Source organism: Dipodomys merriami, unplaced genomic scaffold (genome assembly GCF_024711535.1).
Source record: "Dipodomys merriami isolate MVZ:Mamm:240054 unplaced genomic scaffold, mDipMer1.0.p SCAF_27, whole genome shotgun sequence".
Classification (NCBI taxonomy): domain Eukaryota; kingdom Metazoa; phylum Chordata; class Mammalia; order Rodentia; family Heteromyidae; genus Dipodomys; species Dipodomys merriami.
In genome coordinates, this window is record NW_027204159.1 from 17,576,530 (window position 1) to 17,864,887 (window position 288,358).

General features: G+C 43.9%; 5 protein-coding genes and 1 pseudogene across 18 annotated transcripts; 3 read left to right on the top strand and 3 right to left on the bottom strand.

The window, feature by feature from the left end:
* Positions 1–28,647: 28,647 nt before the first annotated feature.
* Positions 28,648–67,916, top strand: Synpo (synaptopodin). 6 transcript variants are annotated; one of them, XM_070036409.1, is made up of 3 exons: positions 28,648–28,886; positions 57,789–60,136; positions 65,676–67,916. In XM_070036409.1, the coding sequence occupies exons 1-3, from the start codon at positions 28,712–28,714 to the stop codon at positions 66,327–66,329; spliced, it is 3,177 nt and encodes a 1,058-aa protein (XP_069892510.1). In that variant the 5' UTR covers positions 28,648–28,711; the 3' UTR covers positions 66,330–67,916. The 6 variants fall into 6 exon arrangements, 5 of the variants coding, with proteins under 5 accessions (XP_069892510.1, XP_069892513.1, XP_069892512.1 ...); XM_070036412.1 differs by lacking the exon at positions 28,648–28,886 and adding an exon at positions 36,605–36,761; XM_070036411.1 differs by lacking the exon at positions 28,648–28,886 and adding an exon at positions 52,291–52,469.
* Positions 67,917–70,702: 2,786 nt separating this feature from the next.
* Positions 70,703–92,189, top strand: Myoz3 (myozenin 3). 2 transcript variants are annotated; one of them, XM_070036418.1, is made up of 7 exons: positions 70,703–70,881; positions 72,603–72,664; positions 83,001–83,155; positions 84,657–84,707; positions 84,843–84,987; positions 85,209–85,371; positions 89,593–92,189. In XM_070036418.1, the coding sequence occupies exons 2-7, from the start codon at positions 72,604–72,606 to the stop codon at positions 89,759–89,761; spliced, it is 744 nt and encodes a 247-aa protein (XP_069892519.1). In that variant the 5' UTR covers positions 70,703–70,881; position 72,603; the 3' UTR covers positions 89,762–92,189. The 2 variants fall into 2 exon arrangements, with proteins under 2 accessions (XP_069892519.1, XP_069892520.1); XM_070036419.1 differs by lacking the exon at positions 70,703–70,881 and having other exon boundaries at positions 72,596–72,664.
* Positions 92,190–92,482: 293 nt separating this feature from the next.
* Rbm22 (RNA binding motif protein 22) lies at positions 92,483–106,739 on the bottom strand. Of its 2 annotated transcripts, XR_011375323.1 has the most exons (12): positions 106,637–106,739; positions 106,222–106,275; positions 105,007–105,036; positions 101,741–101,873; positions 99,369–99,469; positions 99,055–99,227; positions 97,750–97,950; positions 95,820–95,984; positions 95,025–95,113; positions 94,718–94,849; positions 93,676–93,859; positions 92,483–92,807 (listed from the first exon to the last, which is right to left on the bottom strand). XR_011375323.1 is itself a non-coding variant. In XM_070036416.1 (11 exons), exons 1-11 carry the CDS (start codon positions 106,688–106,690, stop codon positions 93,729–93,731), a joined length of 1,263 nt encoding a protein of 420 aa, XP_069892517.1. In that variant the 5' UTR covers positions 106,691–106,739; the 3' UTR covers positions 92,483–93,728. The 2 variants fall into 2 exon arrangements, 1 of the variants encoding a protein (XP_069892517.1); XM_070036416.1 differs by having other exon boundaries at positions 92,483–93,859.
* A 5,597-nt stretch (positions 106,740–112,336) lies between these two features.
* Positions 112,337–148,854, bottom strand: Dctn4 (dynactin subunit 4). 2 transcript variants are annotated; one of them, XM_070036414.1, is made up of 14 exons: positions 148,705–148,854; positions 145,719–145,789; positions 142,972–143,150; positions 140,103–140,146; positions 135,627–135,734; positions 134,273–134,293; positions 133,777–133,850; positions 133,427–133,539; positions 133,061–133,170; positions 129,930–130,003; positions 123,670–123,724; positions 121,548–121,655; positions 118,569–118,666; positions 112,337–115,323 (listed from the first exon to the last, which is right to left on the bottom strand). In XM_070036414.1, the coding sequence occupies exons 1-14, from the start codon at positions 148,837–148,839 to the stop codon at positions 115,110–115,112; spliced, it is 1,404 nt and encodes a 467-aa protein (XP_069892515.1). In that variant the 5' UTR covers positions 148,840–148,854; the 3' UTR covers positions 112,337–115,109. The 2 variants fall into 2 exon arrangements, with proteins under 2 accessions (XP_069892515.1, XP_069892516.1); XM_070036415.1 differs by lacking the exon at positions 134,273–134,293.
* Positions 148,855–148,866: 12 nt separating this feature from the next.
* Smim3 (small integral membrane protein 3) lies at positions 148,867–201,813 on the top strand. 6 transcript variants are annotated; one of them, XM_070036422.1, is made up of 3 exons: positions 148,867–148,912; positions 176,329–176,419; positions 200,566–201,813. In XM_070036422.1, exon 3 carries the CDS (start codon positions 200,577–200,579, stop codon positions 200,757–200,759), a length of 183 nt encoding a protein of 60 aa, XP_069892523.1. In that variant the 5' UTR covers positions 148,867–148,912; positions 176,329–176,419; positions 200,566–200,576; the 3' UTR covers positions 200,760–201,813. The 6 variants fall into 6 exon arrangements, with proteins under 6 accessions (XP_069892523.1, XP_069892524.1, XP_069892522.1 ...); XM_070036423.1 differs by lacking the exon at positions 148,867–148,912 and adding an exon at positions 148,991–149,009; XM_070036421.1 differs by lacking the exon at positions 148,867–148,912 and adding an exon at positions 166,308–166,396.
* Positions 201,814–214,936: 13,123 nt separating this feature from the next.
* On the bottom strand, positions 214,937–216,230 carry LOC138837290 (interferon-gamma-inducible GTPase 10-like; annotated as a pseudogene).
* Positions 216,231–288,358: the final 72,128 nt, after the last annotated feature.

Here is a 288,358-nt window from a genome sequence, read left to right on the forward strand (position 1 = left end):
GCTGTCTCTCTGTGTGACATTGGTTAAGTCTTTCCATTCTCTGGGCTTCATTTTCCCAACTACAGGAAGAAAAAGTCATGTATAGATATAAATGGTCACCAGAGACCCTGCCAGATCTCATTCTTACAGACTCCAAGTTCTCCATCCGCTGTGTAAGCACTCAGGTTTACAACACACCTCTTTTCCTTTTGACAGAGTAATTATATATATTCATGAGGGACAGTGCTTATATACGAAGTGTGATCAGATCAGGGTAATTGGCATATCCATTGCTGCAAGCACTTATTATTTCTTTATGTAGGAAGCATTAAAAATCTTCTCCACTAGCTATTTGGAAGTATGCAATTAATTGTTGTCAACCATAGTTCCCTGTTCACCCTTTCCTGTTTACTTTCCTATTGTTCTCTCAACAACCTAGGAAGGTGGGCATGGGGAGCACTATTCTTCCAACTTTTTCAGGTGATAAAATCTGGGCTCAGCCAGGGTTGATGGTGTACTCTTATAATCTCCACACTTGTGAAGGTGACGCAGGAGGATGTCATGTTCAAGGCCAATCTGGGGTTGCATGGTGAGTTCCAGGCCAGACTGAGCTACACAAGAAACTGTTTCAAATAAACACAATAAAAAAAAAAATAAACATCGGGGGACTGGGAAGGTGGCTCAGTGGTAGAGCGCTTGCCTTGCATGCATGAGGCTTTGGGTTCCATTCCTCAGCACCACATAAGCAAAAAGAAAAAAGCTGGAAGTGGCACTGTGGCTCAAGTGGTAGAGCGCTAGCCTTGAGCTGAAGAGCTGAGGGGCAGCGCCCAGGCCCAGAGTTCAGGCCCCATGACTGGACCCCCCCCCCCAAAAAATAAAAATAAACAAATCAGGCATCAGTGGCTTATGCCTGTAATCCTAGCTACTCAGGAGGCTGATATAGAGGTTTGAAACCACCTTGGACAGGAAATTAAGAGACTCTCCACTTAACTCTCATCACCAAAAGGCTGGAAGTAGAGGTGTGACTCAAGTGGTAGAATGCCAGCCTTGAGCAAAAATGCTAAGGGAACATACCCAGGCCCCAAGTTTAGGTTAATACTAGCACTAATATAATATAATATAATATAATAAAGGGCTGGGAAGGTGGCTCAGTGGTAGAGCGCTTGCCTTGCATGCCAGAGGCCCTGGATTCGATTCCTCAGCACCACATAAGCAGAAAGAAAAAAGCCGGAAGTGGCGCTGGGGCTCAAGTGGTAGAGCGCTAGCCTTGAGCTGAAGAGCTGAGGGACAGCACCCAGGCCCAGAGTTCAGGCCCACGACCGGACCCCCCCCCCAAAAAAAAGGAAAAAAGAAAAAATATATAATATAATATAATATACGAATCGAAGTTTAAGTTTGCCAGACCTCAATCCTCTGCCAAGAAGTTTGCAAAGAGCTTCAGAGAGACTCTAGATACTGTGGAGGTGAATTGGAGTGGACACAATCACTTTGCTCACCAGTATGATTACTATATGAGGAAAAACTCATGTAGTGTCATAAATGGTCACCAGAGACCCTGCCAGGTCTGTATGATTTTCATATGGGATGTATGCTGAGGAAAAAGTATTTGTGTACTGGGCAGATGTTGGTAGCTCATACCTTTAATCCCAGCTACTTCTAACGCTGCAATCTGAGGATTGCGATTCCAAGCCAGCCCTGGCAGGAATGTCTGTGAGACTCTTATCTGCAATGAATCACCCAAAAGTCAGAACAGAGTTGTGGCTCAAGTGGTAGAATAGTAGCCTTGAGCCAAAAAACTAAGGGACAGTGCCCAGTCCCTGACTTCAAGCTGCAGTACCAACACACACACACACACACACACACACACACACACACACACACACACACGTATTTGTGTGTAAAATATTGGCAGCTTTATCTTACTACAAGTTTTCTCAGGAGTCTTCAGGAAGGATGCCATCTGAGCTACACAAACTCTGGGTCCCACAGCTTCACCTCGGGTTTAAGCAAGCACCTCACGTGACGCATGAGAAAAAAGGTAATTTGCACATTTGTGGTTAGAGACAGCATTTGGGTAGAGGCTGGGAAACTTTATAACATATAGAACTGCAAAGCATAAAAATGTCAGCATCCCAAAGTGTGAATGTTGGAAAGTTCTCTAGATCTAGATCATCTGGTCCCTCCTCTGTCCCTCCCTGCCTTTTGTGAAGAGAAACTGAGGCCCAAGAGAGAGGAGGAGGAGTTTGGCTTAGGTCAACTTAACATTAGTGACATTAGAGACTGGAGTAGGTGAGCCTCCTGGCTTTGCTGATGCTTTTGGTAGAGGGAGGCAGTGGGTAGGGATGGGACAGGGGAGGGGAGGGAAGGAGAGGCTATGTTTGGGGGCAGACACACAGAGGTTTGTGGGGCCCAGCTGCCTGCTGATAAGAGACCCTCTGCCATTCCAAAGGGATGTTTTATCAAGATGTAATTCTTCTCAGGGCAGACACTATTTTCTTTCTTGTGGAGATTGTGCTGGCCTTCACGATAAGGCGCCCAGACATGTTCACACTAAGGCAGCCAAAACATGAAGCAGGCGGCAAAAAAATTCCCTTCTTAATCTCCCCACTCCCCCCTCGTTTCCTCTCATTCTCTCAAAGTTCTCATGCTCACCACCGCCCCCCCCCCCCCCCCCCCCCCCCCCCCCGCAAGCTGGCTGGCCTCTTCCTGCCTTCCAGTAAGTCAGTCCAAAGGAGCCAGGAAGGTTTGCAGTCCTTTGGAGGTCAAAGAGAAACGCAGAGGGGCCTCCCCAGGGAAAAGAGGCTGGGGGCGGGGGCAGGAGTCACAAGCCGTCTGTGACACTGTAACGGTGTGGGCAGAGGCTGGAGGTGGGGACATATTGTTTGCAGCCTTGGCTCTGGAACCTCCCTGGCTGTACACCCCTCCCCTCCCCCCCCCTCTACAAACAGAATACAGAGCATGTTCTACTTCAGGGCTTAAGCTGGAGGTGATTAGCCTTTCCCAGCCACAGATTCTGGACTTCCTGAGCCCCCTCCCCCATTCCTAATCCTGGTCTTGATCAGGATTTGGTGGTAGGGGAGGAAGCTACCCTGCCCACTTCTATCCCACAATTCCCAGGCTGAGGAGAGCTGGCCTGATAGAGATCTGGGATTCTGACTCAACCCATCACTGTGGGACTAGCCCTTTCTGTTCTCCAGGCTTGTTTCTCCCTCTGCCCACCAAGAAGATATTTTCAGAGCTCTTAGCCTTGAAATTCTCCTCGGGCTTTTCCAGAAGATAATGTTCTTTCTGAGGTTTCCTGGGCACTTTTGCAAGCTGGCAACATGGCCCTTGTATTTATACCCTACCTTGCTTTGCTCAGGAAGTCTACCTCACCCTCCACATCTGGATGGAATTTACCCCCCAAGGCAGCGCCATCACTGCAAGCTGATCAGGACGGCTCGTATGTCAGAGGGGGCCCTGGTGAAGGCTGCTCTGCCAGAGACGAGGCTTTCCTGCCTGGGACCTAACCCTCTCATTCCCCGTGGGTGCCCATGGTCACTGGAGACTGGGTCTAGGGAGCAGTCTGGCAGAGCTAGGGGAGAGAACCTAGAAGGGCCTCCACCTCCTGCATGGACTCAGGCAAACTTGAGGGGAGATAGAGTATAAATTATATGCTCCCAGGCTGGGAAGGTGGCTCAGTGGTAGAGTGCTTGCTTAGCATGCATGAAGCCCTGGGTTCGATTCCTCAGTACCACATAAGCAGAAAAAGCAGGAAGTGGCGCTGTGGCTCAAGTGGTAGAGTGCTAGCCTTGAGCAAAAGAAGCTCAGGGACAGTGCCCAGGCCCTGAGGAGCTGTAGAAAAAGAAAAAAAAAATATTCCCTGGCTCTGTCAAGTGCCCAGCTAGCAAGGTCTCTCAATGGGCAGTGACCTTCTTGTCTTCATTCATCTGAACTCTAGCAGGGGACCTTAATGATCTGGTCTATTCTTGCAATGCTGTGACAATGAAGGTTTAGTGTTGTATCCTAGTATGCTTTGGGGGAGAAATCAGGATAATTTCGACTGTCTTCTTGTGGCTTTTGCTGAATTGGCTTGTAGGAGATGGTGGGCTTGGGGATTCCTGCTGTTTAGCATCTTCATTTAATGACAGATTCCGAGTCCACTGCTGGAGGACTGCTTTCCCCTGTACCTTTTTGCTCAGCCCCATCCATCCCCATCAACACACAGTAGGCTTTCAAGACCAGAAGACCACAGTGCAGGGCTGGGAAGGTGGCTCAGTGGTAGAGCGCTTGCCTTGCATGCCTGAGGCCCTGGGTTCGATTACTCAGCACCACATAAGCAGGAAAAAAAAGCCAGAAGTGGAGCTGTGGCTCAAGTGGTAGAGCGCTAGACTTGAGCTGAAGAGCTGAGGGACAGCGCCTAGGCCCACAACTGGACCCCCCCCCCAAAAAAAAGAAGACCACAGTGCATTGTCCTGGCCAGGCATCTCATTAAGTCTGGCATCTCTATAGGACCACAACTTTAGTAGTGAACTGGCTTGGGTCAGACACTCTCATTTGCATTAGCAGTGGGGTCACACCTGAGGGTGCCCACTGCCATGCTTGTGACACCTCACAATTGTGGGCTCCACATAGGCTGGGTGGGGCTCACCAGACTTCCTCCTTCCGTCTGAGAATCCAATCAGGTCCACTGGAGTGGTGAGCTTGGTACATATTCACCAATGCCAATTTAGAGCAAAGTACGGTGGCTCAGCAATATTTCAGGGAGAAAGAAAGAAAGAAAGATAGAAAGAAAGAAAGAAAGAAAAAAGCCCAATCTCACTTGATAACTTATGCTATCACTGGGACTAGTAAATGCTAATCCCAGAGCCAGTCTATGCAGCAGTTAAGAGCAAACACTGGCGGGCTGGGAAGGTGGCTCAGTGGTAGAGTGCTTGACTAGCATGCATGAAGCCCTGGGTTCGATTCCTCAGTACCACATACATAGAAAAAGCCAGAAGTGGTGCTGTGGCTCAAGTGGTAGAGGGCTAGCTTTGAGCAGAAGAGCTGAGGGACAGTGCCCAGGCCCAGAGTTCAAGCCCCATGACTGACCAAAAAAAAAAAAAAAAAGAAAGAAAGAAAAAGTTTAGATGAGCAATTCATCTTCTTTCCTGCTTCAAATGGTTGTCAGGAGGGGAGAACAGTACATACAGAAAACACTTAGCTGTCAACCAGCACCCCACTAATGGCAGTGTCATTACCATTTTACAAAATAGTAACAAGACAATTGCCTCTCACCCTGGAAAACTTCCTAATGCATCCAGCACAGAACTTACAGGGAGCCCTTTCCAGCAAGATCCCTGAACTTCATCAACAGAATTCCAGATTTCTCACAACCAAGAAAAGCCGAGAATTGAAAAGGATAGGCAAAGGGGAAGGGGCTCCCTGAAGGCTGGAACAAGCAGACCATGTGGGTGGAGGGTCTGGGTGGGGAGGAAGGAAAAAGTTGAGGTGGGGCCTGCATCCACAGGGTCTCACTAGTCCTGTCACTTGGCCTGGGGAGGGGGTTGGGTGTGTCTAGATGGAAGGGCTCCTTCAGTTTGCTGACTCTGGGATGGATACAGGGTACATGGAAGGCCACCCATGGGCAAGGAAGCCAGTCAGGGCCTGTTGGGACCCAGACAGAACCTACTGCCAGGATCCATCACATCATAAATTTCCAGACAGGGAAATCACCAAGTAGAGGGGGTGAAGTCCCTCTCAAACCATTTTTATCATGAGATCTTCACAGCTCAGTAAGATGGTTATCTCTACTTCTTCAGGGAGGAAAATCACATCCTTGGAGAAGGGATCTTTTATAGTACAAGAGGAGGCTGACAAGCCAGGTTTCCAGCTTCCTTTCTCGGGGAAGCTCTGGTGATCTGCCTGGGAGGATTGTGAAAAGAAGATGTGTTTGGTGAAAATAAGGTTCTGTGCATTCTTGGAGCCAAGGCTGGGCACCAATGATGAGTGAGCCACTGGAAGATCACAATAACCAGCTCTGGAGTCAGGAGGCTCTGGCTGGAGGCTCACTCCTCACCACCTGTGTGGCCTCAAGAAGGAGACTGACCTCTGTGCCTCAGTGACTCCCAAAGGGGACCACTGTGGTGCCTACTGCAAAGCATTATTGGTAAAGGGTCCCGAAGCAGACACCTGCAAAGATGGAGGCTGAGATTTCTGTATGGGGAGGGTGAGAAGGGTGTGGACCTGTGTCACAGTAACCATTATAGGACCAGAGCTGGGCCAGGGCAGGGCCGGGGCAGGGACTCAGTCAATAATGTTACAGGATCTGAGGATCTTAGTGTGAAACCAGCCTGAGCAGAGAAGTCTATGAGACTATCTCTAACCAGAAAAAGGATGGAAGTGGATGTGGCTTGGTGGTAGAGTGTCAGCCTTGAGTGCAAAAGGCAAGTGAGAACGCAAGGCCCTGGGTTCATGCCCCAGTACACACCCGGACAATTGTTGGTGTTTGTGATGAGCACAGAAGGGCAAGCACTTGCTATCTACTTAAAGGACTGGATGCTCAGACAAGTTGATGAGAAGACTCTGGATTCTAACAAGAGTAGGAGTCAAGGCCACCAGTGGAGGCTAACTAGCCCCTGGGGGCACTGTACCTGCCAGGAGAGAAGGGTCTAGATGACAGACGTGCCATCTGGCACAGGCTCTGGTTCAATTTTCTGCCCTGCTATCATCTTCCTTTGTGACTCAGTCAAGGCCTGACCCTCTCTGGGTCTCTGTTTTACTTCCTGGAGGACAGACAGAAAGAGCGTCAGAGGACTGGGAGCTGAGCTATGGGAGAGAGAGACTTCTCACACCTGAAGCCTGGAGGCCTGTTGGGATCTGCCGGCCTAAAGGGGATTTCCTGGGGCCAGCCCAGTTCCCAGCCCTGCTGACGTCATCCTTGGATGGGTGCCCAAGGTTGTGGAGGGGGTGGGTGCCCAGAACAGCGCTTCAGTGGGAAAGGCAGGCGGGCATGCTCCCTACCCACTTGCTAGTCCTCCCTCTGAGCCTTGCCCCTGAGGTGAGGAAGTAGGGGATCCCTTTTGTTGAAAGAAGAAGCAATACCCCCTTGGCCTGGGATCCTGATTTGTTTGCTGTGTGACTTCAGGCAAGTTCCTGACTCTTTCTGGGCTTTGGCCTTTGTGTCTGCAATGGAGAGGGCAGAGATTTCTAAGCTCTTTTGGAACCCTGACACTCTGGGACCAGCTGGAGGAAGGGGCTGTCCTGGGAATGAGAACTGGGATGGGGACCAGATTCCAGGGACACACTCCGCTGTGGAGCTGAAGGCAGGGTGATTGTAGGTGGGGTAAGTTGTGAGGCATGGTGGGAGCAAAGGCACCCCAAGACTTCCAGGTGGCTTCAAGAGGGGGTGGGCCAGCCTGAGAACTTGGAAATATGTTTACTTTAAAGTGTCTTGTGTCATTGAGGCTTTTTTCCTTGGGTATTGAAATGCTCCAGCAATCAGCCTTCTGGGGTGTGTGTGTGTGTGTGTGTGTGTGTGTGTGTGTGTGTGTGTGTGTGTGTGTGTGTGTGTGTGTGTGTGTGTGTGTGTGTGTGTGTGTGTGTGCGCTCCAGCGATCAGCCTTCTGGGGTGTGTGTGTGTGTGTGTGTGTGTGTGTGTTTGCTGAGCAGAATACAGGCTGTATTTATTCATCCTTTAGCCCGAGCTCTTAAAAATATAGACGGCTAATGTCTTCAGTATGTATGAAATATCCCATATGCTCAGAAACAAAAGGGGCTCTGTTATTAAAGTTTCATTTCCACACGCCCCCTCCCCTCCCTCCCGCCCGCCCCCTGACACCCTGCCCTCCTCCCATCCCGCTCAGCCTGCTGGAGACAGCCAGAGCAAGGAGGCAGGCGGGCAGGCAGCGGGCAGGCGGCTGGCCATGGACAGAGGCTGGGCATAGCTGGTCCCTGCTCCAGCCTGTGCAGCGACCAGCTCCAGGTGAGAGGGTGATGGTGGGAAAGGACTGCAGGACCTTCCAGGCTTCCCTCTGGTGTCTCTGGGATGGCCAGTGGGGAGTGAGGGCTGAGCGAGCCCTTCTTGTGGGCTCCTGTGGGCCTGGGTCCCTGGTAGGGCCTGGCTGTCTGGGACGGAAATGCCCCCTCTGCTGCTAACTGAAACCACATGTGTCTCCCAGGCAGCGGGACAAGGACGCCGCCAGGCCTAGGGCTTGGAACTGGGAGAAGAAAGATGCAGGCTGGCCTTGCCGTGTACCCTGAAGTGGGTGAGGGGCTACGCAGGAAGGCTGAGGGTGGTCTGCACATGTGTGCATATGTGTGTGCCCATGCATGCGTGTGTGTGTGTGTGTGTGTGTGTGCCCATCTGCAGGTCTGAGTAAGTCCCTATTCACAGGGCTGATGCGGTCTCCCCCTGGCTCCTGTGGCCCGAGTCTTGTGCAGCCTCCTTACCTGTTGTTTGTTGGCTGCTCCCTTGGCGGAGCTGTCTCTGTCGAGGGGGTGGGGGTCTCACTTTGCTGGGCTCTCCTACGCTCACTGCCCTCTTTTGTGCCTCTTACTTCAGTCTGATTCAGTCTTCTCCTACCTGTACAACCTCCTTTCCATTTCCCAGAGGGCAAAGCCGAGAAATAGAACAAGGGGTGCTAGCTCCTCCTTCACATCTGTTTTCCTGTTCTTCAGTCATCCTTCCCTCCTCCCTGTAGTCCTGGAAGGTGGGGACACTCAGCACTAGCCAGGGGACAGCTTGCCATCTGGGACACCATGGGGGAAGGGGGCTATCCTGGTCCAGCAAAGGAGTCTGGGAAATTACTGGGAAAAGTTGGGCTGTGCTCTCAGGTTCTGTGACCAATGGGAGGACCGGGATCCCCCGAAAGCATGAGCCTTGCAGGCCCTGGTGGCGGCCTTGCCCCTGCCTTGCTGCGACTATGAAGACTTTGCCTCTCTGCACATCTCAGTTTCCCTGTCCCTAAGATGGCCTGACAGGATGGTATTCCGCCCGGTGCATACACCTGTCTAACTCATGCCATGGAGCCCTCTCCTTGTCTATAGATGAGTCCTGAGGTCTATGCCACCACCGGTGCACAGGCTCTCAAGTGTGTTGGTTCGGTCTAGAACTAGACAATGTCATCTGCTGGGTAGCCTGTCTTTTGGTCCCCACAAATTAGCAGCCCTATAATTCTGTGATTACAGAGTAGAAAGCCCAGTTTGTGTGTGTGTGTGTGTGTGTGTGTGTGTGTGTGTGTGTGTGTGTGTGTGTGCGCGCGTGTGCGCGCTCTGTAAGAAGGGGCAGGAGGTCATCTGAGCAGAGCTGAGGGAAAGAGAGCCTATGTGGATGGAAGTGGTATTTCCACCATGAAAGGCAGGGAGTTCGGGAGAGCATGTGTCCCCTGAGTGACATTGTCAAGCTCTTCAATGAGCCTCAGCTTGCTTGAAGCTGCCTGAGTGGGTGGATAGCTACAAGGCTATTGTGGCTTCTGCCTTTACTGCCATTTGGTTCCGGCTTCCTGGCTACACCACTGCAATCTCCCTGACGATGTAGGCCTTGTCCCCAGGTGAGGTCCTCTTGGGTGGTGCAGGGATTGTGAGGGACCCTTAGAAGCACCCCAGTCACTTCTCCAGAGTGAGCTGGTGAAGCTGACACCTTGGGGACATGCCCCTCCCCCTCATCCTGCAGTTCACGGATGCTGTGACTTCGACTTGATCCTTGCTTATATGTGGTGCGTCCCCATCACTTTTCCCATTGCAGCTCTATGGTCATCGGAAGCCCTCCTCTACCCTGTTGCAGGAAGGGTAACTTCTGGGCACATTCTTTTTTTGTGTATGCCCATCCTGGGGCTTGAACTCACGGCCTAGGCACTGTCCCTAAGATTCTTTTTCTCAAGGCTAGTGCTCTACTACTTGAGCCACAGTGCTACTTCCAGCTTTTTCTGAGTAGTTTATTGGAAATAAGAGAGTCACAGACTTTCCTGCTGGGGCTGGCTGTGAATGTCAGTCCTCAGATCTCAGCTTTCTGAGTAGCTAGGATTACAGGCAGTAGCCACTGTGCCCAGACTGAGCACATTCGTTCTCTTATCTTTTTTTTTTTGGGTCCAGTTGTGGGGCCTGAACTCTGGGCCTGGGCGCTGTCCCTCAGCTCTTCAGCTCAAGGCTAGCGCTCTACCACTTGAGCCACAGCGCCACTTTCGGCTTTTTTCTTTTTTGCTTATGTGGTGCCAAGGAATCGAACCCAGGGCCTCAGGCATACAAGGCAACCACTCAACCACTGACTGAGCCACCTTCCCAGCCCCTCTTTCTCTATCTTATCCTGTAGCAGGCAGAGGAGACCAAACTATGGCTCAAATACAGGCTCTTTTTGGGGGGAGAGGCGAGGGAGGAAGGGAGATAACAGTTATAAAGGAAGGGCTCCAGGACTGGATTCACCCCAACCTTGTCACTAATATGTGGTATGATCCTGGAAAAAGCTCTTTACCCACCTTGGCCCTTCTCTCCTCTGATCCTAGTATTCATTGTCCTTGAAGCTGAAGTGATTTGATTCTCTAGCTCTGCCTTTGGGTGGAGGAACAGCCTACTCGTAGGTGACTCTTGTAGGGAAGGGTGCTTTCCCTAGAGGGAGAACCCTGTGAGCTCTCAGGTTGGACTTCTTGAAGCAAGGGCAAGCCATATGGAGCCATTCTTAAGGTCCAGCTTTCTCTGGGGCCAATGTCAGCTATTTCAAGTCAGCATCTTGGACACAGTCTCTGACAGTGGAGCTTAACACACCTAACTTGTGGTCAATGGCCTTGTGATCTTGCTGAATCACTAGCAGCTAGACCCAAGGCCAAGGGCAGAGAGAAATCACTTTTGAATGAGGATGGAAGCGGAAAGACAGCTCCCTCCCAAACCAGTGTGCTTGTGTGGACATCGGAACTTCTCCTGTGCCATGGTCTACTTCAGTTCATCAGCCTCAGTGGGAGGTTCTAGAGCTCCTATGTAGACAAGAGGATTTGAGTTCCACTTTGCCCCACCACCACAGGGGTACTCGGGCTTCCATGTCTTGGGCTTTGCCTTGATTTTATTTCCCGGGGTTTGGTAGAGACCATGTGGAAGCGTGGACAGAGCAGTTTGCCTGTAGAGTCACGCCCAGACTCTGGGTGGCAATGTCAACCTGAAGCAAGGGGAGACAGGTTTGCTGTTGCTCTAGGAAAAAGGATGAATCAGCTGAGCCTGTGGCCCCCTCCTGCAGCCGCTGTGAAGACTTGTTGGCTCTCTCTGGACTCTAATTTCCTATCTGTAAGATGGGTTGTTAGATTCAGGGGCTGATAAGGTGTCACACAGTGCCACTGAAGCTGGCACAGGATGCAGAGTAGCTCAAAGGCTGCCAATAACTCTGCCAACTTAAGGAGGGGTGTGGTCACCCTGTGACAGAGAGGACAGTACCCATTCTTCCCCAGGCTGGGGTGCAGGGCTGCCACTGGCTCTGGGGCTTCAGGCAGGTCATGGAACTCCCAGAGTCACATTTCCTCATCTACACACTGGGGCAGGAGCAGCAGCCTCCACTTGGGGGTAGCTGTGGTGACTCTGTAAACACACAACGCTCCTGGCAGATAGTATTAGAGTGATGCCCAGAGGGTTTGACCTTCAAGCTGACTCTCTTCAATAGTCTCTTTGGTCCCCTGGGCAACAGCTCAAGGGAGTGGTAGGGCCAGGTGGCCAGAGGCTCTGAGAGCTCTCAGGGGACTCTCTAATGGGGCTGGTCTACATTTGCCATCAGCAATGCCTAGCAGCCCTCCTGCAGTGTTCTGCCTTGAGCCTCCTGGGTGGAGGAGAGTCGGAGAGCTGCCTTCTTTACCTAGAAGTCAGGAACAGGAATAGGGGCTGGTTTCACCTCTGAAAGATAGTAAGAAGAAGCAGAAGACTCAGAGCTGAGGCTCAGGGAGGGAGGAGCTTATGTGGCAGGGATTAGAGAAGTGGAGGCCCAAGCAGGAAAGGGAGCCTCTGTCCCTGCCACTGGTGCCTCCCTGGCAGGGCCTCCCAGCTCCGCTGGAAGCAGGGGTGAAGGAGAACAGGAAAGGAGAGGAAGAATGCAAACAGTCAGGAGAGAGCCTGGATGGAGCCAGACTTGCTGGGGTTGTTTGGTCTGGCTGAGCCACCTCCTGGGCCACTCCCAAGCTCTGCAGGCTGACTCCACCCCCACCACAGGCACTTGCACATGTGCATACACACACCCATCCCCACAGATGCCTACTTTGAAAACCACCATGGCACATGCAGAGACACTAAGGCTCAGAAACACACACACACACAATCATATAGACACCAGAGAAACACAGCTATACAATGAGAAGTTACACAGAGATACACACAGACATAGATAGATATATAGTGTACACAATCATTGTGTGTATGTACAGATAAACTGATGCATAGACAGGAGCCCAGACACAGCACAGAACCTCCAAACTGGAGGATGGGTCTGGCCTGGAATGTTTGGGTGGCATGCATGCATGCCCGTACTGGAGCTTGAACTCAGGGCCTGGGTGTTATCCCTTAGTTTTTTTCTTCTCAAGGTAGGTGCTCTACCACTGGAGCCACAGCTCTACTTCTGGCTTTTTGAAGATAAGTCTTCTGGCTTTATCTGCCCAGGTTGGCTTCAATAAATGATCCTCAGATTTCAGCCCCCTGAGTGGCTAGGATTACAGGCATGAGCCCCCCAGTGCCCAGCTGTCCTGGAGGGTTTTTGTATTCTTCTCTTGGGCCCTGACAACTGATACCAGATGAACCCCTCACTGTGTTAGTGGTAATGCATGCCCTGTGTTAGAGAGCACTTACCAAATGTTCTGCTGTAAGCTCCTTCCTTAGATGAATCCCCCTGTCCTCCTGAGAGATGGGCTTGATCATTAGCTCTCTGGTTTGCAGATGGGAAAGCAGGCTCAGACGGGAGAGTAACTTGCCTTGGGTTGCAGTTGGTTTAGCAGGGCACCAGAGTGCAGAGCTATTGGCTGACGTTGCCCCAACTCTCCCAGGTGCTGGGCTGTTGCTCTGCGCCAGGCTGAGGACACGCTCTTCATCTCTGCTCTGGCCAGGCCCTATCCAGCAGAAACAGGATGCTGCCTTTCTCAGGCCCAGGGAGGGGAGTGATATGCTCTGGCCACAGAATCCTCACAGGGAGGAGCAGGATAGGGACTTTAGTGACAGGCAGAGGCGAAGGACAGTTGGCTGAACCACCAGGCTGCAGGGGTGGACACAGTACTCTTGAGCCACGGTTTTCAGCATCTTCTTTCCCTCTCCCTGCCACGCCCCACCCTGCGGCTGTACCTCTCTCTTCTGGAGCTTTGCCTTGACAACTATGTCCTGAGCTCACGTGATAACAGTTTGGGGTAGCAAGCTGTTGATAAAGCATATTTCCCTCCTATTATTTTTCTTTCAGCCTTCATGTGTGGTAGAGAGTGCCTCATTATCTTTTTTTTTTTTTTCCTTTTTGTGTTAGTACTAAGTCTTGAACTCAGGGCCTGGACACTGTCCCTTAGCTTTTCTTTTCCAAGCCCGGTGTTCTACCTCTTGAGCTACAGCTCAATCAGCTTTCTGCTGATTGAAGATAAGCATCTCCCAGACTTTCCTGCCAGGGTTGGCTTCAAACTATAATTCTCAGATCTCAGCCTCCAAGAAGCTGAGATTACAGGTGTGAGCCACAGGTGCCTGGCTTGTTATCTTCTTTTGAAGGGATGACTGCCCCTTAAGGAGAGTCCTTGTTGGCAAGGAGCCAAGCTTGCTAAAATATTTACTAGATCCTCTATTGGCATCATAATGACAACCACACAGGTATGGAAATGGAGGAAATGGCATCAAAGCTGCAGATGTACAGTGAGGTCTCTTTGCATGTTAAGCATGATAAGATCTAGCAGAACTACTGAAAGAAGAAAAAAAAAGGCTCAATATAGTGGTTCCCACCGGTAATTCCAACTACTCAAGGGTAGAGGAAACCAGGAAGTTTGAGCTGTGAGACTAGTCCAGGCAAAAAGGTCTTGAGATCTCTATCTCAACTAATAAAGCTGGACATGGTGGCACCTTCTATCCCAACTACGCAAGAAGCATAAATAGGAGGATTTCTATCTAGGCTGGCCTCAGGGCACAAACATGAGACCTTATTTGATAAATAACTAAAAGCAAAAGAAAATATATCTGGCAAGCACAAGGTCCTGAGTTCAAATCCCAGTATCACAAAAAAAAGCAAAGCCCCCAAAGCAAACAAAACAAATCTGATGTATATTGATAAAGACAGAATGCTCGGAATGGGGGAGGTGATAGTCTTGGGAGTTTTGTGCAGGTCTAGTTTAGTTAGAATATTGTTTTCAGTTTACTCAGACTGACAGAATGGGCCGGTAGTGCGGGGGGAGTAACTTGAGATGGAAGAATCTGGACTAGGCCAGAGAGAGAATTGAAAAGAGGGATGCCTTGTTGTGTGCATCCTCCCAGGATGGGATTAACACTGGTGGTGATGGTGGTGGTGGTGGTAGAAGCCGCCTGCAGGGAGAGATCACACTGGGCCAGGGCCTCCTGACTCCTGATGCACTGTGCTGAGTGAAGAGGAGGTTCCCTTGAGGACACTGGGCATGTCTGGCCAGCTCTGGTCTATACAGGCTACCCAGCCCCTTTGTCTGTCCCACTCTACTGCTCCCCAAGACCAGGACACAGGATCTTGGACAGCTCAGCACCACAGACCTGCCAGAGTTGGCAGAAACCTTGACAAGTACCTAGTTCAGCCCACTCCCTTTATGAAGGGGTAAACTGAGACATTTTGCCTGTAGTCAGTGGTCTCATAGTAGATTGCAGATGATCATAACTAGCTTGATCCAGGCCTCCAGCCCTGGGCTTCTGTCTTTCCAGCTTGCCAGGTCAGCAATGGAGTGAAAAATCAGGTTTCCCCAACAGAGGAGGCTCCCAGGAAGAACTAGGCCCCTCTTTCTCACTCCCTGTGGTATTTCTTGCTGTAGATTTATGCGCCCTTGCTTGAGAGGTTCCTGCTAAATGCTGGCATTGGCATAGGTCTAAGGGCACCATAGCCAACATACCACAGGAGGGAGTGACATTCTTTGCCTGCCCTGTCACCTTCAGAGCACTTTTTACCGGGCACGCATCTTGGTCTCCTAGCTTACTGCTGCTCTCTTACCCTGTCCTTCTGCCCATCCTCTCAAATGCAGAACGGAGCCTTGTCACTGCTGGCCTTCCAGCTTTCAGAACAGTCCTGTGTTCTAGCACATGTACAGAAATTACTTTCTGAAGGAATGTGAGGGAAAGCTGACGTGGTACCAGCCCAAGAAGAGTGTAACATCCAGCCCTTCCTGAGCGGGTCTGGGTGCCCATATAGTGCCAAGAGTTTCCCTGTACCGCCCCATGTCACCACCCCCACAACACCTCAGGAGTGGGGCTATTCTTGGCCCTGTTTAACAGGCTAAGAGACCAAGTAGCTCCTTGGGGTCATCTTACCTTCCATCTTGTAAGACAGACTCTCAAGCCCTCTGTCCCCACGAGATTCAGCGAGGCAGGAACTACATCTGCCGTCCTCTGCCGTATCCACAGTGGGACCTGTAAATGCTCCTCACATACAGTTAGACAAAGTGAAAATTAGGGAAAAGGAGAGGACAAATATGTTGGGCTCTGATGGCTCATACCTGTAAGCCTGGCTACTCAGGATGTTGAGATCTGAAGATAGTGGTTTAAAGCCAGCAGTCAGCTCAGGCAGGAAAGTCTGTGAAACCCTTGTTACCAACTAACCACCAAAAAGCCAGAATGAAGTTGTGAATCAAGTAGTAGAGCATTAACCTGGAGTGAAAAAGCTAAGGGATAGTGCCCCAGCCCTGAGTTCAAGCCTCAGTATTGGCGCGTGCGCGCACGCACGCACACACACACACACACACACACACACACACACACACACACACACACACACACACACACACACACACACACACACACACACACACAATGGTCCCAGGATAGTGGACCCATGTGTTTTCTCTGTGCAAGGCATGTTTAAATCTCTACTCCGCCACCACAAGGTCTTATTACTCTATAGGCTAAGCTGGCCTAGAGCTCACAATCATCCTGCCTCCACTTCTCAAGAGGTGGGCGTAAAGATGTGCTCCACCAGACCTGGCTCATATGAGCCTAGCTGACAAATAAGGAAACTGAGTAACAGAGAGTTACATAATTTGCCCAGAGTCTCCTAGCTGGTAAACAGCAGATGCAGAATGTAATTTGAAGCTTAGAGGTGTAGGCTCTATCCTGGGGTTGTCCATTGAAATATAATGTGGGCACATATGTAATTTAAAGTCTCTAGCCTCCCAAAAGAAATAAGCAAAATCTTTTTAAATAATGCATTTACTTAAAAACCAAACAGCATTATTTTATCATGTAATACTTTTTTGTGTATGTGGGAGTATTAGAGTTTGAATTCAGGGCTTCATGCTCTTGCTTGTCCTCTTCCCCTTCCTCTCTCCCTCCCCTTCCCCCCAGCCCCAGTCCTGGGGCTTGAATTCAGGGCCTGGAATTGCCCTTGAGCTTCTTTTTGCCCAAGGCTAGCACTCTACCACTTGAGCCACAGTGCCATTTATGGCTTTTTCTATTTATGTGATACTGAGGAATTGAACCCAGGGCTTGGTGCATGCTAGGCAAGCACTCTATCACTAAGCCGCATTCTCAGGCCCTCTTGCTTGGCTTTTTGACTCATAGCTGTCACTCTACCACTTGTGGCTTTTTGCTGGTTAGTTGGAGATAAGAGTCTTATTTATGTATTTTCCTGGTTGGGCTTGCTTCTACCTACTTCTAACTCAGATCTCAGCCTCTTGAGTAGATAGAATGACAAGTGTGAGCCACCAGTGTCTCTCTACATGTGAGAAGCATTTAAAGTTATTCATAAAACATTTTCCATTCTTTCTTGGGAATACAGTGTGTAGTCCTTATTTACAGTGTATCTCAGTTCTGATTGGCTGACATTTCCCAACTCACTTGTGGCTAGCTGCTGCCCTGTTGAATAGCGTAGTTTCATTCTATTCTGCCTTTCAGGGGTTTCATGTGAATTTCTTTTTTTTTTTTGTCGGTCGTGGGGCTTGAACTCTGGGCTTGGGCGCTGTCCCTCAGCTCTTCAGCTCAAGGCGAGCGCTCTACCACTTGAGCTACAGCGCCACTTCCGGTTTTCTGGTGGTTTATTGGAGATAGGAGTCTCACGGTCTCTCCTGCCCGGGCTGGCTTTGAACCGCGATCCTCAGATCTCAGCCTCCTGAGTAGCTAGGATTACAGGCGTGAGCCACCAGCGCCCGGCTTCATGTGAATTTCTTGGTGCATAGGAAGAAGCTGATAAATGTGATCCCTTAGTTGTTGATCCAAGGAGAAGCTGGACTGCGCCTCAAGTCTTTGGCTGTTCCTAATTCTGCAAACCCTGAGTTCAGTGTATCCTGTGACGACATGATGGTGTAAACCTTTGGCCCTGAGGTTAAGGAGTGCTAGTTTGCTTCCCTGGGAGAGGAGGAGAGACAGGCTGAGGCCCCTCCATTCCCCTGGCTGGTCAGATGGGTACCACATGAACTGAGGCCTCCTGGGGTTTTCTGAGGCACATCTGCTCTGGAGTGTGTGGTCCACAGAGGCAGAGGAGAGAAAAAAAACCCCTCTCCTAGGTTCCTTCCTGCTTTCAGCTGGCTAGGCTCCCAAGTGGAACAAACAGAACCTACCATCCTTAGTACATAGCCTCCCTACCTCCCCCCACCCCCATGGGAGTCCATGAATTAATAAAGCAGAGACGGAGGTCCACACTGCCCTCCTCCTTCTGCGGTCCATGGACAGTTAATGAGGGCTGGCAAAGAGGCAGCAGCTCTCCAGCAGAGCTGCACACAGGGATTGCTGGGAAACATCAACAGCTGCTGAGGCCCAGGTCCTACTTGCAGAGGCTGTGATTGACTTCAGCTGGGGTGTGGCTGAGACATAGGAAGACTTGGGGGAAGATTCTGATATGTGGACATGTTTGGGAGTCATATGCAATCCCCCAAGGGCTCAGGCAGCCTTCACAAGCATGGCTAAGATAACCTCTGTTCAGAAAAAAGTAGAGGTTCATAAACTAAAGGAACCAACTCAGGTTCAGGCAGCCAGGACACAGTGTGGTAGGGATTCACTAGATCAGGGCTTTAACTAGTACTATGCTGATCAGTGCTTACCAACTGGCTCTCTCTGTCCCCTCTGTGTCTATGGCCTATTTCAAGTTGCCAGCTGAAGTCCCTAGATAAAGAGGTGGGAAGAGATGTACAAATGGTTTGGCCAACTCCTGCTCATGGCTGACCACTCTGCATGGTAGAGGGGTGGACTGGGCAGAAGGGAGAGATGATTAAGAATCTGCTGGGCATAGAAGGCTGAGATTTCAGGATGGAATTCAAAGCCAGTCCAGGCAGGAAAGTCCATGAGACTCTTATCTCCAATTAACCACCAGAAAACCAGAAGAAGTGGCGCTGTGGCTCAAAGTGGTAGAACACTTACCCTTGAGTTGAAGGGTTCAGGGACAGCACCCAGGCCTAGAGTTCAAGCCCCAAGACTGATGAAAAAACAAAACAACAACAACAAAAAAAAAAAACTAAGTTTTTAGTTTCTTTTAGAAACAAATCATACTATAAAGTTCCAGCTTCAACTAGGATCCTCCTGTTTGTGTCCTAAGGGCTGGGCAAGGGCCTTGACCTCCACTGATGGAGTGGCCTTGTAAATCTCTCCCCATTTGGGCCTCTGGTTTTTGTTTTTGTTTTTGTGGTCAGGAGGAGACTACAGTATATGAAGAACCCCAGGGTGTGGAGTCCCAGGCTGGTCTTGGATCTGCCATAGTTGGTTCCATGCCAACCAGCCTTGGCCTTGTATTTATAGCTATGACTTCAGTCTCTATCCAGTTCTGCAGGAGCTGCTGCCCTGGCCCACGTATGTGTAAACCCAGCAGGGCAAAAATAGATGTGACGTCCAGGGGACTTAGCTGATTTTGTAGTAGGCTGGATTAGGTGAGTGCGTTTGGACTAGGCCTCAGCCCCCCAGAATCCTGGGCACTAGGTTCCACAGGCAAGCCAGAGCTGGAAGGGGACCAAGACCTGACACCAGCCCTGTGATAGGGTGGGGGGAGGGGGAGAGTGAGCCTTGTCACTGAGGCTCAGGAGTGCAGGGATGTGATTAAGGTCACAGAAAGCCTGGCAGAGCCAGGACCAGAATGAAGGGCTCTTTGTACTATCTGAGATGACCTCTCTAGAAGATTCTCAGAGGGCCCCCAGTGACCTGTTGGGTCACTGCTTGGTCATTTCCCTTCTCTGGGACTCACCCTCGTTGGGCCTCCATTTCTTTATTTGTTCTTTGGGAATAGCACAAGGTACTGGCCTCATAAAGTCATTTGAGGAATAAACAGGATCACAGTGGACACAGTGGACCCATACATGCCAAGCACATTGTCAATGTTCAATAAGTGGTAGCTCTTACTCTTTTTTTTTCCTTTCTTTCTTCCTTTTGTGTGCCAGTCCGGAGGCTTGAACTTGGGGCTTGGGCATTGTCCCTGAGCTTTTTTGCTCTAGAAATAGCACTCTATCACTTGAGTCATAGTTCCACTTCTGGCTTTTTGGTGGTTAACTGGAGATAAGAGTCTCACAGAGTTTCCTGCCCATGCTGGCTTTGAATCGTGATCCTTAGATCTCAGTGCCCTGAGAGCTAGGATTACAGGCATGAACCTCCAGCCCTGGACTCTTATTGTATCTTCATTACAACCCTTACAAAAAATATCTGTAAATAAAATAACTGGCTTACTAAACATTGTACAAGTACCTTACTCAATCCTTCTGACTACATGATGTCATTACTATTATGGTCACCACATCACATAGCAAGTGTTTTACACAGAAGAGGTGCCTTATTTATTCAGTGAGCCTGGAACACAATGTTCACAAAGCTTGAACTACAGGACTCACACTCTTTGACTTTCTTGCTTACAATTGGCTCTCTACCACTTGGTCCATACCTCTAACCCAGCCTTCTGCTGGTTAATTAGAAGTAGAATATAATGAACTTTTTTGCCTGGCTAGTTTCAAACTTCAATCCTCCAGATCTCAGCCTTCTGAATAGGTAGGGTTAAAGGATCATTGGTGCATAGCTGACACTAGGCATTTATTTACAGATTGCAAAAATATTCTGTCCTAAATGATAGGCACATTCATAATAGAATAAGAAAGTTCTAAAATGATATGCTACTGAATAATCAGGGTATTAGCATAAGAAATACATCTCCCAGGGATTTGTCAGGCCTGTGTTTCTGAGTCGGCTGACTAATGTTGATTTTATGTTTTTTATAATTGCATATGAGAATTTGATATAATTGTGAACTTGAAATACATATGCCCTATAAAACACTGAATAGAATCTGTCAAGGTTTCTCCTTGTGTTCTCTGTCTTAAAAACCCAGCCTCCATAGCCCTCTTTCCTACTTAATTATTTTTCCATTCCATTTAGCACCATCTGATACGGTTTTTTATTTATTTATTATCTGTCCACCCCAACTCACATGTGAGCTTCACATGGGCAGGGTTTCTCTTTTGTTCTCTGTGTCCCAGCCAGTGCTTAAAATAGCCATGGCCCACAGACATTCAGTGAATGTGTGTTGAGTGAACCAATGAATAAATGAATGACTGAGTCTCCAGTCTGCCAAGAGGGCACCTGTAATTCAGTGAGCTGAAGTGACTCATCCAAAGCTACTCAGCTATCATGAGGTGGACTGGGGACCTGGCTGGCATTCATTTCTTCATGACCACCCATCTCCCCATAGCTTTCTGCTGCTGCTAGGGTTCCCTCTAGATTCACACCATATCCATGCATGAGCTCATCAGCACTTGGCAGTGATGAGAAGGGGAGGAGAGCAGTATGGAAGAAAGAGGAGAGGTCCCCAAACCTTTGTCTTCTCGTTGTCATCTCCTTCTTCCAGCCCACATTTACCCTGAGCCTAATATACCTGTCACACTGCACAGTCCACGCCTGGTAGCAGTAATAAAATAATACTTTTTAAAACAAAAACAAAAACAAACAAAAAGGTCCCTGCAGGTTGAGCTGTTAAATATGGCTGAAGGCTGTTGGGGGAAGGAGGGGTTGAGGAATGACACCAGGATCGGTCAGTTGGCCCTGCAGGACCAAGGCTCAGTAACATGGGGTCATACTGCATCTGCCACTGGGACTGACTCCACCCACTGGACAGAAAAGGGCAGAGTCCAGGGAGTGGTCAGTGTAGCGTTAATCTGTTGCCTGAAAAGTTTGCTTCTGCCGGCTGGCCATGTAGCCCCAGGCCTTTTTCAGCTGGGGAAGCCAAGGCCTAGTGAGTGCAGATAGAGACAAAGACACACACTGGGCTCCCTTTATGGCCAGCACTTCTAGAAGTGGCAAGACCTTGGGATCCCCTCTCTAACGCCTCTCCCTTGGCTAGCATACTCACCTAAGAAGAGCCCTGAGGAGCATTCTCTGCCCCAATGCCTGAGGGCAGCAGAAGCTCCCATCCCAGGGACTGGGAGAACTCCATTTGGAGCAGGCCAGACACTGGCCCTCACCCACCGAGGCTAAGGATGCTGCCGCGGGGTGGATTGAGCAAATATACTTCAGCCGTTTGAATCCGTTCTGGGTCATGGCTTTCCCAGGGTAAATCCCTAGGAAATGCTGCAGTTAATCCTTGGCCACTCTATTATTCACTTAATAAATATGTATGGGATGCCTTCAGAGCCAGCAATATATCAGGCATTTGAAGGAATTCTTCATCTCTCCCTTTCATCTTCCCTCCCTTCTTCATTCATTTGTCTCTTCAGTTGTTCAGTCTACTTGTACTATAGAGACAGCCTGGCCTTGTGGATGAGTGGATGAGTGTGGTATTTGGTGCTAGACTATCAAGATATAAACCCTGCCTAGTTGCAGCTGGCTCACACCTGTAATCCTAGCTGCTCAGAAGGCCAAGATCTGAGGATTGTGGTTGAAACACAGCCTGGACAGCAAAATCTGAGAGACACTTACCTCCACAGGTAGGTCTGTGGTTCAAGTGGAAAAGCACCAGCTGAGTGAAAAAAATAAGAGACAGAACTCAGGCCCTGATTTCAAGCCCAGTGCTGTCACACACACACACACACACACACACACACACACACACACACACACACACACACACACACACACACACACACACACACACACACACACAGATATGAACTCTGACTCAGCCACTTGCTTATGGTGTGAGCTTGGAAGGCCACGCACACTCAACTTCCTTATCTGTAGAATAGAGATAATAATAGTGCCTTCCTTCCAGGCTGGTGATGAAGATACAATGAGTTGCTGCATAGTAAGTGTCTGGAACAGCACCTGACATAATAAACACTTTGTGACCATCGGCTAGCATGATGGCACTGTGCCAGGAGCCGAGGAAATAGCTCCAAAATGCTCTTCTCTCAGGGATCTCTGTATTCCAGTCCTTTCAAGCTCCTGTCTCCTGCCCTGGCCCCACTGCCCTCCACCCCATGGGGTAGTCTCCCTCTCCCTCTCCTACAGGGCTGCATTCACATTGTCTTGCAGCGATGAGAAGAGACAGGCCATTGTAGTTTGTTGCAGTGTGACTCCCTTTTCTCTCAACTTCAGCCCATGTGAATGCTTCATGGGACACTCTACTTCCATTCCCAGTGACCATTCTTGTCTTCACTGGACCTTAATAGACTCTCCCAGGAAATCCTTCATTCTCTTCAGTCAGAATCAACGCATGTGCTTTTGAATCCATATTTCCCTTTGTTTGCAATTAGACTTTATTCTGTGAGCAGTGGGGAGGCATGGAATATTATTTATTTAGTTATTTATTTTATATTTTTTTGTTGGTCATGGGGCTTGAACTCTGGGCCTGAGTGCTGTCCCTCAGCTCTTCAGCTCAAGGCGAGTACTCTACTACTTGAGCCACAGCGCCACTTCTGATTTTCTGTGTGGTTTATTGGAAATAAGAGTCTCACAGACTTTCCTGCCCCAGCTGGCTTTGAACCGTGATCCTCAGATCTCAGCCTCCTGAATAGCTAGGATTACAGGCATGAGCCACCAGCACCCAGCTTTATTTGGTCAGTTGTAAGCTTGAACTCAGGGTCTGGTGCTGTCCTTGGGCTCTTTTTGCTCAAGGCTAGCACTCCACCACTATGAGCCACAGCACCACTTCCAGTTTTCTGGTGGTAAATTGGCAATAAGAGAGTAAGAGTCTCATGGAGCCAGGCACTGGTGGCTCATGCCTGTAATCCTACCTACTCAAGATCTGAGGATTGCAGTTCAAAGCTAGCCCAAGCAGGAAAGTTTGTGAGACTTATCTCCAATTAACCACTAGAAAACCAGAAGTGGTGCTGTGGTTTAAGTGGTAGAGTACCCACCTTGAGCTGAAGAAATGAGAGACAGCACCCAGGCCCAGCTTTCAAGCCCCAAGACTGACCAGAGAGAGAGAGAGAGAGAGAGAGAGAGAGAGAGAGAGAGAGAGAGAGAGAGAGAGAGAGAGAGAGAGAGACAGAGAGAGAGACAGAGAGAGAGACAGAGAGAGAGACAGAGAATGTTTTATGGACTTTACTGCCCAGGCTGGCTTTGAGCCGTGATCCTCAGATTTTGGCCTCCTGAGTAGCTAAGATTATAGGCGTGAGCCACTGGCACCTGACATGGAAAACTCTTGAGCAGGAGATCAGCACATTTTGAGCTGCACTTTGTGAAAATGGACTGGACATTATATAGTCAAGGACTAGGAACTGACTGCAGGTAGGGGGAGATCATGTAGGAACACATCTAGCAGATGGCTTTGGAAGAATGAGTCTTCAGTGCTACTTCTCACCAGCCTACTTTTGTCTTCCACTCATAGAATCAGATTGTGTGAGCAAGGTATGGTGACACATGTCTTTAATTCCAGAATTTGGGAGATACAAGCAGGATGATCACAAATTGGAGGCTAGTCTTGGCCACATAGGGAGAACTTATCTCAGAAAAACAAACCAAAACAAAATAAAACCCTCCACAGATTGTGTGATTTTCCTAGCATAACCCAGTGAGACTGAACTGTGCCTTCCACTGACTGTAGCCTGTGTGCACCAAGCACTGGGTCCCAATGCCAGGCCTGCCTAGTGCCAGCAGAGCCCAGCAGGAGAGTTTCACACAAGGTGCCTCTTGATCTGTGAAGCAGGCAGTCTCTGGGCTTTCTGTGCAATCTCCACAACAGCCCTGAGATGTGGGTTTTGTTTCAAGCCTTGTTTGGCATTGTCACGGAAGTTCAGCAAAATAGAGACTTGTCCAGGCCAAGAGCCATCCTGAGGGAGTAGTAGGCTGGGAAGTAGAGTCAGAATTCAAATCTGGTTCTGATTCCAAGACAGTGCCTTTCCTTGATTACATAAGGAGCTGCAGAAGGGATATGAAGGCCTGCATTTCTGGGGCATGCTCATTAGAAGCCAGCAACAGAAGGATCCTAGGGATGTCTGGATGGGCCTTCATACCACAGGGCATCTGACTTTTTTTTCCTGCGTTATTACTGGGGCTTGAACTCAGAGCCTGGGCACTGTCCCTTAGCTTTTTCACTCAATGCTGATGCTCTCCCGCTTGAACCACACCTTCACTTACAGCTTTTTACTGGTTTATTGGAGCTAAGATTCTCATGGACTTTCCTGCCCAGGCTGACTTTGAACTAAGATCTTTAGATCTCAGCCTACTGAGTAGCTAGGATTACAGGCATGAGCCACTAGTACATGGCCCTTATCTGGCCTCATATATTAGAACTGGTTGTGTCTGGAAACCTGGACTCCAACTGATGCAATGTCACACAATGTAGGCCCCAAGTTACCCTCTGGGATGAGAAGAGAGGGCTTAGGAGGCTCTAATAGACCCACCTGACAAGGCTCAGTATCTTTGGCCAGATGGGGAAGTGGTGGCAGTGGGGTGGGGGGGAGGGGGGGTTGTGAATGTGGGCGGAAATGGAATTGGAGGTCCAGAGGACTACTTCTACACAGATGTGTCTGCCATCTGAACTCAGCATCCCCAGAGGTCTTGGAGTCCCTGGAGTTAAGGCTGCAGCTGCCATGAGCACTGAATAAGGGCACAGACCCCGCAGCCTTGGCTCTTCCCTGCTTCACCATAGAGACAATGGACAGGATGCTTCCCTCCCTGAGCCTCGGTGTTCCCTTCACCCACCTGACTGCAATGTTTTGTAGCTGAGGGCCCCACCCAGCGTTTAACAGATGCTAACGACGTGGCAGCTACTGCCATTACTGCATCCTCCCAGCCCTGTGTCTCTGCAGCGAGGTGGGTGTCCAGGACTCAGGCCTGCCCAGGGCCTGCCCAAGCCCCCTGGCTGGGTTGAGCCGTCCTCCCTACTTGGGAGGGAACCTTAACTTGGTGTGCTCCTGCCAGCCCCTCCTTCCTCACTTGGCAACCTAAAGACAAGCCGCCAGCCAAAAATATTTGTGTGGGTGGCGGAAAGTTAACTTTTCCACCTCTCTCTTCTTTCCTGGAAACCGTGGCCACTGTCAAATACAGAAAAACAGAAGCAGGGCTAGAGTGAGGCGAGGCCCCCACAGGAGTCAGAGCCCTGCCCCCTCCCCACGCCCACTCCTTCTGCCTCCTGCCATCTGGCTGTGTGGCGCGCTGGGGGCGGTGGCTCTAAGTTGTGAATCATGAGATCTCTGGATCCCAGAGTCCAATCGTCCCTTCCCTACCAGCTGCCTTAACTTGACAACAGAGGGCAGGAGGTACCTACCCAGGGCCACACGCATCGCTGGACTGTTAGATCTCTTCAGAATCCCATTGGCCCGTGGTGAGATTCTAAGACCTTTGAAACTCAAGGGACAGAAGTCTGGCTGGTGACTAAGAAGGCTTTTGGAGAGGAATGAGGGCCTGGCACTGCCACTTATGTGTCCCTAGGTCCAGCCTCATGGCCAAGATGTCTGGGCTGAGTACAGATCCCAGTTCTTTTTTTTTTTTTTTTTTTTTTTTAAGAGTCACAAACACATTTAAATTTTCACAAGGCAAATTGCCATTATCATGGAAATCCAGGTTCTGTCCCTTACTAGCTGTACTGTCACATGACCTAGCAGAGCCTCATTTTCCTCGTTTCTGAGAGGGGATCATCAAAAGGACCTGTCTCCTAAGATGGTTGTGAGAGTTGACACCACTCTCTTAAGTGACTACCCCAGAATGGAGTAGGTGCTCAGTATTGGTGCTTAGTACTTAGTGTCCCTGTCCTCTAGGCACAGGCTAGCTTCCTTCTGCTATCCCTGCTTAACAGGCAACTCTATCAGGTGCCTGGTTATCTTTCTGATCTTGATGTGTGTTTGCCTTTCCCCTAATTGGCTCTGATTTGCCCTACGTCCTGTTAATGTGCCTGTCTCTCTGCCTGCCTGCCACACTCTTCCTGGCACGGTCCCAGCCACAAGCCAGCGCCTCAGTCAGCCCCCTGGTCCCTTGTCTGGGATGAAGATGTCAGTTCAGGCCCCATGGGCATGAATGTCCACAGATTTCATGATCCCAGGACACTTCCTGGCTGTGAGCAGCCAGTGTGCTTGTGTGCCTCTCTCCCAATTGGCAATAGAATATGTGAGACTGAGGAAGCTCACACAGCTAAGTAATGGTGGAATGAAGTCTTTAAACAAGATCTGTTTATTCCAAGGTTTTCTCCCAAGCATACTTGACCATGGGTCCTAAAGGCTAGTGCAACCCCAGAGATCTTGTCTACCTAACTCCATCTTCCCATTTTCCAAACCTTTGTCTCCAGCCTGGAATTTTCCCCTGCTCTACAACACGCACCCCCCCCCTCTGCCCACCACCAAACTGGCATGGACCTGTCCATTGCTCATCTTCTTCCCTTGGAAATCCAAAAATCAAATTCACCTTCCTACACCACCCAACACCCTCTCCTTCCCATTTACTTCTGATCACTCACTAACACAATTACTCTGTCACCAGAGCTGGGAACCTGTGCAGTATTCCAGACTCCTCCCCGCTTCTCCACACCCACTCTCCATCTGCCTCCAAGCCCAGCCAGTTCTTCTGCCCAAATATCTCTCCCATCCACCCTCCCCTTTGCTGTCTCTTATAGGAAGCCACCAGCCTCCTCCTGACCATCATTCTCAACATTTATAAATAATCATACTATTATTACTGTTCTCATTATCATTCACAGTTCTTCCCATCAGATTTTAAAATTTCACAAGCCAAAGTATCATATCTTTATCCTCACTACATCCCCTCTAATTTTTATGGTATCTGAAATAGAATAGGCACTTTTTTTGTGGAATGAGAGAGTAGCCAACACGTACTAAGTTAAGGCTCAGGATCATTCACAGTCCTCGCATGCATCTTCTCACGTAATCTTCAATACAGTGCTTTGTTAGTTGATTATCCCTTATCTGAAATTCATGGATCAGAAGTGTTTCAGACTTTAGAGTTTTTCAGACTTTGGAATATTTACATGTACATAATGAAAATATCTCTGGGATGGGACCCAAGTCTAAACCCAAAATGAATTTATATGTCTGCATATACATATATTTTCTTATGTACACAGTCAGAATGTAATTTTACCCAATGTTTTTAATGTGTCTGTGTATTAACTATGTCTATGTCTAAGGAAGTCTGGTGGAAATGTGGACTTGGGGCACATCATTTTGGTGCTCCAAGAAGTTCTGGAGGTTGGAGTGCTTTGTATTCCCATTAGAGGGGCTCGTTTTACAGATGAGGAAGTGGGGGTTTAGAGATTGCCACACTAGTGGCAGCACTGAGATTCTAACGCAGCCTGCATAGGTGTGCACACCACTGCCCGGGCTCTCATAGTCTCTTCAGGGGAGCCAAGCCCAGTCTGTCGTTCACCACCTCACCTGCCTGTGATTCCTGTGGTATTTGTGCCTTTGGTGGAATGTGAGAGAATTTGCTCTTGGTGGTGCCCACATAAGTGTTTTTAAATAGATACTTACTTAATGTGCATTAGGAAGGAAATGACTGAACACAATATCCTTGTGGTTTTCTTGCAATTATTGCTTAAGGTAAGTCTCAAGTAATAAAAGTAAGTTATTTAAAGTGGCTTGAAGGACAATATTAACTAAGTGTCAGGTAGCATAAGGATAAGCATAAGCAATTTAGGATATTGTGTGGCTGAGCCTCGAGAAATACTTCTCTGTGGAAGTGTGGGATTTCCTTCCAAATCTCAGGGAGCTCTCAGAGCCACACAGGATGAGCAGGTCAGAGAAGTTCAGCCCTGAGCACTCAGTGAGTTGTCTGGTGCTTTTTCTTTTGTCTTTGTACAGACAGATTCCCTGTGAAGGGACCTCACACACTAGAGGTGGAGAAGAGGCCGTGGGGTTCACCACTCCACCCAGCCCTACAACGACTTGGATTCCGTCGTCCGGTGGACCTCACCTCAACTCAACTCTGAATCAGCGGAGGAAGGTGGATCTTCAGAGAGCCAGAGGAGGTCCCTAAGGGCAGCAGAGTTTCCAGAGTGTGCCCAGCTTCTTGGCACAGATCCCTCTGCCTTGCCAAGGGGAGCAGCAGCATGCTGGGCCCTCACTTCGCTCCCCCACCCCTCGCGCCCAGTGCGGGGAAGTCTGCCTCTTGCTCCTTCCAAATCCCTGATGGCAACTACAGGTGTTTGGCTCTGGAGGCTGAGGAGAGCAGCAGTGAGGAGGGCCTGCAGGGAGAGGTGGGAGAGGGTCTCATGGACCTGGAAGAAGAAGTGGCCAGAAGAAGCCAGGACAACGCTGCCTGCAGGACCATCCAAGGGATGTCAAGGCCACCCAGAGCTCTGAGCATCCAGACACCCGGCTGCTCCTGGAAGGCACCAGGCTTGTCCCAGCATGATGACAGGGCCAGCCAGGACTGGGATGTAGTAAAGGCCCAGCAGGTGATAACAACCAGCCTCCACCCTGGCCCTGGTCCCAGGGTGGCTCAGAAACCAGGTAAGCTTGGGTACCTTCTTTCTAGAGTCACAGAAAACCCCTCAGGTTCTTAAGTATGGCTCTTTAGTGTCTTTTCCCCAGTATGCCTCACAGTTCAGAAGCATGCCCCCATCACCAGCATTGTATGCCAGCGTGGGTGGTTCCACATTTAACTTTGCCTTTTTCTCTGTGAAAGGACATATGGGCTGGGCACAAGTGGCTCATGCCTATAATTCTAGTTGCCTAGAAGACTGAAATCTGAGGACCAAGGTTCAAAGTCCACCTAGGCAAGAAGTCCATGAGACTCTTATCTCCAACTTACTAGCAAAAAGTTGGAAGTATAGGTGTGGCTCAAGTGGTAGAACATTATTAGCCTTGAGCCAAAAGCCAGTGAAAGCATGAAGCCCTGAGTTCAAGCCCCAGCCCCAGCGTGCTGGTTTCTCACACCTGTAATCCTAGCTACTCAGGAAGCTGAGATCTGAGGATCAAGGTTTGAAGCCGGACCAGGTAGAAGATTCATGAGACTCTTATCTCCAATTAACTACTTATAAATTAGAAATGGAGCTGTGGTTAGAAGTGGTAGAGCACTAGCCTGGAGCGAAAAAGCTCAGGGAAAGCACCCTGAGTTCAAGCCCTGTGACCGACTACCACCACCACCAACAAAAAACAAACCACCACCAACAACAACAAAAAACTTAAGAAAGCATAGAAAGAAAGCCAGTACTATGTACAGCTGATCTTTTTTTTTTTTTTTTTTTTTTTTTGTCGGTCGTGGGGCTTGAACTCTGGGCCTGGGCGCTGTCCCTCAGCTCTTCAGCTCAAAGCGAGCGCTCTACCACTTGAGCTACAGCGCCACTTCCGGTTTTCTGGTGGTTTATTGGAGATAGGAGTCTCACGGTCTCTCCTGCCCGGGCTGGCTTTGAACCGCGATCCTCAGATCTCAGCCTCCTGAGTAGCTAGGATTACAGGCGTGAGCCACCAGCGCCCGGCTGTACAGCTGATTTTTTAAAAGCCCATTTCCGACTCTCACCTGCTTTTAATCATTAGTGGTAAGCAGTGACTAAAGTCTCCAGATTGCACTAAACATGTGAACTTGGCTACTTAAGACCTTTTGCTGGTTTGGGTGTTTGAACTCAGTGCTTCGAGCTTGCTCTGCTTGCTTGCTCAGCTGCTATTCTACCACTTGAACCACATCTCAAGTCCAGCTTTTTTTGGTCAGTTGTGGGGTTTGCATTCTGGGTGTGGACACTGTCTCTGACCTCTTCAGCTCAAGGCAAGCGCTCTACCACTTGAGCCACAGTGCTACTTGTGGTGTTCTGGTGGTTTATTGGAGATAAGAGTCTCTTAGCCTGGGCTGGCTTTGAACTGCGATCCTTAGAGCTCAGCCTCCTAAGTAGCTAGGATGACAGGTGTGAGCCACTTAGTACCCAGCTCTAGTCCAGCTTTTTACTGGTTCTTTTAGAAATGGAACCTTGCAAACTTTTCTGCCTAGATTAACAGTATCCTCCAGATCTCAGCTTCCTGAGTAGCTAGGTTTGCTCTTGGCTCATCCACTTAGGGATGCAGCATAGATGTGGTCACTGCCTTCTTGGAACTTATAAGGCAGATACTGAAGCCTTTGATCTAAGCTGGCCTTAGTAAAGAAACTGAGATGCAGAGTGAGAGATCACTGAGATCCATGGTTAGAGTAATGACTGAGCTAGGCCCACATACCACACAAAGGCTTTGGTCTCCCATCTGTTAGAGATGACAAAGGCAGAAGCCATGTCACCTGGGCTGCATCAGGATACAGTGACAGCGTGTCACACATGCTGGGTGTGTGACACAGGGGGAAGGGAGGATGGAGGATCATTTTCCCCTGCACGCAGGCCCTGGAGTCTGCAGAGCAGGGTGGAGCAGGGAAATCCACACTGAATCACCTCTACTACCGGCCATGGAAACGTTGAAGTGGGTCCAGATGTGGGGGACGTGAGCCGGGCCATGCTCGGTGCGGGCAGGAGTTGCTGCCAAACAGGCTTGAGGCCTGTGGGAGAAGGTCCTGGGAGGGCTTGTGCGTCAGGAAACTGAAGGAACACTTCGCTTCTCTACAGGCGTCACTAACGCCCCTGCTGGCACTGTACCAGCCTTCCCCACCCACTCTACTCTCTAAAGAATTCTCTCCAGGCTCTGCTCACCCCCCCACGGATACAGTTCCTGCCCAGACTTGGGTCACACAGGGAACTGGGAAGGCAGCAAAGAGGGGTCCTCACTCAGCAGCAGCTCAAATACAAGGGTCACCATGCCTAAAATCCCTGGGACTTTTTCCTTCCCTCTTATAGACCACAGCTGGAGGCTAAAAGGCAGGGATACTGAGTCTGGATCCAATGCTGATTAGCCAAAGCCCAGCAAGTCCCTTTCTCCTGGTAAGCTTCCCATCCCAATCTGTGAAAACAATAAAAACAGGAACCCTATCTCCCCCCTTAGAGCTGTTGTGAGCTTTCAGTGATCTCAGATGTGACCATTTGTTGGAAAATTGACAGTAACTAAGACAGCTCTGTGAGGGATGTTAATAGTGATGGAAGCTACTATCATCGGCTCAACAACACAGTTGTTCTATATGCTGAGCCCACTGTACCGAGAGCTTTCACGTATTACTCCATTTCCTTTTAGGACACCCCTTCCTTGGGGACAAAGTGTTATTATTGTGTGCATTACTGGGACAAGATCAGGGCTCTGAGAATATAAGTGACTTCCCTTGCCTAAGGTGTATAGCTAGCAAGTTGCTAAATCATGACTCAATTATTAATATTATTTTGTAATATTAGGTTTGTGCTCTGAGCTATCATTCTCTTCTGAAATTGTGTTGTCTGTGGATACCCTGTGTTAGAGTACAGGAATGGGCGAGATTGTGGATGGAGAATGACCTATGATGTGTTGATGGCATCTCACACTGGGCCAGGTCATGTGGTGGTTTGTTTTCTTTTTTGCTCTGCTATATCTTTTCAAGCAGCCATGATTCTCCCCATTTTACAGATGGAGCACCTCTGGCTCCAAGATGTATGGCATCCCGCCAAGGCCACACAGTCATTGCCAGCACTGAGTGGTGCCTTGAACAGCACGAATTATTTCTCTCTTTCATAACTAAATTTTGAGTCATTCTGTTCTGTCTTAAACATTTCTAGGGATAAAGTAGGATATCCTCGGGAGGATAGAAAAGTAGGGAAAATTTCTCAGAGAGTGGCTAGAAGGAGTCAAAACTCAGGAGGTCTTGGTTCAAAGCCACCATGGCCTTTCAGGGGACAGAGAGTGTCAGATACCTTCTCCCAGGAGATGAGGGAGAAGCAGCCCTGGAGCCACTGGGAGGTGATTAGTGGATAAAGGCATCCTTTACAAGCTTCCTCCCATTACCACCAGAGGGTTAGAAGTATCTTCAGACAATGACACCCATCCTTCCTCATTTATATGGACTGCTCTGGGGCAGTGTTAAGTAAGGGCCAAGGCAGCCTCTGCCTTGGGCACTCTGGAGACTTGTATTCCAAGTTGGTGGTTACTGGTACCATTTTTCTAAAGCAGAGCAGGGCAGCATGGGGTCTTTGTCAGGCTGGAATGAGAGAGGTGGTAAAAAGCTGAAGTGGGTAGCAATCACAGTTCAAGCTTCTCACCACGAGCTGCTGACAACTCAGGAGAAGGTGTGTGGGAAGGAGAGTGTGCTACAGGGCTGGTTCTCAGGCCTCTGCCAAGCAGAAACTGGTTTTCAGCTCACTAGAGAATCCCATACTATAGATGTCCTCTTAGGGCCAACTGTCAGACTTCCCTGAGATTACTGTGCAGATGAAGGCTGAAGCCCAAAGACAGCAAGCAGTGTGTCCAAAGTCACACAATAAATTGGTGGAAAATGTCTACATTGCTTGTTAAGCTACCAGGCATCTTGCTAAATGCTTTGTATGGATTACTTCATTTATTTAAATCCTCTAAATGGCCTTATGAAATGCAAACTTTATCTTCCTTTCTTCTTTCTTTTTCTTCCTTCCTTCCTTCCTTCCTTCCTTCCTTCCCTTTCCTTTCCTTTCCTTTTTTTTTTGTTCCTTCTCTTCTTCTTTCTGTAATGGAAATCGAATCTAGGGTCTCATCTTTGTTAGCAAGCACTCTTAACACCGGAGACATGCCCCTAGTTTTTTGCTTTTAGTTTTTTAGCTAGGGTTTCAAGCTACTTGGGGGCAGGGGGTCTGGTCGTGCGGCCTGAACTCTGGGCCTGGGCACTGTCCCTCAGCTCTTCAGCTCAAGAATAGCACTCTACCACTTGAGCCACAGCGCCACTTCTGGCTTTTTCTGTTTATGTGGTGCTGAGGAATAGAACCCAGGGCTTCATTCATGCTAGGCAAGCAGTCTATCACTAAGCCAAATTCTCAGCCCTCATGCTAATTTTTTCTGCACTGGCCTCAGACTTTTGTAACAGAATTCAGTCTTGAGAAACAGAGAAGCCACATTTTGAAAGGGCAAATTGGGAGTCTTTATTGGACAGCCAGAGGCTACCAAGTACTTAGGACCACAGGTATTCTCCACTACCAATTGGATCCCACCCCTTCCCTTCCTTCTGTGTGTGTGTGTGTGTGTGTGTGTGTGTGTGTGTGTGTGATGGGGCTTGGGCTCCAGGCCTGGGCTCTTTCTTCAACTCCTCAGCTCAAGGTGAGCACTCTACCACAGTACCACTTCCAGTTTTCTGGTGGTTAATTGGAGTTAAGAGTCTCACAACCTTTCCTGTGTTGGCAGGCTTTGAACCCCGATCCTCAGATCTCAGCCTCCTGAGTAGCTAGGATTACAGGCATGAGCCACCGATGCCTAGCTCCCTTAGATTTTGTGCTTAAGCTCTGAGACCACTTGAGCCACAGCTCTATTTTCAGTGTTTTGGTAGTTAGTTGGGGAGAATCTCATGGACTTTACTTTCCAGATTGGCTTTGAACTGCAATCTTTAGATCTTTGAGTAACTAGGATTACAGGCATGAGTCACTGGTACTGCTCACAATTTTTTCCCAGTCCTGGAGCTTGAACTCTGGGGCTAGATGCTGTCTCTGAGTTCCTTTTGCTCAACACTAATGCTCTACCACTCGAGCCACAGTGCCACTTCCAGCTTTTTCTGTGATTAATTAGAGATAAGAGTCTAACAGACTTTCCTGTCCAGGCTGGCTTTGAACTGCAATCCTCAGATCTCAGCCTCCTGAGTAGCTAGGATACAGATGTGAGTCACCAGCACCTAGCATCAATTTTTTTCTTGAGATAGTATCTCACTAACTTCGGCCTGGATTGACCTCCAATCATCTTTCTTCTCCTCCTATGTAGCTGGAATTACAGGCCAGCAGTACCATGTGTTTATAATTTTCTAATCTCTATTTCACAGATGAGGAAACTGAGGCACAGAACTTTAAGTGAAGTGTCAAAGTCTCACAGGCTGTGGGTGGAGGATCTGAGATTTGAACCCTGAGAGGTCTAGGCCCATGCTTTTAAACACTCTCTGCTACTTCGTCTCCATGGAGACACAGCAGCAGGCTCTGTTCTTCCACCCACTAGGGCTGGAAAAAGGTTGTTCCGGCTCTGGGAACAGATAGGAGATTTGGCCAAGCCACAATTCCCTCTGTTCAAGTGGAACAGGAGGAAGACCTAGAATCATTTCTGGTCCAACCTAGGATCTTTGCCAGTAGCCCTTCTTTAGTGGATGGGATATATCTAGAGGATTTGGGGAGCTTTCCAATTCTAGTAGATACTGTTTTGAGGCTTGGGAATGGGCATGAGGATAAAGATGTGGGTTTAGATCCTCTGAGTCCACACTTGGACATCCTTTTAGTTGTTGTTGTTGTTTTTCTGTGCCGGTACTGGGGCTTGAACTCAAGGCCTGGGTACTGTCCCTTAACCTTTTTGCTCAAGATTGGCACTCTTCCACTTGAGGCACACATCCACTTCTGTTTTTTTTCCCTCTCTCTCTTTAATTGGAGGTAAGAGTCTCACAGACTTTCTTGCTGGGACTGGCTTTGAATGATGATATTCAGATCTCAGCCTCCTGAGTAGTTAGGAAAACAGGTGAGCCGGTGATGCCCAGCTTGGCTATCTTGATTAGACAGAGGAAGACACATCAGGTTAAAAAGACCTGATGGTGGTCACTGGGGCACTACTAAGGTCCCCAACTCAGGATTGTGGGAGAGACAGCAGACAGAGCAATCCTCCTCACCAGAGTAGTTGTATAAAGAGAGTAATGTTGAGGAGCATGGCTCACAGGTACATGGATACCTCCCTGCACTCCCTGTTTGTACGTAACTTTGGCCCTCACACACTTATGGACATCCATAAACACATCTCCACCCATGATGATACCACCACGTTCTCAGGCCAACATTCTCACATGTCTGAACATATATACACATGATGCCCTTAGATTCCACCCCCCTCCCCATGCAGCGGTAGACACCGGTATGCACCCTTCCTACGGCCCCTGGCCCATGTGGACATGCTTTAGACTTGCATATAGTCCAACCTGAGAACACAGTTGTAGTAGTGTCTGCACATCCTTCCAAAGCCCACTCCCGTGCGTGCTGGGTAAAAGCATGTTCTTTCCGTTTTCTTTCTCTGCACACCTGCCTTTTGAAAGCTCTCTTGCGTGTTCGCATGCTCCCCCCACCCCCAGTCCTCTCTTGAACGCCCACCTCCACACTCCTACGCGCAGACCCAATCATGTTCTCTCCTTTCCCTGTCTCTGTCTCTTTCATACCCACCTACGCAGTCAGCCCAGCCTCTCTCCCCCTGGCACCCACACTGCTTCCTGATTTCCCATAGGCTGGGCTGCAGCTACTTCCCCAGCACTTGAACGCAGAGTAAGCATCTCCTGCCCAGTGTCTGGCTCCAGGACCCCTCCCAGCACAGCCCCATAGGACAGGAGTGGCCCCAAGTCGGGGAGTGCCCTTAAGTCCAGGAATCCAGACAGAGGGCGGGAGTGTCCAGAGGGGGCCCACCCACGGGGGCGGGGGCGCAGGTGACACCCGGAGTTAGGTCTTCACTCCAGTGGGACAGGAGGATACCGCTAAACTCCATGAAAGTGGAACCACCCAGGCTTGAGGGGTGAAAATCCCCGGGAAACTCCAAGGAAAGCTAGGCCGGTATTTTTCTGAGTGTGGTCCTGCTTCCCGCGTGCGGGGCTGTGATCACCGGCCTGGTTTCCGAGCCTCGAGAGCGCTCCCCGCGGGAGGGAGGGGTGCCGGGACGCCGGGACACGGACCTGCAACCGCCCCGACCGGGAGCGGGGGTCCCCCCGAGGCGAAGCCGAGTCCCGCTCCGACTGCCCCGACCCCCCCCCCGGGGTAGGTCACGCGCGCCAGGCTGGGGTGGGTGGTGGAAGTAACGAGTCCTCCTGGGCCCCGGCTGGCTCCAGGCTCAGACGAAGAGTCGGCGGGCAGGGTGCGCTTCTGGGATAGGATAGAGGTGATACTCGGGAGATCGGATCGCAAGAATGGAGTCGAGATGGGGTAGGACTGGAAAGGCGGAGAAAAGGGAGACGCGCGGAGAAGCCGGGTGAGAAAGAAAAGCCAAGAACGTAGAGACAGAGGACAGATACAGAGGTGCGCAGCGGCGTCGGGGAGCCGGCCCGGGGTGGGGAGGCCGAGCGCCCGGGGCGGGGCGGGGCGGGGCGGGGAGGGCGGCGCTAGGGCCCGGGGAGCAGCGGCCGGAGGGCGGCGGCCCCGCCCCGCGCCCCGCGCCCGCCTTGCCGGCTGTGGATCCCCCGCGGCCCTCCGGGAGGCGGCGGCGGCGGCGGCGCGGAGGGGGCTTCGGGCGCGGGCCCGCGGGGCCGGGATCTCGGGGCGGGCGCCCCTGCAGACGCGGCCAGGTGTGCGGAGGCGGCGGCCCCGGAGCTCCGGGGCCGCGCGGCGGCCGGAGGTGAGTGGAGGGCGCCGCTGGACGCGGGGCGGGCGCCGCGAGCCTCGCCCTCCCCAGCTGCACACCTGCCGGCTCCGCCTGGGAGACAGGACGCACGTGGCTCCGCGCCCTGCACTCCGGTGACCTCGGCCACGTCGTCTCTGCACTTTGGGCCTCAGTGTCCCCATCTGTATAGCGGAGGCCGGAGCGATCTTGGGTCTCCCAGCAGCTCAGAAGTGAGAGTGCGCCCCGGCCAGGGGACGCTGCTCCCGGGGCAGCGCCGGGCTCCGGCCCTCACGCCCCGCTCCGCTAGAGGGTCGGGGGAGGGGGGGGGGACGGGAGGGGAGCAAAGCAGCCACAGGTAGGGGCCTGGGCCGCCCGGCCGCCTCCTGGGAACGGGGGCCCCATCCCAGAGCCGGCGGGTGCGGCTGTGCCCGCGGTGGTCCAACCCGGGCGCCTGGGAGGGGGCAGCCGGGGGCGGCCCGACCTCCCGCGGGTGGCGCGCAGGGCCGGGCTTCCAGCCTCAGCGCACGGGGGAATCAGGACCCTTCCTGAGTGCCTTCGGGGAGAGGGGGACACCCAAACCTTCCACACCACACTCTTACAGCTCCCCTATTAACTGAGACGTTTGCTGGGAGAAAAAGGGGGCTGTCAAGGTAGGATGGAGGGCGGGGCCCCTTTCTAGCCACTACACCGTGGGGCAGGGGTGAGGGGCTCCATCCCCGGCCTTGGAACATCTCCGTGAGGAATCTGGGAAAGGGTTTCCTTCTCCTTTCCACTTCAAGTTACAGGCTTATTCTGAATGGGGACAGAGATCCCCTTCCTTGTGCCTTAAGGGACTGAAGCTAAATGGGAAGCGGGAGTGTCCTGGTCCCTTCCCACCCTATCCAGAGTAGCAGGTGGCTGGAATAAACGCCTCCTCGCTGGTGATCTAGGCACAGCCCCTTCCTGCCCGAAAGAATTGACAGGGTGGGCTCCCAGGAGGCCCCGCCCTGGACCAGCGATGCCTGAGGTGGTCCTAGGCAGTCTGAAGGTGCCCCACCCCTGGTGCTTTGGAGCATGACTCAGGACTGGACACTGACCAAGAGTCAGAGGACGATGTGGGGCCAGAGACTGGAGGCCTAGCTGCTACCTGCGGGTCTTGTCACCACCCCAGGGCCTGGCCTCCATCCTGTGTTGTTGGGAAACTAACAAGATGCTCCCTCTCTACTTACCATGTTTTCTCAAGTGGTTGGATGTGAACCCCTGTTTGTGGGTAGGGGCTTCCCCTGCCTCTGTCTCCATATGAGCTCTTAGGGGAGTTCCTAGTCCCCTCTGGTCCTTGGTTCCTCTGTCTGTACAACAGGATGGAATTCAGAAGAACTTCCAGGCAAATCATTTGCTGCTATACTGTCCTGGCTTGCAACTCCCATCTTTTTAGGCCTCTCCCACTTTCCAGGCCATAGGTCAGAACACAGCACTTCCATGGTTAAAAGAGAGCCTCTAACTCTTGCCCTGCTGTTCCCCTTTTATACTCCACCCTTGCTGTGGAAACAGAAAAGATCAACCTTGCAGTGTAGCATCTTCAGTCAGCATTTTGTCTAACCTCACTTTTGAGTTGGGGAGACTGAGGTCAAGGAGGAGAAAAAGTTTGCCTGGGATGGCAAACCTATGGGCAGAAGCCAGCAGCTCCCTCCCCATGGACAGAGCACGCAGCATCTTGATAAGTGAGAGGGGCTCTAGAGGCTCTGGAGCATGTGGAGGAGGGATGAAGTACAGGAGAGGCTTCAGTCACGGATCTCCAGGGGTGACAGGTGTCCTTCAGCCCCCTCACAGTTCCACGCAGTGGGCTGGAGAGGTGTTGGCCCACTGCCTCCCCTTGATCAGGACAATACTTCCGCAAGGCTGAACACCCCGAGCCCTGGGAACTGGCCTGGGAGGTACCTTTTCCTTCAGGGCAGCTCCAAGGCTTCCAGACATGAGCTAATTGGAGCCACTGATGCCAGGAAGGGAGGGACAGAGGAAATAGGCTCAGACTGGGCCCTGTAGGCCCCTGGGGAAATGGAGGGCACTGATGGTCAGGACCCGCAGGCTCTGGCCTGTTGTAATGAGAGGCAGGGTCAAAGTGGGCCAGTGGAGGGCCAGTAGTGATGTGATCTCGGGCCAAGTGCCTTGGGCTAGAGCCAGGCTGACCTCTGCCACCTGCTTATTTGTTCCGAGATCTTAGGTGATGGGATTGCCTTCTTGGGACTTCAGTGTCCCTGATTAGCTGTGGGGTAGGATGGGTGCTTAGGAACTGGGTTTACAGTAGTGACTGAGACTGACAAGGTCCCTGCCCTCAAGAAGACTGCATTTTAATTGAAGAGATAAAACAAGAAGAAAAAAAAACCAAATAAACGAGTGAGATAAGAGGCAAAAACAACACCCAAAAAGTCACTGTCAAGATGGAGAGCTACAAGAGGGGTTACTCTGAGTTAGTGGCTAGAGAAAGTCTCTCTTAGAGTGGAGGTCTGAATGTATCTGAAGCGCGGTCAGGGCTTCCTGGAGGAGGCATGCATGATTGGAACAGTGCCCAGAGGAATGAATGAGAGGGTTTCATAGGAGGAGGAGTGTTGCAGGGGATAGCGAATGGAGAAAGAGAGAGCGCGCACTGAGCTTGCCTGTGTCGAGATTCTGTACATGAGGCCAGTGTGTGCGGACAGAGCCCTTTGTGAAAGGTCCTTGGATACTGGTCTCAATCACTACACAGTGCGGCTGGTCAGAGGAGTCCACATGGGAACAGCCCCCAGGCCCTGTAATTCCAGAGGCTTATACAAAGCCCTCTCTCTGGAATGAGGTCTTTACTGACTAGCTGCTGCCAGACATTCCACCATCCTGGCTTTATCTTTCCACTTGGTAAGGCTGGCGGCCATGGACTGTGCTGACCCTGCCCAGCCTCTGGGGGTGGGGATGGGTTGCAGGCAGAGTAGGTGACCGCTATGTCACTTACTTCTAGAGCAGCTCCCATACAGATGCTATGGTTGGACCCCTGCGTCCTACACCTGGCTGGCTGAAAGATCTTAACACATTGTGTAGTATCTCTGGGCTTTTCTCTCTTCATCCATAAAATACAGGCAATAATGGGCTCTTCTACTGTTGTTATGAAAATGAAATGAGCTAGTGCTTATTCATAGTATTGCTGTTTGATCTCGGATAGAATCGGAAGCCCTTAGGAGACGGCTTCTGGCTCAAGACTCCTCTTATCTCCCCTGGAATTACTTTTTGGTGTTTGTCTGGAAGCATGTCAGTCAAGAGGGCAGGAAATCCCAGGGGATGATGGGTATGAAAATGCTCAGTAGACCCCCAAAATACTTGCATCTCTGGTGAGTCAAAGGTCAAGGAAGGGGCCACTGAGTGACCCTGTGGGGTAGCATGGTGGCTTGACCCTGAGACCCTTGAATCTAAAATCTCTTAGAGTCTGCATGTTTAGTGGCTAAAGCAGGTTTTTTGTTGTTGTTGTTGTTTTGTTTTTTTGGGTCCATCGTGGGGCCTGAACTCTGGGCCTAGGCGCTGTCCCTCAGCTCTAGGTTAGCGCTCTACCACTTGAGCCACAGCGCCGCTTCCAGCTTTTTTCTTTTTGCTTATGTGGTACTGAGGAATCAAACCCAGGGCTTCAGGCATGCAAGGCAAGCGCTCTACCACTGAGCCACCTTCCCAGCCCCCTAAAGCAGGTTTTGAAAGACAGTTTCTTGTTACTATGTTCCATGGTTGTTCTAGGCTTTTTTCATGTGGACAGTTCTATGAGGTTAAGTCCTCTTTTGTTTTTTATTATTTAATTTTTCTTTTTTTTTAAGTCCTACTATTATTGTTGCCATTTTACAGATGGGAAGCTGGGCACAAAGAAGTGGATTTCAGTGAGCTTCCAAGGCCACGTAGTTACTAAGTATCCAAAGGTGAGCCCAGGCAGTCTGGCCCAAAGCACTGCATACTTCTGCACGACATTCTCTTCTGCTTTAGATGCAGTGCCAGAGACTCAGAGAGACCTCACCACCTGCCCAAGAACACATACTGTTTTTTGGGGGGGCTCTCATTATCTGAACTTCACATGACCTGAGGCCTAGGACTCTGAGCCTAGAGTTGCAAGTGGCTCAGTCTCTTTTCTTCCCTTCTCTGGTTACCCGGGCCAGGGAGGATTAAGTGTGCCCTGTGGGTACCATGGGCAGGGGAGGCTCTGGCAGGCTTCTCTGAGTGAATATTGTTGATGTAGAGCTTGAGTGGATGCCAAGTACCTGAATTATATTATGCCAGGCAGTCTGCTGTACCCCCCTGTCATTGTCCAGTTAGGGGAAACGGAGGCCAAAGATCTCTCAGAGACCTGTCCCAAGTCACACAGACAGGAGGGAGCCCTTCATCATTGGGCTTCCTGTACTGCCTTCTGGGCTGCTTGGCACGTGTGGGCCCTGTGGAAGGAGGGAACTTAAAGAATCCTGCCATGGATCTCCAAGGTGGCCATGATCTCAGCCAGGACCTCAGGATGTAGATATAAGGCTCTTTGTCAGGACACATGGAGTTGGGGGGGGGAGGGGCATGGAGGGACCTGATTAAAAAATAGACTGTCACGCGCATGGGGAGCAAGAAAGCTGCCACCCAGCCTGAGCCAGCTGGATCCCTTGTGCCAAAATGCCAGGCCCCACTTGGGTCTCCTGCTGGGGACCCCGCCCACCCATGCTGGCTCTGGGCCTGAGTCACTGCTCCCACCCCCCCTTCTCCTCTGCCTCCTCCTCCTCCCCAGCCCAGCCTCCAGGCAGATGGTACTTTCATTGAGCTTGGGTGGGCCTGAAGCTCAGCTGTTGGCTTTGAACTGTGCCAGAAAGGCAGTGTATGGCATCACCATGCACTGGCTGTGCTGGGCCTTTCTGGGCCTCAAGCATGGATAGAATAATGGTATTAATGAAAGCTCTTTACAGTTTTCAAAGCCTTTTCCAGACCCCACTCAGAGAGGCGGCCTGACCCATGAAGGCCACCAAGGAGGAACAGAGCAGAGAAGGGACCCAGATCATCTTGAAAAATCCCAATCTTACAACTTCTTGGGGTTGAATGAGGTTGCCCAGGGCGGTGGAGGTGGAAGCTCTGCAGTAGGAATGTGAGCAATGTTTTATTCCTTTGCTCTTTCTCTCTGTCAGCTAAAAGCGTAGTAGGCACAGAAGTAGGGACAAGGCCAAGGCCCTGTCCTGTGGGGGCAGACAGGATTGACATGAAAGAAAACACCCATGTAATTAAAAACCTAATGAGTTTGGGGAAAGGTCTGAAGGTGCTAGAGCTGAGGAATGTAACCTCCGAGGATAGAGATGACTCCTTGAGGAATATTCATTTATTTGGGACAATACTGGGATTTGAACTCAGGGCCTTGGGCTTTTGCCTGGCTTTTTCATCAAGATTGGCACTCTACCACTCGGGCCATTCCCTCACCAACTTGAGATCTGTAAGCCCATTCAAAGGACAAGAACTGTGATTGAAGAGAGTCAGTTGCTGGGTGCCAGTGGCTCAGGCCTATAAGCCTAGCTACTCAAGAGGCTGAGAGATCTGAAGAGCTCAGATCAAAGCCATACTTGTTTGTAAGACTCTTATCTCCAACTAACCACCAGAAAACTGGAGTGGAGCTGTGGCTCAAAGTAGTAGAGCACTAGCTTTGAGCAGAAAAGCTCAGGGAGGGGCTGGGAAAGTGGCTCAGTGGTAGAGCACTTGCCTTGCATGCATGAGGCCCTGGGTTCGATTCCTCAGCACCACATAAGCAAAAAGAAAAAAGCCGGAAGTGGTGCTGTGGCTCAAGTGGTAGAGCACTGGCCTTGAGCTGAAGAGCTGAGGGACAACGCCCAGGCCCAGAGTTCAGGCCCCACGACCGGACCCAAAAAAAAAAAAAAAAAAAAAAAGAAAAGCTCAGGGACAGCACCCAGGTCCTGAGTTCAACCTGACAAAAAAGAAAAGAAAAGACTCAGTTGAGGAATAGGGAAGAAAAGGGCTCAAGGCAAAAGAAGTAGCCAGTGCAAATGCCCTGAGGAGAGAAAGTCTTAGACATCTTGTCTGAACATATGAGGAGGGCCAATGTGGTGGAGTGTCAGGTAGCTTTAGAGATACAACAGCATGGAGCAGTGGGCTAGTCATTCAGGGCCTGGAGCCCCAAAGGGCTTTGCAGCACATACTGGAGTAAAGGAACTCCCCTGGTGCTGATCTGGAGGCTTCTGTTGCCTCCTTTCTTCTCTTCTCCCCTGGCTGCTGGGTGGACCATGCTGCCAGTGGGCCTCCACATTCCAGCCTCTTCTTGGATGAATGTGTGCTGAGCACGGGGCCCTCTCTTCCTCTGCCCATCATCCCATGTGCACGTCAGTGGCCATCTGATGTATCATGCGTCATGCCCTGTAAGCAGGGCATGTTGCTGGGGAGGTGGCTGCAGTCTCTCAAAGCCCCTGAGGCCAGAGCTGTGGATGACAGTCCCTATAGCGCTCTTGCATGCTTTTGGCTCAGACCTTTCCTTTGGGGTCACTTTCCTCATCTGTATCATAGAACTCAAAGTGTGGCCCATGGACTCAGTGCCAGCATCACCTGCACAGGAAATTTGTTGGAAATGCAGAATCTCAGGCCCTGCCCACACTCCCATCTCTGGATGTGTATTAATCACTTCCCCAAGTCATTCCTGTATACTATGATGTATGAGAAACACTGTTCTGGGTCAGCTCCCCCCCCCCACTTTTATTTCCCAGTTCCGGTGTTTGAATTTAAATTCAAACATTATACCACTTGAACCATGCTCCCAGCCTTTTATGTTTTAATTTGGTTTTGATAGGGTCTTGAGCTTTTGCCCAGGCTGGCCTCAGACATCTATTTTTTTTTTTTTTTTTGGTTCCAGTTGTGGGGCCTGGGTGCTGTCCCTCAGCTCTTCAGCTCAAGGCTAGCGCTCTCCCACTTGAGCCACAGCACCACTTCCGGATTTTTTTCCTTTTTGCTTATGTGGTACTGAGCAATCAAACCCAGGGCCTCATGCATGCGAGGCAAGTGCTCTACCACTGAGCCACCTTCCCAGCCCCGACTTCTATTCTTCTACCTACATTTTCTGAAGAGCTGGAATTACAGATACACATGACTATGCCTGGCTTGTTTTTTTGAGATAGAGTTTTCCTAACTTTTTGCCTGGGCTGGCTCCAAATCACAATTCTGTCTCTGTCTCTGGAGCTAGCTAGGAGTACAGGTGTGAGCCACCTCATCCCACCAACTAGGTCAGCCATTTTTAAACCTAAGAAAATAATTTAAAACCTCCCCAAAGCTTTACGTATAAGACATAAAAGAGGAGTCCTATTTTCTCTCATTTATTCATCTTATATGTGAGAAAGGGTGAGCTAGAGGCATAGGCATGAGTACAGACATCAGTATAGACATAGGCATCAGTACAGACATCAATAAAGACATAGGTTGGTAAGAAGGGAGTCTCATCTTCAGCCCTTACCTTCACCTCATTGAAGTCCTGGCCAGGTACCCCTTCTGCTTTGCCCTCCAGAGTCCCCTGTCTTAGGAGTTTGGAAATTTGGGTCTGCGGGGAGAGTACCTGACAGTCTACATACAGCCCAACTTTCCTGCTGTCTCCACTAGATGTCCTGCCCTCTTTCCTTTGGCATCCCTGAAAGAGTAGCCGGGGCTATTCTTAGCAGGTCAGGATGGTGAGGCGAGAACATACTAGAACATGCATTATTTATGCCTCTGAGTCAACAAGAGTACATTCAGGGCTCTGGAGACACGGCCCTTCCGGTGTGGCCTCTGATGCTGCCATGGCAGGAGCATCTACTACGCATGGACTAGAAGGCGACTTCCCAGAATGCACAGCCTGTCCCTCTGGCCCTGCCACCCCTGCTCAGGGCACCAGGCTTCAAGCTGGGGAATGTGTCTTGAAAGAGTGACTGAGTAGGTAGCCAGGACTAGGAGAATGCTGCTTGGGTGACATTACTTCATGTCTTCAGTCATTCAACACGGATTTATGGAGCATATAGCCCATGGAGTAAGTCTTTGTGCATTGAAGAATGAGATTCTGTCTTCTTGAAGGTCGCACGCTAGCCAAAGTGACAGCGTGTCTTGCGGGCACCCAGCATCTGTGCTGGGAACTGTGCCCTGTGAACGGATCTACACCGCCATTCAGCAGGGCAGGAGCTGGGAGATCCTTTTACAGAAAAACTCAGGCTCAGTGATGGTATGTCTTGACTGAAACCTGGTCGGGGTAGCCATAGCTTGTGACCAGGTTGAACTCAGATTAGCTAGACTAAAACAATCATTTTAGATTGAAATGGTAGCATGAGGCACTAGTCTTGGGCACCCCCTGTACTCCCTGCCCAGGAAGGTATTCTGGCAGGAAAATCAGCTGGGTGCCAGAGTTTGAACTGAGGATTGTGTGCTTGCTAGGCAGGCATTGTACCTCTTGAGCGATGCCACCTCTGAGGTTGTCCCATTTTACAGTGAAGCCTGAGTTACCGCTAAAGTCGCATGTGTCAAGTGCTCGTGACTTGCCCTGTGGGTTGGAAGTAAAACACTTGGTGAGGTGAGTGGACAAGGTACACAGCTGGGAGCCAAAGGCCGGTACACTAGGAGACCCTGGGCAGGTCTCTGGGGATTCCTCTGCCTTGACTCCTAATGTGTAAAATAGCATAATAATCTCACTCTACCCTTATTTCTGATGGATGAAAAAATGCTTGGAAAACTGCTAGTGATTTATATCATAATCTTAGCTCAGGAAGCTGAGATCTGAGGATCACAGTTTGAATTCAGACCATGCAGGCAAGTCCATGAGACTCTTAACTCCAATTAACCATCGAAAAGCCAAAAGTGGAGTGTGGCTCACGCAATAGAGTGACAGCCTTGAGCAAAAATGCTAAGGGCCCTGAGTTTAAGTCCTAGTACCAGCATGTGTGTGACCACACACACATATACCCAGTGCTAGGAAAACTATGAAAGTGTTGTATGTAGTCAAAGGGTATGTAATTACCAGAAGTATTATGTATATAAAAAAGCTTATGAGGTGTGGCCTTGTAGCTAAAACTTAGTTGTAGCCTAACTAACCATTTGCCAGACCACATTCCAGGCACTTCTCTGTGTGTTCAGTAACTGTGAACTTATTTATAAAACTGTAAGTTGTGCTGGGCACCAGGAGGTCACACCTGTCATCCTAGCTACTCAGAAGGCTGAGATCTGGAGATTACTATTCAATGCCATCTTGAGCAGAAAATACCTTGAGGCTCCAACTCCAAAATAACCAGCAAAAAAATGCCAGGCTAGAGGAATGGCTCAAGCGGTAGAGTGGCAGCAAAGGGAACAAGCAGGGTAAATATGAGGCCCTGAGTTGAAATCTCTGCATTGAAAAATTTTTTTTAAAAACCCACTGCTTGTCAGTATGTCCCTTATCTGGCTGTGCATGGGAACCTCCAGAAAGCCTATGGTCCTTGCAAGTGTGGGTGGAGCCCAAAGATTTGTATGATGCACATATTCCCTGATACATTCTGACCTGCAGATCCTGATCTGGGCAAGAGAAGGGAAGGGCCCTGACTGAGACTCCACATGAGAGCTGGAGCCCTGGTTGTGGCTTAGTTAGAGGAGTCCACAATGATTGGTGGTCAGTGACGGTGAGTGCTGCTTCTGCTAATGTGCTTGGTGCTGTGCTGGATACTTTACACGGCCTAGGCCATTTCATTGCTGAAGGAGAAGAAAGGGGACGTTTTCCATGGTGGCATGCTCCCCTGGGGCAGTTAAGCATAGGTGGTGGGCTTCAGTGAGCCCCTGGGAAAGGGAGACCATGATGGAAGTACAGAGACACGGAGACAGGAAGTTGAACACATGTGGGTACTTCCCATCCTGCAGTAGCATGTGCCCTAACTCTGTTACCTGAAGACAGCATGTTGGCAGGAGGAAGACGGGCACCCTCCTACAGGAGCAACCCTGTGCCTCTGTAGGCACAACTGCCCGTGTTCTGTGGGCACATACTCCTGCATGTGTCCTGTGCCCAGAGGGCATGAGACTGGCATGCTCTGCTGTGTGCTGTGCAGGTTGGAAGTAGGCAATGCCTGTCTGTGTGGGTGTCTGTGCAGAGAATGTGCTATGTTGCTGTGGGCTGAGGTCTCCAGCGTGTGTGTGTGTGTGTGTGTGTGTGTGTGTGTATGTGTGTGTGTCTATGTGTATGAGAGAGAGAAAGAAAGAGAGAAAGAAAGAAAGAAAGACAGAGACAGAGTCAGGTATAAATAGAGAGATAGAGAGTGACACACTGAGAAAGACAGAGAATGGTTGCAATGAAGGATCCCTAGGCTCCCAAACAGCAGAAGGAGAAAGGCAATTAGAGAACTGACTTTCCTTATCCATGACCCACCTTCAAATTACAGGCCCAACCCTAACTCCTACCAGTTGTACATTTCCTCAGGACCTTAGCACTAGCTGCTAAAAACTAAGGCCTCACTTCCTGTACTTCTTCATTTCTTCCCTTTGATGTACCTTCCAGTGAGGACAACTTCAGTGATCAGAGTTGCCTCTGTAAACCACTCCCCACCCTGTGTATTCATTTTATGTCTCCTATCCCCACTTGATTTTTCTGTATAGCATTTACTATCTGTTTTCTTGTGTGTTTGTTATCTTGTTCTGGCTAGAATGCAAGCAGAGATTTTTATCTGTTTATCTCCACGGATGCCACAGCCCCTTAGTTGGCATGCAATAAATACTGGCTGAATGGATGAGCCTGTGCACCACCTATAATTATTTTCTCTAAATTGTGTAATTTTGTTACTGAAATATCCACGTTAGCCTCTCCCTCAGCAATCATATACCAGACCACAGGTTCCACACTGGGAACTTACATAACCACTGAGATGTTAGCCATCTGGGGACCCTGAGATTCTTTGCCACCACTGAAGGCGGGAGGGCATCCATCAACCCCATCCACCTCTAAGCAGATGGACAAACAAGTCCAAAGACGCTCAGCCCAATGCCAGTCACATTAGAGCCAAATGTCCTGATGTTCAATCTTTTTTTCCAAAAATTTTTTATTACCTTTATTTTTTAATTATTATCTTTAAGGAGTTGTACAACGGGGTTTCAATTCAATTATTGAATATATCTCGATCAACATCATCTTGTCCATCCTTCTCCCCCATCTCTCCCAACTCCATGCATCCCTTCAAGTCACCTGATTCCGTTTTCACATAGGCACATGAACACATAAGTGTTCTCCCACCCTTCCCCTCTCCTTCCCTCTGCCTCCCTCTGCTGGAGCTCCCCAGGCCCCACCCCTGGCAGTGTTGTGGTTTAAGGGAAATGGGGAGACCAGGGCTAGTAGGTTCAGCCTCCCCTCTGGCAGGAGACTCCTCCTGTTGGTGGGGCCAGCCCTACCTGGTGATTGCAGAATGGCAATGCAGAAAGTAGACACCCTCCAGCACCCTTCAGCCTTAATGCTCTCTGGGCTTCACAGCCAGTAGGCTGCTCCTTCCTTCCCTCCCTAAGTCTTGAATCTGGGCTGTGCCTCTAGGGGTTTGGGTCAAAGTCTGTAACAACACATGGGCTAGAGGTTGAGGATGGGGTTTCCAGTGCAGAATGGATATGCTGTGCAGATAGAGAGGGGAATGGAGTTGGAGTGTGCTTGATGGTGGAAGTTTGAGGCACAGGAAATACTGGTGAAGAGAGGAAGAGAAGGAAAGAGACACAGGGATTCTGTCTTATAAATCAGAGTCAAGACTGAAGTATCCTAGCCCTTGTGGCTCATGCCTGTAATCTTAGCTATTCAGGAGGCTGAGAGCTGAGGATGGCAGTTTGGAGCCAGCCCTTGCAGACAAATCTGAAAGGCTTATCTCCACTTAACCAGAAAAAAGCCAGAAGTGGAGCTGTGGCTCAAGTGGCCTTGACCAAAAAACCCAAGTGAGAACATGAGGCCCTGAGTTCAAGCCCCAGTACCGATGCACACACACACACACACACACACACACACACACACACACACACACACACACACACACACACACACACACACACACGGCTAAAGTGTGCACAGTGTTTCATACTTTATACTCATTCTGTAGCCTGCTTGCTCAACAGCCACCCATTTTACTGACAAGGAAGCTGAAACTCAGAGAGAGGAAGTGATTCACTAAAAGGGTGGATGGATGCCCTCCTTGGGGGAGACAGGCAGAGAGCAGGATGTCCAGGTGGGTTTGGGAAGGAAAAGAGCTTCAGGACGGGGGGGGGGGGGGGGGGGAGGGGAGGGGAGGGGGTGTGGAGTAGGGGGTTGGAGCAGGAGGAGAAGTGGATATGGGAGTAGGAGGCAGATGCTAGAAACCTGCAGGCCATTGACTGACCAAATAACTTGGTCAAGCCCATTTCTTTCTGGGCCTCAGTTTCCTCACCTGTAAAATGGAGGTAAGGGCACTCTTATGTCCCACCTTGGAGGATCAAAACATGTTTTAAAAAATTATAATACTGGGCTGTATTGGTGGCTCACACCTTTTAGCCCAGATACTCAAGAGGCAGAGACCAAGAAGACAGTTTCAAGGCCAGCCAGCCCAGGCAGGAAGTTAGTGAGACCCTCATCTCAACAAATACGCCAGGCATGGTCAAATGCATCTGTCAGGTCAGTTACTTGAGAGGCTATGGGTAGAAGGACTGCCATCACAGAGGCTGATTCAGGCAAAAACAAGAGACCCTGCCAGAAAAATAAAGCAAAACTGGGCTTACAGGCACGGCTCAAGTGATAGAGCATCTGTTTAACAATTGTGAGGCCCTGAGTTTAAACACTAGTAATAATAATAACAATAACAATAATAATAGGAGAACTTTGAACCTCATCTACTGAGCTAGCCCAGTATGAACATGAAAACCTCTGACAAATTTGCCATATTGACTGCTTGCTGCAGCCACCACAGGGAGATTCCAGCACCTTCTCTGTCAGTTAACCCTTGAAGCCCTAGAGGGTGTCCCATGCCCCTGGGAGGAGCAGCAGCAGCTCACAGACCTGCTGGTGAGGGTGGTGGTTGCAGGAAGGGCTGCAGCCTGCCGGGGACATCATTATCATTCCTCTTGCATTTTTTTCCTCCTGGGTTATTTATTTTTCTGTGGGGAAGGAATGCAGGGAATTTACCACGGGGCTGGCCACCAGACAGCAGCTTTTTCTTTATGAAAGAAGCAGTAGACAGATGGCAGGAAAGGCAGAGGGGCTGGAGGGGCCTCCTGGCTGGCCACGGGACCAGGGCAGTGGCCATTTTATGTAACCAGCCAGAGGCCCAGGGCAGAGCCTGCGGTGCAGGGCACAGCCTGGTTCCTTGACGGTGAACCTTGTGAAGTCTGTGCACTTGGTGAACCGAGCCTGGCTCCCCCATGGGGCTTCTGCATGAGCCCCATGGGTGTGTTCCTGTCAGAGGTTTCTTTCACCTCTCCTAGGGCGGTGAGGTTAGACTAGGGGAATGGAACAGGATTACCCCATGCCTTGGAGCATTTGCGAGCTGTCCTCATTCCTTGGAATGCCTCCTCATTTCTACCTTTCATGACCTAGGGCAAAGACCATCCTCTCCAGGAAGCCTTCCTGATTGCTTCATCGTCATTTATTTCTCTTTCAGCTTCTAAGTGCCAGGAATGACACTTCACAGAGCATTCTACCTCTCTGTTAAGTTTCATCTCCCTCTCCACCCACAGACTTGCTGTTCCCTCCTCAATCTCCCACTTCCTCTGGGAACCACGCTCGAAATTTCTGATATAGAATCTATTGATGGGAGATCTACTAGTGAACAGGCAGGAGGGAGGCTTTGGTTGCAGAGTTCTGGCTAGGACTCCTAATGGAGTCCCGGCCAGGGAGCAGTGGGAAACGTGGTGGTGGCCTGCACAGATAGCTGCCAGGCAAAGCCCTATGTTACTTCCCTCTTTGCCCCACCTCTGCCTTACCCAACACAATCTTCTGCCAGTATGGGGAATTCAGAAGTTTGACCAGACCTGGCCTTCTTTGCTAGCTCTTTTGAGACCCACTCCATCCTGAGGCCTCTGGGCCAGGTGGAGCCAGCCAGAGAGGAGCACTGATCAAGGAGTCTGGATAAGTTTTTTTTTTTTTTATTGTGAAAATACTGTACAGAGGGGTTACAATTACATGGGCAAGATAATGAGTACATTTCTTATCAAGCATTGTAGCCTCCTCCTTTGTTTCCCCTTCCCATCCCTTCCCATCCTCCCCCCCCCCACCCTTGGATAAGTTTATGAGGGCTTCCTGGAAGAGATGACAGTTGGGTTGGATCTAGAATGGTAGGGGTGAAAAGTGAGTGAGCCTTCTAGAAGGAAAAGTACTCCAGGTTTGGTATCTGTGAGACTGCCTCACTCCATCTCTCTTCTGCTCTTTATCAACTTTGGGACCTGGGATGAAAGCTGTTGTCATGGCTCATTGTCCCCTCTCTAAAATGGCCATCGGAGAACTTCCTCTGTGATTTTCTGGGAGATTAGAAGAAAGATGTATGAGCTCTTTATTGCAGCATCCGGTATGCCCAAGCCACTGGCTATTGTCAGATTCCTGGAGGACGTGCGGAGGGAGACGTCACTAAACAGTTGAGCCCTGCTGTCAAGGCTCTTGCTATGGGGGAGTGGCTTATAGAAGATCTAGACCCTGATTCCCATGAAGTAACACATTGGGGGTCGGCAGCAGGGGCATGGGGCAGGCCCTGAGTCCATCTGGGCCATACTAGATATGAATCCCATCTCTGCCTCCGATTGGCTGTGTGACTTTGTCTCTGCGACTCTGAGCCAGTTTCCTCTCTAGTGTGGAGATGGGTGGGCAGCTGGCCTCCTCGTGTGGTCAGCTGACATGTGCTAAGCCCTCCCTGAAGGGTCACTTTTACTAGAATGAATACTGTATTGAGTGATGCAGATAGAACACTGGTGGTCCAAGGCAGGTTTCTTTTTTATTTGGGGGCGGGCAGGAGGGGATACTGGGGTTTAAACTCATGGTCTCACACTTGTTAGGTAGTCACCCACTTGAGCCACACTTCCCAGTGCTTTTTGTTTTATTTTTCCAGGTAGAATCTTAACAACTTTTCCCAGGCCAGCATTGGACTCCTACTTCTGTAATCCCAAGTAGCTAGGATGACAGGTGTGCAGTCCCATATCCCACAGCTTTTTGGACAGCTTTTTGGAGGAGAGTATATCATTCAAGCTAGGTGGGAAGTTAGGGGATGAGAAATGCAGAAAGAATAGACACAGAGATGCTTGGTGGAGAGGTCTGCGCCGGTAAACCAGGCTCCAGGCTGGAACTCACCAGGCAGCAAACAGTAGACCACTGGACCGTGGACCACTGAACTTCTCCAGCACTGCCAGGATCAAAGGGGCTTGTGGAGCCTCTGGTTGGAGGCTCTCAGTGCTAGAATGAGGCAAACTCTACTCCATCCTTAGGTCCAGAATCTTGAGCAGGAGAGAAACAGGAGTGGAACTAGGAGGGAGGCTGGTGGATCTGGCTGCGTGGGGTGGGTTGATTGGCGGGGGAGAGACTGGGGGTGGAGAGGCCATTTAAAAAGCTGTTGCAAAATCAGTTTTCCTGATAAAGAGCTAGGCTGAGTCATCTGTGGAGGAGAGAAGTCATATCCAGCTCCGAGCGCTCGCTGTCGAGGTGGGACTTTCCTCCGTTGTCAGCCAGGCAGTTGGCTGCTTTTCTCCTGAGGCTCTGGGAGCCGAGGCTGAAGCCTCAGCTGGCGGTGGGAGCAGCCAGGTGGGCTGCAGGGACACGCAGCAAGTGGAGTGAGTAAGGTGCCTGCGGGGGTTTGGGGGGCTGGAGGGACTGGGGCACACCGGATCCCCTTTCTGCAGAGTCTTCCCTCTGGGCATTAAAGGGAAAGGCAGATGGTGACTTCTGTTAGTGGTAGGCTAGAGCTTGACCTGGGGTTCCCCACCCTCATGTACCCCTAGTCCCTGACTTCCCACCTCTGTGTGGATTGTTCTGCAGAGAGAAGATGCTGTAGTCTGTGCTCCTCAGACACTCAGACAGGCTGTGCCCACCGGACTCCCAGGCTGTGTGTGTGTGTGTGTGTGTGTGTGTGTGTGTGTGTGTGTGTGTGTGTGTGTGTGTGTGTGTGTGTGTGTGTGTGTGTGTGTGTGTGTGTGTGTGTGTGTGTGATGCAAGCAGGGCTGTCAAGGTAGCCAGACCATTACTCAGGTTTCCCATCTTCCAGCCCCAGCAAGGCCAGAGGTTGTGCAGAGGCTAGTCCTTGGTTCCTTCCTGCCCACCAGGGGGGCAGTTTACCCAGGCTGTTGATCCATCCTATTGCCAGGACTCTGGCCATCCACAATGGGCTGCCTCTGGCTCCCCACTCCAACAGGACTTGCCCATTGATGGCAGCCCTGTGAAGAAGCATTTCCTTGCATTCACCCTGTCCCGACCTTCTGCTGCCTCCATTCCCCAGACCCACCTCCTTCTTTGGGGCTCTTGATGCAGACCTGCCTCTTCAGGGGCAGAAGAGGCAGTTGCCCACAGAGAGTTGTAGGGATGGGGAAGAGGGCTGTCCTTGCCTTAGGGGAGGGAAAATGAGAACAGGGGAGCTCCTAACCCCCAATTTCATCATCTTTTTACTCCACTGGTCTTTCATGCCCTATTAGTCATTTCAACCTTAGTAAGAATGAGTTCATCAGCTCTTGATCTGAGAGGAGGAAAGGAGAGCAAGCATGAGTTGTTGGAGGCAGCTGAGGGAACTGTCATGGGCTGAGGAAGGAGAGCCATCATCCGGGAACTCTGGAGTCTCTTGATATACTACCTTCAGGATCCCTAGTCTAGAAATTTTGAATCCCAGCCCTTCTCCTTACAGACAGAGGTATGTCTGAGCCTGGGTTTCATCTAGGAAACAAGAGAATTCATGGTGTTCTCAGGGGAGCAGGGAGGGAAGGAGGGTGAGCAAGGTTCTGAGCATACCATGCACAGCTCAGCACCTAGGCTATGTGTGTGAGCACCGGGCAGGGCAGCAGCTTTTGCAGCCCTCCCATAGGCACAGCTGTCCACACTCTCTCCCCACCCATCCTCTGCCCTGCACTCAAGTATCCTTACCCCAGGCAGTGAGTTTTTCCTTGTGTTTACTCTCCCCTCCTTCTTCTGGTGGAGGCCTGTCTTCAGGGCTCCGGATCAAATATCCAGGGTGAGTCTCTAAAGGGCTGGCATCACCCTGGCTCTGCAAAGGTTTAGCTAGACATTGGTGGGTGAGGAGGTGAGGGTGTCCTGATCTGCACAGGTGCAGGCCACAGCCAGCACATGGGGGGCTTGAGACCTGCCTGTCCCTGTGGCTCTTAGACACCAAGAAGCATTTCACAGCAGCAGCCCTTGTCTGAGATGTCAGCACCTGGATCTGGGGAATGTTCAATGGGGCTGTCCTCTGGGGCCTGTGACAGGATGCTGGGGTGCCTCTGGCGGGCCTTAGCCTCCCTTCCCCCAGATTTGTTTGCACAGGGTGGCAGAACCCATCGACACTGTTGCCTGGGTCTGGTCCAAAACTCCTGCCAAATTCCTTTCCTGTGGCATCACCACAGGCTGGAGTCGGGGAGGAGACCTCACCCCTACCCTCTTCTGTCCTAATATTCCCAAGGCAGGACTGGGGAGGGGGCCGCTCCAAGTTCAGGGAGGCGGGAGCGTTGTCCGCACTGTCCTGGCTGGAGTGGAGCCAGGCTGGCTGTCAGCAGACCTAGGTCCTGGCCGTTCCCCTGACCTTTCCTCTCTGAGCCCCAGGCTGGCTTTTCTGTAAGGGCCCTTCACAGTGGCATTTGAGGGTTTTCTGAACCCATGGCCTTTCAGTCAACATGGGGATGAGACTGAGGCAGGAACGCAAGGAGAAAAGTGGCAACACACCGAGAGTTTAGAGTTCTGGAAGATTCAAACGCTATAAGAATTTTTCCATGAGCCTCAGGCTATGGGAACCCGCCAGCCAGGAGCCTGGCGCCCTCTGCAGGGCCGGAGAGCCAGGTATGATTCTTGCTTCCCTCACTCCCTTGAAGCTCTGTGGTGTTGGGAGCCCACCTTCTCTTTCTGGTCCTTGATTTTCTCATCACTAACACTTTTGTGCCTTTATGGAGTTGTGGGATTAAGCAATAGGTGTAAAGTGTAAGTATAGGTGTGCACCAAGTACCCACTGGATGTTAGCTACAATTGATTCAATTGTGCCCTCACATCTGAAACAGTGTTGGGACTTAGTTATTCTCCTGGATGTGATTTCTATCTGGGAATCTTGGCAGAGTTGTAAGACTAGAAGGGGAGACTCGTTCTGTGTGACACCCAGAGTAGAATCACATCAAGAAGTGGAAGCTTGGGCTGGGAAGGTGGCTCAGTGGTAGAGTGCTTGCCTTGCATGCATGAGGCCCTGGATTCGATTCCTCAGCACCACATAAGCAGGGGGAAAAAAAGCCGGAAGTGTTGCTGTGGCTCACGTGGTAGAGTGCTAGCCTTGAGCTGAAAAGCTGAGGGACTGTGCCCAGGCCCAGAGTTCAGGCCCCACGACCGGACCCCCCACACATACAAAAAAAAGAGAAGTGGAAGCTGAAGGTGGAGGTATGGCTCAAAGTTGTAGAGCACCAGCTTCTTTAGTTCAAGTGAGAAATCAAGGCCCTGAGTTCAAGTCCCAATTCTGGCACACACACACACAGAGGAAAGTGGAAGGTAATGAATGGTCAGAGGACCTTGTAGCAAGGAATGAATGTTACTGGGAAGTAGTGAGATCATGTTTTGTGAGTGTGCAAACAGAGGCTTGCACAGGGGCTGTGGTTTCATAGGATGGAAGAAGGGAGGGGAAAATTGGGCCCAGTGATGGCTACCTCTAAGATTCTGGGTTTCTGTGCTCTAGCCATGCTTCCCCATAACTTTGGGATTCCCTGCTGGGTGGCTTCCTGGACCAGGACCTATGCTGCAAGTCTTTGCTAGCTTTGATCCCTTCCAGAGAGCAGAGTGAGGTCACAGACCACCAGCTCTTCCTAGGGTCACCTGAGGCCCCTGCTTTGTCCTCTGGGCTTGAAGCCAATGAGCCCCTGGCAGGCAGTGTCCTGGGCACCAAGGGTTCCCCCACTTCTCATCTTGAGACCTGATGGCTCTGGGAGGTGGGGTAGTGTGCCAGGGTCACACAGCTTGGATTCAAGACAGGAGACCTCATTTGAAGCAGAGTAGAAAAGAGCACTGTGGGGGCTGAGAGCCCCTCAGGGCCTCCTGTGTACCTGGCAACCTCATTCTCCCTCAAGGGAGCAGCCTGGCCAACCCCCCCCCCCACCTCTGTCTCTCTTTCTCTGTCTCTGTCTCTGTCTCTCTCTTTTACATGAAGTGCCCTGGTAAGGAGAGGAGTGCTACCAGGTAGCCACAGGTGTCGTGGGTGGGTGAGGCCAGTTATACGCTGTCACTGTTTCCAGCCTGGGAGGCAAACCAGGCCCTGGGGAGGGAGGGAGAGAGAAAGGGAAAGAGAGAGGGAGGGAAGAAGGGAGGGAGGAAGTTGGAGCCAGAAAGCCTGTCATTTTGTGGCCTGGACCCAGTGTTATTGCTGCCTGCCCTCTGTGGGCTTCCCTGCAGAGTCCACTCTCTGGTCCTCAGTTTCCCCATCTGTAAAGTGGGTGGCAGTGAAGTTTCCTCTGTATGGACCCTTCCAGCTCTGAGAGTCCAGGAGTGCTGAGCCTGGCTGTTGGAACCTGGGAGGCTGTCCCAGCACGTCCCAGCCCTTGCTTATAACGGCAAGGTAGGAGGAAGACAGCAGCAGGGCAAGAACTAGTTGCTGGGGGGGAGGGGGAGCAAGAACTAATTAGCTTCCTAGAGTTGGGGGGGGGGATTTTTCTCAGCCACGGACTAAGCTTGTGACTCCTGCCACAGGCTGATTCCTCCAGCCACCAATCAATTCACTCCTTAATGCAGCCCTTTTTTCAGTCATTGTTCAACAAGCACAACTTGAGCACTGACCGTGTACTAGCTAGGCACACTGCCTGGAAGGGGCAATGGCTGCCCTCAGGGAACCTGACTTCAAGGTCCAGATTGAACTCAGAGCACCCCCAAACTGTTTCCCACTCCTGCTTCCCAAAAGGGCCTTGAGCTGGGACTGAGAATTGATTCTAGTCCTTCTCTGTGTGACCTTGGGACACATAGTGTCTGGGCTTGTCAGCAAAAGTTGTCCCTTCTGCCAAACAGAGACTTGTGACGCTCACTGCTGCTCGCATGTGCATTCAGGGAAAGGACACAGTGTTCCAGTGTAGTCAGTGCTGAAATTAGCCCAACCTAGTACTTTCAAGTGTGGAAACGTGTGAATTTTAACAAGATTATTTCCCTGAAAATGGCAAGAACTTCCGTGCTGCAACTTCAGACGTCAGGGTGGGAGGGACATTTTTCACTTAACACCTTTTCTTATGTTTATATCTATGTTTATAAATAAAAGTGGATATATTGCCCATTCTAAGAAGAAGGGTGTTGAGAGCTCTCTATAAAAAAAATCAAATTAAATTACTATTCTGTGAGTTTAGAAGTACAAAGGACCCTAAGAAAGGCTCAGAGAAAATGTTCTGGGGGTTCGTTTACACATTCAGCAATCTTCATCATGTCCACTATAGGCCAGCCACTATTTTCTCATGTCTGGATATATATATATATATATATATATATATATATATATATATATATATATATATATATATATATGATTTAAGGAATAATTTACCGCACAACATAGATACACATGCCAAGCCAGGTGGACAGATCAATAATCCATGATACATCTTCTGATGTATCTTACCTTTAGAGAGGTAAGATTGAAGCTGCTCAGCAAGAGGAAACCAACCTGGAATGCCATCTGGGAAAAGATGTTTTCATGGTGAGGGAATAGTACAAAGGTCCTGGGGCAGGGCCATACTTGGCATTTTCAAAGAATAGCGAGAAAGCTAGTGTGGCAGAGCCTAGCAAGAGAAGAGAAGGCTGAAGGGGGCTGAGTGAGAGATGCAGTGGGGCCTGAAGTTTTAAGGTGAGGGGCTCGGCGATGTTCCATATCTGCATCTACCAGGTGTCACAGTGACTGTCCCTGCCCCATCCCCGTGTGCTAACCTGGCCTCTGTCCCTTCCCGCAGCGTTGAGCTGGAGCACTAACGTCACCGAGCAGGATCTGAAAGAAGCCAAAGTTCGGAGCCAGCGGATCGCGGCCCAGCTGACCACCCCGCCCAGCGCCAGCTCCCGCGGGGTCCAGCTCTTCCACAGGCGCAGGCAAAGGGCGAACGAGTTCACCTTGGAAAGCCGAGGCCAGGGCCGCCGGAAGCCCAGCCAGGAGCCCCTCGGGGTGCGCTGCGCCAGCCCCACGGGCAATGCCCAGGGGCTGGACCTGAGTCCCACCTCCCCCCAGGAGCAAGGCCCCGGCCCCCAGAGCCTCCCCCGCGGGCGTCCGGGCCGCAGCATGGAGGGGTACACCGCCGCCGAGGAGGACAGTCTACTGCGGCATCTGGAGAAGGTGGCCAGTGAGGAGGAAGAGGTGCCGCTGGTGGTTTACTTAAAGGAAAATGCAGCCCTGCTGACAGCCAACGGGCTCCACCTATCCCAGAGCCGCGAGGCCCCGCCGGCGCCGCCCAGCCCTCCGCCTGCCCACGACGCGCACGATCCTCCGGATGGAGCTGTGGATCTCAACCAGAATCTTCCCGCACCCGACGCCCCGCTCACCACCCCGGCCTCCAATTGCGCAGCTGCCGATGACGCCAATCAGAACCCCCCGGCCGAGGCCGCCCCGCAGGGCCGGCCGCAGAGCTCTCCCGAGGCCCAGCGCCCGCAGAACGGCACAGCGCCCGACGCCAGCCCCAGCGCCCTCCGCTCGGACGGGCAGCCCCAGGCCCCGGCGGAGGTGAGGGCCAGCGTGCTCCTTGTCGATACGGTGTCCACTCCGCCCGCGGCCGCCAACACCTGTTCCCGAGGAGCCTCCGCCATCCCCAGCTCCGGGCCCGCCGTCCCGGACTTCCTGTCCAGCTCGCTGCTCGTCGATGTCCATCCGTCAGCAGAACCGGAGCTGTCGGGGCGGCCGGCGGCCACCACCCCCACCAAGGTGTCCAGCGAGGTCCACCTCACCCTCGCCAGGCCCCAGCCCGTGGTCAACAGGACGGCCAGGCCTTTTGGCATCCAGGCCTCCGGGGGCAGCGGCCAGATGGAGCGGAGCCCCATGGTGGAGAGGCGACACCTTGGGGAGAAGACCCCGGCCCCCCAGGCCTCCAGCGCGGCAGACCGGAGTCCCCGGCCGCAGAGACACGCCATGTCCCACAGCCCCATGGTGGAGAGGAGGCTGGTCGGGCAGCGGAGCCCGGTCCTGGAGCGGGCGCCTCTGGGGAGCTTCGCCCCACCTCCCACCTACGCCGAGACCTTGTCGGCTGCCCCCCTGGCTTCCCGGGTTAGGTCTCCCCCCTCTTACTCTGCCCTGTACCCCAGTTCTGACCCCAGGCCCTCTCGTCCGAAGGGCCAGGCAGTGCCCTCCAGCAAGACGGGCATCTTGGAGGAGTCCATGGCGCGCAGGGGCAGCCGGAAGTCCATGTTTACCTTTGTGGAGAAGCCCAAGGTGACCCCGAACCCCGACCTGCTGGACCTGGTGCAGACGGCGGATGAGAAGCGGAGGCAGAGGGACCAGGGCGAGGCGGGCACCGAGGAGGAGCCCTTTGCCCTGGGGGCCGAGGCCTCCAACTTCCAGCAGGAGGCCGCGCGGGACAGGGCCAGCCCCGCCGCTGAGGACGCGGTCCCCGAGTGGGCCTCCTGCCTGAAGTCACCCCGCATCCAGGCCAAGCCGAAGCCCAAACCCACCCAGAGCCTGCCCGAGGCCTCGGGGAGGGGCGCCGAGCTGTACGCGCGCCGCCAGTCGCGCATGGAGAAGTATGTCATCGAGTCTTCGGGCCCCGCGGAGCTGGCCCGCTGCCCGTCGCCCACCATGTCCCTGCCCTCCTCCTGGAAGTACGCCAGCAGCGCGCCCGGGGCCTTCCGCGTGGCGTCGCTGAGCCCCGCGCGCACCCCGCCGGCCTCCCTCTACCACGGCTACCTGCCCGAGAACGGCGTGCTGCGCCCTGAGCCCGCCAGGCAGCCCTGCCACGTGCGGCCCTCGCTCTTCGCCCTCTCCCCCGTCAAGGAGCCCGCCAAGACCTTGGCCTCGCCCCGCTCGGCCTCCACCCGAGCGGCCTCGTCTCGCGCCGCCTCCCCTGCCAAGCCCAGTTCCCTGGACCTGGTGCCCAGCCTGCCCCGAGCGGGCCTCCCGCCTTCGCCCGCCCTGGCCCGGCCCTCGCGCTGCGCGCCGGGCCTCTACGCCTCCCCGGGCCAGGATGGCCTCCAGCCCTCGGCCGTGAGCCCCACCTACGGCAGTGACGTCTCCCCCGTGTCTCCCTCCAGGGCGTGGTCTCCTCGAGCCAAGCAGGCCCCCCGGCCCTCCTTCTCCACCCGGAACGCCGGGATCGAGGCTCAGGTGTGGAAGCCTTCCTTCTGCTTCAAGTAACGGCTCCTTCAGGGAATCCCTCTACCTGTCCAGGGCCCTTCTCCAAGGGCCACCCAGAGGGCAGATGTGACAGGAAATAGGCATAGGGCTGAGTGAAGAGAATGGGGAGTCCATGGTGCAAGGCCTGTTGCTGCCATCAGCTTAGCTGTGGGACCTTGGGCGAGTAGCCTCCCCTCTCTGACCTATTGCAGCCTCTTCTCCACAACAAGGGGCTTGGACTTCATGTGTAGGTGGGGAGGAGGGTCTTGGGAGAGAGAACTCCCTCCTAAGGCCTTGACACAGCTGCAGGGATGATGCCAATCTGATGCCAGCGTCTTGCTGGGGGAAGGCCTTGAGGGGTCCTGGTGGGGACTCTGGAGCAGACAGCGCCTGCCAGTGCCTGTAGAATCTGCCAGCCAACAGTCTCTGCCTCACGGGCCTGTGCTCCTAACATCTTCCTCCTGCTGCTGGGTTCTCACTGCCAGCTCCTGTCTCCTCCTCCTGTGTCCTTCGGAGACCGTTTTCTCTCCAGACAGCTTGCCTTGCTCCCTCTCTTCTCCTTTCCTGGTCCTTCTGATGCGGACTTGGCCCACCACCATCGTCTGATGTCTCCTTCCTGCTCCTCTACCCAACTGCCTCAACTCCCTATCCAGGACGTGGCTCTTCTTAGGAGACTCCTGAACCAAGCCACAGTGCTGCCTCCGCTTGGCTTGACCTCACTGTTTTGGGGGGGAGGGGAGTCCAGGGGATCCCTGAGAGAGGAGGGCCCTATAGAAGGCTGTGCAGATGTGGCATACTGCCAGGAGAGGGACCCCTAATTAATGAGTAGCTTTGGCTTCCACTGCAGCCAAAATCTCCTTGACTACAAGGAGCCTCCTGAGCGCAGTGGATCAGGCTCCAGAGAAAGAGGAAGGAGAAGAAGGTTCTGGTCCCATGTGTATCTTCCATTTGTTGTGTGGCTTTGGACAAGTCACAGTCCCTCTCTGATCTCCTGTCTTCTCAGTTATACAAAGGTTCTTCTTGCTGAAGATTGAGAAGATGGGCTGGTACATTGGGAGAGAAAGCCTTGCAAGTGATGAGCCTGGCCCCTGGGAAGGAAGGGAAAGGGATGCGCTGTTGACGAGGGGCAGACAGACCAATGTATGTGTCTGTGAGGACAGCCCGGTGAGGTATGAGCATGTGATCATTTGCAGTAGTCCCAGGGCCAGCAGCCCGGGTTGGGCCAGGGGGGATTGCGTAGGGACAGTGCAAGTGCAGACAGGGTTGGAGCAGGACTCAGCTGCTCAGGGGACCCTAGAGTTTTGAGGAAAAATCTGAGACTTCTACCTGGATTCTCACAGACTTGACTGGGTATCTTTGGGCCTCAGTTTCTCCATTCAGGTAGTCTCAAATCCGCCCTTAGCCCCAGTGATGATAAGCCCTCCCTCCCTCAAACTGGGCCCTGTGGGGAGTGGGGGGGGGGGGAGGGAGAGAACACAGACCAAGAGACAGGATTCAGATGGAAGCTTCCCAGGACTGGGGGTGAGGACCACCCACTTCCTCTTTCCCAGCCCTATTTCTGGGCTCCCAGAGGGGCGAAGGGTGGTGGAGGCGGTGCCCATGCTGGGCTGAGCCTGCAGTTTTCGTGAGCTCTCCCGGCCTGTCTCCATGGGAACAGGGGTGCCTTGTCAGTGAGCTCATTCCACACGCAAGAGGGGATTGCGTGGGGAGCAGTGAGCGAGCTCAGCTTGTTCACACCAAGCCCCAGCATGAGCAGGATGAGGCCTTGCCCCACCACCTTTCATCCTGGTGTGGCCCCCTCAGTGGAAGAGCCCCTCCCTCTGTCCTGCAGCGTCTATCGCCAGGCTGAGCTTTCCCTAAGTTGGTTTTCTCTCCTGTTCTCAATACACTCTGCCTCAAATCTGTCTTGCTTCTTTCTTCCTTGCTGTGGCTGCCGTGGCTCTAGGGTGCTTTCCCTCCTCCCTGATTGGAGCCTGGGAGGGGAGGGGGACTGCTCAGTTGTGTGTGAAAGGGAGGTTGTATCCTCCTGTGTGCTGCTTTGTGTGTATCACACCTGCAGTGTGTGTGAATCTGGGGACAGTCCAGGTGCTGTCTTAGAAGGGAGAATGACCCTACCTGTTCCCCAAGGCAGCCCTGGCCCTGGCACAAGTCACCTTCCTTTTTCTCCTTCCCCTAGAGTGTGAGCCAAATGGACACTGGGCACAGGGGAAACACACTGTCCCTATGGCCCGGGTTAAACTGGGTCCTTTAGAAGCGGCACTGAACATCACTCACTCTCCAGTTCTCTCAGGTCTCCTCCCTGCTATGACCTAAATCTGACAATTTCCCACATTCATCACCGTGACTACCTGGATCCTTAAGAGCATTAAGCCCAGAGAGGAGAATGCTGCCACATCAGTACCTGGTTCCCATGTGACCTTGTGCAACTCCTTCCCACCATTGGCCTCAGTTCTGTGCAATGACAGGATTGTAGGAGGGCTTGGGATAGACCATGGGTGCTCCTTTCAGAATTTCCACCCATTGCATTTCCAGGGAGTTCAGTGCATTGAGCCCTACAGAAGAAAGTGAACAATTCTGCTGTTTGTACTGTGCACCCCTCTGCCTCCCTCCCTCACGTACAGTCCCCAGACATCGTTAGGATGAGGTCAGGCCTGGCCCGCCTCCAAAGGATGCTGGTGGTGAGCACATTCCCCTCACATTCCAACCCATTCCCGAGCCAGTTCATTTCATAGACTTGGCTCAATTCCGTGACTCCTTCTATTTCTTGGATCCAGTAGTCCCCTGTGAACAAAAGGCAGAGAGAACTCTCTAGAGATTTTTTAGACTACCGTAGTTCCCCCAGTTCTCCTTAACTGATGGAAGTGCCCTCTTTTCTCAGTGGTTGTGGACTGGTTGGCTTGTGTGTTCTTGTCCCCACCTCCCAACTCTAGTTCGGCATTGGGACATAGCCTAAGTCCTCCTGACATGGCATTTGGCCCTGAGACTCTGGTCTTAGCCTTCTAGTTCTTCCTGTCTGGCCCTGGAGTCAAGACCTCCCTCTAAGCACTTCTTGCACAGTGATGTCTGCTTCCCATTGGTGGCCTAAACTCAAGTTTCCTGGGATGTGTCACAACCATACAGCAGTGTTCAGGGTCTCTGGCTCACATATACACAACCCTGACCCTGGGAATAAAAGAAGGAAGAGTCTCATACTGAGATTTAACATCCCTATCCCATTACTGGGAGCTTGGATGTCCTCAGGAGGCCTCTAAATGTCACTGATATTACCATTCCACAAAACCCTCTCTGGGCTGTTGCATAACATTCTCCTTTAAGTTAAAGGGCTCTGATTCTGGATCTGGGTTCCTTGGCAGGTACAGCATTCTGCTTGGAAAATACATATAATCTACTTCTGCTCCCTTTCGATTGGGAGGAACTAGAGTGATTGGTTGAAGAAAGGATGACTGGGTTAACTGTGGCAGACTGCTGATTGGATGAAAGAATGGATCTTGGGGATGGTTCTAGATGTTGACTGAGTAGGAGACAGCAAGTGGACTAGCTGTACCTCAAGACTTGGATGGATGGATGGATGGATGGATTGTTGGTGAGCTTGATTCCATTGGGAATCCACGTGGACTGCTTATTGCTGGCATTTGACCAGATGCACAGTTGGATGACTTAGGAGAAACAGGAGGCATGAATTTCCAAGCCCTCTACTTCCAAACCAGTCTGCTTAAAGATGGCGTAGACTTTGAACAGTATATAGTCACACACACACACACACACACACACACACACACACACACACACACACACACACACACACTACACCAGGCTGTTATTATACCCATGAGCTTAATTTTCACATTAATGAAGAATCAAGGATAAGAATGAACCTTGTAAACTGAAAATTCCTTATATAACAGGTAAGAAACAGGTATGACAGTGCACAGCACAGCAGTGCTTTCTAAACTCAAAGAGCTCAGCACCCAGCCTCATGGAGCCATACTTAGCTGGGCATCTAATCTCAGCTACTCAGGAGACTGAAGTCTGAGAATTGAGAATCTGAGGATGGAGATTTGAAGCCAGCCTTGGCAGGAAAGTCCATGAGTCTCTTTTGTTTGTTTTGGAGGGGTTGTTTTTTTTTGGAGGGGGGTCAGTCATGGGCTTGAACTCTGGGCTTGGGCCCTGTCCCTCAGCTCTTCAGCTCAAGGCCGGTGCTCTACCACTTGAGCCATAGCACCACTTCTGGTTTTCTGGTGGTTTATTGGAGATGAGAGTTTCATGGACTTTCCTACCCAGCTGGCATTGAATCGCGATCCTCAGATCTCAGCCTCCTGAGTAGGTAGGATTACAGGCATAAGCCACCAGTGCCTGGCTTGATGAGACTCTTTATCTCCAATGAACCACAAAAACTCAGAAATGGATCTGTGGCTCAAGTGGTAGCTCACCATGATTGAGCCTAAAAGATAAAGGACAGTGCCCAAGCCCTGAGTTCAAGCCCCAGTACTGGCCAAAAATAAAAAAAACCAGCCACATTCTTTTCTCCCTTCCATGCTGACAAGAAGTTCAAAGAGGAAAGTGCTGGCCAGGGAAGTGTGACCCAACTGCCCTTTTTGTTTTGTTTTATACGAGTGCTCTTCCACCCCTCCAGCCTAGCCTTTTGCTGGGTAGTTGGAGATGGAACCTCAGAGGCTTTCCTTCTCAGGCTGGTGTCAAACCTCTGTCTTCCACATCTGAGTAGTTAGCATTACAGGCATGAGTCACTTGCCTTGGGCCCAACTTCCTTTTGTGTTTCCTTCTGCCGGTGTGAACTTCCTCTCTGCCCAGGTACCCAAGGCAAAAAATTGCGGAAATGAGCGAAAGGCTCTTCCTGTGGGATTCAATCTTAACAGTAGTAATTTTTTTTAATTTTTGAGATTTTGCATAGATAATACAACTATCTAGTTCCAAAAATCAAAACAAACAGAAAGCGCATGCCTTTAAAAAGCGCTGCTCCCACGCAGGGAAGCTGCCCGCCTTGCCCCCTGCTCCCTCTTTTCTTGACAAGTAATGACTGGTTAGTTTCACATCTGCCTTCCAACCTCCCAGCCTGTTGTATTACAGCCACGCGCGTCCAAAGGACGTGCTAATGCTCCCGACGTTCTTTTGCCTGGAAAGAACAGAGCCGCTCCGCTCGCGGCTCCCCGCAGGCCCCCGACACGGAGGGGTGGCGGCCGTTACTTGTCTGCTCCCGGCCATCTCCTCCGTTTATGCTCCAGATCGCATTCTAGACTGGCACCTGGTGCCCGGCTCTTGGTTTTAGGCTGGAACGGGGCTGGCCTCGCGGGCCACGTCGCTAACTGGAGATGAGCGCCCTGGGCTGTGTCTGCGGATGCCGGCTTGGCCCCAGGTCCCGGGAGCTGCTGGACCGACAGGCGTGCGCCCCCGGGCTGGGCCCCGCGCGTCCGCGGCGCGGGCGCCGTCCTCCCGTGCTAGTGGGCGGCGGCGGCACGGGGTCCCCCCGGCCCCGGGCCTCACTAACGCCGCCCGCCCTCTGTTCTCTCCGCAGGACCGCCCGGAGAGCCGGCCCGCCTCCCCGCCCTGGACGCCGGGCGCGTCCCGGCCCCCCAGCAGCCTGGACGGCTGGGTGAGCCCGGGGCCGTGGGAGCCGGGCCGCGGGAGCAGCGTGAGCAGCCCGCCGCCGCCGCCGCCGCCGCCGCCGCCCATGTCCCCCTCGTGGAGCGAGCGCTCCGTGTCTCCGCCGCGCCCCGAGGCCGACACGCGCGCCCCCAGCCGTCAGCTCCAGGCGCTCCTGGCGCGGAACATCATCAACGCGGCCCGGCGCAAGAGCGCCTCTCCGCGGCCAGCGGGCGCTGAGAGCCTGCGGCCCTTCTCCCCGCCGCGCATGCGCTCGCCGCCGCCGCCGCCACCGCCGCCACCGCGCTTGCGCTCCCCGCTGCCCGCCCGGCCGCGCCCCGGGCCTGCCCGCGGCGCGGCCGCCTTCGCCCCCAGCCTCCCGGGGCCGCCGCTCTCCGGGCCCGCCCCGCCCAGGCCCTTCCCCTACCGCCGCTCGCCCACAGGCTCCGACGTGTCTCTCGACTCCGAGGACTCCGGGCTGAAGTCGCCCGGCATCCTCGGGTACAACATCTGTCCCCGCGGGTGGAACGGCAGCCTGCGGCTCAAGCGCGGGAGCCTCCCCGCCGCGGCCTCCTGCACCACCTAAGCCCCGCGCCTCCTCCACCCCCCCGCCCCCGGGGAAGCCGCGCGGGACCCGACTCCGAGGCCCCAGGGCTCCGGCTGCATCCGGCAGCCCCAGAGATGTGCCCGGGCTCGAGGTCTGGTCCTGGCTCTGTCGCGCCCGTTGAGGCCCGGCAGGACCGACGTCGGGCTAGGGCCAGGCCCTTCCTGAACCTGGCCTTCCTCGTCCTCAGCTGGGCGTGTGGCTTTGGCCCAGGCCGCCTCCGCATTTCCCCGCGTCACTATGCACACGTGCCTGGAGGAGGCGGTGGACGCGCGGCCCCTTCTCCCCTCGGGCCCTGCCCTCTCCAGCATGGCACGGGAAGGGTGTGTTTAGAAGAGCCTAGGCCAGACTTCATGCTCGTGCCATGGCTTGACTAAGGCTTTCTGGCACCAGCCCCAGGCAGGAGCAGCTGTTTTCCATCCCTTCTCAGTAAGCTCTATTTTTACCAGATGACCTTTACAGAGATCTCCCAGGCCGGCTCAAGGTGCCCGGCTGGCCCCTCTGGGAAGAGAAGGGCCGGGAGTCACTCCCCGTGCCATGCCATGCTGCTTTCTCCATCCCAACTCGGTGCCCAGGGCATCTTCACAGCCAGGGAGGAACACTGGAGGGGGATGAGTTTCCCAGGCCTTAACCTTGGGCCTCTGGCTCTTCTGTCTCTCTGAGCCTGTCCTTGGTAGGTTCTGGAATAACAGCTGAGCTGCGGGGGGGAAAGGAGATGGGGAGAAGTAGAGCTACCCAGTGGCCTTACCTGATTGTCCCCACTTTGAGCTGGCCTGTTCAGAAAGAGGGAAGCAAAAGAGTTCTTTGTTACAGAAAATGAAACCCAGGGCCAGGATGCATGGAGATTCTGGCAGGGTTTGGCTCTGATGGTCTTTAAGACCATCTGAGGGCTCTTCTGGTCCTGAAATGCATTCCATAGTATTAGGAAGTGGGTAGGGTGTGGGTGGAGGAGGAGGATGGGGCTTGAATTCAAGGCAGATAAGCTTGGGTGGGTGGGTGAGGGGTTAGGCCAGGTTGGCCTGTGTTTCTGTCCACCTAGGAAGTTCCCCCTGCTTTAGCTTCAGCTTTCAACCCCAGTGTCCCCCTTGTGCCAATGGCCACCATCCTTTCTGTTTCTTTCTCATTGCACTTTGGCCTCCAAAATCCTGGTTGTAGGCCCCAGCCTGACCCTTACTCCTCAGTGGCTGTGATTCCAATCCTTAGGCCAGGTACCAGGAGGAATGTAGCTGAACGTCTTGGTTTCCAGAATGCCCCTAGAGGTGGGGGCTGGGGGTCAGAGTTGGGTGAGGATGGAAAATAACACAAGTGAAAGAATATTAGGAGCCGGGCGCTGGTGGCTCACGCCTGTAATCCTAGCTACTCAGGAGGCTGAGATCTGAGGATCGCGGTTCAAAGCCAGCCCGGGCAGGAGAGACCGTGAGACTCCTATCTCCAATAAACCACCAGAAAACCGGAAGTGGCGCTGTAGCTCAAGTGGTAGAGCGCTCGCCTTGAGCTGAAGAGCTGAGGGACAGCGCCCAGACCCAGAGTTCAAGCCCCACAGCCGACAAAAAAAAAAAAAAAAAAGAATATTAGGATGTTGCTAAGGTGAAGGACGGTGTTAATTTTGGACTTAACTACCTGTCAGGATAACACTAGACCAGGCACTTCAGGGTAAGGCTAGGAAAAAACTAGCATCAGAATAGAACTGGTTGCAGGGGGGCGGGGGTGGGTGGGAATTGGGGTATTTTTGAATAAAAAAGTGATCACAGAGGGTACCTAAGGCCTAAGGATTCGGAACCCAGGCCCTGTTGGTAGGAGTATGGGAGGGCATGCAACTCAGTAAATAATGAATAACTACAGTTACGCATGCCATTACCTGCTATAGGATTCGTTGTAGCAGGGGTAACAAGCTAAGGGGACTCCCAGAGAAAGACACTGAAGCGGTGGTGTGGGCTATCAATTTCTACCTGCGTTTCCCCAAAGATCCAGCAGGAGGCAGACTTGGGAAGCTGCCTCTATGTCTCTAGCTGTTCTATCCATTGTGACTGCCTTCTTCCTCACCCTCTTTAACCTCTAGAGCTTGCTTGTGACCTGCCTCTTGTCTCCAGTAGAATTCAGCTCAATAAATACTTCCTGTATCTTCTTCCTGTGTCTTAAAAAAAATCTGACTTCATGCCCTTCATTTCTCCCCAAATATGAAACAGCCTCTGGGAATCTGGGTAGATAGAACTATCTGGAACACTTGGGCTGGTGGCTTGGGAATGAACATCCATGAGGAGAGATAGAGAATGATGGGGGCAAAGGGGGGGACCATGGTACTGCAAAGAAGTACTAGGGTAGAAGCCCAGCTGTGTCACTCTAGCAAGGTGGCCCTGTGTGCCTCCATCTGCAATACGGGATGGCTGGCTAGGTAATGTCTCAAGTTAGCATTGTCAAGGCCCTGTCACAAGGCATATTACTGGGGTGGGCAGCTAGATCAGAACCCAGTCCCTGGGGCTTCTTCCTCATGCCAACTCAGGGTCCCAAGGCAGGAAGAGAAGGCACATGGGACAATCTGGGTGGGGCCAGGACTGAAACTATAGGTCCTCTTTTCCTGTGCTTGTGGCCTTGCTCCCAGATGAGGGCAAGCCTGACCTGGGGACATCCTTTGCCTGTCCTCTGTAGAATCTGAGGCCTTGCAAAGACCAGACAGAGTAAGAGTAACCCAAGAGGCAGAAAGCTGAGCTCAGGGAATGCCGGAGCTGGCTGTTGTCCCTACCAGGAGTCAGGAAAGTGACCTAGAACCATGTGTGTGTGGACACAGATGCTCCCTACCCTGGCCCCAGAGCTTCCATGTTGTGCGCACACTGCCCCAGGAATGAGTCTGGTCACATTCTAACTTCAGCTGGAACTGCTCCTGAACACAGTATTCAAATGCCTCTCTCCTCAGTGCCTGGAACTCAAACCAAGCCCATCTCAGGTGAAGCTTGGCATCTGCCCCCACCACAACCTGCTTCTCCCATTGAGGAGTCATTGGCTCCTCAACTTTCCTCACTTTCCACTGCCAGTCCCTCCCCAGGACCTGGGACTTCTCCAAGTGTCTTTAGAAGCCTTGTCCATCTCTCCCGCCTCCATTCTAACTCCCCAGTCATTGACAGCCAGTGCATTGGATGGAAAATGGACTCTACCAGCTTCATCTGTTCAGCAGCTGGTGTAACTGTTTGCTTTTCTGGTCTGGCCCCTCCCAGCTGGTCTGTCTCACCAGAGCACCTAACTCTTACCTTTGGCCTGCCCTGCCAGTGACTCACCATCTTTTATTATTTTTATTGTTTTTATTTTTGTCGCTCATGGGGCCTGAACTCTGGGCCTGGGCGCTATCCCTCAGCTCTTCAGCTCAAGATTAGCACTCTACCACTTGACTCACAGCACCACTTACAGCTTTTTCTGCTTATGTGGTGCTGAGGAATTGAATCCAGGGCCTCATGCGTGCAGGGCAAGCACTCTACTACTGAGCCACCTTCCCAGCCCCTATTATTTTTATTTTTTTGGCAGTACTGGGGGTTCAATTCAGGGAGGTGTGCTGACTAAGCAAGCATATTACTACTTGAGCCATGCCCCAGTCCACATCCCCCCACACTTTTTTTGTTTTTCATAAGGGTCTTGCATTTCTGTTCGCTGTCCTTAGACAGCTACCTATACCTCCTGAGTGGCTGGGATTACAGACATGTGCCACACACCTGACTCTACACCTCTGCTCTGCTCCCCCCTGCCCTCCACCATCTTTACAGGTGATATGTCCTCTGCCTGCAATGCTCTTGATACCTCTGGTGTGGGAAAAACTCAGTCATTCTTCAGGATCTAGTTCAAATCCCTCCTCCTCTGGGAAGCCTTCCCAGCATGCAAGCTTTCTCAGAGCATTTCTTGAGGTGTATTATGAAGGCTTGTTTGGAAAAGAATAAAGAAAGGGAGAGAGGGAGGGAAGTAGATACAGAGGGAAGTAAGAAGAAAGAGAAGGAGATAAGCAGGGAGAGAAGGAGGAAGGGGAGAAAGGAGAAAAGAAGGGAAGAATGGTAGAATAAGCCAAGTAAAGATATTGGGGGACAATTCATCTATATCCATTCATGGGTTCATTTATTCCACAAGCGTCTATTGAGTTCTTATCAGGAATAGTCTAGGCACTCAGGACAGAAGCGTTACAGGCCACAGTGGGCCACAGCTGACTCGTTCTTTGCGTGGCTGTGGTATGTGGTGCTATGAATGCATGTGGACCCACAAATGAAGCACTTCTGTTTGCAAGGGACTGCTGCCCGGGCACCTGTCTTCCCTAGAGCCTGGTGCTTTTAGCATCTGGCCTCGGCTCTTATTGCAGCCTGAAATAAGGCTGTGACCCACGACAATTCAAGACTGATGCTGTCAGCTGAAGCCAGAGCTGGCTGTGGAACCTGCTCTGCTCATTGGCCACTGACCGCCGACAGGGACAGACACTGGCCACGAAACTTTCAGCTTCCAGACAGAAGTGTTAAACTAGAGGGTCTGACACTTCTCCCTGGCCACTGTGGGCCCATCCTCTCAGGTACCAGGCTCCTAGGGTTGCTTGGGGGCTGTGGGGAGTGGGCTAGAGGAGACTGGGTGATTGCAGAACAATCTCCCAGCAGAGGCAGGGGAGCTGGGCCTCAGGAAGGCCTGGATCCTGGATTGGGAGGGGAGTGCCCTAAACTCTAGGTTATTCCACATTACCTTGGGGGAGGGGTGGCTAGGCTTGAAGGTGGGGACTGGGAGCTGGATGTGCTCAGGACTTCAGGTCTCTAGGCAGTGCAGGGAAGTAGCTTTCTATCTGTAAAAGTCAGGGACCTGAGGCTGGGAATGTGGCTTAGTGATAGCCTGCTTGCATAGCATGCACAAAGCCCTTGGTTAGATTTCTCAGCACCACATAAACACAAAAAGCTGGAAGTGGCACTGTGGCTCAAGTGGTAGAGTACTAGCCTTGAGTAAAAAGAATATCAGGGACAGTGCTCAGGCCCTGAGTTCAAGCCTCAGGACTGGAAGAAAAAAAAAGTCAGGGACCTAACTCCGCATTGGTAAATTTCAGTACAGAGTCCCAGTCATACATTCTCCTCCCATCATCCTTGCCACAAATGCATACAGACATGTATCTGTTCACATAGCTTTAGAATTCATGGATCCTCATCTGAGGGAAACTGAGGCATGGAGATGGAGAGCTACTTATTCACACTTGCAGAGAAAGTCAAAGGCACCTGTTGGTCTCAGGTCTCTCCCTGTGACCTGGGGCCCAGTTTGGTTGTTGGGCACACAGGTGGACAGACTCTTTCCTGGAGGAGGGAATATGGAAAAAGCTGGAAGCAAAGGAGAGGTGCGCCACCAGGACCCTGTGGGCAGTCAGGCAGCTCAAAGGTTCTGTATCTTCTCCTGATCCAGGTTAAGGAAAGTTGGCTTTCAGGGATTCTCTAGGACCAGTTTTTGTTGTTGTTGTTGTTTTTTGGGTCTGGTCATGGGGGCTGTACTCTGGGCCTGGGCGCTGTCCCTCAGCTTTTCAGCTCAAGGCTAGCGCTCTACCTCTTGAGCCACAGTGCCACTTCCGGCTTTTTGCTTTTTGCTTATGTGGTGCTGGGGAATCAAACCCAGGGCCTCAGGCATGCAAGGCAAGCGCTCTACCACTGAGCCACCTTCCCAGCCTCTCTAGGACCAGTTTTATGTGTCAGTCATCACCCAAAATGGATGAATAGTGTCATGAAATGGAAGAGGGAATGGAGAAAAAGGAAGAAAACAGAAGGGGTGAGGGAGAAGAGCTCACCAAGGAAGTTAGCCCAGCCTAGGAAGACAGGCAATGAATCTCTCAGCCTTACTGGACCAGTGTCAAGGCCAAGTACTGGAAACAGGAGGAAAGTGCACAGACCATATAGCCCCGCCTGACCCACTCTCCCACTCTCTGCCAACTTCCTTCCATCTCCAGTTAGAGCTGTGCTGAGTCAGCAGATGACAGTCATGCAGGAGACTCTACCTTTCTTATCTTGATGCCCTAGAGACCAGCTCCCAGGAAAAAAGAAAGTACTTCCTTAGCAACCTGGAGCTCACTCTGTGTAGCTTTCCTTGGGCCTCAGTCTCCTCTTCTGTACAAAGAGATCTCAGGCTCTTGAACCCAAATGGCTTTTACTCGTGACTCTGGGCTGGGGTGGGAGGAGGGGGAGTGGGGACTTGAAGGAAGTCTGGGAAGGGATTGGTATAGGGAGGAAGGGAGGCTTGTCTGGGCCATTTGTGGGAGTCTCTCTTCCACAGGATGATCTCCAAGGAGCAAAAGGAACCAATGGTAGCTGCCATGGAGAATCTCGCTGGACCAGGTATGGTGGGCCCAGCACTACTCTTTTGTCAGTCTCTTCACTTGGTCCCAGGTTGCAGCCATTTAGGCCTACTTCCCTTGGGATTAACAAATGAATGACATCCAGAGCAGCCCTGGGGTGAGGGTAGGGGATGTCTAAGGAGTCTGCTGCTTGGCTTTGATGCTTCCTTAGGTCTGGAGGGCTCTGGTCCTCCACAGACCAAGAGCTGGCCTTGAGTCCCCCAGACTTGGTTCTGGCCCCAAGACCACCTGGGCCTGGGCCCTAGTGAAGGCCTCCCTCCTGCACTAAACTGAGCTTTGAGGGCTCCAGTCCCAGATCCAGCCCAACTGTGGCCACAAGCTCCCCAGCACATTTATGCTTGCTTTTGGAATTGCAGGGCCTCAGGTAGCTCCCTGGCAGGCCAGCCCCGCAGCTAGAGATAGGATATGGGGAAGTGAGAAGGAAGGCCAGAGCAGGTTATTCCGCTGGACTCAAACCATTTTACTTAAAATCGGGCATGTGTAATGAACAGATCATCCATATTGTACATTTATTAACTCTACAAGATCTCTTTGGCTTAATTTTAGAGTCTGGTTATTCGATCTACATGTGAACATTTCAAATATTTTAAAAATAAGTTCAACTAAGTTGGTGCTCTCAAAGCTTTAGTGTAAATCACAGTGGCTCAGTGTTGTTAGTTAAAAACATACAATTTCACTGTGCTGGGAGCATGGCTCCTGGGTATAAAGCCTTCCTAGCAAGTGCAAGACCCTGAGTGCTAAGCCCAATATGCCAGAAACCAACAAAGAAATCTAACACATTCGTGGCATCTAGCCCCAGGGACTGTTATTTGGTGTATTTGAGATGGGCCATCCATTTGCCTTCTGGACAAGTACCTAGGTGACTGCAAATATGTTCTGTACATGCTTATCCAAGAGTTCTGCATTTTTCCATAGTCACCAACTAAAATACCACCAATCATGTTGTGTGGCTTTACACGTGTCTTGTGTGTTCTCATTACATTGGTTGGATCCATGTTTCTTTTTATTCTCCCATGATTTTTTTTAACACATTGGAAATTGAACCAAGGGCCTCATATTTGCTAGGTAAGTGCTCTAATTGAGCTACACTCTTACTCCTTATCCTCCATGATTTTGTGTGTTGAAATTCACAAAGTGGAAGAGAGTCAGGCAGGACATCCTCATTTCTCTTGTCTGAGTAATAAATTATGGATTCCCAAATATTGACACATATCATGTATACCGGACTTGACACTAAGTTAAAGACAACTTTGAAATGAAAGAAAAGCTAGAAAAAAATAAATTTCATGGTCTCACCACACACACACACACACACACACACACACACACACACACACACACACACACACAATCACTATGGTAGAACAATAATAAAGCACTTCTCCTTACTCCTGGCTTCTCTGAGTCAGGCTGGCTCATACTTTTTGTGCCTTATATCTATCAGGCTTCACAACAAATCTATAAGTCAGGTGTGATTTTCCCCATTCTGCAGATGAGAAAATCAAGTCTGGTAGGTAGTAGAGCTAGGATTTAACTCTAGGTCTTTGTGTCTCTATAGTTGGTCATTCCATAGGAGTTACACACACACACACACACACACACACACACACACACACACACACACACACGCACACACACACATTTGGGCTGAGAATGTGGCTTAATGGTAGAGTGCTTGCCTAGCATGCATGAAGCCCTTGGTTTGATTCCTCAGTACCACATAAATAGAAAAAGCTGGAAGTGGCACTGTGGCTCAAGTGCTAGCCTTGAGCACAGACAGGCTCAGGAACAATGCCCAATGTGTATATACACATACACACACACACACATATGTGTAATTTTTTTCAAAGCCTAGTGCCTGTGGCTCATGATTGTAATTGGAAAGCTGAGATCTGAGAATTATCATTTGAAGCCAGACTTGGCAGGAAAGTCTGTGAGATTCTTTATCTGTTTAAGCACCAAAAAAGCTGGAAGTGAAGCTGTGGCTCAAGTGGTAGAGGACTAGCCTTGAGCAAAAATGTATAGGGACAGTACTCAAGCCCTGAGTGCAAGACCCAGGATTGGCACAAAAAGAAAAAGAAAAAGAAAGAAAGAAAGAAAGAGAGAGAGAAAGAAAGAAAGAAAGAAAGAAAGAGAGAGAGAGAAAGAGAGAGAGAGAAAGAAAGAAAGAAAGAAAGAAAGAAAGAAAGAAAGAAAGAAAGAAAGAAAGAAAGAAAGAAAGAAAGAAAGAGAAAGAAAAGGAAGAAAGAAATATTGATTCAAGCCCATGGCTTACACTCACACCTGTTACTTAGCTACTCAGGAGGCTAAGATCTGAGACTTGAAATTCAGTCAGTCCAGACAGGAAAGTCTGTGAGACTCATATCTCCAATTAACTAGCAAAAAGCTAGCAGTGGAGGTGCAATTGAAGTGGTAAAGCAGTAGCCTTGAGCTAAAAAGCTAAAAGACAGTGGCCTTAGCTTTTGGGGCATATCCTCTATATTTAAGCCCCTAGTACTGCTTACTACTGGTGTAGTCACACACACACACACACACACACACACACACACACACACACACAACACAATTTAGACAAAGCAAATGTATGACTTTGAAAGTGGAGTGAAAGTTTCTCATAAGAAAACTATTTGGAAAGCTGGGTGCCAGTGGCTCACGCCTGTAATCCTAGCTACTCAGGAGGTTGAGATCTGAGGATCTTGGTTCAAAGCTGGGCAGGAAAGTCCGTGAGACTCTTTATCTCCAATAAACCACTAGAAAACCGGAAGTGGTGCTGTGGCTCAAGCGGTAGAGCACTTGCCTTGAGCTGAAGAGCTGAGGGACAGCACTCAGGCCAGAGTTCAAGCCTCACAACCAAACCAAACCAAACAAAACTACTTGGAGATAACCACTGTTAGCATTTTTGTGCAAATTCCTCTGTCCACATACATTTTTACACAAATGCATACATATGTGGGTTAAATCCAACATGCCATGTTCTTCAGCTTGCTTTCTTTTTCCTTAGCAGCATACCACAGACTTCTTCCCCTTCTTGCATGGCTTACCTCACTGCCTCCCTCTCTGCATGTTCCCCAGTGTACCATTAGTCAGGCATGTCATTTACATTCAACCAACCCCAGTGGTGTTGGTGGCTTCTCTTGGGTGAGATCCTTAGGAGCAGAGCCTGTACCATCACCTGTGCCATCTTAAGCAAGGGACTTTCTGAGGGAGAGAACACAGATAGAGCAGGGAAATTCTTTTTTTTTTTTTTTTTTTGGTCCAGTCGTGGGGCCTGAACTCTGGGCCTGGGCACTGTCCCTCAGCTCTTCAGCTCAAGGCTAGCACTCTACCACTTGAGCCTCAGCGTCACTTCCGGCTTTTTTTCTTTTTGCTTATGTGGTGCTGAGGAATTGAACCCAGGGCCTCAGGCATGCAAGGCAAGCGCTCTACCACTGAGCCACCTTCCCAGACCAAGCAGGGAAATTCTTAAGCAAGGCTGTTGGTTCTACTGTTGACCAAGTTAAGTCTGACACCTTGGGAAGGGGGTGTTTCTGGAGCAGAGTGCATCCTGCCCACTTAAGGAGGCTGCAGCATGGGCTGGGAAGTTGGCTCAGTGATAGAGTGCTTGCCTTGCATGCATGAGGCCTTGGGTTCAATTCCTCAGCACCATATAAGCCGAAAAAAGCCAGAAGTGGCGCTGTGGCTCAAGTGGCAGGGCACTAGCTTTGAGCTGAAGAGCTGAGGAACAGTGCCCAGGCCCAGAGTTCAGCCCCCACAACCGCAAAAAAAAAAAAAAAAAAAAGGAGGCTGCAGCAGCATCCATTCTGCTGGGGAGTTCTTTGTAAAAGTTTGTAAATTGTTAGTGATTTATGAAGGGCCTGGGTCAGCATCCTTCCCAAGGCTGATCCTCTAGTTTCTGCAACATTAAGCCCCATATAATAAGCACTCATGTACATATGTTTTTAGAAATGTCTGTCCAATTCTTACTTTAAGGATAATTTCCTGAAATGTGGTGTGTGTATACACACACACACACACACACACACACACACACACACACACACACACACACACACACACACACACACACACACACACACACACACAATGGAATTCTATGCCTCCATCGGAAAGAATGACATTGCCCCATTTGTTAGGAAATTATATTAAGTGAAGTAAGCCAGGCCCAAAGAAACATAGGTCCCATGGTTTCCCTTATTTGCAATAACTAATATAAGTCTACGACAAACAGAAAAGGTCAAAAGCTATGTACATATGACCATATAAGATGATGTTAAGTGAAATGAACCCCAAGATATGGACACAATTTGTTTTTTTTCTTGCTTGCTATAGTTTTTAACGTACTTAAAATGTATTGTGTGATTTTTTTTGTTTGTTTCTTTGGTATGTTCTTCCCCCACAGTATAACCCCTGTTTTCACTGTATTTGATGTCGGTGCCCTGCATCTTGTATATACATTTTCTAATTTGGGGAGGGGAAGGGAAATAACAAATTGCTGAAATAAGGATATAGGTTTACCCATTGTAACAATGAGATGTATAAGACACTATGTTGAAACTTGCGGGGGGGGGGGAGGTGGGGGGGAGTCAGGGAGGTGGGGAGGGTAAGGGATGGTAGGGGAAAAACAAAGGAGGGGAGACAATGCTCATAGGAAATGTACTCATGTAACTGTAATCCCTCTGTACACTAGTTTTACAACAACAAAAAGAAAACATAAAAAAAGAATAATTTCCTGGCTGGGAAGGTGGCTCAATCGTAGAATGTTTGCCTAACATGCATAAGGCCCTGGGTTCGATTCCTCAGCACCACATAAACAGAAAAAGGCAGAAGTGGCACTGTGACTCCAGTGGTAGAGTGCTAGCCTTGAGGGGAAAAAAAAATCACAGGGACGGTGCCCAGACTGGCAAAATAATAATAATAATTTTATATAATTAGTTACATTAAATTTTTTTCTTTAAAGAAATAAATTCCGTTCATTTGCATAGTATGTGAGAATATGATGGGGAGTTTTACTGTGGTTTTTGGGTTGTTTTTTTTTTTTTTTTGCCTGCTGTGGGGCCTGAACTCTGGGCCTAGGCTGTCCCTCAGCTCTTCAGCTCAAGGCTAGTGCTCTACCACTTGAGCCACAGCACCACTTCCAGCTTTTTCTGCTTATGTAGTGCTGAGGAATCAAACCGAGGGCTTCATGCATGCAAGGCAAGCACTCTACCACTGAGCCACCTTCCCAGCCAGGAAATTATTCTTTTTTTATGTTTTTTTTTATTGTAAAACTAGTGTACAGAGGGATTTATGTATTTTATATAAGTGATATTGGAGTTTGAACTCAGGTCCTCTATATATTAAATTTATATTTTATCTTTTTATTCACTAGGTTTTTTTTTTGTTTTTTTTTTTTATTTTTATTTTTTGTTTTTTGTCAGTTGTGGGGCTTGAACTCTGGGTCTGGGCACTGTCCCTCAGCTCTTCAGCTCAAGGCTAGCGCTCTGCCACTTGAGCCACAGTGCCACTTCTGGTTTTCTGGTGGTTTATTGGAGATAAGTGTCTCAAGGACTTTCCTGCCCCATCTGGCTTTGAACTGGATCCTCAGATCTTTGCCTTCTTAGTAGCTAGGTTTACAGGCATGAGCTACCAGTGCCTGGCTTCACTGTTTTGTTTTGTTTGTTTGTTTGTTTTGGGGTCCGGTCGTGGGGCCTGAACTCTGGGCCTGGGCACTGTCCCTCAGCTCTTCAGCTCAAGGCTAGCGCACTACCTCTTGAGCCACAGCACCACTTCTGACTTTTTTCTTTTTGCTTATGTGGTGCTGAGGAATCAAACCCAGGCCTCATGCATGCAAGGCAAGTGCTCTACCACTGAGCCACCTTTCCAGCCCTTCACTTGTTATTTTTGAGATAAGCTCTTGCTTCCTGCTCAGGTGAATGCCTATTTTAGGCTTCCCAGTGCAGCTGAAACAACAGGTGCACACCATCATACCCTACTATGGGTTGAGAAGGGGATCTCATGAACTTTTCTATCCATGCTGAACTTTTCTATCATGAACTTTTCTATCCTTAAGCTTTGATCCTCCTATTTTCAACCTATCAAGTAGCTAAGATTAGAGGAATGAGCCACCACTCCCCAGCTAAACAGTCTTTCATATTCTTTTCTTTTTCTTTTTTTCCAGAGTTGAGGACCAAATCAGGGCCTTGCATTTGCCAGGCAAGTGCTCTTCCACTGAGCTAAATTCCCAACTTTCTTTCATATTCTTAAGTATTCAGTACTCTGTGTGTGTGTGTGTGTGTGTGTGTGTGTGTGTGTGTGTGTGTGTGTGTGTGTGTGTGTGTGTGTGTGTGTGTGTGTGTGTGTGTGTGTGTGTGTGTGTGTGTGTGTGAAGGGGCTTGAACTCACGCAGGTCCTGGGTGCTGTCCCTGGGCTTTTGTACTTAAGGCTAGTGTTGTACCACTTTGAGCCATAGTGCAGCTTCCCAGTACACTCTTGTTAATAACAAATAACAATCGTTTGGCCCTCCTCCTTCCTATGTCTCACGGATGTTCACTGCTAGTATTTGGCATAATCCCTTGCAGAATGTTCCATGCACGCATCATAAATAGATGAACTACATAAATGGAGTCTTTCAATGCATATTCTTCTAAACCTTTTTCTACATTTAACTGAAGTAGATTTCTTTCTGATCTTAGATGTGTAGAAAGTGCTCTCTATGTGTTTGTTGACAAATGGGGAAAACCATCCATCTTCCTTTCTTAGCCCTGTGGGGCCCAAGGTGCTGGCAGCCAAGACCATACCCCAGACCCCAGGCTGCTCTCTCCCGTGCTGTATTCTTACATGGTTCTGGCAGCCTCCACCACCTCCTCCCATGTCTTCATTAGCAGCTAATGATCCTGCTTCCTGGTTCACTGAAAAAAGTGAAGTAGCTAATGAACACCATCTGCAGGCACTTCTGTTGCCTTTGTTCACCTGCCTGCAAATGTGTCTGTGTGTCCATCTTTCCTTCTGGAGCGCTTAGGTGGCTGTCCTCGCGCCTGCTGCTCCAACCCTACCAGCAGGGCTCTGACTATCTGCCCTGTCCCCTTCCAGTTCAAGAAGCTTCCTTGTCGGAAGTTTCCTGCCTATCTTGCATGGGCAAGCCTGTCATCTGTATCAGTCTCCCCATGCCAGAGCTCACACACGTGCCCCAGCTCCTTCATAGACTAACCTTGCTCAGCCTCAGAGCTGCTGCAGTTACCTTCCCAAAGTACAGCTCCTCCAAGCAGCTGTCTTGCTTTTCTTCCCAGCCTCTCTTTTTAGCAGAATATGCCAGCTTCCAAACATGACCAAAATTAGGGGTACAACTCTTCATAGCCCTAACTCTATGCCCAGAATTAAAAGCGATTATCAGAGTGTCATTACCCCTCTCCAGCTTCTTCAGTATGTATCCAAAGTAATAAACTTGACATATATATGTATATATATATATTTCACAAAATAGTAGCACACTGAATAAAGTTAGCAATAATGATCTCATACTAACGATAAGTCCCATGTTCAACTTTCTACAATTTTCTTTCTTTTTTTAAATTTTTATTTATTTATTTTTTGCTTATGTGGTGCTGGGGAATTGAACCCAGGGCCTCATGCATGCAAGGCAAGTGCTCTACCACTGAGCCACCTTCCCAAACCCAATTTTCTTTCTTTTTTTGAATTTAGGACTTCATGATCTCCTTTCCAGCAATTTGAGCCACACCTTCATTCCCAGCTTTTTTCTAGTTGCTAGTTAATCAGAAATAAGATTCTCATGGACTTTTCTGTCTGGGCTAGCTTTGAACTATGAACTTCAAATCTTAGACTCCCGAGTAGCTAGGATTATAGGCAAACCATCAGTGCCTGGCTAACTTTCTCCATTTCTCTAGTTTGTCTTAATTGGGATCCAAGCAAGGGTCATAATTTTTATTTGGCTGCTGTCTCTAAACTATCTGTAATTTAAGAGCCCCCATTCCCCTCCTCCCCCCCCCCCATGTCATTTACTTGTTTAAAGAAACCAGGTCAATTGCCTGTGGAATGTTCCACATCCCACCTTGGGCTCATTGTGTTTCTGTCCATTTTCTCTTGAATCTTCTCCAAGCAGACTTTCACACCCAAATGCCCCACAGAAACTGCTTTAATGGAGTTAGTGATGATGCCATATTGCTAAACATGACAGTTGATTTCCAGCCCTCATCTGAACTGACCTGTGGGTAGCATTTGACTCAGCCAGTCACTCTGTCATCTCTGAAACTTCTAGTCATTTGGTTCCCAGATCACCACCCTCTCTACACTTCCTCCAACTCTGCTGGAAGGGCAAGGTCCTCTCCTCAGTGGAAATACTGAAGGCCTCAGCATTCAGTCTTTGGCTGTCTGTATTATCACCTCTTCCTAATCTTGTCTAGCTTCCCAGCTTAAAATATCATTTATATAGAGTTGGCAGATAAACTCACAGGTATCCAATTTTATTGTATTCATTATTTTTTAAATTCTTTTTTTGTGGTGCTGGAGATTGAACCCCTACCTGTTCACCTAGGGAAGTGCTTTCCCAACTGAACTACACATAGAGTCTGTCTGATGTCAGAGGTTGAAAGCATTGGCCAGGCTGCCCACACACAACCTTCTCCCGTCACACTTGGGAAAAGCACAGAGGAGGGGAATGGGACCCAAACTATTAACAACAGTCATCAGTCCATTGAGGATTCAGTGGTTATAAAGACCAATCAGTCCAGGGCTGAGAAGGTGGCTCAGTGGTAAAGCGCTTTGCCTTGAATGCTTGAGGCCCTGGGTTCAATTCCTCAGCACCCATAAGCAAAAAAAAAAAAAAAAAAAAAAAAAGACAGAAGTAGCACTGTGGCTCAAGTGGTAGAGTGCTAGCCTTGAGCTGAAGAGCTGCGGGGCAGCGCCCAGGCTCAGAGTTCAGGCCCACGACCGGACCCAAAATAAAATAAAAGAGACCAATCAATCCTAAACCCCCAAATAAATGTAATGTTCACAAATGAAAAACAACAGGAACAAGTCCCTAATTCTAGCTACTTGCAAGGAAAAGATTGGAGATTTATGGTTCTAGACTAGCCCCTGCCAGGGGAAGGGGCACTTGACCAATATAAATAAGCCAGGCCTGCTAGGACATAATCAACACACACACACACACACACACACACACACACACACACACACACACACACACACACACACACAAATCAACACAAAAAAAGGCTGGAGAAATGGCTTAAGTGGTAGAGCACCATCCTTTGCATTATTTGAAGACAATCAGGAGAGTTTGCATGTGGACTAGAAATGCTTGATAGATCAAAAATGTATTCACTTGCAAAGGTGGTACTCTCTAATTGGGGCTAGAAAGTTACAAAACCTGTTTGCTGTGAATTCATTAAGAACACACACGAATATATATATCATCACTGAAACCGACAGGAAAGGGCTCACACTATGGCATTAATGGCAATCTCTGAGTGATAATGATATTTCTCTTGCTTTCCTCCTTATATCTGTAGTCTCCAACTTTTTTTTGGCAGTTATGCTGTTTTTGAATAATAAAAGACTACATTAAAATTCAAATAAGTCTAAAATCAAACTCCTGATTTTGCCCCAACCTTCTCTATCTGCTGTCCTCAGCTGTGTGAGTGGCTGTTCCTTTCTCCTTCAGAGGCTCAAGTCAGAAATCTGTAGTCAGCTGAGCAACCGTAACTAGTGCCTGTAATCCTAACTATGCAGGGACTGAGATCTAAGGATCATGTTCAATGTCAGCTTGGGCAGGAAAGTCCATGAGACTGTTATCTTGTCAATTAACCATGAAAAATCCAGAAGTGGAGTTCAAGTGGTAGAGCACCAGCCTTGAGTGAAAAAGCTAAGGAACAGTACACAGGCCTAATGCACAGGCACAGTGATATATTCCTGTTACATATACTTGTCATGTTGAGACTTCAAGCCTCAGTACTAGCACAAAACAAAAAAACAAAGGTGCCTCTGTGAAGTTCCTCTCTTACTTTTCCATCCCATCTTCGTGTCTCATTGTGAAGCGTAATATTTACACAAGCTGAAGCTTGGGAGCTAAGTGGAATAATCTATATGGCCAGAGAACCTTTGTAAATGGTGTCCAGCAACCACAGGCATCTGGCACATGACAGTGACATCTCAGGTGTCATTTTAACCCATCAGATACGCAGAGATTCCGAAGGATGATGAAGCTCAATGTTGAGAAGACTGGAGAGAAGCAGGCATTTTCATGCATGCTTTGCAATGTGATGACAGGTGTCTTTAGAGGATGGGTCATGTGATGAACAACCTCTCTGGCCTCTCCCTAGTCCCTTTGCTGGACCTGGGGAAGAAGCTGAAGGTACCCCAAGACCTGATGATAGAGGAGCTGTCACTGCGTAACAACCGGGGATCCCTCCTCTTTCAGAAGAGGCAACGCCGTGTGCAAAGGTTCACTTTTGAGTTTGAAGCCAGCCAGCCAGGGGTGAGTAAGCCTCCATTATGTGCATTCATGGGGAAACTGAGTCCAAGAAAGAGGCAGTGGTTAGCTTGACACCAAACACTGAGCCAGGCTGGGTCTCTGGCCCCCAGAGAGCCCTTCATTTTCCAACTGGGGAGACTGTGGTGTCCCCATTAGATTGAGCTTCTGCTTCACCGTGTGCTGTTTGAGGAGTCTCCCTGCAGAGATCTTCCCAGACCCAACTCATAAATGAAGTCAGTACTTGGGCTCCAAACATGCTGAAGAGCAGCCATGTGCAGTTTGCAGCGGCAGGATATAGGTCACATTTTAGCTTGCCTTTAGAATGCCTGTCTTGGTTCTGTGGGGTGATCTGCTACTAGAGAACGAAGGCAGGTGTGGCTTATTTCCAGGCTTTGAAAAGGCAGCAGTCAGATTCTTGTACTTCTAATGAAATCAGGGGCATCTCACCCATACACCATTCCATTTCTGGGCGACACAAAAGAGACACAGTGGGGGAGAGGAAGAGAGGGAAAGACTAGGAGAGGAAGGGAGAGGAATGGCAAAACAAATGCAGCTCACACAGTGCTTAGCCAAGTACCATCACCACCAGCCCTGCTTTAGAGAAGAAAACCAAGGAAGTATCTTGTCAGACTCCATATTACAATAGCAATGAATGTATAGTATTTTTCCTTGCTATAAGCACTGGGCTCTTCAATGTAAAGAATAACTTGTTCTCCCACATCCCCTGCTTGTGCTCTCTCTCTCTCTCTCTCTCTCTCTCTCTCTCTCATACACATGTCATATGTATACACATATATTATATATGCATATATAATACACACACACACACACACATATATATATATATACATACATATATATATCACTTGAGCCACAGCACTACTTCCAGCCTTTTCTGTGTATGTGGTACTGAGGAATTGAACCCAGGGCGTCATGCATGCTAGGCAAGCACTCTACCACTAAGCCACATTCCTAGCCCTCTAGGACTGTTTATTGCTAACAAGGGGCACAAACCTTCCCCCCAGGTATCGGGGTTGTGGGAGGGATTGAATTTGGGGCTGAGTTTATGTGTGTCTTAACAAGGAAGCAGAAAATTAAAAAATGGGTTATGGCCCAGGGTGGTGTCCTTGATCAGGTCCAGAGTGGAATGCTTGCTTGGCCTGGGGTGGGGGGTGAGGGGACTGAGCCCAAGTTGCCTGCCTGCTGGCAAGCAGGTGGGCGGGCGCCAGGTGCTTTGCTGGACCTGGGGGAGTAAGGCGGGAGTCAGTCCTTCTCGTGAGATCGATCTATCTATCTATCTATCTATCTATCTATCTATCTATCTATCTATCTATCTATCTATCTATCTATCTATCTATCTATCTATCTATCTATCTAAACTATCTATCTGTCTGCCCACCCACCCTCAGTGTTTGTCTTTCTCTGTATTTCTGGAGAGCGGGTGTGGAGGTAGAGCCCTGGCCGCTCGCTCCGCTGAGCCTCTCGGCGGCTCCTTTGCCCACAGATGGTGGCCGGAAGCGCCGAGGGCAAGGTGACCGGAGCGGCGTCTGGGGCGGTGAGAGCGGAGGGAGGGTGTGGCCGAGGAGCGGCAGGGGGGGAAGACCGGGAGGGCGGGGGGACCGGCGAGGGCGGCGGGCCGGGACGGCTGGGACCGCTGCGGGCCGTCCTGAGCGCCCCGCCCTGGGCTCAGGTGGCCAATGGCCCCCCGGGGCAGCACTACCACGCGGGATTCCCGGCCTCGGCGGCCACGCCCCAGGACCTCCAGGACGCCCGAGCCACCGCCGCCGCCGCCTCCCAGCCCGCGCGCGCCCGCAGCCCCAGCGCCCTGGCTCCAGGTGAGGGGGTGTGGCAGGGGGCGGGGCAGGGGGCGTGGCAGGGGCGGCCGGGACCACACGCGCGCGGGCTCGCTCGCACACGCCGGGGAGCGACAGCAGCACGTCTGAAGCCACACTTCCTGGGTGGGGGAGTTCCCGGGCCGATAGCCACGCCGGCCCTCAGCCCGCGCGCCGCGGGGCCCCGGGCGCAGGGCGCCGCCCAACCTCCCCTCCGCCCGCAGGCTACGCCGAGCCGCTCAAGTCCGTTCCGCCGGAGAAGTTCAACCACACCTCCATTCCCAAGGGCTACCGCTGCCCCTGGCAGGAGCTCGTCAGCCACCGCGAGCCCGCGGACGCCGGCCGCAGCCTCGCGCCCCGTCTTTGGGACCTCCGGAACTTCAACAAGTAAAGCCGGGCTGGGGGCGGGGCGGGGGCGAGATGGGCGGGGCCTGAGGGCGGGGCGCGCGGAGTGGGCGGGGCGGGCCGGAGCTCGTGGGTTGGACCCCAGCCGGCAGCCACACCTCCCAGCTCCTGACGCACACGTCTTCAGGGGTGGCTGGAGCCGGGCCGCAGCTCCTTGGCAGGTGCCTCGCCCGGGCGGGGCGAAGGTGCCACACGTCCTGTTGCCAGTTTCCCCAGAGGCTCGGGAAAGTCACGGCATTATCCTGCAGGACGCAAGCTTGGGTCCACTCCACAGAGGGGTCCCCACACCGCTGTTCTAGGGGCTCCCAGCTCTCCGCAGTTCTGGCCCCATCCAGCCTCCCTGTACTTTCACCGAGGCCGCCCACGGCAGGGAGCAGCAGGAGGCCACGGGCGCTGAGTGATGCTGGTGGGGCGCTGTGGTCTCAGTGTGGGTTTAAATGCAGACCCCAGGGCTGGCTGTGTGGCTTAAGCTCTCCATAAGCAGTAGCTGCTATTACTATTATTTATAGATGGAAGTGCTTAAAAAAGCGAACTGGGGAGAACTTGAAAAGGATAAATTTAACTTTCCGCCCAGGAAACCTGAAAACAGGCCATAGAATTCCAGACTGGAGCTTGGCTTTTGGAGGCCAGTTTGGGCTGGAGATTCATTTTAATTGCACTTGGCTTCCTTGAGCTGATGCAATTGCTGAATGGGTCCCCTGGCTTATCCTACATTAAGTGAGGACAAGATGGATCCACAGAGAGAGGGCCATGGCCTAGTGCTCTGGCATCTGACCAGACACACATGTGGAGACTGTCTGACAGAGGCAGCTGGGTGTGTGCCAGGTCTTGGCTAGACTTGGAGATGAGACCCAAGGAGGAAGCACCAAAGGATGGGGGTCGGTAGTGGCATGACAGGTCGTGAGAAGAGATGGCAGAGAAGGAGATGTGATGGCCCCAAATAGCAGAGTAGTCAGGGAGGTCCTTAATGGGAAAAATTGGAGCCAGGGAGTGCTGCCTGACCTCCAAGCCATTGGCAGACGTTCTGTTCTGGAGTTCCCCACCAGGCAGGACTGCCTGACTCCTTCTGGGCCTTCACATCCTGTCTGCCCAGCTATTCCAAACCCTCAGCAAACACCTTCAATTCTGGCAGCCAGCATCCAGGCTGGCTGGGTCAGGGTGCTTCTGCCACTCAACCAGTGCCTCAAATGATAATGGAACCCCTTCCCAACAGCAGAAGAGGGTGCTAAGGAGACCTTCTCAGGGACAGAAGAGCAGCTGATGCATAGAGAGGAGCAATAGCTGTTCTTGGCCACGCAAGACTCAGAAGCCAAGGCCTCTGGGCTCCCCAACTGTGAGGCTTGCTTTTCTTGGCCATTATCCAGCCTGTTCCTTCAGAGCTTGGCTGCTGCAGCTGAGCGAGGGTGATCCAGACAGCCATGCTTTCCTGGCAAAATCCCAGGCTCTGGCTGAAGTTTGCTTTTCCGCTCTAGCAGCAAGCATTCCCCTCTTCCCAATGGTCCCTGCTGCAGGAAAACCATGACAGAAATGCCTTTTCTACTTCTTTAAAATTTTTGTTATTATAATGGTGATGTACAGAGGTGTTACAGTCAAGTAAAGGGTACATTTCTTTTTTGACAATGTCACTTTTGCTTTTTATGTTTCTTAATATTAAAAACAAGGGTAAGAGAAGTAGCTCAGTGATAGAGCTCTCACCTAGCATTCTTGAAGTGCCGGGCTTGATACCCAGCCCTGCAAAGTATTATATAAACAAGTAAGTTAACATAGATAAAATAGCTTAACAATTATATACTTTATTTGAAATAAAAATCCCAGCAACTATAGAATGAAAGCAGGGTTCCCCCCTCCCTTTTTATTTTTTATTTTATTTATTTATTTATTTTTTGGGTCTGGTCATGAGGCCTGAACTCTGGGCCTGGGCACTGGCCCTCAGCAATTCAGCTCAAGGCTAGCACTCTACCACTTGAGCCACAGCGCCACTTCTGGCTTTTTTTCTTTTTGCTTATGTGGTGCTGAGGAATCAAACCCAGGGCCTCATGCATGCAAGGCAAGGGCTCTACCACTGGGCCACCTTCCCAGCCCACCCCCCCTTTTTTTTTTTTTTTTTTTACCATTGCTCAATCTGAGGCCCCTTTCCAAAGAACAAATCGTCAGGATTGCCTACATTTTGGGAATACTTACGTAGGTGGTTGTGTACCTATAGGATTATGGCATTGTTTTTATTTTTTTTTTTATTTTTGGTGCTGGTACTGGGATTTGAACTCAGGGCAATGCATTCTTGCTTGGCTTTTTTGCTGAAGGCTGGGGCTGTACCAATTGAATGACAGCTCCACTTCTGGCTTTTTGCTGATTTATTGGAGTCTCACAGATTTGTCTGCCTGTGCTGCTTTGAACAGTGACTCTCAGATAGCAGTCTCCTGAGTGTAAACCACCAGTTATGGCATTGTTTTGTGAGTGTACAATGTGTATTTTAATACTTTGTGTTTTATTCAGTAACTTCTTTTCCCTCCTTCCTTCCTTCCTTCCTTCCTTCCTTCCTTCCTTCCTTCCTTCCTTCCTTCCTTCCTTCTCCTCCTCCTCCTCTTCCACTTCCTCTTCCTCCTCCTCCTCTTCCACTTCCTCTTCTTCCTCTTCCTCCTCCTCCTCCTCCTCCTCCTCCTCCTCCTCCTCATCCTTTTTCGTTTTTTTGTCGGTCATGGGGCTTCAACTCTGAGCCTGAATACTGTCCCTCAGCTCTTCAGCTCAAGGTTAGTGCTCTATCACTTGAGCCACTGTACCACGTCCGGTTTTTTGAGTGGTTTATTGGAGATAAGAGTCTCACAGACTTTCCTGCCCAGGCTGGTTTTGAACCGTGATCTTCAGATCTCAGTCTTCTGAGTAGCTAGGCATGAGCCACTGGTGCCCGGCTTTTGTTTTCTTTTTCTTTTTGGGTCAGTTATGGGGCTTGAACTCTAGGGTTGGGCTCTGTCCCTGTGCTCTTCAGCTCAAGGCGAGTGCTCTACCACTTGAGCCACAGCGCCACTTCTGGTATTATAGTGTTTTGTTTTTGTTTTTTGTTTTTTTTTAAATTGGAGATAAGAGTCTCATGGACTTTCCTGCCTGGGCTGGCCTTGAACCGAGATCCTCAGATCTCAGCCTCCTGAGTAGCTAGGATTACAGGCCTGAGCCATGGGCACCGGGCCCAGCTTTTGTTTTCTTCATTTAACATTATCCTTTTGAAGTTTACCTCATTAGTGCATTCAGATCTGCTTCCTTCCTTTAAATTGTGTCATGTGTTGTACTCTATCTGCCTTGTCTGCTCCTCTGCCAGCAGTGTGGGGCTGCTTCTGGCTTGTCTTTAATGCCTTGTTCATGTCTGTTTGCTTTGTCTTTCTTGTATGCATAAGAATCCTCCAGCCCCATGTTTACAGGTGGAGTTGTTGAGTTGCAAGAGTTTATATATTTTCAGGTTAAAAATATCCTACCAAATTTTCCTCCAAGATAGCAACACCAACTGACCTCTCTCTAGCCAGCAGACTATGGGTGAAATTTGCCCCTACTATCTCATCAACTTTGCCTCAGTGATCACATTCTTCCCTTCTGTGAATCTTCTGGGAAGTGTTCTGTCACTGCTGTCATTTGCATTTTTTTTTCTGATTCTCAGTCCCCCCCCCCTTTTTTTTTTTTGTCCATCGTGGGAGCGAACCCTGGGCCCTGTCCCTCAGCTCTTCAGCTGTAGACTAATGCTCTACCACTTGAGCCTTAGCCCCATTGCTGGCTTTTTCTGCTTATGTGGTGCTGAGGAATTGAACCTAGGGCCTCATCCATGCAAGGCAAGCACTCTACCACTGAGCCACCTTCCCAGCTCCTGATTCTCATTCTCTAACTCTCCCTCTTCACTACAGTGTGTGGATACTTTGGGGACAAGAGGAAGGAAAATTTGCTTCCAGGGCTACTGTCCTATGTAGCTTCTTAGAGAGAAATTAACAGTTTTCCCTAGAACCAGCCAATTTTGACTCTGGAAACCACTCCTGCTCCACCCACTCTCGGGGTAGACTTAGGAAAGGGCAGAGCTAGAAAAACATTAGAATCATACAGACCTTTGCTGTATAGAAGGGGAAATTAAGGCCCAGAAAAAGGCAGGAAGAGGCCACACGATTACCTGAATATCAGTACTTTGCCATTTCTCTTCCAGTCACCTCTTCTGTTGTTTTTTTTCCTCAGGACTCCTGTGCCATTTGGAGGACCCCTGGTAGGGGAGACCATTCCCAGGGCAGGCACCCCTTTTGTCCCAGAGCCCTTTAGTGGCTTGGAACTCCTCCGCCTCAGACCCAACTTCAACAGGGTGGCTCAGGGCTGGGTCCGCAAACTCCCAGAGTCTGAGGAGCTGTAGGCTCAGCCTATAACTTCGCTTTCTCAGACTCAGGACTCATGTAACATCAGAAGCCAAGACTTATGGACTGTACTTACAATTTATGAAGAGCCTGCACACACAACTATTATTGCAAAATGTCTCAAAGATCACAAAGTTCAGTAGTTTCCAAATGCAGATGTGTTTCAAAGTTACCTGAGGACATTGGTCCTCATACATACTTCTGGCCTGTCCCAGACTTGCAGTGCTGGGAATCTCTATTAGTAACTAGCAACTCCAGGTCATCTACATGTCTACAGTTTGTCTTTAGGAATCCATGCCCATGTGTCTGTGTCTCCTTGCTCCAGCAGCTGACCCTCTCCCATGGTGGCCTGTTGACTAGCAGCCCAATTCCCTGTGAATCTTTAATAGTTAGGTTTTCCTTTTGCTGAGATGCAGTTAACTCCAGCTATTCTGTTATTAAGTGCTACACAATGCCAGGCTCAGGTCTTGAGGAGGAAAAAATGGTGGGAAAGAGAGATTTGTGAAGTGAGTGGCTTTAATTTTCCCTGGAGCATGCTAATTGACAATTGAGGAACAAAGAATCACTAAGCAGAGCAAGGTCTCTATAACTCTGGCCATGAGGTGGGATTCTAGAAGCTTCCCCCAGGATTGGAATGGGATGTTGGAGAATAAGAATCCATGGAGAAAAAAGGAGTGTGGTAAGAGTATCCTGGCAAGCAGATCAGAATGTGCAGAATTGAGTCCAAGGTGATGGAGAAGGGAGCATCTATGTGGGCCACAGGTGGGGGCTTTACTGAGGAAAGGGGCAAGTTTTGATGATGCTCTCACTAGTTGCTGTGTGGAGCACAGACTGGAGGGAAATGATACTGGAGGCCAGAAAGCCTTCAAGGATGATGCCCGAAATAGGGGGTAGCCAAGGGGATAAAAAGGAGGGGGTCACCCTGTGGGACACCACAGAACTGATGCAAAGAGGGGTGGGTACTTATAAGGTTTCCTTTTTAACCCCTTATACTTGAGCAGGCCCCTTGGTTCCAGTGATGGTGGACTTGGTGGTGGTAGATAATGGTGGTGGTTCTATAGCTTCTTTTTTTTTTTTTTTTTGTTGGTCGTGGGGCCTGAACTCTGAGCCTGGGTGCTGTCCCTCAGCTCTTCAGCTCAAGGCTAGCCCTCTACCACTTGAGCCACAGCGCCACGTCTGGCGTTTTCTGCTTATGTGGTGCTGAGAAATCGAACTGAGGGCCACCTTCCCAGCCCATGCTGCAGCTTCTTATCTCAGGGCTTAGAATGCCGGTCATGGGGCTTGAACTCAAGGCCTGGGCGCTGTCCCTGAGCTTTTTCATTCAAGGCTAGCGCTCTACCAATTTGAACCACACCTCCACTTGTTTTTCTCTCCATCAAACCATTGGAGGTTAAGAGTTTCACCAACTTTCCTGCCTAGGCTGGCCTCAAACTGTGATCCTCAGATCTCAGCCTCCTGAGTAGTTAAGATTATAAGTGTGCTCTATCTGCATCCATCTGGCAGTTTCTTTACATATCTGATTCCTAATAGTACAGCCTGAGAAAAAGATATTGTCCTCATTTTACAGATGAGTTTCCACAGGCCCAAAAGAGAAAACAAACTTGTTGGAGTTGAAGGAGTTGAAGTCAGGGAGGCCGTGAGAGGCTATGCCTATGCCCAGTCACTCTGTAGTGCCAGGCCTTGGAGTTTTAAAGGGTACCTGAAACATGCAGTTGGATGGAATGGGGTCAGGTCTGTCTTTGTGAGACAGGTGAACTTGAGCAAGTCATCTCACATCTATGAGCCTTTTATTGTATCTGTAGGAGGTGGTGGTTATCAGGGTTCTTTTATGAAGTTGAGCACACAGTTGGAAATCAATGTTCTTGAAGCAAATGCAGCTAGAGAATCAGGCTGCTGTGGCAGCACTAGGCGCCTGATGGAGGTCTCATCACTGCAGGGTTCCCTTTGCACTGGGATCCCTGATTCCAGGCCTGAGCAGTACAGTGGAGTCATTTGCCTTTTGCTCTGGAGTTTCACTCCTCCCTCCAGGTCCCTAGGGGACAGCAGCTTGTTTTTTAAGTGTTTAGTGAACTAAAAGTGCTCATATTGTTGAGAGACAAGAAGTGGAGAAATATGAGAAGACAGAATATAAGGAAGATGCAGCACTAAGCCACCTTTTCCAGAAATAATGGAAAATCTTCAGAGTGTGATGGTTATTCGTGGTTGTCACCATAACGAGATCAAGGACCTATTAAGAGAATTGGGAAAACACACTTGGTGTTTGTGAGAGTAGGGAAACAAGTGGAGCATACTTGCCTTGAATGTGGGTGTCTGTCCCATTGGCCTAGATGGACTGAAAAGGGAAAACTTCACTCTTGCTCTCCCTTCAGAAGAGCAAATGCCATCCCAGCAGAACATACTTCAGACAAAATTGGCTTTATGAGAAATGGATTTATAGATAAGATTCTGAGTTTTAATATAATCTCATGAGTAAGAATAACATTTGGGTTACCATTTATGAGGTATCTGTGCTAGGTCCTGTGTTCTGTGCATTACTTTAGTCTCGTATAAGGACTAAAAAGGTTGGAGGCATTTTTATCAACATGGCATGGATATAAAAATAAAACTCAAGAGTCTACATTTATATATAACCTGTTTTTAACTTTCACTGACCTCAAGTTCAACTACTGAAGAATTAAAAAGAAAACATCCAGGAATCTAGAAATAAGCCAACAACATTTGGAAAATTGACCCGTTTTAATTATTTAAAAACAAAAAATACAACATCAAATTTCCCTTACCATCTACAATTCAGTTATAGTCAAACATTCTAAGACCAGAGTCCCCTGTCCAGAAGCAGGGAATGACGAGACGCTGAAGACACACGAAGGTGAATGCTGAAGATCAGATTCCAGCTGTGGTCACAAGTCTTCCATTCAAACACACTCCAAGGCTCTCTTTTCAATGTGTTAAAGAAAGTGTTTTATAGGAAGTTCTTTAAAACAGTTTCATCTCAGGCACCATTTTCTTCAGTGATACACAGCTCCATAAAATTTGTGTTTCCATCTGATTGATAGGAATAAAAAGCAATTTTTACTTTGTCTTTTCCTGTTGGCACAAAGAGGTAAAATTGTCAGATTCCTTTATTAATAAAGGAGAGAAAGAAAAGATCTAGGCTGTGTGGGGTGCTGGTTTCTGCTTGCCTCTGAGGGTGTGACTTCCAAAGAGTTAAATCACACTTATGCCACTACAATGATTAGTATTTTTTTAGATGATAAAAAAGAAAACACTAGAGCCGGACGCTGATGGCTCACACCTGTAATCCTAACTACTCAGGAGGCTGAGATCTGAAGGATCGTGGTTCAAAGCCAGCCCAGGTAGGAAAGTCCGTGAAACTCTTATCTCCAATAAACCACCAGAAAATGGATAGTGGCACTGTGGCTCAAGTAGTAGAGCGCTAGTTTTGAGCTGAAGAGCTGAGGGACAGCGTCCAAACCCAGAGTTCAAGCCCCATGACCAACAACAACAAAAAACAAAAAAAAAAAAAAGAAGAAGAAGAAGAAGAAAATACCCAATAGACATTAAAAATGGTCAAAAGTTTTTTTGTTTTTAACCACAGGTCAATTTTTGCCTCCCTCCCCTAAAATATACAAAATGAACATATTGGGATGGTAACATCCATCATCCATTTGGACATTCCAATTTGCCCTTCTGCTTGTTCCACATATAGGTTTACGAGGAAAGGCATTGAGTTTTCTTAGTAATGTAATAGTAGTAACTAGCTGTGATCGTGGCAGCTTATCTGAGGTCCACTGATCCTTTCAATACATGTAGGGAAAGCATGACTGTCATTCTCTGCCTGTATCTGAACACATTCAGCTACCATGGAAACTACAAAGAAAGGAAAAATATATTTATTCCAAGATTCATTTACTGGGATTTCAAAGCGCCCTTTCTTCCATAGAACCCCTGAGTGGTGATACTGTGCTAGGGGCTGCTGTGTTTTCCGGCATGCGCTCCCATCCTCTGAGGGTCCTGAGAAGGGTAGTGGATTGGTCCTGGAGCCCTCATGAAAGGAGGGGGTGGTCCCATTGGGTGGAACATGTGTGGCCCAAAACCTACACAAAAGAGAGAACACATCTGTTAGGCTTGCACTTCCTTTGGTAACTTTTCAAACCCACATGTCTTTCTAAGATCAAATGCACCTACACATTAATCGAGGCTGACATGTGTGGAATTCTAAATATCAGTTCACAGGATTTGCTTACGATTATCTACCTGTATCATTTCCTTGGTTTTAGAAACCTTTTCCTTCAGTCCAAAAACTCCACAAGACTCAAGGCATCTGCTATGTTATCTCAGCCTTTGCTAAATGGAAATTTTTTTTTTTTTTTTTGGGTCCAGTCGTGGGGCCTGAACTCTGGGCCTGGATGCTTGTCCCTCAGCTCTTCAGCTCAAGGCTAGGGCTCTACCACTTGAGCCACAGTACCACATCTGGTGTTTTCTGCTTATGTGGTGCTGAGGAATCGAACCCAGGGCCTCCAGCATGCAAGGCAAGCGCTCTACCATTGAGCCACCTTCCCAGCCCCAAATAGGGTTTTTTAAATACAACTTTCTAAAGGAAGAAGTGGCCATGGCTGATTTACATCCTAGCACAAGCTAGGTAATAAACGTTTTGTGAAATGACATCTGCCCATAGGCACATTCTGAGCCATAGTGATCTAAGGCATCAGTTCAGACTGTTTAGGACAGCAGATGGTGGCAGATCTCTGGACTCTTGATAACTCCAACCCTCATGATACTTGGATACTGATGCACTCAGATCTTTTTTAATCCAGTGCCTGCCCTCTCTTTAGAAGGCCAGGAGCAATATGAAGTAAGACTCTCAACCACCAGCACCACAGAAGTGCAGAGGGCCTGTCTACCTTGACAAGAGGGCAATGACTTTTCTGAGCCAGGAAGGAGGACAGGAGTACCTGGGGGTGGGGGCGGGGCAATTCCAGGGGGTGGTGGCAGGGCGATGTTCACCACAGCTGGAGGACCACTTGGGGGCAAGTTGAAGTAGTTGGCAGAGGCTTCTTCTTCTGCCGCAGGAGGAGGAGGAAGAGCTGGAGGAGAAATAATAACCAGTACTCTGAGGGGAAGATAGGTTTCTAGCCCCTGCTAGGAGAAAGGAGCTACTGCAGGGGGTGGAGGTGCCCGGGGTGGGGAGGAGGGTTTCTCCTAACAGAGAAACCTCAAGGGAAACTGGGCTTCTGAGGTCAGCAGGGACTCTGTACTCACCTCCTGGCAGGCCAGGTACAGGTTCTAGCTTGATACCAGAGTCTGTGGTTCCATCCTTCTCTTTCTCTTTTCCTCTGGCTGCTTGGGATCTGGAGACACACATATAATACACAAGTCAGCACTCTGTCCCATTTTTTCTCATACCTCTGTTTGCTCCATCTTCCAAATGCAGTTCCTTTACTCCTTGCCTTCTCTTCAGCAAACATTCTTTTCCTCAAGTGTCAAACTATAGAGTGACTTAAAGCCAAGGTTTTGAAAGCAAAAGGATTTGCACTCAAAATGTGCTAGAACTGCTACCAATGTTGTATGTATGCAGCACAAAGTAAGCACAGGCTATTAGCCTGCTCCTCCCAGATCCAAGCTAGAAACATCTTCCCCTTTGAACTTGAAATTTAGGCCATTTTACCTCTCTTATACAATCAACCATTTTCAACTTAAATAGCCATTCTTCTATTTTATCTTCTCCCTTAGACAATCAATGTCTGCTTCAAATCCACCTTTCATGCTCTGGCATTATACTTGGCCTATAATAGCTAGTAACAATTATAACAAGAAGGTGCAGAAACACCATGAACCTTCCAAGGAGACCATCAGCAAAACTCTAAATACATTTCCAAAGCAGGACTTTCTAACATCCATAGGAATCATGTACTACATACAGAAGGATCACAGAAAGCTTGTTTTAAAAATAATCTTGTTGATTATAAAGCCTGTTTACTAAAAGCTTCCAGTCTCTAGGGTAACAAAATGGTTTTTTGAAAATCTCAATTAGGTATATGAAAGTTCCTTTCTTACCTTCCCCATTTTACGTTGAGTCTGCGGCCATTGACAATCAACTTATTGAAGGATTTCTCAGCAGCCACTTCTGCAGCCTGCCTTGTGGCAAACTGGATGAAAGCACACTGCTGTCTCTGCACCACAGTGATCGTTCGGATCTCTCCAAACTGGTAGAAATGATTCCTATGGGACATAGGTAGAGAAAAACAGGTTAACAACTGAGACTTGTCCAGAGATTGAAAAGGCACTATGGACTTGTTCTAAATCACCATTAGGCACATAGACCCCACGGTTACATGCCTGACCTCCTGGGTATTTTCCTTCTTCTTGCCCTAATATTAGTGCTGCTTCTTATGAGATAGAAAAATAATAAATAAAGGCTCTTAAACATTGTTTCTGTGGAGAAATGAGGGCTCTAGTGGGTTCCCTAAGGACAATTAAGCCCACACCTCTTACTGTGCATGTGCCAAGAGTGTTTTCTTGTTTTGTGATGGGGACTTGCTATATTGCTCAGGCTAATCTTACATTCATAAGCTCAAGCTCATGACTTTGAGCCAATGATTCTCCTGCTCCAGCCTCTGAGGTGGCTGCGACTTCAAGTGTGTACCACCATACCCAGCTATATGCAAAAAACATTTAAACAGGTGTATATGGGCTGGGACTTAGCTCAGTGGTAAAGAGCTCACCTAGCATATGGGAGGCTCTGTAATCCAGTCTGAGCATCATAAAAACAAACCAAAACAACAAGAGCAACAAAAAAAAGGAATAAAAACTAAGGCTAAAAGAGAATAATGCTAATATGTGAAAAAGACTTCATAACATCCCACAAAACCTAATATTTTTGTTCCATAGCATTTTCTATAGGCTGTACTGGTTTTTGGAACTCAGAGCCTAGAGCCACAACTATAGCTTTTTGCCTGATTTTTCAGACATGGTCTCCCACTTTTTGCTCGGACCAGCCTTGGATCTTGATCCTCTTAACCTCTTAACTAAACTTTCCAAAGAGCTGGGATGTACCATCATGGCTGGCTTGTTTTTGAGATAGGGTCCCATTAACTCATTTGCCTGCACTGGCCTCAAATTTGATCCTCCCATCTCTGCCTCCTGGGTGGCTGGAATTACAAGTATAAAATTGTAATTAATTTAGAAATTTCTAGCATTTCATAGAAAACCTGCTGGCCTCTTGTGATTACCTAGCTCACTCAAGAGTGAGCTTAGTGGAGACAGGCTAGGAATTTGTTCACTTTATCTCTCTTTGGAAGGGTAATTTCCATTATCAACCCAGATGTCACAATTGTCAAGCATAGGACAAATTAAAAAAAAAAAGCCCAGGCCCAGAATTCAAGCTTCACAAACAACGAAAAAAAAATCATAAGAAATTATATCCATAATTTCAGAATCACAGCCAGGCACTGGTAGGTCATGCCTGTAATCCTACTCAGGAGGCTGAGATCTGAGAATTCAGTTTAAAGCCAGTTCAGGCACAAAAATTAAAGAGACTCAACTCCAACTAACCAATAAAAAAAGCCAGGCTGTAGGTATGGTTCAAGTGGTGTCCACTGTGAAAGGAAAAAGCTAAGTATGAGGCTCCAAGTTTAAGCTCCAGTATCAGAAGAAAGAAAAAAAAAATAAAACATTCTCTCCTTCCCCTACATAATAAATCATTCTTGAATGCATGCTGTTCTAATTCTGACCATTAGGGTCCCATGCACTGATTACTCTATTACTCCCATGCAAGGATGGATAAGCACTCTTGATAAACATTATTGCTTTGACATCATAAAGGACAATTTTATAAAAATACGAGTCAGTATGACTGCATAAGTATAGACTGTTAAGATTACCTAAGGAAAACTGCACTTAAAGTTACCATATTTATCTTTGTTTTAGTAAATGAATGTTTCAAATCATTTAAAAGCAAAAAGAACTCCTGAAATTAGAACCACACCTGAGATCTGTCTCAGTAATCGTATCACCCAAACCACCAACATAAAGTGTTGTGATAGTCTTATCCTCAGGCGGGTCCAGACGAGGCATAGTCGAAGCTCTCTTTAGAAGCTTATCTGCTACAGGGTCATTGATGCCATAATACCGATCTTTAATGTTCTGGTCAGCAAGAGGATCATCTGGATCTGTAGGCTTCTCGTGCCTGATTCACAAAAGAACAATGAATGAAGGAGAAACCAAGTTGGCAATCTGTTGTATCATTCAATATTAGCTTGGTATTTTACAATACCAAGCATATATCCTGGATGTCTTTGGAATTAAGAAACGATTTCTACACCAAAATACTATTATCAAAACAAGGCTAATATCAAGAGATTTACTGGATTACACAAAGCCTTCCTAGCTTTCTAAAATCTATCTAAAGGTCCATGTAGGGTGAAAAACTTCCCTTACAAAGATATATTCTGATATGACCCACCTCAAAAGAAGGTGGACATACAGCTATCCCTCTTCAGTCATAAGTCTGGCTTTACACTGAGACTCTGGTTAGAACTAGTGAAAAGGACATATATTATTTGTTTGGTTTTCCTAACCTAGTCAGTTAGTGACTAGGTTAAGAATTCTGAGGGGCTGGGAAGGAGGCTCAGTGGTAGAGTGCTTGCCTTGCATGCCTGAGGCCCTGGGTTCGATTCCTCAGAACCACATAAGCAAAAAGAAAAAAAAGCCACAAGTGGTGCTGTGGCTCAAGTGGTAGAGTGCTAGCCTTGAGCTGAAGAGCTGAGGGACAGCGCCCAAGCCCAGAGTTCAGGCCCCACGACCGGACTCCCCCCCCCCCCCAAAAAAAAAAAAGAATTCTGAAACCAGATGTTTGCCAAGTCTTGACTGAAACACACACAACCTTCAGAGAAGTTTGGCCTCATTTTGACATCAACAATACATTGAGATTCAAACCATTTGTAGGATGAAAGTGAGGACTTATTTCTCAGGCAGAAACTTTAGGACAGCATCTACATTACATGCCACAGAGTTTAGTTTCCTAAGGCTCACTCTTAAATACAAAGTATGGTTTAATTAAAGCTCTTCTAACTTTTTCTCTGTTAAGGACCATTTAGACCCTTATACAAAATTATCAATTCAGCTGCAGGCACAGCTTATGAGAAGAAGCCCATGTCTGTTTCATCATATAACAAATAATTTTGTGGGCTGGTCCATAGGACCATAAAAGGACATGCTTCACCCCTGGCTTAAGGTAGTAAGATGACTAATCACATGAAAGCAAATACTGAAAGTATGGCTCAGCTCTTGCCTGTATGGACATTCTTCTCCTCTCTTACACTCTCCTTTCACCCAGAAGGAGCAAATGTGGGGCCGATTCCTTTTGTAGTAGGGTGTGGTCCGGGCCAGTTTGAGCAGCATGTCACTGGTAGATGTGGCTTTCCCCAGCATGCCAACTGGCCGTGTTCCATCAGAGTTAGAGATCTATATAAAATATACAGACCTTCAATTCATCAGGAATTTTACCCAATTCCAAAATACGTTAATTACCAATCCTCAACAAAACAAACCCAACAACTCCCCCTACCTCCCCACCCATGTAACATTAAACAAGTAGCAGCATACTTCTCTCTCCATATTCTGTGTATAGTATTCTTTGTTGACATCTGACTTTGGCATGTCATCTTTAAAAGACAATCCTGCATCACGGACCTGGATGGGCAAGCCTGGCACAAAGAAATGGAGAAAAATACCTCAAATACATTTAAAACTATATCTGTACTAAATACGCACACAGAAGGGAATACATCCTGTTCTTCTCTTTTCACTTGGCACCAGACACTTGACAACTCTTCAGCATCATCAGGCTATGTAGACTACTGCTACACAGAATTCTAAGAAATTGCCCAAATTACTGAAATTTAATTAAGTGAATGTTCCAGAAAATCTTTTAAATAAATAAGCTTTGGTCATAGTCAAATTTGACTTATAAATTAGCAATGTATATTATGCTGACTGTACCATAATTCATTTAAAAATAAATGTAAAGTTTTTAGGAGTTTTGATTTTATTTTTTGTACAACATTTTTTTTTTTTTTGTCGGTTGTGAGGCTTGAACTCTGGGCCTGAGCGCTGTCCCTCAGCTCTTCAGCTCAAGGCTAGCGCTCTACCACTTCAGCTACAGCGCCACTTCCAAAGTTAACTCATTGACAGTGCTACTTTTTTTTGTCAATTGTGGGACCTGAACTCTAGGCTGCGTGCTGTCCCTCAGCTCTTTAGCTCAAGGCTAGTGCTCTACCACTTGAGCCACAGTGCCACTTCTGGCTATTTCTGCTTATGTGGTGCTGAGGAATCGAACCCAGGGCCTCAGGCATGCAAGGCAAGCACTCTACCACTAAGCCACCTTCCCAGCCCTTTTTTTTTTTTTTTTTTTTTTTTGCCAGTCCTGGGGCTTGAACTCAGGGCCTGGGCACTGTCCCTGATCTTATTTTGCTCAGAGATAGCACTCTACCACTTGAGTTCCAGTGCTACTTCCGGCTTTCTCTATTTATGTAGTACTAAGGAATCAAATCCAGGGCTTCTTGCATGCTAGGCAAGCACTCTACCACTAAGCCACATTCTTAGCCCCAGAAGTATTTTTTTGTTGTTGTTGTTGTTGGTCATGGGGCTTAAACTCTGGGCCTGGGAGCTGTCCCTCAGCTCTTCAGCTCAAGGCTAGTGCTCTACCTAGTACTCTACCAATTTAAGTCACATTGCCACTTCTGGTTTTCTGGTGGCTAACTGGAAATAAGGGTCTCACAGACTTTTCTGCCAGGGCTTGCTTTGAACTGCAATCCTTGTATCTCTGCATTCTGAGTAGCTAGGATTACAGGTGTGAGCCACCAGCACCCAGCTTCTAGGAGTCTTAATTTTTAAAATGCTTTTTAAATTAAAACAAATTTATCTTTAACTAGTTTTACAAAAGGGTTTCAATTCAACATTGATTTCAATTCAAATGATGAGTAGGTCAATTGATGAGCATAATTCTTCATCCTGATCAATGTCACCTCCTTTCATTATTCTTCCTCAATTCTCCTAACCCTACTCATACCTTCAATTTTTCTTTTTCTTTTGTTGGTTGTGGGGCTTGAACTCAGGGCCTAGACACTATCCCTGAGCCTCTTTGTGGTCAAGGCTAGCACCCTTGAGTCACAGTACCACTTCTGGTTTTTGATAAGAATCTCACGGGGACTTTTCTGCCTCGGGTGGGCTTTGAACCCCTATCCTTAGATCTCAGCCTCCTGAGTAGCTAGGATTACAGGCATGAGCAACCGGTACCTGGCTTTCTTCAATTCTTCTAGTTCCCATTTTCATATATATATACTGATGATTATTTTAAGAGATTTTTAGTTGTGATGATATAGTGTCACTGTACTTCAGGACCAGAATTCTCCTAAACAAATATATAATAAGCAATATGTAGCTTGGACTTTGATTAGCAAAGTAACTTTCTGAACTTAACATAGATACACTTAGACATTTTCCCTTTTATTATATAGAAATCCTTGATAAATTAATTTTTTCAAAGTCACCTATAGTTAAAATCATTTCCCCAAAGTTGCTCTAAATCAATAGCAATAGTTTAATCACACAGTTGAGACAAGTCTAAAGCATAGTTAGACCAGGAACTTCTGGTCAAGATTGTGGAAAAAGTTTTGGTGCAAAAAAAAAAAAAATGCCTAAGACAAGGAGATTATCTATCATAGCACTGATGCCATTTACCTCACTGTGACCACAGAGATAAGAGTTATAAGCTAGATGTAATTATTCCCCAATTGCTATTTAAGTTCCTACTATTACTCAGGAAGACTCTAAAACAGCCTACTTATGAAAAGCAAACCAAAGCAGACATTCTGAGGTGGGATCAGAACCAGACAGGAAGAGAAGTGGGAAATCAAAAGACTAGATTGTTTAAAGTACCTAGACACTTTGCGATTCATCAGACATGGCAAACATACCATACTCAAGGTCTAAAAGGCAGGTCTGACAAACATTCTTCAATTTACTGCAGGTCTGGCATACTTCAGTCTTCTTGAAGCGCATGCGGACTCCAGGGCACCAGCGAAACACTGTGAATGGCCTGGCACAAATCTGAATATACAGCAAGAGCCAGAGTGTTAAGAGCCAGGCACCTGGATGATCAATCCAGTTTTAATATAATAATGAGAAATTTCAGACAGGATCTCTGAATCTAGGGTTTAGAAAACTTAGACAATCACCTTGTCTAAATGCCATCTGATATTTCAGTCAAATTTACAGTACCCTTCCCGAGTAGTTAAAAACTTGTAAAGAAATGCAATATTCAAAATGTCAAAGTCGAGCACTGGTGGCTTACACCTGTAATCTTAGCTACTCAGGAGATCTGAGGATCATGGTTCAAAGCCAGCCCAGGCAGGAAAGTCCATCAGACTCTTATTTCCAATTAACCACCAGAAAACCTCAAGTGGCACTGTGGCTAAAATGGTAGAGTGCTTGCCTTGAGCTGAAGAGCTCAGGAGCAGCGCCCAGGCCTACCCAGAGGTCAAACCCTTGACTGACCAAAAAAAAAGAAAATCAAACTCCTCCCATTTGAGAGGTAAGCACCATTAATAATCTGTTCCATTACCTCTTTGGGGTAAAGAGAGGGAAAGCAGGAACTACATAATCTGTTTAGGACCTTATGACAGTTATGAATTTCGACCTCAACTGAAATGCTCATGTGCACTGTCCTATGATGCTTATTATACAAACTCAGGGTGTTTAATGCAATTCCTACCACGTTAAGAAGCTTTATACTTAACACTCTACACTAAATAGTTAGCAGTCAATGAATTTAACAATGATATATGAAAGCTTATAGCACTGACTTTCATTGGAAGACCTCAAGGTTTATTAAGTGGAAAGGTAATTTGTAGATAAAACGGAAAATTATTATTTTTATTGTGAGAATACTGTACAGAGGGGTTATAAGTACATGGGCAAGATAACAAGTACATTTCTTATCAAGCATTGTTGCCTCCTCTTTGTTTCCCCTTCCCATACTCCCCCCATCCAATCCCCCCCCACCAAAGTTGTAAAGTTGTTTTTCGACATAACAACTTGTACATCTCATTGTTGCAATGGGTCCACCTGTATCCCTAGTTAAACGATTTGTTTTTGCCCTTCCCCTCCACAAATTATACCAATATCAAATACAGTGAAAGCAGGGGTTATACCGTGGGGGAGGGACATACAAAGCAACATAGAAGGGCTGGGAAGGTGGCTCAGTGGTAGAGCACTTGCCTTGCATGCTCGAGGCCCTGGGTTCGATTCCTCAGCACCACATAAGAAAAAAGCCGGAAGTGGCACTGTGGCTCAAGTGGTAGAGTGCTAGCCTTGAACTGAAGAGCTGAGGGACAGTGCCCAGGCCCAGAGTTCAGGCCACATGACCGGACCCCCCCCCCCCCAAAAAAAAGGCAACATAGAAATCATCTTATAAATATGTTAGAAACAATTGCATAAAAAAAAATTTGAATACTTATCTTGGGGTTTATTCCCATAACTTCAGCTTATCTGACCTTTTCTGCTTGACTCAGACATATACTAGTTATTGCAACTAAGGGAAACCATGGGACCTATGTTTCTTTGGGCCTGGCTTACTTCATTTATTTTTATTTTTTAAAATTTAATTTTATTTTATTTTATTTGTGAACATACTGTACAGAGGGGTTACAATTACATGGGCAGGATAATGCGTACATTTCTTACCAAGCATTGCACCCTCCTCCTTTGGTTTACCCTTTACATCCCTTCCCAGCCTCCCCCCCCCCAATCCTTCTCCTTCCCCCCCTTCTCCCCCACCACCCCGCACCAACGTTGTAAAGCTCGTTTTGGACATGACAACTTGTACTTCTCATTGTTGCAACAGGTCCACCTGTATCCTTAAACAACTGGTTTTTCCCCATCTCCTCCACAAGTTATACTGACATCAAATATAGTGAAAGCAGGGGTTATACTGTGGGGGAGGGACATACAAAGCAACAAAGAGATAATCTTATAAATGTGTTAGAAACACATGCATGAAAGAAAAAAACATTAAAATACATATCTAAGGGTTCATTTTCCTGAGATCACATTATCTGACCTTTTCCACTTGACTCATACATATACTAGATATTGCAAATAAGGGAAACCATGGGACCTATGTTTCTTTGGGCCTGGCTTACTTCACTTAATATAATTTTTTCCAAGTTTTTCCATTTCCTAACAAATGGGGCAATGCCATTCTTTCTGATGGAGGCATAGAATTCCACTGTGTATATATACCACATTTTCTTGATCCATTCATCTACTGAGGGGCATCTGGGTTGGTTCCATATCTTAGCTATGGTAAATAATGCTGCAATAAACATAGTTGTCCTGGTAGCTTTAGTATGGTCTTGTTTGTGATCATTTGGGTAAATGCCCAAAAGTGGGATTGCTGGGTCATAGGGGAGCTCTATGTGGAGTCTTTTGAGGAACCTCCATACTGCTTTAAAACGGAAAATTATTATACTAAGCCCACCTTACTTGTGACTTATTGTACATGGTTAACCATATATGGTTAAAAGAAATCCATGAAATATCAAAACTAAAAATGTTTAACTTGCACATACAGCTCAGAAGTGCTCAGTTAATCCAGAGTTATCATTGTGTAACTTTTTGAGCCTCTGATTTTTTTCCTTGCCCTTAATGCTGTGAAAATATGCCTTATTGCATATTAGCAAATTGTGCCTAAAACACAAAATAAAATTATAGTAATCCTTCCAAGTCAAAAAGGGCACGTAATGTGTTTAATTTAAATGATAAAGTAAAAATCTTAGATTTGTTGAATGAGAGAATGTCTTTTGTTTTTTTTGGTCCTGGGAGCTGAACTCTGGGCCTGGGCGCTGTCTCTCAGCTCTTCAGCTCAAGGCTAGTGTCCTACCACTTGAGCCACAGTGCCACTTCTGGCTTTTTTCTGCTTATGTGGTGCTGAGGAATCAAACCCAGGGCCTCATGCATGCAAAGCAAGCACTCTAACATGAGCCAACTTCCCATTCCCAAGAGAATGTCTTTTGCAGAAGTTGGGTGAAATCATCAGATAAATGAATCAAGTATTAACTCAGTAAAGTACTGAACTCCATGTATCATTAACATTCATGGTTTTCCCTCAACCATAGTCTCCTTGGAACCTTAAACCTGCAAATACCAAGGGCCTACTATCCTTCTTAGCAGACATACTTACTTTGCATTCTTTCCCATATTTTTCTTTGGTCTGAAATAGAAGAGAACTGGAGTTACAGGAAGAAAATACCCAGATGTCTCTTTTTTTTCCCCTAACCATACTATCTAGGGATTTGTCTTGAGATCCCTGACATTCTAAAGAAAACACAAACCTCATCAAACCAAACCACAATTAAGCAACCTACTTTAAGGGTGGGATGGAACGGGACATTTATTCCTGATATAGGTAATTAAACATACTATGAGTTATACTTTCTCAAAAGTTTACAGATATAATTAACAGGTATCTTTACACAGTAAAAACTCTTAGGCTGGCTCCTAAGAACCTAAATTCCTAACAGTTTCCATAGTCCTCAAATCAAGAATGATGAAGTTATGGGCAGTCCCCTTGACAGTTTGTTCAGTAGGTAACTATTTTAGCCTCATCCCACCCTGTGCTGATACCCTGTACATTAAATATTCTGTTCCCCCAAAGTTCGTCAAACATTTTGAATATACCAGCAAATCATTATCTCGGAGAATGACTGCTATGTAGCTAACCTAATCACTGTCATAGGATTCTGAAGGATAGCATATACTTTAGTATATAAAAGGTGCAGTGGCTGAAAAGATGTGATCAGGAATCAATCTAGCCAGGTGCCAATGGCTTATGCCTATAATCCTAGCTACTCAGGAGGCTGAGATCTGAGGATCACAGTTCAAAGCCAGCTTGGGCAGTAAAGTCCACGAGAATTTTACCTCCAATTAACAACCAGAAAACTGTAAGGGGCACTGTGGCTCAAGTGGCAGAGTGCTAGCCTTGGGCTCAAGAGCCTGAGGGACAGTGCCCAGGCTCAGTTCAAGCCACACGACCAACCAAAAAAAATAAAATAATTGCTGGCTCTCCTAACTTGAAGTCCTTGGAGTTTGACTATCTGAATTTAAATTCTAGTTTTACTCTTTGTGACATAAAGATATAAACTCGGTCAACTTCTGGCCAGTAGGTCTGCATTCTAGGTAAACGCTTGACAAAGATTAGCTGTTACATTACAGGATTATCGATACAATTTTAAGCGAGACAGTAAGCATGGCAGTTCTTTGCAAATTCCCCGGATCTTTGGGTTCGTAAGAGTCATTTTTCCTAAGGGCGAGGAGAAACATTTGACAGACGGCGGGAAGCACCACAGCATGAACAGAAGATGAACAGTAACCTTCGTTTTCACTTGCTATCACTCACCATTCGGATGTATGGGTTTTCTCCAAGACACGTCTGGCACAGAATGGGAAAGTCCTGGGGAAAACGGTAAATGCCGTGAGGGCCGAGCTGAGGCCCCCGAGGCCTCGGTCATTCTCCCGGCCACGAGGGGAGGGCGGGGAGGAACAGGCAGGCAGGAACCCCGGGCCCAGCGCGGGCTGGGTCGCGGGGGCGGCGCGGCCTGCACTTCCGGCAGGCAGGGGGGGGAAAACCCCGCCGGCCAAGGTTAGAGGGCCGAAAAGGCTGGGCCCCAGGCCGGAGCTAGGCCCCGCTGGGCCTCGTTTCCTGAGCCGCCGCAGGCCGCCCTCCAGCCCTCGCTCCCGCCGCGCCGGGCCGCGAGCCCGCGGAGGGCCCGGCTTCGCTGCACCCTGCCGCCATCGCCCGCGGGCATACTCACCGCATCCTCCCAATTCTGCCTGTTGTAGGTGTTGGAACCCAGAGAGGTCGCCATCTTGAGAGTCCCGGGGCGGCCGGAGCTTCCGAGTGGGGACCGCGGACCGCCACAATCCCGTGAGGACCTGCGTCGGGCGCCGGGTCGCTTGACGTCTTATTTATGCGTCGGGTCCCTCTCCGGGGCGGGGCCTCGCGCGTGCGTTACGACGTTCCTCTCGCCCAGGGGACTCTTGCGCATGCGCAGTTTGTCAGTTTGGGGCTCTTCACCAGTATAAATGGTTTATTTAAAAATCTTGCGAAAGAATAAAGGGACTAGTAATGACTGGGGAGCTGCGGGTAAACCAGTGCTCACTCCAACTAAGCGCTTATTGTGCCAAACGCTGGCAGACGGCTTGCGGCGCCAGTCACTAGTCTCACCTAATTCTTAATTTTCTAAGATTGACAAAACATGTACTTGAATTCCAATTAAAAAATGCTTTTCCCTCCAGCATAAGTGTGTTTACTATGCAAATTATACCATAGAGGATTCTACCAAATTCACATTCAAGGCAGCATCCTTTTTTCCTCAAATGACAACCCTAAGCCCTAGGCAAGTATGTGGAACCCTCTTAAAATTGTTTAAAATTATCTTTAAGTAGTTGTAAAAAAAGTTGCCATTCGGGCTGGGAAGGTGGCTCAGTGGTAGAGTACTTGCCTTGCATGCCTGACGCCCTGGGTTCGACTCCTCAGCACCACATAGGCAGAAAAAGCCAGAAGTGGCACTGTGGCTCAAGTGATCTTGAGCTGGAGAGCTGAGGGACGGTGCCCAGGCCCAGAGTTCAGACCCAGGACCGACCAAAAAACAAACAAACAAAAAAAGTTGCCATTCAACAAAGCAGTTTATGAATACAATGTACCTTGGCCAAAGCTGGGATGACTCATACAAGTAATCCTGGGGTGGCTCTTACAAGTAATCCTATCTACTCAGGAGGAAGAGATGTGAGGATTACAGCCTCAAGGCAGGCAGTTGAGGGGTGAAAGTCCCTGAGACTAATCCAATTAACAAGCTAAAATCAGAATGGAGGCGTCTGAACGGAGTTTAGGAAGAGGTGGGTGCGCACATTTTGTAATCCCCTAGCTACTCAGGAGGCTGAGATCTGAGCCAGCCCCAAGAAGGAAAGTCGGTGAGACCCTTTATCTCCAGTAAACTACCACCTCCCCCCCCCCCCCCAAAAGGCTGTAAATGGAACCGTGTCTCAAGTAATAGTGCTCTATCTGAAGCTGCACAGACTAGGGAAAAATGAGGTGTGGTAAATTTACAGCAAATACAGGAGACATACCTTCATTTACACCCCTTAAGATTGAGGGAATAAAGTCATTTAGAGGAAAATGAAAAAGGATAACTTAAGGAAATGGAGGCCTGGGGAAGGCAACTCCAGAAACCTGGTATTTAGAAATACAAAAGTGCCATCTTTGCTTTAAAGAGAGTGAACATAACGCATCCCAAGACAGGATGTATGCCTTCCTGAGAAAAATGCTCCTCCAAACTTAAGCCACTTCCTGCCCCAAAGTGCAGATAGGAGAGTACCTCCTATCTTCCTATCCTCTCAAGGATAAAGTTGTTTTATAGCAGGATGCATTCTTACCTGGAACCTCTGAAAGTAAAACCAGGTGTGGTTAGAGCAAAGACAAAGCACCTATTTTTATACAGCTTTGAAGCCAGACCCCTGCTTTACCCTGTAAATACCCCAAAAGCCCAAGGAGCTGTGTGTGTGTCTCTCTCCCACTGTCTCCCCAGAGAATACCCATACTCTGCTGGCCTGTGCCCTTGCCCTTCTGTCTGTCTGCTTGCCTGCAAACTCCAGCAAATTTTCTTACCATTGTGACTTGTCCAGAAATCCTTATTCTATAATTAAAGTCAAGGATCCTAGGTGAAGAGTTTCTACCGTTAAAAGGAAAACCGCCAAACCTCATTTTTGTGTGGTGACATACTCTTTGAGCAAAAGAAGCTCAGGGATAGTGTCCAGGCCCCAAGTTTAAGTCCTAGGACCAACTCTGTGCCCGCTCCCCCCCACCCCGCCCCTCTGGTCTTGAATTCAAGCCTCAGTACCTGCATGGGGAAAAGAAAAATGGAAATTGAAGTTTAGAGAAATTCAGTTACCTCCTTTTGGTTGGAAATCTAAAAAATGATAAAGCCAGACAGTCCAAAATGAAGATTTTTTTAACCTGACAAAGAAAGAGTCTTATGGAATAACACATCTTTGTAAAACCCCAATAACACTGCCAATATTTTAAGAATTTCATTCTAACATTACTTTCATATTTGACCTATCATCAAACTTCTTAATATATTTCTTTAAAATGTCTCATTAAATAAATTTATATAAAGCATACTTTGCAAATAGTTAAGAATTTTAAAGCTGAGAACAGGTGATTCACACTTGTAATCCAAGCTATTCAGAGATCTGAGGGTCAATGTTCAAAGCTATCCTGGGCAGAAAAGTCCCATGAGACGCTTATCTCCAATTAATTAGCAAAAAGTCAGTAGTGGAGGTGTGGCTCAAATGGAAGAGTGACAGCCTTAAGCAGAGAAAGCCAACTGAGACTGATAGGCCTAAGTGCAAACCCCAGTCATGGTGTACAAGTGCAAGTGTGAGTGCACACGTGCACACACACAAATTTTACTTTTTAGTTACCAGGAATTTTTGCATAAGTTCTCCATATCTATAGAATATTTCCATCATCTCAAAGAAGTTCTCTTGTGCCAACAGACAATTTGCCTTCCTTACTCTAAGTACATAGCAACTACTCATTTGTGTCCTGTCCCCTATGGAAGCTTCTGGGCTTATGATGGTGTTATGCTTTACTAAACCCACTGCATGGGGGAATTAAGCTGGGGTCTGTTACTGCCATGATTGTCTTTAATGCATCTCAAATATACTATATTCTCACATTGTTTTGGGCATTAGGTTGGGGCTAAAAAACCTTTCTCAAATATTCATGGTTCACCTTCAGTTTATACCTGTCCCGCATATCTGCACAGTGAAGTCAGTCTCTTTCTGTACCTTCCACATCCTCTAGCAACTTGTATTTGTTACTAGCTGCTTGCTAGTCTGTAATAGAGGAGGAATGAAAGGTTCTGTTATAATTCAATTCAGTTTCAGGCTTTAGTAGATCCTACTAGATCTACTAGGCTTTAGGAATTATTTTTAGTATTCTTTCCCTCTTTTCATGTACCAGTTAAATTTTACTTGTCTCTGGTTTTATCAAGGAGCATTTCCCATCTGAGAAGTATACAACAGTTATGAATAATTAAACTATGGGCTGTGGCTAGTAATGTGGCAGTAGCAAGTGATATGCTGCTATCTATGGCATGTTGATGGTTGGAGTGAGGCACTACATGTGTAGAAGCAAGGAGCAAACAGAAAATCTCTATGCCTTCCACTCAGTTTTGATGTGAAGCACTTTATGTTCTAAAAGAACTATTGAAAATATCAACATGAGATCTAAAGGTCACAGTTCAAAACCAGCTCAGGTAGAAAAGTCCCTGAGATTCTTATCTTCACTTAGCCACCAGAAAACCAGAAGTGGCACTGTGGCTCCAAGTGGTAGAATGATAGTATTGAGCAAAAGAGCTCAGGGATGGCACCAAGGTCTCAAGTTCAAGCCCCAGGGTAGAAAAAAATCAACAAGTATGTAAAGGAAAAGGATGTGAATGTGAACTTATTCAACAAAGATAGGGAGCCTATTATTTGCCAGACATGGTTGTGAGTTTGGCAGATATAGCAATGTAAAAACAAGCTAGGCATGGGGGCACACACCAGCTGTGTGATGGGGCATATCCCAGCTACTTGGAAAGTGGATGTAGGATTTTTTTTTTTTTTTTGGTCAGTTGTGGGGCCTGAACTCTGGGCCTGGGCACTGTCCCTCAGCTCTTCAGCTCAAGGCTAGCCCTCTACCACTTGAGCCACAGTGCCACTTCCGGCTTTTTTTCTTTTTGTTTATGTGGTGCGGAGGAATTGAACTCAGGGCCTCAGGCATGCAAGGCAAGCGCTCTACCACTGAGCCACCTTCCCAGCCTGGATGTAGGATTTTAAGTTTGAGGCTAATGTGTGCAGTTAGTAAGATGCTATAATTCTAAACAAACTAATAAATAAAAGCTAGGCATGTGTCTCAAGTGATGGAATACTTGCCCAGCAAGCAGGAGGCCCTGGGTTTAACCCATAGTACCACCAGAAGTAGGGATAAAATATGCCTACCCCACAAAAAAGCTTATGTTCTAGAATGATCACTCAGAAAATAAAATGTACAGTAAGTTGGATGGGAAGAAATGATGACAAGTGCTGTGGAGGTAAAATGAAGCAACAGGGGGTAGGGAATCTATATATTAGGGAAGGGCAGTTAACAGGGAGTAGTTGGTCAGAAAAACACACACAAAGGCAGTGTGTGTGTGTGTGTGCTGTGTGTGTGTGCGTGTGTGTGCAGTGTGTGTGTGTGCAGTGTGTGTGTGCAGTGTGTGTGTGCAGTGTGTGTGTGTGCAGTGTGTGTGCGCACGCGCGCGCGTGCTGGTCCTGGGGCTTGAACTCAGGGCCCTGATACTGTCTCTTAAGTTTTTTTTTTTTTTTTTCTCAAGACTACCACTGTATTACTACTTGAGCCACAGCTCTACTTCTGGCTTCTTCTTTTAAATATTGTAAATAAGAGTCTAAGCGACTTCTCTCTTTGAGCTGGCTTTGAACCATCAGGTATCAATCTCCTGAATAGCTAGAATTACAGGCATGAGCCACCAGTGTTTTGCAGAAAGGCAACATTTGAGCAAAGACCTAATTGTGGTGTAGTGAGCTATGTGAACCTTAGGAGAGCTTTCCAAGCAGAGGGGACAGCTAGTGCAAAGGCCAGAGACAAATGAATGGGAGGGCCAAGTTAGAGCAGGGAGGCTAGGGTAGCACAGAGGAAGGGGTGGTTAGATGAATTTGGTGAGGCAGAGCTTGGGGAGGCTTCAGGTCCTGTAGGACTGTATATACAAAGGCTGACAGAGCCATGCAGGTGAGGGGAGAGAGGATGTGATGGCTTTGAATAGGTAAAAGGATGAGGGTGGGTGTTAAGAGGTGGGGCTGGATTAGACAGGAGCATCAAGAAGGCATCTCTAGCCACAGGAGGGGTGGTGTGTGATTACAGAGGGAGGTGGATGAATGGCTGCTTGTAAAGGTTGGACCACTTTGTATATTTGAAAGGACACCTTTTCAAAAATGACCCAGAAAGAAGTATAACAACATTTATATAATGGTTCTGAGAATATATATATAGAAGGAACTCTAACAAACTCTACCTATAATACTGTTTAAAGTAAACTAATCTGGTATGATCGTTGGATCATGTAAAGAAATGCAAAAGAACCTGCCTGTTGATTTTCACATACCAAATTTTATTTTACTTTTTGGGTCCGGTCGTGGGGCCTGAACTCTGGGCCTGGGCGCTGTCCCTCAGCTCTTCAGCTCAAGACTAGCACTCTACCACTTGAGCCACAGCACCACTTCTGGCTTTTTTCTTTTTGCTTATGTGGTGCTGAGGAATTGAACCCAGGGCCTCAGGCATGCAAGGCAAGCGCTGTACCACTGAGCCAACTTCCCAGCCCCACATACCAAATTTTAAAACTCAAACTGTGATCAGATTTTGAGCCAACCTACTTCCAAGCAAGTTTTGTGAAACAAAACCAAAGACACAGTCAAGTTTTGTCCGCTTTATTTCACTACATTAGGCAATAAGGCAAAACAGTAACTTGTTACTCAAAAAGATCAAGGAGTATCTTTCATTCCAAAAAGAGACCAAAAATGATGTATCTTCACAAGTATGCATAACATTTAGCTCATTATACTTGTAATATGCACTTTGGTCAAAAGACAACTTTGGTGTGATCAAATCACAAATCCAAATTAACTTAGCCTTAAGTTTCCACAATTATAGTTTCAAGTGTTACAGCCTCTAAGTCTCCTGTCATAGAGCACACCAACTAGCACTTTGTCTAATACAAAAAAAAAAGGGCAACAGATACAATTCTTAATTCACTAGCTGCAGGTGCTGAACCATTCCTACAAACACATATAATACCACTTTGCACTAAAACCTATCTGGAGGAAACGTCAGACCAGCAGCTCTGTTATTCTGTTAGTTCATTTGGTTTCTGGAGAAAAAAGTTATGACTTTTGAAAGTGTTTTGTATTTCTGTTATCACATGGGAGTGATGAGACCTATTACTTCAACATTATTATTTTTGGAAACAAAATACCATGCCATAAAGGTGTGCAGACACACAACCGAATGCACACCCACAAGTGTGACACACAAGGCTGTTCTCTACTCTGATCCCTCCTTCCTCCACTGGCAAATATGGAGCAGTGGTTTCATAGAAGGCTCTGGCAGTAGTGAATAAAAATTAATTTGATACTTTGTGGGGTCACAAAAAGTTAAGCTATCTTAATAGTCTGAAAACTATTTTCCTGCTGGAAAGGTTATATCTTAGTTACCATTACCATTATATTAGAGTTGTCCATCTTACATTGCAGCATATATACAACATTGTGGGAATATTGCTTCATAAAACTGGCTTGACCTTAATACAACTTAGTGTCTTTCAAAAGCTTCTTAGTCTCATCTTTCAAGGAAATTTACAAGGACTACGTCTTATCTGTACTCTAGATTACATATCTAATTTTTTTAAATTGGATTTAAACAAAACATCAAGTTAAACAGGAAAGTTGTCTTTTCCTCCAAAGTCAGCTGGCCACTTACTAAGAATACTTTTAAATAAAAGTGGAGCAGCGGAGTGCCAGTGGTTCATGCCTGTAATCCTAGCTACTCAGGAGGCTGAGATCTGAGGATCAAGGTTCATAGCCAGCCTGGGCAGGAAAGTCCCATGACACTCATATCCAAATAAACACCAGAAAACCTGGAAGTGGTGCTGTGGTTCAAGTGGCAGAGCATCAGCCTTGAGCTGAAGAGCTGAGGGATAGCTCCCAGGCCAAGTTCAAGCCCCATAACTAACAAACAAACAAAAGTGGTGCAGCTGGTGGTCTACTTTTTTCATTTTAGAAAACTTCACAGAAATAAAGGTTAGCAACTTAGCTCCTGCATCTAAGCATATGTGGTATATCAGCATTCTGGGCTTCCTGCTGAATTCTCACTGTTTACAATCAAAATGGTCTTATTTATACACTGCACAGAAGTCTTAATCTCAGGGGAAAAGTTCTTTTTGTTACTACCCAGTTGTTTTTTTTTTTTTTTTTTTTTTTGCCAGTCCTGGGGCCTGAACTCAGGGCCTGGGCACTGTTCCTGAGCTTCTTTTGCTCAAGGATAGCACTGTACCACTTGAGCCACTGTGCCACTTCTGGCCTTTTTTGTTTATGTGGTGCTAAGGAATTGAACCCAGGGCTTCATGCATGCTAGGCAAGCACGCTACCACTAAACCACATTCCCAGCCCTACTACCCAGTTTTGAAGTCAGGAGATTACAATAATTAATTTCACCTTCAAATAGTGGAAAAAACATTAGTTCAGATCATGCTAAAAATTGAACCTTTACTATGTTTTTCAAATTCCAGAAGTAAACTTGTCCACTTAGGTTTTCTTTGGGCTCTTTCCAGGTCCCAAATACTCAGAACAATTTCTTGAATTAAACAGAGCAAGGCTAGGGAGTGAGATATATAGTCTGCCTCCCTGTGGCATCATTACCCCAGATATTGTGGCAATGTTTAAAGTGAATGGAATGTGATGTAACATGTAATTACTTGCTTCTCAAATTAATCTTCAAAGTTCCATATTCTATTGAGGAAAAGTTTAAGAGAACTGGTAAATAAGTGTCCTATACTTACTTAGAAGAAAAGGGCAAAGAGAGTACCTTAAGATTTTTACAGGTCTCCCCCACCTTAAGACAACACCTGAAGACAACAATTCTATTTTCTGTTAAGCGGAAATCTATGCCAAAATGAGGACCATAAGGGCAAGTGAAGGGACGTGTTCCAGAATGCTAGTTTATATTTAATGGAACACAGAGAGCAGTGTACACCGACACTGAGGGTGTATCATTTACAACAGTTCCAAGTTTAGATTATCACTTAACGTTTCATCTGTTAGACTGTGTGAGATCAGAGAGAGACAGAGAGAGAGAGCGAGAGAGAGAATGGTTTCTCAGGTGGTATCTAATGCTACTCTGAGGAACAGCCATCTCTTTCCTGGGATGGAGCTATGGTATTATTGAACGTGCAGGGCTGAGTGAAAGAGACACAGATTTATTGGTGTAAACAGAGTGAGAGCAAGAGCAAGAGGAACAAAAGTCTTACTGCATTTCCAGTACCTGGCCTATGCTTCACTCGAAGGAACAGGATTCAGTAGTGCATGAGTACATCATTATAAACAAGGCCTAACGAAGCACAAGCTTCCATGTTTTAACACAGGGTTGTGGTGCCACAGATGCAGTTGAGATCTGTTCACCAAGGGAATCTTTTAAGGAAGAAGTGGGCCCAAGCTGAGTTCCACATGCTGGATGAGCCAGATGACTTCCGTGCCCTGGTCACTTTCCTCGATAGGGCGGATGTGGGCAGCCAGGTTTTTGAAATCATGCTTCATCTTGAAGCACACGGTCACTTCGCCCTCCTCATGCTGTGGGGTAACTTTGATGAAAATGCCCACTTTGTTGGCTTTTCTGAAGGCTATAATGCTGTGGAAGGTAAGCATGGTGTTATATAAGTCACAAGTCTGCCAAGCCACTAAGACTAAGTCATTTTATAATACAATGGTGAATCTGTGACATGACTACATTCTTGTTTCATCAGCAATGAATGGATTGTTTTTTTTTAACATTACAAAAATAAAATATAGTCATAAAAAGTAAGTGGGAAAAAGTTAAGACCTTTCCTTGTTCTATACAGCACATAAACTGTAAGGACTCTGGTTCTAAACCTGCCAGGTATTTTCCTATGAGCTTATTTTTTTCTCAATTGTAACCAACATGATTGAGACCTCCTATTCTGTAATGTGACTCTGTTTATTCTATCATAAACAACCTTTACACATTGGTGTATACAAATCTTGTTCATTCTACTTAATGGTTACATAGTATTTAATCATGAATTTAACAAAACTGGTAAGGCTGAGGCCTCTGCCAACTTTTCACCACTACAACTGTGGGCTGCAAACTTCCCTTTACATTTGCCATTGTGTGCCTGTGAAAGCTTGTAATAAAATTCAGATTTCCAGTCCCTGGTGGCCCTGCTAGACATCCTCTGGGAATGGGTCTGGAATTGTACAAAATAACAAAGCTACCAGTTGCCCTGGTACCTCCTAAAGTTAACTGAAGTTCAGTAACCACTAATTTTATCTTTGTCTTCACTTTACATTTCTACCCCATCATAAAAGGACCAGTGTAATGAACTATTGCTTTTCTGCTCCAACCCCACTTCTTTTGCTTTGTGACACTGGATTCTGCTAAACCCACATCTGCTTTGGACACTGGCTTCTTGTTAGGTTTGCAACAGGGGACTCTAAAGGTAGACAACCTAAAGGAAGAACATTGTTCCTCTTTTTTCAGCTTCCTGTTGGTTTGTAATTTGCTTGGGCATCACTCTGGCTTTTCTCCCAGCAAGGGGCAGAATCCAGGATAAGCAGTCCAGTTCTTTTTTTATTTTTTTGTCGGTCATAGGGCTTGAACTCTGGCTTGGGTGCTGTCCCTGTGCTCTTCAGCTCAAGGTGAAGCTGAAGACATGTGTGAAGCTCTACTGCTTGAGCCACAGCGCCACTTCCGGTTTTCTAGTGGTTTATTGGAGATAAGAGTCTCATGGACTTTCCTGCCTGGGCTGGCTTTGAACTGTGATCCTCAGATCTCAGCCTCCTGAGAAGCTAGGATTACAGGAATAAGCCACCAGCACCCGGCTATCATTCCAGTTCTTGTATGACCTGCTTCACCTTCCCCTGCCGCCCTGAGAGGCCATAGTCAGGTATCCTCTTCCTCATTGCACTGGAGGTCTGAGTTTCAGCCCCATGGGGCTCCTCCTTCAAGCATTTGAATTTTGACAGTCCTTTTTTCTTCATTAATTATTAGCTATGCATTTTATAGGGAGCAGAATAATGACACAAATATACAATGTATAATAATGATCAAGTCAGTATAGCAAGAATTTTGATCTCCAATACTTTAGGAAGTTTTACTACTTTATAAATATTTTTAACTTTTTAGAGTCTTCAGCTAACAATTCTTCATAGTAATTTCTCTGTTTAAATTATGAATATAATTTCTGTTCTTAGATTGGAAGGAAGCTAATTCTCTGTGCAAGGAAAAGTTTGTGTGTTTTACTTCTTAGATATTAAGTATGAGACTGTGCAATCTACTAATTATAAATCTATAGGGTAGAATCCTCTATGCTGTCTACAGCAGTTAAAAGGAATATACTGGGGCTGGGAATGTGGCTCTGTGGTAGAGTACTTGACTCGCATGCATGAAGCCTGGGGTTCAATTCCTCAGTACCACATATATAGAAAAAGCTGGAAGTGATGCTGTGGCTCAAGTGGTAGAGTGCTATCCTTGAGTAAAAGGAAGCTCAAGGTCAGTGCCCAGGTCCAGAGTTCAAGCCTCAGGACTGGCCAAAAGAAAAAAAAAAAAAAGAATGAGCCGGGCACCCATGGCTCACTCCTGTAATCCTAGCTTCTCAGGAGGCTGAGATCAAGAATCATGGTTCAAAGCCAGCCCAGGCAGGAAAGTCCGTGAGACTCTTATCTCCAATAAATCACTAGAAAACCGGAAGTAGCACTGTGGCTCAAGCAGTAGAGCGCTCACCTTGAGCTGAAGAGCGCAGGGACAGTGCCCAAGCTCAGAGTTCAAGCCTCACAATGGACCCAAAAAAAAAATGTACTCAAAACAAAAACCTAAAGCCAAAAAATTCAATCACATACTTGGGAAAATACATTTAAGTAAAAAATAAAGGCTAAAAAATTACTTGCAGCCAGGTGCCAGTGTCTCAAGCCTGTAATCCTAGTTATTGAAGCTGGGATCTGAGCATCATGATTCAAAGCCAGACTGGGAGAAAGTCTGAGAGACTCTCATCTCCAATGAACAATCAGGAAACTGGAAGTGGTGCTGTGCCTCAAGTGGTAGAGTGCTAGCCTTGAGATGAAGAGCTCAGGGACAATGCCTGGGCCCAGAGTTCAAGCCCCACAACTGCCCCCCCTAAAAAAAAAAGAAAAATTACTTGCAGAATGATCCTAATGATGGATGAAATACCAAAATACTAATAGTGTTTATCTTTGATGATAGGATAATTTTATATTCCTCTTTCTGGTTTTAGATATTCCCAAATTTAGGCAATAATTATTTTTATAAATAGAAAGAAAAAACTATTTAAAAAAGTCTAGATAAGTACCAGGACATAATAAATTATACAGCTCTCTAGGCATTTACACACAGTGGGAGCAAAGGAGAATGCTCTTAGAAGAGGAACAGAAAGGCACAATGTTTATGTGCATCTGACCATACCAAATAATATCAATCAAAATGAACTTCAGGATGGATATGAGGTTTTTTCTAGATTTTCTTTTCTTTTTGATCTGTTTGTTCATTTATATGTCTTAGGGAGTGTAAGAGGAGGCACAGAAATGGAGGTGCAAAGGGTAAACAAATGTAGCCATGGTACTTACTGGACACTATGTTTAAAATGAACTATACAACTTATGGATAGGGATAGGAGGGAAAAACTAGGAGATAGTGAGGGAAGGGGTGACACTGTCCAAAAAAAAAAAAAATGTACTCTTTACCTGACTTATGTAATTGTGACCCCTCTGTACATCACCTTTATAATAACACTTAAAAAAATTATCCCCCCCCCCCCAATCTAGATTAGAAAACTGAGATATATATACACAGGCATCCTTAATCAATCAACTGTGGCCTGAAGTCACAAAAAGATCACTCACTCAGGGTCGTCTTGAAAGTCCTGGGGTTCTGCCAACTCATCATACTCTGCTGCTGCATCCTTGCCAGCTAGAACCAGCTCTTTGGGAGGCACCACCACCTGGAGAGCACAGAGAGGCCTGCTTCAGAAGGGATCATGTGTGGTCGGACCACGTCTTCAAAATACACCCAAGTAAAGCTAGCTTCAGGACACATACAGCATCATACTCCTTCCATAGAGTTTAAAAACACTGCTTGGTAATGTAATATAGACATTCCTGACTAAAGTATAAGACCAAAGAAATTTATGGAAAGAATAAAGTCAAGTGATTCCTTTAGCTCACCAAGGCTGCAATGGGAAATTCAACCAGTGAGAAAGAATAACACTCCAATTGTATCTTTAATATATTTTTTCTTATCTTTTGCTTTGTTTTATTTTCTTATGTGAAGAACGCATGAGTGTTTGCTATATTTAGAAAGTATCTTTGGAAAGTCAGGTACTGGTGGGTTATGTCTGTAATCCTAGGTACTCAGAAAACAGATCTGAGGATTACAATTTCAAGCCAGTTTGGACAGGAAAGTCTGTGTGACTCTTATCCTCAGTTAGCCACCAAAAAGCCAGAAGTGATGTGTGGCTCAAGTGGAAAAGTACCATCCTTAAACAAAAAATCTAAGGGATAACCTTTTGGCCCTAAGTTCAATCTCCTGGTAGTGGAACAAACAAATCTTTATAGCTGGGTGTTTGTGGTTGATCTCTGTAATACTAACTACGCAGGAAGCTAAGATCAGAGGATCACAGTTCAAAGCCAGCCAGGACAGATAAAATTTAAGAGATTCCATTTCCAATTGACCAACAAAAAGTCAGACTGGCAGTCTGGCTCAAGTAGTAGACCACTAGGTGTGAACAAGAAAACCCAATGACAGCATGAGGCCTAATACCAGCACATACATACAAAATTTTCTTTGGAGTACTTAAAACTATTCACTTTTCTTTATTTTTTTTTTCTTTTTTTAAGAAAATATAAGAGAGGGCTGGGAAGGTAGCTCAGTGGTAGAGAGAGGTCTTGCCTTGCATGCATGAGGCCCTGGGTTCGATTCCTCAGCACCACATAAGCAAAAAGAAAAAAGCCGGAAGTGGCGCTGTGGCTCAAGTGGTAGAGCACTAGCCTTGAGCTGAAGAGCAGAGGGACAGCAGCCAGGCTCAGAGTTCAGGTCCCATGACCAGACCCCCTCCTCCCCCCCCCAAAAAAAAAGAAAAGAGAAATGGCAGTTCTAACATAAAAATATATATAGTTTTCCAGTGATACTGAGGTTTGAACGCATGGCTTCACACTTGAGCCACACTTCCAGCCCTTTTAATTTTAGGTTATTTTTCAGATAGGGTAACATACTTTTTGTCCAGACTGGCCCCCAATCATGATCCTCCTACCTATGCCTCTCATGTGTCTAGGATTGCAGGTATGCCCCATCAGGCCCTGCTTGTTTGAGATGGTTCTCATTAACTTTTTGCCTAGGCTGGGCCTCAAACTGCTGTCCTTACTATCTCTGCCTCCTTCCTGAGTATCTGGGATTACAGGCTTGAGCCACCACATCCAGTCTCCTTATCTCCTTTTAAAAATTCATATGGCTCTTCTGAATTCCCTGACACAGAATATAAGAGACATTAATTTAATATTAAGATGGTGACTTTGTGTTAGTTGAATAAATAAAACATGGCCTGAATATTGTGCCAGTCAATGATTCCTCTAGTACTGGGAATTTTAGAACAAGAACTTTGTTCTATAGATCATGTATTACTGATACATAATTCAGCATGGTACTCAAAACAAATATATATCCAAAGAGATAAAACACTTACCCTCTTCTGACTCTTTTCAAAAAATATAGCACTCATAAGCAGTTCCAGTTAGGACAGAGACAGAATAAATAATTTCTGATGCATAGACCTAGCTTAAAAAATTTGCTATCTTTCTCTTCCCACTGCTTTGTCTTACATCTGGATCTGTAACAGGTATGGTTGATATTCCTATTAGTCTTTCAGGTAACAAAAACCAAGGGCTATTGCAACATAAGGGTCTAAAGAATATATAACTATTTTCCATGACCACAAGTACATCTAGTGTCCCTATGTCATTATATAGTATATAACATTCCTAAGCACAAACACGTGTGTGTGTGTGTGTGTGTGTGTGTGTGTGTGTGTGTGTGTGTGTGTGTGTGTGTGTGTGTGTGTGTGTGTGTGTGTGTGTGTGTGTGTGTGTGTGTGTGTGTGTGTGTGTGTGTGTGTGTGTGTGTGTGTGTGTGTGTGTGTGTGTGTGTGTGTGTGTGTGTGTGTGTGTGTGTGTGTGTGTGTGTGTGTGTGTGTCCAGTTCTAGGGCTTGAACTTGGGGCCTGGGCATTGTCCTTGAGCTTTTGTGCTCAAGGCTAGTGCTCTACCATTTAAGCCACAGCTTCATTTCCTCGTTAGTTATTGGAGATCAGAGTCTCACAAACTGCTGTTTGGGCTAGCTTTGAACTGCAATCCTCAGATCTTAGCCTCCTGAGTAGCTAGGATTACAGGTATGAGCCACTGGCACCTAGCTTCTTTTACAACTATTAATACAGCAGCATATGGAGAATGCTAGATCTGAGAATCTGAAGAATACAGAAATCTTCGATAGGGAGCTCTTAGGTTATGCCTAGGAATTTGGGCTTTTATGCTGAACATAGGAGAGATGATAAGTGATTGACATGCTGTGCAGAATTAGATTTAGATCAGCCACCTTGGTAGCCACAGAGATGAGAGGCTGAAATGGAGATGGGGCTATTCCAAAAACAATGAGGTCAGGTAGGAAGTTACTGTCAAGAGACTGTGGAAGAAATAATGAGACTTTCTAACAGGGTGGGGGTAATATACTTGGGGAAAAAGTAAAGCTTAAGAGGTGAAGAGATGAGAGATGGTATGACATCATTTAAGCTAGGTCAAATGAGGCAAAGGCTGGATCTGGGATAAATGCCCCTACCTTAGCAGTGCTGTTGACATTATCAGGGTCCCCCTCTTCACACTCCAACAGAGTCACATGGGTGAGGTTTTCCACGGGATTCGTAAGAGTCAGGAGAACCTGGCTCTCCTGGAGAATAAGCAAAGACTCTCTTAGATATGTTCCAAGCAGCATCCCAATTAGCTGCTATACCAAATATTTCACAAAACCCTCCTTCCATTCATCCAGAGCAATGACACCTATCTGTACCTCTACACCACTGTACTTCCAGTGTTCACTGAACACTATTCTTTTCTATTTTAAGTTATATATTCTCCGCGGTTATTATTGCACTAAGGAAATAAAACAGATCCCATAAAAAGACTCAGTTTTTAAATCTAGAAATTCTGGGGAATGTGTATTGTATTATCTAAGCAACTCTATTTAAAGTTTGTAGTTCTTATTCCTTTAGGGTTACCACTTAAGAAATAAAAAGAAGGGTGTGTTGCCTGTCAGCGAGCAGAGTGTTGCTTGTGGTCAGAGCGGTGTAGCCTCTGGTGAAGCATGGCTAAAAGTTTACGGAGTAAGTGGAAAAAGAAAATGCTTGCTGAGAAGAGAAAGAATGCCCCAAAGGAACTAAACAGACTTAAAAGTATTCTCAAAGTCAATGGTGATGTTTTAATGAAAGATGTTGAAGAAATAGCAACTGTGGTGGCACCCAAACATTGCCAAGAGAAAATGGATTGCGTGGAGAAGGATGAAAATGATGATATGAAGATGGAGACTGAAATTAAAGAGAAACAAAAAAACTCTTTTAGACCAGCATGGACAGTACCCAGTATGGATGAACCAGAGGCAGAGAAAACGGCTGAAGGCAAAGCAAGAGAAAGGAAAGGGAAAAAACAAAGCAAAAGCAGCAAAGGGTCTGGCCTGGTAGCCTCTTAAAAACTTGAAAATTTATCAATGGGACAGATGTTTGATTAAAATGTATACCTTGATTTCATAGAGTGAAAACTATTTGTTTTTAACTGAGTTTATTTTCTTCCACTTACACCCTCAAATAACTTCTTGAATTTCCTTTGATGAGTCAAAGCTATATTGATATTTCCAGTGTCCAGGTATTGTAAGACATCACAGTTCAACATGGTTGAAATCATTTTGACAATTTGGTAACATCAGTGAAGATCAAACAAATGATATACTGTTGAAGTGACTGAACTCATGTATTTAAAAGGGTATTATAATATTTAAAAGTATGACACCAGATTGTATGAACAGTACTTGCTTGGTGGTTTTAATTTGCATAATTCAGAATATTTTCTATATAAGAAATAAAAAGGAGACCCTTGTAAACAAAATATATGATCTATGTGCTAGTCTCAATGTGTTAACATACATAAAAAAATGAAACAAAGACTAAAATTTTTTCAAGACTTTTCTTTTTTCTTTTTATTTAGGTCTGAGATTGGGACTCAAACTCAGTACCTGCCACTTTTGCTCACTGGCTAGCTCTATCAACTGAGCCACACCTCCAATCCCTTTTCAAGAATTCTAAAAGCATAATTTACTTTAGTTTGATACTCTTGAGACTAGTAAAATACTCTTTCAAATGAACATTTATTCTTTTTTTATTTTTTATTGTGAAAATACTTTACAGAGGGGTTACAAAGTGTACATTTATTCTTATAAGGTATTCCCTTGAGATTAGAAAATACTCCTGCAAATAAAGAGGGACTATATTATTTTCTAACATGAAAGGAAAGAGCTAAAGAGACTGCCACAGAGCAGTCTACAATTCACTGGTATGCATGTGTGTACAGGAGGAAGGAGCATGAATGATGTCCCAAGGAAGAGAGGGACTATGGTAAGGAGACAAGTTGATTCTTTGTACTGATGCACAGACATGCCTGACACCATGGGACTTCCCTTTTCCCACTTACTGCTGCATCTTTACAGGATGTGCATCCTGCTTAAACATATATTTCAAAAGTGCTCTTGGCAAGATTCCCAGATTAAAATATATGTCACAGTTCTTTTATCCTTCGAAACGGCTGTCTTTTCTATACCTTGCTCACTGCATCCCATGGGAAATAAACATACACAGCCACCCATATCTATATGTTTGGACCAGACAGATTTTTCTGTTGATAAGTGAAGTACTAACCTTCATGTAGCGAAGGTTTGGAATTGACATGATTCTCACTTCTGGAATATAATTGCTGCCAATAAGTAAAAAAACAAAAACAAAACCATTAATTTAATTGAAATCTCTTGAAATTACTACTTTTAAAAAGCAAGTATGAGGGTGGGGGGAGGAGGGGAGTATGGGAAGGGATGGGAAGGGGAAACAACGAGGAGGCAACAATGCTAGATAAGAAATGTACTCGTTATCTTGCCCATGTAATTGTAACTCCTCTGTATGGCGCACGCACGCACGCACACACACACACACACCCCAGCAAGTACACACACACACACACACACACACACACACACACACACACACACACACACACACACACACACACACACACACACACACACACACACACACACACACACACACACACACACACACACACACACACACACACACACACACACCCAGCAAGTATCACAAAGAATCTATATGGAAGAAATAGTTAAGTATTGTCAAAGCTCATAGGATTCACAAACTTTATTGACCATGATAATGACAATTTGCCTTGTGAAGGTTAAAATGTGTTTGTGACTATCACTATCCCACAATACTGTGAAATATGTGAAATTTATGTAATCACCTAATCTCAAAAAAAAAAAAAAAAAGCAAGTATGACAAAGAATTTATGTGAGACTAAGGTAGGGACTATGTTTTTTTTTTTTTTTTGGGGGGGGGGGGTCCGGTCATGGGGCCTGAACTCTGGACCTGGGCGCTGTCCCTCAGCTCTTCAGCTCAAGGCTAGCGCTCTACCACTTGAGCCACAGCGCCACTTCCAGCTTTTTTCTTTTTGCTTATGTGGTGCTGAGGAATCGAACCCAGGGCCTCAGGCATGCAAGGCAAGCGCTCTACCACTGAGCCACCTTCCCAGCTCCTTTTTTGTTTTTCATTTGTAGGTCGTGGAGCTTGAACTCTGGGCCTGGGTACTGTCCCTCAGCTCTTCAGCTCAAGGCAAGTGCTCTACCACCTGTGCTACAGAGCCACTTCCAGTTTTCTGGTGGTTTATTGGAGATTGGAGTCTCACGGTCTTTCCTGCCCGGGCTGACTTTGAACTGCAATTCTCAGATCTCAGCCTCCTGAGTAGCTAGGATTACAGGTGTGGGCCACCAGCGCCTGGCTATGTTTTTTTCCTCAGTGCTGCACTCTACCTTTTGAACCACAGCTCCACTTCTGGCTTTTTCAGTAGTTAGTTGGAGATAAGTGTATCTTGGGCTTTCCTGCCTGGGCTGGCTTCAAACTGTGATCAGATTTTAGCCTTTTGAGTAGCTAAGATTACAGATATGAGCCACTGGTACCAGTGAAAAAAAGAATTTTAAAGAATAGTATCACCACAGTGAGATACAAGATATGAAATCAACTGACAATGGATTCTTTCTGAAATCTTTGGCATAGAACCTTTAGGGTATAGAGCTAATTTAGGGCCTTTGACATCCTGACATATATTTTCCTTATACATTTATCTGACATATTTTGGGAGGCTCTTATTTAGTTAATATTTTAATTCTAGAAGGTAATTGATTATGGGATGCAATCTTATTTAAAAATAAGTTGTAGACAAACACTAATATAAGTAGCACTATTATGTGCCAGGAAGGTATTGATTAATTAAATGATTGACTGAGCAGGGACTGAATCTAATTTTAACTTAAAACTAGATGCTTTTTGTGGTGTACTACAGAATTACCTTCATAAATGAAATGAAATGCAAGCTTAAGACTCAGTCAGGGCATCTGTATTGAGACTGTACCATTAGCGTCAGAAAAAAAACCACTTTTTTTTTTCAAAGTAAGCTAAGCAGCTGAGCACAGTCTACCATATAGGACTTTTGTAATGAGCAAAAGAGAGTTTAACCTAGAGTTACTTTCATTTCAGAGATGAGGGAAATAAACTTAGACAATACAGTAAGTGACAGACTCATATCTGACGTTCCTTGCTCCAACTTGCCAGATCCAATTTTTTTTTGCTTCTTAATGCTATTTATTTGTCGGTTGTGGGGTTTGAACTCTGGGCCTGGGCGCTGTTCCTCAGCTCTTCAGCTGAAGATGAGTGCTCTACCAATTGAACCACAGTACCACTTCTGGTTTTCTCAATGGTTTATTGGAGATGAGAGTCTTACGGACTTTCTTGTCTAGGCTGGCTTTGAACTGTGATCCTCAGATCTCAGGCTCCTGAGTGGCTAGGATTACAGGCAAGAGTCACCACACCTGACCTTTTAATGCTTTTTAATTGCTACCTAATATTCTATAGTAAGACTACCAGTTGACTACTGAATGCAATCAACAATTAATCAACTTGACAAAGAAATTGCTTCTACCTTTTTTCATTACAATGTAGTAATATACCTCCTTATAAATGTATATTTAGGGCTAGGAATATGGCTCTGTGAGAGAGCACTTGCCTATGTATGTGAGTGGTGAGAATTCTATAAATTAGGCCATCAAACTTTTGTCTTGAGTGTCAAACATTTTTTCCAGGTCTATTGTCTGTCTCTGGACTTTGTTATTAATTTAATCATGCTTCATTTTGACAAGGTCAAAGATTTTTTTTTTCTCCCTTAATGTATTCACTTTTAGGCTTCTTGCCTTGCTTATGAAGGGATCCTTTACTCTCAAGCAGAAAGGATTTTCCAAAATTTTCAAAATATTTTCCTTAGTAAAACGGGCTCAGATGTGTGTATGTGGAGGGTAATCAGTAGGATGGAAGGATGGAGGAGGGCTGACAAAAGAGGTGAAAGAGGACAAACATATTGTAGTTTATTTACATGTGTGAAAATGAAACAGTAAAACCTGTTAAAATTGTTTTAAAATAAACACCTTCAGAACAGCAGAAGGATATAAAATCAATACTCAAAAAAATTAGCAGCTTTCCTATATACCAATGAAGAGGGTGAGAAAGAAACCAGAAAAACAATTCTATTCACAACAGCCTCACAAACAATAAAATACCTAGATATTAACCAAGCAAGTGAAAGACTTCTATTATAAAAACTATGGCCATATTGTGAAAAGAAATCTGGAGATTCAATGTACTAACAATCAAAATTCCAATATTATTCCTCACAGAATTAAGAGAAATCAGTCTAAAAGACACTGAATAGCTAAAGCAATTCTAAATAGAGATCACTGTTGGAGTTATCATAACAACAGACTTCAAATTATACTACAGAGATATATTAACAAAAATAGCTTGGTACTGGCACAAACACAGAACCAAAGATCAATGAAACAGTACAGAAGACCCAGGAATAAAACCACATACCTAATGCCAACTAACTCAACAAGGAGCCAAAACATACACAGGAGGAAAGACTACCTCCTTAACAAATGGTTCTGGGAAAAATGATTATCTACTTGCAAGAGACTGATACTGGACCTCTGTATCTGACTTTTTTTTTTTAATCAACTCTACCTGGATCAAAATGCTCAAGTAAGATCCGATACTTTGCGTCTACTACAGGAAAATGGAGGGAAAACCCTAAAAATTATAGGCAAAGGTTTTTGAAATAGGACTCTAAGTTACCCAGAGAACAGAAGCAAGAACTGACAAATGGTACTACATTTAAAAACATTTTTGCGCAGAAAAAAAAGTCACCATAACCAACAGACAACCAGCAGAATGGGAGAAAAAAATCTGTCAGCTACTCAAATAAAGAATATCAAGAAAATATGAAAAGCTCAAAAATCTAGGAAGCAGAATAACACAATTAATAAATGGGCCAGTGAAATGGACAGTCTTCAGAAGAAAAAATACAAATGGTTAATAGATACACAAAGAAATGTTCAACATCTTTTTTTGTTGTTGTTGGTCATGGGCTTTGAACTCTGCACCTGGGAGCTGCCCCTGAGCTCTTCAGCTCAAGGTGAGCACTCTACCACTTGAGCCACAGTGCCACTTCTGGTTTTCTGGTGCTTTATTGGAAGTAAGTCTCACAGACTTTCCTACCCAGGCTGGCTTTGAATCATGATCCTCAGATCTCAGCCTTCTGAGTAGCTAAGATTACAGGTGTGAGCCACCAGTACCTGGCTTGTTTTAACATCTTTATCCATAAGAGAAATGCAAGTCAAAACCAAGATTCCATCTCAGCTGAGTCAGAATGGAACCCATCAAGAAAACAAGTAACAACAAATGCTGGTGAGCATACAGGAAAAGAGAATGGAAGGCCCAGCGCTGGTGGCTCACACCTGTAATCCTAGCTATTCAGGAGGCTGTAATCTGAGGATTGCGGTTCAAAGCCAGTCCAGGCAGGAAAGACGGTGAGACTCTTATCTCCAATAAACCACCAGAAAACTGGAAGTGGTGCTGTAGCTCAAGTGGGAGAGTGCAAGCCTTGAGCTGAAGAGCTGAGGGACAGCACCCAGGCCCAGAGTTCAAGCCCCACGACCAAAAAAAAAAAAAAAAAAAAAGAGAATGGAATGGTGGGAATATAAACTGGTGGAACAATTATGGAAATTCCTCAAAAAACTAAAAGCAGACCTTCCCTAGGACCCTCCCATACCATTACGGGGCATATAACCAAAGGAGACTAAATTAATACACAAAAACTACACCTTCATATCTATGTTTTCTGTAGCAATTTCAGAATAACCAAATGATGTGATCAACTAAGGTGGGAACTAGGGAAAAGAAAGTTGGACTAATGAGGGTGAAAGAGGATAGATATATCAGCAAGTATGAAAACAGAACAATGAAACTTCTTCAAGTTGTATCTGGAAGCACAGAGGAGATGGAGCACTGATTGGAATACAATGTATACATTGTGTACCTGTGAAAATGTCACAATGAAATCCCCCCTGGTATAACTAATGTATGCCAATTAAAAAAAAAAATCTAAAAAAAAAAGAGAGAGGGAGGGGTTAAGATGAAGGAGACTGATATTGGGAGTGAAGCTGATTGGGATACATTGTATACATGTGTAGAAATGTCACAATAAAACCTTTGTACAATTAATGTATGCTAATGAGATACTTTTCTTATTCAATATGTGATTTTTTTTTTATACTTGAAACTCCCTTCTACTGAAGACCTCCAATCAGCTGCCACTACATTGATAACTTTTATGCCACTCAATGAGATGTTACCAAAACACAGGTAAATAAAATGAACACTGTTTCACAGATAGGCTTTTAATTTGCTATAGTTAGTTAATAACTTAATTTATTGTGCTGTTACTAGGGCTTACACTCAGGGCTTCGGCATTATCCCTCACGTTTTTCAAAGTTCACTGTAGCAAAACTACTGAGACAGAGGTCTACTTTCCACTTTTTGCGGGCTAATTAGAGTTAAATCTCTTGGGCTTTATGCCCTGGCTGGCTTTAGATCTCAGTCTCCTGTACAGCTAGGATTACAGGTGTGAGCTATCAGTGTCTGGCTACTTTAATATTTACTAAGATTTTTTGATGTGTGTCTGGTTCAGGGCTTGAATTCAGAGCCTGGGCTCTGTCCCTGAGCTTTTGTGCTCGAGGGTAGTGCTCCAGTCCACTTCTGGCTTTTTTTTTTTTTTTTTTTAAATCAGTCCTGGGGCATTAACTCAGGGCCTGGGCACTGCCCTTAAGCTTCTTGCACCACTTCTGGCCTTCTCTGTTTATGTGGTACTGAGGAATAAAGCCCAGGGCTTCATGCATGCTAGGCAAGTACTCTATCACTAAGGCACATTCCAAGCCCAATTTCTGGATTTTTTTGAAAGTTAACTGGAGTCTCACAAACTCTCCTGCCTGGGCTGGCTTTGAACTGTGATCCTCAGGTCTTTGCCTTCTGAGTAGCTAAAATTACAAGCATGAGCCACCAGTAAGTTTTTCTCAACTTAGGTACTTAATAATTGTAATAAACAAGTAATGATTCTCTACTTAAAGACCAACATACATACTCCACTGTCATCGATGATGGTATCGTTGTTTCCCTACATACACTCTTTTTAAAAAAAATATTTCTTAAGATAAGTCTTTACTTGTTTGTTCCGAGATGAGGTATACCTTTGTAAAACAGGATGGCCCCAGATTCTCCTGCATCAGTCTCCTGAGTAGTAGGAACTATAGAAGCAGACTGAATACCTTGATTCTATATTTACAGATTTACTTTAAACTTCATGGGATGGGACAAAATTCAAAAGCCCCCAATGTCAACAGAATAGTATAATTGTTCTGACATAGGTATTGCTTTCCTTTTTGGGACAGAAGTAAATATATGTTATACAAAGTCAATAGCCCAAACATCAACACAAAGGTACTCACACAGCAACCAATTGGATTTTGAATTTGATGGATGTTGGATTAAATTCTGGCTTGCTCAAATTATGTTCACATTTCTGAAAAGAAAAAGCATGTATCAGAGGAAAACAAGACATACTTTGCTGACCCATATAGCTACTAAATTTAATACGGCATTTACTACAAGTGTGTGTGTGTGTGCGTGCATGTGTGCTAGAAGACCAGGTTTTGAAATAGAACACATATTGCTGGTAACAAAAATTTATAAAAGATGACATTCAACTTCTAGATATATGCAGCCACACCCTCCATTACTGGTATATCCCTGTGGTGTATAAAAAATGTTATAGAGTACTGTCTTATATGGATTTAAATATCACAATGACTTTATGAAGGAGCTATTTATTTTTCCATTTTCTGGATGATGAAAATGGGACAACACAAGGGCAAATAAGCTGTGGAATTCATGGAGCTAGAAACTAGGATTTAAATCTACGTAGTATAATCCCAAGTTCCATGCTTTAGCTTGTTTGTTTTTGCCAGTCTTGGGACTTGAACTCAGGGCCTGGAAACTGTCCCTAAGAGTCTTTTGCTCAAGGCTAACACTCTACCACCTGAGTCACAGCCCCACTTCCGGCTTTTTCAGTTTATGTGGTACTGAGGAATTGAACCCAGGGCTTTGTGCATGCTAGGCAAGCATTCTACCACTAAGCCACTTTCCCAGCCCGAAGTTCCATGCTTTAAAATATAATGAAAATTATTTACTACATTCTTTTTCATTTTTTTGGTGCTATTTACACTAGAAAGGATTGGACAAATTGCTAAGCAACCACTTTAGCAAAAACATTAAATAAACTGACTACTCCAGCAGCCTCCTGGAATAGGTAGCTAAACAAAAACTACAAGGAAGGAAGCAAAGGTTTATTCATTTTCTAAGAGAAGAAAGAAGCACAGAGCATAAGTAGGGTCAGCCCTGACTGGGGTTAATAAGGAAAGGCATTGCAATATGTCAAAATATCCCAGAATTATTTTTCTATTTATAAAATTTTCTCAAAAGTTTTATGTTTTAAGCCTATGTTATTTGGTATATGAAAATCTAGACTGTGTTATATCTTCCTTTTTGAACCTCTGAGTTATCATTATTTTAAAAAACATTAGTATTTGTATAACATTTTTCTGCATAACATTTTTAAAATTTTTTTTTTTTTTTTTTTTTTTGTCAGTCATTGGGCCTGAACTCTGGGCCTGGACACTGTCCCTCAGCTCTTCAGCTCAAGGCTAGCGCTCTACCACTTGAGCCACAGTACCACTTCTGGCTTTTTCTGCTTATGTGGTACTGAGGAATGGAACCCAGGGCCTCATGCATGCAAGGCAAGCACTCCTAAGCCAACTTCCCAGCCCAAACTTTTATTTTTATTTTCTCTCTTTTTTTTGTGTACTACTGGTAATTGAAATAAGGGCTTTACACATGTGAGTCAAGTGTTGTACAACTGAACATGTCCAGTCCTTAGCTTTTGGAGATAGGGTCTCACTGTAGAGCTCAGGATAGTCTTGAGCTTGTTATGTAATCCAAGCTGAAGCTCAAGATCTTCATGCTTCTGTTTCCCAGGTGCTGAGATTACAGGTCTGACCATCATGCTTGGGTTAGTTTGAAGCTATTTAATGTAAATACTGAAATACTGTACTTTTAATCCACGATATTACATGGTAGAAAGCACCTGGAACTGGCCTATGTTCCTTTGCCTCTTGTTTTCCTTCCCTAAAGCTGTGCTATTTGGTAATACTGGCTCCTAGAGACATGAAACTATTTAAACGAGTTAAAAGATTTAGTATTGTAGTCATGATATGCATTTTAAGTGTTCAATAGCCACATGTGACTAGTGGATACTATATTGGACTGTTCACATACAAAACACATCCACATCGTGTGTAGTTCTGTAGGATAAGACTAATCTAAAAGGTTTCTTTCCATTCTCTTATTATTGTTTTTACAATTTCTGTACTGATGATACTCTGCTGCTCATTCTGTAGATTACTAGAGCCAGAATTTTGCTGATTTTTCTTCTTTCTTGTTTTCTATTAAATTGTTCCTCCTCATGCTCTACCACTTGAGCCATAGCTTTACTTCTGGCTTTTTGTTTTTTTTTTTTTTTTTTTTTGGTCCAGTCGTGGGGCCTGAACTCTGGGCCTGGGCGCTGTCCCTCAGCTCTTCAGCTCAAGGCTAGCACTCTACCACTTGAGCCACAGCGCCACTCCTGGCTTTTTTTTTTCCTGCTTATGTGGTGCTGAGGAATCAAACCCAGGGCCTCAAGCATGCAGGGTGAGCGCTCTACCACTGAGCCACCTTCCCAGCCCACTTCTGGCTTTTTGGTAGTATACTTGAGATTGGAGTCTCACGGACTTTCTAGCTTGTGCTGGCTCTGAACCTGGATCCTCAGATCTCAGCCTCCTGAGAAGCTAGGATTACAGTTGTGAGTCCCAGTGCCTAACTTTTGTTTTTTGTTTTTTTTTGCTTAAAAAAAAAAACTGCCGGGCGCTGGTGGCTCACGCCTGTAATCCTAGCTACTCAGGAGGCTGAGATATGAGGATCGTGGTTCAAAGCCAGCTCGGGCAGGAGAGACCGTGAGACTCCTATCTCCAATAAACCACCATAAAACCGGAAGTGGCGCTGTAGCTCAAGTGGTAGAGCGCTCGCTTTGAGCTGAAGAGCTGAGGGACAGCGCCCAGGCCCAGAGTTCAAGCCCTACGGCCGACAAAAAAACAAAACAAAACAAAACAAAACTATCTTACTGGTCTAAAAGCTAGGCACTCTTCCATTCTTTTTGGGACTCTGCATTGTGCATTTTACCTTTCGATACTTTTCTTTCCACATTTGTAGCATAGAGTTAACAGTAGTTACATCTACAGAGCTATTGAGGCTGGAGTTTAGATGTTCTTTCCAGCAGTACTGGTGTTTGAACCTAGGGTTGTCAATGCTCTACTACTTGAGTCATGCCTCCAGTTTTTGAGGCTGAATATAGACAAAATATTTTATAGTACCTGAGTATCTGGTACACTCCTTGTGCTTTCTAAAGTTGGTACACTGGTCACAAACTAATCTGTTTATTTGTTTTTCTCTTACACAAATGACAACTCTACAGAAAAGAAATACTTACCCGGCAACGCAGGGACCGTTTGATGAGAAGATGCTTGTGTCGAGGATAGAGCTGTGAAGCACAGATTGGCTGGAAGTCAGGCTGTAAGAGGCGCTGCTGAAGGGTGGTCACTAGTGTGAAAGGCAAAACCAAATTTAGGTTACAGTGACTTTCAAAATCACATTTATGTGCAGGCAATAATTATATAGAGTAATATATCGTTATCAATATTTCTTTAAAAGTATAAAGTTCTATCACATCCATTTTTCAGCATATCATTTTACTACTAGCAACTATTCCACAAAAAAAAAAAATCTCAAATCACAAGGCAAGTAAGCAACAAAAATAGAGTAGATGTAGACTAGAAAGTAGAATGTAGACAATCACCCTCTGTTAAATTTACTGGTCTTGTATAATAGTCTTCGGGTAGAGGTTCCACTTCATCCACAGCCTGAGCTGGCTCAATCTTTATCTCTTTCTGATCCTCACCTTCTTTAAGGCTAAAAAGATTAAAAGAAAAACCCAAATCAGTAACTTCCCAAAGGCCATTCTGATTAACCTCAAGTTTATGAATCACTGAAATATTCTACCACTGTAGAATATTCATTCAGTTTAGGTCTTGTCTAAGAACTTTTTCCCTATCAACAACCATTCTTTCTCTTTAAAAAATAATTGCTTTTGTTAAACATTTGTTTTGATACCTGCTTCTCTCAAAGTCATTTAATGTCAAAACTTACGAAAGTCCAGCAAGGGTACTAATGGATGCACCCGCTCGTGGCCGTTGAAGCCTGGTTCCAAGACCGTATTTGTCCTAAAAAAAAGTTCAGAAATTTTTATTACAAAGTCCATTTTATACTTTCTATTTATTGAAAGAAACAACTTGGGGTGGGATAGCAGGAGAAGCTTAGGGAAATAAGCAAAACAAACAAAAACAGAACCAAAGCAAGAACAAAACATCCCCCAAACCAAAAAGCTATTTGAGGCTACTTTTTACTTGTAGTTTCACATCATTATTCTGGTCCTAAAATAAAACAACATGGAGACTGAAACTATATAATACAGTGAAAGTGATCCAAGTGTGAGCTTTTCCTACTACCCTAAAACCATCCAAGCTTTAGTCTAGGCAGGAACTGTGTGGAGGGTCTGAGATACACTGCGACTTTCCTTCTGGAACACCAATGACCATCTGCTAACTTCTTCAGGGTCAGCAAAAATCATAAAAAAATAACTTACCACTACATGAATAGTATGTTGCTGTAGAGCCCCAAAATAGCAGCAGGTTGCAACAGAGACAAAAAAATGCAGCATAAGATAGAAGCAAACTCATACAGCAGGCAGGTATATGGGAAAGTTGGCAGGATAAAGCATTTAGTTCACATTCCTCTTCTAGAACTATCATACAGTATAGCATATGCTTATTATACCAGTGGGCTGTTTAGGAAAACTTATTTCGCTGGTGAATGTAGTTGCTTTGTAAGTGTTAATAGTTTATTAAATTCAAATCTAGATATTCTTATATGGATCTTACTAAGGCTTAGAGTTTCTATGGCTTAACTCATTCTCATATAGATGCAAAATGAGAAGTTATTCAGTCTTTCCAGACATGGGAAAGAATTCGGTATCTGTCCCCACAGGCTGGTTGTTAGGATTAAATAATTCTTTAATATTGAAATTATAATATATAATATCATTTTGTAATATTATAAAGTATTTAGCACAGTGCTCAATATGTCATTGTCATTGAATAACTCTGTTTGTTAAATGTCACCCTCTTGGGGCACAAACAAGCACAAAGAAAATTTCTATGAGGGCAAACAGAACTTGGGGACAATAACAAAAACTCAAAGTCCTAATCTTTTGCTTCTGCCTAATGTATGTAAACTGGTTTCTCAACACCCACAGATAATTCTCATCAAAAATTCTACTTGAAGCCAAGCACTGATGGCTCATACCTGTAATCCTAACTACTCAGGAGGCTGAGATCTGAGGACTGAGATTTGAAGCCAGTCTGGGCAAGAAAAATCTGTCAAGACTCTTATGTCCAATAAAGTACTGAGAAAAGCTGGAAGTGGTGCTGTGGCTCAAGTGGTAGAGTGCTGGCCTTGAGCTAAAGAAGTTAAGGGACAGTTCTAGCTCCAGGACCGGCAAAAATAATTCTACTTGCATGTGTCACCACCTACTTAACCACACAAATGCACTGTGTTAAAGGTCAGAGTTTTCATCTTGAGGAGCTATGGAAAGGTGTTAAAAAAAAAAAAAAGAAAAAGAAAAGATGACTACAGTTGGGAAACCTCTGCTACTAGGTTGCAAATGATAGACTATATTGGCAATATGAGTAATATCTATCACTACTTATTTACTTCTTTTTAGACTTTCTGTAACATGCAAAACCTGTAAACAGGTGTCTGCAGTGCTGATAAAATTAAATTTGTGAGGAATAGTAATAATAATAAAAAATAATAATGTGCAGATTTCCTTGCTCTGTTACCCACAAGTCAGGAATCTGGGAAAATGGCTACTTTCTGAAATAGTCACTGTTCTTAAGCCCCAAAGGGCTCACAAATTCCTTTTTGTATCAAATCCTCACCGAAAAAGCCAGAGGCATGTAGTTTCTACGTCGTGCCAGTTTCTTCCGATCTCGTTCAACCTTTTCTTTCTGGGCAAGTTGCTGGTAATACTCAATTAACTTGTTCATCTGCAAGAAACCAAAGACTCAGTATTTGTTTCATGAAAAAGCTAACAGAGAATATATAAAATTAATCAATCACATTGACTAGAAACAAAGCAAGTGTTAAAGTGAGCAAGTTTCCCTTTTTTCTTTAAAGGGAACTTCTTTTCATTACATGGTCTGTTTTCAGAATTAAAAGGAAACCATTAAGTTCAGAAATGGGCAATGAAAAAACTGAAATTATATGGTTTTACTTCATTGTTTCTCTTTGGAACTGCTCCTAGTTTTGTCTGCAATGCCACAGGACTACAGGTGTTACAACTATGACATTGTATATTTCTCCCCATTCTGCGGCACTTTTTCAATCATAAAAGTCATGTTAGTTATAAAATCCCAATGATATATGAAGAAAAACAAAACTTTTCCTTTATTGTTTGTGCTTGACCTCAGAGGTATCCACTATTACAAAGTTAGATGTCTTTCTTATATTCTTATAAATATGAATATATTTTGCATACTCCTGTGTATAGACACACAACTTGATATACATAAAATAAATAGTTCTCTTTCTCATGTGAAGAGAACAAAAATTATAAATCGCTTTAATGCTAGTACTGGGTCTTGACCTCAGGGTGTTGTACTCATTTAGCTTGTTTAACAGCTGGCACTCTACTATGTGAGCTACACAGTCAGCCTGTCTTTCTGATGGTTAATTAAAAACAAAGGCTCAACAGACTATTTGGCCTAGGCCAGCATCAAATCTCAATGCTCCAGGTATCAGCCTCCTGAGGAGACAAGATAGAGGTGTTAGGGACTAGTCACCACTAGTTAACTGTAAGGTCCACTCCTGGATGGCAAGCAGACAAGTCTCTGCTCAGTACCTGACCTAAGCAACTGGCACACCTAGAAGAGGTCACATCTGCATCCGTTGAGTTCACATCTGGATTCGATGTAGCCATACCTTTCCCTGCCCCTACTCTAGATAAGGCCTAGCCCAGGGCCAGATGCCCTTTTTCCCAGCTGCTTGGAGTGCCAACATGGCCTGGTGTCAGCCAGAATGATGAATAAACCTACCCCTTACCTGAATACCACGTGCGTGGTATTGTTCTTACTCAGCCTCTTATCTGTATAGACTTTGCACAAATACAAAATCATAATAAATACATCATCGTCCATCCAGTACAAACAGATTTACCTGTTGTTTTTTTTGGTGCCAGTATTGGGGCTTGAACTCATCAGGGCCTAGGTGCTGTCCTCTTGGGCTCTTTTGCTCAAGACGAGAGCTCTATCACTTGACCCACAGTTCCAGTTCCATCTTTTTTTTTTTTTTTTTAAACTGGAGAAAGGAGCTAAGAGTCTGTCAGACTCTTCTGCCCAGGCTGGCTTCAAATCCTCAGACCTAGGTTTCCTGAGTAGCCAAGACTATAGGTCTGATCTATTGGTACCTGGCTCTACCTGTTTGTTTTGATTTATTTTTTTGTTGGTCGTGGGGCTTGAACTCTGGTCCTGGGCGCTGTCCTTCAGCGCTCTACCTCTTGAGCCACTTCCTACCTGTTTGTTTTTAAAGGCTGTCCTTTATTGATTTAACAGAAGTCAAATAAAGAATTTAGTTCTATCTTACAGTAGGACTTATCTGGTCTTCTAAAATGTCTTTTTTTTTTTTTTTTGTTACTGTTGATTCTAAGGCCAGAACTCACGGTCTTCTACCCACTTGCTTGGCTCTCTTGTTCATGGCCTTCACTCTAGTACCTAAGCTACAACTCCAGTTTTGCTTTTGCTGCTTCTTTTGGAGATAAAATATTGCAGGTATTTCTGCCTGGGCTGGCTTTGAACCATGATCCTCCAGACCTCAGGCTTCCCCAGTCGGTAGGATTATAGGTGTGAGTCCCTGGTGCCCTGCCCTAGTGTCACCCTTGCACTCTCAGTTTAGCAGCCATTGATTTTAGGAAAACTGAACTGATACTATCATCCATCTATTTGCTTAATTTAAAGGCTTCTCATATTTTTCAGTCTACATAGTCTGCATGGTCATATCCTCCCTCAATTTTTTTCTCCATTTGGCTACTACCACATCCCACTATAATCTCCCTCCCTCCCTTACTACTACATGCTCTGCTTCCTCCATTTATTGCTCTTTGCATATACAGTCCCCGTCTTAAATCATTTCTCCTTTCATCCTCAGATCTCAGTATAATCCTTACATGTGGTCCTATCTAGTTGAAATTCCCCAATGTTCACATGGCACGATTCATATCACTTTCATATTATTTAATCAGTTTTTATTTTATCTCAGGATTTTTTTTTCTTCTAGCAGACTTAAGCTCTATGCTCTATATTTTATTTAGCATAAACGCACATAGGTGCGTTCTCCACCCTCATCATTTGTGCATACATGTAGTGTTTCTATAAGTGAAAAATCAAAGCAGCAAATATAGTCAAGAGCTTAAAAAGTCTGTACCAAGGTTGAGGGTATGACTCAAATGCTAGAGCACTTTCCTAGCAAGTATGGGTCCTTGAGTTCAAACTCCAATATACCACTTGCCTCATATGTACAAGGCCCTGTGTTCAACCCTCAATACCAGACACAAAAACAATGAACAAACAAACAAAAGAGCTGGGTATGGTGGTACAAGCCTGCTAGGCTAGCACAGATGAAGGCAGAGATTTAACCGTATCTCAAAAACAAATTAAAAAGACTCAAAAGGGGCTGGGAATGTGGCTCAGTGGTAAGAGTGCTTGCCTTGCATGCAAAAGGCCCTGGGTTCAATTCCTCATCACCACATAAGCAGAAAAAGCCGTAAGTGGTGTTGTGGGTCAAGTGATAGAGCGCTAATCTTGAGCTGAAGAGCTGAGGGACAGCACCCAGGCTCAGAATTCAGGTTCCATGACTGGCAAAAAAAAAAAAAAAAAAAAAAAAAAGACTCAAAAGGATTGGGGACATAGCTCAAGTATTAGAAGACTTACGTAGCATATACGAAGGTCCTGGGTTCAAGAGTTCAGGCCCCACGACCGACAAAAAAAAAAAAAAAAAGACTCAAAAGGATCAGGGACATAGCTCAAGTGTTACAAGGCTTATGCAGAAAGCACAAAGGTCCTGGATTCAACCTCTAGTACTGTTCAAAACAACAACAAAAACCAAAACACAGATAAAGCTGTACCATTCAATGTAAGAATGGACATTTGAGAAAATTCATTTCCTCCACTATCTTACCTCATAAATATTTAGTACTTCGAATTTTTGCTGATGTCATAGATGAGTAATGCTAAATCACCATTTAATTTCATTTCCGTAGCAGTTTATTACTTTGTCTTATTATTCAAGTTTCAAGGGTAAAAAAAACACAAAAACTCAGCTATAATACATCCTGTAGTAAAACAACTTATAATGAGCACAATGGACACTCCAGTCATCATCCTATAAGCAGCCACTACTGAGGAAGAAATGTCTACATGTTAATGTTTCCAGGAGTACTTGAGAACAAATAGTGTGCATATAGAGAAAAAAACAAAAATTATCTTCTTTCATTTTCTGGTATAATTCAAATACAGTCATATTCAATATAAATTTTTGTTTGTTTGTTTGTTTTGGGTCTGGTCGTGGGGCCTGAACTCTGGGCCTGGGCACTGTCCCTCAGCTCTTCAGCTCAAGGCTAAGCATTCTACCACTTGAGCCACAGCGCCACTTCTGGCTTTTTCTGCTTATGTGGTACTGAGGAATTGAACCCAGGGCCTCATGCATGCAAGGCAAGCGCTCTACCACTGAGCCACCTTCCCAGCCCCTCAATATAAATTATGTTAAGATGAACTATATAACTTGAAGGTATGATTGGGAGGGGGAAAAATAGGAGGAGAATGGTGGAAGGGGTGACACCCATGAAGAGGAATTAAAATCTCTACCTATATACAACTACTTAAAAATAAATAAAAATAACAAACAAATAACAATACCAATAAAGAAACTACATGTACATTTTGTGGGGGGAGTGGCTCTAAGATTTGAATTCAGGGCCTTATACCTGCCAGACAGACAGTGTACCATTTGAGCCTTACCCGTAGCCCTGTTTCTGTTTTAGTGATTTTTTTCAGGCAGGTTCTCCTGCTGTTTTGCTTGGCCAGGCTCTGACTAAAGTTCTCTTAGCTATGTTCCCAAGTAGCTGGGACCACCTGGCATGCATGCTAAGACAAGGTCTTGCTAACTTATTTCCCCTTAGGCTGGCCTCAAAACAGATCCCCCTAATCTCAGCTTCCTGAGTAACTGGGATTACACTATGCATTATTAGGTGTAGCCTTACACTTACGTTTTTGATTAACTTAATAGAAAAGAAATGACACTGTGATTTGATGTCTTATAAATTCTATTGTTTAATTTTCTGTGTCCTATGATCTTTAACTTACCCGTTGTGTGTGAGGATTTTCTGGCTCCTGCCAACCTCCACTAGCTAGAAAATAAAGAAACATTAAACAAAAATATTATCATCTTTTTTCATAAAAGTTGTCTGAAGGCCATGGAATATAACTTTAAAACAAAAGTAACAGTATTTCCAAAATAATTCTAAAAATTTTCTAGTAACCCCCATGCTTAAAACAACTTTTTTCTTTAAATAAATTTGATAATAATAATAATCACCATGACTCCTACCCACTACTACCACCACCAACAGCATATGGACAGCATTGTGTCAGGTACTTGATATGTAGAGTGTTAGCCTTGAGCAAAAGAAACTCAGGGAGAGTGCCCAGGCCCTGAGTTCGAGCCACAGGACTGGCAAAACAAACAATGATCCTCTCTGGATCTTTGCCTTCTGAGCAGAGAAAAACTGGGGTTTGAATATAGTTAGGCCCTCTCCCTTCCTAGGTAGATGCTCTATCACTGGAGACATATTAGGCCCCAAAATGAGACTACCTTGTTGAAAATAGTATTTTTCTTCTTGTAAGATATGGCTGAATTACATCTTTATAATTACATTCATAGTTAAATAGATCCATATGCCCATTTATATTAATATGAATACATCTTATATTACACAAAGCCATACGGCCTTAAGGCAACGTCTGAATCTTTTACCTAATTGTTTCTTTAGAACCGGTAATTTATTCTAAAATGCAATTTGGGAAACTAATGATCTTACTACAGTTTTCTCTATACATTATGGAAAAGTGCTTATAAATAAGGAAACAGATCTAACTGAAATGGTTTCAGGGCTTCTTATACACCAATGACATCATGGAGGAAATGGAAATTATCTGTGTTCCTGGTATTCAATTATCAGTTGGAAGATACCCTTGGGGAGACAGGTTTTTAGAAGCCACAGTAAGTTTTAAAATTCAGAAGTACAAATTTTTAGTCTTCATGGTTCATAATCCTATTCAGTTATAGAGTAACCAACTATGACATCTATCTGGATTCTGAGCTTTACTTCTTTTACTTGGTAAAACGAAACAAAGTAAAATATAGAAAAACACTGCCTTAACTCATGGTATATACTATACACCCCTGAGGTTGTTCTTAACATTAAACTTAAATTCCTGGCAAATCATAACAACTTATCTGCTATATTCAAGTTAACACATTCACACACATTTGTTGGTACTCTAAAAACATGGAATCATTATTCTAATAAAAATCATAAAGGCTCTGGGCACCAGTGGCTCTTGCCTGTAATCCTAGCTACTTAGGAGGCTGAGATCTGAGGATCAAGGTTCTGAAGCCAGACCAAGCAGAAAAGTATGTGAGACTCTTATTTCCAATTAACTACCAAAAAAGCTAGAAGTAGAGCAGTGGCTTAAATGGTAAAGTGCTAGCCATGAGCATCAAAATTTGGGGACAATGCTCAGGCACGTAGCTTAAGCCCAAGACTGGCACACAAAAGGAAAAAACAAAATCTCAAGGATTAGAGCTATAGCTCAGTGGTAGAATACTTGCCTAATATCTAGTATGAATGAGGTCCTGAATTTGATTTGCTATACTTCACAAGAAGAAAAAAAAAAATCCATCAACAAACTTTTTTTTTTTTTTAAGCTGATTCCCTTCCTCCCTCCCTTTCTTGTTATTTTGTGTGTGTGCCAATAGTTTGGCTTGCATTCAGGTCCTGGGCACTGTCCTTAGCTTTTTCACTCAAGGTTGGTGTTCTACTATTTGAGGCACAGCTCCAGTTTGGCTTTTTGGTGGTTAATTGGAGAGAAGAGTTTCATGGACTTTCTGCCTCTGAGTAGCTAGGGTTACAGACATGAGCCCCAGAAAACTGGCAAACTCTGTTTTCAAAAGAAATACAACTAATTGTACAAAGCCAAAAATATTTATCAAGAGGCCAAGTACTCTAAACTAAAAGGAAACAGCAAAATCAATGATTAAAAATGATGAATGTATTTTTATATATATTACACACACACACACACACACACACACACGCGCGCGCGCGCACATCACATCACATCACATCACATCACATCACATGTTAATTCTCAGGAATAGGTAATTAAACATGGAATTGCTAGGCAAAAGATGAAAACACTTAAGAGGTCCTCAAAATGATAATGTATAAAGAAAGCTATGATCTGAATTTTTAGCTAGCATGCAATATAACCAGAGTTTCCCAACAGATCAAAGTTGAACATAATTCAGCATATTTACAGAACATTTTTATTTCTAGTTATGAGAACTGCTGCTCATACCCTTTTGTAATTTTCCTTCTGATTATTTTCCATATTGATTTACAAATGTTCCTCAGTTGTTTTTTTTTTTTTTTTGTCAGTCTTGGGGCTTGAACTCTGGGCCTGTGCGTTGTCCCTGAGTTCTTCAGCTGAAGGCAAGCACTCTACCACTTGAGCCACAGTGCCACTTCCAGTTTTCTGGTGGTTAACTGGAGATAAGAGTCTCACGGGCTTTTCAGCCCAGGAGCTTTGAACTGCGATCCTGAGATCTCAGTCTCCTGAGTAACCAGGATTATAGGTGTGAGCAACTGGAGCCTGACCCTCACTTTTGCCTATTCATCTTTAGTCTGTTATACATGATCCAACCTTTTCCTTAATTTGTCATTTTTATCTCCTAATTTTGTCCATGTTCTAACATCAATAATGACAATTTTTTTTTGACAATTTTTTATGAAGAGTATTAGCAGTTTCAATTTTAGCAAAGTATCAGGAGTGTTAATAGTAACAACGCATTTTGAATTTCGGTCCCACTACTGTAACTGGTTACAGAAACAACAGTCTAGGGACAGTTGCAGCACGGATTACAACACATGTCCAACTCCACCTCACTCACCTGCAGATTTGTCTGCCACGCCCACATCTCTAGATGTCCAGCGACAAAACCCACAGGCAAGGTAATAAGCTTTCTTCATGGTGGTTTTAGCTGGGTCATCTGGAAGCGGTGTGGAGATGCTCGTTGCACGGGTAGAGAGAGTATGAGTGCAGCCAGGACAGTCAAAGCAGTTGGCGCACCTGTGACATGACAGACACAGCACTTGTTCAAAGAATACTTACTAAGCACCTCACATGTGACAAGCCATTATTCTACAAGTTAGAAATTCAATAGATAAGGGTGACTTGAAAAATGTTCCTGGGGACTCAACAATTTGAACATTTCAAAAATATTTTTGTTTATCTTAAAAAAAAAAAAGCAATTGCCACCAAAGCTCAAGAAGAATTGGAACCCAATTTCATAGAGGGTCACTCTTTTAACAAGTGAAGTTTACTAGTTAACTTTAGAATCCTAATATGTAGGGCAAAGATTTCTAAGAAAAAGATATCATATCTGATGCCTTTGGAGAGGACTGACTGATGATAAAATGAGAGACGGAGTCAGGAACGTTAAGAAACTATGAAACTGGATTTGTGTAACAGTTACTTTAATTGCTGTCTCAGAGTTGAAATAGATACCAAAATGTTGTCAAAATGAAGTAGTTTAGAAGTGGTATACTTTCAGGGTTTTTGTTTTCTTCTCAGATGCTACTCTTCCTATCCTTCAGCTAACACTTCCCTCTTAGGCATTCTGTGTCCTGGTGATTTTAATTCTCCCACCATCTCAGATGTTCAAGCTTTTACCTCAGACTTACAATATTTCCCATCTGGGAGTTTTTTGTTTGTCATCTGGATATTATCTTCAAATGGAGGTAGTAATAGTAACCACCCCAAGGAGATAACTCTGAGGATTAAATGATAAAATTAATGTGTAGAAAACATACAAAACAGTATATGGTTATCAGAAACTGTATTTGGGGCAGGAAAAACAAATAATAGTGGTACATCCATGAAGATGCTGGGGTGTGACTGGAAGCAAAAATGACTTTCACACCAAGCTAAAATGCAAATGACATCCAGTAGCAATGAGCCCATCTTGAAGCCAGATCTTGGCTTCTAATACCATTCTCCAGCAAACGGAACCATGGCTTCTTTGAAAAATGGCTACTTCTAAGACTGAGTCAGAAAAATGTACTAACCAAGTCTGGAGTATCTTACAGTACTGGAATAATCAAGCGCTCAAATTAAGGAGAATACCACCACCTTCTGACCCACAATATTAGAGGTATATTTAAGGGCTTCAGGTATAAACTGAAAGGGCTCCCAATGTCCAAATCTGGAATCCTACGAGCAAAAGTAAGTAAATAAATAAGGTTGTATTAAATAATAACAAAGTAAATGTATTGAACTTGGGAGGCTGACTCAGGATGATTCTGAGTTCAGGACCAACCTGGGCCATATAGCAAGACCCTGTTTCAAAATAAAAACACTTAACAGAAACAATCCCAATTCCCCCATATATACATATGTTTATGAGTCCATAGTCTTTTTTTTTTTTTTTTTGGTGGGTTGTGGGGCCTGAACTCTGGGCCTGGGTGCTGTCCCTCAGCTCTTCAGCTCAAGGCTAGTGCTCTACCACTTGAGCCACAGTGCCACTTCTGGCTTTTTTCTGCTTATGTGGTGCTGAGGAATCGAACCCAGGGCCTCATGCATGCAAGGCAAGCACTCTACCACTAAGCCACCTTCCCAGCACTAGTCCAGTCTTATAAGTAATTAAAGAAATAATTAGATCTTCCATGAAAAAAATCAACCTAAATAATTTATGCAGAAAGCCTTCAAGGAGAGGAGAGTCTAACTCCCTCTCTAAGTATGGACTTTGATGGTGATTTTTCTTTTCAAGACTATGGCTCAGAAAAGGAGGTGAAAAGCTATGCATGGTGGCCCTGGTCTGTAATGTCAGCATACAGGATGTTCAGACAGGAAGATCTGAGGATTCAGGCCAGCCAAACCCTGTCTCAAAAAATCAGGAAAAGAGGGAGACAGAATATAAACCACAGAAAACAAAGGAGATGGCACTTTATCTCTGTGGCCCTCTTTCCCAAATTCTCTGGTCTGATGAGAAAAACACCATGCAAATACTTATTGAGGGATATTCTATAAAATACCAGTACACCTGAAAACCATCAAAGACATTAAAATCAAAGAAAGTCTAAGAAGCTGTTGCAGCCAAGAGAGCCTAGGGAGACACGACTAATACAATGTAGATTCTTAACAAATAGGGAGAGTGTGGGATAAATGGGAACTCTGCATGATCTTCACAAGTCTTACTTGTAAACCAGTTATGAACTTATTAACCAATACTGGTTAATACAGAAAATTTATTTTAACAATTCAAAGGTACTTTGGCACTGATGATGCTAAAAAATGAAAAGAGGTGTTGTTGGTTTATTTTTTTTTAAAGAGTCAACTCCATGTGTCTTATTAACAGCTATTAAAAAACAGTCAAGAGCAGGGCATCAGTGGTGGCTCACGCCTATAGTCCTAGTGATTCAGGAGGCTGAGAGCTGAGGATCGGGCAGGAAACTCTGTAACACTCTTAAGTCCAATAAACCACCAGAAAACTGGAAGTGGCACTGTGGCTCAAGTGGTACAGTGCTAGCCTTGAGCTAAGAACTGAGGGACAGCACCCAGGCCCAGAGTTCAAGCCCTACCACCATCACCACCAAAAACAGTAAGGAAGGAAAACAGTAAAATTGATCCTGTTCTTACCTATTTTTCTTTAATTTAGCTTCAGCTGATGGCATATTCTCTAAGCAACTGGGACAATAATGGGAGTCCACCTAGGAAGAAATAAAGGGGGAAAAAATCAGTGAAGACGTCAAGTTTAACTTGTGTAAATGACAAGTAGTGAAAGGTAAAATATGTTAAATCTCAGCAGAAGGCGAGAAATCACTTATGGGGGTAAAAAAAACCCAAGTGAACTGTTTTAGGCTTATGGTTTATTTTTCAGTTACCTTTTGTTTTGTTGTAGTTTTTTTTTTTTTTGGGTCCTGTCGTGGGGCCTGAACTCTGGGCCTGGGCACTGTCCCTCAGCTCTTCAGTTCAAGGCTAGTGCTCTACCACTTGAGCCACAGCGCCACTTCCAGCTTTTTTTTTTTTTTTTTTGCTTATGTGGTACTGAGGAATCGAACCCAGGGCCTCATGCATGCAAGACAAGCGCTCTACCACTGAGCCACTTTCCCAGCCCTGCTTTGTTGTAGTTGTTTGTTTTTGACTCTGCATTTAAATTTTTCCCACATATTTCCTATCTGATATTTTTTGTGTATCTCTCCTTGATTGGTCTTTTGTCTTTTAGATGGTTACCTATTCCTGTTCTACCCCTAGAACTTGCTGGACTAGTGACTTATTGCTAGGGTTTTATGTGCTAGCTGTGTTAAAAGTTGTCTATATAACTTAAAGTTTCCAACTGAAGTGCTCTATAATCTAATGAGTAGATGAATAACCCATAAGTAAAACTGTATCAAGTATCTTCCTGTGTAGTTCAGCTTTGGGCAGTACTGGGGATTGAATTCAGCACTTTCCTCTCCTTTGACAGCACTGAGTCACACTCCCTGTTCCTAAAGGAAGATACCAAGAAGTTTTCTCATTAATGAGCTAAAATATTTACTAAGCCTAAGTTAATATAATTACAATGGCAAGCTACGGCCAACCAATCAGAGATTTTTAAACAACAAACTAACAACATAATTTTACTTTGTTGTTGTTGTTGTGCTGGTCCTGAGACTTGAACTTAGGGCTTTGGGACCGTTTTGCTTAAGACTAGTACTTCACCACTTAAGCAATTGCTCCACTTTCAGGTTTTTTTTTTTTTTTTTTTTTTTTGGTAGCTAATTGGGAGATAGGAGTCTCACAGTCTTTCCTGCCTGGGCTGGCTTCAAAACGTGATCCTCTGCACTTCTCAGACTCCTGAGTTGTTAACATCACAGGTGTGAACTACCAGCATCAGCAATCTTACTATCTGTAATAAAAACACAGTCTAAAAGTTAAATTTACTGCATTTTTTAAGGTCTGAACGATCCAGGCAGATAATCCTTAATAGTCTTTACTCCTATTTATAGAATTCTAATCACATGCAGATATTCACTTGAGCATAAATACTATGGTGGACACTGGCTTCTTTGTCATCTGCTATAAACAGGACCAATTTGAAAAGATGAATAAAGTTGCTACTCAAAACTAACACAGTATTGCTAACTAATATTTTCATTGACAAACATAAAATGTAAAAAATATAGTTCATTCCTTCTTACTTTTCAAATTGTTTCTACCTTCATGTGTGGCTTAAGAACCAGGTTTTCCATTAGAGCTTTCTGCACTGCCCTAGTTCTCAGAAGACTCATCTTTTGCAAGATTTAATAGACTACATATTATTGATACAAACCAGGCTGTAAAAGATGCTGGCACAGACAAGAGTTATAGTGGAAGAGGTCCTCAGAGATCACAGAGATTCAACTCCATAATGCCCACCCACATCTAAAAGAGAAAAGTCCTGCCAAAAAGATATACTTAAAGTGCTAATGGAGAGTACAAGAAAAAACATATTGAGAGAATATGTATATATTCGGTATATATTCTGATATATACACTTACATATAGTGCATATATAAGCATAGCATTGATTTTTCATGTATCATTTGCTTTCCTTGACTATCTCTAATATTCTGAAAAGTATTGCCAATAAAATAATTATTGTGTAAATGGGTTATTGTACAGGATGTTTTCACAAGTACTTTTAACGTTCTATAGGATCTTTGGTAAAATTTCCTGAGTCAGGCTGTTTAAACTAAAGATCTGATCCACCCTCTCTCCCCCCCAAACTTCTGTTTCTTACAACACTGTTTCTTTCTTTCCCTGTATTTTCTGGGAAGGATAAAGAGCATTAAAAAGCCCTACCGCAAGCAATGAATACTCCCGTTATTACGGTAAGTTTCAGCTTCCCTAGACTGTGAGTTAGTCAGCAGGAGTAAATGCTGTTTCTCGACATCAGCAGTAACTCAACACTTATCTTTTAATCAGTGAAAGGAACGAGTTGTGTCAGGTGCTTGCGTTCCGAGGTTCTGTTAATTTGCTGCTTTCTTGCCGACTTGGGTGGTCTCAATTTTGAGCACTCCTACTTGCACGCGCGTTTGTGCCTGTGAACACGGCGCCATTGTACCCCGGGGAGCGCTGTGCAGGTAACTCTGAGGGTCCTCCTTGACAGACGGTTCCAAGCCGGGTTTACCCCCCACCCAGCCCCGCCCTGCCCTGCCCCTGCCCGCAGCAAGACGAGGGCCCAGTTCGGGGCAAGTCGAGGCACAACTTCCAAGAAAGGCAGGCCAGGAATGGGGAATGCCTGCCCCTTCCTTCCACCAATTCTGGAAAGTCAGACATTTTGGCCCTCCAGCGGCCTTTCTCCCGAGCCCACCCCGATGAGCAAGCCCCACAGCAGGCGGCCGGAGTCGAAGTGCAATCCGCCCACCCAGTCGCAGCAGTGGGACCCGAGCCTCCCAGTCCCACACAGGCCGCCTCTCTCCCCAAGTGACAAGTCATTAGCAAATTAAATCCCAGGCACAGTTGAGTGACGGGAGCCACAGCCAGTCAGCAAGCTAGGAAAGTGACTCCCCGCCTCCGGCCGGCGGGACTTCCCTACCGGTCGCCGTGACTAGGGCGAACCCCCCACAGCGACACACACCCTTTCCAGGAGACGCCCCCTTACCTCGTGAGACACACATTCCAGCGACCGTAGCTCGCTACAGTAACGGCAGAAGTAGAGCTGCGACAGCGGCGCCCGAACTTTCTTCTCTCCCTGAACCAGGTAGAGAACTCGCTCCGACTGCAGCAGAGACGCCATCTTGGGGAGGGAGGAGCCAACGGCGCTCCCGCCGCATCACGTGACTCAGATCTCCGATTCCACGCCGCCTTCCGTACGTCTTTTACGCAGACGTTGACGTAAGATTCTTGATCTGGTGGGGCTCCCCTCAGGGTTAAAATCAAGCGGCTCATGCGCAGTTGGGTTAGCAGGTATGTGGGGCTGGGAAGGTGTCTCAGTGGTAGAGTGCTTGCCTTGCATGCATGAGGCCCTGGGTTCGATTCCTCAGAACCACATAAGCAGAAAAAGCTGGAAGTGGCGCTTTGGCTCAAGTGGTAGGGTGCTAGCCTTGAGCAGAAGAGCTGAGGGACAGGCCCAGAGTTCAGGCCCCATGACCGACAAAAAAAAAAAAGAGAAAGGGTTAGAAGGTATGCATGCATATATGTATGTGCGTGCATGTATGTGTGTATATGTATGCGTGCATGCATGTGTATGTATGCATGTATGTGTGGGTGCATGTATATGAATGCATGCATGTGTATGTATGCATTATATGAATGTATTCATGTATGAATGTGTGTGGGTGTATTATGCATGCATTTATATGAATGTATTCGTGTGTACATATGCATATACACACGATGCATGTGTACATGAATGTATGCATGTGTATGTGTGTGCATGTATGTGTGGGTGTAAGTATGTGTATGTGTGGGTATATGTATGTGTGTATGTATATGTATGCATGTGTATGTATGTGTGGGGTTATGTATGTATGCATGTATGTGTGGGTATATGTGTGTATGTATATGAATGTATGCATGTGTATGTATGTGTGGGTGTATGTATGTGTGTATGTATATGAATGTATGCATGTGTATGTTTGTGTGGGTGTATGTATGTGTATATGTATATGAATGTATGCATGTGTATGTATGTATGGGGTTATGTATGTGTATGTATATGAATGTATGCATGTATGTGTGGGTGTATGTATATGAATGTATGTGTGTGTATGTATGTGTGGGTGTATGTATATGTGGGTTATGTATGTGTGTATATATGAATGTATGCATGTGTATGTATGTGTGGGTGTATGTATGTGTGTATGTATATGAATATATGCATGTGTACGCATATGTGGGTGTATATATGTATGTAATGAATGTATGCATGTGTATGTATGTGTGGGGTTATGTATGTGTGTATGTATATGAATGTATGCATGTGTATGTATATGTGGGGTTATGTATGTGTGTATGTATTTTCTCCTACCCTCGGCGGATCCTCCAGCATTTTAGCAGGGCCATACTCAGTCCTTTCTAAAATATAGATTCATTGGTCAGACCCAGAGGATTAGTGCCCGCCCTTTCTTGGTTTCTTACAAAAAGGAAAGTTGGTATTTTATTTACTCCCACCTTCTAGGCAAAATTCAGACAGAGGGGAGGTCTCCATAAAGCTGACTCACCCCAACACTTTCTTCCGACTGTCTTGCCTGTGACTCTTGCTCCCCCCCCAAAAAAAACCCCTTTCATGTATACCTCATTTGAAATGTCCTAGTGAGTTCCTGCACACAAAGGCAGTATGTCATTCATTCATTTCTAGGTTTTGCATTGTTAGCATTAAGTGTAAGTCTATATTGTTGGCCTACAGTAAGTGTGATTGGATGGTGAAAGGAAATTAATGCAGGGAACAATGTTGGCAGGGGTCATTATTTTGCTAATGTGTAAACTAAGGCTTACAAATACGCAATGATGGCCTGAAGTAACAGGAACTAGATTCCCTGTTGCCTGCCATCATGTCTGAGCCTTTCCTTTTTGCCAGTCTTGGGGCTTGAACTCAGGGCCTGGGCTCTATCCTTGAGCTTCTTTTGCTTGACACTAGTGCTCTACCACTTGAGCTGCAGCTCCACTTCTGGCTTCTTCTGGTGAGATAAGAGAGTCTCCTAGACCTTCCCGCCTGGACTGGCTTTGAACCATGTTCCTCAGATCTCAGTCTCCTGAGTAACTAGGATTATAGAACTAAGCCACCAGCATCCTGCTTGGGTTGTTGTTGTTGTTATTTTTTAACTGTATATATGTTTTTCTTTTCTTATTTGGTACTGGGGATTGAACCCCGGCTGTTACACTTACTTGCTAGGCAAGCACTTTGCCATTGAGCTTCATCCCAGCCTGTGCCTTTCCTTTTGTACTGGTGTTGTATTATTTCTGACATCTGACATCTGACATTGGTGATCCAGCAGAAAGGGAACAAAATATTTCATCCCAGCTACCATGGAATCTGAGAACTGTGGTCTGAGGCTGCCTATCTTGCAAAGGTGCAAGAGGCCCTAGCTAACAATTGGAAGAGAGCTTGCCCCAGTGAACACATACATACAAGAACTGAAAGCTATGAATAAACATTTACTGAGAACTTGTTAACTTAAGGAAACTGTCAAAACTTTACAGATATTTTCTCATTTAATTATCACAAAACTCCAAAAGACAAGTAGTAGCATCATTTCAATTTTGCAGGAAGAGAAACCATGGTTCAAGTGGGTGCTAGTGGCTCATGGTTGTAATCCTAGCTACTCAGGAGGCTGAGATCTGAGTATTACAGTTCAAAGCCAGCCTGGTTAAGGAACTTCCTTCAGACTCTTTAAATTTTTTTTTTATTATTATCATTAAGCCATGAGACTCTTATCTCCAATTAACCGGAAGTGGCACTGTGGCTCAAACAATAGAGCAATAGCCTTGAGCTGAAGAGCTCAGGGACAGCATCCAAGCCCAGAGTTCAAGACTCATGACCACCAAAAAACAAAAAACAAAAAAACCATAGTCCAGAAAAGTAGTGACTTTTCCTAAGGTTTCTAGAGACTCCAGAGCTTATACATGTTGCCCCTATATAATGCCTTCAGCATGTTTACAAATAGGATGATATTATACATTGCTTTCATATGAATTGTCTCACAAATTATGTCACTTTAACAATTTAAGCCTAAAAGTTGTTAAATTTTATTTACTTTGATTTCTTGTTTCCCAAGCAAACAGCCTAATATTTAGTTTCATAGGTGGACTTTGTACTTATGAATTAATATATTATTATATAGTACATTTGAAGTTATTTCCTTCGAATGAATTCCTTGGCCTAATGCTTTATAAGTTAGCCTCTACTAAGTGAATAGCTTTTCCTACCTTAATCTCCCATAGTAAAATTAAGTTCTAGCCTGTAGTTAGAGAAGCTGTAGACTTGAACTAACCCCATGTAAAACAGATTTTTGGGGGAGGGGGAAGGAGGACTGATTTTGAACAATTCAATGGACAATTAACTGGCCCTATGATGTGTCAGATATGGGGAAGTGACTAGGGATAAATAAAACACTGTCTGGGCTGGGAAGATGGCTCAGTGGTAAGAGTGCTTGCCTTGCATTCATGAGGCCCTGGGTTCAATTCCTCAGCACCACATAAGTAGAAAAAGCTGGAAGTGGTGCTGTGGCTCAAGTTGAGCTGAAGAGCTGAGGGACAGTGCCCAGGCCCAGAGTCCAAGCCCCATGACCAACAAAAAAAAAATAAAAACAAACCAAAAAACCCCTACCCTGTCTTCTCTCAGGGATCAGTCTAGGCCCAGAGGAAGTGTTCTTCAACTGTGGTTGCAGATCAGGAATTAACTTGAATTTGCAATATTCCCTGTAATATAAGTTACCATATTTTTGCAGCTGCTCATGTAAATCTGGAGTGCAATACACCAGAGCAGAAAAGGTGGCATTCACAGCTTGATCAATAGTGGAACCAGCAACTATATCTGTCCTTGGGGCCTGTTTCCTACATACATGTATGAATCCTTTGAACAGTTCTGAATTTGGCCCACAGAAGTTCTGAGCAGACTCTGACTGGGCAAAATCAAGGAGAAAATGCCAGCAAGGATCATCAGGGATTTTCTTAAGCTGGAAACAGGCTATAAATGCAGATTAAAGAAAAATCCAAGTTGGAATTTCTAAGGGAAGACCTAAGGAATGTAAATTTATAGCAAATTTCCTGGTAAATTTCCTATTCATTAAATTGGACACCTTCTTTTTGGTAATCATTTGTTTAATTTACTGTCTTTGACCTTGAGTCTTGTCTTTGCTTCTCTTTGGTAACACTTTGTAGACCTACATCAGGCATTCTGTGGCCATTTTGCTATGGAATGTGAAGAGTCCCGTGGCAGAAAACTAATCACTTTAAAAAGTGATCACTTTAAAAAGCAAAAGAGATCTCTTGCCAAGCTCCTCTTCCCACCTCCAAGAGGCCTGGATTTTGTTGAGGGCAAGATAATGAGTACATTTCTTTTTCTTTTTTTTTTTTTTTAATTGTGAAAATACTGTACAGAGGAGTTACAATTACATGGGCAAGATAATGAGTACATTTATTATCAAGCATTGTAGCCTCCTCCTTTGTTCCCCTTCCCATCCCTTCCCATCCCTCCCCCCCCCCCCCCCGCCCCGCACGAAAGTTGTAAAGTTCGTTTTCGACATAACGACTTGTACATCTCATTGTTGCAATGGGTCCACCTGTATCCCTATTTAAACAATTTGTTTTTCCCCTTCCCCTCCACAAATTATACCGACATCAAATACAGTGAAAGCAGGGGTTATACTGTGGGGGAGGGTGGATTTTGTTCTTGTTAGTTCTATGGGGACCTAAATAACAGACTCTGAAAATTAGATTTGACTTTGGGCACTGATGTCCCAATGCCAACAGAAGTCTCCACACCCAGGCTCACTTTCAACCTTTTTAAAATTTAACAGTATAATTAATACTTCAATACATGCTGGGATTCTTTTGGGAATCCACTTGGCAAACCTGGAAATTAATATTCTGTGTAGTAACCTTTGACTAATGTAAATATTCCTCTCTTCCTTCATTCAGACATTATCTATGTTCCTGATAGCATCCAGGAGGAGCATTCCCTCATGGGACACAATGACAGCTGGGTTGATAAAGTACCTATATACTGTCTTTTTCTTCCCCGATACTGGGATTAGGGGTGGTGTGTGTGTGTGTGTGTGTGTGTGTGTGTGTGTGTGTGTGTGTGTGTGTGTGTGTGTGTGTGTGTGTGTGTGTGTGTGTGTGTGTGTGTGTGTGTGTGTGTGTGTGTGTGTGTGTGTGTACCAGTCCTGGAGCTTGAATTCAGGGCCTTGGTGCTGTCCCTGTGCTTTTGTGCTCTAGGCTTGCACTCTACAACTTGAGTCACAGCTCCACTTGTGGATTTTTGGGGGTTAATTAGAGATAAGGCTACAGATTTTCCTGCTGATTCTGGCTTTGACCTGTGACCCACAGATCTCAGCTTCCTGAGTTGCTAAGATTCTAGATGTGAGCCACAGGCACCTGCATGAGCTCAGTTCTTCATGATGCCTGCTCTCATTTCCAGTTCTGCTTTCTAGTGTGAACTCAGGCTAAATAGAGAATAATGAGCTGAACTGCTAGGTCAAAGGATAACCACATTTAACACATATTGAAAAAGTGTGAACGTTCAAATGAATTTAATACACTCTTCCATTTCCCTGATCTTTTGCTAACATGAAATAGTATATAATCTTTGTCTCTTCCTAGCTTTGTACCCTTGAAAGGCCATTTACAACACTGAGGCTTGTTTCATAATATAGATTATGAAGAATAATCCCTATCTTGTTTAAAAAAATCCCAAAATTATCATGGCTGTGAAAGCACCATAAACCATGAAATGCCAGGCATATGTAAGAAATAGTAAGTACCGGAAGTGGTGCTGTGGCTCAAGTGGTAGAGCACTTGCCTTGAGCTGAAGAGCGCAGGGACAACGCTCAAGCCCAGAGTTCAAACCCCATGACCAAAAAAAAAAAAAAAAAAAAAAAAAAAAAAGTCAAAGAAATAGTAAGTACCTAAATGTCCCAAGTATGAAAACATAGAGTGCTTTTCATTTTTCCCCTAATCCTTCAGAGTCAATTCACAGTAACAACTGGAAAAAACTTGATGTTATGCTTTCGACTAATGAGCTCCCATAGCAAATGCTTGGATTCTCTTCAGTTTTGGAGACCTGGAGAAGTTCTTTGACTATTGCTGGCCATCTGCTAGCACTGCCTTCACCACTCTCGGTTTTTTCGTTTTGAAAATGGCAGTAATCACAGGGTTTTACTGCATTGAATCTGCAATGTCATCAAAAAGTCTACAACAGAAGGGGAAGGAAAAAAGCCACTGTCTCATCCACGTATATCTTCGCCCCTCTTGGCATCTTGACCAGGTGGTGATGTTGGCTAATATCTATTCCCCAAATGTAAACGTGGCAAAGTGTGACAGACAAGCTTCATACTGGGAAAAATCCTTTTTCCATGGTTTTAAGTTGGAAGCTTTCTTTCTTTCTCTCATTTGTTCTTTCTCCCTTCCTTCTTCCCTCCCTCCCTCCCTCTCTCCCTTCTTTCCTTCCTTCCCTCCTTCCTTCCTTCCTTCCCTCCCTCCTTCCTTCCTTCCTTCCTTCCTTCCTTCCTTCCTTCCTTCCTTCCTTCCTTTCTCTCTTTCTCTTTTCTTTCTTTTTCCCCTCCCTCCCTCCCTCCCTCCCTCCTTTCCTTTCCGTTCCCTTCCGTTCCCTTCCGTTCCCTTCCGTTCCCTTCCTTCCTTCCTTCCTTCCTTCCTTCCTTCCTTCCTTCCTTCCTTCCTTCCTTCCTTCCTTCCTTCCTTCCTTCCTTCCTTCCTTCCTTGTCTGTTCTTTTTCACCTGTACCTGCTTCTCTCTCATTGTCATTACATTCTTACTTGTACTTACATGTCTCAGGTTAGGAACCTAAACAGCTACAAACTTCTTAGATGGCTTCTTCCTTTTGATTCTATCCCCTCAATAGTTTTAACAGCTGCCTCTCTTCATTTTCACAGTTACTGTATTAGTTCAAAGTTGTGCCATTTTCCTCCTGGACTTAAAAAGCTTCAGGTTTGTAACTAATATCCGATTTGCTCACTACAATGAGCCAGAGTGGTCTTTCTAAAAGTATGTAATACTTTTCTAAAAGTATGTAATACTCAGGAGGCTGAGAGCTGAGAATCACATTCAAAGCTAACCTGGCAGAAAGTCTGTGAGACACTTACCTCCATTAACCATCAAAAATCCAGAAGTATGGGCTGGGAAGGTGGCTCAGTGGTAGAGTGCTTGCCATGCATGCATGAGGCCCTGGGTTTGATTCCTCAGCACCATCCACGCAGAAAAACCTGTTTGTGGTGCTGTGGCTCGAAGTGGTAGAGTGCTAGACTTGAGCTGAAGAGCTGAGGCACAGTGCCCAGGCCCAGAGTTCAGGCCCCACAACCACTACCACCACCAACAACAAAAAAATTCAGAAGTAGAGCTATGGCTCAAGTGGTACAGTGTACAGTGCCAGCTTTGAGCAAAAAAGCCCCAGTACTGGTACAAAAGAGCAACCCCCCAGCAAACAAAACCCCAAGAAAGTAAAAATCACATTCTGGATTTTTTTTTTTTTACTATCTTGAAGTAGTTGTGCAGTAAAGGTGCCATTTAACAAAGCAGTTTATGAATACAATGCATCTTTATCATTGTCACCCCCTTCAACATTCTCAGATCCCTTTAACCACTCCCTTCCCTTATTTTTCTTAGTTTTGTGGTATATACAATGAATTCTTGACTGTATTCTCTCCTCCCCCCTTCATTTGTCTATCCCTGTCCCCTTTGCACCTCCCCACCCCTTCCATGCATTGTTTCCTAGTGCTTATTTTGTTGGGCTTTTACCTTAGCCTTTCTAAAAAAAAATACTAAACAAAATAGCTATATTATTTGAGCTCTCATAGGGTCTAGTTTCCATCAGTGACTCTCCATCACCCACAGGATAAATCTCTAAAGTCTTGGGATAGTGAGTAAGACTCCCCAGGATCTGGGACTTGCCTGCCTGTTAGTCACATCTTTCAGAAACCTGACACTGCACTCAAGACCTATCTAAATTTTGCTGACCCACTAATGAGAATATGCAGTGCCCTTTTATGCCTTAAGTACCCAGCACATGCAGTTCCTTCAGCCAGAAATAACCTCTCCACTGCTTGCTATTTCCCTCTGTGAAACCATGTCTATCCATAAAACAAGGGACATGGCTATGTTTGCTTTTATCCCACAACCATGTCCTGTTAGAAAACAACTATATACTACAAATTTTAAACTTCATTTTAGAAACAAATCTGTCTTCCCGTCAGGGCATGGAGTCTGTGAGGGCCTGGCTGAGGGCTTGGTCCAGAGTAGGTTCACAGTGAATTATGTTTGATGACTTTCATCTCTGAGCATATTTATTATATGCAGACCTCACTAAATTTTCTAAAGTCTGATAGATACATACATCAAGCAGTTAGCCTGCCTTACCTGCAGATTTATTACACATGATTTTGACCAAGCATGTTCAAAAAGTAATAAAAATAAATAAAAAAGAAATTTCAAAACCAAAAATTTTACCCTGATATGAAGATTTTAATCAATCCCACATTGCTGTCAATTGTGTTTAAATGTCATGTCTGTTGAGTATTTTCTTGCCTTAATTTCATGAAAATATGCCCCCCAAAACACATCTTGGAGCACCCAAAACAAGGTAAAATGTTGACACATTTAATTTAAGTGATAAAGTGAAAACTTTATGTTTGTTGAAAGACAGCATATCTTTAGCAACATAATGGGAAAATGAACTAAGTATTGTAGATAAAATATAGTACTAAGCTCTGCATGCTAAGCATCTGTGTTTTTTCCTTAGTAATGGTCTCCTTGGAACAATATACCCATGATACCAAGGGCTTACTGTACAACAAACCCATGAGGCAGGCACTATAATAATAGTTACTTTTTATCAGCATACACCAGTTGACCAAGAGGGGTTTCATTGTGACATTTCTGTACATAGGTCCTGATCAATTTCACCTTCTATGAAGGTATGTATATTTGTAGGTTTTTGAAGAACCTTCATACTGATTTCCATTGTGATTGTACTAGTTTATATTTTGTGCTCTTTATATATTATGTATGTTAATCTTTTATCTATTGAATAGCTGGTAAATTTTTTTTCTCATTCTATAGGCTGTCTCGGTTCTAATTTTTCTTTTACTGTGAAAGACTTTTAAGATTGATATAGTTCCATTTTCAATTCTTGTTCTTGATTCTGAGGAATTAGAGTCCAATTTAGAAGATAATTAGCTGTTTTTTTAACTTCTATGATTTTCAAAAATTTTCCTGTAATAGGTTTAAAGTTTCAGTTCTTACTTTTGAGTTCTTGGATCCATTTGGAGTTGATTTTTGTACGGAGTAAAAGATTGAGGTCCAATGTCAATATTCTGCAAATGGATACCCAGTTTTGTTGTTAATTTTTTATTGTTATTATAAAGATGATATACAGAGGGGTTACAGTGGTATAAGTCAGATAAAGAGTACATTTTTTGGGCTGGAAATGTGGCTAGAGTGGTAGAGTGCTAGCCTTGAGTAAAAGAAGTTCAAGGATGGTCCCTAAGCCCAGGCCCCAAGCCCCAGGACTGGCAAAAAAAAAAAAAAAGAGTACATTTCTTTTTGCTTCCTCCCAGTTTTTCCCTCTCATTCCCACCCACAAATTGTATAGCCCACTTTAAATATATTGTCCAGTGGTTATTTGTTTGTTTACTTATGTTAGCACTTTTTGTTAAAGAGGCTGTCTTTTCTTAAGTGTATTTTTTTTTTTTGTCAGTCATGGGGCTTGAACTCTGGAACTGGGTGCTATTCCTCAGCTCAAGATGAGAGCTCTACCACTTGAACCACAGCATCACTTCTTGTTTTCTGTTGGTTAATTGGAGATAAGAATCTCACAGACTTTCTTGCCCAGGCTGGTTTTGAACTGTGATTCTCAGATCTCAGCCTCCTAAGTAGCTAGGATTATAGGTGTGAGCCACTGGCACCCAACTCTCTAGTGTATTTTTTGGCACAATTGTCAAAAATTAGTGGCTGTTGATGTGTGATTTTATTTCTAGTTCTTCAATAGTATTCCATTGGTCTTTGGGTGTTTATGCTAGTATCAAGCTATTGGTATTAGTATGGAGCTGTAGTAGTAGTATAGTTTGAAGCCTAGTGTTGTGGTACCAGAATAAAGCAGATATTATTAATTAGTCCAATTAAATGCTACTAATTAGTCCAATTTTATATATAAGGAAACAATGATTTTTCCCAGATTACACTGAAAAGAAGTGTCAGAGCTAGAATTTGAACCCAGGCCATCAAATTATTCAATTTCCTATGCTTCAGCAGGTTATTCTATAGTCCATGAACTGGCAAACTTAAGAACATTTTTATTATCTTTAAGTAGTTGTTCAAAGGAGTTACCTCTCAATAGACACTTTTTCTGTAAAGGGCCAGATTGTAAATACTTTGAACTTTGCAAGCCAAAGCAAAATCAAGGCAATTATCTGCATAGCCAGAGAGAATCTGTATCTAATCCCTCTAAATTGTTGTTTGCCTAGTGATGGGCATACTTGGTATCCAATTGGAAAAAGACCAGTTGATTAAAAGCACCAATGAAATCTGAATTAAATTAATTAGAATCCATAGAAAGAATCAACAAAACAAAACAAAGAGTTGGTTCTTCGAAAAAATTAACAAAATAGACAGACCCTTAGCAAATCTTATCAGGAAAAGAAGAGAACACACCCAAATAAATAAGCTCAGAGATGAGAATGGAAACATCACCACAGAAACAACCAAGATTCAGAACATTATAAGGGAATACTTCTCAAACCTTTATGCTAATAAGTTTGAGAACTTGGCAGAAATGGACCTTTTCCTAGCAAATATCGACATGCTGAAACTGAACCAAGATGAGTTAAAACATCTTAACAGGCCCATATCAAGCATTTAAATAGAAACAGCAGTAAGATACCTCTCATCTAAGAAAAGCCTAGGACCAGATGGTTTTACAATGAAATTCTAAAAGGCCTTCAAAGCAGAGCTCACACCAATACTCTTCCAACTCTTCAATGAAATTGGAAGAGAAAGTTCACTACTGAACACATTCTATGAAGCCATAATAACCCTCATCCCAAAACCAGGTAGGTACTCATCAAAGAAAGAGAACTATAGGCCCATTTCTTTGATGAACATTGATGCAAAACTTCTCAACAAAATTTTGGCCAATCGACTTCAACAATTCATCCAAAAAATCATATACCACGATCAAACAGGATTCATTTCAGGGATGCAAAGCTGGTTCAATATACACAAATCAATTAATGTAATTCATCCACATCAACAAGAGCAAGGATAAGAACCACATGGTTATCTCAATAGATTCAGAAAAGCATTTGACAAGATACAACACCCCTTTATGATGAAAGTTCTGGAAAAATTAGGAATCCAGGGAGCATTCCTCAATACAATAAAGGCTGTATATGACAAACCTACAGCCAGCATTATAGTTAATGGTGAAAAACTAAAGCTATTTCCTCTTAACTCAGGAACGAGTTCAATCTAGTATTAGAATGCTTAGCTACAGCAATAAGACAAGATGCAAACATAAAGGGGATCCAAATAGGGAAAGAAGAAGTAAAACTCTCCCTCTTTGCAGATGACATGATCTTGTATTTAAAGAATCCCACGGACTCCACTCCCAAACTACTCAAGCTGATTCAAAACTTTGGCAAAGTAGCAGGGTATAAAATTAACCCCCCAAAATCAATGGCTTTTCAGTATGCCAACAATGAGAAAAGTGTGGCTGAAATCAGGAAAGCAACTCCATAATAGCCTCACAAAAAATAAAATACCTAGGAATTAACTTAACCAAAGAAGTGAATGACCTCTATGATGAAAACTTTAAAAACTTGAAAAAGGAAATCAAAACAGAACTTCGAAAGTGGCAAAAACTCCCATGCTCCTGGATTGGAAAGATCAACATCGTCAAAATGGCAATACTTCCCAAGGCTATCTACAAATTCAACGTGATACCTATCAATATTCCAACTTCATTCTTCAAGGAAATAGAAGAAGCAATCCAAAAATTCATATGGAACAATAAAAGACCCCAAATAGCAAAAACTATGCTTAACAGAAAGAACAGTGCTGGAGGAATATCAATACCAAATTTTAAACTCGACTACAAAGCCACAGTAATCAAAACAGCTTGGTACTGGCACAAGAACAGACCTCAGGACCAATGGAATAGAATTGAAAATCCAGAAATGAACCTACAGACCTACAGCCATCTAATCTTCGATAAGGGAGCTAAAAAAATAGAATGGAAGAAAGACAGCCTCTTCAGTAAATGGTGCTCGCAAAATTGGCTAACTACTTGTAGAAAACTAAAGTTAGATCCTTATATATCACCATGCACCAGAATCAGCTCCAAATGGATCAAAGACCTAGAAGTCAAAGCAGACACTCTGAAAACATTACAGGATGGAATAGGAGAAACCCTAGGTCTCCTTGACACAGGCAGAAATTTTCTTAATGGAGACCCAGAAACACAACAAATCAAAGAAAGGTTGGACAAATGGGATTGCATGAAATTGCAGAGCTTCTTCATGGCAAAGGACATAAGCTAGCAAGATCAATAGAAAGCCCATGGATTGGAAGAAGATCTTCACTAGCCATACAACAGACAAGGGTCTCATATCTAAAATATACTTGGAACTCAAAAAATTAAATCCCCCAACAACAAATCTTCAAAGAAACAACTGCCCAATAAATAAGTGGGCTAAAACTTAAAGAGAAACTTCTCTGAAGAGGAAAGAAGGATGACCAATAGACACATGGAGAAATGCTCAATCTCCCTAGCCATAAAAGAAATGCAAATCAAAACAACATTGAGATACCACCTCATCCCAGTTAGAATGGCTAGAATCAAGAACTCTAATAACAACAGATGCTGGAGGGGATGTGGCCAGAAGGAAACCTTACTGCATTGTTGGTGGGAGTGTAAACTTGACCAACCATTTTGGAAAGCAGTATGGAGGTTCCTCAGAAGATTCCACATAGAGCTCTCCTATGACCCAGCAATCCCACTTTTGGGCATTTACCCAAATGATCACAAACAAGACCACACTAAAGCTACCAGCACAACTATGTTTATTGCAGCATTATTTACCATAGCTAAGATCTGGAACCAACCCAGATGCCCCTCAGTAGATGAATGGATCAAGAAAATGTAGTATATGTACACAGTAGAATTCTATGTCTCCATCAGAAAGAATGACATTGCCCTATTTGTTGGAAATGGAAATCCTTGGAAAAAATTATATTAAGTGAAGTAACCCAGGCCCAAAGAAACATAGGTCCCATGGTTTCCCTTATTTGCAATAACTAGTATATGTCTGAGTCAAGCAGAAAAGATCAGATAAGTTGATGTTAGGGGAATGAACCCCAAGATAAGTATTCAATGTTTTTTTTCTTTCATGCATGTGTTTCTAACACATTTATAAGATTATTTCTTTGTTGCTTTGAATGTCCCTCCCCCACAGTATAACCCCTGCTTTCACTGTATTTGATGTTGGTATAATTTGTGGAGGGGAAGGGAAAAAAACAAATTGTTTAAGTAGGGATACAGGTGGGCCCGTTGCAACAATGAGATGTACAAGTTATGTTGAAAAATGAACCCTATAACTTTGGTCAGGGTGTGGGGGGGGGATATGGGGGACGAGGGGCGGGGATGGGAAGGGATGGGAAGGGAAACAAAGGAGGAGGAAACAATGCTTGATAAGAAATGTACTCATTATCTTGCCATGTAATTGTAACTCCTCTGTACAGTATTTTCACAAGGAAAAAAAAAACCAATTAAAAAAAAAAACACCAATGAGGAAGCAATGGGAGGGGAGGAGGAATGTGTGTGTGTGTGTGTGTGTGTGGTGTGTATGTATATAGAGAGAGACAGAAAGAGACAGGCAGAGAGAGACAGACAGAGGACAGAGACACAGAGGTAAAGAGAGAGACAGAGACAAAGAGAGGCAGAGGCACAGAGAGAGAGAGGGAGACAAAGGAGGGAGATATAGACAGAGAGGGAGACAGAGAGAGGTAGGAAGAGAGAGGGTAGGGATTTAACTTTCTTTCCTAATGACACTGGCTCCAGGTACCCTTTTATTCCTCCCAGAAAATCTAGAGGTCTCAATTGGGCAGACTGTGACCTGCAGTCACCAGCATTGGAGTTCCCAGTGTAACAATCAGCATGAGCCTTGGGGAGTGGTGAGCCACTTGGTATCTGAGGCTCACTATGCAATTTCTTCAGTGGTATTTTCAGGCTGCACAAAAGTAGGCATATTGCCAGATTTGGTCATCAGTTTACTGATGCTTGTTGTAGCTTCCTAGTGTAGCAGTTTGCGTAAGACTAAGAATCAATATGTACTAGCAAGATTCTTATTCTATCCTGTATTTGTCAGATGGTAAAAAAATGAGTCCAGAGATTCAAATGGTAATACTCTCAAAGGGACATTTTCTCTCACTTCTGTTATAGCTTCCTATTTTCTATTCCATAAACATAGCTCCTTCCATTATGTCTACAATAAAATAAGTAACATCAATATTTTAACAATACTTGAAAAGGAAGCTTATGCATTTTATCCTAGATATTTGTTGGATGACCTCATTCCCCCTTTGGGCACAGATTTTCACATGTGTAGAATATTCTCCCCTTAGCTTCAGCAGAAGTTTCCCAAGTACACCTTCAGCCTCACCAAAGCTCATCACCTTCACTTTTCACTGTGTTTGGTAGACTCACAGAAAGTTAAATGCCAATTCTATGAGACCTTGGGGGCACTTCCTGTATCTCTGCTGAGGCAGCAGATGTATTCTGAGCATCTTCTTTGGTGGATGATGCAAGCTTCACCACAGGCTCTAACACTGTAGGTGTTTCATAAGCAACTGTTAATGTGTGAGACAGGATCCTAATACCTCAAATGATGTCTCACAGGGGACAGCCTGGGCCACACGTGTTCTTTCCCACTCAACTTTGAGTTCATATTGACTCAAGGGGCTGCATCTTCCAATGAAATGAAGATGAAATCATGGGAGAGTAGCTCTAGAAGGGATCTTAGAGGTTCACAAGTGCACTCTTACTATCATACAGAAAGAAGTTAGAGGTGGCTCAGTGGTTTGAATCCTGGTCCTTCAGCTATTCCAGCTCACCACCCAATCCTAGGTGTGAAGTAGGTGCTCAGTGTTTATTGAATTGATGAATGCTATTTCCAGCTGTCTGGGGCTTGCTGGTAGTTGCTTGCCAGCAACTAAAACATTCAATTTATTTATTATCTTTTATTTTTATTTATTTTTGAAGTCTGGGTCTGGTACTGTCATTGAGTTTTTTTTTTTTTTTGCTCAAGGCTAGCATTCTACCTCTTTTTTTTTTTTTTGGGTCCAGTCAGGGGGCCTGAACTCTGGGCCTGGGCGCTGTCCCTCAGCTCTTCAGCTCAAGGCTAGCGCTCTACCACTTGAGCCACAGCACCATTTCCGGCTTTTTTCTTTTTGCTTATGTGGTGCTGAGGAATCGAACCCAGGGCCTCAGACATGCAAGGCAAGCACTCTACCACTGAGCCAACTTCCCAGCCCAGCACTCTCTCTCTTGATCCACAGCACCACTTCTGATTTTTTTTTTCTGTGTATGTGGTACTGAGGAATCAAACTCAGGGCTTCATGCATGCTAGGTAAGCACTCTACCACTAAGCCACATTCCCAGCCCCTTCTTCTTTTTTCAGATATGTCTTGCAAAGTAGCCCAGGTTGGCCTTGTGATTCTTTAGCCTCAGCTTCTCTAAGAATACTGTACCATGGTCAGCATTAAAAAGTTTTGGTTTTGGTGGTATGAGGTCTTGAACTCAGGGCTTTTTCACTTGTTCGGCACTTATTTTTTATCTTTAAGCAATTGTTTCTTAAAAGATGGAGGAAGATAGATGCTGGCAATTTTAAATAGGTGCCTGAGTAGGCTTTATTTAGTTATTTTTGTTGGTCATGGGGTTGAACTCAGGGCTTGGGTGCTGTTCTTTTTTGCTCAAAGCTGGTGCTCTACCACTTGAGCAACAGCGCCACTTACAGTTTTCTGTTGGATAATTGGGGATAGGAGTCTCATGGATTTTCCTGCAGGGCTCGCTCAGATCTCAGCCTCCTAGTAGTTAGGATTACAGGCTTGAACCACCAGTACCTAGCTTTGAGTAGGCTTTATGAAGTCAGATTGAAGGAAAAGACTGAAGGGAATGAGAAAAGAGTCTAGTGGGTATCTGGGGAAAGACCTTCCAGATGGAGAATGCTCAGGCCTGTGGAAGTGGCAGCAATGAGGCCAGGGACTGTTAAGGAGCCCGCAGGGGAAGGGGCCTCAGGGACAGCTTAAGATTTTGAAGGCATTTAAAAGCCATTGAATTTTTTTTCCTTTTTGGATGTGGGAGCCACTGCAGAACAGTGATATCCTGGGTACTGTTTGGGGAATGAAGAGACAGGTAAAGATGGAAACAGAGGTCAGCTAGGAGATTGTTAGAGTGATCCTGGCATAGCATGGCTGTGTCATGGACCTGGAATTCTAGCATATTTTCCAGTTGACTCTATTAGGTTTTGTGAGTTAACTTTTGGGCATTTTGGACATAGACTGTCACATGAAAAATGTAGCTTGGAAGCCTATGGATAGGTTAGGGAATAGTTTGTTTCATGATTTGCTGGACTCAATCGCTGGGTGTTTATTTCCTCAGAAATCACTACTAATACTATGTCTTTTCTCCTTGACGTCAAAATAAAAACAAACAGGAAAGGGACATGAAGCTAACTTGTTCAGTCTTTGATATATGTTGTCGCAACTTACAAAGCATGATGATTACCACACAGGAAAGCATATTTCACAAGAGCCCAGAGAAGAAGCACAGTCAGTTGCAAAAACATTAATCAACTCCTCAGAGCTCCAACTTGGGCTGAGAAGACGCTGCTGTGTGAGGGCCCAGCCCATTTGGATTGGTGCCAAGTTTTGCCCCTTGCTGGGAGGGTAACAGTAGTTAATTAAAATAAAATGGGTAGAGCATAGCACACAATCATTACCTTCTTGTATTTGTTTGTCTCCAGTGTGGTCCATTCCCTTTGTGTACAACTAGAAAACAGGCTCAGAGAAACAAATGATCTGTCTCAAGTTTCACTGGGTCTCAAGATTACTTCTTGAACACTTTTTTTGGTTGTTATTTTGGATGATCTGGGCGTCTGCTAGCAATTCATTTTTAGGAAGTTTGTTTAGTGTATTGGCTACCTTGTCCAAGAAGGTTTCTGTTCCACAGGAATGTCTGGTTGCTCCTGAGCACCCGTGAAGTTCGCCTCTAGGTTGGCTCTTGGTGGTCTTTGCCCAGTGGTATTTGTACCCTTGTGACCAATAGTATATAAGAGAAAACACACAATAAAACAGAACATACACTCATTGCCTCTTATATTGCTTTATATTGTCTTGTGTGGGAGAAGCCAGCTGTTATTTGTGAGCAGCCCTGTGGCTTTCCTTCCTATGTGGCAGGAAGCTGAAGCCCCTGGACAAGAGCCAGGGAGTGACTCAGAAGCAGATTCTCCAGCTGTACTCCAGAGATGGCTAGAAATCTGGTTGACCATCCGACCCTGAACTGGGAGACCATGAGCTAGACACAGCTAATTAAGCAGCCCTGGAATCCTTGCTTCTCAGAAATTGTAAGATCATAAATTTCTTGAGCATTCTTATTAGCATATCTAAAATTGTTTAAGGGTAAGTTTTGTTGCAATTTTTTGTATGCAGATAATGTTGTTATCCTCCTTTCTCTTTTTTGAAAAAAACTAATTTATTTTAATCTACCTTTTGATGATAGCCAATACAACATCTTCACTTCCACTACCTATATGTTTACCTCTATTGTGTTGTGTACTTCCTCCATCTCTGCCCCCTTCCACTGTCCTTGTCATTGCCAGTGTCTGCTCCATGTATCCTCAAAGCAACTATCTTGGTTGAGGCCAAACCCAAATGTCATCAAAACTGCTGAATTAGTCATGGTACCAGCAGGAAACAGATGCTGGGCTAAAACTGGCAAGTTGAGAAAAGTTTGATGTAGAGACTGTTTGCAAAATTGCAAGTAATCAAAAGGAGTGTTGCAGTACTCTAGGACTAGTAAAGGAAGGGTGCTGTTTATGGCTGGGGCTGGACGGGGCAGAGGAAGGAGCAGAGGTGTGGAAAATACTCCCCTTCTGAGCAGAAATCAAGACTCTGGCCCAAGCCATCTCTGTTTGTGTCTATGTGTCTACATTTTTTAATATTTGGATTTTCAAATGATATAGATAAAACAGTTGGGCAGGTTACATTCATCTTGCAAACAGTCAATTTTGAACCTCAGATCTGGCTCAGCATTTGCTTTTTTATAGGTGAAGTAGTAGATCCATAAGAAAGTAATCTATTATATATAGTAATATAGTAATAATATATAGTAAAATATATAGTAATAAAGTAATATATATATAATATACACATATACATATATATATATATATATATATATTTGTATTGAGACTGGGCCTTGAGCACAGAGCTTCCCACTCTTGTTTAGTTTTTTCATACATGATTGGTACTCTACCCCTTGAGCCATACCTCTACTTACAGCTTTTTGCTGGTAAATTAGTGATAAGAGTCTTACAGATTTGTCTGTTTGTACTAAGTCTGAATTTCTTTCTTTCTTTTTTTTCATTTTTTTTAAAGTCTGAGACTATTACTCGAACCTGCTGCTTTCACTTATTGGCTAGTGCTCTACCAACTGAGCCATACCTCCAACCCCTAGGTCTGATTCTTGATCCTCAGATATCAGCCCCTGAGTAGCTAGGATTACAGGCATGAGCCACTTGTACCCTACCTAAGTGCATATTTAAAGTAGATTACTAAAATTGACCAATATTGTAAACTTGACTAAAATTTAACAGTTTAGGCTTCAAAGCATTTTTTTCTTTGTTTTCTGTTTTTCCTCCCAGTCCTGGGGCTTGAACTCAGGGCCTTGAACTTCTTTTGCTCAAGGCTGGCACTCTACCCTTGAGCCACAGCACCAATTCTGGCTTTTTCTGTGTATGTGGTACTGAGAAATTGAACCCAGGGCTTCATGCATACAAGGCAAACACTCTGGGACTAGGCCACATTTCCAGCCCCTCTTTTTATTCTTATAAGATGGTCCTATGCCTTTTTTTTTTTTTTTTGCCAGTCCTGGGTCTTGAACTCAGGGCCTGGGCATTGTCCCTGAGCTTCTTTTGCTCAAGGCTAGCACTCTACTACTTGAGCCACAGTGCCACTTCCAGCTTTTTCCACCCTCTGTGTATGTTAAACTCAGGGCTTCATGCATGCTAGTTAGGCAAGCACTCTACCACTCAGCCACATTCCCAGCCCACAGTCTGATACCTTTTTAATGTAGCCACAGTTCTCACTGTCTGCTTCTGCTTGTTCTCTGAGCCTGGGCACTGTAGATTTGGGCTGTGCTGTGTGTTTGGCAGCTGGCAGAGTCCATGTCACAGGGCAGAAAGCAGAGGTACTGCAGGACTAGCCTAAGAAAGCCAGGGCACTTAGAACCTGCTCTGCCACTTCCTGGTTGGGTAATCCTTCAGATAAATACTTCTTCAAGCTTCGGTTCTCCACTGTGTAAAATGAAGTTATATAAATTCATGGCATTGTTGTAAGGAGTAACTGGTATTATTCATGTAAGATAGATGTACTACAGTGAGTATAAATGTTTTCCCCCCTCCCCAGTATAAATGTTTTTAAACGAATCTTTTATGAGAAAATAATAAATGCAAGTGCCTTTAGTACATGTGTTCTTTGTACTACAGTTTACTTGGAAAATTGGACAGACTGAAGTAAGATATGTGCCAGTGACAATGCATTCTCTCTTAGCTACATAGTTGTGTAACTGAACACTGTAAGTAAGCCATGATAATTGACTCAAATAATTACAACCATACTAATGAGACAATGTGTCCATCACTGCTTCAAAGCTGTAAAATGGAATCTTTCTATTGCCATTTCTTTCTTCCTGTTTAGCATCTTGTTTCATCTAAAATTCTACTGTGCTTGAAAAGTTCTATGATTTCACCTTCTTGCCTAATTGTTAATTTGATGTGGTCCTTTAGCTACAATTAAAAAACAAACCAAAACAAACTTTGATTGATGCACAAAAAAATCCTGCACATAGTTTTCAGGGTAAATCCTTGTTTCTGGTGAGAGTTAGCCAGCCAATGGAACTTCTTCAAAGAGTAAGAGGGCATTTTGTCCAAGGATCTGTGAAACAATGACAACAACAAAAAACCTTGGGAATTTTCCAGGATAAAGGGGAACATAGAGAAACCAATAATTTCAGCAGTCCTGGTGCCCAGTATCTTAGTTTTGGAGAAGAATTGAGCCTTTTTAGGGACTAAAACATATTTATCAGCAAGACAAGATAGATCACATATACTTTTAATATGTTAATATACATATTTTAAAATAATTTTACAATTAATTTATAATTATAATCATTTAACATAATTTTAATATACATATATTCAACTGTAAATTCTTGGCCCTTAAAAAAAAGTTTTGGAGGCCCAAGTGACTTCAGAGAATAATTAATTCAGCTTCTTTCTCTTTTGTTACTGATGACTAATGGCCTACAAAGGAGTAGAGATTCACTGAAGGTCACGTGGCAAACTAGGGAAAAAGCCAGGATAAGAAGCTATAGTTTATTTATTTATTTATTATTTATTTGTCTGAACTTTGGACCTGGGCACTGTCCCTTAGCTCTTCAGCTCAAGGCTAGTGCTCTACCACTTGAGCCACAGCACCACTTCTGGGTTTTTTTGCTTGGTAGGTGCTGATGAATTGAACCCAGGGCCTCATGCATGCAAGGCAAGCACTCTACCACTGAGCCACCTACCCAGCCCGAAGCTATAGTTTAAGTGCTGTGATATTGTGCCACATTCCCCCCGTAGTTCACCATTCCAAAGGATTCCCTACGCAGTATCACTCTGATCACAAGCCTCTGGTGTAGGTTGCTCGTGACTCCCTAGTATGGCTCATCATTTAGTTTTCAGACAATTTTACAAAATCCCCTTCCCTTCTCTCCCCTCTCCTCTCCTCCCTTTCCTTCACTCTTTGCTTTCTTTCCTCCTTTCCTTTCCTTTCCTTTCCCTTCCCTTTCCCTTTCCCTTTTCCTTTCCTTTCACTTTCCTTTCTTTCCCCATCTCTCTTTCCCCTTTCTACTTTCCCCTTCCTTTTTCCCCTTCCCCTTTTCTGTTTCCCCTTTCTCTTCTTTCCCATTCCCCTTTCCCCTTCCCCTTTCCCTTCCCCCCTTTCCTTTCCTTCTCCTTTCCTCTTTCCTTTTCCCTTCCTTTCCCTGTTTCCCCTTCCCTTCCCCTTCAACTTGGGGCCTGGGCACTGTCTCTGAGCTTTTGTGCTCTATTATTTGAACCACAGCTCCACTTAGGGCTTTTTGGTGGTTAATTGGAGATGAGTCTTGTAAAATTTCCTACTTAGGCTGGCTTGGAAACTCAAGCCTCAGATCTCAGCCTCCTGAGTAGCTAGGATCACAGGCATGAACTACCATTTCCTGGCCAAAGTTCTTTCTTAAGGTGAACTGAGATCTGCTTCTCTTCAGCTGTCACTCTTTGGTTCTGTCTTCTCTTTCTGCCCTAGAACATACTTTAGAGTTTTGCCAAGAGTGCCTGCAGCCAACAGGAGCCTCCCTATCTTCAGACCAAATATCCTGGGTTTTTGCAACTCTGTCTTTTTGCTTCTGGTTTTAGAAGCACTTTATATTCTGGACACATCATTACCTAGTTAAGATTTACCTCAGACAGTAATGGCCAGATAAGAACAGTGCGATGGTTAATTTTATATGTCAGTTTGGCTAGGCCATGGTGCAGGGCTATTTGATCAAATTTGTCTAGATGTTGCTGTGAAGTTATTTGTGAGATGAGCTTAACATTTAAAGCAGTAGGTTTTTTTTTCTCTTCCATGTATATTTTTTATTGTAAAAATACTGTAAAAAAGGGGTTACAGTTACATGAGTAAGGTAATGAGTACATTTCCTATGGAGCATTGTTACCTCCTCCTTTGTTTATCCCCTACCATCCCTTCCCTCCCCACCTCTCCAACTCCTCCCTCCCCCCACCATGAAGTTGTAAAGTTTATTTTCAACATAGTGTCTTGTACATCTCATTGTTACAATGGGTGAACCTGTATCCTTATTTAAGCATTTTGTTATAGCCCTTCCTCTCCCCAAATTAGAAAAATGTATATACAAGATGCAGAACACTGGAATCAGATACAGTGAAAACAAGGGTTATGCCATGGGGGAAGAACATACAAAAGAAACAAGAGAATCACAAAGTGCATCATAAATATGTTAAAAACAATAGCAAGCAAGAAAAAAACCACTTGTGTCCCTGTCTTGGGGTTCATTTTGCTTAGCATCATCTTATATGGTCATATGTACATAGCTTTTGACCTTTTTTGCTTATCCTAGACATGTACTAGTTATTGCAAATTAGGGAAACCATGAGACCTATGATTCTTTGAGCCTGGCTTACTTCACTTAGTATAATTTTTTCCAAGTTAAAGCAGCAGGCTTTTGAGTAAAGCAAATTACCTTCTATAATGTTGCTTGGCTTCATCTAATCAACTGCAGGTCTTAGGCAAAAGATCAACCTTCCCTGAGGAACAGAGAATTCTGCCAGCAGACTGCTAGAATGGCTCTAGCTGTAAACATCAGCTCCTCCTGTCTTTAGCCTGCTGACTTACCCTGCAGATTATAGATTTGCCAGCCTTCACAGTCATATGAGCCAATTCCTTAAATCTTTCTCTGTGTCTCTGTCTGTCTTCCTCCATATTAAACATATACATGTATCCAATTGGTTCTGTTTCTCTAAAAAAATTCTGGTTTAATATACTCAGGTTTCAAGTATATAATGTTAGGCAAAAGAATCAGAAAAAAAATCTAGTGGGTGACCTTTGCTTCTTCTGGTTAATTAATTAATTAATGGCATGAGTTTAAGGAAACATTTAATTAATTAATTGAATATAGCATTTATTCTGCTCCCATGTGCTGTAATGGAAAGGACAATATTGCAACCAGGGTTTTGAATGTAGGAAGGACTTTGATAAAATCAGACTGCTCAAAATTTGCAAAGAGGAATAGAATTTCAGTTTGGTGAGATAATTCTGGGTTCACATTCTGGCTCCAACAATTAGCAGCTGATGACAATGTTATGTAGCTCAATCTCATTGAGCCTCAGTTTCTCATCTATGAACTGAGGGTTTGGGGTTAGATTTTTAATTCTCCCTTTAATTTTAGACATACAGTGTCTCAATTTAGTGAAGATTCAGGGAAGCATTGTACATATTATGAAGACTCTAAGGTACAGGAAAAATCTTATATATTAACGTGTAATTCATATATACTATGTACACAAGTAATATTCACATCCATAATTTCACTTGATCCTATTTCATCCTTATTGAAACCTTCAGAGTAGGCACTAACATCCTTCCCCTCCCCTCCCCCCCCCCCAGTCATGGGGCCTGAACTCTGAGCCTGGGAGCTGTCCCTCAGCTCTTCAGCTTAAGGCTAGTGCTCTACCACTCGAGCCACACCCCCACTTCCGGCTTTTTCTGCTTATATGCTGCTGAGGAATCGAACCCAGGACCTCATGCATGAAAGGTAAGCCCTCTACCACTGAGCCACCTTTCCAGTCCTAACATCCATATTTTATAGGAGGAAAGACTTAGGCTTATACACATTAAACATTTTGTTCAAGGCTATGAATTGTAAGTGCCAGAATCAGAATTCAAATTAGATTTTCAATAATTCTGAACCATGCAATCTTGATTTACTTTGTTTTGCTTGAGAATTCTTGGCATTTGGGTAGAATGGCACGAGTTCAAGAAATCTGGGATTTGTTTGAAAAAATGTTCTTTTCAAAGTTTGTCAACATAAAATTTTCAAAGTAAAAAGATAATTTTATAAATTTATAAACAATAGGTAACAAAATTTTATTTACATGTTTTTAATTTTTTTATTGTAAGTATAATGGGGAGGTATAGAGGGTTTCACTTATATAAGTCAGGTAAAGAGTATATTTATTTTTGGACAATATCACCTCTTTTCCCATGCTCTCTCACAATTTTTCCCTTTTGTCCCCACTTACAAGTTGTATAGTTCATTTTCTACATAGTGTTTAATGAGTACCACTGCTGCATTTGTTTACCTTTTATCCCTTCATTTCTATGCTCCTCCCTTGCCCTCTCAAGACATCTAAGTAAAAATCAAGACACAAGGATAACAAAACAAAACAACAACAGAGAAAAAAAAATCTCTTGTTTCCATTTCCTGGAGTTCATTTTGATAAATATTATTTTATATGATCAGAGGCACACAGGCATTGCACTGTTGGTTCCTCCCCTAAAGAGTTTCCTCCTCTGGTCTCACATGTTTAATGAAGGAGCTAGTAGGATGACAAAGGCTGAAATAAAACTGATGAACTAGATACAAAATTAGTTAATGAGTCTTTAACTTTTGAGGTTACTTTCTCTTTTATAACAAATCATTTTTACTGGACACAAAATGAAAGTCTACAAGTTACAGGCTCATAAACTATCTAGATCTTAACTAATAGTAAGTGATAATTCAGACAAAAGCACATATCCCTAAAGTCAGATGGTCTTTAGGCTATGCTCTAGTATGATGTAGGCAGGACAGCTCATCATCCTGATATATTTCCAAGTTCTGGTTAATTTTTCTCATCAGTCTATCATTGTGATCATGAACCTTCGTTTCCCAGAATGACGGGTTTCATCATATTTGTGAGTTATTTGGCTTGATTATCCATAGAAGATTATCCTTTTTGTTATATAGTCTGTAATATAACCTAGACTAGATCCTTTTGGTGTTGTGCAGCTACTATAGCCAGAAAATAAACTTCTGTTTGGAAGTTTCACAATGAATTAGTATTGGATGTTAATACCTACTGTCATTCCAGATATTCTCAACTTACAATTGTATAATATACATGTCATATATATGTAGTCAATTCATTTAAAGTATATAAGCCAATGGCTTTTAATCTCTTCATGGAATTGTATAACCATCACACCAGTCAATTTTAGAAGATGTTCATTGCTCCAGGAAGAAATTCTGTACTCTAAACATCATTCCACATTCCTTTCCTTCTACTGTCCCTCGTCCTAGGAAATGACTAATCTTTTCTGTCTCTATTGATTTATCTGTTTGGGATATTTCATATATATGGAATTCAATTAGGTGTGTTCCTTTGTGATTGATTTCTTCTACTTAGTGTAAGGTTTTCAAGTTTAATCCACATAGAAGCCTGACACAATATTTTTCCACTCTCCTTCCCTCCTTCCCTCCCTTTCTTCCTTCCTTTTCTTTCATCTTGTTGCATGCTAGACTATTGAGGTACATCCCACCCACATATTTCTTATTTCTATTGAAGAACAACATTTCTTTGTATGCCAGTGAAAAGAGAATCCATGTTTCTTCAAAGAGTTTTATAGTTTTTGTTCTTGCGTCCATCTTGAGTTAATGTTTTCTCAGATGTGAGGTAGGAGTGTATATCTAATTGTCCAGCACTTGTTAAAGAGACTACTTTTTCTTTGTGTACCTTTCTAGAAAATTAATTAACCAGGGCTGGGAAGTTGGCTCAGTAGTAGAGCGCTTGCCTTGCATGCCTGAGGCCCTGGGTTTGATTCCTCAACACCACATAAGCAAAAAGAAAAAAGCCGGAAGTGGTGCTGTGGCTCAAGTGGTAGAGCACTAGCCTTGAGCTGAAGAGCTGAGGGACAGCGCCCAGGCCCAGAGTTCAGGCCCCATGACCGGACCCAAAAACAAAAACAAAAACAACAACAAAAAAAAGAAAATTAATTAACCAAAAATAGGAAGGTTTAATTCTGAACTAATTCTTTTCTTTTCTGTTTTGTTGGTGGTTGTAGGGCTTGAACTCAGCATGGTTCCTGTCCCTGAGCTTTTCCACTCAACGCTAGTGTGCTACCACTTTGAGCCACAGAGCCACTTCTGGTTTTCTGGTGGCTAATTGGAGATAATAGTCTCATGGATTCTTCTGCTCATGCTGGCTTTGAACCACAATCCTCAGATCTTAGCCTCTTAAGTAGACAGGAATACAGGCATGAGCAAGCAGGGTCCAGATAAAACAATCTTTTAAAATGAACCAAGTTAGCTGGGTGCTGGTGGCTCACACCTGCAATCCTAGCTACTCAGGAGGCTGAGCTCTGAGGAAGGTGGTTCAAAGCCAGCAGGGGCAGGAAAGTCTGTGAGACTCAGGTCTCCGATTAACTACCTAAAAACTGGAAGTGGAGCTGTGGCTTAAAGTGGTAGAGTGCTAGCCTTGAGCAAAAAAGCTCAAGGACAGTGCTCAGGCCCTGAGTTCAAATGTCATGACCAACACTACCAACAAAACATTGTTTTAGCTCCTTAGGGCACCTTGCATTTTCATATAAATTTAGTATCTTGTCCATTTCTGCAAGAAAGGTAATTGGTGTTTTGCTAGATATTGCATTCAGTCTGTAGCTATTGAGATGATCATGCTATTTTTGTATTCTATTAATATAATATATAGAGTTTTGATATTAACATTGCATTCTGGAATAAATCAAGGTTGGCTGTATGATTCCATTGTTATGCCTAGGTCGCAGGACCCCCACCAAGAAGACCACCAAGAGTCAGACTTTACAGCTGTTTTAAGGTTTTATTTAAACGGGCTGCAGTTCGGGCCTTGTCCTACACTCTGACACAGTGGAGCCTAGGAGGAGAGCCCCTAGCTAAGGATTTGCAGGTCTTACAAAGGCACACAGCCAGGTGGTTTAGCATCACGTGTTGCTCTGCTCTGAAACAAGCAACAAATGGTCACTGCCTCAAGTACTTTAACCCTTCACCATTTGGTCTATAATTCTTATGTAGTTTTTAGATGGGGCTGGGAAGGTGGCTCAGTGGTAGAGCACTTGCCTTGCATGCTCGAGGCCCTGGGTTCGATTCCTCAGCACCACATAAGAAAAAAGCCGGAAGTGGTGCTGTGGCTCAAGTGGTAGAGCACTAGCCTTGAGCTGAAGAGCTGAGGGACAATGCCCAGGCCCAGAGTTCAGGCCCCACGACCGGACCCAAAAAAAATTCTTACGTAGTTTTTAGATTCAAATTGTTGTTAAGGAGTTTGTGACTATATTTATAAGAGATAATAAACTACAGTCTTCTTATATCTTTGGTATCTGGGTAATACCGACTTCATAAATTAACTGAGTTTGGTCTGAAATACCAGGTATCCAGCAGAAGTCAAAACAGCTCAGGTCTGGTGCAGAGACTGGAGCCTTGGAGTATACAGAAGACCCCATGTCAAAGAAAAATGAAGGGCAAAAGCAATCATTACAAAACTTCCTACAATAACGTCCTGTTTATATTTCTTAAAGTGGTAAAATAAGCCATATACATCATTATTAACCAAAACTTTCCCACTCCCAAATGCAGACAATTAAGAGATGAAAATATGCATGTGTGTGTAGGTAAATTATGCTTGGTCAACAATACAAAATATTTTTCCTTTTTTAACTTTTTAAACAGTAAATAAGCCAGATGGTAACAGTTTGTGGAAGTATGAAGAAAACCAAACAAGATGTGGAGCGTATTTGCACTTAATCTGAATTTTGTAGATGTAAGTATGACCAATAAAGATAATTTGTTTTCTTCATGATTAGAATATAAGGAATCAATAATTTTCTTTCTTTCTTTCTTTCTTTTTTTTTTTTGGGTGGGTCATGGTGCTTGAACTCTGGGCCTGGGCACTGTCCCTCAGCTCTTCAGCTCAAGGCGAGCACTCTACCACTTGAGCTACAGCGCCACTTCCAGTTTTCTGGTGGTTTATTGGAGATAGGAGTCTCACGGTCTCTCCTGCCCGGGCTGGCTTTGAACCGCGATCCTCAGATCTCAGCCTCCTGAGTAGCTAGGATTACAGGCGTGAGCCAACAGCGCCCGGCTTTTTCTTTCTTTTTTAAATCTTTTTTTTTTTTTTTTATCATTTTAAGCTTTTTTTTAAATACAGTCTCTCTGTCTCTAACTCCTAAGTGCTGCGATTATAGGCATGTTCTACCATGCCCAGCCAATGCATAGTTTTAATGAATGAAATCATTACTCATAATGATTATACTAAACATGGAGAACAGTTTCTGTTTTACTATTTTACAAGTAAAATAAGTGAGAGACTGATGAATCTTTAGCTACTCGGTGAAATTTGCTTTCCTAATTTCCAATCTAGTGTATCATGTTATCCTTCATCATTGAGAAAACATACTTCTATAAGTGAAAATTAAATGTCCTGTGTAGATGGGATTCAGAATCCAATGAGGGCAACAATTCTGTTTGCTTTTATTAGGGCATTCAGGTTTTTTGTTTTGTTTTTTTGCTTACTTTTGGGGTCTCTGTGAAGAAAAGGCAGACAGAGTATCTGTGACACTGGCTCCAGTCCTCAATCTCTGCACTATTCAGGAGGGAAGACAACTCTCAGAGCACCATGCATTCAGTCTTGTTAATACTGTTGGTGACCTCCTCCCATTCCACTAGCCAAAGGACAGTTTGTATTAAATAAGGACCTCCAACATTTTTTTCTTTTTCTGTCGGAGGTGAGCGTTGTCTTAAGGTATTTGGAATGCCCGTATTTCCAGGATCCTGTGTTTTCTCTTTTAAAACAGGCTATTATCAGCCTAACAAGTTTTCGTCAAATCACTTCTCATCCTCATTGCCCTCTCTCTAAAACAGTGGCATCTGGTAATGATGATTTGATTTCATTTGTTGATCTCATCCCTGAGTCCTAGGAAAGAAAGCCTGTGTGTTTGTGGGAGAGGGAGAGGTGGTACCTCGTTCAAGGCTTATACCCCATCACCGCAAAAGCAAGGCCTGTACTCCTTTCCCAGACTTGCCAAGAGTAAAATCAGAGGAAACCACTGCTAAATTAAAATATATGAGTCTTCTCTCCAAGAGGGGAATAGGGAATTGGGAAGTTGACCCTGTCTGTGTGGACACTGGGAACACAGAGGATGAACAGAGAGGGGATGAGTAACTTCTCAGGCTGCATTCTAATGGACTGTGGATCTACCTGGATATCCAGGTTACACAAAATGCACAGGATGCTCAGAGGCTTGTTATGGCAAGCCAGCAACCACCTCGCCCAAATCTTCCTCAGTCAGACCTCATGAGTGGGCTGGGAGGAGGCCTCTGTTATCCTCCCATTACAGAGAAAAAGCAAGAGACACTGCACAGCCAAGAACCCCGAATTCTGGCTCCTTCATCCAAATCTACTAGCTAGGCCTTTTTTTTTTTTTTTTTTTTTTTTTTGGTTGTGAGGCTTGAACTCTGGGCTTGGGCGCTATCCCTCAGCTCTTCAGCTCAAGGCGAGCACTCTACCAGTTGAGCTACAGCGCCACTTCCGGTTTTCAGGTGGTCAATTGGAGGTAAGAGTCTCATGGACTTTCCTGTCCGGGTTGGCTTTGAACCGCGATCCTCAGATCTCAGCCTCCTGATTAGCTAGGATTACAGGCGTGAGCCACCGGTGCCCAGCCATTTTTTAAAAAAATGTCCAGACTATATTTGGAAATGATCTTGGAGCACACATAGTCGGCCCACCCTCTGGTTTACAACCCAGCTAGTAGATTGCCAAGAGACGACGGCCAGTGCACTCCAGCCTCCTTTAGCCCCTTACAGTTCCTCGCTCCCAGCAGCAGGAGCTGGGGCGGAGCAGGGATCGGTTGTGTTCTGGGGCCGAGGGTACAGACTTCCCGGGGGAAGGCAGTTCCACCCGGGCCGGGGGCTCGGCTTCCCGGGGGCGGTCCCGTCTCCAGCGCTCGCGCGCTCCGGAGCCTCCCGAGCGCGGCGCACCGGGTAAGAGCCACACTTCTGCGTCCGGACGCGCACTCGGGCTGCACCGGGCTGGGAGGGGCTCGGACGGCCGGGGAGGCTCTGGGCGCCGCCTGCGGCTGAGGTTTCGAGGCTGGCTGTTGCTTCCGGCCGCCGAATCGCGAGCGGTCGTGGGTCCGCGGAGAAGCGCCGAGCGGCCGCGGACTCGCTGTGATCTCGACTGCGGCGGGGGCGCGAGCTGCCCAGGCCGCGCCGCGACCCGTAGGTGAGTTGTTTGTGGGGGCTCCCCCTGGGCAGGGGTCCTCGTCCCCGCGTCCTCCCTCCGCGGCGTTCCCACCCCAGGTCCCTGGATTGCAGCTCTCCTCCGAGCCCTTGCTCCCTGCCCCGCCGCTCTCCCTTCCCCGCGCCTCCGGGCTCCCGCCGCCCTGTGCACACGAGCTGAACTCGGATGGGGGAGCCCCAGCGCGGAGCTCGGGGTTCCCTGCGCCCGGCTCCTCGTGGCCACGGGGCCGACGGTGTCAGCCCGGGTGGACGGCGCTCGTCTCGGGGACTGGCGGCCCCGGGCCCCAGCCTGCCCCAGCTGCTTCCCCGGCGCCTCCACACCCGCTTCTCCGTCTGTGAAACCTTCTGTGCAGACGGAAAGCCAACGAACAAGGGCGGGGGGTGCCGGGGCCGAGGCCTGCTCCGCCTGGGTCCGCGCTCCTCTCCCTGAGCTCGCAGACTGCGTTTCGAATCGCTTCCTCCAAGGGTCCTCGCCTCCCTGACCTTCTCAGGGCGGCGTAGGGCGGGCGAGTGGAAGACGGTCGGTGCTTGATCCGTGAGAGAGGACGGCGGCTGTCGGGGTCGTTACTCTGGGCGGCCCGGCCGGGCTCCGGCTCTCGGCTCCGCTCGTTCCTCGCTGGCTAGCGGACTGCGGGTCCCAGGGAGATGGCTGCCCCGGTCGGCCCTCTGCCCAGTGGGTGCCGGCTTCTGGGAGCCGGCGCTGCGGGTGGAAGCTGCGGGTTCTAGCCGTCCAGACCTCGGCTTGGACCTGCGCTCCGGCCGGCTAGGAAAAAAAAGCAAAACAACAACAACAACAACAAACCTGCCCAGAAGTGTTTCTCTGGTCCCAGCGGAGCCCGGGCAGGTGCAGCTGTCTATCGCAGCGCTGTGAGTGGCACGGCCTCAAACCTTCACACTGACCAACCAGGACCCCCTCAGGGCTCCATTGCACCACAGGTTTGGGAGTGCTCTCCGACTTTCCGTAGCCAGAAAGCCCCCCTCACCCCCACCCGCCCAGTGGAGCTGTCTGTGATGAGGTGTCAAAGACACAAAATGTATTTGAGACCCCGGGGGCTGTGGTTGGGCCAGGTACTGGCTGAAGGGGTGACAGAGAGGATATTTTGTAAACACAGATGTTTCCCCAGCTTAATTCTGAGTCTCCTCTTAAAAATGTATTTTTCCCCTCTGTGTATTAAACATATAAATAAAGGGAATATCCCCAGGGAAAAGGGATCTGTCTTTGCAAAGGCAGATGCAGCAACCCCTCTCCCCACCGCACCCCACCCCCCCAGTTTATAGGAGTAAATGCTGACATTATCACACACCACTGCACCCTGCAGCGCCCCACCCTGGCGGGCCCAGCCTGACATTAATCAAGTGCTTACTATGTAGCAAGATCTAATTCTCATCATTTTACGTGTATTTATTATTTAGCCTCTTCCATATCCTATTAGATGAGTAACCTGAGCTCCAGAGAGTTGCTCACCCAGGAAGTAATTGGCACATTCCAAGCAGTCTGCCTCCAGGATCTATCCCCTGAGTTGCTTTAGAATTCTGGAGATCCAGGCTTCCCATCTTCCCTTACTTGGGGGAAGTTAAGTCAGAATTTGATCGTCTATGTATTAGTGGATCATTATCTCACTTGGGTGGCAAAAGTAAACCTCAAGTGAAAACAGAGCATTAAAGGCTAAACTTTGGATGGAATAAAGAGGAACAGGCTAGAATTAGAATTGTCAGTAAAGCCTCAAGTCAAATTCAAACTGTGCACTTCAAATTAATGAACTGAACTCTGATTGGCTGGTTGAGTATCAGCAAGTGGATGACTTGTTGGTGACTACTTTGGATCTGGAGAATGAAATGGGGGAGGGAGAAGAGACAAAAAACCAAATTGTTGGTCCCAAATTAGTTGCAATTAATAATGACAGATGTCTCATATACAGGTTACTGCCCCTAATCTCTGCCTCAGGTAGCTATCACTAATCCACAGGGCCCCTGAATCCTTAACTCAGTGCTCTGGGAAGCCTCTACCAATTGATTCTGTGGCTTTCTTCCTCCTTTTCCAGACTTCCTATTTCATTCCTCTGGGGTTTGGTCACCGAAGTAGCAAGTGGAAAACCAGGGAGTTTTCTGCTCTGTGTGTGTGTTTGTTTGTGAGTGTGTGTTTGTGTATGAGCATGTGATGAACCTGGGGCTTGTATCAAAGCCTGAGCTTCTTGTTTGGCTCAATGCTAGTTCTTTATCACTGAAGCCACAGCTTTACTTCTGGATTTGTTGTTGTTGTTGTGTTGTTGGTCATGGGGTTTGAACTCTGGGCCTGAACCCTGTCCCTCAGCTCTTCAGCTCAAGGCAAGTGCTCTACCACTTGAGCCACAGCACCACTTCCAGTTTTCTGGTCATTTATTGGAGAGAAAAGTCTCACGGACTTTCCTGCCCGGGCTGGCTATGAACCATGATCCTCAGATCTCAGTCTTTTTAGTAGCTAGGATTACAGGCATGAACCACTGGCACCTGGTAACTGTTTAACTTTTTAAAGAGGACTTTTTCCCTTCATTTACATTTTTCTGGTCTTTTATTTTAATGGTCTTCATCTTAAATCCATCTTAAGACTCAGGACAGAGCTATGGGGGAGGCAGAATATCAAGAGAGTGGTCCACCTTCCACAGTGGGCCAGACGCTTAGAAATCACCTTGTCTGTTCTTTGCAGTTGGTTGACAGCAAACCTCCAGTCCAGTGGAGAAGAATGATTTATTCAGGTTACCTCACATATTCATCTTTGAATACACCTGTAACAACTTACTATGCCTAAGTTTAGGGGATATAGAAATTTTAAAAATTCAGTTCTAGGGCTAGGAAGTTGGCTCAGTGGTAGAGCGCTTGCCTTGCATGCAGGAGGCCCTGGTTTCGATTCCTCAGCAGCACATAAGCAGAAAAAGCAGGAAGTGGCTCTGTGGCTCAAGTGGTAGAATGCTAGCCTTAAGCTGAAGAGCTGAAGGATGGTACTCAAGCCCAGAGTTCAGGCACCATGGCCTCCCTCCCCCCCACCCCTCCAAAAAAATCAGTTCTAGTTTTGTAGTTCAGCAGAGTCCATTATGGGTCCTATATGACTAAAATCAAGGTGTCATCAAGCTATTATTTCTCTCCCTTTTTTTCCTCCTGTCCTATCACTTGAGCCACAGTACCATTTCCAGCTTTTTTTTTTTTCTTTAAAAGTGGAGATAAGCATATCATGGGCTTTACTGTCCAGGCTGACTTTGAACTGTTATCCTCAGATCTCAGCCTCCTGTGTAGCTAGTATTATAGTATGAGCCATTGGTGCCTGGCTTTTTCCTTCATCAAAAAAAATCTATCTATCTATCTATCTGACTATCTATCCAATCTTTAAGTAGTTGTACAAAGATGTTCCAATTCAACATGTCGGTTTATGAGTACAATGCCTCTTGATTGATGTCACCCCTTCTATTCTCTCCCATCTCTTCCAACCCCATCTAGCCCCTCAATATAATTTAATTATATTCATTTTATTAAATTGTAATATCATTCAACAGAGTTACACTGTTAGAATCCTCTCTTGCATTTGTTTCTGGAAGTTCTTGGGGGAGAATTGATTTCCTGATTATCTGAGTTGTTGGTAGAATTCATTTCCTATCATTGCTGACTCAAGGTTGCCAATTTCTTGTGGGTGGTAGAGGAAGAGTCTTTGCCTGCCTTTGGCAGCTGCTGTGTTTCTTGGCTTTCAATGACCTTTCTTCATCTTCTCATGTCTCTGCCCTCTGAGTCATGCTTCCTTTTCATATTTGAGGTTCTGGGGCCTTGGGCATGGATATCTTTGAGATGGCCATTATGGCCATGTATGACCTGCCATGCATCCTGTTGAGGGTCACACAGTGAGTGGTTATCCCCTTCCCCCAATGTAACCCCTCACATGGAGTCTCCTTCGGCCATCCACCCAGCACATAGCAGCACTTAGTCACCGACAAATGACAATGATGGATAGTAGTGGCTTAAACAGGAGGCTGTGGATTTGGCCTGGGTTTTTGGATTCTCTTTTTCTGCTCATTTTCTGTTGAGTTTTGAGACTCTGTGATTGGCTGGTCAGATGAAGTCTACGTGCAGTCTTGGAAAGCCCTGGCTGCCTTTCTGAACTCTGAAATAAATATCCTGGTGTTTTTCCATTTTTCCAGCCACAGAGGAGCAGATAGAATCTCAGGGAAGAGATCTTTAGGCATATTGAAGAAGAAGGGCCAGTGGGTGAAATGAGGACAGGATACTCAGACTCTTCAGGGACCTTGGGCCATTAGAGAAAGGCCTCTGATTTGATTCACATCACATAAGTGATAGTTTGTATGTTCTATACATTCCTTCCTGTGGCCTATTTCTTTGGAAAAAGGTCCCTGGTGAAATAACTCTGGGCTAGGCTTATGAATGTTTGAGGCTGATAAGCAACAGAAGAAAGCCATTTCTCACAGTAAAGATGAGGCTAGGATGTCCTCATTAGACTTAGATTGGGAAACATGCTCCCTCTTTTAGCAGCCTCTCTGTCCTGTTCTAAGAACAGAGAAAGAAGGAGTCATACCTTGTGCACCCCTCAATTTCTGCATATAGGAAGCCCATCAGCCCAAGGAAGTTAACAAGAAGGAGTCCTCCAGAACCTGATTCTGAAGGACCAGTCCTATGCTTCATGTGTGAGCATGTACACACAGATATATGTGTATATGTATATATACTTGCATATATTGTTAACTAAGAAAGAAAGAGGCTGAAATAGGCTCTGAAACAGCCAAAATAGGCTGAAATCTGAGGATGTAATTTTATATCCTCAATTAGGGTGGTGATTTCAGGATTTAATGACGATGTCTTATACAACTCAGAATCCTGGAACTCTTGCCAACTGAGTTCCATGAGTTGATCTCACATCTGAAGTAATCAGTCATCTCATATTCATTCTTCCATTGGTCTGACTTCTGTTGTAATTTAAGTGCCAGGCACTGTGATAGGTGTTCAGGATACAGCAGCAAACCAAATCCAGGCTGATGCTCCTGCATGCTTGCAAATGTGGGATTACAAGAACAAGTCTTTAGCCTGTTTGCAATGAACACCAACAGAGCCAGGTGCTGTTGGCTCACATGTAATCCTAGCTATTCAGGAGGTTGAGATCTGAGGATCACAGTTAAAGCCTGCCTGGGCAGGAAAGTCCATCAGACTCTTATTTTCAATTAACCATCAAAAAGCTGGAAGTGGAGCTATGGCTCCACAAGTAGTAGAGTCCTTACCCTTGAGCACAACAGTCCAGGGACTGTGTTCAGGCCTTAAGTTAAGCCCAAGCACTGGAGCGTGCATGTACGCGTGTGTGCACACGTGCACATGCACACTCACACACGCATACACACATGCACGCACACACATCCGATAAAAACAAATGAATGACAGATTGATTTTAGATGTGAAAAGTGTAAACAGAAGATAAGAGACAATGATGGCTGGTGGATGTCAGTGGTAGTCTTAACACAGGGATCTGGAAAACCCAAATGGAAATATTTCAGTTGAGATAGTAAACATGGAGACATGGACAAAGGCATATTCCAAATATTGTTAGCATTCTAAGAAGTAGGATCAGCAGGCTCAAAGGTCTTCAGGTACGACCAGGCCTGAGGACACAGATCATTAGACAACCTGGATTGAAGATGGGCAATGGGACTGCCCTCTTCCATCTGTCATAAGTATTCTATTCTTTCCTGTCATTGTCAGCAACTCTTCCTGGGATGGAGGTGGACATTGTTGGCAAACCCTCAATTGAAGCCTATGTCCTGAGAACCATTAGCCTCATGGTTCACTTCCTGTAGGAGCTTGAACAGTCAAAAATCTTCAGACACCCTCAGTATGAGTAACTCATCTGCTTCCAGCTGTCTCTTCTCTGCCTCTCTGGTGGGAAGAAAACAGCAGCAGCAATATCTGCTCAGAATTCTAGCAATGCTGGACTGGGGCCACACCTGCAGGATGCCACCTGCCTCTGTCTGCCTTTTCTTCTTTGGGATAATTAGGTTTGCCTGCCAGCAGGAAGTCATTTCTTTTATTGTCTTTTTCCTTAGTAAGGCTCCTTGGTGGTAAAACTAGTTGGGTAAGCATTATTGGCAGTCTCTCAAACAATAACTGTTAGGTACAGTTCAGATGTGGAGGTTGTGCTATTGCTGGTAGAAGGGCAAATTCCAAGACAGACCATCAAAGACTATTTGCTCATGGAATTTATTGCTGTGGTTTTCTATGTTGGATTCAGATCAGTTTTAGAGCAGTTGTAGAACCTTAATTCATGGCAGGGCCTCCAAACATGTTAATCTCCTCTGTCTCTGTCTCTGTCTCTGTTTCTGTTTCTGTCCTCTCCCCCCCCCCCCCCCATCTTACTTTGTGGCACTGAAGACTGAACTCAGGGCCTCCTCCTGTTTGCTAGGTAAGGGCTCTGCTACTTGAGCCACACCCTGAGTCCTTATGGACTGATCTTGAACAGGGTGATCCTTCTATCTCTACCTCCCAAGTAGGTATGTGTTATTGTAAACTCTTTCCCCCCGGCCCCCCCCCCCCCCCCCCCCCCCCGTCCTAGGGCTTGAACTCAGGGCCTGGGCATTGTCCTTGAGCTTCTTTTACTCAAGGCTAGCACTCTACCACTTGAACCATAGTGCCACTTCCAGCTTTTTCTGTTTATGTGGTACTGAGGAATTGAACCCAGGGCTTTATTGCATGTTAGGCAGGCACTTTACCACTAAGCCACATTCCTGGCTTCTGTAAAATCTTTTGTAAGATTTTCCCCCTCACCCATGCCTCCCTCCATTGTTCACTAGCATGATTCAGTTTAATTTTATAGAGGCCTTGTTGTGTACTAGGCATTATCCTAAATATTTGTGGTAGTCAGCTTTCTGTTACAATAACAAATACCCAAGATAATCAACTTATAAAGAATTAAGATTGATTTTGGCTCACAGTCTTTGGGTCTGTGTCAAGGCTCACATCATGGTAGAGATGTGTGGTAAAACAAAACTGTGGGCCTCACAGTAAGTGGGAAGCAAAGAAAGGAAGAGGAAGGGGCTGGATCTCCTGGGCCACACCCCCAATGAGCAGAGGGCTGGCACCAGACCACACCTCAGTCCTCTTCTTACTTTACCACGTGAGTCTTTGGGGGACATTTCAAATCTAAACTACAGTGGTGTATCATGTCGGTCTCCATAGCATCCCAGGGAAGTTGTGAATATTGTTAGTTGTTATTGTTCCCATTTTCAAATTAGGCAACCGAAGCTCCAAGTGTTGAAGCTTCTTATCAGGCTGCCAGGCTACATAGTGTCTGGTTCCTCCTAGGCTTTGTTGATGATGTCTGCTCCTGCCTGAATCTCCTTTCCTCCTTTTGAATTCCTGCTGTTCTTTCAAGCCCATATAAAAGGCCTTCCTTTTTGTAAGCGTTTCTGTTCTGCATAGGCACAGCAAAGGAATGAGGAATGATCATCTGTTAATGCTCTGGGTCTCACTTTATCTTCTCAGTGGGATGCTTTGGTGTGGTTGAGGTTTAGGGATGCTTGCATAATTTGACCAATGCCTCACCTCTAATAAGAGTGGAAGGCAGGATTCAAATCCAGATCCTGGACTCTATAGTCTATGTTCTCTTCACTCTTGACTCATTTCCAGAAGTGAGTGGTTTATACCATCAGTGTGGCATGTATCTGCTTTACGTATTCTAAGTATTTTGCATTTCTCTGCAAGTAGTGATTATAATTGATGTCTTTTTAAATGTTTCCTGAACTTAATTGAATCATTCAAATTCTGTTTACAATTACATTGAATAGTATGTTTGTGTGAAAAACATAAGTATAAAATATCTTTGATTGTTTATTTCTTTCAGAAGGGAATGAACTTAAGAGTAAAACTGTATTGATCTCTATCTCTATCTACTTTTCTATCTCCATTATTAATTATAGTGTCATAAATGTTTATTGAATTACTAATGATACAAATTTTAGGTTTAAACTGAGGGAATAGGACAATTTAGTCACTGATGACATTGATTAACAAAAGAAAATTATAGCCACTCACTGGTGGCTCATACTTCTAATCCTAGCTGCTTCGGAAGATGAGATCTGAGGATCACGGTTCAAGTTAGCCCAGTCAGGCAAATTGGTGAGACTTCTATCTGGTTAATCAACAAAAGGCTATAACTATAATTTTTTCCATTGAGTTTAAACCCCAGTACTGGTGCATACTACACACACACACACACACACACACACACACACACACACACACACACAAATCATTAACATAGGTTAATTAGTTTTTCTTGTCTCTTTTGTATTGCTATGACAAAATCCACGAAGCTGGGTAGGTTGTAAGAAACATGATTATTTAGCTTATAGTTCTAGAGGTTTAAGAGTAAGACATTGGCATCTGCTTGGCTTCTGGTAAGGACCTATGTTGGAAGAGCAAGCGGGCAAGAGGAGTGGTCCCTCTCATTGGGCATCACTGCCTCTTCCTGTTGTTACAGAGAAGCACATAGGCCTTTGGGGGACAAACCATATTCACTCCACAGCATCGTCTATCATCTTTGTTGATAAAGGAAAGACATGGTCCAAACATCAGATGCAAATAAACTAGCTAAAGGAGGGAAAGATCCTTGCTTGGGTTAGAGAGTCTCCGCAGCCAGGAATTTCTCCTCATAATAAGAACACACATTTGCAGAGCACTCATTCTTTGGAACACTCTTGGGTGCTTTGTGTGATTTTCTGACATAGTTCTTGTTGTCGTCGTGGGAGGCAGACATTAGGTTGCCATATTTGGTTTTGTTTTCAGCTGAGGAACTAAACGCAAGAGGAAGTTAAAGTCATTTATTCAAGGCTGCTTAGCCACAGTTACACACAAGCCCACTGACCCCAGAATGTGGGTTTTAGCACGATTTTGTAGTGTGCATGTAAAGGAAAGAATTGTTCCACATTCTTTCTTGTTTCTAAATATTCCCACCTCAGTTTCCATGGCCTTATCAGAGTCTAAGATCTTGATGATTTATGGGCTTAACAAAGCATGTTTCTTCAATATGGTTGAGCAGAGGGATGCTCAGTGCAGGCAGGCGATGCAGGTGTGGCTACGTGGGTAAGGTCCAGCTGGGCCAGAGTTGGGACCTAGGCACATTGTCTCTGCCATTCTTTTTCCAGCACTTCGGTGTATATGTGGAGTTTTCCCCTCTGCTTTCTTTTTCCTCTCTGTAAGCAGAGCTTTCCCCTCCCTCCCCTGCTTGTTGATTGTGGGACTTGAACTCAGATCCTGGGTGCTGTCCCTGAGCTTTTCTGTTCAAGACTTTTGCTAGCCAGGCACTGGTGGCTCACGCCTATAATACTAGCTACTCAGGAGGCTGAGTTCTGAGTATCATGGTTCAAAGCCAGCCTGGACAAGAAAGTCTGTGAGACTCTTATCTCCAATAAACCACTCAGAAAACTGGAAGTGGCACAGTGGCTCAAGTGGTAGAGGGCTCGTCTTGAGCTGAAGAGCTGAGGGACAGCATTCAGGCCCAGAGTTCCAGCTCCATGACCAACAACAACAAAAAAAATCTAGTGCTCTACCACTTTGAGCCAGCTCCACTTCCGGTTTTTCTGGTGGTTAAATGGAAATTAAGTCTCATGGACTTTCCTGCCTGGGTTGGCTTCAAATCTTGATCCTTAGCCTCCTGAGTAGCTAGGATTACAGGTGTGAGTTACCAGTGTCCAGCTAAGTAGAGCTTTACTGTATCTTCCTGTCTTCTGGATGTTCTTAAACCATAGGGAGGAATCAATAACTTATGAAGTTCACCCATTATCTTCTTTAGTAGGTTTAGTTGCTTTAGTTCATCCCTTTGGCTTAACCTGAAGGTTAGTCCACCCACAACTGTGATTTTGATGGAATTGAGAAAAACTTTTTGTGTGTATGTTTATGTATATGTGTTTGATCTTGGAAAACTTCCTGTCTCCTTTTCTGAAGTGGTTTAGGGCTCTGTGCTTCAAAAAACCCACTTGCTTTTAGATAACCAAAAAGTACAGCCAAGAAACCTGCCTGGAGCCAGGTGCCTCTTGCTCCTTTCCGTGATCCTAGCTACTCAGGAGGTTAAGATCTGAGGATTGTGACTTAAAGCCAGCTTGTGAAGGAAAGTCCATAAAAGTCTTATGTCCAGTTACCCAGCAAAAAGCCAGAAGTAGAACTGTGGTTCAAGTAGTAAGATGCTAGCCTTGATTTAAAAAAAGTCAAGCAAGAACACGAGATGATAAGTTCAAGCCCCAGTATCAGCATGCATGTGTGTGTGTGTGCATACACTTAGAAGAAAAAAGAAAAAGAAAGAAAAAAAAGAAACATACTTGGCTTTCATTATTGTTAGTTTATTCTAATACCAGCTTCTTCAACCAGCTCTCCATTTTAGTCCCCTAAGCTCCAATTGCAAATAAAATGGGTAAGTAGTTCATAACAGCATTGGAGGTTAGTTAGTAGTCTGAGTTCTCGCAATCTTGCCATACACTTACTTTGTAACTGCGGGCAAATCGTTTCCTTTGTTGGCCACCTTCTCTCCCATGTATTAGATGGGTGATAGTTTACATGGTTTAAACTAGAAGTTCTAAATTCAATGCAGAGTTTTAGAACACCATCTGTTTTATCCTTAGAGAACAATTTCAGTAGGGTACAGTATTATTGTATAAAGTTTTCTACAATGTATAACAAATTATAACATATTATCTTAGCATGTCAGTAGGTCAGGGGCCAAACATGCCTGTTTTTGTTTGTTTGTTTGTTTTTGGTCAGTCAGGGGGCCTGAACTCTAGGCCTGGGCACTGTCCCTCAGTTCTTCAGCTCAAGGCTAGCGCTCTACCACTTGAGCCATATCACCACTTCTGGCTTTTTCTGCTTACATTGTGCTGAGGAATTGAACCCAGGGCCTCATGCATGCAAGGCAAGCACTCTACCACTGAACCACCTTCCCAGCCCCGCCAAACATGTCTTACAGGTCTTCTACTCAGAGCAGATGTGGTGATCACAGAGCTTTCTCATCTGGAAAATTAACTAGAGAAGAATCTGCCTCTGAGTTCATCCAGAGTGCTGGCAGAACTGTTTCCTTGCAGAGGTTGACCACAGAGAACTTCCGAGCCTTCTTTCAAAGGACTTTCAACTGATTGTCAGACCTACCCAAGATAATCCTAACGTCACCTCCATCTTTATTTACAATGGGAGTGAACAACTTTCAAAGCTTAGTTTTCTTCTTCTTCATTAGCTCTATTTATTTGCACCTGGGACATAAGCCAAAAGGATGAAGTACAGAGGGGATAATTGCATCTTTCACTTAATCTGATGAAACCTTAGGTCATACCTGCAAAATATTTTCACCTTTATTGTATTATGTAACTTGGATCATACTAGGATGTGATCACACTAGTTTGTGGATGTCATCTTAGAATTTCTACATGCCACACTTGCTTTCTATGTAAATTCCTATTTATAGTTGTACCTTATACATGCTAGAACCAGCTCCCTGAGTCCTCTGACTCAGCTTCCCAAATATTGGGATTACAGAGGTGTGTCAGCTCTCTATTTTGGCCTCATTCTCCTTACTTTGGTGTGCTAATTACATGTATATTATATTTGGCCACTCTATGTTCCTTATCTAGATTTCAGTATTTTATGTCCTGTTTTTCTCTGTTTCATTCTAAGGTTTTTCTCCCCCTTCTCTCTGCCCCCAATATCTCAAATTGAACTCAGGCCTTCTGTTCTTGCTCAGCTTGCTTGCCTCATGACTGGTGCTCTGGTCAGAGCCATGCTTCTAGTCCAGGTTTTTGCTGCTTAATTGGAGATGGACTTACAGACTTTTCTGCCCAGGATGGCTTCAAAACACCTTCCTGAGAAGCTAGGATTACAGGCAGGAACTACTGGTACCCAGGTCCTGTGTATTTTTCTTGATCTGCCTTCAACTCACTAATACTTTCTTCACCTTATGTCTAGTTTGCTGCTAAGTTAATCTATTGAATTTAAAAATTTATTTTTTTGTACCAGACAGGAGTTAAACTCAGTATCTGGTCTCTCATTGTTTTGTTAGATCTTAGTGCTTTAAAACAGATTTTTTTTGGGGGGGGGGTACTGGAGCTTAACTCAGAGCCTTGTATTCACTGATCAGTTGCTCATAAGTTGCTTGCTTAACAGCACTTAGGTCACTTCACTCAAGCATTAGTTGTTTTTTGAGATAGGGTCTCACTTATGCCCCGGGCAGTGTGGACTGCAAACCTCCTATTTGTGACTCCTCTCCTGGGTGCCAGGCTCACCACCAGTTCCCCACAGCTGTGGTGACAGAAGGTTACCACTATGCCAGCTATTGGTTAAGATGAAGTATTATTATTATTATTATTATTTGCCCTGCTTGGTCTTGAGTCACTAATCTCTGCCTCACAAGTAGCTAGGATTACAGGTGTTTGCCACTACCACCAGCTTCAAGCCAATGATAGTTTGCCAAAGCCAGAATAGAAAGTCCTAATCTTTGTATGTTACATTTCTTTTCTTAATTCTCTGTATCTGGGAAGGCCTTTGACCAAACCCAGTAAGAATCTGACCTGACTAGAGGAGGTGTGCTAATTCTATGCTTATCTATGTAGGTTTTTGTGCATTCTGGAGGTAGCTAGTGAATAATGATGTCTGCAGGATTAGGAGTCTTGTGTTTGAATGCTATTAACTTAGCTTTATGATCTCTGGCTGGTTAATTTCCCCTAACTTTAGTTTTCATAGCAGAAAAATATATTCCATCAGGATTTTGTGAAGGTCTAATAATTTAGTGTATGGGGCAAGGCCACATACAACTTTGTAAAATAAATACAATAATGAAAATTTGTTGAACTCTTTCTCTCCCTATATATATGCAAAGTAAGACACAATTTCTGAACATGTTGCTTTGTGTGATGCTGTGTTTGAGGTAACCAGATATAATGAATAAGACATAATTATCTTAAAGAGCATATGTCTTATAGCAAGGATTTGAAAAATGAAGAAATGAATGAATATTCTGGGTGGAATTACTTGCTCTGTAGTCCTCAATCAAAATAAAAACAGTATTGTCAAAGAACAAAAAACTCCCTGTTGGGAATGGTAACTAGATAGCGTAAGGTAGTTGCCTGGAAATCAGTTATCCTAAAGCCTTAATTACAAGGTTTATATTCTCTCCCTTTCCATTCAGTCATGTTGTATCAGGGCTTGAACTCAGGGCTTTGCACTTGTTTGCTCATAGCTGGTACTCTACTATTTGAACCTTGCCTCTACTACTTTAACCTTGGTAGTTAATTTAATTGGAGATGGACTTTTCTGACTGGGTTAGCTTTGAACTGTGATTCTCAAGGTCTCAGCCTCTGAAGTAGCTGGGGTTATATGCATGAGCTACTAGTGCTCAGCTAACTTTCTCTGTTTCCTCTCCTTTCCTTTCCTCTCTCCTCCCCTTCCCCTCTCCTTTCCTTCCATCCCCCTCCCCTCACTTGTCCTTTCCTTCGTTCTTCTTTTTGTCAGTCCTGGGGCTGGAACTCAGCACCTGGTGCTGTCCCTGAGCCTCTTTGTGCTCAAGGCTAGTGCTGTACCACTTGAGCTACAACACCACTTTAGGCTTTTTTAGAGTAGTTTATTAGAGATAAGAGTCTCAGGGACTTTACTTCCTGGACTGGCTTTGAACTGTGATTCTCAGATCTCAACCTCATTTGTAGCTAGGATTACAGGCATGAGCCACTGTATTCTAACTTTCCTAATAGCTAGAAAATTTTCTATATGATAATATTGGCTGGAATGTTACCATTATTATTTCTATCAAAGACTTAGTTTCTTAAAAAATAGACCAGAGGGCTGGGAAGGTGGCTCAGTGGTAGAGCGCTTGCCTTGCATGCCTGAGGCCCTGGGTTTGATTCCTCAGCACCACATAAGCAAAAAAGAAAAAGCTGGAAGTGGTGCTGTGAGTCAAGTGGTAGAGCACTAGCCTTGAGCTGAAGAGCTGAGGGACAGTGCCCAGGCCCAGAGTTCAGGCCCCACGACCGGATTCCCCCCCCCTTCCCCCCCCCCCCCCCCCCGCCAAAATAGACCAGAATTAAAACTTAGTTTCTCCTAATTATCTAGTAGGGCCATCCCCTTTCCTGCTTGAAGCAGATCAAATGACAGAGAGGATAGATTTCTCATTTTTGCAAAAGTAGTTTTCATCTCCCTCTTTAGGAGAGATGACTTTTAAAAAACAGTATCTCATTCAGTCTTGTCAGTGAATTACTGAGTTTCCCATTACATTGGCAAAATTATTTAAGTTCTCTGGATCTAGCAAAAGAGATTCAGTGGGCTGGTGTGCAGAGCCCTCAGTTGGCTGGGATGGGGTAGTTTGTCCCAAAGTCTTCTCTGCTGCTGAGCTCAGGAAGGTGTTAATATTGTTTCTTACGCTAGCAGATATAGGATGTGCTGGAATTGATTGCTTACTAACTAGGCAAATAACAGATAAAGTATGCCAGTTCAAAAGGACTGAGCTTAGTCCACTGCCATTTTGCTTCCTATGGTCAGAGAAATTCATATTCTTATCAATGATAGGGTTAAATTTGTGATGTGAATAGTTTGGGCTAAATTCCAACATGAACTGTTAGTCAGAAATAACATACAATTTATCTGTGAAGCAAATAGGAAAATTGATCTATAGTTATTAATTAAATGTGTCAAGATAGAAGCTTCTATACATTCATAGTTCATCCAGATGACAAGTGAAGTCAAACAGAAGTTATTGGCAGAAGCTTAGAGTCCTATTTTTTTTCTTTTCCCCCAAGCAGATTTTTCTAGCTTTCAATGACAGATGTTGAACATATATCACTTTAGGGACATTTTCCTTGCCAGTGTGTGGAATCTATTGCTTTAGAAGGAACTTCCCATTGAAGAACACATATTTGAAGATTGAAATAGAGGTCCTGCTGGCCCCTGGACCATGGCTATGACCACATCAGAGTCCTGGAAAGGGAGGCATGAAGTGGCTGTGGGGAGTACCATGGTTTTCAGACTGTGCTCTGAGGAGCTTAGGAGTCCCGGAGAAGCAAACAGCTGTTTGGGGACCATCAAGTATAAACAGATTGTACCAGATAGGTACACACATAAAAAATTAGAAATTTATCTTCTCAGATTTCTTTCAGTTAGAAAAAAATGACTTTAACTGTATATTATTGTGTGGCTTTTTTTTTTTTTTTGAGAGGGGGCACTCCTGGGCCTTGAACTCTAGGCCTGGACTCTGTCCCTGAACTTTTGCTCAAGGCTAGCTCTCTACCATTTGAGCCATAGCCCCACTTCTGGCTTTTTCTGAGTAGTTTATTAGAGATAAGAGTCTCATGGACTTTCCTGCCCAGGGTGGCTTCAAACTGAATCTTCATACCCTAGTCTCCTGAGTGCTAGGGTTACAGGGGTGAACCAACAGTGCCTGGCTTATATTGTGTGACTTATGTGTTATGATTTAGTGTTGGTTTTGGTTAGAATTGCATACATGAAAAGGGCAAGTATTTAACTTCCTCCCCCTTTTCCCCCTTCTCCTCCTTCTCTTCCTCCTCCTCCTCCCCCTTTTCCTCCTCTTCCTCCCCCTTTTTCTTTTTCTGGTGCCAGTACTGGGGCTTGAAGTTAGATCCTGGGAACTTTTTTTTTGCTCAAGGCTGGCACCCTACTACTTGAGCCAGAGCTCCACTTTTGGCTTTTTGTTGGTTAGTTGGAAATGAATCTCACAGACTTTTCTGCCCATGCTGGCTATGAAGCTCGATCCTTAGATCTGAGCTTCCTGAGTAGTTAGGATCACAGGTGTGAGCCAGGAGTGGCTCTCTAGTTCTCAGTCTCTAAGCATATTTACCCAGGCTCACTGAGCTGGTGGGAGGAATATAACTTTCCTCCCCCAGAGCAGCTCTGCTTTGATCTGTTGTAAACACAATTTCATTTGCTCAAGAGTAATCCTGCAACCATCTGGGATCCAAGTCACAACAAATTATTTATTCACCTATTTTGCTCTAACCACATCGTGGGACAGGGTCATAGTCATGGTATGTGTTTGTGATTAGGGGAGCAGGTAGGGTTGAAAGTGGTGCCGACCCTTCTTTAACACCATCTACGAAACAGCGGTGGCTGTATCTTCAATCTTCTGTGATTCATGATTGTGGGTGAGCCATGGAGCCTGTGTTCCTGTAAATGACAGGTTTTACTTATGAAAGTCAGTCTGGGATATTAAACATTCCTGGCATCTGGAGTTGCAGAGATGTTTGATGTTAATAGGTTTACTGGAAGGGCTTTGGTGGGGTTCCTCTGGCCTAACACAGGCTGGCTGTTGATGTCATCAGTAGACCACACTGGCTTTCTCTGCCCCTGTGCCCGTAACTCTTCATCTCTGATTCAGGCTTCTGTCTCTCAAGCCTTGGAGAAAATGACTTCATCACTGTGGCTGCCTGGAGGCCTGTCTGTGCCTCTCCCTTCTCTGTAGGCCCCACCTCCATAATCCTGTGGCTTGCAGGAGCCTGGCCAGAGGCTTTTCCTGTATCTTGGACTTGCCCAGTCTGAACAGCTTGGCTACTTAGGAATCAATTTCCAAACCTTAAAGCTAGGAATAGCCTGAGAGAAAAGCTGGGAGTTGGTGGTTCAGGCCTGTAACCCTATCTACTCAAGAGGCTGAGATCTGAGGATCGAGGTTTGAATCCCTGAGTTGAAGCCCTAGAACCAGCACTCACACATTAAAATAGAGCCCAAGAGACCTTAGAGACCTCTAGGGACAATCTAGGAACTCCCAAACCTGGCATGCTTCATAGGTGATAGAAAACATGCAGCTTTCCATTCTTTCTTGAATCTTATTCCATAAACCTGGATTGTCTTAAGATGGTATATATTTGACATGGAGTGTGGCACTTGGTGACCATGATCAAGTCTCATCCCCTAATTTAATTTAAAAATTATGTATGTCTTTACTCTTTTCTTTTTTTTTTGTTGGTTGTTGGGCTTGAACTTTGGGCCTGGGCGCTGTCCCTCAGCTCTTCAGCTCAAGGCTAGTGCTATACCACTTGAGCCACAGCACCATTTCCGGTATTCAGAGCAGTTAATTGGAGATAAGAGTCTTACAGACTTTCCTGCCCAGGCTGGCTTTGAACCGAGCTCCTCAGATCTCAGATTCCTGAATAGCTAGGATTATAGGTGTGAGCCACCGGTACCTGGCCTTTACTCTTTTTCATACAGAGAATTATGAAGAAAACAGATTCCAACTCCTGTTTTTCCCTCAACCCAGTTGGAGTAAAACATGTTTAGAAAATTGAAATATTCTTAGACTTTGCCAGAGAACCATGCAGACATCCAGGTACAGAGAACAAAGGAAGATTTATTGCCGGGAAAGGGGGCTGACAAGACTCCTTCTCACAAGGGAGAAGTGAGAAGTAGCACCGGCTATTGTCTGAGGTGACCTATATAACCTAGGAGGCTTAGAAGGCGCTAGAGAGGGCTAGAGGTGGAGACCCCGGTGTGGACGTGCGGGTCAGTGGCTTCATCATGGTGGACTAGGATTTATGGCTACTGTCCAAATAGTAGATAAGGGTCCTGCAGCTGCCTAGACCTGAAGGTCACTCTAAGGGCTCCTGTTGCTTTATATGGTGGTAGCTGCCCCAGAGAAGTGCCATCCCAAGGGAAAGGGGGGTTGGAAGTTGATTATTTACTGCCTTTACTACATGGGCCTAGTGTTGCCAAGGAAGGGAGCGTGCTAAGCTGTGGAGAGGGGAAGGAGTGGACTAAGCTATGGGAAAGGAGCTCATTTTACTAACAAAAATACACATGGTATAAAAACCAATGGAAAGGGGCTGGGAAGGTGGCTCAGTGGTAGAGTGCTTATCTTGCATGCATGAGGCCTTGGGTTTGATTCCTCAGCACCACATAAGCAGAAAAAGCTGGAAGTGGCTCTGTGGCTCAGGTGGAGAGTGTTAGCCTTGAGCTGAAGAGCTGAGGGATAGCGCCCAGACCCCAAGTTCAGGCCCCAAGACCAGCAAAAAAACCCAAACCAAACCAAAAAAAAAAAAAAAGGAAAATAAGTCTCTTATCTCCTTTGTTCACTTCCCCAAAAGTTAACTACATTTAGCCTTTTTTAGGATTATACTAGGAAATACATTTTTGTGGTTATGTTGTTTTCTATCTATAAAATCTTAACAAAGGAATTGTCCTGTGTCTACTAACTTTCTTGTATCTTGTTTATTTTTGTGCACTTAACATACTTTGGAGCTCACCATTGTCAGATTCCTTTCTAAATAATTATTAAATATGTATTTTTTTGCCTCAAACAGTATTTCCTGTTAGCTTAGAATAGTTGTACAGAGGGGAATTTCATACTGTGTAAGTTCCATTTCCACACATGCTTATAATATATACCAATCTATCTCTTCCCTCTGTCATTTTCCCTCCCTCCTTCCCAGATCTACTTCAGCAGGTTTTATTGTTCTGTTTTTGTCATTTCAAATAGTCTATTCCACTCATGTCATCCTCTTTAAAAATGTATTTAAAATTTCTTTATTCTTTTTTTCTTTTTGCTTCCTTAAATACTTATTTTTTGTTCCTTCTGTCAACCCTTTAACAAATGTCTGCATTTTCTTATTATACTAATAGTTTTGTTCTTTGCTTCTGTGTCTTTTAGATTTTTTTCACTTCTCTTTGTAAATGAGAAGCTGTGGAATTCACTTTTCTTTTCTTTTTTTTTTGGGTCCGGTCGTGGGGCCTGAACTCTGGGCCTGGGCGCTGTCCCTCAGCTCTTCAGCTCAAGGCTAGCGCTCTACCACTTGAGCCACAGCGCCACTTCCGGTTTTTTTCTTTTTGCTTATGTGGTGCTGAGCCATCTTCCCAGCCCCGTGGAATTCACTTTTCTGTGTGTGTCTGGCTTATTTCACTTGTCATGATGTCCTCCAGGTTCATCTGTGTCATCTTAAATGGTGTCTTTTTTTTTTTTTGGCTAATCCTGGGGCTTGAACTCAGGGCCTGGGTGCTGTCCCTAATCTTCTTTTGCTCAAAGCTAGCATTCCACCACTTGAGCCACAGCACCATTTCTGGCTTTTTCTGAGTAGTTTATTGGAAATAAGAGTCTCACCAGCTTTTCTGCCCCAGCTGGCTTTGAACTGTGATCCTACGATCTCAGCCTCCTGGCCTTAGGCGCTGTCCCTGAGCTTCTTTTGCTCAAGGTTACTGCAGCTCCACTTCTGTGATTAATTGAAGAGTCTCACAGACATTTTTCTTCCTGGGTTAGCATAGAACCACAATTCTCAGATCTCTGCCTCCTGAGTAGTTAGGATTACAGGTAATGAGCCACTGGTGCGTAGCTTCATTTTCTTTCTTTTCTTTTCTTTTTTTTTGTCATTCATGGGGCTTGAACTCTTGGTCTGGGTGCTGTCCCTCAGCTCTTCAGCTCAAGGCTAGCATTCTACCACTTGAGCCACAGTGCCGCTTCTGGTTTTCTGGTGGTTAATTGGCAATAAAAGTATCACGGAGTTTCCTGCCTGGGCTGGTTTTGAACCATGAGCCTCAGATCTCAGCCCCCTGGGTCACTAGGATTACAGGCGTGAGCCACCATTGCCTGGCTTTTTTTTTTTTAATTTTAAATAAAATGAAGCCAAGCTGGGTGTCAGTGGCTCACGCCTGTATTCCTAGCTACCCAAGAGGCTGAGATCTGAGGATCATAGTTCAAAACCAGCCCAGGCAGGAAAGTCCATGAGACACTTATCACCAATTAACCACCAGAAAACCAGAAGTGGTGCTGTGGCTTAAGTGATAGAGTGCTAGCCTTGAGCTGAAGAGCTGAGAGACAGCACCCAAGCCCAGAGTTCAAGCCCCATGAACAACAACAAAAAAAGTTATTGTAAAGGTGTTATGTTACATAAGTCAGGTAAAGAATACATTTCTTTTTGGACGGTGTCAGCCCTTCCCTTCCTCTTTCCTGATTACAAAGGTCATTTTCTACATAGTGTATGTTAAACTTTTGATGGTTATTGTCATATTACAAGTACTGAGCAGAAATGGATGTCGAAAAGGAGAAGATGGCATTGTCTAGTTTTATTTCAAAGTTTGAAAAGTTCCCCAATGCCCAACAGGTGACTGTATTCCACTTGGAAGCAACTGATTGAGAATGGAATAATACATTTTTAACAAATTTCTGTAATTTTCAAGTGGCTCCTAAGTTTTTAAGACATAGATACTTACTAATTTCTTTGCGCCTACCTACTTAATACACCAACTGCTAGATATTTCTTCTGGCCTAGAAATAAAAAAACTGGGCAGTTATAGTAGTCCCTCTCACAGGGTTGGTACTTGATATAAAGCTGAATAAGCTAATAAATTATTAAGATGATTATTAATGGTTATTTAATAATTATTATTTAGTTCACAAAACCTTGGTTTTGTTTAGGAACAACTGATTAATATCTGAGTTTTTTTTTTTTTACCTGCAAGAACGAGACACCGAGTGGACACTGGTTTAAGCAGAAACAATGGATTGCTGGCTCCTGTGTCTGGGATGTCTGGTGATGTCTGGATGTCTGGTGATGGCTCCTGTGTCTGGGAGTTGTAGATAGCATCAAACTTGGCTGGGTCCAGGTGCCCTTGCAAGCACCAAGGCCTCACTGGCCATTGTATCTTTAGAACTGACTCTTCACAGATGAGCAAGGTTTCTCCATTCTCATCTTTCTAGATCCACATCCTTTCATTTTAGCAATTCCAGGGAAAAGAATCATCTTTCCTGAGAGTTTGTAAAAATACTAGAGAGGATTCTGGTTGACCAGCTTGGTCATTTGCCTACTATCCCCTGAATGTGACTGTGGAGATTGTAATGGGTCCTGATTTGCTCCCTGGCAAATGCTCCAAGTAAACCATATGGAATGGATATGTTTTCTGTTCAGAAGAGAGGGAGAATAGGAGACAAGGCACAAGGCCAAGAACAGTTAAGTTTCTCATTTTACAGATAAGGGAAGTAGATTGGTAGGATTAATAAGTATGGGACTCTGGAGTTATTCTCATTTGGGTTCGTATTCTTGGTCAAATTAACCATGTCTGCATCTTCCTTCCCTCCCTTCCTTCCTTCCTTCCTTCCTTCCTTCCTTCCTTCCTTCCTTCCTTCCTCTCTCTCTTTTCTTTCCTTTTTTTAATTTTCTTTCTTGTCAGTCATGGGGCTTGAACTTTGGGCCTGGGTGCTGTCTCTGAGCTCTTTGGCTCAAGGTGAGTGCACTACCACTTGAGCCACAGCACCACATCTGATTTTCTGATGGTTTATTGGAGAGAAGAGTCTCATGGACTTGCCTGCCTGGGCTGGCTTTGAACCATGATCCTCAGATCTGAGTAGCTAGAATTACAGGCGTGAGGCACCGCCACTTGTTTCCATGTCTACATTTTAAAGACTTGACTCCTCACCTGTAACATATACATAGATGAAGTAAAGGCCAGCAAAAAATGGACAGTTAGCATAGTTCCTCTCTCACAGGCTTAGTGCTTGATATGAAGGCTGAATGGGTTAATGGATGTCAAGCATCCTTCATGGGCCAGGTAATAGGAGGTCCCAGTAAATGAAGCCGCCATCCTTACTGTTCATGGGACTTTAGGAGGAACCTCTGACTTCAGGAGGTTTGTGTCCTTCTAACTAGGGAGGCAGAATGAGGACGCACAATACTGATCTCTTCCTGTTTGTTGCAGAGCCAGCCCACATGGATGCCATCACCCACTCCCCTGTGGGAGCCGGGCTTCCCAAACACATTCTGGATATCTGGGCCATTGTCCTCATCATCCTGGCCACCATTGTCATCATGACCTCCTTGCTGCTGTGCCCGGCCACTGCGGTCATCGTCTATCGCATGCGGACTCACCCGGTCCTCAGTGGGGCTGTCTGAGCCCGTCCCAAGGGGACCCTTTGGGGAGGAGGACAATGAGTCCCTTCCCCAGACCTGTTCCTATTTCTCTAAGAATTGAGCAGGAAGGACTTCAGCGGTTGGACTTGTGCCTCAGTTTCGATTCGGTGGCTGGCTAAATGTGTGAACTTGGTTGACTGATGCCACTGTGAGCTCTGGATTCCTTATTTTCAGCTAGGGGTTGCAATGCCTCCCCTTCCTTCCTCACAGTGTTGAGGGAACCAAATGACCTGGTGGAGGTGAGAGCTGTGTATGAACAGCACAGCCATGACAGATGGGCCGATGTTAATGCCACGAGCTGAGAAGCGTTGAAGAACCAAAGAACTTACATGCTAGGGATGGGCTGAAGGGGGGTGAGGGAGATGTGGAGGGGAAGAACAGCCATTGCCAGTGTTCCGCAGGTCAGACTAAGCCAAGTGGCTCAATGTTATTCTCTTTGGAGTGTCACTCATTTTCTTTGGAGTGCCAACTCTATTTTCTCAGGTGGGCTAGTATAGCAGAACAGGCAGGAAAAGCAAAACTTTCCAGGACCAGTCTCTGCCCCTGTGTACATGGCAGAAGGGTTCTGCTGTTATTGCCAGTGCTAATAGAATCAAGGTAAATGGGCTTGTAGTTTCGTATTTCTGTTAGCTTTGACAGTAAATCAGTGTTGGAATATGCAGGGTGACTGAATTTCCTGCCCAACTAGGGTTGCTGTATATCTCTGTCCCAGCTCCTGCTACATTACACTCCGTCTACTCCCTCCCACCGGCATTGCAGCCAATGCTAGGTACTTATATTTTAGGAGATATTCCAAGGACCTTTGGAACCAACTCAAAACAGAGATAGTTATTTTAGATGCTATGATTTATATTTATATAGAGATATTTCTGGACTACCCAAGTGTTTCAATGCACAAAACAGAAGCACCCTGAGATTTATTAAATTATCTAAGAAGATAGAACAGACATTGGGATGTTGTGTGAAAATGATGCTTTTACTTTTATCTTTATTTCATTGATATATACAACCATTGTCCAATAAAATGGTAGAATGAGCATGTCTAAGGTCTTCCTTTCAGAGTACCTATTAAACTCATAACTCAAATGAAAGTATTCCACTGGACTTATGGGTCTTGGAGGTAATTTGAATGTAAAAATATATAGAAAGAAACGAAAGACATTGATTTCCAGGATCCTAGCTTCCACAGTTTATACAAACACACAATGTAGGGTTGACAGATTTTGCAAGTAAGATAATGAATTTATTATTAGTTATGCGCTTTGGATCTTGTGTTCCATCTTGTGGACATGTTCAGTTTGTAGTTATTTCAAAATCTGATTCTCTTCCTTTAGAAACATTTCCTTGTCCCATAATAAAAGCTGGCATGCATATATCTGAACAGCAAAACCTAAAGCACAGGACAATCTCTATCCACAGAGCCATTAGGGAAATGCAACTTAAACTTTCAGTGTAGCTTTTTCACTGTCTAGTTTCTGACATCCAGGAAGACACACCCAAATAGTTGGACAAGATGCTGAGCATAGCAAACAAAATGTGTGTTTTTATTCCCCTCCCCAACTCATATGTTAAAATCTTATCTCAGCTGTGGTGGTATGTAGGAATGGGGCCTTTGATGGAGAACTATGTCATGAGGACTCCACTCTTGTGAATGGCCATGCAGGAAGCTTCTTCACACCTGTATGCACGGTTGCTTCGTAAGATGGCTATTTTCTTACTAAAAGAATTCTGGTGAACTTTGCAGACTATACTTCCCTAATCCTTTTAAAAGTTATGATTTTGCCTGGTGCTGCTGGCTCACACTTGTAATCCTACTTACTCAAGAGGCTGAGATTTATGGATCACAGTTTAAAGCCAGCCTGGGCAGTAAAGTCTGTGAGACTTTTATTTCCAGTAAACCACCAGAAAGCCTGAAGTGGTGCCGTGCCTCAAGTGGTAGAGCACTCGCTGTGAGCTGAAGGACAGCACCCAGGCCTAGAGTTCAAGCCCCATGACTGACCAAAAGAAAAGATTTTTTTCAAGCACATAGTTCCCTTTATTGAAGATTTGTTTTGTTTTAGTACTGGAGCTTAAACTCAGGGCCTCTTTACTTAATTTTTTTAAACTTAAGGCTAGTTGTCTACCACTTGAGCTACAGCTCTACATCCAGCTTTCTGTTGACTAATTGAAGATTAGACTTGCCGATTTGTTTGACTGAATCTTCATCCTCAGATCTCAGTCTCCTGAGGAGTGTAGGATTACAGGAATGAGCCATCAGTGCCCAGCTTTGAAGTTTTTCTTGCTTAGGTCTGCTAGAATGATTCTTGATTGGTTGATTTAGATTAAAAAAATCTGTTCTTGGGGCTGGGAAGGTGGCTCAGTGGTAGAGTGCTTGCCTTGCATGCCTGAGGCCTTGGGTTCGATTCCTTAGCACCACATAAGCAAAAAGAAAAAAGCCAGAAGTGGCACTGTGGCTCAAGTGGTAGAGCGCTAGCCTTGAGCTGAAGAGCTGAGGGACAGCACCCAGGCCCAGAGTTCAGGCCCCACGACTGGACCCCCCAAAAAAAATCTGTTCTTATTAATTATGACCTAGAAAGTCTACTTTCTTTTTCTTTTGATGGCACTGTGTTTGAACTCGGTTTTGTGCATGCTGAGCAAACTCTGCTACTTGAGCTACCCATCTGGCTCATTTGCTGTTATGTTATTTACATAGCTATTTATTTAGGCCCCTCCCCCCTTTTTTTGTTCTGGTGCTAGCCTGGATGGTGATTCTACTTATACTCTCCTGAATAGCTGGGGCCACAAGGGCACACCATTGGCTTATTTGTTGAGATGGGGTCTCACTAATATTTGGCCAGGCCTGGTTTTGAAATGTGATTCTCTTGATTTTTGCCACCTAGCGAGCTGGGATTATAGGCATGAGCACTGCAGCTTGACATAGCAATTAGTAATTACATTAAAAAAATTGTTTTTTGGTGGCACTAGGTCTTGAATTCAGGGCCTAATGCTTAGTAGGCACATCTTCAACCCTGGCTATTCACTTTGTAGATCACTGTGTAATCTGGCATCAGTGAGGAAAGGGTTCTGTTGTTGAGAGGTCTTAGAGAAAATAGACATACCAAGGAACTGATGGTCTCAAGACTTCAGAGCCCATTGGTGGTGATGGAATGAGAAATGTTCTCTATAGTTTCGGGAACAAATCTGGTAGAATAGTGAGCTGGTTACAGGAACATCATCCTATGAAGAACAAAGATATAAATTCCAAATCCAAAGGATCTGGCACTAACAGCTTTAAAAATGGCACCAATTCAAACAATTACCCCCCTCAAAAAAAAACTCCCAAATACTCAAAGAAACAACCACTCCATTAATAAGTGGACTAAATAATTAAAAAGAGACTTCTCTGGAGAGGAAATAAGAATGGCCAATAGAGACATGAAGAAATACTCAACATCTCTGGCCATAAAAGAAATGCAAATCAAACAACATTGAGATTCTACTTCACCACAGTTAGACTGGCCATTATCAAGAAACCTAATAATAACAGATGCTGGTGGGGATGTGGCCAAAAGTGAATGCTACTACACTGTCCTTGGGAATATAAACTTGTTCAGTCACTATGGAAAGCAGTATGTAGGTTCCTTAAAAGACTAAACATAGAGCTTCCCTATAACCCAACAATCCCACTCTTGGGCATTTACCCAAATGACCACAAACAAGACCACCCTAAAGCTACCAGCACAACTATGTTCATTGTAGCATTAAGATCTAAAATCAACCCAGATGCCTCTCAGTAGGTAAAAGAGTCATGAAAATATGGTATATATACACAATGGAATTCTATGCTTTCATCAAAAGAATGATATTGCACCATTCATAAGGAAATGGAAAGACATGGAAAAAAATCACATTAAATGAAGTAAGCCAGGCCCAAAAAACAAAGAAACATAGGCTGCATGGTTTCTTGAACCTATTTCTGGTTATAACTAAAAAGCTCAATAACCATTCTTCAAAACTCCCCAGTCCTGAGCGTCAACTCCAGAAATAGCCAACTTGAGAATTACTTTAAGGAAAAAGAGAAACAATTGCAATATTTAGACATAGAGTAGTCTAATAAATATGGTAAGATATAGTAAATATGGTAAGAACAATGAAAAATATGGTAACTAGGCACCAATCGAAATATAATGTGTAAATACAAAATGTACATATTTAGTGGATACCTCAGAAATTTTGTAAGATGGGCTAAGAGATAACAATCTGGATAGACAATAAAAATGAACTTTTATAATTTTTGATAGTTACTTATGCAAGACTTAAAAAAGATAAAAAAATTTGGAGGAGTTGCAAATAGAGATCATACTTGGAATATATGAGCCTTCAAATGAGAATGAGAAAGAGCATAGAGGAGATTAATAGAACCTTATTGGAGCAATGAAATTCTAGTAATAATTTTCTTTTGATTCTTCATTCTACTTGGCTGTAGTGAATTTATGAATGAATGACATTATCAATTTTTCATCAATAATATATTTATTTGACATTTTGTTCTATTTTATGTTATAGGAGTAATTTCTGATATTTGTACTTCAATAGCAGATGACCAAACTCCAAGGTAATATTTCTGTATATATTTATCTAGTCCAAAGAAGTGAAACATATTTGGCATTAGTCAATTTTTTTTTTTTTTGCCAGTACTGGGGCTTGACAAGGCTGATGTTCTGCCACTTGAGCCATACCTCTACTTCTGGCTTTTTGTAGTTGGAGGTAATAGTCTAATGGGGTTTTATGCTTGGGTTGGCTTCAAACCAAGCTCCTCAGATCTTAGTCTCCTGAAGAGCTAGGATTACAAATTCTTCTATCTTACTTCCTTTGACTTTCCACATATAGTAAGTACTGATTGTCAGTAGTAAGAAGTATTATTAACCTGCAGATGGAAAAATCATCTGCTTTGTGTGATTGTGAACCCTTGGGCTCCGATGGTTAGATGTTGGCAGCAGGTGATATTGTTGGAGATTCTAAAAAAATCGTGTATATATGTAATGTATCTATGTTATATATAACATATATACAAACATATCTGTACAAATATAGATTATATTCATTATATATATGTATCCTTTCTCTGAAACCTTGTGGGAGGATAACATGGCTAGACAGTGTTGTTTCCCCTTGAATTCGCTAGCGTGTGTGTGCAGCCGCTGCAGTCCTGCGGAGATCACATGGGTGACTTCAGTACTGCGCCCCATCTGCCAGGAGTTGATCAGCATGAGATCCTCACCAGGCTGAGCAGAGGCCATGCCGTGCTCTTGGGCTTCCTAGCCTCCCGAGCTGTGTGGAATAAACCTTTTCTGTAAATGACTCCAGTGTCATTATTTCTGTTTCAGTGGCAGAAGGTAGACGAAGATGGTGGATTACTGAATTAAAGAAACCATACAAGCTCACTCTATTTAGTATTTTGAGATAGAATATATTTACACTCATCCCTGTCTCTGGCACAGAGACTGAATATTGTAGTACTTCATAAGTGAAAAGTCAGGAGGGTCTGGCAAAGGCTGCTAGTTTGCTGTGCAATACCCATTGTTACCAACATAACCATTTTTAAAATAGTTTTTAGCATTAGTTAGCTGTATAAGATCATTTCATTTAGACATATCTACATATACATACAATGTGCCTTTTTTCTTTTATTTATTTTTTATTGTGAAAAATACTGTACAGAGGGGTTACAGTTACATGAGTAAGGTAATGAGTATATTTCCTATCGAGCATTGTTACCTCCTCCTTTGTTTTTCCCCTACCATCCCTTCCCTCCCCACCTCCCCAACTCCTCCCTCTCCCCCACCAAAGTTGTAAAGTTCGTTTGCAACATAGTGTCTTGTACATCTCATTGTTATAATGGTCAACCTGTATCCTTATTTCAGCACTTTGCTATTTCCCTTCCCCTCTCCAAATTATAAAAATGGCAGTGTACCTTCTTAAGCCAAATGTAACAAGCTTTTCTTTAAAATATATTTTTATTGTAAGGTACTGTACAGAGGGGTTACAGTTACATGAGCAAGTTAATGAGTCCATTTCCTATTGAGCATTGTTACCCCGAAAAGACAGCTTGCACAGGAAAGTCCATGAGATTCTTTTTTTTTCTTTTGGTTGGTCATGGGGCTTGAACTCTGGGCTTGGGCACTGGCCCTGACCTCTTTAGCTCAAGGCAAGTGCTCTATCAATTGAGCCATAGCATCACTTCCAATAACAAGCTTTATTTTTGCATTTTTCACATGTACATAGACAATTTTGACCTTATTCACCCTTCCTCGCCCTCTCTTTAACCTTAAATTTTATCAGGACCAACACCATTTTGGCTTCTTAGGAACCTGGGGAAATTAGAGACAAAAATCTATTATATTTTATCACCAACTTAACAGACCCATATCAAGCATAGAAATAGAAACAGCAATAAAGGACCTCCCATCTAAGAAAAGCCCAGGACCAGATGGATTTACAGTGGAATTCTACAAGGCCTTCAAAGCAGAACTCACACCAATACTCCTCCAACTCTTCAATGAAATTGAAAGAGAAAGTTCACTACTGAACTCTTTCTATGAAGCCATCATAACCCTCCCAAAACCAGGCAGGGACTCATCAAAGAAAGAGAACTACAGACCCATTTCTTTGATGAACATTGATGCAAAAAACTTCTCAACAAAATTTTGGCCAATCAACTTCAACAACTCATCAGAAAACTCACACACCACCATCAAACAGGATTCATTTCAAGGATGCAAATCTGGTTCAATATACACAAATCAATATAATTGATCACATCAACAAAGCAAGGATAAGAACCACATGATTATCTCAACCCAAGCTGCTGGCCCTGCCCGGTTGCCACAGACAGGCCTTACCCTCTAATTTGCAACTAGCTTTTTTCCTTTTTTTTTTTTTTTTTTTTTTTGATGCTGGTACTGTTCCTGCTCCAGCCTCCTGAGTAGCTACGATGGCAGATGTGAACCACAGATGCCTGGTTCCCATCTCTTCTTACCATTTACTCCTTTATCTTGCTTTCCCCAATCTTGGCCTATGTTTTTAATTCCTTCCTTCCTTCCTTCCTTCCTTCCTTCCTTCCTTCCTTCCTTCCTTCCTTCCTTCCTTCCTTCCTTCCTTCCTTCCCTCCCTCCTTCTTCCTCCTCTTTCTCTTCATGGTGCTGAGGATAGAACTCAGGATCTTAGCATGTGCCAGACAAGTATTCTGGCACTGAGCTATACCCTCAGCCCCAAGATTCAGAACCCCTTTATGATGAAGGCTCTGGAAAAAACTAGGAATCCATGGAACATTCCTCAATACAATAAAGGCTGTATATGACAAACCTACAGCCAACATTACACTTAATGGCAAAAAGCTAAAGCCATTTCCTATAAACTCAGGAATGAGACAAGGATGTCTACTCTCTCCACTTCTATTCAATTTAGTATTAGAATGCCTAGCTACAGCAATAAGATAAGATGCAAACACAAAGGGATCCAAATAGGGAAAGATGAAGTAAAACTCTCCCTCTTTGTAGATAATATGATCTTGTATTTAAAGAATCCCAAATTACTCGAGCTGATTCAAAACTTTGGCAAAGTAGCAGGGTATTAAATTAACCCTCAAAAATCAGCAGCTTTTCTGTATGCCAACAATGAGAAGAACACAGCTGAAATCAGGAAAGCAACTCCTTTTGTAATAGCCCCACAAAAAAAATACCTTGGAGTAAACTGAAGAAATGAAGGACCTCTACGATGAAAACTTTAAAAACCTGAGAAAGGAAATTAAAGCAGAACTTAGGAAGTGGCAAAAACCTTCCATGCTCCTGGATTGGGAGGATCAACATTGTGAAAATGGCAATACTTCCCAAGGCTATCTACAAATTCAATGTGATACCTATCAATATTCTAACCTCATTCTTCATTGAAATAGAAGAAGCCATCCAAAAATTCATATGGAACAATAAAAGACCCTGAATAGCAAAAACAATCCTTAGCAGAAAGAACAGAACTAGAGGCTATCAACACAAATTTCAAACTCTTACTACAAAGCCGTGGTAAGCAAAACAGCTTGGTACTGGCACAAGAACAGACCTCAGAACCAATGGAATAGAATTGAAAACCCAGAAATGAACCTACAGACTTATATCCATCAAATCTCCGATAAGGGAGCTAAAAAAATAGAATGGAAGAAAGACAGCCTCTTCAGTAAATGGTGCTGGCAAAATTGGTTAATCACCTTAGAAAACTAAAGCTAGACCTTATATATCACCCTGCACCAGAATCAACTCCAAATGGATCAAAGACCTTGAAGTCAAAGCAGACACCCTGAAAACATTACAGGAAGGAATAGGAGAAAGTCTAGGGCTCCTTGGCACAGGTCAAAATTTTCTTAATGGAGACCCAGAAACACAACAAATCAAAGAAAGTTTGGACAAATGTGATTGCATGAAACTGCAGAGCTGCATGGCAAAGGACATAGAAAGCAAGATCAATAGAAAGCCCACTGATTGGGAGAGGATCCTCACTAGCCATACAACAGACAAGGGTCCCATATCTAAAATATACTTAGAACTAAAAAAATTAAATCCCCCAACAACAAATCTTCAAAGAAACAACTGCCTGATAAATAAGTGGGCTAAAGACTTAAAAGTGAAACTTCTCTGAAGAGGAAATAAGAATGGCCAATAGACACAGGAAGAAATGCTCAACCTCTCTAGCCATAAAAGAAATACAAATAAAAAAAAACATTGAGATTCCACCTCACCTCAATTAGAAGGCTATAATCAAGAAATCTAGTAACAACAGATGCTGGAGGGGATGTGGCCCAAAGGGAACCCTACTGCATTGTTCGTGGGAGTGTAAACTTGTTCAACTATTTTGGAAAGCAGTATGGAGGTTCCTCAAAACACTTCAAATAGAGCTCCCTATGACCCAGAAATCCCAATTTTGGGCATTTACCCAAATGATCACAAACAAGGCTATACTAAAGCTTCCAGCACAACTTTATTTATCACTGCATTATTTACCATAGCTAAGATATGGAACCAACCCAGATGCCCCTCAGTAGATGAATATATCAAGAAAATGTGATATATATATATATATATATATATATATATACATACACACACACACACACACACACACACACACACACACACACACACACACACACAATGGAATATATGCCTTCATCAGAAAGAATGACATTGCCCCTTTTGTTAGGAAATGGAAAGACTTGGAAAAAATTATATTAAGTGAAGTAAGCCAGGCCCAAAGAAACATAGGTCCCATAATTTCCCTTATCTGCAATAACTAGTATGTGTCTAGAACAAGCCAAAAAGGTCAAAAGCTATGTACATTTGACCATATAAGCTAAATGAACCCCAAGATAGGGACACAACTGTTTTTATTCTTTCTTCTCTTGTTATTAATGAACTTAAAATGTACTATGTAATTTTTTTTTGTTTCTTTTGTATGTTCTTCCTCCACAGTATAATTCATTTTCACTGTATTTGATTCTGGTGCCCTGCATCTTGTATATACACTTTTCTAATTTGGGGAGGGGAAGGGAAAAAAAAACAAAATGCTTAAATAGGGATACAGGTTGACCCATTGCAACGATCAGATCTACAAGACACTCTATTGGAAATGAACTTTACAAACAACTTCAGTGAGGGGGGTGGGGTGGGGAGGGGAAAGGGGGAGGGAGTAGTTGGGGAGGTGGGGAAGGAAGGGATGATAGGGGAAAAACAAAGGAGGAGGCAAGAATTCTAGATAGGAAATGTACTCATTACCTTTCTCATGTAACTTAACCCCTCTATACAGTATTTTTTTTACAATAAAAACATACAAAATCTATTATAGTTTATTGATATTATTACTGAGTTGTCTGTAATGTTTTGACCAAATCTTACTTTTGAAAATTTTGTCACTTTCTATGTTAAAAATTGTACAGTAAATTAACTTTTTGTGCATTTACAATTTTTTTTTTGGTACCCTGGCTTGAACTCTGGGCTTCCTGTGCTGTTGGTCAGCTTTTAGCTCTCATAGTAGGAACTCACTTGAGCCAAGTCTCTAGCCCAGTTTCTTTGCTGGTTAATTGGAGATGGAGTCTCACAGACTTTTCTTCTACAGCTGGCTTCTAATTGTCATCCTCAGATCTCAGCCTCCTAAGTTTGTATACTGGGTCTGGAATTCAGGGCCTGGGTCCTGTCCCTTAGTCTTTTGGTTCAAGATTGCACTCTACCACTTGAGTCACACCTCCACTTCTGTCTTTTTGTTGGTTAATTGGAGATAAGAATTTCACATACCTTTCTGCTCAGGCTGATCTGATCTTAGCTTCCTGAGTAGCCAGAATTATTAGTATGAGACACTAGCACCCAACACATTCTATGTGTTTTAAAATATGTATAGATTCATGTATTCATCACCACAAATGATGCTGAATATGTCCATCACCCCAAACACTCCCTGTGCATGGTCTCTTTATTATAGTCTCCACCCTGCCCCTGACCCTTGGGATCCATAATCTTTTTTCCTGTTACAGAATGCTATTAAATGGAATCATAAAATGCACCTTTCAGCATGTCTTTACACCATCTTATCTACCCATGAATTGACAGGCATTTGAGGTGTATTCTGTTTTTTGATAAAAATAAAGTTACTACAAAGATATGTATATAGGGTTTGATATGAACATCAGATTTTCTTTCTCCTAGATAAGAAATTAAGAGTGGGAGTGATGGAAATGGCGCTGTAGCTCAAGTGGTAAAGTACTAGCCTTGAGCTGAAGAGCTGAGGGACAGTGCTCAGGCCCATAGTTCAAGCCCCACGACCGACCAAAAAAAAAAAGAGTGGGAGTGCTGGGGCTGGGAAGGTGGCTCAGTGGTAGAGCGCTTGCCTTGCATGCCTAAGGCCCTGGGTTCGATTCCTCAGCACCACATAAGCAAAAAGAAAAACGCCAGAAGTGGTGCTATGGTTCAAGTGGTAGAGCGCTAGCCTTGAGCTGAAGAGCCGAGGGACAGCGCCCAGGCCCAGAGTTCAGGCCCCTCGACTGGACACCCCCCCCCAAAAGAGTGGGAGTGCACATGATATTTGTATTAAGATACGGCCAGACGTTTCTCCCCCATAATGGTGCTCCACTTTTGCATTGTCCCCAGCTGCTGAGAGTCCTTATACACACTTGGTATTGCTTAGCACTTCCCCCCATTTTAATGTGTGTAGTAGTATCACATGTGCTTTTAGTGTGAGTTTTCCTAGTGTCAGATGTATCTTTATGTTCTTACTTGGAAGCTATACCTCTTTTGGTGAAGTTTTAAGTTTTGGCATTTTTTTTAGCTGTGTTGTTTACTATTAAGGGGTGTGTGTGTGCGCCAGTCCTGGGATTTGAACTCAGGTTCTGCCTGGATATTCTCCCTTTTTTTCTAGTACAAGTCTAGTGTTCAACCACTTAAGCAACTCTACTTTGGGTTTTTGGTGATTACTTTTAAATAAGGGTCTCATGGACTTTCTTGCTTTGACTGGTTTCAAACTGCAATCCTTAGATATCAGCCTCCTAAATAGCTAGGATTACAGGCATTAGCCACTAGTGCCCAGCTAAGAATTCTTAAAAAAAAATTATATATCTCTACCTCTATACATCTTTAAGTAGTTGTGCCATTCAATACAGCAGTTTATGAATACAATGGATCTTGATCAATGTTAACCCTAATAAAGATTTTTTGTCTGAAATTTAATTTGTAAATATATTCCCCAGTCAGCAGCATCTCCTTTCCATTCTATTATGAATAAGTTTTGCAGAGAAAATTAGTCAGTTTTGATTGTCTATTGTCTTTTCTTGTGTGAAAGATTAATATTTTCCTGGTTTTCCACATTATTTGTAAATGTGAATGATATTCTGGGAGTTTCTTAGTGCACTCCATGGTAAATGATTTTTTTATTTCTTTAAAGCTTGTATTTGACCTAGTGAGGTTCAGCCACAGTTCTTACCTGATATCACTGGGTGTTCCTTGCCAGTGCTAGCTCAATTTTTCAAAGCATTTTCTGTCCTATTAAAACTCCAGGAAGTGGGCAAAGAGGGGGTGGGAAGGTGAGGAGGAAAGGTGAGCAAATGTGGTCTTTATAGTCAATGTAGGTTATGTAAAAATGAACTATTTATCTTGAGGGTAGAGATGGGAGGGGAACAGGGGGAGAACCAAGGAAGGGGTGCCATTGCCCCCCAAAGCAGACTACTCATCACCTGACTTATGGAATTGTGACCTCTTTGTATAACTACTTAATAATAATAATTTTTAAAAAAAGCAAAAAAAGCTATAGTTTACTTCCACCATCTAGTGGACAGTTTAGCATTCATGTAGCAACATTCTTCAGAAAAGGGCCAAAGCGTTAGGACAGCATCTTCAGTCTGGGATGAGGTCACAGTCAACTTTATGGGATTGTTTTCTTGAATTCCCTTATCATAGCCAACTCCCAAAGCTAAAGGACTTTGTTTATGTTGGTCCTGGGGCTTGAACTCAAGGCCTGGAAGTGTGTAATATGCATTTCCCCCCTAGAGTCTCACAGTTAAGAGTCACCTGGAGTCTCAGAGGAGATTTTGTTTGGCTTTGGATTAATATTGAAAACTTTGGGGGCTGATGGGTTGAATTCATTTTGCACTATCAGGGTGATGTATGCTTTTAGAGGCCAGTGGTGGAAAGATACGATTTAAGTAAATATATTTGAATATCAAGTTGACAAGGGATAAACTTATGATAGTTGATCTTGACTCACCATTAATAAGATTGGGAGTTTTGTCTGGGTTTGTTGGTGTGTTTTCAGAGATGATTAGCTCTTGAGGGCTCTGACCTGGTAAATGGTTTTATCCACTGATGGATTTAAATTTTGAATAGATGATTGAGAGGTGGTGGAACTGTGGAAGAGGCACCTGGTTGGAGGAAGTGGGTCCCTGGGGGCATGTCCTCAGAGATGATATTTGTCTCAGTCCCTGTGTGCCATGATATGAGTTGTTCTGTCACACCCCCTCTGCCATAATGGACTGAACCTCTGTGGAAACCATGAGCAAAAGAATTCTCCTTCTCTGAAATTGTTTCAGTTAGGAATTAGCTCAAAGTCACAATAAAACCAACTGATATGTTCTTAGAGGAAGAGGAGCAGTTGAGGGAATCTGTGTGCATGCTCTGAAGACAGTCATGTCAGGATGGGAAAAAGAAGAATGCTTTCCTCAGGGCTGGACCATGTTGTCACTTGAACCTCACACTTTGGTCACCAGAATTAAACTTCATTGTTTGCCCCATCTAGGCCGTGGTATTATTATGGCAGTCCAAACTAAGATAGCATCCTTCAGCACTGGCTCATTTTCCTCCACTGTGTTTGTTTCTCTCTCAGTTTTTCTTTTCTTTTTCTTTTTGCCAGTCCTGGGGTTTGAAAGGCCTAGGCACTTTCCCTGAGCTTCTTGTGCTCAAGGCTAGCACTCTACCACTTGAGCCACAACATGCCACTTCTGGCCTTTTCTGTGTATGTGGTACTGAGGAATAAAACCCAGGGTTTCATGCATGCTAGGCAAGCACTCTACCACTAAGTCACCTTCCCAGCCCTCTCCCAGTTTTCCTACACAACATCCCTTCACTGTATTTCATTTTGAGGGAATAAAGTGATGCTCTAGGGCACAGGACAGAGCTTAACAAATAAACACAGCTCTAGCAATATTTGATATAAAACTATCAAAGACAATCACATGCCAACATAAAATGCTTTTTGAATGATTTAATAATATCAGATATGGATATCTGATTTAATTTAATAATATTTAATATTTAATAATATCAGATATGATATCAGATATGGATTTAAGCAATTATTCACCAACATAACAATAATCAAAAGTAACGCTCAGAATCTGGGTGCTGGTGGCTCTTGCCTATGATCCTAGCTGCTTAGGAGGCTGAGATCTAAGTATTGAAGTTTGAAGCCAGCTCTTGCAGGAAAGTCCATGAGACTCTTATTTCCACTTAACCACACATAAACTGAAGTGGAACTGTGGCTCAAAGTTGTAGAGTACTAGCCTTGTACAAAATAAAATTCAGTGCTCAGGCCCTGAATTCAAGCTTCACAAACACCAAGAAAAAAAGAAAAAAGGAAAGGGGAGGGGGTGCAGCTTATCTAACTAACTCTAGCTGTTGACTGTCAAGTCTAGCAGTTGTGGATGAAGTGGGATTTTGATGGTCTTTTGAATATGCTTCTTTGAGGAGAACTTTAGCATCATTAGCCACCGTGTCAGGGAAATGAAGTTGCAGGTAGTAGGTTTTCTAAAGTAAAGACCTGTAGCAAGGAGACTTCCATTAGCTGAGCAGAAGATTTCTACATATCTCAAAAGTCTTTGCCCTAATTGTTCTTCCTTTTTAGTTCTCAATAAATTTGGGGATTCAATGTTTTTCATGAGTGTCTCCACAGGTACTTTTAAATTATCAGCAAAAACGTGTAGAGATTTATCATCTGCTCCAAAACATGTATGATAGTGGCTTAAGCTTGCCTCCAGATTCCTCAAATCATTGTCCCTCATCATGTCTGCTACGGGATTGGTGGCCCATGCTGCATCCTTGAAGGCTTCTAGCCAGATGCACTGCATCATAGACTGCTTCTTCCGTTCAGTGGCTGCCTCGGCAAGGAAAGCAGAAAAACATGGCACTTTTGAAGAGAAAGATCCTTAAGTAGGGTGTCCATCAGAATTGGAAAATCATAATCAGCTAAATCATGACTAGAGATCAAAAAGATTGGTGGTACCTTCATGCCATTCTGCTTAAAAGTATTCACACAGTAGTTTGGGATCGGCTGTAGGACTTTCTCTCATTCAAAGCTTCTTGGTTTGCATCTCTCTTCATTCATTAAATCAGAGTCCACCTTGCTTCTCACAAAGTAGAAATTTGTCTACATAATTGTGATTGTTTTGGCAAGTTCTATATCATTTTCCCCAAAGCGTGCAGCAGAAATAATAAGGAAAAAGTCATGCTCTTTAAAGTGTACTTTTTCCAGATAATCTTTTGGCTGAAAGTAGGGGTTCCAGTCCCAGGCAGGTCCCAGAGAGTGACATTAGGAAAGTTTGACTGTTTGTATGCCTTTCTTTGCATAGTTGTTTCCTGCACCCCAGTGGGAACAGAATCCTCTTCCTTACGTCCAATCCCTCTCAAGGCCTTGATAAAATTAGACTTTCCTGCCCCAGACTCTCCTGTCACCGCAATGTTAAGTGGTGCATTCTCAATGTCCTTTAACACATTAGTGATCACAGAGTTTGCCCTCTGGATGTCTCCTTTGATCAGATGTGACTCCATGGAACGGATGGTTTCCTGAGAGGGGATTTTGTTTGTTTTCCATCTTGAAATCCTTAAAATATGAAGTAAAGCTGGAGGTCAAGCCTGGGTCATCACTAGATGTTTTAGAGAACAGCTGACCCATGACTGGGAGTGGATAAAGGAACTACATACAAGAGAGGAGAGAAACATGGAAAGAAATTGTTATACAAAAAGAGTGTCATTGTGCTTTGTTATAACCAGTGATGCAGTTGTTTTAGATCCATTCCTCTAGTGTCCTTACATAGCTGTTTTCCTTTTTTTTTTTGGTCATGGGGCTTGAACTCTGGGCCTGGGTGCTGTCCCTCAGCTCTTCAGATCCAAGCTAGCGCTCTGCCACTTGAGCCAGTTTTCTGAGTTGTTTATTGGAGATAAGAGTCTCATGGACTTTCCTGCCTGGGCTGGCTTTGAGCCATGATCCTCAGATCTCACCTGAATATCTAGGATTACAGGCATGAGCCACCAGCATCTGTCTAGATGCATTCTTATATTTTCCAATTTATTTTATTTTAATTGAAATTCTTTATTGTAAAAAATGTGAAGTCAAATGAAGTTAGGAAAAATAATGTAGAAAATACATTCTCTACCAAAACATGTTTAGCCAGGTGCTGGTGGCACATGCCTGTAATCTAGCTACTCAGGAGGCTGAGATTTGAGCATCACAGTTCAAAGCCAGCCCAGGAAGGAAAGTGCATAAGACTCTTATCTTCAGTTAACCAGTCAAGGAGCCAGAAGTGGAGCTGTGGATCATGTCCTAGAGTTTAGACTTGAGCACAAAAACTAAGGGGCAGCAGCCAAGCCCTGAGTTCATGCCCAGTATCAGCACAAAAAAGAATGAGAAAAAAAACAAAAACAAAAGCATGACTAACCCTATTTCATCTGACTTCACTAGAGTGAAATAGGGAATCCATGATAACTTACCACTTAATGCATGCCTCCTTCTGTATCTGCCTTCAAACTACAGGGAATTTTAATTATCACAAGCGTTAATTCTATTATTACTTAACAGAATATAGACTGAAATTTAAATGTCTTTATTTTCATCAATACCTAACAACAATTTTCTTTTTTAAAGTAATGGGGCACGGTCTTAGAGCAGTCACCTGTCTGAGGAGGGCAGGGCTTGGAGAAGTGGTGGACCCTACACATGAAGAATTCCGCTCAGAGTAGGGAACATCCTCATCCCAGGAGGTAAAACCCACAGGGCACAGAGGTTTAGACTAAGGTACTGGTCTCAGATCACGGGGACTGACCCCACACAGGGGTCTAGCTGTTTCACTTGCCTTTGGAGCAGGTTAAAGGTGCGGGTGAGGCCAGGCCGTGTCAGCCACGGCTCCACGGGGGCGGCCAAGCGTGTGTTTTCTCTTCAAGGCTTTCATAAAAATTATAAGCTGATGGAGAGCCAGAAGCTACTGCGTGTGTCCTATATTAGCCTTTTCTTTTTTATTGTACTTCACGCCTGGAAGCTAAATTGGGAGGTTTCAAAGGTGAAAGCGCAGTTCAGCAGCTGGGGCTGGCTGATCAGCCAAATCTAAACTAACAGAAGAAATCTGAAAAAGCAAGGTAAGACAGTGCCAAACCACCCTCCCACGCTTTCAGTGGGTCATGGCTGTCCTGTCTGGTGTTCCAGACCAGGTCTGATGTGCTTTCTTGGTTGTTAAGCAAGACTCTGACCCCTTCTCCTAAGCTAACAAGAAAATCCACACACCACAGTTCCAGCCGTGAGCCCGCGCCAACCACTATGGCAGTCGTAACAATTCTAACAACAATTTTTGAAATAGCCATATAGGTTGTTTAAAAAAGTTTTATCATCATCATCATCATCATCATCATCATCATCATCATCATCATCATCATCATCATCATCATCATCATCATCATCATCATCAGTTGACCAGTTGTGGGGACTGAACTCAGGGCATTTACCCTGTCCCTGAGCCTCTTTATACTAAAGGCTAGCATTCTACCACTTGAAACATGGAACCATTTCTGACTCTTGAGTGGTTAATTGGAGATAGGACTCTCACATGGACTTTTCTGGCCTGGCTGGTTTGAACCATGATCCTCAGATCTCAGCCTCGTGAGTTGCTAGGATTGCAGGCTTTAGACACTGACACCTGACTTTATTTTTATTTTTTAACCCTACAGTTTTGAATCAAGATTCAATAAAGGGCAGTAATTTTGCTTGATCAGTATATTTTTATTTATTTATTTTGGTGCTGGCCCTAGGTTTTGAACTCAGGCCCTGGGTACTATCCTTGAGCTTTTTTCCTCAAGGACAGAAGATGTACCACTTAAGCCACAGCTCCACTTTTGTCTTTTGTGGTGAATTGGAGATAAGAGTCTTAGGCCTTTTCTGCCAGGTCTGGCTTTGAATTATGATGATCACATCTCAGCCTCCTAAATTGCTATAATTACAGGTGTGAGCCACGATGTCTTGCTGATCAATATAATTTTTTTTTGTCAGTTGTGGGGCTTGAACTTAGAGCTTGGGTGGCGTCCCTGCACTCTTCAGCTCAAGGCAAGTGATCTACCACTTGAGCCATAGCACCACTTCGGGTGATATGTACATTTCTTTTCTTTTTCTTAGTGTCAGCTGTTCCCTCTTTCCCACTTATTCCCTCCCTCCCATCATTGCCATTGAGTTGCTTAGTTTGTTTCGATCAATGTCCAGTGCAGCTGATGAGTCCCACTGTTGCATGTTTTCCCATTTCCCTGTTTCTGTGTTGTCCTCCTGGTTTCCCTCTGATGTGCACATATATACCATGTATGTGATCAGCAGCAGGGGGTCATTTAGTAATGATTCAACCATATGAGTGGAGGTCCTTTGTTTCTTGAGTCTTGTTTACTTTGTCATATGACTTTACATTTTTGATTTAACATCCACTTATTAGGGAGACCATGTGCTATTTGTCTCTTTGCTCTTGGCTTACCTCACTCAACATGATTTCTTCAAGTCCCATCCATTTTCCTGCAAATGCCATTATTTTGTCCTTTCTAATGGCTGCATAATATTCCATTGTATATAGATACCACAATTTTTGGATCCATTCATCTGTGGTGGAGCATCTGGGTTATTTTCATATCTTGGCTATTGTAAACAGTGCTGCAATGAACATGGAGGTGCATGTGTCTTTGTGTACTGGTTCTTGTGGTTCAGAGTAGATGCCTAGGAATGGTATGGGTGGGTGATAGGGGAGGTCAATATTTAGCTTTCTGAGGACCCTCCAGACTGCTTTCTAAAGTGGTTGTATAAGTGTACATTCCCATCAGCAATGCAGTAGGGTTCCTCTTTCTCCTCATCCCCTCTAGCATTTGTCGTTGGATGACTTTAGGATGTGGGCCATTCTGACTGGGGTAAGGTGGTATCTCAGGGTTGTCTTTATTTGCATTTCCTTCACAACCAGGGTTGGTAAACATTTCCTCATGTGTTTCTTTGCCATTTTTATCTTTTCTTCTGAGAAGTCTCTCTTTAGTTCCCTTGCCCATTTAGTAACTGGTTTGTTGGGTTTAGGAGAGATTAGTTTCTTGAGTTCCCTGTATATACTGGGTATTAACCCCTTGTCTGATAGATTGCTGGTAAATATTTTTTCCCAGTTAGTTGGCTGTCTTTCTAGTTTGGTTGCTATGTCTTTAGCTCTGCAGAAACTTTTTATTTTAATGTAGTCCCATTTGTCATGTCTCTCTCCAATTTGTTGTGACCCTGGGATTCTGTTCAATAAGTTCCTGCCTGTGCCTATAAGTTCAAGTGACTCTCCTACTCTGTCCTGCAGTAGTTTCAGAGATTCAGGTTTGATGTTAAGGTCTTTAATCCATTTTGGGTTGATGTTGGTGCATGGTGACAGGATGGGGTCCACTTTTAGTTTTCTGCATGTGGCTGCCCAGTTTTCCCAGCACCAGTAGTTGAAGAGGCTGTGCTTCTTTCACTGCATGTCTTTGGCTCCTTTGTCAAATATCAGCTGACTGTAGGTATGTGGCTTCATTTCTGGATCTTCTATTTTATTCCATTGGTCCTTGGATTTGTCTTTGTGCTAGTACCATGCTGTCTTTGTTATCATGGCTCTATAGTAGAGTTTGAAGTCTGGCATCAAGATCCCCCCATGTTGTCTTTTTTGCCTAGAATTGTTCATCCAGAGGAAACACACACACACACACACACACACACACACACACACACACACACACACCTAGAATTGTTCTCCAGAGGAAACACACACACACACACACACACACACACACACACACACAATGTGTTTGTATAGCTGAATGCATAAAAAGGTTAGATTTATGGCACATATTTACATTGTAGGGGATGAAAAGAATGTGGAGTTTGATGTTGAAGAAGAAAGGGGTGTGGAGTTAGTAAACTCTACAGCCTTTGAAGTTCCTCACTCCAAATCAATATTTGGACTTCTTAACATCAATGGTACTTTGTAGAATACAGATCCACTTCCTGGCTAGTCATCATTGGTGAGTTTTTTTTTGTCACACATCCTGTCCTGCTTGTTCGTTGTTCTTACATGCTATCCTAGGAGAAACAACAGACTGCTGCTAGCATTCATTCATTTTCCCCCCATCCAAATGGCTCTAAATTTCATATTGGTCTCTAGCACATGAGAGCCCGAGTCTATGCATCCTGGAATTAGCCTGACAGAAGAGCGACATGTAATGGTAGGGTAGATTGCAAGATTCAGAGAATCTTTGCATGCCAGGGTTGGTATTTGAGGTTGGAGAAGGGAAGGACTGGAGGAGAAGGGAAAAGGAATAGGCCAAACTTGATCCTCAATAGGTTAGGACTGTTTATTGCCAGTGAGTGGGCATAGAACTTCCAGCAGCTTTGGAGGTTGTGCAAGGAACTGGATTTTGGGGTGGACTTATATAGAGCTTAATAAGGAACCTGAAAATAAAAAAAATGGGCTATGGTCTCTTGGAGCCCAAGGGTGGTATCCTTGGCCAGACCCAAAGTGGAGTCTCTGCCTGGAGTGTGGGCTGTATTGTCTCCTGGGGCCAAGGTTGGAATGACCTTCCTGCAGACAAGCACATGAAAGAAAACTCAATCCTTCATATTCCATACATAAAGGATCAGGCCAAGAACAGCGGGGCAATCCTTCATACAGGGTTTTGGATACATAAAATAGATGGGGCTGAGAGGGAGCAACATGGAACTATGAGAGCCAAGCCAATTCCCATCATTTGAAACTCTCAAGCAGTATACAAAGTGGAGACACATCGTGGTCTCTTCTGGCTGCTTCCTGATGACACCAGCTTCAAAGAGTCACTGGGGCTAAGATAGTCAGGGTCCAGGTCTGCACTAGGTAGGGTAGGGTGGTGTAAGCAAAGCTTCCAGTTGCCTGCAGTAATATGATGGTCTTGACTTACTACTGAGGACTGTTATCCTGTCAGAGAGAAACTTTTGAAATAGTTGAGATCAAGCAAAAGGCTGACAAAGTGATGGGACCAGTTGATATGAATGACAAAGGAAACACATCCTGGGCACAAGTTAGAAGAGTTCCATTTGGAGCATAAGCCCATAACCAGTCAGAAACTAGGGCTGGATTGGAGTGGTTAAAGGCCTGATGAGAGGCCTTGATCATTTCCTGTAAATAGCAGGTAACAAAGGCAAGAATGTATGTTCTTGTCCAGTTAGAAGGTAGACAAATATGGACATTAGATGGGTATTAATGGGCATCAATTAATTAGATGGGCATTAACTATTTTCTTTTGATCTCTTAGCTCTGGTTAATTTTAAAAGGGCAACTCCATTTAAGATATGACATCATCCCCTCTTAGTCAAGGACTTCTTTTTGTATGTTTTTTATTGTAAAAATGCTATATAGAGGGGTTACAGTTACATCAGCAATAATGAGTACATTTCCTATTTGTAGCGACCGTCTACTCGACCAGCGAGAAAAAACGACCACCACACCAGGAGTCTTCTCAGATCACGCTTTATTGGAGAGCCTTTTAGTTGTAGGAGAGCTTGGGCGCGAGAGAGCGTGCACCCGAAACATGGCCACTTATATAGGGAATTGGAACACGGGTCTTTCTATTGTTGGTCGCCTGCCTTTCACCGTCACCAGGTGTCATGGGATTGGCTGGGGACTCTACCTGGCTCGCGCACGCGCACAGCCCAGGCGTCCCGCCAAGCACCGTCTGGGGTGGTTACCTCAAAGCTGCAAGGGAGTGGGCGGAGTCTCGCCTCGGCTCCCTACAGTTCCCCCTTCTTTGTTTTATGGCAACAGGTAAGAGTAGAGGTTGGGCCTCTGTCTAAAACATTAGGACCTTGCACTGGCCTTCGCCTGAGGGGCGCGCCTTCCCCATTGATGACCAGGCCCGTCCGATGCCTTTTTTGCAGAGGTGGGATCTTGGGCATCAACCCACTTGCAACCCAGCATGCTCTTCTTGAGGAGATGAGAACCATCTCCTCAAGTGCAGTGCACTTGCCTTGCACCCTGTCCCAAATTGCAAATTGCATACCTGTCCCGGTGCAATGGGATCCCCTGATCCCTCGGGGTGCTAAGGCTATGCAGGATGGTAAGGCTTAATTGCCTCTCAGGGCCGACAGCCCGATCTGGGGTGAGGATCCACTCTCCAAAGCGGCTAATGCTTGCAAGATAACAACCTTGTCCCTTCTGGTTTGGGCTCGAAGGCGACAGACCAACCATAGGCAGACCACGCATCCTCCCAAGCAGCAGGCTAAAAACATTCCGACTCCCACCCGCTCTTTGGAAAAGGACACCGCAGAGGCAATCCAGTCAGTAAATTGTAACAGCCCACAGCATCATTGGTTTAGCTATCACAGGGATTGCTATTAGCACTGTTGCTAACAGCAGGAAGATCAGCTGCATCTTCAAGAGGGGGTTCTGCTGCAGTCTCCACCGGCCTGGTCAGTCTCGTTGGCACCCAGTGAGGTACTTCTTGACTCTGTGGAAAAACACAAACAGCTCCCCTGGATCTCGTTATTACCGGATCCGGTCCATACCATTTATTATTAATAACATCCTTCCACATAACCATGTCTTTAGTATCCATGGAGTCTCTTGTCATATGCCGATCTGCGGCAGACTGATCGTTGTCATTTAGAATTAAAAAATTAAGGGTAAAGAGCGCAAGAGAAAGTCTTTCCCTGGGGGATGCTGACTCAGCAATTCCCCCTTTTTGTTTTTGAAGCATTTCTTTTATGCTTTGATTAGCTCTTTCCACTATACCTTGTCCTTGAGGATTGTAGGGCAATCCGGTGGTGTGGGCAACCTGCATTTGTGCGCAAAAGGCGCGAAAACCATGGGAAGTATAAGCAGGGCCATTATCCGTCTTAAGTCTAAGGGGCTTTCCCCAAGCTGCCCAAGCTTCTAAGCAGTGTATTCTGACGTGAGACACCTTTTCTCCTGCCAGAGGTGTGGCATGAATGACACCGGAAAAGGTGTCCACAGACACATGTAAATATTTCAACTTACCAAATTCCGTCAGATGAGTAACATCCATTTGCCATAGGGCGTTTGGTCTCAACCCCCTGGGGTTTACCCCCACATGGGGAGGATGAAGAAAGGTAACACAAGATTTACAGGCTTTAACAATATCTCTTGCCACATGCCTGGACAAATTATATCTTTTCCTAAGGGTATTAGCAGGTACATGATACAATCTATGAAAGTCTTTTGCCAATTCTACAGGATCAGCAGCAACCAGAGCCATAGCCCGAGTTGCCTGGTCCACCAAATCATTACACTTTGCCATCAGGCCCGGCAGCATAGAGTGGGCGCGAATATGTCCAATATAAAAAGGATGTTTTCTGGGGCTGGGAAGGTGGCTCAGTGATAGAGCGCTAGCCTTGCATGCATGAGGCCCTGGGTTTGATTCCCCAGCACCACATAAGCAAAAAAAAAAAAAAAAAAAAAAAAAAAAAAAAAAAAAAAAAAGGAAAAGGATGTTTTCTGTTTAAGATAAGGGATTGAATCTGTAACAAAACATTAGAAATTGTACTGGCCTGCTTAACTGAAGCAGCAACTTCAAGAGAAGCAACGGCATTTACAACATATAATGAATCAGAAAATAAGTTAAAAGGTTGATCAAATCTTTTAAAAACTTCAAGCACAATTAAACATTCAACAGCCTGTGGGACATTCGGCCGAAAATTAAAGACTACCGGCTGTTTGTGTCCTTGAACAAAAAAGGCACCTTGTTCAGATTTTGATCCATCCGTAAAGATGGTTAGAGCATCAGCCAAGGGCTCCTTTGAAGTGACAACAGGAAAATACACTAAATTTTTGTTAACTATGGCAAGCAGAGGATGCTTAGGATAATGATTATCAATTACATTGGGAAACGAGCAAACAAGAATTGCCCACATATCCATTGTGGCTGCTAAAATTTCAACTTGCTCACGGGTGTATGGAGTAATTAATTTATCTGGAATTTTTGCAAAGTGCATTAAACAATACTTTATACCCAAAATTGCCTGTTTAGCCACTAATTCAGGAAAATATTGAACAGTTTTTGCTCCCACAGAATTGCCGTGGAGCCACAATAAGGGGCCATTTTGCCAAAGAACCCCCATGGGATAATTTTTTGTTTTTAATATACATAAATCAATAGGTAATTTTAAATCAACCCGTGAAAGTTGAGCCCTAGACAAAGCTGCCTCAACCTTTTGTAGGGAATTTAGTGCTAAAGGTGTCAGGGATCTAGAGGAGGTGACTTCAGGGTCGCCCTCCAAAATAGCAAATAAAGGTAGCAACTCTGACCGAGGGAGATTAAGAAACCCCCTTATCCAATTAATATCTCCTGCCAATTGCTGAAAATCATTAAGTGTTTTAAGATGACCAGTTCGAATGGAAAGTTTTTGTGGTTTAATCTCAGTAGGAGAAACAATGGTTCCCAGAAATTGAACAACACTAGTCTGCTGAACCTTCTCAGGGGCAATAATTAATCCTTTATTAGCTAAGGTCTCCGTTACCTGCCCAAACACCTTATGAAGAGTCTCTACCGGGTTACCTGCCCAAACACCTTATGAAGAGTCTCTACCGAGGGAGCAGCCAACAAGATATCATCCATATAATGGACAATCCGTACTTTTGGAAATTTTTCCCTAACAGGGGTTAATGCAGCCCCCACGAACAATTGACAAATTGTTGGGCTATTAGCCATCCCTTGGGGGAGAACTTTCCACTGATAGCGAGCATCCGGGGTTTCATGATTAACCGAGGGCAAAGGAAAGGCAAAGCGCTCCCTATCCTTTTCATAAAGAGGTATGGAAAAAAAGCAATCCTTAATGTCTAAAGCCAAAATAGGCCACTCTCTAGGTAACGCAGAGAGCAGTGGAAGTCCCCTTTGGATGGGTCCCATAATTTGCATCTGGGCATTTACTGCTCTAAGGTCATGTAATAATCTCCATTTTCCAGAGGCCTTTTTGATCACAAAAATTGGGGTATTCCAAGATGACACTGAAGGCTCAACATGCCCCAGCTGCAGCTGTTCCTGGACAAGAGTTTGAGCCGCTTCCAATTTTTCTCGAGAGAGGGGCCACTGAGGAACCCACACCGCCTTTTGTGTTAACCAAGGTATGGGTACCGCACCTTCAGTGGAAGCTTTGTTTTCAGAGGCCCCTAAGAAAAACCCAAACCCTTCCTGTCCTGTTTAGGAAGTGGCTCTATCGGCTCCTTGCGTCCTTGGAGATGCCGACCAAGCCCCAAGGCTGGCACAAATCCTTGCTGTTTTATCATATTCTGACTGGCCTCAGAATAATCATTAGTTAAAGTTAGCTTCAGCTGTTGCTGCACATCTCTTCCCCAAAGATTGACAGGGACGTCTACCACAAATGGCTGCATTTTTCCAACCTGGCCTTCGTCTGTTCTCCAAGTCAATTCTTTTGCACTTAACTGTGGGGCATCGGCATAGCCCAGCCCTTGTAAGGTCTGGGAGGATTTCTGAGTTGGCCATTGCTTTGGCCACTCCCCTCTTTGGATGATGCTTTGATCTGCCCCTGTATCCACCAGTCCCTCAAATCTTCTCCCTTCCACTTGGAGAGTTAGCATGGGTCTTTGGTCTAAAGTTATGGACAGGCATGTAAGGTCGACTCCAGTGGAGCCTAGCCCTTTATCTCCTCTCTCTATCTCCTTAGCAGGGAAGTTGCCATGAAGAGAAGGCAAAAGCAGAAGCTGTGCAATTCTATCCCCGGGAGAAATGGACACCACTCCATGGGGGACATGACAGAGGACCTTGATAGTCCCCGTATAGTCAGGGTCAATCACTCCTGGGAAAATTATTAATCCTCTCATTGTGGAGGAGGAGCGTCCTAAAACTATTCCTACAGTGCCTTCATCTAGGGGTCCTGTCATGTCTGTCTCCACAATCTGGACTCCCATCTGCTGTGTTAATACCCGTCCAGAGGTGGCACAGAGGTCCAACCCTGCGGAGCCTGAGGTTGCTCTTCTTGGCTGGGGGGTTGTTGTGGGTGCTGTCCGGGAGCCAGAGTCTGAAATGCCCCATAAACTTTCGGGCCCTGGGGACGAGGGCCCTTCTCTCCGTTTTTTGGCTCCTGTTCCGAATTAGTGTTTGGAGTAATTTGGGGGATAAAATGTCCATTGATGTCTCTAACTGACCTGCATTCGTTGACCCAATGCTTTCCCTTTTTACAACGAGGACACACTCCTGGAGTCCTTGGCGGCCTGGGTATATTTTGTACAGGACCACCATTTTGTGGGCATTGCTGTCTAAAATGTCCCAACTGACCACACCGGAAACACCCTTTTCCTTTACTATCTTTTGCGGCCCCGGCAGCCGACAAGACAGCAGCTGCCAGCCCCGCATTGGTCAGGGGGCCACCTACTTCTCTGCAGGCTTTTAACCAAGCTTCTAGGCTTTGGGTTCTTACTGGGGTAATTGCCCTCTGACATTCCTTGGTGCTTTGTTCAAAAATGATTTGTTGTACAAATGGCATGGCTGTTTCCAGATTTCCTAATACCCGCTCGGCTGTCTCTAGCATACGGGCAACAAAATCAGAAAATGGCTCATTAGGGGCCTGCATGATTTTTGTTAGATTGCCAGCCACCTCTCCCTTGTTTGGGAGGGCTCGCCAGGACCTCGTTTACCTGGTGGTATACTTCAAAGGGATATCCTGTCTGGTCTACCGAGTAGATTCCCTGCCCGAGAAGCATGTCTACGGTCCAGTCCGGGTGCCCGTCACGGACATTTTGTCTGTATTGGGCTTGAGCCTTGTCTTGTACAATTGACCGAAAATCAAGGAACTGCCCGTGATTAAGGCAAGTACGGGCCACTTCAAACCAATCCATAGGTGTCATAGCATTAATAGTTAGCCTTCGAAGCAAGGCAGTGGTATAATTGGCCGTCACTCCATAAGTCCTGACTGCCTCAACTAAATCTTTTAACTGGGAGTAGGAAACCGGCTCAAAATTTCTTTCAGCAGTAATGGGATTCTCAAAGACTGGGAAAGCGGCTGCTAATCGCGACCAGGTGTTTTCTTTTATAAAGTGACTCTTCCCTGCCGGCGGGCACGGCGGGGGGGGGGGGGCGACGGGTGAGGGGCAGCTCCGTTTCCTCTCCCTGGCTGCTGCGGTACTCCCACCCCTAGGGGGCGCCACCCCCCATATCTGTCTGCCTCGTGCTCCGCCGCAGCCTCTTCTAACTCTTCACTATCAGCTGGATCGAGCTGCTCTCCCTCCTCCTCTAACATTTCTTCCTCTGAGTCACTCACAAGATTACTATATTCTTGGTCCCGCCCTTCCACATGTAGGGCTGAGAACCGGTTTGCTTTTAAAGAAGGGCATGGGGGTCTCCTTGAGAGCCCCTCCCTAAAACCCTTCTCCTTTTGTGAGGGCTGCAGTCCCTCTTGCTTTAATTCTTTAGGATCCTTTTGTCTTTTTTCCCTTTTTCTTTTAGGCCTATTTTCCTCCCCCTTACTGTATGCTGACTCTGATAGACTATCCTGATGCCGCGTTGGTACTTTGCATCCTTCCTGGATTAAATCAAACCCTCCCTCCTCGAGGCAAGTGCGCACCATCAAAAAGACAAGCCACAAAGGAAGAAGCAATGCAAGCAACCAATAAATATCTAAGTCTACAGTGAACAGCATACCGGGGGATATTTACCGACGTCCCCTCTCCGCGTGTTGAGTTCTGGCTCCGGTTCGGCCTCTCGCGCGGGTCCCGTCCCTGGTTCGTTCCCGGGTTTCGGCACCACTTGTAGCGACCGTCTACTCGACCAGCGAGAAAAAACGACCACCACACCAGGAGTCTTCTCAGATCACGCTTTATTGGAGAGCCTTTTAGTTGTAGGAGAGCTTGGGCGCGAGAGAGCGTGCACCCGAAACATGGCCACTTATATAGGGAATTGGAACACGGGTCTTTCTATTGTTGATCGCCTGCCTTTCACCGTCACCAGGTGTCATGGGATTGGCTGGGGACTCTACCTGGCTCGCGCACGCGCACAGCCCAGGCGTCCCGCCAAGCACCGTCTGGGGTGGTTACCTCAAAGCTGCAAGGGATTGGGCGGAGTCTCGCCTCGGCTCCCTACACCTATTGAGCATTGTTGCCTCCTCCTTTGTTTTCCCCTTACCATCCCTTCCCTCCCACCTCCACAACTATCCCCCCTGTCGAAGTTGTAAAGTTCATTTTCAGCATAGTGTTTTGTGCATCTAATTGTTACAGTGGTCAACCTGTGTCCTTATTTAAGCATTTTGTTTTTCCCTTCCCCTCTCTGAATTAGAGAAGTGTATATACAAGATACAGAGAGGACTAGCTTTCGTCCCAGGGGTCTAGGTGCTTGTTGCTGCAATGGCAGTTGGCCCAGTGGTCTCCTCTCATAGCTTAGCATGCTCCTTTCCTAGGAAACAGTAGGCCCATTTAGTAAAGGCAGTAAATAATCAGCCTCCTCCTCACCCTTTAGTCTGAGATGACACTCCTCTGGGGCAGCTACAACCATATAAGGCAAGAGGTTCTCCTTAGAATGACCTTCAGGTCTGGGCAGCTGCAAGACCACTTATGTGCTACTTGGGCAGCAGCCATAAATCCTAGCCTGCCATGATGAAGCCCCTGGTACACACAGCCTCACCAGGGTCTGCACCTTCTATCGTTGTAGGTTATATAGGTCACCTCAGACCATAGCTAGCACTTCTTTCCTCTTGTGAGAAGGGGTCTTGCTCATCCCTTTGCTGGCAATAGCCCTTTCCTTTGTTCTTTGTGCCTGGTTGTCTGTGTGGGTTTCTGACAAAGTCTAATAAACTCTAACAATGGCTTTTCCCAGTTGGCATTTTTTCTCATTGGCCTGGGAACTTTCCTTGAACCTTTCTGCTCAAGGCTAGTGGTGCTGGAGCCACAGCACCACTTCCAGAATTCTGCCACAGCACCATATCCATCCAGAATTTTGTTGGTTATTTAGCCATGCTTTCAGCTTGGCCCTTTGCTGGTTAACTGGAAGATAGAGTCTTAAGGATTTTTCTGCTTGGGTTGGCTTTGAGCTGTGGTCCTCAGATCAGATGAGTCTTTGCCACAACCCCCTTTTTTATTTACAATTAAAGCAAAACTAATATTTCTTTTATTTTCTGTATTAGTGTCAAGCTTACTGTATCTTATCTTTACCAAAATGAAATGAATTATTAAAAAAGTGCAGAAGTGGTATCAGCCAACAGTCATCATCCTGTGAATAAGTTGTGTCTCCTGACATATTCATATTTTAGTATATAATCATAGCAGAATATCAAGAATAACCAAAGAATAGACTGTGTGTGAAATTCATAAAAATGGAGGCTGGGAAGGTGGCTCAGTGGTAGAGCACTAGCCTTGAGGGACATTGCCCAGGCCCAGAGTTCAGGCCCCATGACCGGACCCCCCCAAAAAACAAAGAAATTCATAAAAACTTGTTAGTGTTTTGGAGGACATTTAGAAAAATTTCTCTAAACATTTTAGTTGAAAGTTGAGAAATTGTGAGATTATTTGTAGAACTGTCTTCCAATTTGAATCGAGTGTTGAATGGGCGATTTATACTTTAAATCAGATATAAATCCAGTCAAGAGAAAAGAGAGAAGGCACATTTTGAAAGGTTAATTTTTGGAGTCTTTATTGGAGAGCTAGTGGTCTGCAGGTAGCCAATTATAAAGAACTGCAGACCTGAACAGAGCTTGCACCAAGCTTCTAAAGTCAAAGGCTACATGTTGGGTGGAGACCAAGCCTCAACAAAGCATTTACACATAAACACAGCACAAGGGGCAGGGCTCCCCTGGGACTAAACAATACAATGTATCAGCATATTACCCAATGCAAAGCCCTCCTGGCTCTACCCACTGAACCATCAAAGGATGGCTTGTCTTACCTTTAGGCTTTGGAGCTGGATGGAAAGCTTATCACCTGGCCAGGCACCAGGATGACTGTGACAACAGCCTCCATCACCTAGCTAAGTGTTGGAACGGCTGTGACATTAATTTAGACTCAGTTTCCTCATTTCACAAGTCCTGTGTCCTCCTGTGTTTATCACAAAGAAAAAGGAGTGCTCACCTTGGATACCTGCGTTGAGTCTCAGACATCTGACTTGTTTGTGCTCATTTTCTACAGTTACCTTCCCAGTAGCTGTGCACACAGCACAGCCCCTGCACATCTCAGACCCAAAGTAAAAGGACACTCACAAAGGACCATGTTCTTTGAAAATAGTCATTTCCAGGAAAGACACATGGAAGTCTTTGATGAGATTCCAAGTCCAATAATCCTCTACCTCTGTTGTGACAAATGAGGAGAAGGCAAGTTGGAGATTTCCAAAGAACCCAGGGTTAAGTCACCCTGAAGTAGGCTACAGGCCAATATGAACCTTGACCAAGAATTACAGAACACAAATGCCTGGCACTGGCATCTCAGTGAATTTTTCACATGCCAGCATTAGTTGGTAAGTGACACCTAAGATAATCTGCATTTTGTCAGTGATTTTTTTCTTGATTAGAATTTACAGCAATTGTTCCCAAATCCAACAAGTATATAAGGGTTTCTAATATGGGCTATATCCCTTGTACCATCTAAATTGTATAGCTTTCACACTATCTCTATATGACCAAATATCTGCAAACACATTATTTCTCTGTTTTCAAAACCTGGTGACATTCCCTCAATAATGTCTGACAATATTTTTTCTTTAGTTTGATAGTTTAGTTGTTTTAAATCATTTTGTAAAAAATTATTTAAAAAAAAATTCTGTTTGGGGGGGAAGGGAGGAAGGAGAAGGATTGGGATGGAGGGGGGAGGGAGGAGGCTGGGAAGTGATATGAAGGGTAAACAAAGGAGGAGGCTGCAATGCTTGATAAGAAATGTATGCATTATCCTGCCCATGCAATTGTAACCCCTCTGTACAGTATGTTCACAAATAAAATAAAATAAAATTAAAAAAATTCTGTTTGATAATTATTTTAGTAATATCTTAATAAGTAAGAAATAGTATTAACTAGTTATTATTACCTAATATTGTATAAAACATTTATATGCAATTTAAGTTATAAGTACATTTCTGTTTTATAGCCATACAGAGAAAAAAATTTACCTATATGAGTAGTGAACAAAATTGTAGGCCAGTTTAGTTCAGAGACAAGTCTGTGACAACAGTGCATACTACTGAGTGTCCAATAGAGATAAGGCCACAATGGATTGTGATGAGGTATGGAGTATAGTGCTCACGTGTCAATTAGAACAGGGCACCTGTAATGTAGCACACTTCTCTGTCTCTAGACTTGGTGTTAGGCAGAGGTTCCTCCAGCATGCCCAAATGAGTAGGTATAGCTGGCACAGCAATGGGGCAGGATGCTTGTGCAGCGCAGACTATAGCCTTGGTGCCAGGACAGGGACAGGACATCGCACAGGGCAATGGTAGTGACTCGTGGATAGGTTTTGTCTCAAAATTTCACCATGCAGCAATGGCCTAGGTAGGAGGGGAACTAGTAATCTGAGATTCTCTGTGAAGAGCAGTTTTAAATGGTGCTCACTGCCTTCCAAGTGTGCAGGGCTCAGTGTATGTACTACACAACCTTCAGGTGTGTCTATCTTTAATGTGGATTGTTGAAGCCTCCCATTTAATTTTCTGAGATGTCAAAGAACTTAACTGGATTCAGTCAGCTCCAGACTAGAGCAACAGGATATTCTTTTTTCCCCTTTCTTTTTTAAAATTTTATTGTAAAGATACTGTATAGTGTGGTTACAGTGACATGAGTAAAGTAATGAGTACATTTCCTATGGAGCATTGTTACCCACTTCTTTGTTTTTCCCCTACCATCCCTTCCCTCCTCACTTCCCCAACTCCTCCCTTCTCCACCCCTGCCCCAGAAGTTGTAAAGTTCGTTTCTAACACAGCGTCTTGTACATCTCATTGTTACAATGGGTCAAATCTGTATCCTTTATCATTGTTTCAGCATTTTGTTATTTCCCTTCTCCTCCCCAAATTAGAAAAATGTATATACAAGCTGCAGGGCATCTGGATCAAATAGAGTGACAACAGGGGAAGAACATACAAAAGGAACAAAAAAATCACATAAAACATTAAAAACAACAGCAACAAAGGAAAAAAAAAACCTGTGTCCATATCTTGGGATTCATTTCGCTTAACATCATCTTATATGGTCATATGTACATAGCTTTTGACCTTTTCTGCTTGTCTGGTAAAATTACCCTAGACATATACTAGTTATTGCAAGTAAGGGAAACCATGGGGCCTATGTTTCTTTGCACCTGGCTTACTTCACTTACTATGATTTTTTCCAAGTTTTTTCATTTCCTAACAAATGGGGCAGTGTCATTTTTTTTCTGATGGAGGCATAGAATTCCATTGTGTGTGTGTGTGTGTGTGTGTGTGTGTGTGTGTGTGTGTGTGTGTGTGTGTGTGTGTGTGTGTGTGTCACATTTTCTTGATCCATTCATCTACTGAGGGACATCTGGGACATCTTAGCTCTGGTGAATAATGCTGCAGTAAGCATAATTGTGCTGGTAGTTTTGGTATGGCCTTGTTGGCAACAGTGTATTCTATCCACAGTATTTTATTCCCTTCTTTATCCAACCATCCAATGTCTCTACATTCCGCAAGTTGTCTAGATGAACATTCATAATCTGTTTTTATCTTCCCTTAAAAGGGAAAGGGGATTTTAGGAGATGGACAAATGTGGGTTGACTACAAGTTGTAGAAAGGCTTGCTTTCTCTCACAGTAAACCAGACAGTGTTTAAAACATACTTGATTCCCAAATGTGTTCCTAGAAAGTTTAGGGTGGTTAAGGTAACCTCAGTTCTTCATCTTGCAAAAGAAAGATTCAGGCAAGACACAAACACAAGTAAAGATGATTGGAAGTTTATTAGAAGAAAAACATGACAGGGAAAGAGAGCACTTCAGCCCATCTGAGCCATCTTGGTGGTCTTGGTAAGTTAAATTAAATATAGTAGGTTTGCTTAGGTAGTTGATAAAGAGAACATCAACCAATATTCAGGCAGGAAGAGGAGTTTATTGTTTTACTGATCTGCTGCCACAGCTGTGCACCCCGAAGGGGGGTGGGGGGGTATCAGGTGTGGGAGTGCAGGGCAGCAAGGTCCGGCATGGGTTTACCTAGGGAAGGGGCGGGGAGAAGGTGTTGCTGCAAAGGATCTGGATGTGATCAGGGCCTGGGACCTTCCCAGGATCAGATGGGAGGAGTGACCTTGAGTGGCCCAGGATGCACCTCCAGGTGTGCCATTTACCTACTTGACACAGGTACTGAGCAGAGACTTACGTAGGAAGTGGGGAGGCCAGGGTGCACAAGGCCTGGGGCAGACCTTCCAGTCCTCTTGACAGAATAGGGCCTTAGGTTGAACAAGAGATGGCTTGAAGATAGCTTTCTGATTAGACTTAGAGTCAAAGGATGCTTAGACAGTGTGTGTGATGGCAGACATTCACAGTTTGTAGCATGAAGTCTTTGTTTTCTTTTGTATTTTGTAACCCACATGGCTACTTCCCTGAATGCTGTCTTCTCTATGACAGAGCTCAGAAAATGATCCTCCAAAGCGAAGGACTGAGAAGAAACATCTGTCTCCAAACTTCTCCTGCAGCCCTGGTTCTTAGCCTTCATGTTCCCCAAAGAACTCCAAGAAGGGAGGTAGGCTGAGCAAGAAGAGGGGCTGCAAGGTGAACGACGAGAAAGTCAAGGACAAGGATAAGCAGTCTGAGGGCACGGGCCCCGAGGAGGAGGGGACCCCGAGGAGAGCGAGCCCAGACAGTCAGTGAGCCCGCGGAGAAGGCGGCCAAGGGCGCGGTGGACATGGATACAAGGAGGGACACCCGGCGAAGGCCAACGACGAGGCGCCCAAGATCAGGCCGGAGGGAACCGCGGGGCACAGGGGAGCCTCAGCCAGAGCCTGCCCAGGTGCCCGAGCAAGATTCGGCCTCCCCAGCAGCAAGGCCCCCCAAGCCAGCAGCGCTGGCCGGAAGGGCAAGGAGGAAGGGGAGCCCCAAAGGGAGACTCCTGTTGCTCTGTGGGCCTGGAAACGAAGTGACCGTGCCTTCCCAAACCCATAGGGCCCGTGGGCCCTGGGGGAGCTTGCACTAATCCCCTGCTCCGTGCTGCCCGCAGCCCACAGACCACAGGGACCACGCGCCACGCGGCTGCCACAGGTCTTCCTCAGCAGATAGGATTTTGGTTTTGATGATATGGCAGAAGAAACATTTAACTTGTTTCTATCTAGCAGCGCGAGCAGTTAGTAGGTGGGGGTGGGATCGTATGGGGGGGACTTGGGAAGGTAATTAGGGTTAGATAGGTCATGGAGGTCCCTCATGATGGGACTGAAGCCCTTATAGAAAGGCTGCCGACAAAGTATTCTCTGCGCATGAAGAAAGGCCACATGGTGCCATTCATTAAAGAATGTTTCCCCCGAACATGACAATATTGGCACCTGGATGTCACACTTCCACTCTGCTTATGTCAGTCAGTACATTTCTGCTGTTTAATCCCCCTTGCTTATTTTATTACTGTAGAAGCCCACTGTTTAATCCCCCTAGCCTATTTTATTACTGTAGAAGTCCAAACTGACTAAGATACCAACCCTCACCATGACCATTTTCCCTTGTGTTTTCCCGTGTTTCTCTTCCAGATTTCCTAATCCTGCTACTGTGTGTTGTATTCCTTTTGAAGAAAATGGAGTGACAGAGCAGACAACTGACAATCAGATTATCAGCAAGAAAAACCAACACTAACAATAATCAATATGAAGGTATCATAGGTCTATGGAGATGCAAATGCAAATAGTAAACATCTTTTTTGTTATTAGGAATTTATGGATGAACAGTCAATACAAGAATAAAGCAATTTCATTAACATGACAATCAAAAACAGTGACACTTATAAGTCAGGGTGATTTCCTAGTGTTTCCCACTGTTCGCAGGGCTGAATTATAGATTTCCTCTATTTTCTAAAGAAGGATTTTTGTCTAAATAAGATGTTTTGGACTGGTTAATCCCCATCAAAGTCTCTGCAATTTCTATGGTTGTGATGATTTTCCATCTTTTGTTTGGAGGTGTCTGTATAGAGAGTGGCCATAAATCACATGATAGCCACACATAGGAGAGAGAGAGAGGGAGGAAAGTTCAGATGTGTGTGTGTGTGTGTGTGTGTGTGTGTGTGTGTGTGTGTGTGTGTGTGAGTGCTTATATACAACAAGGACACGAAATCAAAATACATTGAACAGAAGGACTTGATTATGCAGGCTTCAGAGAGGTTAAGTACAGAGGAGATTGATAAGATGTATGAAAGTGAGTTTAACAGGTGGAATAAAAGAAAGAGAAAATGCCTATGGGACTATACCTTTATTAGGTCAGGGGTCAGTAGCATCATACCCTAAACTTATGAAATAAGGAGCTCAAAGGAAACACACGAGGAAGGGGTGACTTATCTCCGTGACTCTGGTAATAACCATTAAGTTTCATCATGGTCAGCAGCGGTTGGGTGGACAAATTTTAGAACAATGAAATGAAGACAAAGCAGGTTATGCCAGACACTGGAAGTTCATGCCTATAGTCCTTGCTACTCAGAAGGCTGAGATCTGAGGATTGTGGTTTGAAGCCAGCCCAGTCAGGCAAATCTGCAAGATTGTTACCTCCAATTAACTAGCAAAAAGTTAGAAATGGACCTGTGGCTCAAGCAGCAGTGTGTTAATCAATTGAGAGTTTGGCACTCTGAGCCCAAGTCCTAGTATGGGCACACACATAAAATAAGGGGTGAGAAAATGAGAGAAAAATAGATGGAAAGGGTGAGTTTGAGAAATATTGTATGCATGTGGAAATGTCACAATTAACTCCCCTGGCACAATTAATGTATGTCAATAAAACTCTTTTACAAAGCAGACTATATCAATAATCACTCTGTAGAAAGCGCTGTTGTAACTTACTAGTCAAAGGTGATGGAGAAGTCCAATGTGTCAAACCTAAGAAAAGGAGCAGCTCTGAAGTAAGCAAATCAAGATGAAAGTAGCATTGCTGAGCTGGTATTTTCCTACAAGTGAGTATATACTGTTTCACTTTCTGCTCATAAAAGCATACCTTATTTATTTGGACCAATCAGGGCTATGTAATTCTAAAGTATAAGTTGAAGGTTGGATAGTCTCCATGAACTCAATATATGTTTTTAGAGACCTCAGTGTGATATTTATTTTTTATGAATTTGGATTTCACCTTTTTATGAATTACGATTTCAGCCTAACTAGAACACAACATGCTTTTGATTTTCATCTCTTTTATGGCCAGAGGTGTTGAACATTTTTTTTTTTTGTCAGTCATGGGGCTTGAACTCTGGGCTTCGGCGCTATCCCTCAGCTCTTCAGCTCAAGGCGAGTGCTCTACCACTTGAGCCACAGTGCCACTTCCGGTTTTCTAGTGGTTTATTAGAGATAAGAGTCTCATGGAGTTTCCTGCCCAGGCTGGCTTTTAACCATGATCCTCAGATCTCAGCCTCCTGAGCAACTAGGATTACAGGCATGAGCCACTGGCGCCCGGCCCTGAACACTTTTTATGCGTCTATTGGCCATTCTTATTTCTTCTTTGGAGAAGTCTCTCTTTAAGTCTTTAGCCCATTTAATAATGGGATTGTTGTTTCTTTGTGAATTTGTTTTGGAGTTTTAATTTTTTGAGCTGAGAGTATATTTTAGATAGGAGGCCCTTGTCTGATGTCTAGTAAAAATCTTCTCTAGATCTGTGGGTTTTCTATTTATTTTTATTTATTTATTTTCTCTTTATTCTGCCATGCAGAAGCGCTGCAGTTTAATGCAATCTCATTTATCCAGTCTTTCTTTAATTTTCTATGTTTCTGGATCTTTAGTTAGGAAGTTTTTACCTGTGCAAAGGAGCCCTAGTGTTTCCTTTAACCCTTTCTATACTATTTTCAGAGTCTCTGATCTTACATTGAGGTCTTTGATCCATTTGAACTTGATTCTGGTGCAGGGTGATATCTAAGGATCAATAACAGATGCTGGTGGGGATGTGGCCAAAAGGGAAAGCTATTATACTGTTAGTGGGAATGTAAAGTTGTTCAACCACTCTGAAAAGCACTATGGAGGTTCCTCAAATGTATAAACATAGATTTCCTTTATGACCCAGCAATCCCATTCCTGAGCATTTGTCTAAATGATCACAAACAGTATCACAGTAGAGTTACCAGCACAATCATGTTCATTGCAGCATTGTTTACCACAGCTAGGATATGACATCAACCCAGATGCCCCTCAGTAGATGACTGGATCTAGAAAATGTGTCATTGCCCTATTCCAAAGAAAATGGAAAGACAAAAAAATTGTATTAAGCAAAGTAGGTCAGATACAAAGAAACTGGAATATGTCTAGGATTTCTTACCAGAAGATCACAATAGCTCAATATCTTTGTGCATATGATCATATGAAATGATGCTTATCAAAATGAATTCCAAGATATAGAAACAAGAGATTTTTCTTTTTTAAAGTTTTTTTTAAATTTAATTTTATTTTATTTGTGAACATACTGTACAGAGGAGTTACAATTACGTGGGCAGGATAATGCGTACATTTCTTACCAAGCATTGCAGCCTCCTCCTTTGTTTACCCTTCACATCCCTTCCCAGCCTCCCCCCTCCCCCCAATCCCAATCCTTCTCCTTCCCCCTCTCCCCCGCACCAACGTTGTAAAGCTAGTTTTGGACATGACAACTTGTACTTCTCATTGTTGCAACAGGTCCACCTGTATCCTTAAACAACTGGTTTTCCCCCATCTCCTCCACAAGCTATACTGACATCAAATATAGTGAAAGCAGGGGTTATACTGTGGGGGAGGGATATACAAAGCAACAAAGAGATAATCTTATAAATGCGTTAGAAACACATGCATGAAAGAAAAAAAAACATTAAAATACACATCTAAGGGTTCATTTTCTTGACATCACATTATCTGACCTTTTCCGCTTGACTCATACATATACTAGATATTACAAATAAGGGAAACCATGGGACCTATGTTTCTTTGAGCCTGGCTTACTTCACTTAATATAATTTTTTCCAAGTTTTTCCATTTCCTAACAAATGGGGCAATGTCATTCTTTCTGATGGAGGCATAGAATTCCATTGTGTATATATACCACATTTTCTTGATCCATTCATCTACTGAGGGGCATCTGGGTTGGTTCCATATCTTAGCTATGGTAAATAATGCTGCAATAAACATAGTTGTGCTGGTAGCTTTAGTGTGGTCTTGTTTGTAAACATTTGGGTAAATGCCCAAAAGTGGGATTGCTGGGTCATAGGGGAGTTCTATGTGAAGTCTTTTGAGGAACCTCCATACTGCTTTCCAAAGTGGTTGAACAAGTTTACATTCCCACCAACAATGAAGTAAGGTTCCTTTCTGTCCACATCCCCTCCAGCATCTGTTGTTGTTAGAGTTCTTGATTTTTGCCGTTCTAACTGGAGTGAGGTGATATCTCAATGTTGTTTTGATTTGCATTTCTTTTATGGCTAGGGATGTTGAACATTTCTTCATGTGTCTATTGGCCATCCTTCTTTCTTCTTCAGAGAAGTTTCTCTTTAAGTCTTTAGCCCACTTATTTATTGGGCAGTTGTTTCTTTGAGGATTTGTTGTTGTTGGGGGGTTTAATTTTTTGAGTTCCAAGTATATTTTAGATATGAGACCCTTGTCCGTTGTATGGCTAGTAAAGATCTTCTACCAATCGGTGGGCTTTCTATTGATCTTGCTAGCTATGTCCTTTGCCCTGCAGAAGCTCTGCAACTTTATGCAATCCCATTTGTCCAACCTTTCTTTGATTTCTTGTGTTTCAGGGTCTCTATTTGGAAAATTTCGGCCTGAGCCAAGGAGACCTAGGGTTTCTCCTATTCCATCCTGTAATGTTTTCAGAGTGTCTGCTTTGAGTTCAAGGTCTTTGATCCATTTGGAGTTGATTCTGGTGCAGGGTGATATATAAGGATCTAGCTTTAGTTTTCTACATGTAGTTAACCAATTTTGCCAGCACCATTTACTGAAGAGGTTGTCTTTCTTCCATTCTATTTTTTTAGCTCCCTTATAGAAGATTAGATGGCTATAGGTCTGTAGGTTCATTTCTGGGTTTTCAATTCTATTCCATTGGTCCTGAGGTCTGTTCTTATGCCAATACCAAGCTGTTTTGATTACTATGGCTTTATAGTAGAGTTTGAAGTTTGGTATTGATATTCCTCCAGCAGTGTTCTTTCTATTGAGGAGCGTTTTTGCTATTCGGGGTCTTTTATTGTTCCATATGAATTTTTGGATTGCCTCTTCTATTTCCTTGAAGAATGAGGTTGGAATTTTGATAGGTATTGCGTTGAATTTGTAGATAGCCTTGGGAAGTATTGCCATTTTCACGATGTTAATCTTTCCAATCCAGGAGCATGGGAGGTTTTGCCATTTTTTAAGTTCTGTGTTGATTTCCTTTTTTAAGATTTTTCTTTTTTTATTTTTTTATTGTAAAAATAGTGTACAGAGGCGTTACGGTTATATGAGTAAGGTAATAAATACATTTCCTATTGAGCATTGTTACCTCTTCCTTTGTTTATCTCCTACTATCCCTTCCCTCCCCACCTCCCCAACTCCTCCCTCCCCCCACCAAGTTGTAAAGTTCATTTTCAACATAGTGTCTTGTGCATCTCATTGTTACAGGATAAACCTGTATCTTTATTTCACTTTTGGTTATTTCCCTTCCCCTCCACAAATTAGAAAAATGTATACACAAGATGCAGGGCACCATCAAATACAGTGAAAACAGGGGTTATATTGTGCGGGAAGAACACCCAAAAGAAACAAAAAAATCACACAGTACATTTTAAATACGTTAAAAACAGTACTAAGCAAGAAAAAACAGTTGTGTCCCTATCTTGGGGTTCACTTTACTTAACATTATCTTATATGGTCATATGTACATAGCTTTTGACCTTTTTTGCTTGTCCTAGACTTATATTAGCTATTGCAAATAAGGGAAACCATGGGACCTATGTTTCTTTGGGCCTGGCTTACTTCATTTAATATAATTTTTTCTAAGTCTTTCCATTTCCAACAAATGGGGCAATGTCATTCTTTCTGATGGAAGTATAGAATTCCATTGTGTATATATACCACATTTTCTTGATCCATTCATCTACTGAGGGGCATCTGGGTGGGTTACATATCTTAGCTATGGTAAATAATGCTGCAATAAATATAGTTGTGCTGGAAGCACTTGTATGGTCTTGTTTGTGATCATTTGGGTAAATGCCCAAAAGTGGGATTGCTGGGTCATAGGGGAGCTCTATGTGGAGTCTTTTGAGGAACCTCCATACTACTTTTCAAAGAAGTTGAACAAGTTTACACTCCCACCAACAATGCAGTAAGGTTCCTTTCTGTCCACATTCCTTCCAGCATCTGTTGTTATTAGAGTTCTTGATTATAGCATTCTAAGTGAGGTGAGGTGGAATCTCAATGTTGTTTTGAAATGCATTTCTTTTATGGCTAGAGAAGTTGATCATTTCTTCAGGTGTCTATTGGCCATCCTTCTTTCCTCTTCAGAGAAGTTTCTCTTTAAGTCTTTTTATTTTTTATTTTTTGGATCCGGTCGTGGGGCCTGAACTCTGGGCCTGGGCACTGTCCCTCAGCTCTTCAGCTCAAGGCTAGTGCTCTACCACTTGAGCCACAGCACCACTTCCGGCTTTTTTCTTTTTGCTTATGTGGTGCTGAGGAATCAAACACAGGGCCTCAGGCATGCAAGGCTAGCGCTCTACCACTGAGACATCTTCCCAGCCCCTCTTTAAGTCTTTAGCCTACTTATCTATTGGGCATTTGTTTTGTGAGGATTTGTTGTTGGGGGATTTAATTTTTTGAGTTGTAAGTGTATTTTAGATATGAGACCCTTGTCCGTTGTATGGCTAGTAAAGATCTTCTCCCAATCCATGGGCTTTCCACTATCTTGCTAGCTATGTTCTTTACCATGCAGAAACTCTGAAGTTTCATGCAATCCCATTTGTCCAACCTTTCTTTGTGTTTCTTTCTTTGTGTTGTGTTTCTGGGTCTTTATTAAGAAAATTTTGGCCTGTGCCAAGGAGCCCTGGAGTTTCTGCTATTTCTTCCTGTAATGTTTTTATTTCTTCCTGTAATGTTTTCAGGGTGTCTGCTTTGACTTCGAGGTCTTTGATCCATTTCGAGTTGATTCTGGTGCAGGGTGATATATAAGGATCTAACTTTAGTTCCATACAGGTGATTAACCAATTTTGCCAGCACTATTTACTGAAGAGGCTGTCTTTCTTTCATTCTATTTTTTAGCTTCCCTTATTTAATATTAGTTAGCTATAGGTCTGTGGGTTCATTTCTGGGTCTTCAGTTCTATTCCATTGGTCCTGAGGTCTGTTCTTGTGCCAGTACCAAGCTGTTTTGATTACTATGGCTTTGTAGTAGAGTTTGAAATTTGGTATTGATATTCCTCCAGCACTGTTGTAGAAAGAAGAAGTTTTTTTAGTGTACTGTTTGCAGTTACTTCTTTTTTCTTTATTTTTCCTTTGGTTTATTCCCTGTGTCACTGTTATTGATTTCTGTACACTTTGTCTTATACATAAGTTTAGCAGATTGGTGACGGGAAGGAGAATCACAGAAACCATAGGACAAAGGATGAACCAATTCAATAGTGATATTCACTAGACACTGTGTTGGAAATGAACTTTACAACTTTTGGGTGAGGGGAATTTGGTTGGGAAAGTGGGAGAAAATAAAGGAGGAGGTAACACTGTTTATTTTTATTTTTTTAAATAAGTTTTTTTTATTGTGAAAATACTATACACAGGAGTTACAGTCACATGAGCAAGGTAATGAGTACATTTCTTATCAAGCATTGTTCCTTCCTCCTTTGTTTTTTTCCCTACCATCCCTTGGTAACACTGTTTATTTTATTTTATTTTTTTAATTTTAATTTTAATTTTTTGTGAACATACTGTACAGAGGGGTTAAAGCAACTCCATTTGTAATAGCCCCACAAAAAATAAAATACCTAGGAATTAACTTAACCAAAGAAGTGAAGGACCTCTATGATGAAAACTTTAAAATCTTGAAAAAAGAAATCAAAACAGAACCTAGAAAATGGCAAAACCTCCCATGCTCCTGGATTGGAAAGATTAACATCGTGAAAATGGCAATACTTCCCAAGGCTATTTATAAATTCAACGCGATACCTATCAAAATTCCAACCTCATTCTTCAAGGAAATAGAAGAGGCAATCCAAAAATTCATATGGAACAATAAAAGACCCCGAATAGCAAAAACGATCCTTAACAGAAAGAACACTGCTGGAGGAATATCAATATCAAATTTCAAACTCTACTATAAAGCCATAGTAATCAAAACAGCTTGGTACTGGCATAAGAACAGACCTCAGGACCAATGGAACAGAATTGAAAACCCAGAAATGAACCTATAGGCCTATAGCCATCTAATCTTCGATAAGGGAGCTAAAAAAATAGAATGGAAGAAAGACAGCCTCTTCAGTAAATAGTGCTGGCAAAATTGGTTAACACTTGTAGAAAACTAAACCTAGATCCTTATATATCACCCTGCACCAGAATCAACTCCAAATGGATCAAAGACCTCAGAGTCAAAGCAGACACTCTGAAAACATTACAGGATGGAATAGGAGAAACCCTAGGTCTCCTTGGCGCAGGCTGAAATTTTCTCAATAGAGACCCTGAAACACAAGAAATCAAAGAAAGGTTGGACAAATGGGATTGCATAAAGTTGCAGAGCTTCTGCAGGGCAAAGGACATAGCTAGCAAGATCAATAGAAAGCCCACCGATTGGTAGAAGATCTTTACTAGCCATACAACGGACAAGGGTCTCATATCTAAAATATACTTGGAACTCAAAAAATTAAACCCCCCAACAACAACAAATCCTCAAAGAAACAACTGCCCAATAAATAAGTGGGCTAAAGACTTAAAGAGAAACTTCTCTGAAGAAGAAAGAAGGATGACCAATAGACACATGAAGAAATGCTCATCCTCCCTAGCCATAAAAGAAATGCAAATCAAAACAACATTGAGATACCACCTCACTCCAGTTAGAATGGCAAAAATCAAGAACTCTAACAACAGATGCTGGAGGGGATGTGGACAGAAGGGAACCTTACTTCATTGTTGGTGGGAGTGTAAACTTGTTCAACCACTTTGGAAAGCAGTATGGAGGTTCCTCAAAAGACTTCACATAGAACTCCCCTATGACCCAGCAATCCCACTTTTGGGCATTTACCCAAATGTTTACAAACAAGACCACACTAAAGCTACCAGCACAACTATGTTTATTGCAGCATTATTTACCATAGCTAAGATATGGAACCAACCCAGATGCCCCTCAGTAGATGAATGGATCAAGAAAATGTGGTATATATACACAATGGAATTCTATGCCTCCATCAGAAAGAATGACATTTCCCCATTTGTTAGGAAATGGAAAGGTTTGGAAAAAATTATATTAAGTGAAGTAAGCCAGGCCCAAAGAAGCATAGGTCCCATGGTTTCCCTTATTTGCAATATCTAGTATAGGTATGAATCAAGCGGAAAAGGTCAGATAATGTGATGTTAGGAAAATGAACCCTTAAATATGTATTTTAATGTTTTTTTTTCTTTCATGCATGTGTTTCTAACGCATTCATAAGATTATTTCTTTGTTGCTTTGTGTGTCCCTCCCCCACAGTGTAACCCCCGCTTTCACTATATTTGATGTCAGTATAACATGTGGAGGAGATGGGGACAAACAAGTCGTTTAAGGATTCAGGTGGACCTGTTGCAACAATGAGAAGTACAAAATGTCATGTCAAAACCAGCTTTACAATGTCGGTGTGGGGGGGGGGAGGGGGGTATAATTGGGTGGGGGGAGGGGGGTAAAATTGGGTGGGGGGAGGGGGGAGGCGGGGAAGGGAAGTGAAGTGTAAACAAAGGAGGAGGCTGCAATGCTTGGTAAGAAATGTATGCATTATCCTGCCCATGTAATTGTAGCCCCTCTGTACAGTATGTTCTCAAATAAAATAAAATACAATTAAAAAAAAAAAAGACTTCACATAGAGCTCCCCTATGACCCAGCAATCCTACTTTTGGGCATTTACCCAAATATTTACACACAAGACCACATTAAAGCTACCAGCACAACTATGTTTATTGCAGCATTATTTACCATAGCTAAGATATGGTAACACTGTTTTGAAAAATGTACTCATTACCTTTCTTATGTAACTAACCTCTCTTTACACTACCTTTACAATAAAATAAAATAAAACCATGTAACCTATGTGGCTACAATGAAATAAAACCAAAAATGCAACAGAAGCAAATCTGGAAGAGTCATAAGTATGGATAGAAATTAAACAACATTCTTGAATATATAAAGAGCTAAAGGGAAAATTCAAGCAAATTGAAAAATACATTGACATTATCAAAAGTAAGTAGTATGTTCCATTAGGCAACAAAAACATTCAAAGAACAAAGTTCATAGCAAGCATAGAAACAAATATTCTAACATATCTCAAGAAATAGAAAAAGAAGAACAAACCAAGTACAAGCAGTAAAAAGAAATAAAGTGTATCACAAAGTAGAATATAGAAATAAAACAAAAAGTCAACCAAGTTAAAGTTAATTTTTAAAAAGTAAAATAGACAAAACTTTAGCTAAAATAACAAAGCAAGAAGATGTAAATAAATCAAAGCACACTCTAGTTTTACTCCCTGATCTGATTGTGAGAGATAAAGATAAAAGTTTCCAGAGGTCAAAGTGTGGATATCCTAGGGTCATCATGGTATACAAACACATTCTTTGTGTATGTAAGCATGTAATGATAAGGAGATGCCCCAAATAAATAGGAATAACCATTGTGTAACCAATTTATGGCGTGAACATACAACTTTGCTCATCAGGTAGGTGATTTGCCATGCTTTCTACCAGGAGTGCCTGAATACATTTGCATTTCCCTAGTTCCCATGTCCTCCTACCGTGTTCCTTTTTTTTTAATATATATTTTATTTTATTTTATTTGAGAACATACTGTACAGAGGGGTTACAATTACATGGGCAGGGTAATGCATACATTTCTTACCAAGCATTGCAGCCTCCTCCTTTGTTTACCCTTCACATCCCTTCCCAGCCTCCTCCCTCCCCCCCCCCCCCACACCGACATTGTAAAGCTGGTTTTGACATGACATTTTGTACTTCTCATTGTTGCAACAGGTCCACCTGAATCCTTAAACGACTTGTTTGTCCCCATCTTCTCCACATGTTATACTGACATCAAATATAGTGAAAGCGGGGGTTACACTGTGGGGGAGGGACATACAAAGCAACAAAGAAATAATCTTATAAATGCGTTAGAAACACGTGCATGAAAGAAACGAAAACATTAAAATACATATTTAAGGGTTCGTTTTCCTAACATCACATTATCTGACCTTTTCCGCTTGACTCATACCTATACTAGATATTGCAAATAAGGGAAACCATGGGACCTATGTTTCTTTGGGCCTGGCTTACTTCACTTAATATAATTTTTTCCAAGCCTTTCCATTTCCTAACAAATGGGGCAATGTCATTCTTTCTGATGGAGGCATAGAATTCCATTGTGTATATATACCACATTTTCTTGATCCATTCATCTACTGAGGGGCATCTGGGTTGGTTCCATATCTTAGCTATGGTAAATAATGCTGCAATAAACATAGTTCCTACAGTGTTCTTGATTTATTACCTTGCCTACAACATTGAAATACCCTATGTATAAGTAACCCAGTTTTAAGAAGCCAGGACTGTTGATGATTCAAGACTAAATCCACTTTTCAAATCATGATCACTTTTAGGTAACTGGTATATAGTGATGTCAAGAAGTAGCTTTGAAGCAGACAGACTTGTCTGAGAGTCTCCAACATCCAATAGATTTCAAAAAATACTTTCAACCACAGTCTCCATCTGCCTGTTAAAATGATGAAGTAGCTGTCTGCGCCACTCATGTTTCATTGGCAGACCAGTGAAATCTGGTATAGTCTCTAAATGAGACCAGTGAAGTAAAGGAGAGAAAGAGGCTGGAAGTGGAGAGTGAAAACTTTTCACAAAGAGGAGTGATGTTAACCTTGTTGCCATTTGTAATAATCTTTCACAACCATCCAAGGAGAGCATGTGGAAGCAAGAAGGCACAGGACAAAGATTATTATAAGGTTTATTAGAGGGGCCATATTTCCAGGGAGAGGAAGCTCATGACATCCAGCCCTATCCAAATGGCAAATAGGTCTGGAGCAGGTAGTGAGAAAGTACATGCACAGGTGGGTCTGGCCAGCTGTATGGCAGGGAGAAGCTCAGGTCTGGGTGGAGTTGAGGACCGGAGGTGGGGATAATAGTAATATTTCCAGCTTTGTTGTTTAATAAAAAATAATAACTCAGAGTACCAGGCCAGGGGTATGGGCAGAAATCATTTTTTCTGGAATTACTTCCTGCTGTAAAGGGGTGAAGTAGTCAAGGATCCCTGATTTGTTGATCGGTCGGGTACTGTCCAAGAAGCATTTGGGTGACAGATTGGTTGGTAAAGGTCCTTATCTTTTCCATGTTAATAGTCATCTAAAATTCAAGGCACAATTAGTAAAAGGCAAAAATTGCTGCTAGCAGCCTAGTCTTTCTGATTTATATTGGAGAAAATGATCGGCAGGTTTGACTCAAGTGGTACAATATCTATCTAGAGTAGAGAAACATGTATTGTGTTGAGAAGAGAACTCTGGGGTCCTTTGTGCCACCTGAGAAAGAGGCTGTTTTCTTTTTATTTCTAAGTTGTTGGTTGAGGTAGACTTCAGGGATCAATTATAGCAAGGAAACATCTAGGCTCACTTCTATGAAGTAGAGAATGATATAGTTTTGAAGAGTAGGAGGTGGTGAAGAAGGCTGAAGAATGACTTAATGAGTGCAAGTATGCAGATATGTTTCCCACCCTGTACACTGAGGTTCTGAACATCAATGGACTCAATAATATTCTTCTACTTTATAAATGTCCTTCCCATTCTCTGTGCCCCCTGCCACAGTGATTCATTATCTACATTAATGAACAACGGGCAACATTCATTCAGCCAAACTCTGCCATGTGGAGTTGTGGTCACTTTATTCTCTGGAGAAGCCATTTTATCATTAAGGTCTTCTCATTGTTGGAGGGCAAGTTCTGAAGTAGGCTATGGCACCACACTTCCAGTGTGTCTCTAAGCATTGGGAAGCCATAAGAGAAAAGTGTAAGGCTAAAAACCACTGAAGCATCAGTTCAAATATATCTTCTGCAGGAGTCTGCAGTAGCTTTTTCATGAGTGGTGAGGTTCATGTCCAACTTAGTCCAGACAATATAGAATTTCATTCCTAGTCTTCAAGAGTTCTGATGAGAATCACATGATCCATGCTGAACCATAGACAGAATGCCGATGAACTACAAACTGGTTACCTGCATTTTCACCAGAACATTCTCGAGTTTTGGTGAAAAGACTGTACCAGCAGGCTTTTGTACCAGCATTGCATTTGGTTGATGGGGAGATCAACAGAAGACACCTGACCAGCTGTCAAGTCCTTAAACTTACTACAATTCACTTTTCTCCTATGTCCTATGTCCCAGTGTGCGTTGATGGAGGTGGGAAGCCATTGCCCGAGTTCATTGCCTCAGAACTATTGACTAGTGTCCGGGGCATCATCTGCAAGGCATCATTTACAGCAGAGACTACCTTTTGTGCATTCTCATCTCCTATGTTACCATCTCCACCTCAGAATATTCAGTTCAGTCTTTAGGTTATGGCAGAGCAGACATTGACAATGCAGATAATGGAGGAGGAGAGCACACCAAGATCTCTGTTGTAGCGCTGAGTGATGCGTAACATGTGGAAATAATAGAAAAGCAGCTGATTTAAGGTGGATAGTCATGAGAAGACATGCAAGAATCATCTGACTTAATATCAGCTGCTCTCTAGGCTACAGTAAAAACAGTTGGAGAGAATGAATGCTCCTTCAAGCGATATTCTCTCAGGGATACTTCTTGAGGGACATCTTAAGGCTGTGTCCCAGTAGTCAGCTACCAAAACAAGAACATTGTCATGACAGGAAGCTGGGCTTGTGGTTTAAATGGGGGAAGGAAGTGTGGAAGAGAAGTGTAAATGGCTAGAGAGAGAAATGCTGATTGAATGCAGTCAAATATTCTATGTCTAGATGTGGAAAGGGAATCAGGGTATGGTTGGGAGAGATAGAGAAGAATTATGAAAGGGATGGAGTTGATCAAGAGGCATTGTACTCAAACTGACAGGTTGAATTGGAACCCTTTGTGCAGCTACTTAAAGATAATTATAAAAACAATGTGGTCATGAGAGCACTTGCATAAAAGAACGAATGAACCCAGTTTCCCAAGAAGCAGCACAATATATGCATATATGTATACATGTAAATATATGCATGTTGTATGTTGCTGTGTATATGACTGTGTGTATACACATACATGTGCATCTGCATGTATACACATGAGCATATGTGTGTATGTACACACACATATACATATACAGAGAGAGAGAGAGAAAGTCTTTTACTTTGTCCTCAAATGAGTCTGATCCTTCATAGTTCATAGCACCTATTTAGGACCCTAAAGTCATGATTCCAGTAATAGTTGCCTATATCTTTCTTAGTTCTGGGTGGCACAGGAGGACATAAAATGGCCAATTCTTTCTGCTTAGGTGAATATATGGTCTGTTTCTGTTTCACATATAACCCACAACATCAGGCAGAAGATGCAAAGTAATACTGCTATAAATGTGAAACAAACATTTCTGTTATCCTAGTTGAGATTAGAACTGTCTCTTCCACTAGGCACCATGACCTCTTCAGCCCCACAAAGACCATTCAAGTGGCACCTTCCTACTCCTCATCAACTGCCTCAACTCCCCGCCCCAGTATTGGCACTAAAGAAAGAAAAGAAGGAGGAAGAGGGCTGGGAAGGTGGCTCAGTGGTAGAGCGCTTGCCTTGCATGCCTGAGGCCCTGGGTTTGATTCCTCAGCACCACATAAGCAAAAAGAAAAAAAGCCGGAAGTGGCGCTGTGGCTCAAGTGGTAGAGCGCTAGCCTTGAGTTGAAGAGCTGAGGGACAGCGTCCAGGCCTAGAGTTCAGGCCCCATGACCGGACCCCCCCCCCCAAGAAAAAAACCAAACAAATAGAAAAGAAGGAGGAAGAAAGTGAGAGAGAAAGGGAGGAAAAGAGGGAGAAAAGAATGGAGAGAGGCAAAGAGGGAGGGAGAGCAATTGATCAAGGAAGGAAAATATCTAGGGAAGGAAGGAAAGAGAGAGGAGGTAGGGAGAGAGAAGTAAAGAAAGAGAAAGAGAAAGAAAGAAAGGAGGAAGGAAGAAAGGAAAGAGAACGAGAACGAGATAAGGAAGGAAACACAATAGTAAATGATGGGAAGGATGCAGGAGTTCGGGGTAGAAATGCTTATGCACTGTTAGTGGGAATGTCATTTAATGCAGCCACTATTTGTGCTATGAAATATTGATTTACTCACTAATTTGAACATACATTAGTGTTGACAACTTTTTCAGCATAACACTGTTCTGAGCTGATCAAGTTAAATCACGCCTCTGACAGCTGAATGTTTGAAGAGGTTTGCTCACCAAGTAAACACATGCCGTACGACGTTACACCTTAACTCCCCTTGTCAATTAAAATGTATAAAAATTAATTTCGTTATGAAAACCCTCTATGTAAGAAAAACTGACCTCTTCTGTGATGAAATATAACCTCTTACAATTTTATTATTATTTCAGATCTTTATGACCTTAGCAGCTCTGTTCACAATAGCCAAACTGTGAAATGATCCATGGTGCCCAACAAAGCGTGAATGAACACAAAAGTAGATGGTACATATTTGCTGAGAAATATTACTCAGCCATAAAAAATGAAATTGTTTCATTTGTAGTAAAGCAAATGAAGCTGGAGATCAACATGTCTAGCAAGATAAGCCAAGGTCATAAAGCCAAATACTGCATCTTTTCACTCATTTGCAGAAATGTAGACTTTGGATAAAAGTAGATAGGTTTCATTATGCTGTATTCAAATATGTGTTTACATAGACATGTAATATATTTTTATTCTCTTCACTAAAAAATCCTTATAATTTGAAACTCTATACTAATCCTAGCTATTCAGAATGATGAAATCTGAGGATTGCATTCAAAGCCAGCCTGGATAGAAAAGTCCATGAAACTGTTATCTTCAAGTAAATTAACTACAACAACATAAAAAGCCAAAAATGAAGCTGTGGCTAAAGTGGTAAAGTGCATAAGCCACTGACACCCAGCTTCTACGTATTATTTTTCAAACACTATTCCTTCTCTTTCTCCTCTGCATTCAGAGCTGTCAGACTTATGGAGGGTTTTGGGATTTTTTAAATATATTTTTGTTATTTTTAAGTAGTTATACAAAAGAGTTGCTATTCAATGAAGCCGTGAATAAATATAAGGAATCTTAGTCAATGTTATCCCTTTCTCTGTTCTCCTCATCCCTCTCAAACCCATCTCTCCCCTCAGTTTTCCTAATTTTGTGAGATATAAATTGAATTTCATGACTGCATTCTGCCCTGACCTCCTCTCTTTATCTGTGTACCTACCCCCACTCCATAATTCCCCCCTCCCCCCACAAGTAGACATCTGGGATGTCTCTTCCAAATATATGTGATTAGTATTCTCATTTTGCTCAGTGAAGAGGCTCACATCTAATTTGTTGTTTTGGCTTTACACCTAAGTCTCCTCCCAACTGCTTGCTCTTCGGTCTTTTGGGGGACCTGTGACTGAGCGCCATTTATGATCCGGGAGAGAAATGGATACTTGTCCTGTCCTTTCTTCTTCTCAATTATTTGAACTGCTGCAGATGGCTTCATTTCTCTTAGCCTCAATATTTCTTATTTGCAAATCAGTAAATGTCTGTCAATTTTTCAGGATTGTTATTACTATGAAATTTATATGTCAAGATTTTAGGGTCACAGATGAACAAGTGAATGACAGTTCATTCCTAATAGTTCCCTCCTGATACAATAAATTGTTGTCTCTACAAACAGCTTTCCCCTGATTTCAGTGCCTTTTTAACTTACTTTCTATTTTATGTATTTATATAGTTTTAATTGTATTTTACTGTTATTATAAAGGTAATATACAGAGGGATTACAATTACAGAAGTCTGGTAATGAGTTTGTTTCCTTTTTTTGTGTGTCAGTTTTGGGGGCTTGAATTCTGGGCCTAGGTGCTGTCCCTCAGCTTTTCAGCTCAAGGCAAGTGCTCTACCACTTGAGCCACAGCACCACTTCCAATTTTCTGATGGTTAATTGGAGATAAGAGTCTCACAGACTTTCCTGCCCAGTCTGACTTTGAACTGTGATCCTTAGAGCTCAGACTCCTGAGTAGCTAGGATTACAGGCATGAGCTACTGGCAACCTCACAGCTACATTTCCTTTTGTATAGTGTCTTCTGTTCCCTCACTTTTTCCCATTCCCTCCCTCCCATCTCCACTCACGAGTTGTACAATTCACTTTCATCAGTTTCCAGTGAACTCCACTGATGCACCTTTTCACCCCTTTTCCCTCAAGTTCTATGTCCTCCCCTTTCCCTCCCTAAGATATATACACCATACATAAAGAAAAGAAAACAGAGTTCTCAAATGGTGTCTTCCAAGTATGTGTGTGCTTTGTCCAACATTGTACAAGAAGCATTTCTTACTGTCTCCTTTTCCTTCTACATGTTCGCCAAACTCCTTCTACATGTTCGCCAAACTCCCTTGGGTTCTATGTCCATGTTTCATATTGTTTTCCTGAATTAGAGAACAACGCAAATGGCTACATATACTCTGCTTTCCCCTTACCCTAGTATTCAGTATTTATAGGATTATAGGCTTGAATTATCAATACCTACAAGGACCACATTTTCTTTTTTTTGGGTCCAGTTGTGGGGCCTGAACTCTGGGCCTGGGCGCTGTCCCTCAGCTCTTCAGCTCAAGGCTAGCGCTCTACCACTTGAGCCACAGCGCCGCTTCCGGCGTTTTTTGTTTTTGCTTAATGTGGTGCTAGGGAATGGAACCCAGGGCCTCATGCATGCAAGGCAAGCGCTCTACCACTGAGCCACCTTCCCAGCCCCTGTGTAGAATTACATTGAAAATAGTTTACCATTTCTATTTCTTCCCACAAAATGCATTCTTCCAAAATGCAAAAGTATTTCTAGAATCCTTTCTCAACAACTAGTAGCAAAAATTTCCCCGTTGAGATTTATATCGAAGTCCTGCTTTGCTGCCATCTTCCTCTGTCTTCAGTGCTCTAGTAGTAGAACTCACTCCCAGGAATCCTCAGATTGTAGGAATCCGCGGGACTTTCAAGGTGGCAACCCCTTAAAGAATCAGAGGTGGGGGATGCCATCGTGCCTCTTGAAAAAAAGTTCCTAGTAAAGAACAGCAAAGGTTTCCAGAACTCTGTGCTGGGCTTTAGGCCCAGAAGTAATAGAACTCTGCAACACTGTTGTGCCAGTCTTCCACATGAGGACAAGGTGGGAGTTTCAGGTCCTGATAATTGAGCTGGTTTCAGAGGAAGACTTTTAGGTTGGGTAATTAGGCAGTTTATGACTAATTTGGGGGTAGGAGTCTTTGAGGATGACCCAGTGGTTGGAGGTTGATGGAGTCAGATGGGCAGTCTGTGATGAGCGTTGAGCACATGCACCCATAATTGGAAGAGCTGTATGGAAGAGAGTCTGTGCGCTGGCCCGTGGTGTATCCATATGGCTCTGTGTTTTGGACTTGTGTGATTGGCGTTGTGATGGAAGTGGGAGGTAAACGTATAATATGGAATCAAACCGGAGTGATAGATCCCAGGCCCAAAGTTTAGGAGTCCCATCACCGCCATGTGCCAAATAAAGAAACATTGGCTTCAGATTAAATAGGGGAAATTGAGGCTAGAGGATAAGAACCAAATGGAACCGCATGAGTGATTGATACAGTCCTGGATCACAGGTAGTCCTAGGTGACAACAAGCTCTGTCTTTGTCCCAGGATGAATTCCAGAGAAGTTACCTAGCACTTTATTACTGGGCCAGGAACAAGATCGTCATCTGAGTGTTGGGCTGTTCGTTTTAAGGAAATCAGTTTCTTTTCCCTACATTTATTGAAATCCTTCTACATTCTACTTAACAAATATTTATTGACACATGCTGATTATTTGATGCAGGGATTGTCCAGATGCAAAATGATTTATTTGATTTTCTTAACAGGTTTATTTCGACATAAGCTCCCTCTGATGTGATCTCCTACTTCCTCTGAATGAGTTCACTCCATTGTCATTACCCATCCTGGGACTGGGAAGAGTTCATTAGCTAAGTATCTCCCTACATTGTGGTATAATCCCATTTATCAGTGGTTCTAATTTTAACATTTTCTTTACAGACAATTGCACTGTTGAAAATTACCAATAATAACTTAAGCAAAAAAAAAACTTAAGCACTTTTACACTTGAATTGCATATGACAAGATAATTTGTTTGGTGTAAAGCATTTTTAAAAGCTTATATTTAGCAGTTTGGAGTACTACAGAATACCATAGCTCACACCTATAATCCTAGCTACTCAGGAGGCTAAGGTCTGAGGATCAGGGTTCAAAGCCAGCCCAGGTAGGAGTTCATGAGATTTTTATCTCCAATTAGCTTCCAAAAGCCACAAATAGAGCTGTGGTTCAAATGATAGAACACCAGCCTTGAATGATGAATCTACAAGACAGATTGAACTTGTCAAGTCTTAGAAGCAGTGCGCACACGTGCGCACGTGCGCGCACACACACACACGTATTACTATTACTCATAGTTCTGGAGGCTGGGAGGTTCACCCAATGTGTCTGTTGAGATCACTCTTTTGGCTGTGTAGATGACCAACCTCCCATCATATATCATATGGTCAAGGTATTAGATCCACATAGCCATGGGGCTTCCATTTTGAGGTCTCTGCCCATGATTTTGCTTGGCATCAGCTTAAAGGACAAAGCACATGCATATACACACATACAAATGCACACACAAAAATCCCAGCTCATCATACTCTTAAGCAGTCACTTAGTCAGTTTAACACCTAGCCTGACTGCAGGGAGCATTCTTTGCCCCCAACTAACCCAAGCTACATACTTGGTTACCTCCATAGCAAATCTGCCCCCCTACCAGACTCCTTCCCCCTCCTGTCAGCCTTGGCAGTCAGCACTCCTCCTTTATGACCTTATAGTAACTGACTTGCCTTCCCATATGAATCCCTACAGTCGATAACAGCTATGGACTCTAGCTTTTAGCTTGAGATTCCCTCCCTTTTGCAGACTTTTTTCCCTGATAAATCTGTGCTACATTGAGCCATCTCTGCTTAGTTTTGAAGCCATGGAGCCTAACACAAAATACAAATCATTTCTTTGTGTCTCCTTTCATAATGCACTAATCCCATTTGTGAGGATTCTACCCCTGTGTGATCTAATTAACTTCCCAAAGACCTCTTCACCTGTCACCAAGGTTAGATCTCAACAAGTACATCCTAGAGAGGCAAAGTCCACAAAAAGAGTTCTTAATCTTTTGTTGGCTGCTTTAGTCAAGAGAACGTAGGAATGCATTTCTCAGCTGATTCTATTACTTGGGAATGGCTCTGGAGTTAAATCTTTATACAATTTCCATGATTATTGTCTTAAAATAGAGACCTGCAAATGAAATTTCAAGGGGAACAGTGAACTAAACAGTGTTTAGCTGTGTTTAGTTGCAAATCCACTAGGAACATACTTTTGTGTTCATTCAATTAAAAGCAGTTTGTCAAAATTTAGTGTCGTCCCAGTAAGTCACGAAAGGACTAAAGATTGATGCCTCCTTCCCACGGATGCTGACGCATCTGTCACAAATAACTCATACTGTCTAGCGGTAGATTTCTTTTCTCTGTCAATTAAAGAACAAAAAGATAGGAAAGTATTTGTAGCAAGCTGAGTGAGCTTATATAACATAATAAAAAATAGCAGATTCCCTGAGGATGAGGAGGGGATTTCCCTGTAGCAAGAATACAGCTTCTTTGGTCCCATTAGATGTTTGGAGGGGAAGGATGGGGAGGCATATATCTTATATATCTTTGGTTTGATTGGTTAAATGATAATTGCTGAAGGCCCTTCTGATTGGATTGCCTTCCTCTGGCAGCCAGAGTAATGTAAGTTCCTGTCTTGTTGGACCCCTTCCATCTAGAACACTATGTTGGAAGTGCAAAGCCTGGCTCACTAAGGCCCTTTCTGACTAGATCACTTGAGAAAGAAAGTTCTCTTGGAGTGGATCCCCTTCAACCTCAGAATATGAACATAAAAACAGGAGGGCTTGCTTTCCACTGGCTTTTTGTCTGTTGGTCTTGGGACCCAATGATCAGGGCCCACCAGGAGCTAGAAAGCTGACCTGTGCCATTCCAGTGTTCCCCACTGCTTTCACTATTGCATCAGTTGCCCTTTTCTAACTTAAATACCTAACTGTAAGGTCCGCCCCACCCTCCTCCCAGCAAAGTCTACACCCAGTACCTGCATTAGCTAGGCAACTGGGACACCTGGAAGAGGCCACATCTGCATCCTCTGAGGTCACATCTGAATTTGATGTGGCCACACCTTTCTCTGCCCATACCCTAGATAAGGCCTAGCCCAGGCCCAGATACTCTCTCTCTTTCCCAGCTCTTTCCCAACTCTTTCCCAGCTCTCTTTCCCTGCTCTCTTTCCCAGCTCTTTTCCAGCTCTCTTGGTCTTTGCCAGCCACGTGGAGTGCCAAACTTGCCTGGTCCCAGCAGGTCTACAGAATAAACATACCCCTTACCTGAATACCACGTGCATGGTGCTGTTCTTACTCGGCTACCTCTTTTAAAAACCTAACATAAATGGTGCCATTGAAACCCGGGAAGGGCTTAAAGTCAGGATAGGTGGGATTCCTCTCCATTTTTTTCTCTTTTTTTTCTCTTTTTGTTTGTTTTTCCCTTTTTGCTCTGAGGAATACCCATAGTTCTGACGGCCTTTTGCGAACCCGTCTGTCTGCTGCGGACACAGTGCATCAATACCATTGCTGGCCTTCACATCCATGTCCACACCACTTCTCTACTCTGGTGAGTGAAACTACTCTCTACTCTCTGTTGCTCAGTCTCTGTCCAGACATGGCGCCATGCCAGAGAGCTCCTATGGCCTTTAGCTGAAAGGCCCATCACCTCTGAACTTGACGGTACTTGGTTTTGGGGGCTTGACCATTTCTCTCTAGAGGGCTCTGGGGAAAGTCGGGACGCTGCTTCTGCTGGTCATCTCTCCACTCACCAGATTGACTCTCCTACACATTTAATGGGGTGCTGCGAATCATGCCCGAGCGGGGAAACCCCTTTGAAATGCTTCCTGCACTCCCTGGAAAGCCAGGGTGCCTCATTTTTATGCCATTCTCAGATATAGACAGTTTTTGCCACTGCAATGGTAAATGGTCAGAAGTCTGTTTACTTTCAGGCTCTCTTTGCTCGCTCTCTGCCATTCATGTGCAACTTTCCCTATCTCTCCCTTTCTCTTTTCTACAACATTTTGGTTGTGCCCTGAAGAGTGCATTGCAGGCTGGGTCCCGGGGACCCCCCCCTCTAGGTTCCTTCTCAAAGGCTAGCCAATGCAGGCTTGAACTATTTGTTGTTTTTCTTTGCATTTTTTCAGAAATTTGCCATCTTGGCCACATGTTGCATTAAGGGTTTGGCCCCATCTGACTCTTTTTTTTTAATTTAATTTTATTTTATTTGTGAACATACTGTACAGAGGGGTTACAATTACATGGGCAGGATAATGCATACATTTCTTACCAAGCATTGCAGCCTCCCCATCTGACTCTTAACCTTCCACCAAGCTTACCACTCCATCCATCTATTCTAAGGTGCCTTCTAACAAGTTGCTCTTTTCACAGGCCCTGGTAACTGAGGCCCAACCATCTGATGTGCTTTGTTAGCAAAGATGTCTACACATTATTGTCAAAGATTTTAGGTTTTGAGTTTTGCCTTTTTTGTTGTGTGTTGTGTATTCTATTACTGACTACGTGGTTCTAAAATACTGGGCATATCTGTGCTAAAATTCTCATCACATCTAATGAGTTTTGTCATTGCAGAATATTTGTTAGTCAGTTCTTGATAAGGAGCATGTAAACTCTACTTATTCCACTCGATCTCCTTGTTGCTTTAATTGGAAATAATAAAGGGCTTTTGTGGCAAAGATTTCAGTTCAAAGTCAGCCCGAAAAATCTCTAAGACTCCATCTCCCAACTAACCTGCAAAGAGCCAGGCTGGAAGCATGGCTCAAGACTCTTATCTCTAACCAGCAAACACTGGAAGTGGTACTGTAACTCAATGTGGTAGAGCACTAGCCTTGAGCAGAAGTGCTCAGGGATAGTGCCCAGGCCTTGAGTTCAAACCTCCTTGGATACCAACTGGGACAAGCCATCCCAGCAATGAGCACATAGACTCAGCCAGTCTAGGGAACAAGGGAACATGGAGAGGAGTAAGAGCAGATGATGTCACATCAGCTACTTTGTACTGCCCTTTCAAAATTAACCAGAGCCAGGAGGTTAGAAGAAGCCTGCCCATCCAATGTCTATACCTGCCTACCTATTAATTAAACAGGAATTTATATTCTTGCCTTTGTCACTTGAATTCTCCTCTACTTAGTTGCCAGATGTCAGAAGTAGCTAAGGACATTTCTACCAACATTTTTCAGCCCCACATCCTTCCCGTTGCCATTTATTTGCTGTCTAGTATTTTTTTCCCAGCCCCTCAATGCCTCATGAGACTTTCTCCAGACTTCATGTAAGGACTCATGCCACCAAGGGACGCTACTGCTCACTGCCTACTTTAGGAGGAGACCAAATTCCAACCTTTCTAATGTCAATGCCCCTTGTCAACAGGAAGTAGCCAGAGAGAATCGTGCCCTATTCATGATTATTAAAAGGCTGGAATGTAAGGTCTGCTCCTGATGGCGAGCAGACTTCACCCTCCTTGCGTTACCAAGGCAACTGGCACACCTGGAAGAGGCCATATCTGCATCCTCTGAGGTCACATCTGAATTTGATGTGGCCACACCTTTCTCCACCCTAGATAAGGCTTAGCCCAGGCCCAGACAATCTCTCTCTTTTCCAGCTCTTTCCCAGCTCTCTTTCCTTCCCAGCTCTCTCTCTTTCCCAGCTCTCTTTCCCAGGTCTTTGCTAGCCACGTGGAGTGCCAACCTTGCCTGGTCCCAGCAGGTCTACTGAATAAACGTACCCCTTACCTGAATACCACGTGCATGGTGCTGTTCTTACTCGGCTACCTCTTTTTCAAAACCTAACACTAAACAATCTCAGATATTTCTCCCTCACAAATGCTTCCCTTCGGACTTCTGCTAAATGACAGTTGGTGATTTTATTGTTCCCTAGTTCTGATTCCTCAGAGTTGGAATTGAAGCAGAAAACAATCAGATCGCAAACAATCAATCTGTTTATTTGTCTAAATGAAAAAGGTAAAATTATTATTGGAAAAGTTCAGAGAGAAAAGATGATAAAGACATGGAAAGAGCTTCTATATAATATATAATGTATAGATGATTTGTGGGTTTAACCTATATACAACCACTACTAAATTAGGAGACATACATGATATATGTATTATATATACAGATATATCACATATATGCCAAATGTAAATTGTATATAATTATAAATGTAATTCTATATGAACATAGTGATGTAATTGTATTGCTTTAATACATGTCAATGTATAAATTGAAGTATAAATTTGTCTGATCTTTCTTACAGTAGGTATAGGAGACAAGATATTCATGAATTGTATTCTGCACAAAAAAGAAATCAGCTGAATCTTCAATGGAAAGAAAATATTTTGGGGCACTGATAGGAAAAGAAATACTTTGTCTATTCTCCTTCTAGTTGATTATTTTGGTCCATACTTCTATATAGGTGTTTCAGTATGTGTGTGTGTGTGTGTGTGTGTGTGTGTGTGTGTGTGTGTGTGTGTGTGTGTGTGTGTGTGTGTGTGTAAATATTTCTTTTAGAGAACAGGTATTATTAGTTAGAGAATATCATGCTTCCAATGGTAAAGTTTATAGAGGGTCAAAAGCTAAGTAGGTTGAAATGATAAACTTCTACAAAGTAATATTTTGCTCATGCAGTTGGTTACTTTGTAATAAATTCACTGGCAAAATGAATAGAAGTATGAGACTTCTGCTCTATAGAGAAGTCAGATTCTCTGTTGGGGTCACTGTGGTCTTGTGGTTTATTTATGAGGCTGTTCCCAAACAGGTAATTTCTTTCTCTGCTCTCCATTAAAAAAAAATTGTTTCACTCTTTTTTAAAAAATTGTCTTTAAATTGTTTCTGGCCCAAATTTTGTATATTTGCCAAAATATTCAGCAATATAAAAAAAGAAGAATTTTAAAGTGAGAGAGTCATTAACATCCCTTTTTGTGGGCTATCCAGAGTTAATAATTTCTGATATTTAGACTTCTTTTTCTCCATCTGGAAATGATTGCTTTCACTGCTTTCAAAATGCAAAGTTCTGACTTCCCCTGAATATCTACACACCTCTGTTTTCCCCAATATTATTTGTTGAATAACTCACTTATTAGAAATACTACCGTTATTATTTATTAAATTCTTATTTGTAATTAGTCCTCAATTTACTCTCCTACTGGGTCTGCCTCAAAATATATGGTATAGAAATAGCTTCCGTACACTGTTGAAAAGATGACAAGAATAATTACCTCAACTCAGGTGCAGGTGGCTCATGCCTGTAATCCTAGCTACTGGTTCAAAGGATACTGGTTCAAAGCCAGCCTGGCCAGGAAAGTCTGTGAGGCTCTTCTGCAAAAAGATGCAATGGAGCTGTAGATCAACTGGCAGGGCATTGGCCTTGAAAAAAAAAAGTCACACAACAACACCCAGGTCCTACGTTCAGGTGCTTGTGTGCACGTGCATGTTCACTCACACACACACACACTAAATAAGAATGAGCTGTGTGACTTCTATGCCTTGGTGAATTGTCATACCTCTTGCTATGTCTGTTAGCCATTTCCATTTTATCTTTGTCCTTTCAAACTTGTAAAATAGCTGGATCTTTTCTATCTCAACCACTTTCCACAATGAATATGAATTCAGTGAAATTCACCTTCATCATCACCTGCATATCTAAAGCCTCTTGAACAGCAGCAAAACCAACATTTCCATGGTCATATATCCTCTAATCACCTAGAGTAGTCTTAGTATTTTTTTAATAGAAGCTTTACCTTTAATATGCAGTTGCATTGTGTAAGTACTTGTAAAATGTCATCTGAGTTTATCACTGGAAGACAAAGGAAACGTAAGTATATACTTTGCTGTTTGTGAACATATTGGATAGTAGCTATACAGTTAATAACAACCAGTAGGCTTTGAAAGAAATGAAATGATTGGTCACCGATTATTCATGATACATTTATATTATTAATACACTGATCTGTGGACTTAAGAACTAGAAATTATGTTTATAATTTATGTCATTCATAGGTAAAGTATGTTTGAAGTTTGAAGCATATCACTGGTAGCCTAGTGTTAGCCATCTGTGGCAGTTGAAATTTCTGCATATCAAAACCGTGCCACATAGGACTTCCTGTTCACTATTTTCCCCTTTAACTATTGCTTTAGCTTTATTCCACAAATTTTGATATTTTATGCTTCCATTTTCAGTAAACTCATGTTGCTATATTAAGTTCTTTTTTGCTTTTCTTTTTTAATATATAGTTTTATTGTAAAGATACTGTACAGAGGTGTTACAGTTACATGAGTAAGGTAATAAGTACATTTTCTATTGAGTATTGTTACCCCCTCCTTTGTTTTCCCCTCCCCACCTCTACTCCTCCCTCTCCTTTGTCTCTCCTCCTGCCTCTGAAGCCTGAAGTTGTAAAGTTCTTTTTAAGGTAAAGGTGTGCTGTTTAAGTTAGAAGTTTTCAATATTTGTGGGGATTTGGGGGGTTTCTTTTTTGTTATTTTCAAAATAACTCCATGGTTTTTATCCTTATGAAATTATTTCTATTTTTTGAGCATAGGAATGTTGCCAGTTTTTATAAATGACTTATATATCCTTGAAATAAATATGTATTTTGTTATTATTGGGTAGGGAGCTATAGAATTGACTAAATCAGGTTGGTTGATACTTGTTAACTTTTTGTCTGCTTGTTTCATGCAAATAACAGATGAGTGTTGAAGACTATTTACTGGATCATTGTTCAATATTTCATTGAGTGAGTCTTGGCTTCATGTGTTGTAGGGCCCTTTTATTAAGAACATATACCTTTATAATTATTATATAGTCTTGCTGTAACCATCTTTGTTGTTATATATTCTTGCTGTAATGGTCTTTGTTGTCCCTGCTTTCACTGTATTTGATATCAGTATAATTTGTGGAGGGGAAGGGGAAAAACAAATCTTTTAAATAGGGATACAGGTGGACCCATTGCAACAATAAGATGTACAAGTCATTATGTAGAAAACAAACTTTACAACTCTGGTGTGGGGGGGAGCGGGAGGATTGGGTGGAGGGGTGAGGGGAGGATGGGAAGGGATGAGAATGGGAAGGGGAAACAAAGGAGAAGGCTACAATGCTTGATAAGAAATGTACTCATTTTCTTGCCTATGTGTCGCTACCGCCTCGACCACCAAGGAAGACGCGACACCGAACTCTTCTCTCTGCAGTTTATTCAGGACCTTTGAGTAATCTTCTGACCCCAACCCCAGGGAGAATTCCCCACAGCCTTAAGTACCCGCTGGGTAGCCAACCCTGATATGCCACGTGGGAACCACCAATAGGTTCAGGTGCACGGAAGCAAGCCAGATTCTTTGCCTTAGCCATATAAGGAGTTGTTTACCACAGAGAGCACTCGCCATCGGGAAGGCGGAGGGCGGAAGCCGGCGCCATCTTCCAGGTGTGGCTGCACGCAGCTCTCTACACCTATGTAATTGTAATCCCTCTGTACAGTATTTTCACAATAAAAAAAAACAAAAAAAAAAACAAAAAAAATGATCTTTGTTGTAATTTTTTTTTTTTGGTCGGTCATGGGGCTTAAACTCTGGGCCTGGGAGCTGTCCCTCAGCTCTTCAGCTCAAGACGAGCGCTCTACCACTTGAGCTACAGCGCCACTTCCAGTTTTCTGGTGGTTTATTGGAGATAGGAGTCTCACGGTCTCTCCTGCCCGGGTTGACTTTGAACCGAGATCCTCAGATCTCAGCCTCCTGAGTAGCTAGGATTACAGGTGTGAGCCACCAGTGTCTGGCCCTTTGTTGTAATTTTTAAATATTCCAGTTGGTTTCTGATATTATCTTGAAGTCTATGTTATCTGATATCAATGTAATGTTTCTATCAATATATAGATCCAGATACAGACATAGATATGAATAGATAGCTCTATGTTGATAGAAACATCTAAATAGGTAAATAGATCTAAATAGATACATATCTTTGTGCCATTATAGAGACATATGTAATAGCACAAATCTAATATAGATATTTATATAATATTGATATATTTGTAGATCTATCGGTATATATTTGTAGATCTGTAGATATGCAGATATATGGGTATTGGAACAGAGATATATCTATCTATAGATAGACAGAGCTTTTTGCAATCACTAGGCCCTTGCACTCTTGCCTGGCTTGCATTGTGCCACCTGATCCACACCCCAGTCCAGCTTTTTGCTGGAGAGAGAGGGGGAAGAACAGAGAAAGAGAGAGGGAAAGAGTTAAGGAGAGAGAAAGAGAGGAAGAAGGTAGAGAGAAGGGAGGGAGAGAAAATAGGTGAGAGAGAGAAGAGAGGAGGAAAGGAAGGAAGAAAGAAAAAGAGGAAGAGGAGGAAGGATATTTTTCTTTGTTTGCTTAGTAGAAGTATGAAATGAACCAGAAACCCTGACATACATAGCAGGATGTGTATGATAAAAAGAAATTATTGAAGCACCAGAAGCATTTACTTATCAAGCTTTAGAGGTGATAGGAGTAGAGAACAGTGTAACAGTGTAAACAGTGTGGAGATAATGAAGATTGCTTCCCTTATTTCTCCTTCCTTGTGAATGATGGTTAGGACTTTGATTCTATTTTGTAAACATACAAGGTAAATTAACAAAAGTGTAAATGCTAATACTTTTGAAGTTCAATTCTTAAATTCCCAGTCTGGTGACAGTGTTCCTGGGCATGAAATAACTTAATTTGGTAAGTAAACACTGACTGCTGAGATGAACTCAAACTTTTGCACATTTTGAGAGAACACACTGTAAGAGGAAAGTGTAAAGGTGCATTTGTGGCATCCTGTGAATTAACTAAAAGTTCTCTGACTCTGTATCTGTGCCCTGTGATCTGAGCTATGCTTTGCTGCCGACCCTTTGCAATCACCTTTTTTCCAAGAGGAAAGAGAAGATTGGGATAAGCATCTTATATGGAAAGCATACCACTCTTTGAAGAGGCAAACTTTCTTATCATTCGAAAAAGAAAACAGCCCTAAACTCATGAAGCTACTTTGTTCCTGTTCTAGTCTACTAAAAAGGTAATAACAACTTCTCTGGAATTCCTCCAAGGATCAACACTGAGCTAGTAATACCTGGGAACTGAGACTATTTTAACCTTTCTAAATCTTTCCTTAAATTCTCCCCATAAACCTGAAGTCAATGAAGATGACTGGAGATGGAATAGAGTGCTATCTCTCCATAGCTCCCATGTAGTAAATTTCTTGCCTTCCCTTCAACACATCTCTTCCTTTGGTATATTTGTGTGGCTGGACCTAAGGGGTTTCTTGGACTTGGAGGCCTGGGTTCTGAAAACTTCCTTAGTTAATGGTGCCTTTTTCCTTTTTTTGGGAAGTGAGCCTTGCAGTTTGTTCTTAAACCAGCAGGTGGCTCCTTAGACCAGAATATTTTGTAAGTTCAGTGTAGAAATACAATTTTTAAAACTTACCTTGTTATTTTTAAGCTTTGATAGAATTATTTTTTTCTGTTACACATATAGCTATCATCAATATTTAAATAAGAAAATCTAAGCCTAGGTCCTTTAACTAGAAAAGTGATTTATTATTTAACATTTTGAGGGCAGTCAGTCAGAAACATATTGCTTGAACTGCTCAGCTGTTTGTGGTGTGGTAGAGGGAGAATTGGTACTGACAATCACAAAATCTCATTCTGTTATATTTTGCTACGGGGTCTACTGGAGTATTGTTGGGAATATTGCCATAGGTTCTCCAGGTTCTCCAGGTTAGGAAAGGCCTTAGTGAGAAAACAACACAAAAACCTCAGTAGCTGTAACAGGAAGTAAGGAAAGTTACCACTGAATAAAATATCTGGAAACAAGTGGAGAAATATTTGAGAGGGTTGGAACAGGAAGGAGAGTGAAACCTGGGGAAATATTAAGACCAAAGCACTTGTGATAACATGGATTTATTAAAAATCAAAACAAAGAGGATAGGCTAAGTCTCTGTGACTTAAAAGCAAACATCAGAGTTGCTTTATAACAGACTAGGGAAACTCTGTTATGCTACTTTTGTGATAAAGAGAACTATTATATAAGAATAAAGAATTGGTGGTGGGGCTAGGAAGGTGGCTCAGTGGTAGAGCACTGGCCTTGCATGCCTGAGGCCCTGGGTTCAATTCCTCAGCACCACATAAGCAAAAAGAAAAAAGCCGGAAGTGGCGTTGTGGCTCAAGCGGTAGAGCGCTAGCCTTGAGCTGAAGAGCTGAGGGACAGCGCCCAGGCCCAGAGTTCAGGCCCCACAACCAGCCCCCCCCCCAAAAAAAAAGAATTGGTGGTGGAAGATTCATGCAAAGCAGAGAAGGAATAGTCAAGGAAAGAAATAGTCAAGGAAAGTAATAGTTAAATGTGGAGAGGAGGTCCAGTAGGGTAAATCTGCAGTGTTCTGGCCTTTATTCCTCACATCCATCTTTTTATATCTTTATCTCATTTATATATATTATTTTATTTATTTATCTATCTCTTTATCTCATTTTCTTGATAACAATCATCTGGATGGATTGCTATGCTGTATATATTTTTTCTATCTGTTCTGTTTACCAAGTTTGATTTTCTTTACAAGTTAATTGAATATTGTCTGACATGTTTCCCTTATCTGATATCCATAATTAGATCTCCTTACTTCTGCTTCATTTTCTTTACTGTCTTCTCTTGTTTTTTTTTTGGTGAAAATTCCTGAGGAAAGGAAATGGATGAACAGGTATCTATTCTTCTCCAGGCTGTATTGTATTTTGTTGGCAGCTATGGCTTTGTGGTGTTGTCTAGTGACCTGCTGCATACATGAGAGGGTGGGAAGGTACACGATGTATTTTGCATGAGACTCACTGCTTCTTGAGGACAAGGGATCGGGCTGAGCTGGAGCTAGAGCTTGCTTTTTCTGAACTGGGGTGACCACATGTCCTGTTTTCCTGTTGTCCTGTATCCAGTATCATTTGGCTTGGGTTTTCCTTCCTTCTTCCTTTCTTCCCTCTCTTCATTTTTCTTTTCATAATTCTGAATACTTTAAATATCTCATGTAAATAGAGTTATACAGTATTTGTCATTTGGTGCTTATTTCACTTTATATAATGTCCTCACTTTTTTTTTTGGCCAGTTCTGGGGCTTGAACTCAGGGACTGGGCACTGTCTCTGAGCTGCTTTTGCTCTAGGCTAGCACTCTACCACTTGAGCCACAGCACCACTTCCATCCTTTTCTGAGGAATCGAACCCAGGGCTTCTTGCATGCTAGGCAAGCACTCTATCACTAAGCCACATTCCCAGCCCTGTCTTCAAATTTTATCCATATCACAGCACATCAGAATTTCTTTTCTTTTTTGGGGGGATGGGGTGGGGTCCGGTTGTGGGTCCTGAACTCTGGGCCTGGGCCCTGTCCCTCAGCTTTTCAGCTCAAGGCTAGTGCTCTACAACTTGAGCCACAGCACCACTTCCTGCTTTTTTCTTTTTTCTTTTTTTAAAATTTTATTTTATTTTATTTGTGAACATACTGTACAGAGGGGTTACAATTACATGGGCAGGATAATGTGTACATTTCTTACCAAGCATTGCACCCTCCTCCTTTGCTTTACCCTTCACATCCCTTCCCAGCCTACCCCCTCCCCCTCCAATCCCAATCGTTGTAAAGCTCGTTTTGGACATGACAACTTGTACTTCTCATTGTTGCAACAGGTCCACCTGTATCCTTAAACAACTGGTTTTTCCCCATCTCTTCCACAAGTTATACTGACATCAAATATAGTGAAAGCAGGGGTTATACTGTGGGGGAGGGACATACAAAGCAACAAAGAGATAATCTTATAAATGCGTTAGAAGCACATGCATGAAAGAAAAAAACATTAAAATACATATCTAAGGGTTCATTTTCCTGAGATCACATTATCTGACCTTTTCCACTTGACTCATACATATACTAGATATTGCAAATAAGGGAAACCATGGGACCTATGTTTCTTTGGGCCTGGCTTACTTCACTTAATATAATTTTTTCCAAGTTTTTCCATTTCCTAACAAATGGGGCAATGTCATTCTTTCTGATGGAGGCATAGAATTCCATTGTGTATATATACCACATTTTCTTGATCCATTCATCTACTGAGGGTTATCTGGGTTGGTTCCATATCTTAGCTATGGTAAATAATGCTGCAATAAACATTGTTGTGCTGGTAGCGTTAGTGTGGTCTTGTTTGTAAACATTTGGGTAAATGCCCAAAAGTGGGATTGCTGGGTCATAGGGGAGTTCTATGTGAAGTCTTTTGAGGAACCTCCATACTGCTTTCCAAAGTGGTTGAACAAGTTTACATTCCCACTAACAATGAAGTAAGGTTCCTTTCTGTCCACATCCCCTCCAGCATCTGTTGTTGTTAGAGTTCTTGATTTTTGCCATTCTAACTGGGGTGAGGTGATATCTCAATGTTGTTTTGATTTGCATTTCTTTTATGGCTAGGGATGGTGAACATTTCTTCATGTGTCTATTGGCCATCCTTCTTTCTTCTTCAGAGAAGTTTCTCTTTAAGTCTTTCACCCACTTATTTATTGGGCAGTTGTTTCTTTGAGGATTTGTTGTTGGGGGGTTTAATTTTTTGAGTTCCAAGTATATTTTAGATATGAGACCCTTGTCCGTTGAATGGCTAGTAAAGATCTTCTCCCAATCCGTGGGCCTTCTATTGATCTTGCTAGCAAATCTTTTTGCTTATGTGGTGCTGAGGAATCAAACCCAGGGCCTCAGGAATAAAAGGCAAGCGCTCTACCACTGAGCCACCTTCCCAGCCCCAGAATTTCTTTTTTTTTTAAGGATGAAAAAAATTAACTCTGAGTGTATATGTGTGTGTTTGTATGTACGTGTATGTATGTGTGTGTATGTGTGTGTGTGTAGCAGATTTTGCTTATCTGCTTTTCTACTGGTGGACACTTGAGCTGCTTCCAACTGTCTTGAATAATGCTAATTTTGAATATCAGTGAATTAATGTTTCATCAAGATCCCTCTTTAAATTCTTCTGGGCATGTATCTTAAAATGGAGCTGCTTCTTCACATGATGATGCTACTTTTTCTTCTCTTTTTTGAAGTTTTTATTATTAGAGAATATTTCTCCACTACATAGGTTGCTTTTTACTGTTCTTCCCTTATTATTTTGTCTCCCCCCGCCATATTCCTGTGCCTTTGGTGTCATATCCAAGACACAGTTGTTCAGTTGTTCAACATTATGAAGAGTTTTGACCAATTTCTTTCTAAGAACTTTACGATTTTAGGAATTGTATTTAGGTTTTTCATTCTTTTCAGATTATTTTTTGTACATGGTGGAATAGAAGTAGTCTATTTAATCCTAGTGCATATAGATATCTATTTTTCTCAGTATCATTTGGGGAACAGACTTCCATTCACTGTGAAATAGTTTTATCATTCTTGTCAAAGGTCATTTGACCTTTTATGTGGAGGTTTATTTCTGGGCTCTCTATTTATCATCAGCCTTAGCTTCTACCACAGCATCACACTGCCTTGATTATTGAAGTTTTGTAGTAAGTTTGAAAGTCAAGTGTTATGAGTCAGCTTCTTTTTGCAAGACTTTTTTTTCCCCTGGGTTCTTTAAGAGTCTGTTAAATTTTTGGATGGAATTTCCTATTTCTGATGAAAATGCTGTTGGAATTTTGATAGGAATTTGTGCATCACCTTAGGACAGATTGCCATTTTAACCATGTTTCTCACATTTTGCCAGTTAATTGGAGATGGAGTCTTTCTATGAAAGAATTTCTATTTGCTTCCTACAAAACAATCCCCAATTATTTATTAATATTCTTTTTCTGATGGGGACATCAACCTCACGCTATTCCTTTTTTCTTTAGATATGAAGCCGTTTAGATCTTTGAGCATATTTGAAATAGGAAGTTTAAGGTTTTTGTCCCAGTGTCTGGTCTTCCTTGGAAACAATGCCTATGGAAGCTTTTTTTTCTTGGTTCGGTCATGGGGCTTAACTTTGGGCCTGTGTGCTGTCCCTCAGCTCTCCAGCTCAAGGCTAGCACTCTACCACTTGAGCCACAGTGCCACTTCCAGCTTTTTCTGCTTATGTGGTGCTGAAGAATCGAACCCAGGGCCTCATTCATGCAAGACAAGCACTGTACCATTGAGCCACCTTCCCAGCTCCCTATGGATACTTTGTAAAGTTTCTATATATACATTATACTTTGTCAGAGCTTTTGAATGCAGCACACTTTTTGTTGAGTGTCATACCCAGCCGCAGGCGGGGTAAAAGAAAAACAATTGAAACTCAGTAAATGTAAATACTGAGAATAGCTCCAGGCTGGCTCTGTGAGTGTCTCAGGAGCTAGCCCCACAGGGAAAAGCTACTGATTGCTGATAGGCCTCAACCCTACCAGAACCTAGCCTCATCACAGCAACTCCAAGTTAGAGAAAACAGCCATCTCCCTCTTTTGTGATATTCAAGGCAGATCTCCCTCCCACTGAACTAGCTTGGGAGGAGGATCACAAAGTCTTGGGTAAGGCAGAGCTTCTTTCTGCCTGCTCAAACAAACTGACTTAAGAAACCAATCAAGCCACAGGAAAACCAAACACCGCAAGCAAGCCAGAGATCCTACCAAGAGACTGGTTACAGACACAGGGGAGATACAAAGTGCCCCCCCCCCAAAAAAAAAATCAAAGAACTCCTTTTTCTACCTAATTTTAAAAAATTAAAAATTTGTTTTCTATTTTTTTCTTTCATACTTTTTATTTTAGGGGTGTGTGTGTGTGTGTGTGTGTGTGTGTGTGTGTGTGTGTGTGTGTGTGTGTTTTAAATCTCTTTTAAACTTTTGGTCTTTTTTGTGTGTGTGTGACTTAATTGCTGTTCTGCTCATCCCCAGATATATACTCATCATTGATTATTAGACTTTATCCTTCATTGTGTGCATACTTAACTCAGAAATTGATTACTCAATTCACAACCTCTTAGGCTTAATTCCTTTAATAGTAGCATTATTTCTTTTATACTTATATAATTTTTAAGTATTCCATTTAAAATTTTTTTATTTTTTATTTTTTCATTTTCCCTTTTTATCTCTCTCTTCCTCTCATTCTATCCTCTTATTCTATCAGTACTATTTCTTTATAATTATAAAAATTTTAAGTGTTTCATTTTTTTAAATTTAAATTTTTGTTTTTTCATTTTTTTCTTGTTTCTTTATCTCTCTCCTCCTTTCATTCCATTCTATCTGTTTCCTCTATGAAATTAGGGCTTGATTAAATTCACTCTTTCCTTTTACCTCTCCACATTCCTCTAATCCCATTTTTCCCCACAATCTCCCTAAACCTATTAATTTCTGGTCTGTTGAATCCCTCTTTGACATTCTTAGTCCATTAATCTATATTTGTGTGATGTTGAATTAGATTGTATCTGTTGAACTAGATTGTATCTGCTGCCATTTTGACTGCGTCAATCAATCTGTCCAACTACAGGACTCTGATTGATGCATGCCTTAATATAGTGTTCTAGGGAAAAATTGGTGTTACTTTCATACCAAATGGGCAGAACAAGCCGGAGAAACAAGAAAAATGGCAAGTCCAGGTATCTCAACTCCCACTCATGATAATCAGGTGACAGAACACTTAATGAATAATCCAGAGGAGAGTTCCCAAAAAGCTCTACAAACAATACTGGTAAGCATGCTGAATGCAAAGATTGAAAGCCTACAAAGGACTCAGTGTGAACATGATAGGGAGCGAGATGTGGCTAACCAAAGACTAATACAGGAACTTCATGAGCATGAGTAGGCTAACCAAAAATTAATACAGGAAACTTGTGAGTGTGGGGAAGCAAATCAAAGATTAATACAGGAATGGTGTGAGCAGGCAGAGAATAGTCAAAGAGTAATACAGCTATTGTGTGAGTGTGAGGAAGCTAATCAAAGAGTAATACAGGAATTGCATGAACAGGATAAGAATAGACAAATGAGAATAGACAAATGGAGACATTCATGAAATCCATAAACAGACAGCTGAAGGAATCTAGGGAGGCCACAAAGGGAATGCTGAATGGAGCCCATCAGAAGGAAAGGTAGTCCAATAGAACCATAATCAATAAACTAAGGGATTTGAGAATAAACACTGAAAACCAAATTAAGGAAGTAAACAAGTCCATACAAGATCTAAAACAAAGCTCCAACAAAGAATTTGAAGCTATCAAAGCCAACCAATTAGAAGGAAAGGAAATAAAAAACAAAGTAGAAAATCTTGACACTAGGTTAGACAGCATAGATATTGTATAGCAAGAACAGACAACTATCCAAGACAAGTCTAAGAAATATAGCATCTATTCAACATTTAGAAGACCACATTAGAAGGCCTAATCTGAGGATAATGGGTGTAGAGGAGCACCTAGAGTCAGAAGTTAATGGTCTAGGAAATTTATTTAACAGGATCCTAGCAGAGAACTTCCCAAACATGCAAAAAGATAGGTCTGTTCAGACACAAGAAGCTTTTAGAACCCCAAATAGACCAGACCAGAACAAGACATCCCACCATCACATTATGATCCACAAAGGATCAATTCAGACCAAGGAAAGGATCCTTAAAGCTGTCAAGGAGAAAAGATCAATCACTTATAAAAGGAAACCAATTAGAATAACCACAGATTTCTCAGCAGAGACAGTTAAAGCAATAAGAGCCTGTAATGATGTGTCATGCCCCCAAACAAACAACTATCATACTGTACCTAGCTAAACTCGCCTTCATATCGGAAGGCCAAATAAAAACCTTCCATAGCAAAGAAAAACTGAAACAATATATCTCTAACAAACCAGCCCTACAAAACATACTAAAAGATGTCCTACACATAGAAAACCAACAACCGCACAACAAAGGCCAAGACACCTTACCCAAACTGAGAATCCAAGAACCAAAGGAAGAACCCAGTTGTCACAGTCCCCAAGAAGGTGGATAACATGGCAGGAACTACCAAACACCTCTCAGTATTAATAGAATTAACTCTCAATATTAATAGAATTAACTCTCCAATAAAGCGACATAGGCTGTCTAGTTAGATTAAAGAGCAAGCTCCTTCTATTGGCTGCTTTCAAGAGTCACATCTTACCCATAAAAATAAACATATTCTGAAAGTGAAAGGCTGGCATAAAATCTACCAAGCAAACAGTCTCCATAAATAGGTGGAGTTGCAATTCTAATATCAGATAAAATAGAATTCAAATTAAAATTTTGAGAAGAGATAAAGAAGGTTGCTGCATACTAATTAAGGGATCTCTCCTTCAGGAGGTTATTACAATTCTAAATATCTATTCACCAAACAATGGAACACCCAAATTTAGCCAAGAAACACGACTTTCCCTCAAATCTCACATAGATCCAACAACTTTAGTTGTTGGGGACTTGAACACACCATGATCCCCACTAGAGAGATCAACACAGCAAAAACTCAATGAAGAAACCCCAGATCTAAAGAACTGCATAGATCACCTAGATTTAACAGACATCTACTGAATATTTCACCCAGCAGCATCAGAATACATGTTCTACTCAGCAGCAATGGAACATTCTCCAAAATAGCACATTTTAGGTCACAAAACAAGTTTGTCGAAATTCAGAAACATTGAAATTATGCCCTGCATTCTTTCAAAACACAAAGGAATACAATTAGAACTTAATGTTAGGTTTTTAAAAAGAGGTGGCCAGGTAAGAACAGCACCACGCATGTGGTATTCAGGTAAGGGGTAGGTTTATTCATCGTTCTGGCTGGCACCAGGCCATGTTGGCCCTCCACGCAGTGGAGAAAGGCCTGGGAGAGAGAGCTGGGAGAGCTGGGAAAGAGAACTGGGAAAAAAGAGAGCTGGGAAAGAGCTGGGAAAGAAAGCTGGGAAAGAGAGAGAGCTGGGAAAGAAAGAGAGCTGAGAAAGAGAGAGAGCTGGGAAAGAGAGAGAGCTGGGAAAGAAAGAGAGCTGGGAAAGAAAGAGAGCTGGGAAAGAGAGCATCTGGGCCTGGGCTAGGCCTTATCTAGGGTATGGGCAGAGAAAGCTGTGGCCACATCAAATTCAGATGTGACCTCAGTGGATGCAGATGTGACCTCTTCCAGGTGTGCCAGTTGCCTAGGTAATGCAGGTACTGGGTGGAGATTTTGCTGTGAGGAGGGTGGAGTCTGCTCACCCTCCAGGAGCAAACCTTACACTTAACACCAAAAGTCACCAAAGAAAGTCCTGTAACACATGGAGGCTGAACAACACACTGTTGAATCACCAGTGGGTCATGGAAGAGATTAGAAAGGAAATTCAAATGTTCATGATATTCAACAAAAATAAACACACAAATTACCAGCTCCTCTGGGACACAGCAAAGGCAGTACCCAGAGGCAAGTTTATAGCTCTGAGTTCCTACATTAACAAATTGGAGAGATGTGGAACCAACAACTTAATGAGACAGCTGAACCTCCTTGAAAAAGAGCAGCAAGGTAAAGCCCAATCCAGTAGACAGAAAGAAATAATTAAAATTAAACCAGAATTGAATGAAGTAGAATCCAAAAGAAACCATAGAAAAAAATCAACAAAACAAAGAGTTGGTTCTTCCAAAAAATTAACAAAATTGACAGATCCTTAGCAAATCTTATCAAAAAAGAAGAGAACACACCCAAATAAACAAACTCAGAGATGAGAATGAAAACATCATCGCAGAAACAACCAAGATTCAGAACATTATAAGGGAATACTTCTCAAACCTTTATGCTAATAAGTTTGAGAATCTGAAAGTAATGGATGATTTCCCAGCAAATACCGATATGTCAAAACAAAACCAAGATGAGTTAAACCAACTTAACAGACACATATCAAGCATTTAAATAGAAACAACAATAAGAGACCACCCACTGAAGAAAAGCCTAGGACTAGATGGATTTACACTAGAGTTCTATAAGGGCTTCAAAGCAGAACTCACACCAATACTACCCCAACTCTTCAATGAAATTGAAAGAGAAAGTTCACTACCGAACTTATTCTATGAAGCCATAATAACACTCATCCCAAAACCAGGCAGGGACTCATCAAAGAAAGAGAATTATAAACCTATGTCTTTTGGAAAGACTTGGAAAAAATTATATTAAGTGAAGTAAGCCAGGCCCAAATAGGTCTCATGGTTTCCCTTATTTGCAATAACTAGTATATGTCTGAGACAAGCAGAAAAGGTCAGATAAGTTGAAGTTAGGTGAAATGAACCCCAAAGTAAGTAGTCAAATGGTTTTTATTTTTTTGCGCTTGTTTCTACATATTTATAAGATGATTTCTTTGTTGCTTTGTATGTCCCTCCCCCATGGTATAACCCCTGCTTCCATTGTATTTGATGTTAGTATAATTTGTGGAGGGGAAGGGCAAAAACAAACCGTTTAAATAGGGATACAGGTGGACCCATTGCAACAGTGAGGTGTACAAGTTGTTATGTCAAAAAACAAACTTTACAACTTTGGCGGGGGTGGGGTGGAGGGACGTGGGGGGCTGGAGGGGGGTCGGAGATGTGAAAGGAAGGGGACACAAAGGAGGAGGGAACAATGCTTGATAAGAAATGTACTCATTACCTTGCCCATGTAATTATAACCCCTCTGTACAGTATTTTCACAATTAAAAAAACCCATTTCTTTGATGAACATCAATGCCAATCTTCTTAACAAAATTTTGGTCAATCAACTTCAACACCTCATCACATCAACAACAGCAAAGATGAGAACCACATGATTATGTCAATAGAAGCAGAAAAAGCATTTGATCAGATCCATCACCACTTTATGATGATGGCTCTGGAAAAAAACTAGGAATCCATGGAACATTCCTCAATACAATAAAGGCTGTATATGACAAACCTACAGCCAGCATTATACTTAATGGTGAAAAGCAAAAGCCATTTCCTCTAAACTCAGGAATGAGACAAGGATGTCCACTATCTCCACTTCTCTTCAATCTAGTATTAGAATGCCTAGCTACAGCAATAAGACAAGATGCAAACATAAAGGGGATCCAAATAGGGAAAGACTAAGTAACACTCTTCCTCTTTGAAGATGAAACGATCATGTATTTAAAGAATCCCACAGACTCCACTCCCAAATTACTCAAGCTGATTCAAAACTTTGGCAAAGTATCAGGGTATTAAATTAACCCTCAAAAAATCAATTGCTTTTCTGTATGCCAACAATGAGAAGAACACGGCTGAAATCAATAAAGTAACTCCTTTTGTTATAGCCCCACAAAAAATAAAATACCTTGGAGTTAACTAAAGAAGTGAAGGACCTCTATGATGAAAACTTTAAAAACCTGAAAAGGAAATCAAAACAGAAATAAGGAAGTAGAAAAACCTCCCATGCTCCTGGACTAGAAGGATCAACATTGTGAAAATGGCAATACTTCCCAAAGCTATCTACAAATTCAACGCAATACCTATCAATATTCCAACCTCATTCTTCAATGAAATAGAAGAAGAAATCCAAAAATTCATATGGAACAATAAAATATCCTGAATAGCAAGAATGATCCTTAACAGAAAGAACACTGCTGGAGGAATATCAATACCAAATTTCAAACTCTACTACAAAGCCATAGTAATCAAAACAACTTGGTACTGGCACAATATAAGACCAATGGAATAGAACTGAAAACCCAGAAATGAACCCACAGACCTATAGCCACATCATTTTCGATAAGGGAGCTAAAAAATTAGAATGGAAGAAAGACAGTCTTTTCAGTAAATGGTGCTGGCAAAATTGGTTAATCACATGTAGAAAATTAAAGCTAGATCCTTATATATCACCTTGCACCAGAATCAACAAATCAAAGAAAGATTTGGACAAATGGGATTGCATGAAATTTCAGAGTTTCTGCATGGCAAAGAACATAGCTAGCAAGATCAATAGAAAGTCCACGGATTGGAAGAAGATCTTCACTAGCCATACAATGACAAGGGTCTCATATCTAAAATATCTTTAGAACCCTAAAAATTAAATCCCTCAACAACAAATCCTCAAAGAATCAACTGCTTGATAAATAAGTGGGCTTAAGTCTTAAAGGGAAACTCTCTGAAGAGGAAATAAGAATGGCCAATAGACACAGGAAGAAATGCTCAACTTCTCTAGCCATAAAAGAAATGCAAATCAAGACAATGGTGAGACACCACCTCACCCCAGTTAGAATGGCTGTAATCAAGAAATCTAATAACAACAGATGCTGGAGGGGATGTGGCCAGAAGGGAATCCTTCTGCATTGTTGGTGGTTGTGCAAACTTGTTCAACCACTTTGGAAAGCAGTATGGAGGTTCCTCAAAAACTCCACATAGAGCTCCCCTACGACACAGCAGTCCCAATTTTGGGCATTTACCGAAATGATCACAAACAAGACCATACTAAAGCTACCAGTACAACTATGTTTATTGCGGCATTATTTACCATAGCTAAGGTATGGAACCAACCCAGATGCCCCTCAGTAGATGAATGGATCAATAAATTGTGGTATATATACACAATGGAATTCTATGGCTCCATCAGAAAGAATGACATTGCCCCATTTGTTAGGAAATGGAAAGACTTGGAAAAAATTATATTAAGTGAAGTAAGCCAGGCCCAAAGAAACATAGCTCCCCTGGTTTCCCTTATTTGCTATAACTATTACATGTGTACATGTGTACATGTAGTACATGTTCAAGAGCTATGTACATATGACCATATAAAATGATGTTAAGTGAAAAGAACCCCAAGTCAGGGACACATTTTTTTCTTGGTATTGTTTCTACTGTATTTATAATATAGCATATGATTTTTTGTTTCTTTGTATTTTCCCCCCTCCCCCTCCCCCCCATGGAATACCCCTTGTTTTCACTGTATTTGATGTCGGTGCCCTGCATCTTATATATACACTTCTCTATTTTGGGAAGAGGAAGGGAAAATACAAAATGCTTAAATAGGGATACAGTTTGAGCCATTGCAACAACTAGATCTAAAAGACATACATTGAAAATGAGCTTTACAACTTTGGTGGGGATGCCGGGGAAGGTTGGAAGGGCCAGGGAGTAGTTGGGGAGGTGGGGAAGGAAGGATGGTAGGGGAAACACAAAGGCTGAGGCAACAATGCTCGATAGGAAATGTACTCATTACCTTGCTCGTGTAACTGTAACCCCTCTGTACAGTATTTTTCAATAAAAATGTACAAAAAATACAAAAAAAGAAAGTCAGCCAACAGATTGAAAGAAGATCTTTACAAGTACTACATCTGACAAAGGCCTAATATCCAAAATATACAAGGAGCTCAAGAATCTAACCCCTTCCTGAGCTAATAAACCAATTATGAAATGGGAAAAGAGCTTCGAAGAGACTTCTCAGAAGTTGTAAGAATTTCAAAGAAACACGAGGAAATCCTGATCATCCCTGCGCATAGGGAAATGCAAATTAAAATAACTGTGAGATTCTATCTCACTTCAGTTAAACTGGCCAACATTGTGAATTTGAAGAAGAAATGTTGGCAAGGATGTGGGGGAAAAGGAACCTATTGTATTGTTGATGGAATGTAAAGTAGTACAACCACTCAGGACAGCTGTGTGGAGGTTCTTCAAAAACTAAACAAAGATCTTCCTTACAATCCAGCCATACCACTCCTGGGCATCTACACAGAACATCAGAAGCCAAGATATGATGAAGACAACTTGCACATCCATGTTAAGTGCTAGATTATTCACAATAGCCCAATTGTGGGAACATCCAGATGCGCCACAATAGATGAGTGGATCCAAAAAATAAGGTAGCTTATAAAATGGAATTTTACACAGCTATTAGAAAGAATAATATTATGTAATTTGCAGGGAAATGGATAGCACTAGAACAAATACATTAAGTGAGGTCAGCCAAGCTCAGAGAGACAAACTGCTCGCTTTTTCTCTTGTATGCAAAAGCCAGATCTAAAATACAGCAGGAAATATTAAATTATACAGGTCTCTAGGCATTCACACACAGTGAGGACTAAGGAGAATGCTCTTTGTGGAGGAACAGAAAGGTTCAATGCTTCTGTGCCTCTGACATGCAAAATACTATTTCTCAAAATGAACCTCAGGAAATGAAAACAAGGGATTTTTCTTTTTTGCTTTTTTTCTTTCCTTTTTGTTCTGTTTTTGTGTATATATATCTTTGTGGGCATAAGGAGAGGCACAGAAATGAGGGGACTAAGGGTGAACAAATGCAGCAATGGTAGTTATTGGACACTATGTTGAAAATGAACTATACAACTTATGGGTGGAGAATGGGAAGGACTGGAAAAGAGCAAAGGAAGGAATAACATTGTCCAAAAAGAAATGTACTCTTTACCTGATTTAACTCCTTTACCTAACTCTAACCCCTTTGTACATCACCTTTATAATAACAATAAAAAATTTAAAAAGTATTACCAATTTTCAATTAAAATTTTTTGCTGGCATATAAAATATTGTACATAATGTAGTCATGTAATATGTCCACACACTGGGCAATGTTTAACTCAGGTTAAACATATCTGTCTATATAAACATTAATTGTTTTTATGGTAAAATCTAACAGAAGCCTTTTCTTTTATTTTTAAATTTTTATTGTAGAGCAAAAGTATTTAGATTTTAGATAATTTTAACAATATTTTAAGGTCAATTCTGTTTCTTTCATGAAATCTTTGTCCACTCCAGCCTTTTCAGGCTATTTTCTTCTAATAGTTTGGTTGTTTTAGTTTTCCTATTGAATCCGTATCAGTCTTGATGTGATTTTGTGTATGGTGTGGCATAGGTATCAAAGCTTTTTTTGTTCTAAATGACAGGGCAGTTGTTTTGCAATTTTTATTGATGAGTTACATTACCTCATGCTTAACTTAAGTGCTCTTTTTATATCCCAGGCAGGTGTTCTTCTATTTAGTTCCACTGGTCTCCTGGTTTATCATTTTGCTACTGTCTTGGTTATATTAACTTTATAATAAGTCTAATAGTTCTTTATGTTAGAAAACATCTTTTTTATCCTATACTTTTCCATTTATTTTTCATTCTTTATATTTTCAAACAAAGTTTAAATTATCTTTCCAATTATAAATGGCCTTCATGTATTTTAGTTGTTGTTATGTTGAATCTAAAAATTTGGAGAATGTTTGACTCATAAGCACAGTATTTATTCATCTATTTAGTTTTCTTTAGTTTCTGTCAGGGATGTCTTACAATCTTTAGAATAGACATATTGCACATAATTTGTTAAGTATATTTTCACATATTTGTTGATTTTGATGCTGCTATAACATTTTTAATTTGATTTTCAAATGAATCATTTTGGGTATACATATAAAGTTATTATGATTATGATTATTTGTCAGTCATGGGGCTTGAACTCTGGGCCTGGCCACTGACCCTGAGCTCTTCAACTCAAGGCGAGCACTCTACCACTTGAACCACAGCACCACTTCCAGTTTTCTGGTGGTTAGTTGGAGATAAACATCTCATTACAGGAGTAAGCCACCAGTGCCCGGCTATGAAGTTATTTTTGAATAGTGACTTTGTGATATGCCATGTTACTGACTTTGGATATTTGTACAGTTTGATATTTTTTTTTTAGGATTTTCATCATATATAATCATGTCTTCTGAAAATGGACAGCTATGTCTGCCTTTCCACTTTCTGTGAGAGTTTCTTTTCTTATTGTCCTGGTAGGGGTTTCTTAAGTTGTATTTTCATTATCACTAATTAGTTGTACAAAGTTAGCAGTGATCATTTATTTAATATTAAATAGAAGTAGTGAGAGCTGAGATCTTTTCCTAGGTGTTGATCCTACAGAGAAGCATTTTTGTTTTGCTGTCTATATCATGTTGTCTATAGATTTTCCACAGGTGCTTGACTATTTATCACCTCCAGAATTCATGTTGAAACTCAATTGCCAGTGCAGCTGTACTAGAGGAAGGCCTTTAGGATGCTTAGGAAGGCCTTTAGCTCTGCTCTCCAAATGAATTTATATCTTTATAAAAAATATGTAAGGTAATCAGCCAGGATGTTTATTATTCTTTTGTCTTTTCTACCCTGTGAATACACAGAGTTCACCCCTTCTACTGGACACAGAAATATGGAACTGGTTTTGAGGCACAGACAGGACTTTGCCACACAATGACATTGGCTTTGGAGTTCTTAGTTTTCAGGATTGTGAGAAATAAGTTTTATTGTTCACAGATAATCCAGCTGCAAGTATTTTATTATGGCAGCCTGAATAAGATAAGAGAAATGCCTTTAATTAATTTGAGAAGTTTTCTTCTAATCCTAGTTTACTGAAAGCTTTTATTATAATTAGTGTTAAGTTTGTCAAATGTTTCATTTTTTAAAACATTTATTCACTGAAATGATTACCTACCTCTTCTTCATCAATCTAGCCATATAATGAATTATACTGATTTATTTTGATATATCAAACTAAACTTTTATTCTTAAGAAAACCATAGATTAATGATTTGTTTATAATGACTGCTGAATTTAATTTAGTAATTAATTTATATTCATTAATAATATTAGTTGAAATTTTCATTATTTAAGATGCCCTTTCCACTCAGTAAACTTATAAATGGAGATAGGGAAGTCTTCCCTCCTCTATTTTTTTTCAGAAACATTACATGAGATTATATTCTTTCTCAAGTATTCTATAGAGTTCACTAAGTTTCCATCTATGCTTGAAATTTTCTTTGTTAGAAGTTTTTAACATTTTTTGTTCATCCTGGGGCTTGAACTTGGGGCCTGGGTGCTGTCCCTGAGCTCTTTTGTTCAAGGCTAGCACTCTACCACTCTGAATCACGGTGTCACTCCTGATTTCTTTCTTTCTTTTTTTTTATTGTGAAAATACTGTACAGAGGGGTTACAATTACATGGGCAAGATAATGAGTACATTTCTTATCAAGCATTGTAGCCTCCTTTCCCCCCCCCCCCCCACTTCTGATTTCTGGTGGTTAATTGGAGATAAAAGCCTCATGAACTTCCCTGCTTGGATTGTTTTTGAATGGAGATCATCATCAGATCTCAGCTTCCTGAGTAGTTAGGATTACAGGTGTTAGCCACAACATCCTGTCCTAAAGTTTTTAAATTATGAGTTAACCTTGTTGAACAGATATAAGGCTGTTGGCGGCATTGCCTCAGTGACCCTGAGGTCTTACCTGCTGTGAAGGTGTGTACAACGGCATACATTCCCTCTGGGGAGAAAAGGGAGTGCCCCTTCATCCAAGTCAGGGCAAAGGTCCCATGCCCCTGCCAGAGTCAGATGAATGTTTGCAGGAAGTGTCATTCGTGCTCCTCCAAGTTAACCAGAACAATGCCTCTGACTCCTTTTGTATACTCACCTGTGTTTTGCCTACATTTTACAACCTTTGATTACTAGAACAGCTCCATATTTGTTGACAAGGACTAGCTACTCCTGCTTACTGACTTAAACTCTCATTGTGCTCCTGTAAAACTTTAAAAAACTGTCTGCCCCTGACAGATTACTTTTCATACCTGTATGCTGTATATAAGCATGTGATGTGCCAATACACTTTGTCTATGCCCGCAGGGTATAATCCACTTTCTACCTGCCAGACACTGCGTTTCTGTGTCTCGGGTGTGAACAGAAACATAAGGCTATTTATATTTGCTATTATTTTTGAATTTTGTTAATTTTTATCTTCCATAAAATTTGCAAGTTTATGGTAAGGCTGTGTATTGGCATACAGTTTTTTTTTATAATATCCTATAACTTACTTTATAGAGTAAGAAATCCTTTCATTCCTAATTTTGTTTTTTAATTTTTAATTTTTTGATCAGTATTGTTAATGGTATTATTATTTGACTAATCTTTTTTTTTCTTTCTCTTTGTCAGTCATGGACTTGAACTCTCAGCCTGGGTGCTGTCCCTCAGCTATTCAGCTCAAGGCAAGCATTCTACCACTTGGGTCACAGTGCTACCTTCCGTTTTCCAGTGGGTTATTGGAGATAAGAGTCTCACGGACTTTCCTGCTTGGGCTGGCTTTGAATCATGATCCTCAGATCTCAGCCTCCTGGGTAGCTAGGATTACAGGCCTGAGCCACCGGCGCTCAGCTTTTGATTAATCTTTTAAAAGGACTAGCCCCTGTCTTTGTTGACTTTCTGCTCAGACTATTTTACTTATTTTTATTTTTGTTTCCGTTATTCACTTTCTTTTACTTTGAGCTTTAATTTTGAAATTCTATAAAATAGAACCAGAAGACACTGATTTTTAGATTATTCTTTTCAAAAGATGTAAACATTTAAATCTATGAAATTCCCTCTAAGAAGTGGTTTGGGCATTGGAGGAACAGCTCAAGGAGTAGAGTGTCTACTTAACAAGCATAATGTCCTGAGTTTATACCCTAGTATCACACACAAAAAAGAATGGTGTGCATTTACTACAGTTTTAATATGTTCTTCCTTAATTTTCACTTAGTTATTTCCTAATTTTTTTTCTAACTTCTTCTTGGGGCCGTAGATTCTTGTAATGTGTTTTAGTTTCCAGAAGTGTGTTTTGAATCATCTAGATTTCTGTTATTGTCTTAGTACCACAGTGATTACAGACTGTATTCTGTTTCTGTTAAATGTGCTGAGGCCTGTTTTGTGGCTCAGCACTTGGACTGTTTTGGTAGCTGTGTCATATATGTTCTTTCCTGTTAGATGCAGTGTTCCATCAAATATTAAGGAAAGCCAAGTGGTAGTAGCATTCTCATATTCTATGTCCTTACATTTTTTGTCTACTAGTTCTTTTTTTGTTACTAAATAAGAGATATTACATTTTCTAATTATAGTACAGTCTTACATTTGATTTCTTTTTTTAGCTTTTTTTATTTCTTTTTTTTACCTTTTTCTCCTTTTGTTTAGGAGACTCTGATATTAGTATATATGCATTTAGTACATTTGATATGTAGTACATTTGATATGGTTTTGGTAATATTACTTTGTTAAAAAAAAGTCATCTGGATTTTTATGTTTGACCAAACCAGTTTAATATGCATAGTAATGACAGAGTAAACAGATTATTCCCATTATTTCAATGTTTGTATATTTTTATATATGAACTGTATATATTTTCATGTATGAACTCTGCTGATCAAAAGTAATATATAGTTGGGTCTTAAAATTCTGTATATAGTATGATAATCATAGAAGCTGGTTCTAGGGCTTGAACTCAGGGCCTGAATGCAGTCCCTGAGCTTTTGTGCTCAAGGTTAGCATATTACCATTTAAATCACAACTCCATTTCCAGATATTTAGTGGTTAATTGGAGATAAAGATCTCATGGAATATCTTTTCCAGGCTGGCTTCAAACCAGTCCTTAGATCTTAGCTCCCTGAATAGCTAGGTAACAGGTGTGAGCCACTGGCACCCAGTGGTCTCTTAACTAGAATTTTTAGTTCATTTATATTTAATAAAATTGATAAAAAGATCTGTAAATGCTTACTCTGCTTTGTAAATATCTTCCTTTTTCTTGCATTTTTGGGGTGAATCAAGTATTCCTAATGTTTCATTTTATCTTCTTGTTTTATTTATACATCTTTCTATAATTGTTTTAATAGTGTTGCAAACAGTTTACAAAAAATAATTCATTGCAGATTTTTTTTAGTCAGTTGTGGGGCTTGAACTCTGGGCCTGGGCTCTGTCCCTCAGCTCTTCAGCTCAAGGCTAGTGTTCTACCACTTGAGGCACAGTGCTACTTTGGTCTTCTTTTGTTTATGTGGTGCTGTGGAATTGAACCCAGAGTTTCATGCATGCAAGTCACTGAGCCACCTACCACCTACCTCCTACTCATCTACCACTGAGCCACCTTCCCAGCCCTAGCTATTATTTTTTTTTTTCCTGAGAGTCTCTACAGTTTTGGTGCTGAAACTGGTCTCTTTCTCCTTTTATTTCAAACTTTAGATCAAAGAAGCAGTAACTGCATTAGGGATACCAACACATTCTTTGTATCCCCAAATACCTTCTTTACAAGTTTCAAAATTCCCACCAAAGAGAAAACTAAGGACTGACTTCATGCCTGGAAATATGAAATTTGAGGTAGAACAGTGATAGATGAGAGGCACAGGCTACCACTTCTTCAGACTTATTTGCTGAGAAAATCCATCTTCTTAGCAATCTTACATAAAAGCAAAAATGACGGCTGACAGAGATGTGCTCAAATATAGATTTTTTTGCTAACTAGACAATTTTGGATAAGATATTTTTGCCATTTTCATTTTTTCGCCATTTTAATCATCAAAAAAACAGTTGTTACTTATGGAGACTTTTAATTTGCCTTTAAATATAAACTTCATTTATTACCTATGGTGGTAAAGCAAAACAAACAAGATAAAAATACCTAATGACATAATCTTGTAAAACCTATTAAAGTTGAGTAAAATTGCATTTCCTACTTTTCAAAATATCAAGCTGAAACTTCTGTACACTGTCAGATCCTTTCTAGTGCTTGACTATAATTATAACTTTCATGTTTATGATGTTCCATATACATTAAGTTGTTTAAAAAAGCACACAGCTTCTACTTCAATTTTTGTCTTCTTTTTCTAAACCCTTTTGTTATTGTTCTTCCTAATGATGTTCCATTCCAGAAATATTAGACTTTTGCCAACTATGAGATAGCATGTTTGTGAAATGTCAGTCTTAGAGGCAGAGTATGACACATTTCCTTCTTTACTCTAGTGATACTTGGTCTTTACCTTACGCATATTAACAGTAAATGAACATATTTTTTATTGTGTTACATAATATTTTCCCCAAATGTTTTGTACATGAGGGTCAAGCATTAAAAAAATCACTTAAATAGAAATTTTGCTAAAATCTTTGAAATGAAATTGAATTGGACCATGAATTAGCTTTATGTTTATAAATCACATTCTTTTCAAATAGCCCTATAGTAGAGAGAAATTGGTAGCAGTTTCAACCATAATAATGGGTAAAGCTGAGGAGGGGTCATGCAATAAAATGCTAACACCTCTGAGGCGACTGCAGAAACATGGACATTTTGACAAATATTTGTAATTTCTGAGCTATCCTTTCGCTGGAAATTTTCTGAAGTAAAATAAGTCAGTTTGGTCACTGCACTGGACATTGTTGTCCCGGATACTACTAATAAAGGACAATGTAACTTTAGAAAACTTGTCTCTTAGAACTTGTTTCCTCATCTCTCTCAATAAGAATGACTAATAGAATGCTTTCTTAAGCCCTAATGATATTATAGAAATAAATATTTATGAAGTGCTTTGATGGAGAACAAAGAAAATTTCTTTGAAGTGCCAACTGTGGGTGTTATTTAATCACAGTTAGTGTCAAAATTGGAAAGATTAAGTAATGGTTGGCATGGCAGCTATTCCGCTTCATCTCAGTAAGTGACTTTTGTGAGGTGTTGATTAGTATGTTCTTAATACATATGAATTCAGCTATTAATTGCTACCTTGATGTAGAAAACAAAGCTTCTTCTGGCTAAATAAAGACATAGCTTGAAAGGATTGTTACAAATCTTTTTGAATTCTGTAACCCCAAACACTCTAAATTCAAATTATTGGATTATTTTTTTGGATCTTCTGTCACCACTACTTCTCTGGGTAAAAGGTGGATTTAATGCTAAATTGATTTTTGTTTCTTGTATTTTCAAATTTGATTTAGAGACTGAGTTAAAGTATTTGAATTGCTAAAGTGATTTACATTAATTTTAGAAGTTAGTCATTATTTCTAGCTTTATACATTCAATCTTTATTTGAGATTGAACCCAGAGCTTCATGCTCTACCATGGAACTACCCTCTCTAACCTCAATTTAATCTTCTAACTAAGGGAATGGATACAAAATGTAATATATTGCCCTAGAGAATAAAAGAGAAACCAACCTAAACACAGGGCTCTTAGTTCCTTAACTCAGCGCAAGCCCACTATCACTCTTGACATGGTGCTTTCATGTATGAATAAAGTGTATTGCTTTGCAATGTCCTTTGTCCTTTGTCTCTCTGATCAGTTCTTTTTTTTTTTTTTTTTTTTTTTGCTGGTTCTTGGGCTTGAATTCAGGGCCTGGGTCCTCTCCCTGGCTCTTTGTGCTCAAGATTAGGGCTCTACCACTTGAGCCACAATGCTACTTCTGGCTTTTTTGAGTAGTTTATTGGAGACAAGAGTCTCACAGTGACTTTTCTGCTTGGGCTGGCTTTGAACCAGGGTCCTCAGATCTCAGCTTCCTGTGTAGCTAGGATTACAGCAGTGAGCCACAGCACCCAGCTTGATCAGTTCTTTAATGGAGACTCCAGACAAAATCCAACAGATTCTGACCTACTGGTAACATTATCCATTTTTATTTTCTACTATTTTGGACATTTGTTTTTGGTCTATGCCAGTAGTGTGGCTTGAATTCAGGGCCTTGAACTCTTTTTTTGGGGGGGGGTCCGGTTGTGAGGCCTGAACTCTGGGCCTGGACACTGTCCCTCAGCTCTTCAGCTCAAGGCCAGCACTCTACCACTTGAGCCACAGTGCCACTTCAGGCTTTTTTCTTTTTGCTTATGTGGTGCTGAGGAATCAAACCCTGGGCCTCATGCATGCAAGGCAAGTGCTCTACCACTGAGCCACCTTCCCAGCCCCAAGGCCTTGAACTCTTGCTGAGCTTTTCTTGCCCAAAGCTGGTGCTCTACCACTGGTTAATTGCACTGGTTAATTGTTGTGAACTGTAGTCCTCAGAGCTCAGCCTCTTGAGTAGCTTGCCAGGATAACAAGTGTGAGCCACTGGTGGCTGGCTTGTTTTGGAACTCTTGATGGTTGCTCAGAACAAATACTATATTTCCCAGTCTGCTTTGCAAGGTAATGAAATCATGGACAGTGGATTATAAACAGTGTTTTCTAGCAACATTAGAGGACTTTCCTTTAGAGAAAGTGGTTTGTTTACTGGCCTGTTCTTCATCACCTCCTCCATTTTGCTGCTTGTGTAGTTCTTGGACTGTAAGGATGTAACACAGCAACTGTAATGATCTGGATCTCTGTGGGCATTTGGGGCAGAGCCATCGCGGCAAAATCTTTTGACTCTATTGACTCTATATATTAGTTATGTGAAAATTTGACAGGTATTTCCACATTTCCCTTCAAATGATATTTTAATTCATATTTGAGTAAGTAATCTATGGCAATATTTTCCCCACAATCCATTAGGATTTAGAATATTTTCTACCTAATGGACAAGTAATGCATTTTTTTATCTTGTCTTCTATTTGTATTTTTTTTCTCTGTAAAGTTTGATTTTATATCTGTCTCTATTATGCCTTTTTGTCTCCTGGCTTCCTACCTTACCCATTTTTGTTTGCCTTTTCTTTTGTTTTAAAGGGCAGATTCAAATATTATTTTTCTTCTGTAAGACTGTGTCTTGGATATGTTCTTCTGGGCTGGTCCCAGGAGCCTTAGAATCTGAAAGAAACACCAGTGTTTTCAATAGTTTTATAGTTCTTATTGAACTATAAAATGCACACATATACACACTGTTGTGAATATGTATGTCTATAGGGGTGTGTGTGTGTGTGTGTGTGTGTGTGTGTGTGTGTGTGTGTGTGTGTATACATGGCTGCTACTGGTGCTTGAACTCAAAGTCACGTGAGCTTGGCTTTTATTGATCATGGCTGGTATTCTACCATTTGATCTATTCGTCCAGTTATGACATTTTGCTGTTAATTGGAGACAAAATTCTCCAGGATTTGTTTGTTCAGGTGTACTTGAAATCATTATCCTTGGATCTCAGCCTCCAGAGTGGCTAGGATTATAGTCATGAGCCATCAACAGTGACTATTGTGCTACTTTTTGTCGTGTTTTCTTTCTTTCTTTCTTTTTTTTTGTTGGTCGTGGGGCTTGAACTCTGGGCTTGGGCACTGTCACTGCGCTCTTCAGCTCAAGGCGAGCACTCTACTGCTTGAGCCACAGCACCACTCTCCATTTTCTAGTGGTTTATTGGAGGTAAGAGTCTCATGGACTTTCCTGCCCGGGTTGGCTTTGCACCATGATCCTCAGATCTCAGCCTCCTGAGTAGCTAGGATTACAGGCGTGAGCCACTGCCACCCAACTATTGTGCTACATTTAAAATGGAATATTACATAGGACTATTTTCTGTATGAATAATGGAATCTTTTATTGTGAGCTGTAATGAAAGGGACTTTTGGATATTGTTTCTTCTTCTTCTGTTCTTTCTAACAC

What these genes read in the sequence shown, in the direction of transcription:
- Synpo (XM_070036409.1), top strand. Translation starts at nt 28,712, where the DNA reads ATGTCAAGGCCACCCAGAGCTCTGAGCATCCAGACACCCGGCTGCTCC. An exon ending in CAGGGTGGCTCAGAAACCAG is followed by an intron (nt 28,887 to 57,788) that starts GTAAGCTTGGGT and finishes CCCTTCCCGCAG; the next exon opens with CGTTGAGCTGGAGCACTAAC. An exon ending in ACGCCGGGATCGAGGCTCAG is followed by an intron (nt 60,137 to 65,675) that starts GTGTGGAAGCCT and finishes TTCTCTCCGCAG; the next exon opens with GACCGCCCGGAGAGCCGGCC.
- Myoz3 (XM_070036418.1), top strand. Translation starts at nt 72,604, where the DNA reads ATGATCTCCAAGGAGCAAAAGGAACCAATGGTAGCTGCCATGGAGAAT. An exon ending in GGAGAATCTCGCTGGACCAG is followed by an intron (nt 72,665 to 83,000) that starts GTATGGTGGGCC and finishes GCCTCTCCCTAG; the next exon opens with TCCCTTTGCTGGACCTGGGG. An exon ending in GACCTCCGGAACTTCAACAA is followed by an intron (nt 85,372 to 89,592) that starts GTAAAGCCGGGC and finishes TTTTTTCCTCAG; the next exon opens with GACTCCTGTGCCATTTGGAG.
- Rbm22 (XM_070036416.1), bottom strand. Translation starts at nt 106,690, where the DNA reads ATGGCGACCTCTCTGGGTTCCAACACCTACAACAGGCAGAATTGGGAG. An exon ending in AAAACCCATACATCCGAATG is followed by an intron (nt 105,037 to 106,221) that starts GTGAGTGATAGC and finishes CTTCTATTTCAG; the next exon opens with ACCAAAGAAAAATATGGGAA. An exon ending in TGTACCTGGCCTGCCAGGAG is followed by an intron (nt 94,850 to 95,024) that starts GTGAGTACAGAG and finishes TTTCTCCTCCAG; the next exon opens with CTCTTCCTCCTCCTCCTGCG.
- Dctn4 (XM_070036414.1), bottom strand. Translation starts at nt 148,839, where the DNA reads ATGGCGTCTCTGCTGCAGTCGGAGCGAGTTCTCTACCTGGTTCAGGGA. An exon ending in TGGAATGTGTGTCTCACGAG is followed by an intron (nt 145,790 to 148,704) that starts GTAAGGGGGCGT and finishes ATTTCTTCCTAG; the next exon opens with GTGGACTCCCATTATTGTCC. An exon ending in ATGTCAACAGCACTGCTAAG is followed by an intron (nt 118,667 to 121,547) that starts GTAGGGGCATTT and finishes TGTGCTCTCCAG; the next exon opens with GTGGTGGTGCCTCCCAAAGA.
- Smim3 (XM_070036422.1), top strand. Translation starts at nt 200,577, where the DNA reads ATGGATGCCATCACCCACTCCCCTGTGGGAGCCGGGCTTCCCAAACAC.